At 39.9% G+C, this 261,492-nt stretch overlaps 4 protein-coding genes and 1 pseudogene across 7 annotated transcripts; 1 reads left to right on the top strand and 4 right to left on the bottom strand.

Annotated features, from left to right (window-relative positions):
* Positions 1–2,216: 2,216 nt before the first annotated feature.
* trappc13 (trafficking protein particle complex subunit 13) lies at positions 2,217–13,308 on the bottom strand. 2 transcript variants are annotated; one of them, XM_086301358.1, is made up of 13 exons: positions 13,180–13,308; positions 12,017–12,085; positions 8,016–8,115; positions 7,835–7,919; positions 7,620–7,747; positions 7,439–7,511; positions 7,071–7,115; positions 6,739–6,756; positions 4,123–4,256; positions 3,847–4,045; positions 3,644–3,744; positions 3,377–3,524; positions 2,226–3,290 (listed from the first exon to the last, which is right to left on the bottom strand). In XM_086301358.1, the coding sequence occupies exons 1-13, from the start codon at positions 13,223–13,225 to the stop codon at positions 3,183–3,185; spliced, it is 1,254 nt and encodes a 417-aa protein (XP_086157484.1). In that variant the 5' UTR covers positions 13,226–13,308; the 3' UTR covers positions 2,226–3,182. The 2 variants fall into 2 exon arrangements, with proteins under 2 accessions (XP_086157485.1, XP_086157484.1); XM_086301359.1 differs by lacking the exon at positions 6,739–6,756 and having other exon boundaries at positions 2,217–3,290.
* A 6,235-nt stretch (positions 13,309–19,543) lies between these two features.
* LOC147326246 (uncharacterized) lies at positions 19,544–20,929 on the bottom strand. The gene is made up of 2 exons (XM_086302585.1): positions 20,842–20,929; positions 19,544–19,995 (listed from the first exon to the last, which is right to left on the bottom strand). Exon 2 carries the CDS (start codon positions 19,954–19,956, stop codon positions 19,615–19,617), a length of 342 nt encoding a protein of 113 aa, XP_086158711.1. The 5' UTR covers positions 19,957–19,995; positions 20,842–20,929; the 3' UTR covers positions 19,544–19,614.
* Positions 20,930–21,629: 700 nt separating this feature from the next.
* On the top strand, positions 21,630–28,744 carry LOC147326245 (uncharacterized; annotated as a pseudogene). The gene is made up of 3 exons (XR_015130599.1): positions 21,630–21,950; positions 23,944–25,719; positions 27,031–28,744. The product of XR_015130599.1 is annotated as an uncharacterized LOC147326245 (transcript).
* Positions 28,745–30,300: 1,556 nt separating this feature from the next.
* tnfrsfa (tumor necrosis factor receptor superfamily, member a) lies at positions 30,301–54,126 on the bottom strand. The gene is made up of 10 exons (XM_086301355.1): positions 53,818–54,126; positions 43,330–43,513; positions 40,700–40,831; positions 35,565–35,676; positions 35,307–35,437; positions 35,103–35,201; positions 34,968–35,014; positions 33,821–34,096; positions 33,690–33,726; positions 30,301–32,613 (listed from the first exon to the last, which is right to left on the bottom strand). The coding sequence occupies exons 1-10, from the start codon at positions 53,848–53,850 to the stop codon at positions 32,312–32,314; spliced, it is 1,353 nt and encodes a 450-aa protein (XP_086157481.1). The 5' UTR covers positions 53,851–54,126; the 3' UTR covers positions 30,301–32,311.
* A 10,827-nt stretch (positions 54,127–64,953) lies between these two features.
* Positions 64,954–254,113, bottom strand: LOC147326243 (netrin receptor UNC5D-like). 2 transcript variants are annotated; one of them, XM_086301354.1, is made up of 19 exons: positions 253,666–254,113; positions 137,949–138,155; positions 114,664–114,807; positions 114,349–114,452; positions 102,976–103,156; positions 101,428–101,595; positions 99,577–99,741; positions 99,235–99,267; positions 96,129–96,314; positions 91,393–91,440; positions 91,160–91,309; positions 90,050–90,268; positions 89,177–89,261; positions 82,140–82,311; positions 79,117–79,347; positions 74,918–75,067; positions 73,513–73,677; positions 73,103–73,281; positions 64,954–70,973 (listed from the first exon to the last, which is right to left on the bottom strand). In XM_086301354.1, the coding sequence occupies exons 1-19, from the start codon at positions 253,748–253,750 to the stop codon at positions 70,775–70,777; spliced, it is 2,871 nt and encodes a 956-aa protein (XP_086157480.1). In that variant the 5' UTR covers positions 253,751–254,113; the 3' UTR covers positions 64,954–70,774. The 2 variants fall into 2 exon arrangements, with proteins under 2 accessions (XP_086157480.1, XP_086157479.1); XM_086301353.1 differs by lacking the exon at positions 91,393–91,440.
* Between the last annotated feature and the right edge of the window lie 7,379 nt (positions 254,114–261,492).

Here is a 261,492-nt window from a genome sequence, read left to right as displayed (position 1 = left end):
TTAGGAAAGCTGTACAGGGCTGTAAAAGGTCCTTAACCCATCAGCAGAAATAGTATCCGCTCCTTTGTGTGAGGAGGAACAGGATGAGTACGGCTATACCCGTGGGCTCATTTTCCACACTATGTGCTTTTTGGTGTTTACACGTTTTCTTCTCTGCAGTAATTTTTCTTTTACTTTAGTTGTGTGACCAAAAATGCTCTCCACCATCACAATTCATGCAAAAGCCAGTGTTTTGCAGAACCTTGTGCTATTGACATAAGCAGCTGAGTCATGTTCACGTTGATACAGAACAGACTTTGATACAGTGGCCGTTCAGTGTCAGTGAAATCACATCAGGCAAGGAAATTAAAGATGAGGACACACAATCAGCTGTTATTCTGACCAAAGACCATACCAGATTGATCTGCTTCACATAATTTCAAATTAAGTTTTCCTTTTGAGCTCAATAAACTGTTCACTGACAAAGAACTTTAGTTTTTGCAAACAAATACAAGATTTTGGATGAACCACCACTTTTCAAGTTATCCATAGTCATAAAGACCAGAACATCAAGACCCAGACACAGTCACAAGTTTAATAGTCTTTATTAGGAACATGAGAACTTCAACTAGAATTTGGAGTTGGTAAGCAAGAGTAGGATTATTTACAGGGGCCACTCTGAGGACTCTTTGGTAAAGGAGACCCCACAGTGAGTGAGACCTGGAACAGGAAAGTATAGTGATCAAAAAAATGAAGGGAACTTTTTAATCAGAGTACAGCATCGAGTCAGTTGAACTTGTGGGATACTGATGTGATCAGTTAAGTAACAGAGACGGTTGTTAATAAGTTTCAGCCGCTTTGGTGTTAAATACAGTAACAGTAGCAGAACTAGAGGGGCAAAAATGAGACACCCCCCAAAACAGGAATGTTTTTTCTTCTTCATCTTTTCTGTTTTATTTATTTATTTTTTTACTAGTTTTGCATTTTGTTAGGATCAGTGTCATCACTGGTAGCATGAGGGGATACCTGGACCCTACAGGTAGTCCAACTTCTCCAGGATGCCACATGAGTGTGTGCCACTGCCAGAAAGTTTGCTGTGTGTCTCCCAGCACAGTCCCAAGACCATGGAGATTCCAGGAAACAGGTTGTTACTAGGAGAGCTTGACAGGGCCAGAGAAGGTCTTGAACTCATCAGCAGGATCGGTTTTTGCTCCTTTGTGCAAGGAGGAACAGAGTGAGTTCTGCTATAGCCCTACAAAATCACCTCCAGCAGGACATTGGTGTAAATGTCTGACCAAACAATCAGAAGCAGACTTCATGAGAGTGGCCCGAGAGTCCGACATCCTCTACTACCTGTGTATGTATGTGTATTTTTTATATTTATATATGAATTGTACAAGATCAATGGGACCCTAAGAGCCTTCATCAGGAACTCAATGGGGATGTGGCGTACAACACTAGAGGCCAACTCCAAGCCCATAGCACAAGTCACCATCAAGTGCGGGATCTACCAAGGAGATGCTCTGTCCCCACTGCTGTTCTGCATAGGCCTGAACCCCCTCAGTGAGATCATTAACAAGGCTGGCTACGGATACCGACTACGGAACGGAGCAGTTGTCAGCCACCTCCTGTACATGGATGACATCAAGCTGTATGCCAAGAGTGAACGAGACATCGATTCACTGATCCACACTACCAGACTATACAGCAATGACATTGGAATGTCGTTCGGACTGGAGAAGTGTAGTCGGATGGTAACAAAGAGAGGGAAGGTAGTCAGAACTGAGGGGATTGAACTACCAGAAGGCAACATTGCAGACATAGAGGACAGTTACAAGTACCTGGGGATCCCGCAGGCGAATGGGAACCATGAAGAGGCCGCTAGAAAAGCTGCAACCACCAAGTACCTGCAGAGGGTCAGGCAAGTCCTGAGGAGTCAGCTGAATGGTAAGAACAAGATCCGGGCCATCAACACGTACGCCCTGCCCGTGATCAGGTACCCTGCTGGGGTAATAGGCTGGCCAAAGGAGGAGATAGAAGCCACTGACCAGGGCCGTGCAGAGAGGTTTAAAGGGGCGGGTGCTCAAAGTTAAAAAGGGGCACATTGAACCAGACTGAATAACAACAACACACATTCATCAAGAATCTAATATGGGCAACAAGGCAAAGCAAACGTCACCGATGTTTTACCTGATGGGTACATGGTAAATGGCCTGCATTTGTATAGCGCTTTTCTAGTCCTTAAGGACCCCAAAGCGCTTTACACTACATTCAGTCATTCACCCATTCACACAAGCTACATTGTAGCCACAGCCACCCTGGGGCGCACTGACAGAGGCGAGGCTGCCGGACACTGGCGCCACCGGGCCCTCTGACCACCAGTAGGCAAACATGGGGTTAGTATCTTGCCCAAGGATATTTGGCATGCAGCAGAGATCGAACCACCGACCTTCTGATTAGTGGTTGACCTGCTCTGCCACCTGAGCTACAGCCACAGTACAATGTTGCTGTTGAGGGGTTTCTGCTGCTCCTGCTGCTGATAGTGCTGGAGGGCAGGGCTGTGTTGATCTGAGACTGTAGACATTAAAAAGTCCATAGGAGAGATGGTAGCTGATTAAACAAGTATCATGAGATAATAACAAAATGCAAAGATTAGTGACAGCGCTTGGATGTCTTGCCTGTGAATCACTCTTTGCTTCTCTTCTTCCTTCCATCCCATCATTTCATATATCACTCTCCACTTGCTGTCCATCTGAGAACAAGGCACAACTTGCTATTGCAATAAACTATAATTTAATTATCCACACCTAACAACTCTTGGACTTAATCTAAATGATGACAGAAAAATGTTATAGCCCTGCCTTTAGTAGCCTCACACAGCTCCTGCTGTTTCCAAAAACTCATTGATCAAGTCAGTACATGTCTGTGCCTTTGTAAGAGTTTTAATAACAAAAGCCAACACAGATGCCATGAAGCACCTTTTTAAAAGCAATATTAAATCAAAGATGACAGATTTATTAACATTTATGCACATTTACATCATTATTTTCAAAGAAAGTGATTTATATTATTCACAATTAATTGTAAAATACAATATTCTTCCATTAAGTTGCAAAAAACATAGTGTCATGTGCAGAATGCCGCAGTTGGTCCATTCATATGTAAAATGCAAAAAAACAAAAACAAAAGGGTAAAGAAAACTCCTAGCACTCGTTGCTCGTAAACGGGCAGACCACACACACTTGTGCAATGTCGTCGTATTCGTACGTCCTCTTCAGAAATGTATCTGTGAGCCTCAAACCAGAAATGCTCTGAAACAAAGAGGCAAACACACGAGTAAGTCGGTAAAGAGCACTTTGATCTGAGCACACGGTCAATTGTAAAGTCTGGATCGTACCTGCAGACCCTGGACGGAAGACAGGACTGTGAGGGGCAGTGAGAGGAAGGCGCCAGGACTAAGTTTCCCCAGCTGTCGCCCTGATATACCACACCAATGGATAGAACTAGTATTACACATCTCTAGCACCAGGTCCATAGTTCTTTCACTGCAATATCAGAAAAGCAGAGAAAAGCTGGTTATTATGGGCTAATTCAACCCCTCAGTGAACTGAATAATACTAAGGGTTGTATTATGAGGGCGATTTCATTTTTCAGGGGTTTCTACCTGCAGTTGGTGATTTTACAGATGATGTCAAAAGGTTCTTCAAGGTTGACAGTGTCAGGAATCAGGTCTAAAGACAGCCGAATATCTCCATACCCTGGAGCCTGGAGGACACGTGGGGATTAAACTGTATTTTCGTTCATAAGAGGATACAGTAAGTGAAATGAGCGCCTCTGTTCTAGCAGTAGGCTAACAGATCAAGATACCATTCTTTGCAGCTGACTGGTCTGTAGCCTCCCTCTTTCTCCAAGATTGGTCTTCCATACAATGTCCAGCTTGCCTATGACCGTCACTCCCTTGATGATGCCGGCCTTCTCTGCGTACTCCGGCTTTGGCTTCAGGCAGTACAAATACTGCCGTGTGTCCATAGGCTGCAGGTAGGACATTTTCCCAAATGTGGACTCTCTGCAGAGGAAAAGTTACAGCTGAGTATTGAGTGTAAAATGTTATCAAAAATAAGGACACATGTGTGTTTGTTTTACCCTTTGTCTGCTTGTGTGACCGTGTTGAGCTCTGTAACGTTGTACATCATGGATGGCTCTAAAGACACTTTCTCCATGAACATTGGCGAGGTGGTAATGTTCTGAATCTGCGCTTCCAGGAACACTTCATCTGTCTGAGCGCAGAAGCACAGCGTCACACTAACAGGCTATTTGATGTTAGCCTTTATAACAAGCTACATAATCTCCAAGGTGAACTGAGCAACATGTCAGGTATTAACAGCTGGGTTAGGGCTTTTGCCAATGTGCCAGCTTCAAAAGGATGAGCTCATATTTTAAAGTTTGTCTTAAAACGATATTCACATGCTCACAGAGGCTGTTAGAGTTTCTCGTGGTTATTTCCCCGAGGGAAGTGGGTAAAACCTGATCCAGCAAGCACACTTGCTTCATTGGTTCTCACAGCACGCGCTACTTCTTTACTGGGGAGCACATCTGTGACCCGTTGTTGTCACAAATGTGCTCTGAGACTTTGAGGAATGATACTAAAAATATAACTTCTGACGCCGTGTAAAAAGAAAAGACAGACCACAGATGCTGCGAGTGCTGCTCTCGAAAGCAATTAATGTTCGACTCACTGAAAATGACAGAGAGCAATCAGATTTTTCTGTTTTCTTCTAGGAAACGTATGGAAGTTTCTCACAGCCAGCATGGACACCACAGATCACAGGAAGCTGTAACTCTTACAGACATCTGAGAGGTGTTTTAAGACAGACTTAAATGTGAACCTTAAATTTCTTTGGTCATATAGGAGTTATACATTGAATGTCAATGAGAAGACTGGCATTAAAAGAAAAACTTTAACTGAATCCTATTAAGTTTGCTCAGTGTACCTTTGAGGACATATTAGTACAATTGTTGGTCGGCAGGTGCACAGTACGGGCTGCACAGTGAAACATTAGTTTATCAAACATCAAGCAGTTTGGCTTATGAAAGTATGTTTAGAAATGTTTGACTTTATTTGTTCAGTACTGTCAAGACAGGAAATGTGGAGCAAGGTAACGCCAGGCAGTAAATGTCTGGCTCTACCAGTTTAGATCTTATGGTGTACAACTATACTTCTGGGGCCACTGAGCGACCCTAGTTATGGGTTCTTAGAAAGCTTAAACTAGAACCAAAAAATAGAAAAATAAAACTTTTGCAAGTGTACACCGATTTTATAAATATATAAAATTGGTCAGCTCAAAAATGAAACCATTTGGAAAGGTTAAAAGTATTGGTATTGTGTAGTAACAGGCCAAATTCAATACTGCTACTCAGTCGCTCAGCAGTAAGTAAAACAATAAGTTTATTAATATTCGAGAGCAATCATTACCGGTTAAGAGTACAGTTATTTCCTTGTGCAGAGGCATAATAAATGCATCTCAAACGTAGAATCAGAGTATTTTCTTAATCCCTGAGAAAGTTAGGTTGTCACATAGAAAGAATTTAGATGCCTGAAATGTGGAGAATGTTCTGCTTTCCTATTTTAATTAGGAAGCTACTTGATGTTCTGGTTGAGCAACACTCAGATGTCTTTACAACAGTAAACTTGTCTGTGCAGCCACAACTGTAAAGTGAGAAACAAAAAGAAGGAAGCGTGGATAAGTTTGTGCCTGTTATTCATAAGTGACTTGATCATTCTGAGTGAAGTTAGTGTGAAATCAGCCAAACCTCACATTTTAGTGCTTATAGTGAAAAACTTCTGTCATTGTTGGCTGTTTAACTATTAAGAGCATAATTGTAGTGATACAAAAGTTAAAGTGGACCTATTAAATTGCTTTTTGTAGCTCAATATTTTATTCTCAGACTGCACTAGGGCAGCGTTTCGTGATTCACAGCACAAATTAAGTAACTTTGTTCTGATTGGCTGACCCTTGCAAACAGAAGGTTGGAGAGCAGGTGGGTGGGGCTTCCGCGCTTATAGTCTGAGCTGTTTGATTAGATGGCCACATTAGGGATGTCCACTCTCTATGACAAAGGAAAAAAACCTGTGTGAAACTGAAGCAGGTTAAAGCCTGTGATCTTTGCACACTGGCAGCCCTGAAAGGTCAAATGGAGTGCAACTTAAGGAAACACCAGCTAACAGAAAAACACTGTAAAGTAACGTGCGCTTTAATCACATGATTCATATCATAGTGTAGATACATGCTTGCTATTAGCCGTTTACCGTTGTGTGTGCTTTTGCAGAGGTTTTTTGTTGGTGTTTAACAGGAACAGCATATGAAAAGAGTAATAGGTCCACTTTAAAAACGAGCAGCGCTGAACTTGCGCTACTACATAATCATTCACATATAGACGAATAGATACGAGATTAATCATAGCACCTTCTGTGATGCTAACCGCAATCAATGCCGTACCCACTCACAACAATGTGACACCACAAACACCGTGCAGGATCAGTTTGAAAGAAGAGGAAACAAAGAGGGCAAAAGAAAAAGAATGGAAGTTTATGTCAAGGGGTAACAAACAACTGAGTCACTGAAGATCTTTTCTATATTCAGACTTTCTTCCATTCTTTTACTTTGCACCTTTGTATGAGCTCAGAAAGAAAGAGTGTCCATCGCCAGAAATGATTAGTAGAAGCTAATGTTCAGTGATGATAACAGAAGAAACAGTTACCACAGAACTGAGGTCGCTCTAATGGAGAAAATAAAATACAAGACAAGACACAGTAAACAAATGGAGTTACATGCCAATGTTGATGACAATGAATATTTGCAATACACGAAGCTACTGATATGAAAATGAGTATTAAAAAAACATTTAAAAAGGGGGGGGGAGCTTAATGCCTTTATCCAGGAAAACCACTTATCTCCAGGATCATTTATTCACCTGGAGGCACACAGGTTTTCATGGAGGCCTAACTAATGCTAACTGCCTCTATTGTAAATGTTCCTGACTATAAAATGAAATAAGAGCTTCGCAATGCTGCTTGAGAAGAGCTAATTTACCTCTGCGTTGTAGAACTTCGTCTTCACATCCAGCGGCTTCAAAACCTGATTAAAAATAGATTGCAAGCTGAACACTGAAGTTTTCTCATAAGATACCGCCATCGAGCTGAAAATAATATTTCCATGCAGCACTGTTTAGTCCAACTGGAGTTTTACTGAAAGTGGGAATCAGAGTGACAGAAATTCATCTAAAGGAAAGGCAGCAAGGCTACAGCTGGTTATTGAACTGAGGGCAGAAGATTGCCTGACACCAAACCCACACAGAGGAAGGCAATCTGTTGTAGCTCTGTGGCATTTCTCCACTCATCTCTAAGCTTACTCGTGACTTTACAACCATCTCCTAATTAGAACACTGAGCCATAACTTACCTGGAACTTGAAGAACTTCCTAAAATAGAGCTTCTCCCCTTGCTGGGTGGTGTAACTGACTGCACAAACTAAGCTGGAAATGTGAAAACAGCAACAAACAAACAGGATTATTATTATTATTTTTTTTTTTTTTTTTATTACTGGTGAGTTGGGAAAACATTTCGGGAGTGGGAACACTCACATGTGTGTCCCAATTTCTTTGACTTCGTGGTGAATGACATCATCGATGCAGCATTCGGGTTTGAGCTCTGCGACTGCCGAGTTTGATGCGGAGAGATTCAGCCTCTGTGAGCTCGTCTGTAGATCAGCCTACATAGGGAACCACATCGTGATTACGTGCGAATGGAAGACAAAGCGCACAATCTGAACTGAGCAGGTATTCCTTCTTTACAGTACCTTCACCAGAATGTCTTTAACAACTTGGCTGCTGTCATTATGCACGCTTATGTAACTGGAGAAGGTCTCGCCAAGGAATATATTTCTGTATGATGTGAAGACAAGAATTCGTTTTTGTTTTTTTTTAAAAAGCACTTGCTGCTGTTTAACTTTAAAGAGTTACAGCTGATTGGTGTTTTACCCAAAGTTCTGTGGTAATGTGAGCATCTCTCCCAGCATTAAGGTCTCTGCGCCTTTGATGGTGGAGGGATCCTGCCTCATAAGCTGACCAAACAAGTCCCCTGTGGAGACAAAAACATGGGTAGGTAGGTGTCATGGATATGTATAATGTAGTCCAAAATTTGGCTCCCGCACATGAAATTTGAGTCCTCACTAAAGATTTACTATTTAGAGGATAAGTGATATGAAAACAATAAGATATACATCTACCTGCACACTAACAGAATTGGCTTTGGAGAAACATAATGTATGGATATCTAACAGGCAGATGCTCTTCTGATGCTGTAAGGCAGCGCTGCACAAGGTGAGCGCTCAGTTTGCTGCAAGGAGAATGAGAAAGCTAAAGAAAGACGCTTTGAAGATGAAGTTTCAAAGCAGACTGAACCTGAAAGGTAAAACCATTAGGTTTCAACGTCTCCTTCTAATAACTCCGCCTCAAACATCTTGTGTTCAATTCACTGAATAATATGTACTGTGGTTAGTTTTATGACAGGTTCTAACATCTTAATACAAGTTTCCACCTGATGCCCTGAGAATAATTTTCTCTTCATTAACTTTAATGTATTTAATAAAGACATGCAAGATTCTACCCTGAATATTATTAATATGTTTTGAGTACAGTTTTTTTTTTTTTTTTTTTTAAACTGTCATAACTTCTAAAAGGACTGAAAAATACATTTTAAGACTGTAACCAAATCAGTTTCACATCAACTCCTACATGCTTGATCACAGAGGGTCTCGGGTTTCAGTGGACTCACAGTTTGTGACAATGTTTTTTTTTGGCATATTCACTTCACTCAACTCTGAATGGGGACATCCAGCCCCTGTGTTCAGTTCAGTGTCCCTTGCTGATACTCAGATCACCCAGTGATGTGTGTGTTCATATTGGATTTAAAAAAAGAAAGAAAGAGAGTTAAACTAAACTATTACATAGAACAGTGTGTTTCTCCATTTCACAGCTATAGGATACATTTATGTGTGTTAGAAAAGGACTAGATTAGAAAGTGATTATAATACAGAAATAATTTGATTAAATTTACAATTCAATTTTATTTATATAGCAGCAAATCACAACAACAGTCGCCTGTTGGTCCATATGTATAATGTAAGATAATACAATATAAATATGGACCAGAAAGCAACAGCTAGAAGACGAGCCTGGTGTCAAAACGAGCCTAACAGATGAGATCTTTCATACGCTGTTACTTTTTTTTGAGCAACCATTATTCCACATGGGTTTTTGACCCTTCCAAAATATGCTCAAAAACATTTTTTCAAGTTTTTCCTCCAGTGAAATTTAATAAACAGATTAAACATTGAGAGTACCAATATGTGTTTCTGTCAACATTAGACATCATACAGATGCTACTTCACTGAAGCCAATGCAGAAGTACCTTAACCCTGTATTCTATCTGAAGGCCACCAGATGGCAATAGCTGCAGTTGTAAAAAGACTTATTTATAATACTGAGGTAAATTTTTACTTAATATACTAAAGTTATGGTCCCAGAAAAAAATCCTGCTAATTTTAAAAGGGTCAGCTGAAGGTACCGATTGATTTTTCAATTGACCCAACAAGTTTCCAAGAAAAAGGAATGTTTTTATACGAATGCAATTCATCTTTAAATCTCTTTAAAAATAAACTATAACTTCCCTACTACTTACAGAAATAGGTGTCCAACCTAGACTCGTCAGCACATTTTTGATTTATATGGACTTCAGTTACCACTGCACTGCTCTGTGCTGCATTCAACCAGAAGGAACTAGAATTACTGCTTAGCTGTTGAATGCCTCTGCCAGCCAGTCAGTAACTCACTTAATAAATATAATGATGATTCTGAAGAGGTTTAATAAGAAGGTATAAACTATACTGATGTTTGGCCAATAAAGGTTTAACTAATGACAGCAGGCAATCCTTCAAATATGGATGTTGCTACAAAAATGCCAGAAACAGATGCGTAGCACACACATTTTTAACCCAGCAGCAGAAAAGGTCTTAAATAACTGTAGTTTAAAGATGGAAGATTATTGTCACAAATATAACATCTGGCTAAATTTTTGCAAAGCTACAAAGCTAACCTTTGACCTTGTAGTTGTCACTTTTATCCTTTTAGACATTTTTGCAAAAAATTTTGACATAATTAGCAAATTAACTATTAACTACTACACCCACCCCAACACAGACACACCTGTTAATATTCCAGGTTTTTGTGATGTTAATTAGACAACAATAAATGATTTCAAAATGCTCCCACCTTAACCTGCACAATCATTTGAAAAAAGAAACAAATCTGTTCGAGGAGAAATAAAAAAATAAAATAAAACGGTGTGCACTCTCATAACTACTTCACGTTATTGAATCACAGCGTTCAGTTTTCTTGGGTACACACTCGACATCAGTTAAAGAGACTGATTAACCCCCAGGTAAAGTTCAGGCGTTCTAGTAGGATTCGCCTGACATTTACTCACTTGCCTGCTACAGGAAAAGGTTGGCACCCTCGCAGAGCGCTTGCAAAGCATCACACTGATCTTATCAGTCGCCAAACGTTTACAGAAATAAATTCCACGGCATTGAAAATACCACAACACAGAGCACAGTAAAGACTGCGTCATCAAAAAAGTGAAGAAAATATGGGATGACAGTGACACTGCAAAGAGCTGGACTGGATGACTGTGGTCTCATTTTTTAACATTACAAAAACCTGGCACTTTTTATATCCACTGTATGGGCAAACTCAGAAAACATAACTCAGTGGCTGATAGGGAATAATAAAACAACAACAGAAACTTCTGATATATCAGAAATCTGTTCACTATTTTTATTACATATTATATCAGTAATGAACTGACTAAATATTAACTGATAACTTATGGCAATGGTGTGGGATTAAATAAGTGTGTACTTCTTCCCACTCCCTTTCAACATGTAAATGAATCAGAACGGTAGCTATATTGAAATGTATTGACTTTTGTATAGTATTTTTTCTCTCTCTCTTATTTTCTTTACTAAATGTAACTGTATATCGTTTCCATGTTTGAAATAAATTAACAACAACAACTTTAATGTGTCTACCTCTGTTTTATAGCATTTGGACAAGCTTGATAACATGAAAATATTAACTTTTTTTTTCTTGCCCAACAAGGACTCTATTGCAAACACAGTATCTTGTTTTCGTTTGTAAGCTGACTTGAGTGGGATTTCCTGGTGCAACCACAGAGGATGTTTAAATGAGTGTAAAAAAAAAATTGAGGAAGCTGCCTGACCAAGTTTGGCCTCAATACTTGTGTTATTTCCTGTAGTGGAGTGCAATGCTGACGTGGACCTCTGAAAAACAACAGCATTAAAAAAAATAAAACATCAACAACAAAAAAAACCCACTTATCATTCAGCTTCACAATGCTTGACTGTGAGCTTCTCGAACACGATCATGAATTTACAGAGGTTGGGAAAAAATCTCTCAGATTGTTGTATATGCATGTAAAAAGGTGGAGATTTAATGAACAAGAAGCTTTTAAGCGTTCAAACAGATTTCTCCTTGAATTAACTTTTCCATTTTACACAATGCAAACAAAAGCATTAGACTACCAATTTAAAAACAAAAACAACCCACAGGCAAGGGATTATACCATGGACACAAGGCTGTTGTTTTACTGTTCTTGTCTTATTTGATCTTCTGCGTCCTGATAAACATGAGTATGAGACCTCTGACTAATAAACTGTCATTACTATGAGTGGTGGTACAGTGGCTCAGCCATTGTGGTTTCCTCCTACTATCCCACGTCCTGCACTGGATTGATTAACATCAACTGAGCTAATTGGATTCCCTGATAATATCATGATGCTCAGTCTCACAGACCTGACCCCTGTTGTTCTCGTTTGCTACAGCTCTGCTAAAGAATATGGAGTGAAATTCATTTCAGGCTCGGTGGGTGGAACTCTGTCTGCAAGTTTAAACAGGCTCACCTGGCAGATCTCGATCCTCGCACGTCACCGGCAGGTTTGTGAAGAGAGTGGGCTTCGTTAAGCGCATCACTGTAAAGTAAAGTGACACTGGTTAGCAGCCAATTAGTGACCAAGCTGATATTTTCACATGGATTCAGGAGCCTGCATTCAAGAATGAATGCTTACCAGTTACTGAAATCACTCACAACAGGGGTGTATCTAAAGATTATTTCAACAAAGAATCTGCTGACAAAGAGAAGTTCTGAGTGGGAAAGTGGTGGTCTGACATTAAAATTAAAACGCACAAATTATACAGGTTTTGTGTGAAGGACAACTATATGTTACCTTATCTGAATGCAACTTTTACAACTCCCTCTCTAGGTAAATGCAGTAAGCCTAAAGTTCCAGAAGTTTGTTTAATAGTCTCAAAACTGTTGTAAGATGCATTTCTTACACGCTGTTCACTGATAAAAAATTGTAACTGCCTAACAGATAAAATGTTCTGCAGTCCTCACACAAATGTCAAAGCCCAGGTCCATGAAGTGCTCTAAAAACAGGGAATAAAATCTTCCCTTCGCTACTGCATAAAACCTGTAGCTGTAGTAGCTAATACTTGAGTAATACCGTTAGTATTCTGACTGCTGCACGGTTTGCAGGATATCACTTATGCTCAGAATTTCTTTTTGCGGGTGGTGAGCTGAAAGCTAACAAAAAGAAACAGGAAAATGAACACTTTAACTTCCCAGAGTTCTTTCTTTGAGTCCGATTCAGATTCAGATTAGAGGAAGTAGAAGCAAAAAAAAAAAATGTTACCTCGAGAAAAAAAGTCCAACCCAAGCAAACAAACAAAAAACGAATTAGTGCAATAAATAAATTAGCTGCAACAACTAAGAGCACAAGAGAGAGTTAGCTTACACTATGACACAGTTCCTTAAGCTACACTTTGCTAAACAGGGTCTTTAATATATGTTTTAAGCGCCCCAAACGAAAAGAAAAGTCTTTAAAGTCGCACCACTGGCCATCAGCCTTGTTTACACCTTCACAAAAGTAAATGCATGATATTGCATTAGCTAGCGCCACTAGCAACTTGAAGCAGCAGCAAATGACAACAGCGCGATACACTGACACATCTAACCATGAAGACAACCTCTGTAGTCACAACATATATGTTAACAGTAAAATACCTTTTAATGCGAGCAGGTGCTCCTGTTTCGCCTGATTTACATCCATTTTGACAGTGAAAACAGCCTAATCAGGGTGATATTAGCCACTCTGCTAGCTGCTTATGTGACAGGCAGTTTCTTCTTCGTCATGTCATTTAGGGACAGGATGGACACCCCTGACATGTTATACTGCCTCCAATAGTGCGAGATGGGCGTTACAACAACAGAGAATCTTTTCTTTTCGTCACCGTTGATAAGTTGTACTTTAGACAATTTAATTTATATTACCATATGTTTTATTCCTAATCCAAACCGCGAATAAATAGATAAAACGTGATATTAATGATAAACGTCACTGACATCTAGCGGTGAGAAGAGGCATTACATTCGGCCATAACCTCTGCTGTGTTGAAATAGCAATAGAAATTTGTTAGTTTTGCTTCCACGGGCACGGCTTGTAAGCAGCACCAGTGTTTTCATCTGCATGCAGCAAACGGAGAAGCTGAGCTACAGAAAAGCTACAAATTTGTCAGCATTCTGATTTATAGAGCAACAATTCCAGTGTCAAATAAGATGATATGAGATTTAGTCAGTTTTCCTCTTAAAAAAAGAAGGCACTGTGCTGTCATCAAGTGAATGCATGAGCATTTACTGCGCAGTTTCTCACTGATAATGGTTATGTAGCATATATACATCGATCAGGCATAACATCGTGACCACAGACAGAAGTGAATGACACTGATGATCTCTTGATCATGGCACCTGTTAGTTTGTGGGATATATTGTGGAACAAGTGGATATTTTGTTCTCACACTTGATGAGATAGAAGCAGGAAAAATGAGCAAGCATAAGGATTTGACAAGGTGAATACTGGCACCATGATCCCCTGTGTTAGAGGAATGCTTTGGAGAATGTTCTGCTGGGAAACCTTGAGTCCTGCCATCCATGTGGATGTTACTTTGACAAGTTCCACCTACCTAAGCCTTGCTGAAGACTATGTACACCCTTTCATTAATTACGGTATTCCCTGATGGCTGTGCCCTCTGTCAGCAGCATACAGTGCCTTGCCACGAAGCAAAAATGAATGGTTTGAGGAGCACAACAATGATTTTGAGGTGTTGACTGGGCCTCCAAATTCCTCAGATCTCAGTCCAATTGAGCATCTGTGGGATGCTCTGGGCAAACAAGTCTGATCCCTGGAAGCCCCACCTCTTAAAGGATGTGCTGCTAACATCTTGGTGCCAGATAGCATAAAGGGGGCCAACACAATATTAGGCCTGTGGTCATAATGTTATCCCTGATCGGTGTATATATAGAGTTTATGTCCTGTGGAGTTCCTATGGACACAAGATAACATGAATGACTAAGCGCAAGGGTGAACAATTTGAATAAAGTTTCCTTGTATATTGCCTCCACTTATTTAGAATAGATCAAAACATGCCAGCATCCTTTCACTGTGTAAATCTTCACATGCACAATAATACTCCCCATTGTTATCAAACTTGCCAAGTGTACTGCTGTTAGTTATGACTATTGCAAAACATATTTAAAGAGCCTTAGCGTGACAAAGTTACAACAGTTGTGTTCATGGAAACACTTGTGGTGTCAACAGAAAACAAAATAAGGCACAGAAGTGAAAGGATATCGAACAATTCTCAGCACTGTTTTGTTATTAGGCTCATTTTGCACACTATGCACTATTTGGTGTTACATGTTTTCTTCTCTGCAGTAATTTTTCTTTTACTTTAGTTGTGTGACCAAAAATGCTCTCCACCATCACAATTCATGCAAAAGCCAGTGTTTTGCAGAACCTTGTGCTATTGACATAAGCAGCTGAGTCATGTTCACGTTGATACAGAACAGACTTTGATACAGTGGCCGTTCAGTGTCAGTGAAATCACGTCAGGCAAGGAAATTAAAGATGAGGACACACTTCAAATCAGCTGTTATTCTGACCAAAGACCATACCAGTTTGATCTGCTTCACATAATTTCAAATTAAGTTTTCCTTTTGCGCTCAATAAACTGTTCACTGACAAAGAACTTTAGTTTTTGCAAACAAATACAAGATTTTGTATGAACCACCACTTTTCAAATTATCCATAGTCATAAAGACCAGAACATCAAGACCCAGACACAGTCACAAGTTTAATAGTCTTTATTAGGAACATGAGAACTTCAACTAGAATTTGGAGTTGGTAAGCAAGAGTAGGATTATTTACAGGGGCCACTCTGAGGACTCTTTGGTAAAGGAGACCCCACAGTGAGTGAGACCTGGAACAGGACAGTATAGTTAGTTAAGAAAGAGGCGGTTGTTAATAAGTTTCCGCCACTTTGGTGTTAAATACAGTAACAGTAGCAGAACTAGAGGGGCAAAAATGAGACACCCCCCAAAAACAGGAATGGGTTTACAGGTGGAGGTCACTGACATTTTTCCCTCATCATATTTTCTGACGGTTTTTTTTTTTCTTTTTTTTGGCTAGGATTAGTGTTAATACTCATAGAATGAGGAGATACCTGCACAGGTAGTCCAACTCCTTCAGGATGCCAGATGGGTGGGTCCGGGATGGGCTTGAGGTTCTGGGGGAGCTCCGTCTCTGGGCTGGGGCCCGGGCCGGGCCTCGGGGGCTTGGGTCCTGGTTGGTGTGTTGCCAGGGTTGTGGGCGGGTGGGTGCATGGGGGCCCAGCCCTGGAGCAGGGTGCCGCCGGTGCATCGAGCCACCTGGGGGGCTCTTCAACTGGTGGGGGAGATTGTCACATCTTGCAGGAGCTTTCCTCTCTTCAGGAGCTCTCTCTGCAGGAGGGGGAGATACAGGAGAGGTGGAGGAAGATCTCAGCCTGGGTGTTTATTGTCTTATGTAGTCTGGAAGATGAATGGATGGTGGGGTGGGTGCAGTTTTCTCTGTGGTGGGGTTGGGTGGACTGTCCCGGGCTCTGTGGGGCCGGGAGGCGCTGCTGCACTGGGCCCCAGTCTGGATGGGCCTGGGCCCCCTTTCCCTGGCGGGTCGCGGAGTATGGGGGTGCCTACTGGGGTCAGCGGGGGAGCTGGCCCCAGGGAGGGGTCACTTGCCCCTCCCTTCCTTCCCTCCCCATCTCCAGCTGCCTCCCTCTTCCCGCTCCACCACAACCACCCACATATGCAGGACCTTGGAGTAGGGGTATGTCACCAGGGTGCAGAGGAGGCTACCCCCCCCCCCCCCTGTCCCCCTGTCCCCTTCTGGCTGCCTCTGCCTCAATTTTATCCCACAACTTAGACATTCACATTACTCACACTCTCATTACACATACATATAGGATCTTGGGGGTGGGCACGATACACGGAGTCCAAAGTACCATCAGGGTGTACACCTCACCCCTGGCGTCGTTGCCCACCTCTCAATTTTAAATACACGTAGACATTGAGGGCTAACAGGAGGGACCATGCGCTTACCTGCTGCTCTCTGGCAGGTAGCTCCAAGCCCTCCTGGGTTTTAAATGCACCTTAGAACACACATGCATCAACACTACAATGAGCGGGTGGAGGGAGGTTTGGAGTCTTCTCTCACCCCCATTCTCTGCGACCTGCTGGAGCGGGGGGGCTAGGAGGAGGAGTTGGCCGTCCGACTGCGGTCTGGAGTGTGGGGCCTCCCTGCTGCTGCGGAGTCGGGGCGGTCTGCCTCCCCCCACCGCAGGGAAAAGGGTAACACCACCTGGGTCTGGGTGCAGTTCCCCCCTCCAGGGGCAAGGGTACCTAGACCCGGTTTGTAGAGTACGCTTGGGGAGTGTGATCGTGTGTACAACGTCTCTTTATGTCTGTCTCCACGTTGGTTGAGTGTGGAGTAAGTGCATATGAGAGCATGAGGGTGGGAATGGATGTTTGTATATGTGTGTGCCTGTATGTCTGTGTCTATATGTCAGGTTGGGTGTCAGGCGCCACCTCTCTGGGGACATCTCAGGCCCTCCAAGGTTTGGAGGCCTATCTCCCCCTACCACCACTTCCCCTGCCAGTGGCGGACTCCCTCAGACATCGGTGCGTTGGTGGTTCTTTGTGTCCGGGGGTGGGCGTCCGGGTACACACCGGCTCACTCCTTGGCGGCCGCTTATCGGGGCCTGGAGCCTGGGGCTCGCTCGGGCCACTTTGGAGGTGGTGTGCCCCCGGCCTCTCGGCCTGGGGCTCGGTCACTCAGGCACGGCTGGCTGCCGGCGGAGCTCACGGGCGCGTCACTGCAACTCCCCCTGGCTTCTGCTCCACGGCTGCTGAGTGAGCCCTCATCTGGAACTCTCCTCAGCTCTTTCTGGGACAGTGGCGCGGCTGCCCCTCTGTTGGTCTTCCTTGGTCTCTTGTGTTCTGGGGGCCTCTGGATGTCTGGAGTTTTGATCTCCTCCATACCTGCTTCATGCCCTGGAGGACGGGGCTGTGGCCCCCCCACACCCTCTAGCAGATCATTACATGAAGGAACCTTTTAAAAAAAACAAAACAAGCGCGTCCATGCTCACAGGTGTACACACGGGTGATCACACCCACAAACTACACCCTTTTTGGCTCCTACCTCAAAGCACACTGTGTTCTGTTGATCTTATGTGCTGCACAATAATGTTTAACATTTAGTATTTACTGTCATATTCCCATATATCATTGTGATGTTGTTTATTCTATTACTCTTGTTCTCTTCTGCTTGTTTTCTTTTTTCTTTCTCAGCAGGTGATCCAGGTGATTGATATATGCATTTGTTTTTCTTTTTTTCTTTTTTTTCTGCTCATTCTGTTGGTTTTTGTCTTTTGCCCTTCTCCCCCGTCCCTCTTCTCAGCTGTTTCTCTTTCTTTCTCCCCTTCTTTCCCCCAGTCAAGTCTGTCCCGTATTCAGCAAGTGAAAATAAAATAAACAATAAAAGGTGAATCAAATGGACCATTACGGCAAGGCTGGGATGGTCAATTTGGTAAAGTAAATCCGTTGGGCATCTTTCTTTGCCTTTAGACAACAATTCTGATGGCAAAAGAGCCAAACAGGACAGGCAAAAAGAAAAAAAAAAGAAAAAAAAAGGATGCCAGATCAATACAGAATAGCCAGAAGTTTTGATATGTCTCTTAACAGTCTCAAAAGCATGGGCGAGATTCCAGGAGACAGGCAGTTACTCTAGGACTCTGCTGGATAGAAGGTCCTTAACCCACCAGCAGGAGTGCTATCTGCTCCTTTGCGCAAGAAGGAACAGAATGAGCTCTGCCCGAGCTACGAAATGATCTGATGAGCAGGACAGTGGTGTGAATCTCTCTGACAAACAGTCACAAACAGACTTCATGAGGGTGGCCTGAGAGCCCCCTTCCTCTGCTGGGCCCCGTGCTCACTGCTGGGCACTATGAAGTCTGACTTACCACAGAATACCAGAATTGGCAGGTCTACCACTGGTGCCCTGTGCTTTTCACAGATGAGAGCAGGTTTACCCTGAACATGTGACAGACTTGAAAAACTCTGTTGAAGCCGTGGAGAACGTTATGCTGCCAATAACATTATTCAGCATGACCAGTTTGGTTTGGTGATGGGATCAGTGATTGTCTGGAGAGGCATATCCATGGAGGGACACACAGACCTCTACAGGGTAGACAATGGCACCCTGACTGCCACACACACCATAGAGAAACTAGGAAAAGAGGACAAAACGTAGAAAGTAGACATCACAGGAGTGACAGCAATTCAGCAGAAAATGGAGGTAAGAGACAGTACAAAGCAGCAATGAGATGATGGAAGCCTGACAGGAAAAGAGAAGGGCAGAGCGAGAGGGAGGGAAGGAACAGAGACTGGGCCTGCTGGGTATAAGGAGGAAATGCATTCTGGGAATTACTTCTCCACGGCTGAGAACTTGTTTCAGTTTTTTCTGTGAACACTTTACTCACATGAACTGATGTCGAATCAGTTGCCATACAATTTGAACTCACTTTTGTTTTCTCTTTGCAGCAAATCACAAGCACAATAATTAACGTCTTCGAGTTGAGAATGATTTATGATGCATCATCAAGCAAGTATACAGTCAAGAGCTACTTGTTATTTATAACACCCAGCATCTAAAACATGTTGATATTTGTGCACTTTTAGAACTTGAACTTGTTGACTGAAACAAATTAAAAAAACCCAATATGACTGTGACAGAGTGTGTGACATGCCATTTTAATTAGCATGGGACTCCAAAATGAATAAAGCCTTTGCAGTGTAGAAACGATCCTGCGGCTTGGACTGAAGCAGATGATCACAGAGGACCAGTCATGCAAGCAGACTGACACAAAATGAGCTCATCTTCCTTTGCAATGACAAAAGGCCAGAAGAGTATGAAGCTGAGTGGCATTTTTATTGAAGGCATCACAAGAGACATGTTAACAGCAGAATTTGATATTTTCTTTATTCAATTTGACTTTCTTGTGACAACAACATGACAATTCTGCATTTAAGCCATTATCTGTATGCGTGCAGACGGTAATGAATAGAAGTCTACACGTCATAAAGCAGCACGGCGACCGGAGCGCTCAACGCCTTGCTTAGAATGATTTGTTTAGAACAAATTTTTTCATCGTCTTCATCCTCCACGAGGACAGACAGAAAGTGCTGAGGGCTCCAGGGCACCTCCTTGGTCTCGGATGCCAGCACACGGATGCAGTCGATGTCTTTCTTGAAGGTGAACTTCACCACGGAGGGGGTCGTCTCCTTATCGGCATCGTCATCAGACTGGGAAACGATGAAGGCATCAATCTCCACAGCCTTCCCTGTGATGAACACTCGAACGTTCCTCTTGCTGTTGTTGCTCAACTGACACGCAGTGCTGATGTTGCCCATTTTTCCAAAGGTGTGATTAGTCAGGAGGCTGAGTGGAAGCTGAGACAGACATATTGCTTAAATTCTGAGCATCTCATTATCTAAAAACCCACATGTGTGGGGAGTATTGATCCATATTTCATTCTTTATATTTCATTTTTGTTCCTAAATATGTTTTTTTTAAACAAATTAAGCTTGTGATCAAAAACTTCATAATACTTTAACACTTCACAATATGTCCCATGACCAAGACCACAATTCCCCTGTAATTAAACAGAATTTAAATGTATTTTATTCGAAATTAGAATGTAATTATATTTGCCTACACATAATTAAAGATAGACACACCAGAAATAGGTCAAGTTCTTACAGGAACCTAATAAAATATTATGCTCTAAGTAACTGAAGCACTAGGTAATGACATTTTAGTATTGTTGGTATTATGGAGTGGATTAATCTTGACATTTTTACATCTTTATTCATTGTGACATCCATGACTGATGCTCTCCTCTTTTTATTTTACCAATATAAACACAATAAAGACTGTTCTCCCTTACTAGCTTACAAGAAAAAAAAAAATAAACCTAACCCTAAGTCTATCAAAATTTGCACATCTATGTGACCTTATTAAGATGGATATAATAATATTTTTTTTCCTTTCACAATAACTGTTTAAACATAACAGTTTGACAATTATTCTAACTGTAGTTCTTTATTGCACTCTGAGTCTCTATGATATGTCTCTTCACTTACGCTTATTTCACTATCTCTGGTATGACAGCCAGGAATGCTTTAACTGTTTTAACTTCATACATTTAAAAATGCTCAAGTGCTTTCAATTTAGGCACCAAAATAAGCTATCCTCTGCAGTTTCTTAAGCAAATCAAATATAGACTGAGTTCTTACCTGCTGATTCAGTGAAGGACAGGTGACAATAATGAGCTGTTACTGTAGCTGCTCACCTGAGCTGTGCGTGTCTTACGGACAAAGTCTGATAATATGCAAAAAGATGAAAAGACATGAACACGAGGTAACGTACTGTATGCTTTTAAAGATTAGAAGCACCGGGTGTAATGTTTTCATAATCCAAGACTAAAGTGGCACATACAAAAAAAAAGCTTTTTCAGCTTTTTTTATGTGAAAAATGTAAACTAAACGACAATTATGCAATAGCAATCACAAGTTCCACTTAACATTTTAGTCTAGTCCAAAAGTAGAATGACGAAAGTAGGAGAACGATGTAGGCTGGCACTGCACAGGAATTAGTTCTGTCAGGTCTTAGATGCAGAGAAATAAACAGTAGGTTTACTTCACAGTGGGCTTTGAACACTGGAAGAAATCTAGAATAACAGACTTATCCTCAGACCTCTATTGCTGCAATGTGGTAGATATAACGATACATATAACAAAGAGTATTACATCTATCTGAGTGCATATATGCAAAAATAGCCAGCACCACTTTATTTGTGAAACTACAGAACTGCTTACAGTTTCCACTAAGGTTTAATAACCTGACACTTCTACAAGTGTGAGACGATGAAAACTTGCCTTTGTGTAATTACAGCCTATTGTTAGAGACAGAACAGAATCTTTTATTTGCTCTGTGTTTTGCATACACAAAGTAGAGAAATGCAGGAAAGATAAAAGCATAACTGCTGGCTTCAGGCTGCCTTCCAGCACTTATTTTCAGCACAATGAGGCCCTGGCTGCTGCTGTCTCTGCTCGTCTCTGACCTGACTCCCCCAGGAGACGGGAACTGGGTTATGGATTACTTCAGCTGGACTTTGTGCAGAAAACTGATCCTCGGTGGACAGATGGCTCCCAAAGGGCTGAAGATACTTCGGAGCCAAACTGAGTCTACATGCTTCAAAAGAAACTACATGTATGCTGTTTTGCTACACAAACAGAGGAGCTACTCCTTCTGCTGGCCGTTCACAGTCCACAGTGACCATGGACACACTCTGTCTTTCAAAGACTTGAGAAGAATAATGCAAAGGGACCAGATTCCTGTATTGGTATGCTTATTTTATTCAGTAATGCTGTTAAAAAAAGGTTTCCTTTTTATGTCTTGTTCTTCATTAGGAAAACTACTCCCACCATCAACTGTATTTGTTTTTAATTTATACATGTTCCCTCTTATGCTGCTCCTCTGTGCATGAATTATCAGCATACCAGGTGGGAATGTCACATTTTGCAAAGCAGCCAAGAGTCTCCCACATTACACTACCTAAAAAGCATGAAGCTGATGACTCAGTCACAAGCTGCTTTATTTTTACACCCATTTCATGCTGCTGATAATAAGAATATCTGACATGTGGCGTGTTTTTGTGCCAGATAACAATATTTATTAGAGAGAAAAAGCCTTTTCGGGTAATGCTTTTAACTAAGCGTGACACCGTGACAGTCTCAGCATGTGATTTTAATATTTACTCCAGAGAATCTGCACATTTATCAAATAGAAGACGTGTGCCCCACTTCAGATGTCAAAATTTTACTCGTAACGCCACTCGACCATTTACAATAAAAATGTTCCAAACTGAGGTTTACATAAATAAATGCTTGTTGGTTTATTTCCCCTTCAAATTTAATTAATCTTATTTAATATTTTTTGCCTCCTTATGTGTGCTCCATCTAACCCACCAGTGGGGCCTGCCCCACAATTTGTGACCAACTGGGTTAAACAGGCATATTAAAAATAGATTTCATGGAAGAACAGTTCGAACAGTTGTTCTCCCTCTACTTGCTCAGTTAACAATGGATGTGCTGCACAGTCGGGCGTGTGCTTGGAGCATATTTGTGTGTTTGCAGTGCTGCAAAAAACACAAATGCACTTTATGGTAAAGAAAGCAGATCTCAGTGAGGAAAAAAATCATGGTAGATTTCTATGCTGTTATGGACTTGGTCCAGTCTGTTTTCTCTCCCCGGTCTGTCATCTGTTTCCATATCTATTATCCCCTGTCCAAGTGTCAAGTTTACATGTTTTGGCATGTCACGTGACTCTCTGAGTGCTTGTTACTTCCTGTTTTATTTTGACAGTCCCTAGTCTCATGTGCATTACGTTTAACTTTGCTTCCTCTGTTTGGTCAGTCAGATTTTGTTTCAGCTGTGTTTTCCACCTGTTGCCCATCCTCTCGTGATCCTGTGTAATTAGGTCCTTAGTTTTCATCTGTTCCTTGTCATGTCTGTTACTCAAGGTTTGTGGTTTCAGTTAGTTTACTCCAGTTCAGCTCTGCTTCTTATATTGTTCAATCAGCCATTTGCCTTAAGTTAAGCCTGTCTGCCAGGTCCTTTATTTTTGGTCCTCTCACTGACTGCCACACAACAAGCCCATGACAGTTTGTTGGAAAAGAAAATAATCAAACTAGTGAGGGTTGACTTCAAAGACACCTCAGAAATCAAAGTAAAAAAGACAGCAAACATTCTGGCAGTGGCACATACTCATGAGCCATCCTGGAGGATTAGGACTACCTGTGCAACCCCTGTAGGGTCCAGGTATCGCGTCATGCTACCAGTAGTGACACTGACCCTGGCCAAATGCAAAACTAGAGAAAAAACTGTTGGAAAAGATGAAAAGGAAAAAAATGTCAGTGGCTTCCGTCTGTAAAACCATTCCTGTGTTGGGGGTTGTGTCATTGTTGCCCCTTTAGTGCATCTGTTTCATTAACTCCAAAAGCAGCTGAAACAACAACCCCCTCTGCTACGTATGTACTGTCTTAATGCTATACTCTGATCAAAAAGTGTTACTTTTTTGAGCAGCTTACATTTTCAAGTCTTATTTGATCCGACATGGTAATTGTTCTATGCGTGTGCAGTGTTTGCGGTCTGTCAGAGTTGCCCCTCACTAACAAAGTCTCATTCAGAAGAACAAGTGCCCAAAGTGTCCAAGTCTCCAAGATGGATATTTCCATCTGGACTGCAGTCATGGTGATGGAAGTTGTTTTTATGGCTCACGCATTTATCTGGAAACATTTTTATAACTAATTCAGTCTTCCTCTCTTGTCACTTTAGGCCATTCTTCATTGTGGTGAAAGAAAACTTGTTCCAGCTTTCACGATGAAGTCAAACACAGCCCTGTTTCATATTAGCGATACTCCAAGAACTAAGACTGTTAGTCAAACCAGTCACATTGCCATGGATATAATTAAAGATAGCCCTGATTCTAGACCTTCATTGTTAGTGCTCCACCGCTCCATTGTCTCAGGACAAAACCTTCAGGCTCTCTTACTGGAGAAACCCGAGGGCTGGGCAGCCACCGTCACTGCTCATTTGCAGAAAATGCAGATGGAGCAAATCTGTGTGACTACAATTATGATTGTTTCCTGCTGTCCAAAACTTAGTGAAATTGCAGAAATGAACATCAGGAGGACCTCAAAGGAAGAGTCTGAACCACTACAGACAAAACTAAATGCACCAAAGGACATTAAAATTCTCATGCAGCACAATCAAAGAGGATCTCTGAGAGCTTCAGTCGGTCAACGTGACATTTTCCATGCAGCTACTCTGCACTCTGGCACCTCTTCAAGGAAAACGTCAGATGTGTCACAGTTAAAGACACAAGGACATGAAAACATTCTAGTGAAGCAAAAGCAACTTTTGAACTTGAATGAAGACTCCACTAACCAAAGAAGTTTTCAGAAACAACTTTCTTTAAAAGCAGCATCTGGTGTGGATGATGGTGGATTTGATGTTACGAGGCAACCCCTCTTAGTATCGAAGGAGAAGAAAGGATTCAGAAATAGACCACTGAATAAGACGAGGCCCACTCAGGATGATAATAATGAATTATTTAGCTGGAAAATGATCACAAAACAACCAGAGCTCAGACACCCAGTAGGAGAGAGTAAAGCAGAACAAAATATGAATCCTATGGAAAATGGAAACCAAAAGAGATTTGCATACGTCCTACGAACACGCTCCACGCATAAAACAGATATTCATGATTTCAATGAAAAACAAATGCTGTCTGATGTGGGAGAAGAAGCCTTAATCATGTTTTTCCTGCCAGAAGCAGTGATGGAGATACAAACGGATCCAAGATCTGAAAGAAAGCTTATTTCCAACACAGACTTTAGATGGAAAGTGAATATTCCTGAGCTGGGTGACCTGCCACCCATCACTAAAGCTTTAAAGGACATCGCTATTAAACAATACGACTCAAAATGTAAATGTTTGAAAGGAAGAATATGTTTATTAGAAATCTTCGTAATAGAGAGCTTAGATAGGAAAGCAGTGAAACGTGGAAAAACTATAAAGGAACAAGTCAAGGAAACCACAGAAAAACCAGAGAACTCACAAACAACTAATATATACGATGAAACAACAAGAATAAACCACACTGAACACGAAGGAAATCTGAAACCAGAGGAGACAGTCGTACCCTCACCTCGCCCGCTCAAAATGATAACAACAGAACACATAACAGACACAACTACAGCAAACACAAAGATTAAAGACACAACAATAAGTACGGAAGTCATCACTCAAAGCAGCACACACAAAGATGATGGACAGCCGAGCGCAGAGAGGAGACCAACAACTGGAGCGAGTCCAGAGCCCGAGGCACACACTGAGCCAGGATTTTTGAAGAATGAAACAGAAACTACGCAAGCAACGACCGTGAAGCCATTCTCGAGCCTCAGGATGAGAGAAGACGTCCTAGAAAATCGAACCAAATTTCTGAAAGACGCACAGAGTGAAGAAGAAGCTTTAAAAAGCAGGACAGAAACTGAAAGAAAGGAAGATCAAAATCATCCACGAGTGGAGCCCACACACAAGCATGCAAAAGTAAGTATTTCTTCAAGATTCAATTAAATAAATAGTTGAATGTTTGCGGAAGTATATGTCCCGTTTGACTGTTAGATTCATATAACTATCGTTTAAATTAGTTACATTTCATGAGTAATGAAATACTATATTAAAACAGAAATGTTGAAAACAATCATTTTAAACCCAAATTTTGGGGTTGAAATTTCCTTTTCTTTTCAAATCCAACCAATTGAAATATTTTGAGTTCCTATGAGATATTCGCCCTTTTGATTTTTGATTAACACTGTAATGCCTGAACCATGAAGTAATTAAACAAAGAAAAATTTCTAGAATTGCAAATACGTTTTAATTTGTATTGTTTTTGCTACGTCTGATATTTTTGTGCAATTTATTGCTCACATAGGGCCTCATGAGTTTGATTGTAAACATCAGGTTTTTCAGGAGAAAACAATGTCTTAATAACTCAACAAATCATTTGAGTTCAAGGGTTAACTATTTTTAACCATTAACTATTAATGTTGGCTTTTACTGTTGTCCCCCCGACATCTCGTACTGAGTTGCTCAATTTTTTTTTTTTTTTTAGAGGCTGAGAATTTGTTTTATTTACTTCCATGCCAGAGGAAGCAGTGACACCAGGGGTGCAGTGGGTTGATGGGTTAATGATGATTTTATTCACAGATATTTGCAGAAATGAAAAGTTAGAGTTAATCCAATTTGAGAGGTGAACGAATACTAAGTAACCTTAACTAAAAAAAAATTGCGATTATAGTACTTAAACATACTAATCCAACAGTATTTCAACTTTTAAGTTCTACAACTTAAGAAAAATAAGGCATTCAGTTGCATAAATTTTTTAAGGCCTGCAAATTTATTTTGGTTTGCAGTGCAATGAAGTGATAGGTGGGCCTTCAGGACAGGAAGGCCATCAAATAGATAGCTTATTGCATTATATAGTATTTTCCAAGTAAATGTTTACCTTTGAAAGAAAAAAATGGGGTTGGAAAATACTTGGCCAAAAATGATTATTAGCCCTGATAAAGTTGTAAGTAATAGTTTTGAGTAAAATGCAACTGAAAGATTTATTTATTTAAATAATTAATCATTGAGGAAAATGTGGTTTGTATAAACTGAATGTATATCAGTCAAGTGAATTTAATTTGACTGGATTGAATTATATTTAAGATTTTACATTGTACTTATGTAATAACGTTGCATCGAAAATTTACATGTACTCAAATGTCTTAAACTCACTATTTTGGGCATTCATTTTGTTTTGAGTATAACACGATGAACAACAATGACGGTGCTGATGAAAGATCTTCTCAACAGATTTCAGGGGACACTGTGCCGCTCTGCACAGGTTTAATACATCGCACGAAAGCTGGCTGGAAACACTGCAAAGAGAGACTCGGAGGAACAAAGATGTTTGCTTCAAGGCATCCTATGGTTCCAGGTGAACTGCAGACAGACCCTATCAGAGACGATGACAACAGCCGACGTAATGATGAAGAAAACGAACACTTCTATTATTTTGATGGAGTTCTCAAAAGAGTTCAAAACAATTTTTACCCTCACTACAAGAGTGGCGTTCCCGCAGAGAGACAAAAAAGAGACACTCGTGAAAATCTTCTCAGTTATATTCTGCGACTTACGTTAAGGAATAGGGGTCAGTGACTTCAAAAGATTAGGTGCTGAAGATGATTTCTAGAGACATGATCAGTAGTGTCTGAAAATAAGTGAAATCCACAAGGTGACCAAAGGACCTGAACGAAAAAGTATGCAATAACAAGAGCTTTATCCACAGGACAACAAGTGGAAAGCAAGTATGCTGGATCATTCAAAACTTCTAACTTCTCTTTATATCCAGTTAAATACTGACAGTCTGAGGAACTAACAGGACAGAAAGTGAAGTTCACAGTGAAGATACTGTGAACCTGAATTTTACTGGTTAAAAAATGTATTTCCTACCTCTGAATATAACTTATAAGAATGTAGAGAGATTTGCCTAAACGTGTTCACATTTTGACTTGATGCACTTAATTGTGCACAAGCCAAGAGGGCCTGAAGTTTGCACTATGTATTATAAAAGACTTCACAGAGTAATTCTAATTCATATAATATAATTAATCAGCCTTTCTGTTTAGCAGAACTAAACAGAGCATTTATTTTCACCACAGCCTTTGTACATGACTTGTGGTTTTGATATTTTACCTGTAGTGATTGAATGTACTGGGAAAGTGGGAACACAAAATAAAACAATTACTGTGTATAAATTGTCTAGACTGGATATTTCTAGTATTTGTTGGCTGAATTTGGAGATTTTTCTGTGAACTGCGAGTTTGTGAAACATGTACAGTTAGGTCCATATGTTTTTAGACAGTTTTGCCTCTGTACACCACCACAGTGGATTTCTATTGAAACACTCAAAATGTGTTTGTAGTGGGCTTAGTTTGTTTATTTATTTATTTTTTTAATTCTTGGAAGAAAATGCTTTTGGAGTCAGTGAAGCACCGAAGTTAGAATCCATGGGCATAACAAATTGTTCTTTCCTCCCTTAAGATGCTCTGCCAGGCCTTTACTGCAGCCAGGCCTTTGATTTGGCCACTCTCAAAGTTTTTGCAATCTTTGTGACACATTTATTTGAGTTTTTCAGCCTTTTGGGGATCTCCTTTGATGTCATCAACATCTCTTTGGGCCTCATATTGAGAGTTTCAATGAAGGCAAATTCAAGTTCAACTGGAATTAGTGCCACGTCTTTTATTTGCTTACTCTGTCATAGACTGACAAGAGAAAAGGCCTCATCTGTTAAACCTCTTCAGTCAAAATCTACATGAAAAACTGCACTTTAGTCACATCTTAATTGTTTGATAGTTTTATTTTAACCTCCTAAGACCCAAACTCTTCCACGGGATGCATTTTTAATGTCCTCGTAAGTGCATATCAGGCCCATGTAGAGCTAAATTGAGTATTTTAGTCTAAATAATCCAATATGTGATGTCCACATATGTGGACACAGGGTCCTAGGAGGTTAAAAGTGGTGTACAGAGACAAAAATTGTGTAATTTCCTGAAAACATCTGGATCTAACTGTTTGCACACAGTGAAACAGGTTTCCCTCACTATGAGGATTCCTTCTTTTCATATTGGCTATTACAAAATGCAAGAAACAAGTTAATTTAAAGCCATGAGTGTCAGCAATTTGACTACAATGAAGTAATTAAAAACTACAGCCTTTCTAATAATAATTTGCCCCCCCCCCCCCCTTAACTGCTCACTCAGCTCGTAAACGCTGTCTTAGGATTCACAAATGTATTTGTAATGTTGCGTGTCCTTCATGTTTTTTACTGAAAGTGTGTTAAAGAAGATCTATGAACAGGAGGCGTGATTACAACAAGAAAAAGATTTAATATCGGCCTTAACATCTGTACATGACTAAGAAAACCTTAATGTCTTTTAAGTACTGTATTTCTATTTCACTCTCACCTGGTTGGCGAAATGAAACACCTTAATGGTCGGGCGTCTTTAATGGTGTTGTGTATCTCCTAGTCAAACTGTCCATAAAAAATAACTATCATGTTGTTTCACTGCTGCATGATGACTACAAACATTTCTATTTTGGATTAATGAGTTAATGATAATGCATAAATTCAGGCTGATCATATTCAGTCAATGTAGTATTTAAAGAGGGCTACCTCCAGGGTCATGTCTAGCGCTTTATTTTAAAATAAAAGTGTTTAGGACTTACATGCATCACACTATTGATAAAATCCACATAACTAGATTGTACTAGATTTTAATTCTAACATAGTTTGAAATCAACACTTTTGACACTCAGCAGCTGCGTCTTGCTGCTAGGTCATCCTAAATTACAGACGTATAGACTCCAGAGGGCTAAAAGCCCACTTTCTTCTGATTGGCTGTCCTCTGGAAGCATGATGAGGGGGAAGCACACGATGCTTGTAAGCTGAAATACTGGTAATTGTTTGCCAGAGTGTGCTAGGTGACCATAGTCTGAAGCCAGGATTTATATGTAAATGCTGTATTATGACTTGAAAAATGTAACATAAAAATTTTAAGTTGTGACATTATGAGCCTGATTCACCAACATAGGGTGAATTTTGGGTTAAATAAAAAGGACTGAGGGTATTTACAAAAAGAGTGCAGTAAGAGGTGGGAACTTTTTGCCACTGACCCCGGTGCATACGTATTTCCTTTGTCAAGGCACAAAGTATGGCGCAGTATCGGGAAGATAATGTTTAAATCAAGTGCAAAAATGTATTTACTGTTTGTTACACACAGTTCGCTGCCAGTTACACCGATCTTTAACGCCAACAAATTCATGCCTTACTTTTTGAGCTTGTTAATGAAACAGCTTGCACTGGGTGTTTAGGAAACAGCACAACTTTAGTGAATGACCCGTGAGACTAGAGCGCTTTAAAGTAATGTATCGTCAGATCAGAAAAAGTAAAAATGATGAAGACAGAATTTACACAATCAATGAATGACTCATAATAAAAAAATAAAAATAAAAAAAAACATGCAGATCCCCGAAAGCCACACTGAGCCATTGCTGTAAAAACAAAACAAAACAATGAAAACATCATTTCAATGTCTGTACAAAACATTTATTTGAAATAGACATAAAAACAGCTTTGATGTATTTGCATCATTCATATCTGAAATCCACGACGAGCAAACAATAACTAAGGAGACATGGCTTAATGGAAATCATGAACAGAATGGTTTTTTATACAAGGAAGTTTTGTGAACAGCTTAGGAATTGCAATGAAATATGTAAAACCACAGAAATATTACAAAAACATGATTTGTCTTATTAACAGAACATCCACTGAAGCCTATTCACTGCTATACAACACCAGGAAAGGCTGAGGGGGATTAAAAAAAGAACTAAAATGTTATCAGGTGAAAAAACTGGATCCAAATGGAGCATGAAAAGGGCGTACAGGGTCCCTAGAAATTGATGCAGGCTGTATTTTCATTGTCTTTCAGTAGATGGCAGTGCCAGCACTGTAGCATCATTCTTTAGCAACAATATATAACTCTGTAACTCTTTTCTTTATACATGAGGAACTGCAGAAAAATGGGCGAAACAAAATCTAGTTAAAATTTTTTTTTTATCCTCAATAACTTCATACGTCACTATATTCATTTTAGTCTGTTAATATAGTTGCATATATACATATATATAGTTTGTGAGACTTCTATGCTCTCTACACATATACATGCGAGAAAATTGGGGGGGAGGAGTCTTCTTTTTGAAACCAGAAAAGGTTTCCTTCATCTTGTGAGACAAAACAATCCGTACCTGCACCCTGCGTCACTGCTGATATGAAGGGACTATTTGGTCAGTCGGCTCACTTTGAAAAGACGCATTCAGCGTTGGGCATCACGGACGCTTCGACAACGTGCCCAACGCGGTCTCGGTGGAAGAAATGGCACCGAATCACTGACACGCCCGCAGCCGAACGGATTCTAAGAAAACACTACGAGCTGAAACTACAACCTGAAACATTTGTTTTCAGTCCTTTTGCCCTGGTGCTACAAACCCCGACAGCACTAATACTGCGTGTGTATTCCAGGGGTCACTTTGGCAATGGCATTAAACAACAAGAGATAACTATTTATTTATTACAATAAATATATCAATAAATAAAATGACCTTTTGAAATTCTCCAAGTTACAAGGACACACTTTTTTTTTTTACTAAGCTACTCGTCGTCGTCCCAGCAGAAAGAGCTGGTGAAACTCCTTCTTCAGCGTTATGTGTGAGTAGTAACACTGAACAGGACTGAATGACGAGGAAGGCCATTTGTGATGTGACCAGGTCGTAGAAAACAATAACAAAAAGACACCTAAGTAAATGTAGGTATTCAAACAGCGCAGCAAAGGTCAAGCTTGTGATTAGTAAGGATGCAAGTTAACCTTTGTTATAACAAACGGAGGCTATCTTCCAATCATTAGTCGGAAAAGTGTTCATGGACTAATATACAGAAGTTGAAATCAGCACAACTGACAGAGCGTGACTTTTTTGCTTTAAATCCTACATGTGCCTGAGGTCAGTGCATCGATACGGCACAGTATTTGTGACATAGCTAATGCCACTCCTACAAACCAGTGTATATATCCTTGTCTCGCGCTAGTGTGTTAGCATCCGGGCGGATGACCAACACAAAGCCAGAAACGTCTTAGCTTTCAGTACTTGGCTACGCTTCTCTACAGCTTAAACCATGCAGCCGCAGCGCCTGCGGAAGATGACAACTTCATGTTCTTGTGCTCTTTTTAAAAAAAAGAAAAAATTTAAATTGTTACACCAGGCTTTTTGTTTCCATGGTTACGCTTCAGCATTTGGCAAGAGGTTAGCATCCTCAGACCGTTCATCAAAACAGCTTGACTTTCCCCTTTTTTGCTTTTATCTTTTTTGTCTTGTTTTTTTTTTTTTTTTTTAAACTACTGGCTTTTGAATACGTGGCCGATCAGCCACAAAAGAGGTAAGCCTGTTCATGAGACACAACGTCCACTGGCAGTGTCTGTGTGCTGTCTTTTTGTATTAAGTACTTTGTGTTTACTTCATTTGAAGTCCCCGCTGCTTTTCAGGGCGTGTCTGCGTGTTTGTAGTAGCCCCTTCGGAGGGCTTCGGAGGCGATGCTCTCGGCTGAACGTCGCTGGTCCATAGTCAGCAAAGTGTTTAGCAGGTCGTTGATGTCGGCTCGGAGTCCCTGCCTCTGCATCCAGTTCTTCAGCAGTTCATACACTTTATCGCTGGAAGTGCCGCTCTCCGCAAGCCGAATGTGGTTGTCACTGACTCCAATCATTCTGAAGAACTTGTTGTGGATCCGCACGTCCAAGTACTCGTCGAACAAATCGAAGCTCTTCCTCAGGGATTTTTCAGAACCTTTTGGGGGAAAAAAAACCAAACAAAACACAGATGAGACAGGGAAGAATTTCGACTGTGAAAACAGAAAGCCACAACGTGTAAAATGCATGTGCATCTTGTTATTTTACAGACTGCTCCTAACAGACTGTGAACACTAGCGTGCAAATCATAACAGTATAGGCATTGTTCCAACAAAAGGAACAAGCAGCAAGTTTCAATACATTTTCTGTCAGGGGAGGCATGTATAATACTATTAACAGAGGATCAAACAAATCAGTTAAGCCGTGTCCTCTTTAATTCACCATGAGAACAAAACAACAGTAAAAAAGGCTGCATGTTCCGAAGCCCTAGAGGCTCAGATATGGCCTGACTATCATGAGATTATAAATCTATCAAGCAGCAAAGATGAGCTCTGGAGGAGATTTTGTGACTTCCCTTTGGATTGCCATGAACAGCATTAAACTGTACTGTTTTTATGTAAAGCTGTCTGGCTCTTAGGGTAAATCAAGTGGGGAAAAAAAAGTACTGCAGAGGGTCATCAACACAGCCCAGAAGATCACTGGCTGCTCTCTGCCCAGTCTGGAGGCCATTGCAAACTCTCGGTACCTCAGCAGAGCTGGCAATATCATCAAGGACCACTCTCACCCCAGCAACCAACTGTTTGAACTATTACCGTCAGGCTGACGGTAATAGTTCACATAAAACCAGGACAAACAGATTCAGGGATAGCTTCTTTCCCAGAGCTATCACTGTAGTAAATAAGCACAAAACAATTGAACCTGCTTAACTATACCATACTTGCCATTGTCACTATATTATGCTGCTATTCATACTATCATTATATTAATGCTGCTATCCTGTATATATCGTACTTATTATTGTCTGAGTACTTCGGTTGTTTTATTGAACTTTTTATACTTACATTTATATTTATTATTGCATTTTGCACCAAGGGAGTGGCACTCCAATTTCGTTGTACTTTGTACAATGACAATAAAGGCTATTCAAATTCAAAAGAGCTCTGTGAAAATGTTTCTTAAAGTGGACACCCCCCTTCCCCCCTCCACACACACAAGACTCTGTGTGAATCTTACCTTGTAGTGGCACCAGTCGACATCGCAGAGGATCATCCTGCAACACGAGACAAAATAGAAAGTTTAAGGCGTGATGAAAATTTTAAAATACAGTGTGACCCATTTGAGCTCATTCTGACTCTACTCCTCACCAGATCTGCAGGCAGCTGTCTGAAGGTAGCGGGGCTCTGGTGTGGGGTGTTGGAAACCGCCGTGGGAAGGGCTGACAGGCTAGTTTGAGAGGAACTAGTGGTGTTGGGCAAGCTGTCCCCTAATCCTCGGTCTTCATCTTCGAGGGGCGGGGAGGCCTTGGTCATCCCAGCCTGGGTCTCCTGCAGGAGCGGCCTTGAGTCTGGACGGGACTCCTCGCCTTCTAGACCCGCGTTTTGATCATTCTGTCGCTCCTCTGCTGTGGCTCCACTCTCATCCTGAGCAGGAAAAAGGAAATGTATAGAAAACGTGAACACAACAATGGTATATGTTGTCCAAACAGTGTAATAAATGGACAGAGTTGAAGATTGACGCATCAAAGTTTTGATTAGTGGATGAAAAGCTCGACTGGTATTTAACTCCAATAAATGCTTTAAATCTCATTTCACTGACAGACACAGGGTGTACTATCGTATTATCAAATCTCCTTACATGAGGCGTGCCTCAGGGGTCCATGCTTGGCCCAGGCTTTATCATGCCATAATACTAATAATAATGACTCATTTTACTTTTCCATGAGTGTGTTCTGTAGATAGATTTCACAGGCAGAATTAAGCCCCCCCCCCCCCCCCCCCAAATCTTTGATAAGTTTTATGAAGTAAAAATCTGCTAATGTGAAACACTTGTGAATCTTGTTATGAAAACATATAAAACAGTGTTAAAGCATTTCTCTCTTTTTTCTTCACTGACTTTAAGACACAATTCATGCTTTTATTTTATGTCTATTTGATTACTTTATTGCTGTCATTTTTCAGGTGTCAGCCTGTCTTTACGTTCTTGACTGGAAATGGTCCAAATCACCCCCTCGCACTCTTAACAGGCACTTATAAGAGAGATCAACTACGTTAGCTTTTCCTTGTTGGCTCCCATTCAGTTTTAGAATTGATTTCAATATTTGTTTTTAAGTCACTGAGTGGAGTGGCACCACTTTAACTCCCTGATCTTGTAACCTGCTCTATTCATGCGAGATCACTGAGGTACACTGAGCAGATCCATCTGCTTTTTCTTCCTTCAGCAGCACAGCACTTTGTTCAATGTCCATTTGAAATGGTTTGAATTAAACATGTAAAATAACAACAAACAACTTACAATGGGAATCTTGACAATTTCACTGGACTCGCACTGGAGCTTCAAGCCTATTTTGGAAGCAGGAAAATAGCATTAGGAACACATCTGATGAGCAAAACATTAACTGCAGATGCACATTACTTGATATCAACTCACATGGTATTTCACATGAACGCTGCTTGAAAATGAACCACCACAGAGCCAGTGCGATAATGATGATGATAACGATGGCCAGGAAAATGCACAGAGGTACAACTGAAAGAAACAACAACAAATGCCACGAACACAAAAAATGTAATTTAAGCAATGATAGCTAAAAAACTTTCAGCAGCAGAATCTGAAACTGATAGTGAAACTTACCGATGCTCGCCGGAGGATCCAACGTGGGCGAAAGGGACGGAGTGATTCGTGTGGGGGACAGAGGGCGTTTTCGGCACACTGTGTTAGAAAACGGTGTGCACTTTTTTACCTCCTCCTCATGAGGTTTACACCTGCAGTTTTGAAGCACAGAAACATTTTAAGTAACAGTAAAACAGAGTCCCAAATTTTGACTGTAGGGTAAACGCAGACGCAAAAACAATCCAGAATAATTTCAGGAAACAGGTAAGTGACACTCACTTGACACAGCGCTTGCAGACTTCGCAGGCCTGGTCCGGAACACAGAAGGTATTCGGTTTGCACTGGCACTTGGTGTCTGCAGTTGTGGTGCAGGAAGCAATTTCCTCCTGATCTGTGGACAGTTAGGAAAGTTGTGAGACAAAGAGGCTTCTGTAGCACCTTTCAGAACAAAGTCAAAAAGTGCCTAACAGGACACGATGGGAAATAAACAGCTAAAAAAAAAACAATTAAAAAAAGAAATTCAAGACATGGCATCATGTCTGCTTTTATTTAGCAAAGCTCAACTCTGAATGTTGCAAACTGCGTAAACAGCTACAGACTTTAACAAGTGAACTTCTAAAAAAACGTATTCCCACGACCATCAGCATGCATTACATGATGGAACAAATAGAAGACCTTCAACTAATTGGTTGGACACCGGCAATTATGTGGCAATCTTTTGCAAAGAAAAAAAAAAGATATGTTAGATAATTAGGTTACTAATTTTATCTCCCTCTGAGACATATTTTGCTTCACTTTAACGGGATAATAAGGAACGGAGAATCTGCCACGGTTCATTTCTTAAAATGAGACCTAAATAGATGGTAGCCCTGGCCTTTAGGATACGATCAAAATTAATAATAATTAATAGCCAGCGGTCCAACTCCACAGGATGCCCTTTCATATAAAATCTCATGTTCATGCTTGCCAATTAAAGAAAAATGGCTTTGTTAGGTTGGTTTGCAAAATGTGTGCACACTGTCTTTCACACTAACCTTCCTATCGTTTTATACAGGCGATTAAGCTCATTCTATAGCAAGCTATGGATATTTTAAAGAGTTTTATAGAACTAAGTAACTAACGATTTTTTTTCGTATTCACTGCATATTTTAATGTGATCCAAATAAAGGCGACTTTCCCACAGGTGACAACTGCCACCTTCATCAGGTCACTGATGATGTTTCTGCTGGTGCATTTAGTTGCAGTTATTTAAATCACAGAATACTAAACAATCGTGACTAATCTAAGCTGGAGTTGAAATGGCACAATTATTTTCTGTTTGCTTCAACACTGCCCATAGAGGCAAATGTGCGTTCTGCCGTAAGTGTTAATGATGATCAGTGTAAAGATCATAATGATCTCCATGTGATTAGGCAAGAAAAAAAAATTACCTTACCCTGATGCAAGACTGCACTCATTTCCCATTTCATTAGTAATAACTTAGTAGTACTATTATTGTACGATCTACTGTACAATATTAAGCGCCTTGAGGCGACTGCTGTCGTGATTTGGCGCTATATAAATAAAACTGAATTTCATTGAATTACTAGTTTGGACCCTCTTTTGCTTTCAGAACTGACTTAATTCTTCATGGCATCGATTTAAGAAGGCGCTGGAAAGATTTCTCTGAGATTTTGGTCCATGTTGACATGACTGCATCACACAGTTACTGCAGAAACCCCTGTTTAATGATTGTATGAGTCCTTGTTTGAGCTACCCTTGCTTTCCTATCAGCTCGATGTAATCTGACAATGCAGGTTTGCATTGGGATTTTTTTTTGGGGGGGGCGTACTAGAGATGGTTGAGCGGGAAAATCACAGCAGATCAGCAGTTTCTGAAATACTCCAATCGGCTTTGTCTGGCAGTAACAACCATGACATGTTTAAAGTCACACAGATTTCATTTTTTCCCCCATTTAGATGCTCACTTTGACCTTCAACAGGTCTTATTGACCGCGTCTACATGCCTAAATGCACCAAGTTGCTGTCGTCGATGAGTCGATGGCTCAATGCAACAACTTGGATTGTAGCCTGTTTGCTTCACGTATTTTTTTCCATTTATGCAAGACAAGTTGGAAAAGTAAAGCTCTCAGTCGAGGTTTGGATTTCCAAACCAACAAACAGCTTTTTTGTATTTTAAGCATTTCTCTGATTAGAGTCTGAACACAAACAGGCTGCTATTTTAGTTTAGTACATCTACTCTTACTTATTCCAAGTATGTGGGACAACAGGCTTCACTGTTATTATATTAATGACATGTAAATTAAATTACAATTTTCCAATACAGAGCGACACGGGTTCTGTTTCATTCCTTTCTAAAGGCAGGGCACGAAAAAGACACTGGTAGGATATCATTTGCTGCACGCTTGTTAAACACTAAACCCCACGGCACACTAGAAGCTTTGATTCTGGCAGAGCACACAAATATTTAAAAGGGATTAACTGTGAAATTATGTAGCATAAAAAGAACTATCAAAGATTTTTACGGTCTTAACCTTTTCCTGTTAAAGAAGAGAAGTTTTAAAATGAGTTGAAATACAAAAGCAGCTTAAAATGGTGAAAATTTATCTGTGTTTCTTGTCGGAGTGAAGTGTCATAATTGCACAAAGAGTGACACAACTATCAGCATTGGGCTTGGCTGTGAAAGCCCAACTGCACAACCAAAACAAGGTATTAAAAAGCCTGTCTATTGCCACTTTACCAAAATTGACTTTGTTGCACTTTAAACAAGTTGGTGATGGGGATTTTATCTGATATTACACTTTATATGTGGCTGACAACAGAGCATTAGGGCTGCCACGATTAGTCGACTAGTCACGATTACGTCGACTATTAAAATCGCTGACGACTAATTTAATAGTCGACGTGTCGTTTGAAGCTTTATAAGATCGCAAAAGACGCAGGAATAAGTAGTAGGATTTAAGAGTGTAATAACGGACTGAAACAGAAGATGGCAGCACAGCATGTACAAGGATGCCAGCTGCCATTAAACCCCGAAGAAGAAGCTGTGTCCCAGAATTCATAGCGCGGCCCAGAGCAGTTGGCAACAATGGCGCACCTAGTTAGTTTTAATATTACCCTTATTATTCTTTTTGGGTCACAAAATAAAGTTTAACATATTTTCAGGCGAGAACGTAGCTGTGTAAACCTCAAATATCTGCTCAGTTTATCAAGCCACCACATATTTTCAAAAGCGCTCCGACGTTTTCAGAGACGTCTGTTACCCACTAGCTCGATAGTTAGCCAGGGTTCAAGGCTCACTAGAGCCGGTGAGAACACCGGACTCCCGGCAAATCGTCTTTCGCTAATCAGATTAAACATGTAATATAAGTCACTTAGATAACTTAAAAATGTTATTGTTTGGCTTTTTTTTTTTTGTATTTTATTTGTTCTTGAGTAAATCAGTTTGGCTGAGATTAAAGTTATAGTTTTTACACAGCTGAATAAACCTCAAACAGACAACTGATTATCAGAAGTGTGAGATGCTCGAGAATATACTCCGGTGTCCTGTTATATTTTAGATAGCAAGGAGCAGACGAGACTGAGTTTATTAAACTCCACCGAAACAATCTGCAGATTTCATTAAACTTTAATAAACTATCAGCTTGTCTTTATTTTTAGTTAGCACATACCTTAAACACTTCAAGCTGTAAGCTAATGATAGTTATATAAGAGCAGATGCTGCTGGTGCAGTAAGCTGTACGTTTTACATCCAATAGATGCATGATCTGATTAGTCGACTAATGGCAAAAATAATCGGTGACTAGTCGACTATCAAAATAATCGTTTGTGGCAGCCTTACATAGCAGTCGCTGTTGCTGTGGCTAATTTTTACATACAACAATGGTGTTGTAGTACCTCGGCATAGTGACAGATCATCACATACAAAGGAGATACGAGGAGATATTCCAAGCCTAAAATAGACCAAGAGGCTGGTGATTTCTCGATTTTGGTTAATTCATTAAACTGGTAACCATTTGTGTGAGTCTGCGCCACAAAGTCAGATAGAGACATGGGTCCAAACTGACTATTAAAAGCTTACCCTACAAAGGGAAGGGTCAAGGACACACGGTCAATTTGCTATAAATTATAAAACGGTGCAAAAATGTGGCCATTTAAGCCATTTTTTGCCTGTAGAGGATGCTTGGCCCTATAAAAAAGTTTGATAACCCCTGATTTAAACGATTGCATAACATCTTTTACTTGTGCGATAACTTTTACAGACAAAAAACCAAACTGCGGCCTCCGCTCCAAGCAACTTAAGTTCCATCTTACTCCATAAATGATTCACTGAACCAACAGCAGCCTTGTCAATATGAAATATTTTCCGACCAGCAAGTTCTAAAGCGTTCCAGATAACACTGCAGTTCATTTTAAGTAAAAGTAGTCCAACAATAGGCATCTTTTAAAAATTTCATTCACATTTCCTTTGGCGTGTTCCTTTTAATTGTTACATGGTCATAAATAAGTTAAAACTAGAGCAAAACAAACCCATCCACACCCACACATATTAAAAAACTCTCCTAAAACCGCAATGAATGAGCACAAAGCACATCCTATGTAACAGAAGTCTCTTTTCTGCAGCTCCTGCCTTTCATTGGACACAAAGACAGCAGTGTGGGAGACAATGAGATGCAGCCACACCCAGCTCAGTCAGGTAAGACAGACACACAGGCAAATCTCCTGAGACGTGGAACACACTCACATTCAGCCCACGAAAACAAAAACAACAAAGACACGCCCTGCCACTTGGTGTAACATCATAAGATCACATTGTCATGAGTGGCTCTGAAAGGCGGGGGCGCAGACAAAAAGGTATTAAATTTCCTAAAATGATATATCCGACCAACTGGATTACAGAACACTCGACTTTTATGTTTGTTTTAAGGTAAAAAAAAAAAGCCTTCTGTATTTATTTATAACCTCAGATTTATTGTCAGTACTCAGATTTGACTATTCCATTTCCTGGTACCCGACCTGACGTCATGACTGTGTGCAGCTGCTGATAAACATGTCTTAGATAAGCGGATAAACGGTCAAGCAAATGATTAGTAAAACGTCTCAGTCAATAATAGTTGAGTATTTTGTGATATTTACAGGTACATACGGACATATATATGCCCGTGTTGGTGTTGTTCCTATACCATCATAATAATGTTGGCCCAGGATCAATATTGTAGTTGACCAATAACATTGTCTAAGCATTCAGTATTATAATACTGCAATTAATATTATGAAATTTTTACAATATGTAAAACATCTATGTGGGAAAACAGTGTAGACCAAAAAAACCAATCTATATACAAAGTATACTTATAGTCTATATACAAGTAATGACCTCACTATTGATTTATCAGGGGAGGAGAGTCTCATTACCTGAGCGGCAGTGAGTACACGGCAAGCAGCGGAACATCCCATTGTTGTGCTCTGTGTGGGTCTGTCCATGTTCACATGGAAGACAGATCCCGAGTTCTAGGTCTCTTTCACAGGGCTGATGCACATATGTTCCTGCAAATAAAGGAGAAAAACATCACATAACTAGCCCAAAACATAGACGCTTTGCACGCCCATATAAACAGCATATTTAATATGTGAATGCCAACTTTTAGTGGCGCACTGCGTTTCCTGCCGACGTCAGAGCAGAACAAAGCAACGCGTTAGGTTCATAAAGCTGCAAACCAAAGGAGGCATCGTCTTAGAAAAAAACAAAAAGAGCTTGACCCAAGCCCCAGAGACTGATTATCACTATTTTACATTTCTGCATCATTTTTTCCTGGAATTCGGAGGAGAACAGATTTGCTGAACTGCAGCGAATCAAGTCGATCTCCTTTACTCGCACACTGTCACGCTTTGCAGTTTTAGACTTGATTCATGCACGCTGTGAGTACGACCACTTGATTCTCATGTGTCTTCAGGATTTGTTTGCTGCATGAATGGCAAAAAAACAGCAGGAGGAAAAAAAATCAATTAAAAAAAAAGTAAAAAACATCTGTGGTTGGACTTTCTAAGCATCTAGTAAATAAAGCCGTTGTATTGTGCTTAGGTTTAGAGACAGTGCAGTCCGTTTCACCCATACTTAACTGGATCCAAAACTAATTTTTGATTTTAAAAAAAATCTATTTGCTCGTAAATAGGGCTGCCACGATTTGTCGACTAGTCACGATTACGTCGACTATCAAAATCGTCGACGACTGATTTAATAGTCGACGTGTCGTTTGAAGCTTTGTAAGATCGCAAAAGACACAGGAATAATAGCAGGATTTAAGAGTGTAATAACGGACTGAAACAGAAGATGGCAGCACAGCATGTACAAGGATGCCAGCTGCCGTTAAACCCCGAAGAAGAAGAAGCAGCTGTGTCCCAGAATTCATAGCGCGGCCCAGCTTAGTTTCCAACAATGGCGGTAGCTAGTTAGTTTTAATATTACTCTTATTATTCTTTCTGGGTCACAAAATAAACGCTTAACATATTTTCAGGCGAGAATGTAGCTGTGTAAACCTCAAATATCGGCTCAGTTTATCAGGACACCACATATTTTCAAAAGCGCTCCGACGTTTTCGGAGACGTCTGTTACCCACTAGCTCGATAGCTAGCCGGGGGCTAGGTCACTAGCGCTGTGAGAACACCGGACTCCCGGCAAATTGTTTTCAAACCCACCGCCGTCTTTCGCGACTCAGGTTAAATATATATGAGTCACTTAGATAAATTAAAAATGTTATTGTTTGGCTTTTTTTTAGTATTTTATTTGTTCCTGAGTAAATCGGTTTGGCTGAGATTAAAGTTATAGTTTTTACACAGCTGAATAAACGTCAAGCAGACAGCTGAATATCAGAAGTGTGAGATGCTGGAGAATATACTCCGGTGTCCTGTTATATTTTAGATAGCAAGGAGTTTATTAAACTTTACCGAAACAATCTGCAAATTTCATTAAAATTGAATAAACTATCATCTTGTCTTTATTTTTAGTTAGCACCTTAAAAGCTTAAAGCTGTAAGCTAATGATAGTTATATAAGAGCAGATGCTGCTGGTGCAATAAGCTGTAGTTTTACGTCCAGTGGATGATGATCTGATTAGTCGACTAATCGCATAAATAATCGGTGACTAGTCGACTATCAAAATAATCGTTTGTGGCAGCCCTACTCGTAAATAAAAGTTTATACTGACAAGAAGAAGCAGAAAGCTATCATTCCACACCATTAAATGGTTACTGTGGCTTTAAAACATGTGGTAACAGCTGAGCAACTGGGATAAAGAGGAGAAAACACAATAATGCATGAGGAAGGAACATCACACATTATTGAACCAAACACAAGCAAGCCGAACAGTGTCAAACAATGACGACCTCTTATTACTATATTAATTAACTGTGAACTGATAATCTATTAACTCTTACTTCAAAGTGGCAGGCAGTGATGATTACATTTGCAGCTTTTTCACAAGTAATCATTTGTGAATCTCTAAGTTCATGTAAAAAAACAAAAACTGGAGTTGATCGAATATTTAAAAAAAAAAGGCATTTCTTAGAATCCACTGTGGCAAATAAAATAATTCAATCAGTTAGCAGAACCATGCGGTGCTTGTGTCTCAGCTAAACGCTCAGACTTAAAAAGAAACAAAAAAACGACAACAAAAAAAAACGGCTTTATTGAATTTTTTTCATAATAAATTAAAAGGATTAGTGCTTTTAAGGACTACAGCTTTAAAAATAACCTCTGCGTCACACCCCGCACATTTCACTTCACGTTTTGCTTCACTCTCATCTGCTGAGACGGAGCGGTTCACACATTCTTTCCAGATCAGGCTGGGGGAATATTTTAAAAACTAGTTTGGGATCAAATTCAGCTTATGGCTTTGACATTTACCTTGAGTTAGAAACAAAAACAAAGAAGACACCATGCCAATCTAAACGTTGGCTACAAACTGCCCTCGTGTCAGTTTGTCTTATGTTTGTATCATTTTTGTAGATATAGTGACACGGGAGTGTAACTCCTCTTATCCGCCTTACCAGCATTGCAATTGAGGCAGCAGAGTCCCTGGTGCAAGTACTGTTCATTCTCCACGCAGGATTTGTGTAGTCGAAGTGTTCGGTTTACGTATGCTTCATTGGACCACTGAGCTGCTGGAGGTTCTGCTGCACAACACACAACCCAGATGAAGAGTGCTGCCACCTTCACGTGCATCGTCAAGGTCTGGGAGACAAACAGGGAGGAAGAAGAAAAGATGAGATTCGGGTTATTTTTGTGCATCCACAGTAGGCCGACTAACCCGCAATCAAACTCATAAGATAAAGGAAAGCAAAGAGGAGAATCTATCTTCATAGGAAACCTTGTGTGAGCAATCTACATCTTAATTTGAACCATCTGATCTCAACATCTGCCGTGGGAAGCAATTAAGGGAGCTGTGCAGCCGGTCAGAACTAGAGGCAACACAAACTCGTGTGTGCAGGATGCAGAGCTACACGTTAACTACATGCAGCGCAACAGGCAGCCAAACTTAATTAGGCCTTGATCTGGTTTTCCTCTAGTTCAAAAAAGGGGAGGGGAAAAAAAGGCAGAGAATCTGCTTCCTCTGCTGTGGATGTAAAAGACAGAGTTTGATAAGGTATCTTAACTAACAGCAGCATGATGCCCATATCAAATGCGGGTTCAGAAATCCATTCATGGGCTGGATAATAACAGGCTTGTATAGGTGGGGTACTGAGAAGAATACAGCCGAAACACTTTAGTGCGGCCCCTGGGCGATGGTGTTTATTCACACGCTTTTCACCGTGTCAACGTGAGAAGGCCCCATTCACTGGCAAACAACGCACTTTAGTGCCTCTACTTCAAATGACCCACATTCTTAAAGCCAGACTCTTTGAATGCCGGGACATGCGACACCGACATGAAGCGCCTCGAATGCAACACGACACCTCGTGGGTAAATGAAAGTCCTAGATTTGGAGGTTTTGTCTTCTCCCGTGTGCACACCCCCACAACCACCCCACCCCGACCTCTGTTAAAGCAGGAGAGAGAATATGGGACAGGCTGGGTGGAAAGGGCTGAGTAGTGAAAGGGGGGGGGGGGGGGGGGGGGGCAGAAACTGTAGACAGCAGGTTGAAGATGGGATGTTCTACAGGGAATAGGCACTCTAAAAAGGACAGTGTGGGAGAATGAGGGGAATAAAAGCTGAGAGCACATAGGCAGAGGTAGAGAAAGAGGAACGGGGAAGAGACCGACTCCTGACGCTAGACTTGACTCTCTGGAGGGCCGCCATGCCTTGTTGTTCAAAGGAACTTTCCTCCCTCTCTCTTTCCCTCTGCCTTTTCCCTTCTTCCTCTCCCTCTGCTCACGTCAGACTTTCCAAAGACGCTGAGAAGCAGACGTGGAGTTACAGACGGCCGGCAGAGCAGTCACAATCACACCATTTACATCTATCCAAACATTCTGGGGAACGGGGGAGGCAGAAGAGAGAGGGAGAGAAAGTGAGAGGGGGGGGGGGGAACTAACAGCTTGCATGACACAGGGTGAGTCTTTAGACTTGAATATACTGTGTGTAAGACTGTGGGCTGGGTGGGGATGTGGAGAGACGGAGAAAATCTGTGCACAAGCGCACGCTACAGACAAAAACAGTGGAAAGAAAACAGGAAACTAAAGAAATGAAGGAGCTGCGCTAAAGGTAATCTTATACCCCACAACGCAGGCACAGACTGTGAAGCTGTGCTCGGTATTCAGGAATATCTTTAATAGAGTGTCTTTACAGAGCACAGCCCATTGAAGGGTGCCTCTCTGACAGTAAACATGAACGGACAGTGCTGATATTACATCATTTCCAGGCTTTGTTCGTTTCAAGGCCTGCGATTCCAAACACTCCCAGGTGCAGCCGTTCTCAGTAGCTAACCTGTTATGATCGGCAAGGTTACGACAAGAAAAGATGCAACATTTCTTTTTTTAAACTGTTGACTCTGCCACTTCATTTAATTTCACAGTTCAAACAAATGTCTTGCTTCTTTACCTTGCTTCTTTGTCTTACTGGTCTGATCGCAGTTGCGTAAAACCGAGAAAATAGCTAACTCTTACACTGAAGTAGCTCTAACAAATACATTTATTCACTGATTGTTGCTCAGCAAACCATAAAGGGTTTAAATGACGGAATCAAAAATATAATCTTTTCTCTAAAGTTGGATCTATGGCCCTGCACTGGTGCAATTGTGGGGTTTCAGATAATACAGAAGCTGCTAACATGCACTTACAGTACATGCGCAGTCCCAACAGTGATGGTGCAGTGCGTCAGTCAAATATTGACTGGTTTAAAAGTTAGCTTTACCAGGAAAGGAAACCATAGTGGAGTTCACCATGAGGAGGAAGAAATGCATAAAGGAACATCAAATACCAAAGAAAAGCAGTTTTTAGTGTTTAACACTTTTTTTTAGTCCACACTACAAAGATGTTCTTTGTCTATTATGACTGCTATCTTCTCTGCTGCAAGCTAAAGGACCGGCAACAACACAAACGCATAACTTTCATAGCAACCCAAGTGACAGCAGAAAGCTCCAACGTGCAAACATGGACCTACAGAGCGTTGCACCTACAGGACTACAAGCACAGCACCATGAGTCTTGTGGTATTTCTTGAACACAGCCTTACTTGCACACAAGGAAAAGAAACAAGGCCACACGTCCACACTAATATCCTAAGGCTTCTGAACTACGCTGGCACAAAAGTAGAGCATATACAAACACTATGGGCAGCCACAATGTGGCTTGGTTTAACCTCCACAAACCAAGTGAGGAGGAATAGTGGAGTGACCGTAACCTCAGCGTAGCAAGCCCTCCAAACCCTCCAATTCCTGGAAACACTCCAACTTCAGCAGAAGTGGCCCAGTCCTTCTCTCTCCCCTGCCAAATGAGAGAGCTTGGCTACAGATAATTTGCTAAAACAGTGTCCTATTGTTATACAGTCTGCATGTATGATAAGTTAATACTCTACATGGGTGGATGCAAGTTAAACTAATAAGTAGCAATACAATAATAAGGGACTTTCTGTGCATCGACAACAGGAGCAACACTCCACTTCCTCTAAGCACCCGGGTTCCTCCAAATTGCCTTGGCACAAACTCTGCACATGCCATGTACACTGAGAATGCGTTTGTGACTAAATGACAGGACATCCTTTCAGTTTTGACCCAGGTTATCAATGGGCCATTTAGACGGCTGTGATCACCCTGTATTCCTGAGGAAATTACAGTAAGCCCCTTTATTAAAGAAATAAAGATGGGCAGAAACAGAAAATGCGAGGGTCTCTCTCTCGCCCCGTCTCTCACGCAGACATGCACAATACGTACAAACAAACTAAGATAGCGTCTTCATTTCATATCGGACAGATGATTTCAATCATAGCCAACTGATAAGCAAAGACATCATGCACCTCATTATAGTCCTGCATCCAGAGCAGGACCTGATTTTCCATATCATGCTTTTCTTATTAGAAAATAAATTTCTTTCATCAATTAAGGGACACTACATGCACAAAATACGGCTGACGAGGAAAAGAGTTGAGATTAAAAAGCACAGTTATGTTGTTACTCATAAAACACACACCTTCAACTCAGCCGCCTACACTTTTCTTTGGTGTAGTCTAAAGGAAACCAGTTGTAGTTGTCACTTCATATCACTTCAATCGAAAGTTGTTGTTGTTTTTTTTACAGTAACTTGCACTGATTTGTTGATCTGCTTTTTCTCCTTAGACTTTGACAGTTAACACCCCCCCCCACACACACACACACACACACACCATGGCTGCCTGATGGTTTGAGTAATTCTCAGATCGAGTCTATCGCACTTCTTCCAAGCACTTTGCAACTTGTTCTCTATTGTGTTCTCTACTTGTTCTCCTGTTTGCCATTTATTTCTACTGTCATTCTATTTCTACTTTATTCCTGCACAGTTGGTGTGAAGCACCCACAACTTCGTTGTTCATGTAAAATGACAATAAAAGGTTATTCTATTCGATCTGATAGCAGCCTAATCATCTGATTGGATTATCGACGCTCAGCAGCCGGAGGCTCTGAGCAACTAAGTAAACCAACACTGATTATCAACCACCACTCCTTTATTTCCATGTTGAATGCAGGAATTTACTCATTTCACCCTGACAACGTTTGAGAACCTCAGCACGCGACAGCCGAGGCTCTGCAGCACATCAAAATTGACTCAAACATTAATTTAATTTCATATTTCAACACGTGGCTTCTTCTGCCCTTTACCATCATCCACTACTTAACAAGCCACTCCATTTACCACAAAGAATATCAGTCAGATTTATGATGATTCAACTACTTCTGGTTGTTTTTTCCCCAATTTATTCAAATTAAGTGATTAATTTTCCTAGCTCTGTAGTTGGTTTCAATATGACTGCAAAAGAAAAAAACAAACAACTAGAAAAAACCCCCAAAACAATAAAATGGGGTTAAGAGTTCAAGCTAACCGATTCACTGTCTCGTATGTTTTAAACATATTTCTGAAGGAATAATGTATTACAGTGGTGACCAAACCGGCCAAAAGATCATATGACAATTTTTGGGGGGATAGAACCACAATTTTCCCCACAGATTTAGCTGAACTCATGAGATCACATGATTAGCTGTGCATAGGGTTGCCTTACTAAAAAGCTTGTCATTTTGGCTCAAGGCTTAAGAGGACAAAGCTCCAGCTAGACTCGGAGCACAACATGGCGCATGTTTCGCCTTGTTGTTCTATATGGTGCGACTGTTGACCTCTTAAGGCTTTTTCTATCTGCTCAATTAACTTTGGAAGGAGTCAAATGTGTGCCAGAGACCTACTTCTGCTTTAGCTTCAGGCTTATTTTTGGCTCCGATTCCTGTCTTAATATTCTGACTGGAAGTGGAGGTCTCTGCATGTAGCTCGTTGCTTGTAGCTTTGTCCGTCAGTTGCCCTGCGATGCACCTCTGCTGCGTCTAGAGCGCTGTCCTTACTGTATGACGAGTTGCACTTTTGTTTAGCTCATGCAGAAGAACTTGAAAAGTGCTTTTATTTAGTTAATGGCGATGAACTCAAAAACATGTGATCTACCAGATCAAGAGATTGTGTAATTCATGATGTCTGGTGTTACTCTGTCATCATGTAGTCATTTAAGAACTGAAATACTGATTTCTTTTGTAATGTCATGAGTATATAATTGATAATTATCACTCAAAATATGTTTAATGTGATTTCATTTCCTAATTTAAGATGAATCTTCACGTATACTCTGTCCTAAATTAAACTTTATTTAATATGTTTTACATGTTACAATAAGGGGTTCTGGGTCTTAATGAAACTGTTTTGTATTGTACAGCTCAAATCCCCCACGACTGACCTTGACATGACAGTGAACGCTCTGTGCTTTACAGATAAATCCTGGCATTGCCTGGAGAAAGGGGGTTGATCATGCACAACTTTCCTTGAGTGATAAATTACGCTGACATTTTGGGTTAGATTATGAAGACAAGTACAGCCCAGCTTCTGTCAGGAGAAATAAGTCTGACACTCGCTGCATGGCTGTAAATAAATTCAAAGTTCAGCCAAGCTCGCACACATTCATCATTATAAAGCTGAATGATAGAAAATAAAGAGAATGGCTCCCGTGTCAGTGCAGTACAGTTAAGAACAAGAAGGCGCTAACAGTTTCAAAACCACATTGTTAGGTCGCATACGCAGTGCACGCACGCACGCACGCACACACACACACACACATATAATATAGCACACAAGCACACATAGAGTGCATGTGTGGGGAGCGTGTGAAAAGCGGCTGCCCCCTCCTCTCAGGGAGCACAGGAAGCTCGAGACAATACAGAGGCTTCATGCAGGGTTCAGCTCCAAACTGTTCCCTGCACAGCAGCCTGCCTTAGAGCAGGCCCAGCACCCGATTAGACCCACAGCATATCCGCTAGGCTGGATATTTATAACTCAGGGAAGCTGCTGCTCCATAGCACAAATTCTTGAGTTTCCTCAGGAGGTGCGCTCCACTGATTAGATGAGGGTGACAGTGTGTCACAAGCAGGTTTGGTGACATTTACCAGGGGAAAAAGAAAAAAAAAAAAAGGAAAAAGAACGATGATCCGCGATGACGACAGCTGTATTGAATTTCCTGAGAGACTCTTGACCACAAGTTGTCAAAATTACTGATACCCTGACGTTGATGTTTACCGCAAAAGAATGGCTGCATTGTTTTGATGAGTGAAACAAAGTGGGTTGCTGAAAGTTCAAAAGGTTCCACGCAGTTGTAAGCAGGTGCAGCGTGGCGCTTCTTTAGTTTTTCGTTCGAATCATTTTGTTGCCAGGTCGATGTGGTCTCGGTGGTCTGTAAAGGTTGACTGCTCGTACGTGTACTCCACGTCATTGTAACTCATACAGAACGTTACGGACATCCAATTTGAATGTCAATCCACAAATCACATTTGTGTGCTGCCGGGCGATTAACTTGGCCTTTTCAAATCGTGATTAGGCCTGTCACAGGAAAGCTAAGCGGTGAATCACAAGACAACTCCTGCAGGGAGGGAATTAAAAAAAAAGAGAGCAAAGAAAGGATGACTAACAGATTTAAGAATGAGCAGGAATCCATCACCTCGCTTTAAAGACAATCACATTAGCTTCCCTAAAGCTCATCTTTGTGTAAAAGGGAGGGGGGCAGTTTGAAGTGCTGGCGGTTTATTGAGTTCTCTATAAACACACCGCTGCAAAAAATGTAGAATATGTGACTGGTGTAGCGGGTCAAGAAGGACTTAAGTGACCATCAATGGTTGGAATTTGCACCAGATTTATGTCTTTGTAAACAGACTTCCATTTTCTAGACAAAGGTTGAGCTTGTTCCGAGACTCAACACTTTTATTATAATCTGCTCATTCATTCCAGGAGAGCAGGAAATCAGAAGATACAGCACCGCTGCAAAACCTTTTCCTGATCTGGCTTCATGGTATGTCAGGTTTGAAAGGTGCCTTTAGGCCAGGACTGTACTTTTGACTACGTTAATAGATTATTATTGACTATTAAGGAAAGGAAATCATGGAATAATTCAATAATCAAAAGGAATGCTGTCAGCTGATATCAACCTTGATATTGGCTTATCGGCAAACAAGTAAAAGAAGTAAAGAAATAGCAACAGAAACATAGTAAACAAACAGAAATAAAAATATGAGTTCGATCAGTCGGGATTTTCTTTAAAAAAAATTAATAAATAATTTTACTCGGGGATTTCTCTGAAATTCAAAAAATAATTACAGTGTAAAAATTTTTTAACACGAGACCAACAGTGGCACTATTAAAAAATAGAATAGTGCACAATGATTCTTTATACTCGGTGGAAGCCGAAAATTGAAAATAGAAGTATAGCAATTTTCGAGCTTTATTTAAACCAGTACAAAACCAAAAGGAATCACTAATCAGTAATACCAAACTGTCCGTCACGCCACAGAAGCTAGGATCAGGGACCATGTGGAGCTGTGTTTAAAAAGTGACTGAAAAGAGCAATAAAACAGTGGAGGAGTAACTGCATGACTGAGTTATCCATAATGAAAATTCCAAATTTGTGTTAGCAACATTTGGAGAGAGACACATCACAGTGCTGCTTTCACTTCATGATGTTCTTGTATATATGAACAGCTACTTATGTGCCATGTGCTCATACAACACACTCTACTCTTTTAGCTATTTTAAGCCATGTTCTCACTTGAACTCCAGACAGTTATTAGACTCAGATGAGGACATTGCCTTTTCTAATATGCAGCAGGACATAGCCCAGGGGTCCCCAATCCCAGTCCATGAGGGCCGGTGTCCTGCAGGTGTCCTGACACAGCCTTTTCCAGGGTTATCCTTACTAATGAAACACTGCGTTTTGTTTTGACTGCCTCCGTAGATGACACAGGTTATCCATAATAAAACTTTGTCTCTGTGCATTCATTGGGCCATTACATGTGCTATTCTCAAACAGGCATAACTAAACATCACATGGATATGGTGGCAAATAGCGGCCTGTCTCTGAGCCTGGTTCTGCTGGAGGTTTCGTCCTGTTAAAAAAATAGTTTGTCTTTCCCACCGTCACCAAGTGCGCGCTTGTCTGATTGCTGGGTTTTTCTCTGTATTATCTTAGGGTCTATTGTAGGGATCTGTTGTTGTGATTTCTTGCTATATAAATAAAAATGAACTGTTTTAATGGGCACCTATATCAGGTAAAGTCTAGAAACAGGCTTCTATGTCCACAACAATCCTTCGTAGCACTTTCTGACATGAAAAAAAGTGACTTCCAGTAAAGATTACCTTTTAGCACTCACAATGTGACACAGGGTTAGCCAAAGGAATGTTTTCCATGTATGAAAGATGTAATTAGTAGCTAACATAGCAAACTGAAACTAGATGAGGTTATTCTGTTTATCTTGATAGTGGGGATGTTTGACACGGAGTCAATTATCTCCACTTACTTCAATTCGGGACCATTCAGATGTGAGCGGTGACTCGTCTCTGTTGGTATGCATTACGTGGATAGGCAGCACCTGAACAGGTGGCACTCCCTCCATGAGTCAGCGAGTCCTTTGATAAGACTAGGGTGATTCACCTTAGCAACTGCAGGTCCACACAGGATAATCAATTGACTAACAATAAAACATCCTGGGCTCTCTGAAGAGCCCACACTAAAAGGCACAGACGCCACCTGGTATCAGACACTGAGTTGCGCTGCATTGCATCATTCGGCCTCTCTACAGCTTCTCTAAGCCACAGGCATGGTTATAACTGTTCACATGGTCACCGAGCAGAGCGGCAACAAGCAGTGTCTACAGTATTAGGAACACTAGCGTTGCCGACCACTGCTTGTCCCCAGTGTCATAGTTTGGCCTCCGCTTGTCCCAGATGCCTGTCCTGCCCTTGTCTGTATAGTCCACAGAGACGGAGAGGACTATTTCCTGTGTGAACCAACACCCAGACACACAGTAAACAATCACAGATAAAAATCTAGTGTACATTTGCATGGGCATGACAATTCTAAGAAGTAAATTGATGCCACTAATATCAGCAAATCTGTATACTCAAGACAGGAAGTTTACTGGACGGCCAGGCACGTACACTCGGGCAATTTGGAGGGGTGGTGTGTGTGTGTGTGTGTGTGTGTAGGGGGGGATTAGAGAGGTGGGGAGGAGGAGATGAGGAGGGGCTGAAGTTTCCTCATAGTCCCTTAGCAACAAGGCCTGCTGGCGAGGCCTCCAGAATGTACTGTGGTTTACAAAAGAGATAAACATTGACTTTGCCACCCGGAGAAGTAAATCGGATTTCAGTAATGGAACACTGCATGACTTAAAACGCAGATCAGACAACTGGGAAAACAAACACTGGAGCTCCAGGCCCATCAGAAGATATTACATTTACTTTTAAACAGCTCCATGTACAGTGAGCAGAGCGACAGTGGGCATGTGTGATGAAATGCCACTGACAAACGCCACTACCCTCATCAGCTAAACAAGATGCCAACGCTTGATTTGTTCCGTCATTAGGAACTCATATCATTTTCCACATCTTATCTCGTGTAGCGTTATCCTGGTGTAATCCAGTAAACTGTGACAAAGGAAGTAGATCTCCTCTAATTCAAATGCGTATTTTGCATTAATCAAAGTACTTTTAATGCAGGACAAAGGCTTCCAGTCTGCTCACAGTGCTGGTAGTATAGGCGGCACAGTTGGAAAAAACAACAGGGGAGGAATGAAAAGACGTCTCTGTGAAGGTCTGAGTGGAATAAACTCTAAGAGAGAAATAGCTGAGAGTTGTTATGGACTAACTGATAAGGTGAATTCTTAGCTTTCTGATTACACATTCAGTCATGCTTCTCACATTCTACACAATTTGATTTAAAGCTCGTTTGAGGCAGCAGGCCCACGGCCGCACAGCTCTCATTAATATCGGCTAGAGGGCCAGCTACATCCGCTGCGACAGACCGAGAGCCGTCATATGCTGAATGTCTGAGGAGTGTGACCGCATGATGTCCAACACAGATGGTGGCTGTAGTGTTGGAAGAGAGAGGGGGGCGAGCGAGTGAATGATCCAGCACATGCACTGAAGAGAGCAAAGACACAAAAACCAAAGTATTTCTGCATTTTCTCCAGAAATAAACACTTTAATAATTAACAACAATAAACACAGTGTTGCTTCCTGTGCCTGGGACAATGCACGGACTTGTTTCATCTTCAAGTTCACAGGCCTGGACGTGATTTCAGCTTCCACGACACTCTTATCTGTGTCGGCTCTTCGCTTTAACTTAATGAGACAGAAGCCTTTTCTTAAAAAATATATACTTTTAGATTATAAACGTTTAGCGGCAGCTTGAATTAAGAGGCTACTTTGGTAAATGATTTTTATAGAAACTATCAAGTTAGGAGCGTCAATGAATCAACAATCCACTGGACACACGCAAATAGAGTGGTAGGCATTCAACAAAGAGCGTATTTAGAAAGCAAGTGTCGTGTTTACTTACATGAAGTTTCCCGACCACCGGATCGAAGTTCATCTCGGGAGCTTCGCGTTGAGAGACAATCCCAGAGAGCTGGAAAGTCGCTTTACAAAACCCAAACTACTCTGAAGTCTTTAAAAAACCCCACACATACAGCGAAAAAGAAAACAGTGACACGAGTTCGACCTACGCTCGCTCCTTCGCCCGGTTTCTTTCATGAGTTTAACTCTTCTTTTTTCTTTTAGTGTTTAAACTTTACGGATTTTTCCTGAGAGAGGAGAAACAGACACGGTCTGAGCACCAGCGAGGAGCTTTTCCTTTTTTTCATGCTTCGAGCACTTCGCGTGACGTCAGACTGCGAGCCAATCACAACCCGTCCCTTAGAATAATAATGAAGGAGGAAATTGCGAAGCTTTGCAAAGCAAAGCAAAACAGCAACATTTTAACGCATTTCACTGCGTTGCTCGCTGAAGATCGTGTGTTGTTACTGGGTGAAGTGTGTAACACTGTTCCATGCAAGCAGAGGGAGTTTCTCAGAAGTCTGCAAATCATCACGCCACGAGACTTTGATCAGCGTGGAGTGGCATCACACTCCAGCTACATTAACCTGGGTATGTAATGTGTAACTCACTAGTAACAACCGGCTAATGTGCAACAAGTTGGAACTCAAGTGAAGAAATGAGTGATCCCAAAGTGTGACACCCTCCATGCGTGCAGAGCACTGAAGTGGAGTCGCTCTTATTTCTGATGATTAATCAGAAGGTCTATTAAACCTACAGTTTAACGGTTGTTTACAAAAAGATCAGATGCACTGTCACATGGAAATTTTACTAGTAATTATTTATTTGCACATCATAATAGGATAAGGACTCAACGCTCGGAAAAGTTATGGAACGCTGAAGAAAACATCTGGTGGAATTCCCCCCCAACTAATTAGTAAAATGACTGGGAATAAAAGAGCATACCACAGAGGATGAATCTTTGAGAAGTAAAGCTGGGGAGGGGTTAACCAAAAGACTTGGCCAGCAAATAGTTTATTCTTACTCACCTCTTTTTGCCATGTGTGCATACACCACTTTGCATTTAATTGTTAGTTATTATTAAACTCTTGATGTCTTTCATAGTGTATCTTCAATCCTGCACACGCAGCCCCCCACCAGCTTGGTTCTTCCTGTTAAAAGGGAGCTTTTCCTTCCCACTGTTGCCAACTGCTTGCTTATGGGGGTCATCTGATTGTTGCTTTATACCTTACAATATAAAGCACCTTGAGGTGACTGTTGTCTGCTATATAAATAAAATCAAACTGAAATAGTTTTGTGGCAATTTTTGTCATGTAAAGTCAACCATAAGATTTAGAGAATGAAAAGAAATCCTTGTATGCGAGGGAAAAGGCTGAAAAGCAGACCTGCATAGCTCTGGGTGACTCTGCAGTCTGCATGGGCTCAGGAACAGTGGTGGAAATGAACAAATGCTGCGTCTGAGAATGCAAATTAGAACTCTGCAATATAAGAAGAGAAATAAAACACATTAAGTTAGCTCAAGAAGAGCTGGAGCCTTCTCTAAGCATCTTATTTTAAGTAGGCTGATGTCGAAAACTGTCCTGTGGACTGTGCAAATTTGAAATAGTTTTTAGATATCATGGACACTGCTTCCTATGGACAATCAGGTTTTTTTTTTTATCAGCTTGTAGTTTAAAAGCAAGCATTTGTGAGGCAGTAAGGAAATATAGGCAAAGATAAGGTAAAGGAAACATTTAATACGGAGTTAATACGAAATGATACATACAGGTTTTGTAGCAGCATATGCTATTATCCATCATCTTTCTCAAAGACGGCTCGCTCATTTCAGCCAAAGCATGTTCTGCATGATGGACGGGACTCAAAGAACCCTGCTGCCCTCCTGAGAACATTTGGCACGTAAAATAAAGATGATCTTAGCGGTCTGAAAAACAGCAGCACAATCATAGAATAAACGAAGTACACAAAATACTCTTTTTTCAGAACTATGTCAATAGGTCCTGAGTTCCTACATGCTCCCAGAGAGCTGTTAAAAGAAAGTTTGATGGAAATAAAATGTGAACTATCAACATGTGTGACTTTGAAATGTTCAACTGGCATCCAAATCCATACGAGGATATGGAGTAATATATTATGGAAACAGGGATGTAATACAATGAGGCGAAAAGAAACCCAAACAGTGCTTCAGTTTATGGAGAAAGTCAGCTACTTTTTAATGACAACATAACATTTTTCCACCATTTAGACTACATCACAACAATAAACATCCTCTCAAATGTGGTTCCTGCTGACAACATCTTATCTGGAATGGGGTTGTGGTCTAAAGCCTGATGTCTAGGGAGCGGGGGGGGAGCAGAAGATATCGAGGCGTACCTACATTAGACCTTGCCGGGTTAATTTGCAACACATACAAATAAAGAAACAGAGCCGAACAACTAGTATAAATAAATCACATGCCCTCCACTCACTCAGACAGGCATGTGACGAAAGAAAGATTGGGCAAGTTCTAGAGACATTTAGAGTGAATGCTGTGTGGCGTGTGTCTCACTTCTCATTCACCAGCGGACAGACCGATTGCTGTGTTTTGAAACATTACAGTGACTAATTAAATGTCTTGTGACCAACGGCGCACTCGTGAATTTTACAGGAAAGTAGGGAGCCGAAAGGAGATTTTTGGTTTAAAAACAAAAACAAAAACCGCTTGGGTAAATTAACTGCTGATTAAAAACTGAGCGATCTGGTCACAGATGAGTTCTCACGCCTGGCAGACCATCTGAGAAAAAAATACAGAATTCACAGTCCTCTCCCAGCTGTGTTGTTTATTCACAGGAAGCTGCTGAAAAGTGGTGAGACTTAAAGCTCCAAATGGAAGCATATTTCACTGTGTATAGACAGAAACATTAAATAAACACGAACTATCAAATAAACCGTGTAGTTTTCTCTAGAAGTTGATCGGACTTGAAACTCAATCACAGTAACAGGAACAAACAGCATAACACTCATCCAGTTGTCCAACAGATGCAACTTATCTGCTCCCCCAACGTTCAACATGTGTTTCAATTAAAACTGGAAATCTAGGAAATCTCTATCTGTATCTTCCACTTGGAGCACATCCTGTGCTCCTCCTTCTGAGGTCACAGGCTACGTGCTGAAAAACAGGAAGTGTGTGATTGAGTTATTTGCAAGCTTATCCTGAGCGAGTCTGTATTAATGGCTACTGGGTTGATTAGTTCACATAGCAAACTTGTGGAAAAACAACTTTTCTTTTCTTTACAGCTTGTCCAATTTGTCATCTTGAATTTAAGGGAGAATCTCTGACCTCTTCAGAAAGGGATCTTTGCTGGATAAAAAGACGTGCAGCTGAGGGATCATTTGCATAGCCTATGTGGGAGTAGTGTGATATAGCACTTCTGTTTTTACAGTACCGCATAAAAGTCTTGAGCTACCCTTCATTTCTTTATATTTTGCTATAGGAAAATTGGAAATGGGTGGAGCAGATAAAACATCTGCAAACACAAATAAACATACAGGATATAAAGCAAAAACACCATTTGTACAAGTCTAATGAGCTTAAAAGTCAGTATTTGGTATGACCACCTTTATTTTTCAACACAGCCTTTAATTGGTCTTCAGAAATAGGTGTGTTGGAGCCAATCAGATGCTTTCCAGATGATATTACATGGTAGATTAAAAATTGACAATATTTTCAGCGTTCATAATTGCATCAATTTCAACAAAATCCTGAAAAGCAGTCCAAACCATGACAGAGCCTCCACCATGTAACAGATGGCTGCAGACACCCACTGTTGTTGCTCTCTCCTGATCTCCTCTGTACATATTGATTTCAACCAAAAATTTCAACATTTTTCTTCCTGTTTCCCTTCCTTAAAAATACCTTCTTGGCTGCCATCCTTTCCATTGAGACCCTTTCTGATAAGGCTTTGGTAGATGGATCAGGTGAAGTGCATCCTCAAATTTTTTGAGGACGCACTGCAAGGCAAGTGACGTGCTTTTGTAACAAAGTGCCTAAAAATACAATTACAGTTGTTTCTTTGCTCAGTTGTCTGTTATGTGTACATACAACACTGATTCATCCCTTGAGTTATGTGTCTTTTTAAATGCTTGAATGACTCATAGGTCAGTGTTAAGTGGCTTAACAAAAAAAAAAAAAAAAAAAAAAACAGCTCTGAAAATGGTCATGTACAAAGACTCGGTGAGTCAGTGTCCAAAATAAAACTTTGTAAGACCTTCAAAGCTAGGGATCACTTTAAAATGAGAAATTAAAGAAAATCTAACTTTTTAGAAGCAAAATATAAAGAAGTGAGCAATGCCCTGTGCACTGTATTGCATATCTGTAGGTGTACGTATGCAACAGATGAGGTTTGTTTTTTTCTTTTTAAGAGAAGTGACCTACGGGTGAAAAAAACGAAAAAAATAAATAAAGGGAAGGGAAACCTTCCTGAGCGTCAGTGACTTATCTTGTGACGCCGGCTGTGCATTGTTTCAATTGTTGTTTATGAGGGATGAGCAAAAAAAAAAAAAGTGACAAGGAGCTGAAATAGAGGATGTAAGCCTTGTGAAGATGACTGAGATCAGATTATTTGAAAAGCAACAGAAGAGCTGTTATGTCACTGCAGCATGACTGTTGCCGTGTCCTGTAATTGTTTCTGATTTGATTTTGTTATAAACTTAAAAGAAAAAAAATGCATAGCAGCGACTTCTGGATACAGAATTGTCTAAAAATGTGATCCACATTCTTTGGAGAGCAGAGACATGCGGCCTTGCATCACTTCTTATTTGTTATACTGCACATTAGAACATCAAACTTAGTTTAATCATTTAATGGTGGACTTTAACCCCTGACGCCTGTTATATAGATTGAATTAAGACAAATAAAGCGTTCATATTTGTAAGAGAGGCTAGCATTATTAAGGACTGCACTCTAAACATACAGTGGTGTTCTTTAAGAGCTTTCAGCATGAACAGCAACAGCCAGAGGGTGGTTACTGTGTTCAATCAAAGCTGAAAGTTTGTACTGTGAATGTTGTGTTTATGTTCCCATCATCTGTGTGGAGGATTGGAAAATGAACTTCATCTATTACAGTCCTCCTTCTCATTACAGACACAGCAGTGGAGAAGAAATGCATTCACACAAATGGTGTTATGTATTCAAAACACGTTAAGAAATGAACCTGCTATAATCTATGTTACACATAAGAAAACATACCAGGATTACTTTTTATATAAAAGGGTTGTTGTGGGGGAAGAACAGTCAACCAAAAGTGTGTTGAAGCAGCATATGGTGCTGTCTAATTGCATTTTAGGGACACATTATGCACGTTTTTTAAACAGCGTGGCTTCGTAGTACCAATATGACTGCAGTTCTGGATCGTAGCTCATTGATCATAGCTCATCAAAACCACGACATCTAGTTTGGGCATCCTCGTGAATTCAGACACTCAACAAATGAGCTTGACTTACTGTTAGTCAATTATTTTGCGATAAGATGGCTAAACTATTTGCCACTTCAGCCTTGCTCGAGTCACACCGGACGAGTTAGGAGTAATAGAGCTAGATCGGGGTGTAAATTAGATGCCTACCTACCAAGTTTAATGGCAATCGACCTGCTAGTTTTCACCTAACCCTAGTCACAGACTGGAAACCAGGTAAAGAAAACCTACTGATTGCATGATTAAGGCAGAAGCTCGGCTGGTGATAAAACTGGTAGAAATAAACAGTTTATGTATCAAGAAATCAGCTGATTTATTAGTGCTGTTCCCAAGTCATCCAAAAAAATCAGTTGTCGCAAATTTAATTTAGATGAAAGCAGTGTGCTTTAAAAAGACTCAAGGTTTTTCCCCCACACATAAATGCTGGGCAATGGATATTTAGGCATATTTCAATGTCCAGCACAAGCATTCTTGAATGTGAGGTTTTTTGTTGTTGCTCAAAAAGTAGGGGTAAGGAAAAAGTTTCACCTTGAGAAACTACAGACAAAATGTGTGTAGGCCTTGACTCCAACACTGACACTGACAATGTGAGCTTTGCAGGAAGTATAGCACATCACACAACATATGGACGAAAAGTACTGGGCCACACTTTTAATTTTTGAATTTGGGTGTTTTCAGTCTCATTGCCTCAGATGCATACTGCCCAGCGCCATTTGTGAAATAAGGGATCACGCTGAAGTGCTCAGTGAATTTGAGTGTGGCACTGTAACAGGAAGCCATCATTGCAACAAGTCTATTCATGAACTTTCTTCCCCCCGATATTCCACGATCAGGTGTAAAGTGGTATTATAAGCACTGAGGTGCACAGTCCGTAAATGTCTCCTGCAGTCTGTTGACTCAGTAACTGAAGAGCTCCAAACCTTCTTTGGTATTAACACCAAAGAAACTCTTGGCATTGGTTTGCATGTATGACCACTTCCTGGATGTAATGTATGTCCCATGAAGTAGATTTACATAAAAAAGGACAATTTATTCTATTGCTAGTAATATTTGATACAAGATTAGACTGCAATAGTGAGGATAAGTAAGGACACGGGTCTTGTGAAAATTGCCTTTGTGAATCAATGTCCTCTTAGTAGTGCCGGAAAAAAAAAATCAACTCATGCCAAATTCCTAAAGTCATTTGACAAAAACAGAAGACACGTCGTGTGGGAGTTCCTGGCAAGATACACTGGAAATACAGTGTCAAGTGCCTTTGTGTCAAACCAATTAACACTTTGCTTGAGTTAGAGAAAAAAAGGGTTAATAGTGGTGCCGATGAGGGAGAGGGAGGGGGTGAAATAAAGGAGCTGTCACAGAGCAAAAAGGAGGTGTGAGAGAAAAGCGTCCGGACCGGTTTTGTCTGGTTAAAGACGAGCCGTATATGAAGGCCGCGGATTATGACTGAGTGAGGAATGCTCGTCTTTGTTGAAACCTTTGCCCATGATGTCATCAGTACTTTCCCTGGCACCACCTGTGGCAGGATCCACAGGAGGAGGCCAGTTTAAAGCAAAAGCAATCACGCTGTTGTAATGCGCCCCAAGTAGTCACCTGAGTCCGCTTTTGTTTTTACATTTTTATAATCGCATTTCGACAGAAGGCAGACTTCACTGTGTGCAAGGCCACGAAGATTAGCTGAGTGGTGAACCGTGTAAACCCTCCGACAAATGTGGGTGTTTGTCTGAGCCGCGTTATAGGAATGTGTGTGGGTGTCAGGGTCTGTGTGTCTGTTGTATATACTTTGCGATTTGAGAGAAAAACGGGAAAAAAAATGGCAGAGAGTGTGAAGTTGATTAAAAATAGAGGCATGGAGAAGAGCACGCAAAAATGAGACAAAGCGTCGAGAGAACTCCAGCAGACAGAAAAGGAGAGCACGCTGGAAAAAGTGAGAGGGAATTAAAGTGGGACTCGTGGCAGAGCCCACAGTGCTGATGTTAGCTGTCTGATCCACTCAGAGACAGTTGGCAGCAGCCTGTCTACCAGCCGCAAATGTACAGTAATTCAAAGCATGCGACGTGACGCCGTTCCCTGCTAGCTGGAGCTGCAGTCACCCACCCACTCATGCACACACACACACACACACACTGAAGCAGTACACCCTGTAAAAGTAACAAATGCACTGAGTGCTCCATTCCACGTGATGCAATTATTCACAGTTCCATAGCAAATTTTGGCTGAAGCTAATCTCATAACTAAAAGGCATGGCGCCTTTTGCAAAAAAAAGAGAAGAAAAACCCAGATCTTCCAAACAACTGCGAGGAATTCATCTGGCTTCCTATCAACCAAAGTTTAGGACAGTTCAATAAACTTAATATGTGATAATCGCTGTGCACTACATTTAGCAATGTCCAAATCAGTCTTTGACAACAACTTAACTGAAGCTTCTGTTTGAGGCTGTTTGAGATGAGAGAAACATTTTGTACCAAGTTGAAGCTCAAAGTTCAAAAAAATGTTCTTTAAAGTATAGATGGAGCTGGCATATTAGCAGCAAATAAACACATGTGAGATTAAGAGCCTGCGGAGGGTGAAAAGAGTTGGTAAAAGGAAAATAAGATTCCAACTTTTGTAGGTTAGTTCTCATGAGCTTCACATGACTTGCATTTAGCCCCCCCCCCCCCCCCCCCCGCTCCTCTCTTCATTCCCTTCTTTCTCCCTCTGTGCTGAACGCTCACCCCCCTCCTCCCATCCCCTTTCCTCTGTCACTCCCCCCCTCCCCTCGCCCTCCCCTTCCCCTTCCCTAGCCCCTTCTCAGCGCAGCACATAGACTTCCTGTGTGTCCTGGCCTGAATGGTATGTGCATGGAGTGGGTGTCTGGGAGGCCTTTCATCCAGCATGGAAAGAAAAGAGAAGTGGAGAGAGGGGCTGAAAAAAAAAAAAAAAAGAAAGTGCGAGAAGAGAGTCATCTTTAATGACTTTGAGTCAGAGCAGTTGTCCAGAGACACAGAGTGGGTGGGGCATGGTATAGAAGGGGTGAGAGGGCTATGGCTGTGCCAGGGATTTGTGTGCGCGTGTGTGTGTGTGTGTGTAGTGTCTGGAGGGGAAGAGAGGCCTGCTGGGAAGGCCTGCAGCCTGCCTGTTTGCCTTCCTGGGACAGATGACATCCGGCCGGGAGATCGCTTGCATGGCTGAGTGACGATACTCAACTAGAATAGATAAAAATTAACTTAGAATTCGAGCTCTGCTGTGGGAAAGTATAAAGTAATGCAGATCAAGCAGGATTTGCAAGGACAAAGTGACACTTGTGCTTCACAGAGTCTTGCAGTTACTGCAGCCTCTTGGGTGAATGTTCCACTGCTGGTGTTGGCAGACAGGGTGTAGCTGCCTGCTGACTGCCAGGCCTGAGCAGACCTTACCTACACTGTGAAGGGGCACATACAAGTGAGGCTGCCTCATGTCATGGAAACAAGCTACAGTTGTCTCTGTGTGCACATGCGCACACAGAGAATGTTGAGGCATGTCTAGACAAGATAACCTTTAATAGGAAGACGGCATACAGTGCCATCTGCTGATTGGACTGAGGTTTGATTGTTGCCATTGTTGGCATTGATTTAATTCATATAGATGGATCATTTTTTGGTTTTTTAATTTAACAGTGATATGTAATATTATAAAGAACCTAAAATATCAGAGAATGTCAATTATCTGATAATCCAGCTGTTGGCAATAATGGGGAGGAAGAACTTCTTTTTAATAAGAACAGACTTCCTGAAAGGAAGAGAGTTCATTCATCAATGGCAGTAGACAAATTTTAGTTCTAGTCCAGCGTTCCTTTATTTATTTATGTTATTGTTTATTGCAATTATGTAGATGCAGAACTAAAAGTAATGCATCACACTGAGCTCAGCTCTCAGCTTTCCCGTGTTTCATCCTACCTGGTGCTTGGCGGAGGCGTTAGAGCTTCCTGCAGCACAGTGAGCTGCGCATTGCTGCAAATTAATTTGCCACTAACTACTTTTTTATAAAGTGAAAGTTAGTGGGCTTATAACAGGGTATTCAATCATCAAACAGCCATTATTTGAACCAAGTAGTTATTAGAACAAACCTGTGTTTTAGAGTAAGGGGAAAATCATTAGCACCAAGATGCTTTTCATAAAACACAGTAAATCCTTTACATAACTAGGCTTCTATATTAAACAGCAGTGTTTAATGTTTAATATTAATGTTCACAGCAGAGGTATATAGGTTTTAAATGAATTCAGACTTTAATTTCAGTGTTATGGGAGCATGAGTTCTCATTCATTTACTATTTTCAGTATTAGAGCTATAAACTAGCATCAGTAGTCTCAACTCAGTATACTCAAGTGTTACTCATGGTTGTCTGCTGAAGCTCTCAATTTCAACACTTTATATTTATGTAACCGTTACAGTGCAGTACTGAGTGAAAATGATTTACTGGAATTACCCCTGAATTTCCATCTTGTGCTATTATACGGTCAAGGTTTATCCATCTGTTCATTTATTTCATAGTGATTAGCAAATGCTACCAAGCTATGAAGCTAAGCAAAGTTAGCGGCTATTTGTTCAGTAGTACTGCAGCAAAGTTTTTTCTTGCTGCTCTTGTTGTTGTGCATGTGAGGATCCAGACGTTAGGATGTAGCATGCAGCATTGCTGTGTCTATCAATAAGCTTGTTTACAAATGCCTCATACTTTTTTCTATGTTGACTATAAAATCCTTCAAAACAAGTTTAATTGTGAAAGAAAGCGAATTTCTCCTTCTCTGTAAGCTCTTCCTGTCATCGTCCTCAGGTTATTTGTTGTTTTGGCGGTTTTGAATTCTTTGCGAATTGCTTTATTGTTATGCCTGAAGTTTTGATTTTGTTGGATTTCTTGGTTCCTTTTTGGATTTCTTTTTTTTCAGGTGATCGCAAGCTTTATTTCCAGTGACACCTTTGAAGCTTTCATTTCTGTTTTTAACTTGTGATTATTCTAGTGATGAGTTTCAGTTTTGCTTATTCGAGTACAGTGAACTCAGAAACCAGTTTGACATGCCTGGAGTTCTGTGACATGACAAATAATTGTGCTGCAAGCAGCCATCAGGAGATGGTTATACTCAACACTGGTCATAAAGGGATGGCCTTGGCCAACAGAAATACTCGGCTAGGCTGTGATACATAGTTGGTGCTAAAGAGCCAAAGGCTGCTGTTACAAGGTGGACTGGATCCATGCTTTCATATTATAGATGCCAAATTCTGACCAGGCAAAGTCTCCAATCATCTGTTGTCCAATAGCCTCAGCTTCCTGATGGTGCCCGGTGTGGTTTTCTGCTTCTGTAGCCAATCTGCTTCAAGATTTGATGTGCTATGTATTTAGAGATGCTCTTCTGCATAAATCGGTTGTAACAAGTGGTGATTTGAATTTCTATTTAACCCAAATCACAAATCTGCCTGGTCAGTCTGTGGCATCACCAGGGGATCTTTTACCCAGTGAACTGCCGCTCGCTGCATATTTCCTCTTTTTCAGAGCATTCTGTAAACTGTAGAGAGGTTTATGTGGAAGTAGATCAGCGTCTTCTGAAATACCCAGAGGAGTAGTAGCAGAAGTAGAGTTGCTGCTACATGATTGGCTGATTAGGTACCTAATAAATTGGCCAGATTTAGGGCAGTTTAGCTAATCTGAAAGGAAACTGATTGTATCCTAGAGCAACAACAAATAATACCGTTTCACTGCATATTTATTTCAACACAATACAGTATATACAGTTTGAAAATTTTTGCAAAACTTTGAAAAAAAATGGGAAAAAGGACAAAGAATTGGCCCATAGGAACATCACCAGTGACTGTTCTCAACATTAACATTCATATAGCACTTAACTCAACTGTTTAGCACAGAAAATGCATTGAAATGTTTCCAACTAAACATACAGAAAATGCAATAAATTATATACAGAACCTTTTGAATAGATACTGAACATACCCAGCTGTTCGATACAATAAATAGATTTGTAGGATGCTCGAATTTTTAAAGGCAGCAGCAGAAGTAAAAAAACAACCGAAAGAAAAAACAGTAAAATGAGAAAGTTTTGATTGAAACTGTCACCACGTTTCATGAACTCAGATCATTTTACTTAAGTTAGCATCTGTTGTTTTTCTCCCAAAGTGTCGATCTTAAGATAGTAGGCAGTAAAAAAAAACCCAAACACTTTACATCACACTCTGAACAAACTGAGATGGTAGCACTACTATAGGCTGGATTCTCCAAGGACACGTTATACAGCTTTTTAAAGTATACACATAACTCTCTTTCACACTGTCGCACATGTACACTCTGAGTCATTGAGTTTATGGAAAGGACACTGATGGGCACAAAGCGCATCCTCAATCTCTAGCTAGCTTATCGCCACTGCACGTCTTAGCATCGGAGCTAGCAGGTTTGAATGCTTCAGTATTCTCTGGAAACACCTCTGCAGTGTATATAAGATGTATGCGCATGGCATCAAACAATACAGCTTGCATATAACAAATTGCAACTAACAAATTAATTCCTTTGATATGATGTATTATAATAATAATAATAATAATAATAATAACAATAATAAAACATTCTGGACAGATTTTTCCTATGACACCAAACCCACACAAAGAGGCACAATTAGTTAGAAAACTCATTTTTGTGATGCACAACACGGGTAACTGTAAAGCTTCTCAGTTTTGTTGTGACTCCTGTATGCATGTGTATACGTGTGCATATGTAGGGCGAGAGGGAAGCTGGCTTGAAGTAGTAAAAGAAGATGGAAAAATTTGGCATTTGAACATTTTCACTAAAGAAAAATCTCCAAAGTTCAAGGTATGTGAGACACTGAGTGGACAATCTGGGAAAAGGGGAACATTTGGCAAAGCAACACCTTCTTGTCCAAATCTTGAGCCAAAAAAGTCTGACAAGTTTCCTCCTTCTGCCAAAAAGAAAAAAAGAAAAAAAGAAATTCTGTTAATTTCCAGAAACAAAATCCAAATGTCCAAAGTCATTTTTAATTCAAGCAGTGTCCACAAAATCTTTGCGAGGTGGCATAAATCAGAGAGTTGTCACTGTTTGTTAGAGAGCTGCATAGCATCGTGTGGTTCCTTCCCTGACTAGAAAGCTCACTGAAAACTAGGGAGAGCAGAGTAATGCTGATTCCACATGGAGACAAAATGACTTAATAAAGTATCTTCCACTCTGATGTAGAAAAATGGATACTGCCCATTGGCAGGTGCTCGGTGGTTTTCTGTGCTGCCAGAAAATACTGGCTATATCCCGTCTTTGTGGGTCAACCTTTCAATCAAGACTCACAGTCCTTTTCTTTGAATACAATTTGGTTGCTCAGTAGACCATCAGCTTTCACCCATCCACTGCAGCATTCTCAAGATGCTCAGCTTGGAGAAATGGCCTTTTTCAGGCTGTTTGTATTACTGCTAGACTTTCTGATATTTCCATAATAATAATGTGTAGGGTGGAGCAGCAGTACCAGAGCGACTGACTGTTTTCTTTATAAAAAGGCTCATCTCTGGCTGTATTTCTCATCAATTCAAGCACACATATTTTTGCATGCCCTCCTTCCCTTTATGCATTCTTCTCAATGTGATGTTTTTCTCCCAGTACCTGCCCTATAGAAGGCTGTAGATGGCTGGAATGGTGTGTATTTCTTGAGATCTAAAAAGACCCGAGCTAAGATACATCTGTAAATACGGTAAAGAAAAAAAAAAATCATAAAAATTGAAAGCTAATAGAAATGATTTGCCACACAGCAGCTTGCAGAGGATGCAGGGCAGATCCAGCCTTTCATCAGAAGTCATTTTCAAGGAGTCAGCTCAGGGAATGATGATGTATCAGTGGGGTATGTGTTAGATTATTTTTTTTGCTCTTTGGTGAGCAACTGCAGAAAAATGTTTAGCAACGCAGGCCAACGGTGCAGCTCTGCTGGAGATCCCCTGCACCAAACTCTGAATAGGTAAGATTGTTCTTCCAGATGATTCCTGCACTCCCATATGTGAGCATGCTAAAAGTTGGCCCCGTTCGTGTGGCAATGGAAAGTATCTCCTGATGGCAAACAGAAGAAGCAAGTATGGGAATAATGCAGCTGCTGTAGAAAAACAGCACTGCACGGACCAATTTCTTTTCCTGTTCATACATCAGTTTCTATTACTTTACTTGTTCACTATTGGGACCTGATTCTAATTTTGAAACTCTTTATATTCCGTCGTAAGTTTGACAAAAATCTGCTCCATGTAGTTTTCTCACAATTGAGAAAACCTGTTTTGGAGTGAATGGAGTTCAGCTGTTGAGCTGTAGCTGATGAATCAAGAACTCCACTGCTGTTAGTCCTCATTCAGCAGATATGCAGGTAATAGATGTCAACAGCATTACAAAGACATGAAAAATACATTACGATCTGCCTTTAGTCAGCACCATGCTGACTAAAGGCAGATCGTAATGTTATTTTGCTTTTCACACTTTTTATAAACTGGGAATGGGGGAATCTGAATGGGAAAACTGAAAAGACAGGAACGGACACTTTACACTCTTCAGAAGATACATCCAAGAGTAAAATATAGATATATAAATATATATCTTTACTGTACTGTGAGCTGTGTTTTTAAATGCTATGTTTAGATCCTGACTAAACGTAAGAGGTCTGACTCAGCATGCGACTACTAAGAGGGCGTCTGTCAATAAATTTCCTGCAGTCATGACTGCATTCCAAACTTTGGTCAGCAACTTTTTAGCTAATAGTGGAGAATCAGTCCAACTTATTCTGTGCTGTTCTTTGATGCAGACAGATAGAAAAACAAGGTTTGGATATGTTTGCTAACTGTGTACAGGTTTGCATTATTTTCAGTGAGCAGTCGTGGGTAACTGAAAACAGATTCCCAGCAGTTATTGAATGAACTGCATGTCTTTGTGCTATTTCCACGATGGCACGAATCAATAAGAAATACATTTTTTAGTATGAAGCCAGCATGAGCACTTCAATCTGCATCTTTTTCTGCCAGCTTGACCACAAAGTTGGGAGGCTAAATAGAAGAACTGTTCCACATGTTGAGAAATTCACTAGATTGCACACTAGTTTGTCTGTGGAAGGATACAGCCAACGTGGATCAATAGCAGACCATGACAACTGGATGGTTGTCAACTTTGCCCCCTCCCAGCAGGGGGCTTTCGGCTCAAATCACTTCCCAAACACCCTATACATATTTGGAAGGATATATGCATAGTAGTAGGCATTTTCTCTTGGTGCCAAAGTGGATAAGTAAAATCACCACACAGTAGGAAAGCTGACTGTGAGCGTACAGTATTCTCAACACGTTTTCGTGTGTTTTTGCAATATTTGACTAGGCGCATGCTAGCTAAAACTAGCTGCACAAGCTGAAATGATCTCAATTTAGTTTCGGGACCTGACCTGACCTGACCTGACCTCCATAGGCCTGTGGGTTCAGTGTCCTCCTTAGTCATCCTGGTTACCACAAATGCGTTTTTCATTACCAAATTGGATGAATTAGTTGAGCAGTTGAAGTATAATTGTGGAATTCAGCTGAGGGGACACAGCGACTTTACTAGGTAAGCCTGGACTCCCAGAACCTAATGTTGATGCTGGCTACAGCTAGCAATAAACTTAGCCTTTAGCTTAAAGATACATGGTGAAGCGATGGCATATAGTCCTGCATGTAATCTAATGTTTTTATAATCTAATTTTACAGGTAGGTACTTGAGATTTAGAGGTACCTTTGGGCACATGCTGTTACTCCTATGCAAGCCTTGCTATTTCTCTCCATTTTCAGCTGTAATGCTAAGCTAAGCAACTACCGGCTGTAGTGTCAAATTTTCAACATTCTTGGCAAACTATGTGCGATGGCTGAATTTCTCAAAATGCCAAAGTATGCATCAAAGTAAGAAAGAAAGCAGTGCTCTTTCAACATGCTGCTTTTTAAAATGTTTAAACCATGTCAAACTTTGTGGAGTGCCGTGGAGCACAGGGTCTTACTGAGCAGACGAACTCTGCTGAAAGTCTTCATTAAGAATTTAAATCCATCAAGAGTTTTAGGCATTTAAAAATATTTGAGCCTTTCAAGGGGGGTTACTAATTTAGGCAAATTTGATGGGTTAGAACCAAGAGACTGTCAGATATTTCTCTTCAGATGGAGTTCAAACAGCTGCATGATGCAACACCAACATGGCAATGATCTGCTGTCCAAACTCAAATAGTGCATATGTATATATTTTACACCTTTCTGAAACTCTGCTTAATCTCTTATCTGAGTTTTTGAACATGGACTGATTTCTACCACTGTGCAGCATGTGGGCTGTCTGGCCTTTCAGAATTCAATTCATTAAGCACATGAAAAGAGAGTGCCAACGCAGAGTTCAACACAAAGTCACTTTATTAAGTTGAGGGGGCAGCTGGAGCAACCGAATGTGGGAGCTTCCTGATCAGGATATCTTTTTTTTTATCTTCTTTTTCAAGTGGATGCTGCCTCTGCTTGGGAAGATCAGACAGGAGTAGAGGGAGTAAGAGATGGCAAAGTGTCTCTGAATAACCATTTCCTGGTATTTGATCATCTCCATGCTCCAGAAATCTTTTTTGTTTTCGTTTTACACACTTCTGTCCCCACTGTCTGCCTGCTATGAGGTCACTCACAGTAAAACGTAATTTTCCTCCAAATTAAGAAGAGAGACACTCAGGGATGGACCTCTGGCTGCATTGCTATATGAGGCACAGATCAGTGGTGGGTGAGTTACCCTCCTCTGCTGTCGGTGCTTTGACAGTGGACTCTGTCTGTTGAGCTGAAAAAAGTGTGTAAAATGACTCTCAAAGGCATTTAAAAAGTAATTTCTCATAAATCTCCATCTCCTTAGCATGTGGACTCCAGGTCCTTTTATATACTGATCACTGTGGAATAAGATGTTCTGACAAAATAAAGAGCCAATATTCATTTTTTCTTTGTGTTTTTAAAAAGCTTCAGCAGAAATATGTGCAGAAAAGAAAAAAAAAGCATGAGGTGTCAGTGACATAAAGAAAATATGGCATTACACTAAACATTTTGACAGCCCAGATGACTGTTTGAGGGCAAGTACCGGCACATCCAATCCTGGGAGGTCACGGCACCAACCTGATTGGCAGCTTCCTTAAAACACACTTTGTCTTCTTTTCACAGGCTTCTGTAATCCTTCAACACAGGGTATCAAATTGGTCTTCAGAAGTATCAGAAGTTGACATTTCTCAATGAAAGATGAATGTGTGTGTGTTTGTGTGTCAATTTGATATGCCTTTCCAAAGTTTCTTGGTGCCTCCTAATAACACATCTCTTGGTCATTTCCTGATTTCCTTCTGCCTCTATGGTTCATTTGGTTTAACAGAGGTGTTCCTTTAGTAACAGTCAATAATTAAGTTGCCCTGCTGGCCTCTGTGCATCTCCTCCACCTCACTGTAGGTTAGCTACTACACCTGAACATAAATGTTCATGCAGTAAAGGTTCATCATTTTCATCTGATGTACAGCCACTCTACGCCAGTTTTGTGAATTCAGAGTCCCGTTCCTCTTTGCTGCAGCTCAGAGAGACCGCCTTAGGGGAATGAACCTTGCTGATTTCTTCCAGGGCACTGGCCAGAGAGTCCAGGTCCCCAGAATCCGGGTGCTGGGCTTCCCATAGAGTCAGAATCACTGATGACGGGCTCTCCTGACATGCAAAGTAGCACAAGTTCCTGCAGAACAGGAAAAATCGAACATTATAATATTGACGATGGATAACAACCAAGTGAAGTAGTAATGAGGCGATCACTTTGCAGTTATTATGCCAAAGATGCCAATGCAAATCACAGGTAATTTTGCTTGTTCTAAGTACATATTTTTTTAAAAAGGCACGATGAACAAAAGATGAGACTAAAAAGAGGAGTCAAAGCTGCAGGAGCTGGGATATCCTGAACTTTGTGCCTGAAATTGGTACAGGGATTTGTGAATATTCAGTCTAATCTTTCAATAGACCCTTCTTGCCTTCGAAATGGCAAATTCCTTTAAGCTTGTGTTATTTACAATTGAACATATCAAACATATCAAGTGTTCAAACTGTGCATTTTACCATCCATTGATCCATCCATCCAATTCAGGGGCTGGCACATCTGAAAAGGCACCATCAGTGCTAAAAGGTATGTACAGCTTTTAGAGGAAAATATGCTCCCGTCTAGGTTACAACCTTTTCAGAAAAGGTCGTGCATACTGCATCTATACATCACAACTTTGTAGCCTGCTTGCATTTCAGACCTTTCACCAACTGAAAATATTTGGATTTGATAACTATTATAAATCCTCTATCAGACAAGAACAGATATTTAGATAGATATTTACAGACTGTTAAAAGAAGAGGGGATGCTACAAAGTGGTAAACATGGCCCTGTCCACACTTTTTTGTCAAAGTGAGTCAAAATGAGTCAATATTTGTCTTAAAATGGCACATTTCATATGTTTTCTATGTTCCATTTTTAATAACACGGGCTTAAGAGAATCATTGCATTCTGTTTTGATTCACATGGGTTTGTACGATCCTTTAGGGGTCGCTACAGCAGATCATCTGCCTCCATCTCATCCTATTTCTAGCATCCTCTTTTGCCACACAAACCCTCTGCGTGTCTCCTTCAACAACTCCATGAATCTTCCTCTTCAAGTCCAGCCTGGCAGCTCCATATTTACCATCCTTGGATAAATATAACTCTTATTTTTTAAACAATGGTAACAATCAATAAAAAAATAATACAACACACCAGTAGAACAATAAAATTAAGCCACACTTTGTTGTGTGGTTCATGAGAAAACAGGTTTTAAATTCAATCTCCACTTATTTTCTTCCTCTGATGTTGTTACAGCACCTCTCCAAGAGAGTGCACTGTTTCATTACAATGGGATTTCATTTGTTGCCTTCTCCCTGTCTTTGCCAATCTACTTCCCACCTCTGTATGCTGATGTTCCCACACACTCAGAGAAATAATTACAAAAATCAGCTTAACTAGGTAGAGACATTCCCATTAGATGCTTCCTGGTGTGTTTGGCTGGGTAGAAAAAGCTCAGAAATCCTTTTCCCCATTTCTCAGTCACAGGTGTTTGTTTTCAGACTCAGCTGAAGCGAAATTCCATAATCACACAGTTTCCCGTCATAGCTTCTTAGTGAACTTTTTCCCTCTCATGTGTCTCCAACTGGCAAGATGGAGAGTGTACTCACTGTCAGTACTCTCTTCCTCAAGTACTTGATGGAGCTGGGTGCACAGATCTAAAGTCTTCGTGGCTATAAGCACTTGATTATTGACTTCTCCTTTGAAGCACAAATAGAGATCACCCCATCAACAAACAACTGAAATCCTGCACAGCCTACGCAAATAACTGACCTGGCACAACCTCTCGAGAGGCTGGAGGACGGAGCACATGCAGAGATGCTGCTAATGAGAAGTGCTAACATGAACACATTTTCTTGCCAGAGGCTGGCCTGTCAGCAGTCAGAGACCTTTCTTCAGATTTCTACAAAACACTGCATCTCTTCTCTACAGTATTCTGGCTGTGCCTAACATTTCTCCCTTTCTCTGCATGTGTTTTACGATCTATAATGAAACTGGCGGTGTGGCATGTTATTGAAGGCTGGAGAAAATAATTTCTGACGTGGTGTCTAAATTTCAGATTTAAACAAAAGTCTTCACAGTGGGAACAGTGTTTACATTATGGAACATTTTCCATTTTCTTCCTCGGACCTAAAGAAAACATACCTGCTCTTTTATTTGACTCAGCAGTATGTAAATGGCAGCTGAGGCACGAGAATGAAATGCAGCATTCAGAGTGTTAAAACTCAGACCTGTCTATGTGGAGCTTTTGAGCCAGGAGCTGCCAGTCCTTCCCGTTGGCATTTGCGGTGTCAAAGGTGGTGCTGATCCGCTGACGGATGGACAGGGGGATTTTAAAGGCCCTTGACCCTGTCTGGGAGGTGATGGTACAGTCCGACTGCGTGAAAAAGGGAACCACTCCCTTTTCATTCTAGTAGCAAGACAAAAAGTAAGAGATGTCAGGGTGATTTGATGCAAAAAGTTTCTCCTCCTCAACGTGAAGACAAGGACAAGGACTTTGCAATCTATAGATGAAAAGCTCCCTGAGAGGCTCATTAAGCAAGCTCTTAAATCAAATCAAGAGTTATTCAGCGCAGTAAAAGAACCTATTAACAGGCCGCATGACTGCCCACACACCACGCCTTCTCTGAGTGCTACTCACCTCCACTACAGACGTGTAGACCTGTAGTATCTGCTCCTTGCCCGTGACCTGTCGGATGCTGATCTTGCAGGAGAGCTGAGACGAGGAGTGGCTGTATCGCTCCAAAGTGAAGGCACACTGCAGGGGATGCTGGTTACTGGCCCACACCTGAGAAAAGGAGAACTCCTGCGGAGCAAGGAGAGACGGGAGGGCGAACAGGATGAACATAATGATGAAAGGATTAGGCTGGTGGAGACAACACACTCATTAAATCCCCACTAAAGACATTTGTTATTTGAATCCTGCTTTGCCACCCGCTTTGCTGTTTACATGATTAATTAAGACTGAACGAGCGGCCTCTTTAGCCAATCGATGATGTTGCCTAATCAAGAAGTCTACCCATCAGAAGGAGCACCGGTGGGTGTTAGAGCCCTCAGGATGTAAATACATTCTGCTAACCACGTGTAAAGGCTACAATCATTAGTGCAAAAACTTAACTACTGCTTGAGAAAAAAATGGTTAAGTTACAAATGCACGAGCATTCTTAATAAAGCAACTAAATACCAAACTTACCTGAAAGTCCAGAGATGGTCAACATAACGACACTACTGACATCAAACACTTCATTAACTTATTTTTAATTTTCCACATTTTAATACTCCTAATACAAAACCCATACATGTAACTGCAACCTGTTGGATCAGGAGCTGTGCTGTGCTGATGGTATTAGGGCAGCTCGCACTACATTTCCTCCAAATAACTGAAAAAACTAAAAGTAACAGAGCTATGCAGTCTAAAAGGTCCATTTCACCTTCAATTACTAACTACTGTGTAACCCAGACAGTGGTGCAGTAAGAACAGGTCAAAAACACTGTTCTACAGATGAATCATCCTCTCTTCAGATCCATCAGACAGCGGGACAAACTCTTATAAAAGCCTCCTTTACACAAGAGTAGTGTCTGAATGAAAGCCTGTCGTCGTCTTCCCTGCAGCACCCTCTCACAGCGGCTCTTCCCTGAGAAATCCTAGTTAGTATACTTGGGGCATTATAACAGGCTAATTCTGCTAATAGGATGTCACTGGTGGGATAAACATCACGGGGGAGAGCAGAACATGCAGCATGGAGACCCCAAGGAAGATAAGCATGATATGAGAGTGGGTGTGTGTGTGTATATGCCTTGCCTGGAAGTCATAATTAAGTTCGTAAGGGTGTGTGTGTGGGCGAGATAGCCAGCCATAGTGATCCCCTGCTGTGCCCTTGCTGCTGTCCTCTGGCTTTGATGTGACCAAATAAAAAAACAGGGAAGCTGATGAAGGTGCACAGCTTCCTTCATTGTGCATGACCGTGACAAACACTGAACATGCACACGCAGTTAACACATGTCCTGCTTTTGACTCGAAACGATAGAACACAGGAAGTGCCTACCTGGCAGGTGGTGAAAGGCTTGATGCTCCAGAGCAACTGTGGGACATCCTGGATGGATACCTGGAGGCTGAAAGTGTTCGCCTTAAACAGCATCATTTTAGGCTCCTCCAGCAGCCGCCCGCCCCTGCTGCGCTCGCCCACTGCCACCTCCTGATAAGGAAAGGTGTGACATGTTTTTTTTCCAGTGGTGGGGTACGGGTTAGCAAAGTACAGGAAAAAAAGGTTGTTAAGTGTCAGTGTGTCAGGAAAAAGACATAAAGACAAAAGAGCACAGATTTGAAAACATGCACCAATGAATCAGAGCCAAAAGTTCAAGTTGAAAAAGGGAAGAATGAAAGAAACTGAGAACAGCTCAAACAATTAGTTGATTGAAATTAATCATCAGCTACATCAGCCTTAGTCTTTGTCTTTAACACTGAATTAAGTCACTGTGGATTTTGAACTGTTGGTTGGAGAAAATGAACAATTTAAAGAAATTTGTGAATATTTTCTGACAATTATTGACCAAACAGCAATGGTCTGATGAAAGTAATACCCAGCATTAACAGTCAGATTTGAACTAGAACTTTTAAGCTATTTCCCTAAAACCAGTCTGAAAAATGTGACCAAACATTATATTTATTTTTCAAATGGAAAAAAAAATGGAAGAAAAACTCTGTTTTTTCCCCCCCTGCCAGACGGGCTTGCACTCTTTTAGAGCAACTGTGACCATGAATGTAAAAACATAATTTTTATGCTTTCAAAATGTGCCCAGACTGAGTGGGTACTAAAAATACTAAAAGCTCCCTCAAAGCAGAGAGAAAATTCACAATAACAATATTAATATGCAGAGTGACAGGAACTTACTGTGCTCCACAAAAAAAAGAGAGAAAGACTGCATAGGTTCCCCATTTATTTAGGTGTGGATAGGTAAGTTAACAAATGAATGTCGAGGGAAATAACAGTGGGAATGTCTAGTGCATAGCCCTGAGACGCAATGACAGCCGCTGACATAACAAATGCTTTTCTAAGCTTTCAAAGCAACTGCCTTTAGCTGATGTTTGTTACAGCTGCTCTCTCTTCAATCTTCTTTCTCCAGGTAAAATGCCCAAAAGGGTTTCAATCTGGTGAGGTCTGAGTTGTCACTGATAAAAGCTTTGGTTTCACAGCCAGTTTGTTCGGTGGCCACAGTCTTGTGAGACTGGGAGAGCTCCTTTGTACGCAGCCAAACAAAATTTATCTTCAGATTTCCTCCTGCTGCTGCCGTCATCTGCTGCATCATCGATAAAGGCAAATGAGCCGCTTCCAGAGGCAGCCATGCTCTGACATGATCCGTGTTATATTGATGCAGTGAAATAGTTTGTCTTTCTCCATACTTTGGCTTTCCATCACTTTAGAAACAGTTAATTATTGATTGATTGATTGATTTTTGCAAGAGGCTCCTTGATGCTGCTTTCACAGTCTCCTCTGAGCAGATTGTGATGATGATGATTGTGCCACTGACCACTGTGTCGAGGTTTTCGTCCGCAATCGCTGTTTTTGTGGGCAACCTGTTTATTAAGTCCACCACAGCTTTCCTTTCCGTTTTTGTCTTAAGACCTTTCCACAATTGATCTATTGCATCTGCTGTACTCCTCAACATTTTTTTTGTTTTCTCTTGTTATAGTGTATTTTTTTAAAAGTCATGGAGCATTTTCTGGGTGCTCACATTGATGTATGCCTCCCAGCATTCTTAACAGATAAAAAGACAGAGTAAAATGAAGGGTACACAGCTGCTGCCACCTTTTACGTGTTAACGATGCATGTAGTTGGAAACATCCGGGGCAGCGACTCACAGCTGACTTTTGCACATATGAACAGAGAGACATTAGAATGGCTAATTGTATAAAATTACTAAAATATTCAGGAGCTTTCAGAGCCAGTCTCTGGAAATTTATTCGCCTAAAGCAGCAAAAGCATCAAATTTCACTCTGTTGTTGAAGGGCTCTGTATGCGTGCACGTGCTGGCGTGTGCTCGACTTGCATGTTTGTGTTTACATCTTCTGTATCTTGGATTTGCAGGGAAGGGTGGGAAAAAGAGCACAATGCAAACGACACAGGCTGCCTTGAACCTGATCGATTCCTGCTTCAAGCTCACAGGGGAAATTATTTGTCGTATGGAGCACAAACAAAGGCAAAAAAAAAGAACAAATGAACAAATAACCAAGTCTGACTGATGGAGAGGTGGAGTAAATTGGCTCTTGGCACCTACATCCAATTTCTCTTTGTTCACTTGGAATTCTGCCTCTGGGGTGGAGCCAAAAAATTCAAGCAGGCTGAGCGGCTAAGGGACAGCTCTCAGCACAACTTCAGAATAATTTAATTAAAACAGCAAAGAAACAATCATTGAAAAAGTCGTGTTTTAAACTGCAGCATCTTTTAACAAAGAGGTACATTTGTACTTTTGAGTCTGGCTTTCGCTGCGAGGAGAAAGGCAAACTTTTCATCACTCAAGAGCACACCAGTGAACTTGTGCACCATCTCAGACTGTGTCTGATTCTAAGACTCGTCACATGGAATGCAATACTGAAACACATTTAATTAACAGAGAGCAAATTAAATTACTTAAAGAAAGGGCAACCTTGAAGCATCTGTTGTCTTTGTAATTAAAAGTCCCTCTTTGTCTCTTCAGGCATCTCCCAGCGGCTATGTTACAGAACATATCTTCAGTGGAGCACAAAAAAACTCTTCCAGACAGCAAATCTTCTAGACAAAACCACCAGCAACTTTCCAACTTTAAAAATGGCACCTTCTTTTAACTTACAATTAAAATACATTTAATCTCCAGACCTGATCCTGCACCATTAGAAGATTTGAATTTCATCAAAGGGGGAAGATTTTTATTAGTGGGACACCAGAAGGCTAGGCTCATTAACTCTTTTTTTTTATGAAGGGTACTATGCTGTCATGTGTGATCATGCTATAAAGATTCAGGCATTTTATTTGTTTAAAAGGCAGTGAGAGTTAGAGGTTTTTTAAAAATCATCTTTTGGGCTTTTTCTGTTATTACATAGTACATTGAAGAGGAAGCAATAAAGAGAGAGGGAGCCACCGAGGGCTAACAGGTCAAAGTGGAACCCAGGCTACTGCATTAGCTTTGCAGCATATTTTACATCTTACATAATCTATTCAGACTTCATTATACATCATAATTCTAAGGAAATAATATTGGTCACCAGGCTAGCAGCATAACTCTGTGAATGTAGGTGTAGAGGTGAATTCTCTGCTCTTGAACTTTTCCTGTAGTACTACCACTAACTTTACAAGGGAAATACTTTGAATTTGTTACTTTAGTTATAACTCTGCAGGTCACCTTTAATCTGGTCAAAATTTTTGATTCTCCAATGCTCTGTTTAGCTAAATATTAGCATATTGCAATGATGACATCAGCCTTAAGCTAAATCACAGCCGCAGTGATGTTCAGCAGCCTTTATATGACTTCATGTGTACCACTGAGACAAGTTTGGCCATTTCAAACAAAACAGAGTTTGTCCTTCCTTTGTGTTTTCTTTTTTTTGTGTGCTTCTCTTGATGTTGCATGAAGGGAAAATCATGAATCTATTTTGTTTTTGTGAAGTTAAGCAGTCTTTTTACCATTTGAATGCAGTTCAATGAGTATGTCAATGAATAAGTGAATACGTCACAGGTCAAAGCGACTTCAGTACGTACAACAGGAGGAAAATGAGTCAACCTTCAAAGGCACTTTCGCTTTTTTTTTTTTTTTTTTAGCAATAAGTGAAGGCATCACTGTTCATTTTTGATGTGGTTTAGGCTGCCTTCAGATCAGTAACACATTCAGCCCTTTACTAGGTGGAACTGTCACTTTCAGTTCAGAACAAAACTAGCCTGCACCTGCACAGGAGCTTAATAACTCAGCAGCAGGCTGTTTACATCAGACTTATTAGATTGTTTCTGTCACTTTCACAGTCTTTAAATAGACAAAGAAGACAAAAATGGAGCATATTGTGTGTCTTTGTGGAGCATCCAATGGCGCTCTCAGCCAATAGTTAGTGGTGCTCCACTGATAAAATCAACTGAGTAATCAAGTGGCAAATGTAAGTATGTGAGTATGCTAGTACGAGTTGAGGTTTATTGATAAAATTATTAATGTAGGAAACACCTACATTCATATAATGACCAGGTATATTCCTGATCTTCATCATTTCTCTCTTCCCTCTTACCTGAAATGCATGGGGTGTGTCGTCCACACAGTAAACCCTGAGGGTGAAGCCCAGAGAGTTGCTGGCATCCGGACTACCAAACACAGCCAGCCTCAGACGCTTGCCTGCCTCCTGATTCAGCGGCTCCCCCACCAGAGCGTAGCGACCTGGATGCTCCAACAGCACATGGCACTTCTGGGCCTCCAGCAGACAGTAACAGGAGGTGCTCTCCTCGTTTACAGACATCACTTCCTTTGGTGGTAGGGACATAAAAGGAGACTAATTTAGGTCCAGGATTAAATGTAATATGCTTTTTCTTACTTTGGTTATATTATGCATATATGCACACATGATCCGCTGCATTGGTGAATACTCACATTAAACACGGCCAGAGTTTCAAACACTGATATTTGCATATCTTCAAGTAAGCCCTGTGAGCCAAATGCTCTGGCTACAGAATGTTTGAACACTCCAAGTCAGACAGGTTTTTTTTGACTCTTGGCTCCGTATGATGTCAATGAGAGCAGATAGCTCTGGCTGTGAGTAGAAGCCTCACCCACCTGCTGCTCAAACCCTCTGTTTGCAAGGGGCAGTCAGTCGGAAAAAAGCTTGCTTAAAGGAAAAGTGGAGGGAGCTAAAACAGCTTGTTTCAGACAGAGGATTAACTGAGGGGCTGCAACGAGGCACAGTATAAGTTAAATAAGTTTATTTTAAGCTGTCAGTCATGCACAGGAACTCTAGTAGAGTCCAAGGATAAAAATATGGAGGTGTTAAGTATAACGACTTCAGTGGCTTAGTAATTAATCATAAGAACACTGTAATATTGGAATTCTGTCATACTCGTGATTTTTGATGCATCCTGAGTGATACTGTTGTTGAAAACGGGTTTCAGGAGGTTGAAAAAATTCTAATGTGTCTGTCCAGTACAGTCTGCTTTTTATTTTTTCTCTCTGTTGGCAGGCACCTGCCTTCAGCGACGCATCTTTCGATAGCTTCATTTTGAACAATGTGTCTGCTGACAAATTAAATCTATATAAATGTCACAAGGCCTGAAAGGACCCGGCTGGTAGCGCGTCACAGACCCCCAAGGTCAAGCAAAGGTCTTAGTGGCTCCAGGGCATAGTGCTCTTAAATTACTCTCAGCTTTTCAGTAATGCATTTCACTTGTTAATATGAAGACACCACTTGACTCTGCATCACTGTGCTCAGCTGTGCTGCAATCATGCATGCTATATGTTCTTTAGTAGTGCTGACTGTAATGCACATAACTGCATTAAAAACCTGCTTTAAGTTTACAAACTAAAAGCTTAACCACATCCAGCCTGTATTGGCATGATTAAGGCAATAGTTTGTAAGCTGACTGCTTGGACATTATCTCATTGGCCACCATTTCCTGTAGAAAATAAAGACAAATAAAGACTTTGAATGGTCATGCAGTTAACCAACAATTCACGGGAGCCACTGATCAGTGTTTTTGCATTGCTGTTAGGCATTTTATTAAGACACTTTGCAGACAGTAACTTGGAATCTCTCCCTCGTACATAGACTTAAACAGGACCAGGAGCTGTGCAAAGCTGAATGACGGTCAAATGAATAATGACACATCTCACTAAACAGATGGGGATATAGTAACACTGACAAAACGGATTAGTGGGGCGCAGTTGTATCCAACGGCCAATTGCTACTCATCTTGTGCTCAATTCTCCCTAAATCACCTTTGGAACATAACTGTGACCCACAGGTTCCCTCTGCATATGGCCTGGCTGAGGCATATAAAGCAATGTAGGGTAATTTAGTGTCCCATAGCTTCCTAAACCTGCCCCATTAGCGCTGGAGCAGACATGAAGGATCTCCATGACATAGCTCATCCCCGCCAGGCAGCCAGGGAAAAATGATAGAGTCAAAATCTAGTGTACCAAAGTGCAGACTTTAATGGGAATGGCACTGAGAGGCAGACACAGTGAAATAGAAGCGGAGGTGGAAGAAGGAAAGAGAGAAAGAAAGAGTGGAAGAGGAACCTCCATCTCCCATTATATCACTAATTCCAGAGATTAGATTTTGAGTAAGCATCCTGTCTGAGATAAAGGCCTCATTATTTCTCAGTGACAGAGATGGTCCACAGCTTTACATTCAAAGAATCTCTCTGCCGTTCTGCCAGAGTCTACCTCCCCCTTTCTGTCTGTTGAGTCCTTACTCTTGTTTTCTCTCCTCTCTGCTGGCATATAGCTCCCACCAGTGATGGGTCTTTTGATAGCTTCCTTTTGAGAAATGCGTGTGCTGACAAATTACATCTGTGTAAATGTCACGCAGAGTGAAAGGACCCGGCTGGTAGAGAGTGACAGACCCCCAAGGTCAAGCAAACTCGGTGGCTCCGGGGTCGCTCTGCCTCAATGAGGTTCTTAGAGGTCTTTGATGAGGTTAGTTAAACATTAAAAAGATCTTAGATATGATCTCAGATGTGTGTACTCTGCCAAGAAAACACAAGAAAATGAATAGAGGGTGTTTGGAGTGGAGGTGGATGTCTGAGTGTTCTTCTGTGGGTTTGTGAAGTAGCTCTATAGGGTGGAGTGGAAGGGCTTTTCAGAGGGGTTATTACACTGAAAGACCTAAATAAATGGGAAAAAAAATCCAAAAAGTAGCTATCACAAGAATAACACATTTAGAGCAGCAACGTCTTAAATCTTTTAAAAAGCACCTTTGCTGGTTTTTATCTGGTTTTGACCTCATGTTGAGGTATCTGTCTTACATCCAAAAGAAATGTCAGACCAAATGCAAATGACGCATGAGGTAGAGCTTGAAAGGCTAAATTTTATGCAGAATGACAAATCTAAGCTGGCAACCCTGAAATCAGCTCCTTGCCTGCATGACTACAGTTCAGGAAGAAAATTTTCATCAAAGTAGGTCGAAGCAGTTTATCTGATCCTATTGATATTCTGGGCACTAGCGGGAGATGTGTGCTTGTATTTGTTAGCGTTCTGCACTTGTGCCACAGGAGGAAATTCAAACATGTTAACTACAGGTGAAGGGTAACAGAATTTGCTCACCTCCCACTTGTTGTCTTGGATGTGTCTCTTTAGGCGGATGGTCCAATTATCAGCAGCAACTTCTGCACAATGGGCTATGGTCATGGCTATTGGATAGGAGAGGTCAAGGCCTGGTGGGCCGTATGTCACTGCAGGGCTCAAAAAGATCTCTGACCCATCGTCGGACGCAGTACTGTAGAGGTAGAGAAACATATGATTAGAAAACATTTATGGTAAACTTCATGTTTGATCTGTGATCGTGTTAATGAAGCTGGATGGGTTCGTTACAAGTTTTTTTTTTTTTTTTTTTTTTTTTTTGGAAGTGGTGGAAGTTACAAGTTTTTTAACAAAAACATGAATCACTGCTTCAACAAGCTTTCAGAGTGTGACCCTTGCCTATGAACAAAGTAAACTCAAATCCTTGGACACTCATAATGAATCAATTGCTGACTAGATGACACACATACACACAGATAGAAGGAGATTAAAGCACCAAGACTAATGGACAGTGAGGCTGGGGAGGACAGGCTTTAGCACAGTGCGTGTAAGCTTTGTGGGTCGATGGAGCTTATGAAGCCTGCTCAGGCCAGTCCAGTGACAGATGAGCCAGGCCAAGCTGCTCTTGGCCAGGAGCCCAATCTTGGCTGGAAGCCCCGAAGACTGAGAGTAATCAATGGGACCACCATCAGTCATGCAGCTGCCCTGGGTGGACACCTCACATACACAGGACACGATATTGGTGCTGTTGTCACAGGCACAGCGTGGATATTTCTCAGGGTCATTAATACAGCTGCAGCGGGGAATGACCATGACAAGCCAACACAGATGCATTACTAATGTGTAAGGCGTGAATGGGGCACCACACATCTGTACAAATATGGAAAACACCAACACACACTGAAAGTACAATTTCTATGGACGGCGCCTCTCATGTAAACACATGAGCTACAATGGCCCTCGAGTGCAAAACACTATGTCAAAAAAACAAAACAAAAAACACAACAATGGAACAGAAAACACAAGATACAGTGGGGCAAAAAAGTATTTAGTCAGCCACCGATTGTGCAAGTTCCCCCACCTAAAATGATGACAGAGGTCAGTAATTTGCACCAGAGGTACACTTCAACTGTGAGAGACAGAATGTGAAAAAAAAATCCATGAATCCACATGGTAGGATTTGTAAAGAATTTATTCGTAAATCAGGGTGGAAAATAAGTATTTGATCACCTCAAACAAGGAAAATCTCTGGCTCTCACAGACCTGTAACGTCTTCTGTAAGAAGCTTTTCTGTCCCCCACTCGTTACCTGTATAAATGGCACCTGTTTGAACTCATCATCTGTATAAAAGACACTTGTCCACAGCCTCAAACAGTCAGACTCCAAACTCCGCCATGGCCAAGACCAAAGAGCTTTCGAAGGACACCAGGAAAAGTATTGTAGACCTGCACCAGACTGGGAAGAGTGAATCTACAATAGGCAAGCAGCTTGGTGTGAAAAAATCAACTGTGGGAGCAATCATCAGAAAATGGAAGACATACAAGACCACTGATAATCTCCCTCGATCTGGGGCTCCACGCAAGATCTCATCCCGTGGGGTCAAAATGATCATGAGAACGGTGAGCAAAGATCCCAGAACCACACGGGGGGACCTGGTGAATGACCTGCAGAGAGCTGGGACCAAAGTAACAAAGGTCACCATCAGTAACACACTACAACGGCAGGGAATCAAATCCCGCAGTGCCAGACGTGTTCCGCTGCTGAAGCCAGTGCATGTCCAGGCCCGTCTGAAGTTTGCCAGAGAGCACATGGATGATACAGCAGAGGATTGGGAGAATGTCATGTGGTCAGATGAAACCAAAGTAGAACTTTTTGGTATAAACTCAACTCGTCGTGTTTGGAGGAAGAAGAATACTGAGTTGCATCCCAAGAACACCATACCTACTGTGAAGCATGGGGGTGGAAACATCATGCTATGGGGCTGTTTTTCTGCCAAGGGGACAGGACGACTGATCCGTGTTAAGGACAGAATGAATGGGGCCATGTATGGTGAGATTTTGAGCCAAAACCTCCTTCCATCAGTGAGAACTTTGAAGATGAAACGAGGCTGGGTCTTCCAACATGACAATGATCCAAAACACACCGCCCGGGCAACAAAGGAGTGGCTCCGTAAGAAGCATTTGAAAGTCCTGGAGTGGCCTAGCCAGTCTCCAGACCTCAACCCCATAGAAAATCTGTGGCGGGAGTTGAAAGTCCGTGTTGCTCGGCGACAGCCCCAAAACATCACTGCTCTCGAGAAGATCTGCATGGAGGAATGGGCCAAAATACCAGCTACTGTGTGTGCAAACCTGGTAAAGACCTATAGTAAACGTTTGACCTCTGTTATTGCCAACAAAGGTTATGTTACAAAGTATTGAGTTGTATTTTTGTTATTGACCAAATACTTATTTTCCACCCTGATTTACGAATAAATTCTTTACAAATCCTACCATGTGGATTCATGGATTTTTTTTTTTCACATTCTGTCTCTCACAGTTGAAGTGTACCTCTGGTGCAAATTACTGACCTCTGTCATCATTTTAAGTGGGGGAACTTGCACAATCGGTGGCTGACTAAATACTTTTTTGCCCCACTGTACATGTGACAAAATATGGGTGCCTGTCAGTGTATACCCCTCAGTCTTTTAGTAGATGCATGTATGGTATACAGCTGAAACGCCTTTGTGATTCTCAGAAAAGCTAACCTCTGACCTTCACCTTGAGGTCATCTGGGATTTTTAGTAGCTGCATCTATGGAATGAATTTGAAAGTCTTTTGTCGCCTTGTTCTTGAGATATTCTCAGACTTGGGTGTCCACACAGCCCACCAGCCTGCCCGGCGACAATACCTACAATTTTTTGGCCAAAGGGTAAAAAATTATTTCGTTTTTGAATGCTGTTGAATTTTGTCAATTCTTTTGTTGTTATTGTGTTTTGTGTATTGTGTGTAATGTAGTTTTCGATCTTAGCAGCAACCGACTCGTGTATAACTAAGCAAAAAGCTACGCCCAAATTATATTCTGATTGTGAGCAAATATTTTTACAAAGTCTTTTTTAGAAGCAGGTCTGGGCACTTGGCAGGCTTCTTGAGGTATTTATTATTATCTAAATTTGAAGTGTAAATCTACTTTCATGCATGTTTGCTGTTTTTGGTTTTTTTTTTACACCAGATGCCTTCCTGACACAACCCCAAGGGATCTCCTCCTGGGATCAAACCTGTGACTTTTTGCTTGAGAGGCAAATTTGTCAACGACTACACTAACATAAGTTGTCCCCCCAGACAGCATGTAAATGATCATGAATCATATCTGAGGCTTTGATGATGTAATGGCACTTCAGAAAACATCTATTACTTTTTTTTTTGGAACATTTAACTGGCAGCGGCATTGCACAGTTTAAGCTGACTTCTCATCTTTAAGTGTTAAGCGTATGCACTGTTAGCAAGTAAAGTTATAATGAGCATAATTTAAGCCACAGAAACAACAAGTAAATTTAGTTTTCACAGATTTAATTCAAAAAACAGCACCTGAATTTTTGTTTCTTTTTTTAGTTTTCCAGCCCGTCCAGCAAATTACCTGTAAGATCAACCTTTTTAGGTGGAGCATGGTGTAAGACGGTGTGTGTATGTGCCTGCATGCAGACAGGGTATGATGTGTGGTTGAGACTGTTCACCTCCTGTTATATTAACAGTTTCTGGTGCAGTGTGATGTGTGAAGCTTTTTTCAACCCTCTCCGTTATGCTGTTACCAATCAACACTAAAAAAAATTAAAGAGGTTATGATCTGGGGTCTAAAAATAAAATCACACATCGCAGTAGCACCTTGGCCTGCAGCTGCACTTTCGTGCTAATCAGCCCTTAGCTATGAGGAAACCAAGGTTACCTACTGCTGAGACTAATTATCTGGATTGCCTGCGAGCAAAGATTAAAGATGGTTATTTAGCAACTCTGATTGTTTATATGCGAACAAAGAAATATCATTCCATGATGATGGTTGTGTGTATTTTAACAGTGGAGCCTTGTCTCATACTCACTCTTCTTTTCCTGTTTTGTTTTTTTTTGGTTTAAACAAAACAACATCCAGTGTAATGCATCTTTTTTTTTTCTCAGGTCACACTTGCAAATCATATTTTCACAATTCCTTGTTAGTGTTTGACAGTCTTTCTTTCAAGCTGTCACAGCCGCATGCCGTTTGACGGAATTGCAGAAACAGAAGTGTCCTCATTAGCTGGAATTTTAGCTAAAGGAGGCACTCTGTGGAAAATACAAGCAAGTTGTTATCGGATCATGCAGATTATTTTTGTTATAGTCAGAAAAAGTATTTGTGGTAAAAATCTAAAATTAAAGCTATGCAATGGCTGCATGTATACCTAGTGTGCAGTGCTAGTGCAGTTTTACAAAATGGTTTTTATGTTTTTTTCCACATCTACTATAATATTCCTCACTATAAAACCATCAGATGTTAAAGGTAGGAAACCAAGTGAAAAGTCACAGGATAAGGAAAAGGATCTTAAAGTTTTATAGAAGAATATATAACAAAAGGCACTGCTGGAAGGAAGCAGGAAACTCCACGTTGAAGATTAGAAGAAGCAGGAACAAAGGTAAGTAACACAGTGATGTGACAAAAACACACAGACAAAATGCACAACATGAGAAAAGTGGTAACAAAGCACAGGTGAACTCAAGTAGGCACTAATGAGGGCGGAAAGAGATCTAAGGGAGGATGTGAAAATAATAAACCTAATGATGAAAAATTAAATGAAAATTAAATACAAGGATGTAATTTAGGCTAACAAACAAGATGAAGCAGAGAAAGAAAGGAAAAAGGAAAAAACTCAGAAACCAGAGAAAAGTCAACCAGAATGTCCGTGTGTAGTAGCTCATCCAGCTCATCATCCATCGCAGTTCATAGGTTACTGCACTAAAAAAATGACAGAACCCAACTGAAACCTAGAATAAAAATAAGCAAAACAGCGCATCTCAAGAATTAGAACATAAATCATAATCTAGAAAAACACCACAATATAAGAAACAGAAAATGCTGGGTCAAAATGACCCAGAACCGTGACAAAATATGACTCAGACCTCCACACAATCTTAGGCCTTCGATAAAAACCCTGTAGGTGACCATGGTTTGAAAGTTAGCCAGACTTGGACAATGACATCTTGCCAAGGCATCAAGTTCATCAGGATGTAAAATTAAGGTAACAACGGAAGCCATGACAAAGACTTCAAGATTTAAGGTAATGTGAATCTCCTTTAATATTTTGTGCAATGTAAGTGTATTAATGCCAGAAAATGTAAAAACTTAAAAAAATACTTATTTTTCTGACTCCCACTCTGATTAGAACGGTTTTCATCAGCTTTACCATAATTACTCATTGTCAGAGTCAGTGTGAAAAATAAAAAGGTTAAAATCCTAAAATCCACATTTCCATCATGCATTAAAAATAGTAATGCATGATGGAAATGTGGATTTTAGGAAAGAAGGAAGAGGGAAGGATCATTAGGGAGGTCTGAGGGTGAGTTTTGTAGGTCGGGCTGTAGGTTGTAGATACGCACTGGTAGATCGACTCAACCAAAAACAAGTGCCAATCAATTTTAAAGTTTGCGTAGTCTGATGTAACTGACACCAGAGCAAAAACTGCCTGCCTCGTAAATATGCTTGAAACTTTTGCAAGATGCAGAGTATCAGGTGCATTTTGTCCTTGGACAACTCACTGTCCCCTGCTGAGCTAGAAGAAGATCACACACAAAACAACCTCGTGAAGCCCAGAGGATGGATGGCAGCTCTCGCGAACACATGAAACTGAGCCCCAGCTGATCGATTCCTATTCTTTGCAGAGGAAAGCATCGTCTTATGTAGATGGCTAAGGTTTGAATGGGGAGAAAGCATCCAATTTCTCCCCTGGACTCTGTGGCTGTCAGAAGATAGGCTTTGAGTGACAGCTCAGTGGTGCACGGCTCCTGCAGCTTCTTAAGCGGCAGCCAGAGAAGTAAACAGCATCGGGCTTATCAGAGCAAAGCAGGAGCTTGGAGGGCAACAGTCTGGCTGAATTGGGGAGACTTAAGGCGGGGGAGTGTGCAACCAGTCTGCTAACTGAGCTCTGTGCCACAACCTATATGTGACCTTTGATATGCTCCCTCTCCCACGTGACCCCAGGCACTAAATGGGTGGGTGGAAGTAAGGTGAAAAGACAGCTGATATTTAGATGTCACTTATGATTCCCCCTTGGACGTAGAAATCCAATTTCATTGAGAATCACTGGTGGTTAGCGGTGTGGTTGGGGTGACAGCTAGCTAGCAGGGCTTCACGCAGTCATACTGACATGTTGATACTGTCTGCTGTGAATCAAGAACATGTCCAAACACTGACATCTGGTTGTCAGATAGCATCCAAAGCTCTGCTGCATGGAATCCAAAGGTATTACAGCCCTTTTGCACCGAGTTATTATCTACCAAGCCCTTTTTTTCCTCAAGTGATAGCTTTGCGAGAAATAAGAAAGTTACAGAAATAGATTTCTGCTTGCAGGTAATAGTCACCCAAATTCTGACACATGCCCATGACTCTATCTCTGTCTGCCTAATCAATCATCATGACTTCACTAAGTTCATCACTCTAACCAGTCAAAATGGAGAGAGATATTGTCACAGTTACGTATGCAAACACAAAACGGTCTACTAGAGTCACGGAGCGTATCTTCTTCTGCTATGACAGTTGCTTAAGGCAGTAATGCAATCTGTCTACAGCTGCCAATGTATTTTGTGACACACCATGTCCTCCCCTGTAGTGTCTGTGAGATAAGCAAGGACCGCATGCCGTGTGGGAACATGTGCATGTGCATGTGTACACTACATGTCACAGCGTAGCCTTCATAAGAAAGGTTTTGTGTTTGTGGCGCTCATTCGGCAAAGGGAGGAGGAGGAGACGAGGTGGCAGGATGAGGGATGAGGAATGTGTTGTTGAAGGATTAAAAGAGAGCAGACTAGGAAGCATACAGCACCACCTCAGTGAGAGTCCCTCACCTGCTGTCCTCCTGGTTGATGCTCATGTACATCTCCCAGGTAGTGTCTTCTGCAATCCCCCCGTGAGGCACCAGCAGGCTGATACCTGCAGAGAAGGAGGCATGCTGATCAACAAACAAGCAGACATGCACACTTATGACACACACCTGCTCAGCTGTCAGGTCTGTTTAGTGAAGGTGACAGCCAGAGGGGTGACGGGCCCCAGAAAAAGGTCGCCAGAGCAAGTCCCCTTGTGATTCGATGCTGGCAGCGATCTCTTATTCACAAGCATGCACAGAAGCAGGCATCACAGACATCCTTTCCTCTTAAACACAAAGACATATGCATAACATTCTACTGTATCATAAACAATTACTGCCAATCTAGCAGTACATAAAGCCCCTCAGGGGACACAATGATGAATGTAGGCCACGAGAAAGAGCTGCCTGCATAATGCAATAGACTGAGCAGCACATTAAATACACTTGTTTATATTTCTTCAGCACGCATTAGGTGCTTTAAAATGTTCCTAAAATGCTTTAAAAAAAGTAATTTATTTGAGGAAAAAGTTTAGTATTTTTTGTGATCAAAAACATTTTCCATACTTTGCAGGGTAGGAACCGATTGGCTAAAAATGCTAGTGCTTTTTAACTTCATCATTTTGTAAATAATATTTCCATAATCATGTTGCCTACTCAGTATGTGACTTTTTTCCTCATTTTTGCTACCGATCAACTCTGACAAGGTTAAACAACTTAAAAAGTGCAAATGAGAACAACTTGTTTTTATAGTTTCTATCCTCTGTGAATGCTAGCTGAATTTGGAGGAACTGAAGTCGACACATGCTCTTCAGCAGGAAGATATTGAATGATAATTGCCTCATCGTACACTCACCTGTGTTGGGTACCACGAGCCTGCCTCCAGCATGGCCAAACACTGCAGTTGCTCTGTGCAGAGGCAAGCGGGGAGTCAGAGAGACGTGTGGACTGAAAAGGTTTTTGCCTCTTCTGCCCAGTGTTGTCCCCACTGCAACCCCTCTATAGTCTGGAGCCAGTCCCCTTGGAAATGTCTGAGGGTGGGACATGACGTGGTACTCTGCCCTTTCCGTCACCCCTGAGGATACAGTGAAAGCTCTGTGACATTAGAATTTGTGTAGCTTTAACACATTTTTTCAGGTCCAACAGTCAAACATCCAACAGTAGGAAAACAGCCCTTTAAAGCTTTTTAAAAGCTTGCTCTTGACTGCAAAACCAATCACTCTGAAACTGTTTACTAAACCCCTGCTCTAAACAGTAACTGTCCAGCCAAAGCTTAGTGAAAACCCAACTAACAAGTCTCAAGAACCCTGTCACTGTCAAGCTTTTTGCCTCAAGGTAAAAAGTGTATGCCTGGGGCTGTAGTAATTGCAACACTCTGCACTTAAATGAGTTCGGGGGGTGGAGTCTTTCATTTATCCGGAACAAACCCATAAAGACAAGAGCAATGGGGTTTAAATTGTGTGTCTATCTGCTGTAATGTAAGCTGGCACAGTCTTCTGATCATCATTAGCAAATTCTGATAGTATGTAGGCAGCCAAATGGAGATATGACTTTAATAAGAATATTTTTCTTTATAAAATCACACTAAGTACAATAAAAAGGCTCTTGTTTTTCGACATTTCTGACAATGACTGTATTGGACTAAGCATCTACTTTTTTATACACTGTCTAAGTTAAGGACCAATTATTTCAAAGATCACCTTAATTTTGAATGCTAATCATGCCACCAAGGGAATAAAAGGCAGCAACCAGCACTAACAAACAACAACATGAAGTGTTGAGTGTCTAGTTCGTGATGCACTGAAAATTGACTTTCCTAGAGACTGCCTTAGGAAAAAACAGATCCAAAGTAAGATTATCTGCCCTAGTGCATCCACAGAGCCGTTCACTTCTCTGTGAGACTTGCCCTTTCAAAAGTAACTGAGTACCACAGACATGGACTTTCATAAGAGTTCTGTTTTCTAACCTTTAACCTTAAGATCAGGCAACGGGTCAAGGAGTGAGCGCTCAGCCATTAGCTCCTTGTCAATGGAGTCCTGAAAACACATGGGGCTGGTGTAGGTACGTGACACTGTCAGATCAGGTTGCATGGATGAATTAATAAGCAGAGGATTTGCTGAAACACACACAGAGAAAAAGCAAATGAATGTCAGCAATTACACATGAGAGCCCACATCATCAATAAAAAAACAAAACAACCTGAAGAGTATGTCATCACAAATATGTTTTCTCTGTCCGTGGCTGTTGCTGTAATACAATGAAAAAAAGACATATATCTTAGTGTGACTCACTTAGAAGTGACACTGTTATTGATTTTTTCTATTCATTTTCTACTGATAACCCAATTTACAGCTAGCTCCATAGATTTGTGGACAACACCTCAGTGAATTTTGAATCAAACAATTAAGATGTGACTGAAGTGCAGACTGTGAGCTTCAATTGAAGAATCAACTGTTTAGTTAAGTAATTACAATGATTTTTTTTTTTAAATACATATACTCCATTTTGAAAGGCTAAAGTAATTAGACCAAAGTAATTAGATAACTGACTGACAAACCAGGTCAAGTAAGACATGTCCCCTCAGTTTTTCCAAGACAAATTATGCAGATAATCATCTTAATTATGCAGAAGATGATTTCAAATGCTGAAATTATGTTTGGAACTTTCCAGATGAGGCCCCTAAAAGACTTTGATGTTATTTAAGGTTGTCATTAGGTTGAAAAAAAAAAAACCCAATAAAAGAGAAGGATAAAATTTTTTTGTGGAATATTATTAAACACAGCAAAAGGCCTCAAAAAACACAGAAGACATTTAATGCGGATCGTAGAATTCTTTCTATGTTTAAGAAAAACATTGAACCAAATCAAGAATATTATCAAGAATATTATAGAGAAACCAGGCATCATTGTCCAGTTAAACCAGTTAAAACCACTGGTTCACTCAAGAACAGGAAGGCCAAAATAAAGCCAAAATTAACTTGCACAAGAATGATGGGATTAGTAAAGTTTGGAAAAGAAAGCAGGAGCTGGATGCAATTATGAAATGGGCACGTATACACATGCTTTAAAGCTACTGAAGACAAAACTGAAGTCAGAGAGACCACAAACAAGCAGCAAGTAAATAACTTATTCAGAAATTCTTAAATCTGCCCCTAAAAAACACCCACCGTATTCTAATAGTTAGACTAAAACTGAAACTGATGGAATCTAAGCTAAAACTAAACTGACAACACTGATCTGACTCTACAATCTAACTGAAAAAAAGAATAAATAACAGAGATGTTCTCACACTGGTTACTTTTCAGTGCTGTATATAAACCGACTGATTAACACACATCACAGTTATATGGTACTGTGTAATATACCTGTATGTCCCAGTATTTGGGATAAAGGAAGTATGTCTTATTCTTCTTATGTCTATATAAGACATTAGAATATATTAGATACTTTAATAGCAATAACTGCTGCATCAAACAAAGCAGCATTTTTGATCAATACACGAGCAACAACAATAATACGATTTATCGGCTGTGTTAATGAGTTTAAATAAAGGCCTGTGTGAGAAGAATTTCTGTGGACATTTGAATCAGTCAGTGTGACAAGTGATCCAGCTGTGCAGCATGTTGCTGATGTAACTAACGCTGCTTAAAACTGACTCTAAAAGTACGGATTTCTCATATGACAGCTATGGCTCCTTCATTCTCACATCTTCTCTTCGCATCTCTCTCTCTCTCAGATCCTCGCTGGGAGGAACTAAGAGGAGAAGAGATGAAAGTAAAGAAAGGCGTGCAGAGACAATGCCATAATGAACAGCACCCATTGACAGCTGCTTCCAGCAAGCATTAAATAAGACCTGAAGACACTGAGTACACAGTGTGTGTATCTCCTGATGAGCAAAGTACTGTAAATTGGCCAATAATTTTAATGGGTGAGCTGTTATTACAGTTACTCATAATGAAAAACGTGACTGCAAAAAAGTATTGAAATGAAATGATCGTGATGAAATGATAACTGCAGCAGCATACAGCAGGGCGCAACGTGCAAGGAGGGGAGGACATGCAGAATGTTATGGAGGCTTGGCTGTTTTAGCGCCTCTAACACAGTGAACAGGGACCAAGATTAAAGCTTTCCCTGCCTCCTGCTGTGTTATAAAAATGAACTTTATTATGCCCTGCTGAGGGCTGCCGCTGTGGCGACCCATAATGCCAGCCTTGCAAAAATATGCCTCAATCTGTCACAGCACGCTACGGCGCTCTGATGTTTCTTCGTTTAGTAACACGGGACCGCAAATGCTCCATTGTGGTGCTCAGCGAAAAAAAGAGATAGCGGTAATAAATTACATTTTTAATTTTGCAGACGTGAATTATTAATTGTGGTTTTGTAATAAAATACAATACCAAAAACTGAGACATTATCTGATAACTTTTCAACTTCCTTTCAACTAACTTTTCAAGTTATGGTACTTAAGAGGAGGCCTGAGTAATAATAGATAAGAGTGAAATTATACATTTGTTTAGAGTGCACAATCTGCTTGTTACCATAAGTTTATTGCTTGCTGAATATGGATGTTTGCAATAAAGTAATAAATGCAATGCATGTTTTATAGGTTAAGCTGTAAATTATTGGACATTTATTGCACTACAGCACAGACAGAAAAAAAGCTTGAGATGGCTAAAGCAAACAAACAGATAAACTCAGTTCTGGCCCCTAAAGCGTGTTAATAATTAATGCATATATATCGTACAAATAAATGTATTCATATTTCATAAAGATGAATAAATACAGATACATAGAAAACTGTATGGCTTGCATAGATCTTTGGTGTTATTTACATAGAACCTCATTATATAACTATTCTACTTGCTTTAGATGTAATTTTTTGCCTTTCTGTTGTTAGAATTTTTTCATAAAGCACTTTGCAGTATTTCTCTTACAAGGTGTACCAGAAACAACATTTTACATTATTTTTATTTATTACATTATTATTTATAATTAAATAATAAACTAATTCCTATTCCAGTTCATCACCATTGAACTTTTGGGGGTGTGTGTTCAGTTATAATAGCCAGCTAAAACGTTAGCAGCAGAGTAAAAAAGGAAATCAAGGGTCATCATCAATAGTTGTGTCCTAAGCAGCTCTAAAGATGAGGTAAATACAACCTGAGATAAGCAACAACTCATGACATATTACACAGTGTCATTATTAACAAAAATTAAACACCTTTTCTGCTCCTATAGGAATTACGAAGGTAAGGAACCACCCAGTGCTACTAATGAAAAGCATTTAATTGACTGACAATCAGGAAGGGTGATCTCCATAAAAGCAGCAGTTTTGGAAGTTTTCTGCTCTGCAGCTTTTAGGTGTTAATACACCTAAATGCTGCCCATGAATCTGGGAGAAAGATAAACAGTGAAAAAAGTGGAAAACAGACCACCCAACGACCAGAGCATGCAATGCTCATAGAAGCTACACAAAACCCAAGAGCTATGTCTAAGACTCCATGGGGCTCAGTTAACATATCAAATGTTAAAATACGTGACATTGTAATTGGCTTGTTTAGAAATGTTGCGAGGAGAAATCTTCTTCTCTAACTGGAGATATTTGACCAGAATATACAGTGCTATATCTGATAAAACCAAACACCGCAAAATAGCACAAATACCTCACACCAACTGTCAAGCACGATGGTGGAGGGTGGATGATTTGGGCTTGTTTTGCAGCCACATGGAACTTTGCAGTTTTTGAGTCAACTTTGAAGTCCTCTGCAAACTAAAGTATTCTGGCTGGCCCAGTCAAGGTCCAGACCTCAAACCAACTGAAATGCTGCAACAGGACCTTGAGAAAGCTGTGTATATACAAGTACCTCCAACAACTAAAGTTAATGACATGGTGTAACATGTCATGTGTTGTTCATCAGAGGCTTTATCAACACAAATTTATAACCTGGTGAGGAACAGAGGACTCTGTATTATGTCCTAATATGTAAAATGTTAGAAATGAAAGAGGATGTACTTTCCTTTTTACATGATTGTATGTCTATGTTGTATTCTTTTTCTGTGTTTTGCTTTTATGTGTGTGTTAGAATGGCTATTAATGTCAAAGACAATGCCAGCTCTCTGCACTAGCAGGCAACAATTGCAGCTTTAATTTTTAGGGCTTTCTTTGTGGTCTTTTAAACAGCCAAACTGAAATAAAAAATAAAAGTTAAAAGCAATAAAAGCACATGCAAAATAAAAACATAAAAACAAGCTATTTTGACGCTCTGGTTTATAATGTGATGCACTTTTAATTGCACATCATATTTAACTGTTGTGCATGTTAGCTCCATCTGTGGCAGGGTGGGTGTAGAGGTGTCACAGAGATTTTGTCAGTTGTTATAAACTGCCTTTTTAAGATCTTACTGCAAAGTCCAACAAACAATTTTTTAAAAATATCTTTACATGGAGATAAGGCTCTTCAAGAGCAAATAAACAGTGTTTACATATTGGAGTTTCTCTGAGTTTCCAATTGCATTGTGTACAATTTGTCTGTGCTTTTAAATGACAAGTTAAAGACTGTGCATATCTTGTGTAGTCTTTAAATTCTTCTTTAAATAATCATAGCTGCAATAGATTTCAACAAATTAACTTCTGCACACTGTTAAGCTAGTTCACATAATGTGCATACAGTGAAATGTCAAAACGCCAAAAAAGATTTCCAACACAACATGAATCCTCAATTTTTACAAGGAGCTTTATAAAGGATGCATACTTGGATTTAAAACCAAATTCAGTTGCCTTTTGCAGGAAAACCCCCAAATCCATCCATTCTTTGCTGCTTTTGAAAATTTCACGTTTAGATTTTTGTACAAAGTTCTCATTTGGATTCAGTGTTTTATGACACAATTTCGAGGGCAAATTGTCTCTGATATTTGAGAGCCACAGTTAATGACTCACCTTGACGAGAGGTCTTGAAGCTGAAGGACTGAAAGCCTCCGGTGAGGGCGGAGGAGTCAATGACATCCACACCGTACTCACTCTGGCTCCTTCGGTAAAGAGTGACAGCGACGATGAGCAGTACAACTGTCACCACCCCTGCAGCCAGGCCTGAATACAGGGCAACGTCACTGCTGTTCTCCACACCTTGAAATGTCAGAATGAGTGAAAAAAACAAACAAACATGATTTTGAATGTCCATATGAACACAATCAACTTTTTGGGATTTCCTTATCTGGATGATTGAGCATGCATCAAGACTTCTTATATTTGCTTTCGGAGTCTCTGTGGTTAATTAGGATGCTTGGAGACATTCTCTCCCAAAATAAACTGGAAATCTGTGTTGCTTAGTAGCGCTTTTATGGAAGTCTACCTTGGTTTCATGCTACTTTAGTGCATTTTTTATTTTCTGTTCTTTCCATGATGCACAGCTTCATTGTTCCATTCCTCAGTGTTAAAGTTACTAATGAGGAACCTTGGAAGGAAGGCGATTATAATCAACCCAGCACCTGACTGTCATTTCAAACACTGCTTGGCTCTGGTGTTGGAGGCACTCTGTGTTCCACTGGGATAATGTGACAAAACCAATTCATTAAATTAGCTCATCGGCAGCGATTATGCTCTATCTGGTCCCACCAGTATTGCGGCGTCCAACTCCACAAAGCAAACGAATGAGTGGGGAAATAAAGATGCTGCTAGCTTGTTCTTGAAAGATAATGAGATCTGCACTAAAACAGGACATGCTGAGAAATCCTCTACGTAGCCTGAAGCTCAAATCAGGAGAAATTGACAAAATATGCAAAGCGGTATTAACAGCTACAGTAGCAGGTTAATTGAGGGCTTGGGAAGTTTTTGGCAGCCTGGTCGCATTCTTTTTCCCATTCCTGACAAACAAGAAGACATAACTATGTGAAAGGACAAGTCAGGAAAACATGGGCAAATTGATTTTTCTCTGTGCAAGCTACGCAGTAGCATTTCCCTACACAGCAATAATGCATAAAGCAGTGGATTTACAGTGGTTAACCGCAAAGAGCTCAAACTGAAACACAATGCCCGATATAATCAAAAATAAGTAGAAGTGTACAGCATCATTAATGTAGGGGTGAAACTGAGATAATAATGGCAATAAAAGCTGGGACGTTTGATACAGCTTGTGTTATTTTTACAGAGACTTGGTAACAATCCAAGTCAAACAACATACAGCATGTGGAAACGGATGCAGAGTGTAAAGAACACAGCAAAAGTCACAATGCACTTTATTTAAATATTTCAGGAAATGAGATAAGAAGCATCAATGACAAATGTTTGGTTAGGGAAACAAACGGCTAAGCCAAACAACCTTTAGAAATGAATTTAATTTGCCATTTGTTAATATTAATCATCATTATTCATTCACGTGTCATTTGATGTGCTGTCTGTTCGTCAAAACATATGTATTTAAATAAGCTAATTCACAGTGAGTCATACAGCGTTATTCTCTATGGTCACACCTGTGATTTACCACTTGGCAGCTTATTGTTCCTATTTCAGGGCAATTCCCTCTCTGAGGGCAACATTAGTAATTTGTTAAGCTTAACCAGTGCCAGAACCAAATGGCTGCTGATGAGCGGGGTGTTTTCTTGTAACTATTCTTGTCAGCTAGAGAATTTCTGTCACTCCAACAGTGGGATTATGCAGCCAGAGCCAGTCTCTTCCTATAAATGCCATTAATGACATCGCACCAGTTTGCTGCTATCAGCCCAGAAGGTGTTTACAAGACAAAACTCAACTAGGTGTGAATGGAACTACCCTCTGAAAATAACTTATTATACCTGCATTTAACAAAAAAAGCCTAAATTATACTTTAGTTTTAGAAAACATATTGGGCTTCGTAATACCATCAGTACATGTAATCAGTACATCAGTACATTAAAATTACATGTAAAACTGAGTAAACATATTGAATACTTACTGTAATAGCAATGCAATGGTAATGATATTAATAATGTTCCATAATCAGCAGTGTTATAATTGATATTCATCCATGCTATTGGTTTAAGTATGAACAATTGGCGTCTCAGAGATACTCACAATGTTTCCTGCATGAATGGCACATAATAATGTGTCAGGTCTTACCCATAACTCACTGTATTTTAATCTAAACTATAATTTGCCTTCTACCTAACACATTAGTATTGGTGCTATAACCTAAACAAACAGTTAAAACAAAACTGAAAACTGAGTGAAACATCAGTTTTAACCTTATAATAGACATTCAAATGATATTTAAAGGTACACTGCATATTATAGTCGGAAAATGTTTTTAGAAACAAACTCTTAACCAATATGTAAACAAACAACCACTTTGCTTACTGGTAATCATATATGTGTTGGTGTAAAATAAAGATGTGGTTGTTTTTCTTTTTTTTAAATAAATCTTTCCATTTTTTCTAAACTTCCACTTTTATTTAAAACAAAATAATTGGGAGTGTAGATTTTTTTGCTACCTCGTGAAGCTCTACCCATCTATCCTTCAAGCTCTTGCTTTCAGTTTTCCTCTGTACTACCCAATCATATTTACATTTTGCCAATTAACCTAATTAGTTGAAAATTTGTCTCTTCGTTGTTCAGCTCACTTTTCCAGCCTTTTGTTAGCCTCAATTTAAACATTTGATATGTGCATATAAAATTTGAAAACCATTGTATTGTGTGTTCATTTACATTTTACACGGCTTCAAAACTTTTTGGTTAAAGTGAGGATGCTGTCTGGGTAGAGCAGACAGATAATTAGGATGTTGGACTTGCTAATGTAAATTCAGCAATTCTTATTATTGTAGTATATGTGGACTTTGTGTCAGGGAGGTTCAGGTTAAAGGGTGTTTAAAAATGCCTAGTTTGAGTTGTTATATACTCCTCTGTTGGGTTTTGTTTACAAAAGTTCAGAGTTGCAAAATGTGTGAAAAAAACTTTTGGTCACACCTTTTTCTAATCCCAATCCCTAATCTTGCAATCGTCCAGGTCACGGCTGGAGAGAGTGATATCTTTTAAATAAAACATCAGCAAGAAATGAAACTAAACAGAAGCTCACCTTGTGGCTTGGCATCATGCAGCAACTTCCGATCTGCAGAAACACACAATATCATTTAAGCGTTAGCTGATTCAATCACTGCCTGCGTGCAAATCCACGCTGGTGCACACTGTGTGTGATGTATGTGAAACAAAGTGTTTGAATAATGAAGACGGATGAGGGCGTTGCTAATGAGCATGATTATCATGACGATCATGATCTAGCCCACACTGCCAAAAATTATGAACAGTAAGTCTATGATGACACAGTCAATGAACACAATGGGACTGACAGTAATGGTGCTAAACCACTATATCTTTTTCTCCTTTTTAACCAGTGAAGTGTGGAGCTGATGTTACCCACTCTGTGTACAGAGGCCGCCTGTGCAGTTTTCTGTAGCCACTGCCACCCCGTCACACAGTCGCCCCCCATGCTTGGGCTCCGGAGCCGTACACTCTCTGCTGCGCTGCCTCTCGCAGTCCGAACTACACGCTGACCACTCACTCCACTCTCCCCAGCCGCCATCCACTGCAGGGGCAAACACAAAGATAGAGCCATTGAATGTGAATACATGCACATGTTACTGTATAAAGAAATGCAATGAAACACAACAGGAACTAAAAAATGCATGCTACTCATACTCCAGGTTTAAGTGTATTTTTTTTAATAGCGCTGTGGAACTTTACAGCAAAACACTTTCAAGGTAACAGTTGCGCAACTAAAAATAATGTCCCACTTAAAGTGTCAAAAACATGTACAAAGCTGGTGTTTCTGATCTGGAGCATAAAGAGACTCCATCAATTCGCCTTTCCCCCTCCATATGGTCTAAAAGATCCCCTCTTCCTGCTAATCTGAAAGCAAAGGCATCCTGTTTATGCTCAAACCCAGATGCAGAGAAAGAATCCGTCAGAAGGAGACATTTGGCAAAGAGGAGATAATGTTTGGAGGAGTGCACTGTACTCGACTGATAATTTTTTTTTTAACTTAAACCTGATGAGCGTTTTTCTTTATACTCCACTGTGGTTGAAATCATAAATTTGGGCTTGTCTATAAAAGAAAAAAAACACACGGGTAGAGGCACAATTTTGATAACTCCTACTTCCTCTTACAACCTGAGATTCTACTCTTAGCTTCTCTCTCATGTTATCTTCACCCCTCTCCATTTGTGCATCTTTCTCCTCTTGCCAGACATTTCCCCTTCATTAGTTGTTTCACAGGTGCACTGCATTTGATTTCAGATAGCAACCCACTGTCACCAGTGCATTGCAGATGCTTTCACAGTAAAATCTCTGAGGTTGAAAGAAGACTAGTGCTAACTATAAAACCTACCCAAAGCTTTTAAGACAAGTGTCATGGCATATGTTATATCTAATTTCTGTAGAAAGATTGAAGGATAGCAGCAACAATTTGTGGTTAAATAGTGGGTCTTGTGCTGCACAAAAATTATTCAACTGTGTAGCTCCTGCAAAAACACAAATAATAGTATTTAGACTGAGCTTTCTGGACCAATTAAACAATGTTTATGGTTCATCACTGAGTTTTTGGTTATAATTTTTATTTATTTATTACAAAACACAAAGTTTCAGTTTTCTCCAAACAGAGACTGAAAAAGTAAGCCAACTATTTTTTACATTTAGACCAAATAATGAAAAAGAAGTTAAATAAAGACAGTATTACTAAACTATTTATGCTATTATATGCAATCTTGTGTATTTGTGCTAATGATATTTACATATTACTTAGGTATATTATATTCACAAGGATGTTATACAAATAGTACGTAAATATAAATACATTTTGTACAATGACAGATGAAGAGTTTTGTTAGCTTCTTGTTTTGCTAGCTGTCAGTCCAGCAATTATTCCAGTTTCTATTCTTTGTGCAACGTAAAGTAAAGCTAACCATCTACAGAAATCTAGATTTTGTTGCAAAGACACAGGTGCTGTATTGTATTGATCTTATGCAAATATTCTCATGAATGCAAATAAGTGCATTTTCACAATAAGAAGTGATTTCTGCAGAAAAAACTACTTGAACAATACAGACTTTCAACTGTCATAAATCTAAAATTTGCACATCTTATCTGGCAACTGTAAATCTTTTATTTAACCCATAGCTGTAAGATGCAAGGGAAGCTTCAAAAGGTCAAAATTAGTAACACTAAAACATGCTCTTTATCACTAAGAGTGAAAAGAACATGCTATTGCTCTTACCTGGACACACTGTGTTGCAAGTACTCTTCTGTACTGACATGCCCTCACAGAAGGCTCCACCATTGAGAGGCGCCGGATTTGTGCAAGTGCGAGAGCGTTTTTGCACACCTCGACCGCAGCGCACGTTACAGGGAGACCAGTCCGTCCAGGATGACCAGCCGCCATTCACTGCACGTGTCAGAAGAGGAGGGTATGAAGAAACACTAAAGGAATTCTGGCCTGCATCACAGTCAGAGGATTCACTCAAAGACGGTAATGAACATCAGAAAAAAAAGATCAATAGTGTCTTCCCTTCTGTCAATGTACACTTATTCCTCGGATATGTCTCCTAAAGTAATGTAGGATGATTGACTAATGAGCTCATTTGCTGTCATAGGAAAGGAAGAAATACTACTGTTCCATTATTGTACATCTGTTGGAGGCTATCGGGAATAGTAAGCTTGTCAGGGACTTCATTAGCATTATGGAAATTAATGATTGATGGACCGGAGCAATGGGATGTCAGAAAGAATGAGATGTATTCCTGCAGCAGTTAAATGCCTTCTTTAAAAGAATAAAAATAACAGGATGAAAGGTCAGCAAAATGAACAATGAGACACTTCATTTAAGGCTGCCCTTCAGTCTAAAAGGAGTTTTTACTAGTATGACACTATTTCACTCTCTACAGCCCTGATATTTAGTGCAATTCACAACAAAAGTCACCTCAAGGCACTTTATATTGTAAAGTAAGGACCCTACAACACTACCAAGAAACAACAACAATCACATGACCTCCTATGAGCAAGCACTTGGTGACAGTAGGGAAGAAAAACTCCCTTTTAACAAGAAGAAACCTAATTAAACTATACTTAGACTTTTTTGAGCAGTTTTGAAGGAATAGGGTCTAAAAGGCACATTGATGGTTCAGAAGGATAAATTACTGTGACCTTAACTCAACAAGGTTTATTGGGGAGAAATAAATAAGAGGTAAATATTAGCAGTTAAGTGTTAAGTTGCTGTGGCATAACTGCGGGACAGCTGTGAATCTATTTTTTTCTCTCTAATTTTTAAAATCTTGTCTCTGAAGAAAGTCATTTCTAGTTAAGGTTAAAAGAATGAGCTCTGACTATTTGTCAGCTTGGCTACAGCGCTGAAAAGAAGTGTGTGGTTGTTCCCATTTTTCTCAATCAGTGACAAACAGTGAGGTGTCCTAGCTTTAAGGAGGACTTACAAAATGAAGTAACAAACCATTTTTCCAGCCCAAAAGAATGCAGCACTATTTCCTTTCTGACTTGCATGTTATCTGCTTTAAGGCAGATTTTACTATCTAACGAGCCACAATTTCCAGGGTCTTATGCACTGAGGATCTAACACTATTAACAAGATAATCAACCTCGGTGGGAGTAAAGCTTAGTTAGCCGCTAACTGAATACCATACTAGTGAAAACTGATATTCTGATGTAGGCAAGACTATTCTTCAACACTACTGTAATAAGTTACCAGGCAAATCTACTCTCATGATTTTTTGTCAGAGATAAAATTGCAAAATTAAAAGAACTGTAATCTTACCATAGACTATAACAGTAGCAGTGGCACTGCGTCGCTTGGCCACAATGTTGCTGGCAACACAGGTGTAGTTTCCAGAGTCAGACAGCCGGGCCTCTGAGATGATGAGGTTGTGGTCACCTTTTTTCTCCATGATATTACCATCATCAAAGCTCAGGTTTTCCTCATTTTTCAGCCAATCCACCTGAAAACAAAAGTATGTCAATTTCATTCAGGCAGACAAACATCTGACAACCGGACAGGTGTGAGTGATAAAAAAGCAAATACACTTAACAACATCTGCTGGAATGTTTCAAAACATATCAGAGTAATTTAAAAAAGGTCAGTAGTTTGATAGAGTATCACAAAAGGCTTTCAGAGATAAAGTGAACTTCACCCAAAGTTACATGAGAAAAGTTCAACAATTTGAACTGAATATAACGGCAAAGGCTCTCTTTCATCATCTATGGTACACAAAGCGTTAAAGAGACTGTACTCAGTGCAGGAGAGGCAGGGTAAAAACTAGTAATGGCCGTATTCTTGAGGGCATCAGGTGGAAGTGCATTAAAATTATTTTATTTCTAAGTGCTGTCAGTCAACGGTCTTGTTGCTCACCAATGAAAATTAGTCTTTAGAAATCATGGACACTTTGTCCCGTGGGCAAAAGAGAGATCGTCGGGTTTGTTAACGACTGTACTATAAAAAGCCAGTATTTGTGATATGCACAAATGGCATATGGCATTAGTAAGAGAGCCTTTGAAGGCACCATCAATAGTAAATGATGTGATACATGAAGCGTTTTTCTATCTACCTGTTTAATTAAACATTACAAGAACATTTTTAAGAGTCCCTAATATTTGAGGGAGAAAATTTAAGACAACAATTCATTACCTTTAAAAGTTATATTATTCCCTTTTAGTAATTTAATTAAAACTGAATATATTTCCCCACACTCACATGCCTGGTAACTGGTTCAAAATCCAGTTAGTTATGTGCAGGTCACTGTAGTATAACAGTAGAAAAATTTTGCTACAATTGTTCCTTTGAGGATTGCGTACAGTTCAGTATTTGCTAACAAATGCTTCACAGTCGTGCTGATTGAAGCGTGCATTTTGCATTTCATCATGTAAAGAAGTCTCTGTTCTCTCTTCTTGGCAAAAAAGGAGAGGACAAAAATTGAAACACGTCCCTCACTACATTTATGAAGATATGTAAGGGGACACATTTTGATTGCAAGATTAGGGGGTTGGGAAGCACAACACATCTGACAACAGCTCAGAGTAAAGTGATGTAGTAGGTAGGTCACATCCTCCAGCGTTACCAATTCAGTGGCCATGTAGTGAGCGAAACCAATAAGGAATTACAAAATAAAAGACGCTCAGTTGATGCTCCTCTCCTCGCATGACTGGCCCTGTAAATTGCTATTAATGTGCCAGTAGCTTGAGCTTTTCATTCAGAGAGACGAGCTAGGGCACTTGGATTGCGTTTTGATTTATGGCAGTGTATTTGAGGATTAAAAACTCCGCCCCACTGGGAGAGCCATGTGTTTGTGCATGGGGTTGTACTCCAGTGTGTGAGTAGCATGTGTGTTTGTGGATAGTGTCCATTTGCCAAGGGAATGTAACTACAGCCAACAAACTCAGAGATTGCTTTGCTCTGTCAAAGCACTCTAGATGAAAAAAAAAAAGAGCTAGGAAATCAATAAATCTGGAGTCATGTTGTCACAAGCGTTTTTTGCTCCTTTTGATGGCCCAAGAAGTCTTTCATCATGTAGCTTTTTTTCATGAATTGGCTCCGCTGCTTTCAAGACATACAGTACCAAGTGCTCATACTAGTGTGCAACATTGCGCCTTCATCAGTTCTTTCTTTATAATTCACTCTTTCACAGCCAGTGTCTAATCAACCCCAGTGTTTGTCATGGCTGGTCAGTCTTGTCAGTTATGAAAGCAGTCAGTTTTGACCTTCTACAAAATGGAGCAAATATAATTGAATAATTTCATACAAAATGAGCCCATTTTACAAGCTTATTCATGTAATCACAGTATTTTCTTGTAGTCTGCTTTATGCAAGGATTGACAGCAAATAGTGACCCTTACTTCTCAAACAGTAATAAATGAGTTGAAGTGATTGATTGGTGAGCTTTGTTGTTTTTGCTGGGGTTAAAAAACAAAGCCACCGTGGAGTTGCAAAAACGGCAGTTCTTCAAATGGTCACTTGACACTGGCTTGCACCCATCTTTCAATTAGTCTGCAAGCCTACAGTAAATGAAAGACAGGTACTTAGATAGCTGCTAAGCTTCACATCAGCTAATTCAAACTGAAATGGAAGACTCGACCATGTTTGTAGTGTTGATGCCTAACTAACTAAATGACTTGTTGCTTGTTAAACTGTAATGAGATCCCATCTCAAAGACCAATACTGTATGTCACCATGAGACATTAGGTTTATAAGATATGCACTTATCTCACCCCTTATTTCAGAAAATAGCTGAACTAAAAACGGTCTACATTATATTACTCACTTAATGTATATTATAGTCATATAGTGTGGAATATATGACTATATCGAAGCTTAACCTCCAGTGCTTTGTTCTCATATTCAGATGGGATGAATATTTAGAGCAAAGTGTTGAAACTGAGTTTGACAGGTACCAAGATGTAACTATTACACTGTGTAAATTAAATATATTTCAATATTAAGTGGATAATATGTCACCACAGGAAACACCGAGCAAAACAAATTGCATTGTTTAAAATAAGAACTCACATCTGCATCTTTTACATAACACAATGACAAACCTAATTTCTTCCACATACAGGTAGAAATTTTTCATAAATTAGATATCAAAACGATGGAGGAAAGCATTTTTCCCATTTACACCACATTTAAGTAAAAAAAACAATACAAAGGTAAATCACTGCGGTGCTATAACTGGACTAAATGACAGGACTATATGACAACATGATACATTTAAAACAGAACCACATTCCTCTTGCGTTCAACTCAAATGTAAGATCCAAAATCTGAAATAAAAACGCAACTCAACATTAAAAGCTCCAAAATTTGCATTTTTTGGCACGGAAATGACACTGTATTATATGATACTATATGTTACCCTTCCCCACCTTTCCCTGTGTTTATTGTAGCTCTCTACCTATGCAGATGATAAATTATACATTACAGTTAAAACAAAAAATCTATGAAAGATATCCATGAAATGCCAGAAGATTTGCTGTTTAAGATCAGGGTAATTGAAATGATGCTATCTTTCCTAAGTAGAGTGAGCTATCAAACATTCATGACTTTTTATTTCTTCTACTCTAACCACTGGGAAATCGGGAATTATTGAAAATGTAGGTCCGATGGGATTAGCCCCTTGCCAGTAAAGAAGCACTTTGATGCCAGAGTCGTCCTGGAGAACATTTCAAATCGACTCTTGGGGCTTTTTACTCAGCAGCGTTTCATTTAACCTAATTTGTTCAACTTGACAATGAAAACTTAATTACTTATTAGGGTTTCCAGGACACACTGTAGGTATGTATTTGTAGATATAGATGGCTAGTTAGCTGGTTGAGGTGTTCTGTGACATAGACTGTAGGTAAAAGTCACTGTGACATTAACAGTTCATCTGCTATAAAGCTTTGAGGTTAGCATTTAGGCTTTCCCAAACTTGGTGTGTTGAAATTGGTCGTAAAAAAATCCTGTCCTAAGACAAATCCTAGCTAATCAGTCCTTTAGAGATCAATTTAAAACCAGGAAATGCAGAGGAACCAAATATTCAGTAGCTGAAAAAAGAAGCCAAAATGTATTCTCATAATGACATTGGCAAAGAAACTATTTATTTACTATTTATTACGCATTAGTCATGCAATGGTACCAGTACATGTTAAAAACAGAGTTGCATTTGATGCTTTCTGTTCTAGCTTTACTTCTCTCACACACAAAGAAGGACAATTTTAAAACTGTTAAATTTACATCACCAGTTGAAACTGAGAAGGCACTGCTTGCCAACTAAGACAGCAAACGTCAGAGAAACTGGCACACATGCAAACCCATTGTGCCACTCCACAGTAACTAGAGATTAAACATTTCAGTTGTACACTCCAGAATGTGTTATACAAACAATAAGCACTGACTCCGGAAGACAGAAGTTGTCAAGTATGTGGAGATTCATTAGACGGCTCATTTTATGTTCACTGAACTAAGGCTGTTATTACATGAATTTTACATGTTCTAATCAACTCTTTTTAGGTGGTATTGATAGAAAGTAAGCCAAGTTTGAGTGGTAAAGTATGGATTGCTGGTGTATAGATCTCTCTCATCCTTTCTGCAATGCCGTTGAATTAGTTAGGTCGCTGTTTGTCTCAGAAAATGATTCCAAGTTTCGTACTGTTTCGCTGTAAGGCATGTGCTTTCCTTTTGAATCAGTGTGTTGTATTATATATGTTAGTTTCTTACACTTAAGATTTTTTAAAGTTATATGTGATTTAAAAAAGATGCACGTGTACACTTTTAGAAGTAGTGTGGGTGTTTGTGTTTGTGGATAGAATTTAACAGGCAACCAAAACAGAAAAGAAGCAGACTGAGAGATTAATGTAATGATTTTTTTTTTCATGCTAACATTATCCTAATTTCTAAACTGTGATGGTGTTTGATTCTCATTCACATCGTGGTAAAGGCCATCTGAGATTTAAAAAAAGGATTTGTGAAAGTACATAATAAGAAGAGAAAGATGAAACTTAATTAAACCATTAAACAGCAGTACTATTCAATAAAACTGACCAATAATTATCTCTTTATCCTCTCTGTGATCAGACAAATCCTCTTTGGTGGTGACTTTTCATTTTTTGGGACCTTTATCTCAGGAAATTCTTACAGTGAAGTAAATTAAAATAATCTCTTTGTTCTCTGGTTGGTTTTTCCTCTTGTGATTTTGCTTTGATTAATCTGTGTCATTCTGACCCTCCCTCACTTCCAGAGAAGAGTATAATCCTGGAGTGCGAGACACTCTCTGTTGGTCCTAGAGTCAAAAACTATGGAGAGATGCACATGCTGATGAGATGGCAGGGATGCTCAAATGAGCCTGATAAGCCAGCGCCCGGGGACGACAGGAAACATATTTGCTTAATTGGCAAATGTGTCCCACTTCGATAGCAGCAACTAGTGTTGCACTACAGAACACCTGACCTAGCAGCGCTGGCAGTCTATTGGCATGGTGTCAAGGCCACCGTACTGACCTCTACATGTCACTCATACGTACCAGTATATTTTGCTCTTTTTCACTCTTGGTTGAGAAAGCAAATAAAATAAAGCCAGGAAAGCAGCATCACATCATCAGCAGAGTGTCTATGAAGCATGCAGCAGGGCTTCATTTTCTGATAAATTCAAGCTGTGTAAAGCTGTTGAGGTGAGAGAGCCGGCAAGTCTGGAGAGCCGTGTTTATTTGCAGAAAGGTATCATCTTAAACTTAACAGAGAAGTCATTTCAATTCCCCTCAGCATCTGGCCTAAACACTTGATTATTCTGAAAGCAGATGTAATGACCTACATTTACAATCATTTAAATGGGAAGTGAAAGCGACATGAAGACAATTACAAAGCATTGCAGTAAGTTTTGTACCATCTGATTCAATTAAGATTGCGCTTCATTAACCGCCCCCTCCCCTCCTTCCCTTCACTCATGCCTGCACCCTCTCAGCCTCCCCTCAGTCATGTTTGGCCTTTTCTCAGTGCAACAACAGCTTTCATGAAATCACATTAAACAAATTAATCCACCAAATCTGACGCACGCCTGTTCTGGAGGCAGGAGTGGCTAAACTTTCAGGGCGTTCTTGGATTATCTCTTCACCATCTCTGGAAACGTTATGCTTATCACTTAATAATTATATTTCAAGCAATCTAAATGTCTCGGGGTGAGTGGCTTGATGATTGGAATGCTTGGGAATACTTGGGTGGGTAATAATTGAAAGCATTTATTCCTTTAGTTAGCTGCTAACCTTTTAATCTCTCCAGCATGATTTCTGCTGTTCATTCTCTGCATGTCAAACATGTACGATACAGGCCCTGATTACATAATTACTCACTTGCCCTTTTTTTCTGAAATTGGAAACTCTTTCATAAATCTATAAATCGGAACACTGGGTATAGCAATGTTGAAAATTTTTGTATATTTTCTTGACATTTTAAGAGTTTAAAGATTTCACAGAGAAGATTTTGGAAATCTTTGTTGTCACTCTACTTTTAACAGGTAGAAAAAGTGTTGTCTATGAGTGATACGAACAATCCCTTTGTAAAACACTGAGTTGAACCTTCAGGGATTGACAACATTGTGAAAAAAGTAGAAATGCAGAAAAATGGTACAATTGAGAATCTAACTTACATGGGAACAAAGCTGGTTGGGATTTGCGTGACACTTTTTATAGATTTGCTGTATTTTAAATGACAACATGTTTTAGATCTAGCTGACTTCTGTAAAGCTGAACAAATGGCTAAGTTATAAAAGCAGTTCAGTCTATGTGTTTTTCCAGTATCTAAAGTTTATAATGTGAACAGTGCACAAATTAAGTAAGTTAATGCTTTGCTGAACAAGTGGTTATTTTGCCATGTGGTCAGGTTGTTTAAAGATGTTAGTCTTTAATTTTTGTTCCCCTGCAAAGCTCTTCAGTTGTGTTCGCAGTGTGTTCCCAGCAGCAACGGCATCATATATTTACTCATCAATAAATGTAAACAACCTTCAGGCATCACATATATATTAGATTATATGTATTAGATGTTTACTTTAATATGTGGCATCCTTAATTTTATTAAAATCCCAGATCCCAGTGGTGCCACTGTACTTTAAAACTGCCACAGTATTCATGCTTAACTCATGAATATTACACTGAAAGTGACTATTTAGCGTTGTATTTCCAATTTTAGGCAATGTTATCATGAAATGAAACAGAAAAAGGGAGGTTTATATTTTAAAGACATGGTTAAGTTCATAGTTTTAAACAGAGATGAAAAGGACAAGTATATCTGAGACGTCACAATATTTTTAGACCTGTTATATAGTATAACCTTACTAGAGAATTTTAATGTGATATTGAAGGTTTTAGGTTGATATCAGCTTGTAAAGTGAAAGAATCCAGTTTTTATTCCTTTAGGATAATGTCTATGACCCAGCATTTGGAGTTTATGTTTGTATTTTTGATTTCTTATATTGTATTTGGAGATATGTTAAGTTCTTCTGTTGCTATTATTAGTTGTCATGTCTACATCTCTCCTTGTTTCCTGTTTTATTTTGAAAGTCTTGTTTGCTATGTTCAGTGTGCTTAGTTTTGCTCTTGTCCTGTATGTCATTATGTTGATTTGTGTCAGCTGTTTCCCCACGTGTTTCCACTTCCTCTGATCACCTCCAATGTGTGTTTATTCTGTGTGTTTTCTTTCAGTCTTTGTCATCTGTTCCATGTATTCCATGATTCTGCTCAGGTCGTGTTTATGTTTCTTGTTCTTGTTTTTCCCCATCACAGTTGCTCACATGTTCCTTGGTAGAACAGTGTTCATGTCTGTTTTCATAGTTACCACAGTTTAGTTTTCCCAGTTTAGGTTTCAGTTTAGTGTCGCTCCTGTTCACTTTTGCTTGATTTTTGTATTCATGTTTACCAGCCATAATAAACGGCTCGCTTTTTGTTTAACCTTAGTCCTGTCTCCTTCCATGTCGGCTATTGGGTCCTCCAGCTCACTCTATGACTGTGACCCAAACAACCTCACAAAGACTGAAAGAAAACACCCAGACTAAATACACACTGGAGGTGATCAGAGGAAGTGGAAACACATGGGGAAACAGCTGACACAAATCAACATAACGATGTCAAAGAGGAAGAGCAAAACTAAACGCATTGAACATAGCAACACAAGACTTTCAAAATAAAGCAGGAAACAAGGCCAGACGTAGAAATTGTAACACAGCTAAACAACAGAAAGGACAATAAAAGACTCAAAATGAAAAAAACTCCAAATGCGTCTGACAGATAATTTCTTAAATCCAAATATTGCACTGAAAAATACCAGCTGTCTTGTAAGCAGGTTACCATACTGCTATCAAAAACAAAATAAACTATTGCATTGTTACTTAAGTGTTGACTTTTCTCTGAGATTACCCCACATTTACCATGTTATCACTGAGCTGTAAAGCGCTATTAATAGTTTAACTAAATAACTACTAATTCAAAACAAGATTGTTTTTATTGAGAAAAAGTGACATTTAATTACAAAAATATTATGTAAGGACACAGTTGAGTATAATATGTACTGGTAACTGTTCTGTCTCTAAAAAGCAGAGCCAGTTAAAACTCTTGTCACCAATAAACTGAAGCAGACTTAAGCTGTTTTACTATGATCCATTCTCTGTGGTCTGACTTGCATTGTGCACAGATTATTGCCTCTGTCACTGCTGGGACAGATAATATGGCGTTCTCTGGTTTTCATTAACATCCTACACAGCAGCCCAGTAAACTCCCGGGTGGCTTAGTTACAGCAAGATGCAGATAAAGTTCCCTCTCCCTCACTGATGGCATTGCCTCTGAGATCATGAACAGAGCAGTGACATAAAGGGATTTCAAGCTTTACAGTCAGATGTAAAGCATTAATGTATTAAAACAGCCTAGAAAGTTGGAGCGTATTAAATCCGCATTTCGTCAACTGTGCATTTAATATCAGCTCCAAAAAATTAACTGTTCACATTTCTTCAAGTATTAATTTCCAGCTGAATGTGGGAGTATGGACGTTCAGATAAATGTCATGGCCAAAATAAATATCCCTCAGAATACAAACAGGGTTTAACAGATCATGCTGCATGACCTCAATTCCTTAAAACTCAAACTTTAGCTGAGCTTGAGCTTCTCTCTTTCACAGTGCTGGATACAAAAAAGGCTCTCAGCAATGTCTAAAGTCATAAAAAGAAAAAAAAATTACTGCCACATCTCCAACTCTGGATGTCAGTAGTTTTTTTTCTTCCCTCAGTGCAAGTCATACTAGAGGGAGCTGGATTTGTCACTGCATTATTTACTATAACCATTCTCTTTGTTAGCCGGAGTCACATTAATGAATGCATGAGGAGTTTGATGACCACAATGCATCGGGGAGACTCGTGGTACACCGATGCTCCATTTGTGTGAGCTGAATCATTCATCACACACACACACACACACACACGGGCACACACACACAATTTGAACTGGAGTCCATTTTCACCTTTAAGGAATTCTAAAGCATCGATTTGGATTCTGAAAAAACAAATGGCTTTAGAACAGTTTGTTAATATGACAGATCACAACATGACAGACATAACAATGAAGCACACCAAAGAAAATGTTTGAGCAATACAAATTCTCAAATATCCGTAAACAATATTCAGTACGGCAGACAGTGCTTAACCCCTGTTCTTTTCATTTCATTTCACTGAACTTTATTAATTCATACATGTGGTCAGTTGCTTTGATAAAACTGACGAAATAAAAATAATACGAATAAAAAGTCTGTTGATTAAAAAATAAATACAAAATATATTAATAAATAATAACTTTGAAAGATTTAAAATATAATAATTGAAAATACCCCCGTTACATCATCGTATACTATGTTGCTGCTTTGGCATTCCAGAAATCACTGATATAACATCAGTGACGACATTTTGCTTTACTATAAACCAAAACACTGCCTCAAGCCTACAGACATCAGAAAACATGGTGTCATCTTTACTTATTACTTTTTTGGACTTAGGACACTTGTAAAAAATGATTTTTCTAATCCCAGTGAGACCCTATCCTTATTAAATAGTACTGTAGCTGATGGTTGGACCCTACTGGTATTTATTAACCCCTATCAGCAGTGTCTCTCACTTCCATTGATATTCATTTTAATTGGGTCCCTCAAAGTGGAAAAAGAATACATTGGAGAGGGGCTCACTTTGCCTTTCCACATTTAATTGACACCCCATGGTCTGTGGTAACTGCAGATGTTATGGACATTGATGTGAACTTTTACCAGTTCTTCTAAGCAATTAATTAATGACTCATTACTATGAGTGGAAATATAAAAGGTGATTTGGTTGTAATGTTAATGTTATATATTTTACAGAGCTACCAGAAGCAATGAATAAGCTCTACAATTAAATATGACTTAATGAGAACATATATAACTATGAAATAAACAAATACTATCTGATATAAAACTTAATGTTATCCTGCTATGTAGCATATTTTCTCAAGTTAAATCCTGTAAAGAGGAATGAGTGAATAATTTAGTGAATAATTAATATTAAGTGGATCTGTTTCTGAAAGGTGCTGCTCCCTGTAATGGAGACAGATAACTCCTAAGTTTAACAAGACTAACAATGAGTGAGAAGGACAAACAGATTAAGAACAGCTCTGTTCAAACAGCCAAGTCTGGATATTTTGACAGGAATTGTATTTGCTCTATTTTCTGTTTTGTTTTTTGTTTTTTTTGCTGGGATGAGGAATTTTGTGTCCAAAATCACACATGATGAAATATTTTCTTTTCTTTTTAGTATGTACAAAATCTCAGTGCTATTTACACTACACTATACTAAAACTGAGAATTAGACAGCTGTGGCTCAGAAAAGACAAAAACTAAACAAATAGTTATATATACTATATAATCCTGGGAATATACATACCAGTGACCCTGCCAGTATAGATGCATACTGTAAATAAAATGTCAACTCTTAACTGTTCTGTTGTTTCATATAAAAGAGCTGGAAGACATGCAAACGGAAGTTATGATTAAAAAACAAGTCAGTGTGTTTGCAAACATTACTGACCTCCACAAAGCTTTATCCATTAGCATCAGAAAACGTATCGGTCGGTTTATGCAAAGGCACGTCAATCAGTTTGGGAGTAATGGTAGATCACAGACTGCCCCTTTAAGTAAATGCAAAGCTTCAGATGCTTGGTTACGCAGGCTTTGATATCTATCGACACATCACCCTACTGAGTTTCCACACGAAGGCGCGCAGCATCACAGCACAGAAGCACCACTCAGCAGGACTGTCCACAAGAGCCTCATTTTATATTCATAGTAAAAATTAAAATAGCAGTGACGGGTACTCTCTATCAGACATGCTCATACAGAAATACTCACCCTCAGAAAACAGACAAAGATAGCAAAAGTGAAAGGAATACATTAATTGTGTCAGCTCATCAAGTATTAGTCTTGTTTACACTGAAATGAAGAGAAAAAATTACAGATGTGTCCTGGATTTGCTGTGGCTGGAGAGAAACAAAACAACATGTCACGTAAACAGAGCTATACTGTGAGTAAAGCAGATGGATGACGGCTTCTCTCCAAGCAACACAGGAGAAAACGTTACTTGTTTGAAGTGCAAGAAAGCCCTCACCTCAGCCACAGGCACTCCCTCTGGGGGACGACAGTGCAACACAATCATGCCATTCAGAGGCACCTCGGTGCCTTGGGGGTCCTGCTCAAAGTTCTTCCGCAGGTCTAGGCAAGAGAATAAACAGCCCTGCTTTATAGAAGAATAGCACGAAGGAGCAAACAAACATATATGCACAATTGTTTCATGTGTGACCTTCTCTGTTTATGTATGTACAATGAATGCTTTCTATATAATCCCCTCACTGGTTTAAAGTCAAATAACCTTCGCAGACACAGTAAGGTCAGGCTGGTATCAAAGTGACATGGTTTCGCTTACAGGCAATCCGGACTGTTGCCTTGCGGCTCTTGGAAGTTCCCAGGTGACTCCAGGCGACACACAAACACCAGTAGTCCTCTGGGCCATGAAAGTCCTCCACCTGCTGACGCGACACGTTGATCATCACTTCACGGATCTTCAACCCTGCAGGCGAAACGCATGATTGTTTAGATTAGCTTTCATTATATTGCAGGAATGATCAATCAAAGAGATGAAGATTTGCAGGGACAAGATGATGAGTGAAATTTGAATCTGATAAGATTATCAGCAGTAAACAGATCTGCCATTTGCCAGGAGGAGATGGAGGACAGTCTGCTTGTCAAATCAAATCAATTTCAGGGATTTTTGTTTAGACAACAATTTAAAATGTTGTCCGGATGAAAGTGTAGCCGGATGTTATGCTTTCATCTGGCTAAGTCACAGAGCAGACCATTTCATTATTGACACAAATATATATATGCCACCAGCAGCACTTTAACAAAGCCTTGTTCAAGTTTTAGCCCGGCAAACAGATGGGCAGCAGTGCAAAGGTCTTGTTGTGGTAGATATATTTGGTTTTGAGCCTTCATATCCTCTCTCACACAGCCTGCAAACCATAATCCATTTATAATGAAGTGACACTAAATGCTTTCCAGCGGAAGCATTAACTGAGAGAGGGGGAACACATGAGCTTCTTATTGTTGTGAAGAACAGCATGATAATGTTTTTTTTTTCTTTAAAAACATTTAAAGGTCCATTTCTGGTCATTCTTTATGGATGTGTATTGTCTGTGATGCACCCATAATGAGATAAGTTTCTGAGACTACAGATGAGAATATAAAAGTGCTGTATATCAAGTATGCCAGACCATGCACGCAAGATGACAAGCTTGGACCATTAATGCATAATAGGGTAGCTTCATTGGGTATCAAGGAAATTGTAGCTTTCACCCAACACGTGTGATGTCTGTCTAGCTTTGCAGAAAGCTCAATTTCAGCCATCCAGGTTGAACAGACTTATTAATATGTGTACGCAGAGTAACGGGGAGCTAATGTTCAGTTTCTAGTGACCAAAGTTGTCATTCCCAGCAGCATGCAATTAAACCTGAACACTGTGGAATAAGATAATAACAAAGACCCACCCCTGGAAAGAAACTAGTATTAGAGCCTGGAGCAGCAATGACCTACAACAGAAATGTAAATGAAGTGCAGTAACTATATGCACTCATGTCATCATTTCTTGAGTTTGACTTCTAATAGTAGTGTTAAAATGAACAATGTGCTGGAGCACAGGCTTAAAATTTTCTGGTCAGCTGAGACCTTTCTGTTTGTTTTTTTCTGGGTGCTCTACATCTGGTAGTATGAATACCAGCATGGCTGGTTGTCTGTCTCTCTGTGGTAACCTTGTGATGAACGGCAACCTGACACAACTGCACTGTCTCTTGCCCAGTGGCTGCTTGGATAGAAGTACACCAAAGGAGTGAATTCTGTTCTCAAATGAAGCCAACAAACTAACAATGGACTAATTGGACTTTTTCCACCATAGGCAGTTTTTTCGCTGACAAACCTCCATCTGGAGCTGGTTCTTCTCGGTCTATTATGTCTTAGAATGATAAAAACTGCAAAAGACAGCTGTAAAAATTGCCAAAAGTTGGATGCTCAGTGCCGCATTAATACTCTGTTTCCTCTGGCTTCTGGTGTTTTGCTAGAAAAATAATTGGGTCTCCATTTAGTAGTATTTTAATACAACTCTGATATGACTCTCGGAGAGATAATTGCAAACTGTGAGGCTGTTATCAATGACATTACACTGACAGCAATAACACTGGGATGTATGGATGCATTGTTTTCAATTACTTATCTGTAGGCATGCAGAATCCAGCATGGGGATGGGTGACTTCCCCACATACAAGAATATTTTCTCTATAGAAATGTAATTACTGATGTATACACTCAATCAACAATGGTTTGATTTCCATATAAGTAAAACTTTTTAAAAAACGTCCTAAAGCCAGATCGTCTTTGATTTATGGGACAGCTACCAAATCTTACTTAACAGCATATCTCATAACAGCTGTTCAAAAATCACCATAAAGCTTGGCCTCATGTGGCTTATTGCTTAATTACACAGACCTACACTTGTAGAGGAGTCGTCTCTCCACAGGCGTTTGCCATCATTCCGTACATAGACGGCAGCTTAGACATGGGCTGGGAAACTAATAATGGGAAATGAAAGGTTATCAAAGGGAGCCTAATGAAGTAATGTTAAACAGAAATGTTCTCTGAAGACACTGTAATCCTCTGCAATGACTGGCTGATATTATGTACAATAAGCCCCCACACTCAGTGCACTCCTCCCTTCCACTGTAACAAATTAGAGACGTAATCAAGAGTCCTGATTAAGTGAGAGTGAAGAACATTTAACTGCAGGAAAATAAAAAAACACATGATTGCACCCTTGAGAGGGACAATTTTGTCAAATCAAATCATGAGAAATTTGCAGGGGTGGTGTGCCACTGAAATTCAGCTATTTTAATATGGACAGGTGGATTTGTTTCCCTTTGACCCTCTCATTTTCTTTTGACACTGAGAACTCAGGAAACACACATACACCATTCATACACTACTACTATTACTTTTACACGGCCTTTACAGCAGGCACTTTAACACCACACAGTTCTGTTAAATTTTTCACTGTTATTTATATAGCGCAAAATCACAACAACACCTGCCTGAAGGCTCTTTATACTGTGAGGTAAAGATCCTTCAATAATACAGAAAAAAACCCAACAATCAGAAAACCTTCCTCAAGGAAGCACTTGGCGACAGTAGGAAGGAAAAACTCAATTTTAACAGGAAGAAACTTCCAGCAGCCATCTGCTTTGATGGGTTGGGGTTAAGTTGAGGGAGGCAGGGCAAAAGGCACACTGTGGAAGAGAGCCAGAGATGAATAAAAACTAATTATTAAATGCATTCGTTTTGGGGAATCTCTGAGAAGGACTGCTCACCACATACCTTTAAGGGTTTTATTCTCTATTAGCATTTACAGCAGCCAGATGTAACAGTAATGTGATGTTGGCAGTTGGCAGAGCAGCAAAAACTCCAAAAACAAGATGAAGGATGTCATCTCAGCTCTGTGTTTTGTGGGTTCATGATTATAACAAAGTTGAAAAGACAGACAGAAAAAGTTGTTGATCCCAGCGGCTGCAACCAGGCTGAAAGGGGGGATGGGTTCAATTTAATATTTAGTGCTATAACACTGTAGCACAAAAACACTAAAATGCTGCATGTGGCACAGATGGCACAGCAGAGCTCGTCACACATGCAGTCAGTGTTGTTTTTTACTTCTTTATACAGGGAGTGCAGAATTATTAGGCAAGTTGTATTTTTGAGGAATAATTTTATTATTGAACAACAACCATGTTCTCAATGAACCCAAAAAACTCATTAATATCAAAGCTGAATGTTTTTGGAAGTAGTTTTTAGTTTGTTTTTAGTTTGAGCTATTTTAGGGGGATATCTGTGTGTGCAGGTGACTATTACTGTGCATAATTATTAGGCAACTTAACAAAAAACAAATATATACCTATTTCAATTATTTACTTTTACCAGTGACACCAATATAACATCTCCACATTCACAAATATACATTTCTGACATTCAAAAACAAAACAAAAACAAATCAGCGACCAATATAGCCACCTTTCTTTGCAAGGACACTCAAAAGCCTGCCATCCATGGATTCTGTCAGTGTTTTGATCTGTTCACCATCAACATTGCGTGCAGCAGCAACCACAGCCTCCCAGACACTGTTCAGAGAGGTGTACTGTTTTCCCTCCTTGTAAATCTCACATTTGATGATGGACCACAGGTTCTCAATGGGGTTCAGATCAGGTGAACAAGGTGGCCATGTCATTAGTTTTTCTTCTTTTATACCCTTTCTTGCCAGCCACGCTGTGGAGTACTTGGACGCGTGTGATGGAGCATTGTCCTGCATGAAAATCATGTTTTTCTTGAAGGATGCAGACTTCTTCCTGTACCACTGCTTGAAGAAGATGTCTTCCAGAAACTGGCAGTAGGACTCGGAGTTGAGCTTGACTCCATCCTCAACCCGAAAAGGCCCCACAAGCTCATCTTTGATGATACCAGCCCAAACCAGTACTCCACCTCCACCTTGCTGGCGTCTGAGTCGGACTGGAGCTCTCTGCCCTTTACCAATCCAGCCACGGGCCCATCCATCTGGCCCATCAAGACTCACTCTCATTTCATCAGTCCATAAAACCTTAGAAGAATCAGTCTTGAGATATTTCTATACAGCTTGGAGTAAGACAACATGCATGAAGAGGATGATGTGGACAAAATACTTATTTGCCTAATAATTCTGCACTCCCTGTAATCCAGTTTCATCCTTTTCTCTCAGCATTACATTCCTGTGTAAACGTCCCAGTAGCAGGTTAAGAATCGGGCAAGTCAGTATTTTCTCATTCGCATACAGCATTAATAAAGCCTGGACTTCACCAGCGGTCCACTTCTCAGCATATTCGTCTATTTTTAGAGCTAAATGTTGTTTACACAGCTGATGTTTACATGGACTTTTTTTTATCAGGCTGGTTGCCAGGTCTGCGGCGCCATAAAACATACGCCTCGCCAAATGACTGTACACCCTGAACCTAAGAGTAAGATATGCAATTGTCAATACAGAGAAAATACGAGCTGCTAAAATAGTAGTAGTTTTTTAAGTACACTACAGTGCATGGACAATAGAAAACTGGTCCAGTTGATCCACTGGGCTTATGAGTATGAAAATAATTTAAAGGTAAGGAGACTAGTTAATGGGGTGGTCATATTGCCTCTTTATTGAGGCAACATGATGATGATCAGTTTCTTTATCTGTTGGATAACCAAATCACAATGGTGAATTTAATGAAACTTGATGGGAAGGTGGAACATGGGGAAGGAAAGAACTCATTAAATTTTGGGGCAGATCGGGATTATAATAGGTCACTTCTCTCGGTGGAGGATGTGAGCTCCAAATGCAGAGCTTCTCATCATTATTAATGATGAGGGAAGCAGAAAAAAAACAACAAAAAACCACCAGTTTGCTGTCCCTGATGCCAAATTTTAAGCTGAAAGCAGGCGAAATTTATTCTGAGGTGAAGGGAGCTACAGCTCTGCAGACTTAGTGCAAAAACACCTTTCTCTGGCACACAGTCACCATTAAACAAAAATTAAAAGGAAGAAAATAAAAGTGACGTCTTCCCTGTCAAGCTGTTTATAATTATGCAAAAGCAAACTTACAAAAAATAATCTCAGTATTCTTATATGTCTTTCCCTCACAAATGTGTACAAATCCTTGAGAAACTGGTAATAAAAGCCCAAATTGGAAGGGTGGGTATTGTCTCTCTGGCTGTTCTTTTGAAAGTTATTCCGAGTACAAGCTTCCACCACATTAGGCAGAGATCAAAGGGTCTATTCCCTTTTTTCAAGTGTCCTGAAATGCCACTAAGTGACACCATGTTAGAGAAATTATCCAATAACTGCTCAGTCATGCTGGTCCTGATGGTGCATTCAGGAATACTAACATCCATTCACTTCCTTGCACGCGCCTGTCCCTAGGTGCCCGTTTATTTCTGTTTTACCACTTTTTCCCTCCTGTGCTCATTCTGCTTTCCCTTCAGGCTCATGCCAATAGCTTTTGACAGTGCACCACAAAGCCCTGACAACAGACCTCAATGAAGAGTAAGCTTCTCTTGCCTCTTTAATCATGTACACTAATATATCTCTAATCTAGCCTTCACAAGAGACATACCAATCCTGATGCTCACGTACCGTTCTGGGTTGCTCTCATTCTCTCTTTCCTTCACTGTCTCTCTTTTAGTGCATTTGGCATGAGGCCTGTGGTGTCTTCCTACTAGCTTTAGTCTATTGTTTCGCCTTGGCTGAGTTGATGAAGAGGCCCTAGGAGAGCCAGGCAGCGCCAACTACAAGTGGCTTGATCCGACAGGGCCTGACTAGTCCGGCTCAGCTCAGTCCACAGGATGTCTCTGTCGTACTTAACGCCACAGCAAAAGGGGATTTTCAGCATTCTGTTTGTCGGAGGGATCCTTCTGAGGCAGCTGTGTACATAGTTAGTGGGTGACACGGCGTGGGCTGAGGGTTGAGGTGGATGGATATAGCTTTAGGAAAGCGTCTGTCTGATGTGAACCCAGCTTTGGGGAAATGTTTGTGTGATGTGACATTGCGGCATGCATCTCAGCATGTGGGGGCTATGAGGGTTGGCTGAAGGCCAGACACAGACGAACCCTGCTAGACAAGCGGAACATGCTCCCAGCAACATCTTCAGTCTGGTCCCAGCTGTGTGTGTCATACTTAATCCTGGAACCAAAGGGACGCATTACTTCATGCATAAAAAAATCATGATAATTCAGCCATTAAAATGCTGCGAGTCCTTATTTGTGTCATTCCCCCAGTTGCCTTGTTTATGTTTATCCAAAAACCGCATGGATGCTTATTAGGAACCACTTCTGCATACATAAGTAGTTTTCACTCTGTGGGCCACTTCATTTGTTTCACTTACATTTCTTTAACTAATAGTTTGCGACACTTAGAGACTCGAAGGCACCTCGCTTTCCTCTCACCAGTCCGCACCTTCCTTTCTTTGTTGTGACTTTATGCATGGCTGATGGTATCACGCCGACTTCTAGGATCACAATGCACAGCAGTGGGGTCAGTCTGCTGACAGGACATCAACAGGAATGGATATCCATACTTCCTGTGTGCAGTGGGTACTCACACACTCTCCTTTAATCAGTTCATCACTAGATCTGCATGAGCTGCTATCCTCTCCTTCTCGAGACAACCAATGTAGTATCCATTTTCAGCCTCTCATTCGCTCCACAATCATCCTCTCTATTTCCAATGTCCTCTTTCTCCTATTATCCCCTCTTTCTCTTATCTCTCAATCAGAGTATCATGCTTTCAGCTGAAGTCTATTGGCACAGATATCCCCTCTGTTCCACCTTCCTATCTCCTCTTCTTTCACTCTGTCCTTCAATTATCTTTTGAGTTCTATCACTCATTTCCATCTCTCAAGCTCTCTTACAGCACTTCAGAAGAGACAGAAATAAAGTCATCGTACTCGGGTCAGAGCATGTGGTGCGCTGTCTTTAGAATCTTAAGCCAAGCCCATTTCCAACCAAAAAGCAGAAACTCATAGATTTAACGCGCACACAGATTTGACGCTACTCCCTAAAAACATAGTTTATCTGTGTGTGTTGTTTTCTTGAAGGGAGGCTAGAATGTGGGTAGTGATGATTACATGGAATATCCAGCGTAGCTCTGTCTGCCTCAGGTTTAGAAAAATGAGCAATCACAAAGGGATAAGTAAATAGATTACGTTGTTGTACCGTTCAGCAGTAATTGTGCTTTCCTATATGCCGGTCAGTGATGCCTTTATTTTTCTTACAAAATCCAAACTATAGGTTTGTACTCAGAGTGAATATGAAGATGCCTTCCGATCAAATTTCCAGCAATTTAAAAATCATTTAAGCCTTCGGGGTGCTAAACTTTCTATGCCATAATTTAGTTTGTCTCTTCTTTTCTTTTCTCCCACAGTAAATTTCACTTTCTCCGTATCTTGTCTAATGTTTCATCCATTAGACAAGACAACCCCTCAGAGTTTCAGGAACTGCATAACAATGTATGAATATGGATATGAATATGTTCCCTACAGAAAGCTCTCTGTTTGTGTTTATGTCAGACTCCCATTACTGTCAGTGCCGATCATTCTCATGTTTCAAAGTTGCCTTTAGTGCTAAAGCTAAGGCATGCATACATTAATGGCCCATTTAGCAAAGTCGGTCTATTTGGTTAATACCAACCACCCATTTTTGATGCGTCAAACACAGTATGCAGTTACACTTCTCAAACAGTCATAGATACCCACAGGGAAATTGACTTATTGCATAAATATACAAATACAACATGCATTTAGATTTTGGTAAGATGCTGTAAATTCAGTCAGGCTACGCCACCTATTCCTCGCCAAGACTTACATTATGGTTCCTTCCACCCTTGCTTTTTGACTTCTGTTATTGCTTTCCTGCATTAATTAACAGTGTGCTGACCAAACTACTGAAAACCTGTACTACACTAAAAGTTAACTATCTCATTGATAACTCTAAGAACTCTAATGATAAACCCTTTCACTGGGTGGTGAATGAACTGAACTTTAGTCATTTGCAGTCTTGTCAAAACACATCATCTAAGGGTGTTATGTTTATCATCTCATATTAAATGTGTCAAAAAAAAGAATCATGTGTGACATCATATATACCATGGTGTGATACAGCACAAACTATATGCAAAGGTGTTACCATAGTCAGATAAGCAGCTAAGGAAAGGATTTGCTGCTCTGTCATGTTGGACAGGTTGTGTTAGGATTATTGGAAGAAAGGGATACAATTCAATGTAGTTTTTAAAGCAGTGTGTGCTTAGCAACAATATATCAAGTGATCTAACTCACTCTCTCTTCCGACATCAACTGAAAATATAAACTAAACCTCTACCAAACTCATTGTTTCCAGTCTCTATCAAGACACTAAAGAGTAGCATTTGAGTGCTTGGATGGACTGATGAAGCATTTGTTGAAACATCTGTGTGTGTGTGAGTGTTGATTTTTCAAAATTGTTTTTTAGTTATTAAATTATTAAATAGTTGTTTTTACTGCACTTTAATGGTTAAAGTGAAACAAATTACAAATAATTAATAATTCGTTTGAAAATTTCATCTTTAATTGTTAATAAACAGCCTGCCAATACCCCTGTCTATTTTTTCAAACATTTGCTGGTTTATAATGTGTTTTGTTGATTGTGAGGATAAGAATTTCTGCCCTTTAAGTCTTACTTTTTATAAGGATGCAAGACATGCATGCTTGGTGATTACTAGGGATGGGTACCGGTATCCGGTGCCATTAGAAGTGCCCTCATTTCTAAAACCTGCGTACAGACACACCCCTCACTTCTAAAAACTGCGCACAGACACACCCCTCACTTCTAAAAAATGCGCACAGACACACCACAGTTCTTTTTTTTCCTGAAATGTCATACACTTTGGATTCTAGCCAATTATTTTACCTTTGCAAGCGTAGTAGGCAATTTTGTGTTCTCCATTCTTTAAGCACCGTTTAAGCACCGGCACCGTGTCAAAAGTACTGGTTTGGTACTGGTATTGGATAAAACCTAAACAATACCCATCCCTAGTGATTACAGTCCTGTGTAGCCTTAACCCTCTGATGTCTAATTTTTGTTTTTGTTAAATTATTCTCCGAGCTCTTTGCAATCAGGAGGGAGCATAATCATTATAACTGACACACAGCAATAATTACTTACATTTTGTTTTCTAAAAAAGTCAAATTTTGCCTTTCCCTAAAATACAGGGACACCATATTGATCCCAGAATAAAATATGGTTTGATCACAGACCCTTTGTGGCACATAAAAATTGGCTGATTGTGAAGATCTAAAGCACAGAGTGCACACACAATAAAGAGCACGTTCATTGCTACATTTATGTATTATTATTCACTCCAGTGCTATTGAAAATGAGGGTTCTCCCTCAATGTATTTTCTAGGATTTTAAATAAATGAAATGATTACAAGTGTTAATCTGACAGGGTCATGTTCTCTATATTAGTAGTTTCAATATCAATTTGCCCATTCATATCTCTCCAACCTGGATGGTGAAACACGGTTTCCCTCTGCAGTCTGCCAGATACTGTTAGGTCCATAATTTGTTGGACAAAGGCACAATTTTTGAAGTTTTGCCTCTCTACACCACCATAGTGTTGAGTTGAAATCAAACAGCCAATGTTTGAAGTGGATACTTTCAGCTTTAATTCAAGGGATTTTGCACAAAAAAACGAAAGAAAGAAAGAATAGAGGGTCCCCCATTCTCAAAGGCTCAAAATTAACTGGATAACTGACTGACAAGAAGTTACATGGACAGGTGGGGTCCATTCCCTTCTTATTTCAGGACAAATGAAGTAGACTTAATATCTGAAGTTTATTATTAGTGTTACATCTATGCTTTCTAACTTTCTAATAATATCATTTTAAATGTGAAAGCTAAAAAGACATTTTAGTGCAAATGATGGAGGTGGTCTTTCAGCTGAAAAACCAAAATGAACCTATAGGAAAGACGGTAAAAACTTCAGGAGTTGCCGAGTCACCAATCTGGACCAACTCGGCAAAACAAAAAGGCCTGAAAGACCACAGAAAACAACTAAAGCACATGAATGAACTATTTTCATGGTTCAGAAAAGAAACTTCACAAAATGCAGACAAGTCAAAAACTTTTGTTAGTGTATCATTGCCAATGTATCATTGCCTGGATCTACAACTGTGCTTTCCATATATGTAAAACATGGTGGATGTATGGTTACCAATGGAACTGGGACACAAATGTTTATTGATAAAACTGTGACCGAAGTAGCAGTATGAGTTTGTCCTGTGAATCAAAAACAAACAGGCTCTGCTCATATTCAACCAAATGCTGCAAAACTGACAGGATCCCAAATGGATAAAGATTCACACCATAGTGCAAAGTAAGTCACCTGATCTCACCTATAAAGAACATGCCTTTCAGGAACAGAAGACAAAAATAAAGGCAGAGAGAACCACAAACAAGCAGCAACTGAAAGTGTCAACTGTAAATTCTCATCTCAAGGGAGCAAAAAGCATCTGGTGATGTCCATGGGTTGTTGACTTCAGGGAGTCATAGCCTGCAAACGATTTACATGAATGATGTTACTTTGTCCAATTACTTTTGTACCTCTGACCAATGTGTTTTGTTTCTTAAGCCCTTCAAAATGCCTAAAAGATTAAACTACTTACTCATAATTGATCTTAGGTAGCTTATTAGCATTAATTAATTAGCTCCAACCTTTTAATTGACAACAGAATATCTTGAATAATCAGAGTATCTTGTTCCCAGACAGAATTTCTGGCTCATCCAGATGAAATATATATGAATGTCAGGGACTCTTTTTACTCATTGAAATACAGAAACAGCAGGAGCAGAATGGATTGCATGCATTGCCCAAAACTTGCCACTTCTGAGAGGCGATCTAAATATTTGTGGCCGAAGACAGAAAATGAACACGTCTGGGCTGTAGCTCTGGCTGTTCAGTATGTTGGAACGTTTTGCCCTCTAGGAATAAGTCAGTCAAGTAAAAATTATGCGCTTTTTTAACCACTTGTGATATCATTAATGTAATTTTTACAATAACTGAACAAGAACCCGCCTAGAAGGCAAATAAAAATCTAGAAAATTCTTTTCTCTGATAGGGAGAGAAAAAAATAATACTGCAGTTTAGCCTCAAGAAGGAGATTTTGGTCGTCTCTTATTCCTTGTGGGCTGCTGACTTGGACTCTGTGACTGCAATTACATATTTCACTCTCATGCCTTTGACTGGATGCAGATGCCAAGTAAGTGACACATTATTTTTACTGTCTTGCCAATTATGAGTCAACCGAGTGGTCATTTTCTGCTTTGTGTTTGTTATAAAGTAAAGCATCCTCCCTTTGGATACCTCACCAACAGCTTACTTTTTATGACAGGCCACAAGTAGCACTTTTAAATGTTGGTGTTTTTCTCTTTGGTATTTTCATTTATTGCATAGTGTGTTTGGCACAAATGTGTGAGAAGAGGCACAGAGAGTAGTTGTAGTTTCATTCAAATGAGGTTGCACAAAAGCAAAGTGTTGGTATTTTGGTGAAAGCTGGATCATAAGCATGCTGGGAATACACGCAGAAAAGAACCAGGTTCTGTCAGTTCTCACTGAGCCACAACTCCAGGAATAATGCTAAAAATTAAAATAATACATTTGAGTTAGCATTTACAAATGAGGAGACGAAAGTTCAGAAAAGATAATTCAACGAGTTGGAAATTAATAGGTGATACTAAGCACACACAGGTGCTTTATACTAAAAGAAATACGACAACCTTTTCCTTTAGTTACTTTAATTAAACATGCCTGTCTAAAGGAAGCAGGACAGCTTGGTGATAAATCTGCAGCCTCTAATTTGAAAAGTAGAGCACTGGGCAGAGCCATTGTGTGCAGTGATTCACTGTGTTTACATTGATTAAATCATGTGCAAACAGAAGTAGGCTGCTGCAGAATAACCACACAGACTTCTGCGCACATCAGACTGCTCAATTAGATCTTTGTTGTTGTGCCAGTGTATGTGACATCCCGTGGCTGCAACGGACACAAGCAGTTTAGGGTTAAAAAAGAAAAAAGAAATCAGACATGATTAAAAGTTCACACTGCTCTCATGACCATTAGTTCTCTTCTCACCCCCCCTCCTATCTGAAAACACCAGATTACCAGCAGGCAATATTCCCATGTGTCATGGCCTCCTTTTTTGTCTGGCAAAGTGGTGTTTTACTTTCAATTTTTGAAAAGCATTTTAGCTTTTATGTGATAAAAATACAAAAATGCCAAATGTAGTAATGGCATTAATAAATTATTCCTATTGTGTTTTTTGATTTCTATAGTTAATGTACAGCCCAAACATTAGTTTAAGTACATCACTAGAAAATCTAACTGGGCTATATCACACATCTCCACTATTTGTTATTGAATGCCACAGCATCTGTTTTCAGCTGCGGATTGTTTTGCCTTATTACATTCACGTCAAACTCTGCATTATTCAGACAACATGCTTGGAGAAACTCTTTTTTTAGTGAGTTGTTTTCAAAACGCCACTCTGATTGCCAGATCTGTTCAAAAGGTATGAGAGCAGTAATGAGACTGTCGGAGAAGTTTAATGTTTGTCCCCACAGCCCTCCATCTTGTTGTCTGCTTTAGCTCTTCCCTCACTGATTCATGATTTTGATTAGCCCATCCAAAGCGTCTCCCCTTCATCCAACAATGCCTGGCGTCACGCAAGAAACTTTGCTTTTTGTAACAGCTCAAAAAACTGTATCTAAATGGGAGAGCTTGGAATTTGGGGGTTAGGAGTAATTCACCTTTGTGATGAGAGCAAAAAAATAAGACTGATGCTGATCTCATGTCTCATGGGATGAACAGCTAGCCTGACTCTGTAACAAAAGGCCATCTTCCAGCACCTCTAAACTGCAGGTGCACAGCAGCTATATATATACGCCCCCCATATATATATATAGCTGCCTCATTTTGTTTTATATTTGCAAACATCTTAGTTCTCCGGGCTTCTTGAAGGACTTCTTTGGATGTTGGCTGCCTTTTGCTCTGTTCTCTGTCAAGGGGATCCCACACTGCTTCAATAGTGTTGAGGAAAACCAGTTCATGACCGATAGTCTTCATTGTGTGTATTTTTCTATCCAGGTATCTATCCAGGCTTCTACTACATTGGCAGTGTGTTTGGAATTGTTGCTATGCTAAAAAAAATGTAGCAATTTCCAGTTAGGTGCATTCCAGATGGTATTACATAGTGGGTCAAAATACTGATGACACTTTTAAAGAATCCCCAACACCAGTGTCTGAAAGGCAACCATGATAAAGCCTTCACCAAGTTTTACAGATGGCTGTTGGCACTCACTGTTTATGCCTCTCTCCTGACCTCCTCTCTACATATTGACACATATTTGAACCAGAAATCTCAGATTTGGATTCATCACTCCATAAGACCCGATGACACTTCAATTCAGTTCCTGTGTAATTGGCAGACTTCAGCCTTTTCACCCTATTTTCTTTTTGTTAGGAATGGCAGCCACCATTTCTGATGAAACTTCGGTGAACAGTAGATAGATAAACTGAAGGTCCTGTGTTTGGTCTTTGCTGGATTATTTTCTTAAGAGCATTATTTCAGATACTTTTGATCTGCTGTAGATAGTTTTTCAGGCCTGAACCTTTATATTTTGTCCTCGAGTTGTCCATTTTTTCAAATTAAGAGGATTCAGTGTGCTTGAATGATTCCTAGGTCAATGTTACGGAGCTTACCAAATAAGTAACAGTTACTTTGAAGCAAGTAATATACAAAGTCTGAGTGAAAAAGCAAAGAATGTCCAAAGAAAAACTCTAAAAACTTTCAGAAATAAACTACTGGTGGCTCGAGACGTTTGCACAGTAAAGTGAATAAAACGTGGTCAGTTGCAAAGCACTCATTCCCAAAGTTTAACCTATACAATCAAAAATCACCTCACTCAAATGCAAGAAAACCTATAAAACTCAAATGGTTTCCACAATGCTTGGAAATTCAGCATTCAGTGTCATCATTTATCTCAGCAAACATTTCTGTATTGATAGAGGAAATATATTTCAGGGTGACAGCGCACCATTGCCCACTTAATGGTTTGAATAGCACAACAACGTTATTATTCATGGATAATGATAACAAATGGACATTCATTAGAGGTTCTACAACCTACACTATATATCTCAGTGACATGGTTTGATTCTTCAGAAAACAAGAAATTATACCTTTAACTCTTTCAGCACTTTGGCTGTTTACCACTTAGTAACTAAATGCCAATGAAAAGGCACTTCTATCTTTCTGTAGACACACTTTGTCAAGAAGAAAATACATAACCTCAAGTGAAGAAAGACAGTGACCCTGTTGCTCAGTGCTGTCTCAGAGAAGTGGTAAGAGTTCAGTTACATACACAGCAGCATCCTGGAATAAATAGATATGATCTGCACAAAAATTTAAAAAAAACCTCAGTATTTTTTGTGTTAAAGTTTAAGCTGAGTCACGATTAGCTCCCAGAGGACATGAATTAGAGGTATAAAACACATATTTAGCCATTACATGCTGTTAAAAATATTTTACTGTGCTACACATCTTAAAAGTTGTGAAACTCATGATTCATCAATGCTCTGCTTATTGCACTTAATCTGTTGATGGACTCACATTTGTACAGCGCTCTTCTAATCTTACTGTCCATTCAAGGTACTTTCACACTGTAAGTCAAATTTACACACCCATAGGCATACGGTGGTTTTATCTATCACTCACTCACATACCGCAATTTGAGGTTCAGTATCTTATCTCTACTCAAGCTCCTCTAGTTCCTGAGCCAAAGCCACCACTTTACACATCTACATTTCTTTTCCTTTTTTACAGCGTTGCCTCCTGGGAGGGACATATATAAGGCTAAATCTGAGGAAAACAGAACAACACAATGGTAAATGTATATCTGCCTTGCTGAGTTACCTGCCTCTGGAAAGATACAGTCCATCCTGTGCCTTAAACCCCCTGGGCAGACAGTGTTATGGCATGTGTTGCTGAGTCTGTCTGCATTTAATTCACAGCTTACTGCTTTAATAGCTACAGCACCCTGCTCTCTCCTGAACCCAGTGGCCATTCTACCACCTGAGTCAGACTATAATAGGTTGTCCAGAGATATAGCTGTTCAACTGCCTCCTACAATTTTCTCCAGCTAAACAAAAACAAAACTGAGGTAATAGTCTTTGGCGCCAAAGAAAAACGATTACAGGTCACCAGAGAACTTCAATCTATACATCTAAAAACCACAAACCAGGCGAGAAATTTGGGTGTAGTGATGGTTGCAGACCTAAACTTAGAAAAACACATTAAGACAATAACAAAATCAGCTTACTATCACCTCAAGAATATATCAAGGATAAAAGATCTGATGTCTCAACAGGACCTGGAAAAACTAGTCCATGCATTCATCTTTAGTAGGCTTGATTACTGTAACAGCATCTTTACAGGTCTACCTAAAAAATCAGTCAGACAACTACAGCTCATTCAGAACTCTGCTGCTCGAGTCCTCACTAAGACCAAAAAAGTGGACCACATCAGTCCAGCTCTGAGGTCCTTACACTGGCTGCCTGTCCGTCAGAGGATAGACTTTAAAGTTCTGATGCTGGCCTATAAAGCTCTGAATGGTTTAGGACCAAAATACATCAATGACCTCCTGACCCAGTATGAACCATCCAGATCCCTCAGGTCATCTGGATCCGGTCTTTTATCAGTTCCCAGAGTAAGAACCAGACACGGAGAAGCTGCATTGAGCTTTTATGCTCCTTATATCTGGAACAAACTCCCAGAAAGCCTCAGATCAGCTGAAACACTCAGTTTATTTAAATCCAGGTTGAAGACTCACCTGTTCTCAGCTGCATTTGAATAAAGCACCAAATCCACACTTTAAGCTTAAATTTCAAAACTTACATTTAACTACTGATTTTATCTACTGTTCTGATTTTATCTGTTTTGATTTTATATACTGTTTTGTTTGTTTGTTTGTTTGTTTGTTTGTTTGTTAATTAGTTAGTTAGTTTATTTGCTTGTTTTAATCAATTTTAAATCATGCTTTTTATTTGTTCTTGTTTCTAATGTCTCTGTAAAGCACTTTGAATCACCTTGTTGTTGAATTGTGCTATACAAATAAACTTGCCTTGCCTTACAGATGAAGCTTGATGGGGAGCCAGTGTCTAAGGCAAGATGCTCATTTTCTCAACATGGGCTTTGTTGGCTCAGCTCTGTCTGTGTGTAACATAGATATGGCTGGTAACGGATACTGTTCGAAAAGGCCCACGAAATCTTTGGTCAGGTTGAAAGAAATCCTCTGTGTTTATGAAGTCTCAGTACTAAAGCATGGCCAAGAAGCAAAGCCACATATCACTATGGTAACCAAACAGCTTGGGGTTTCAACAGGTCATACTGTCTTATTACATGCATGCATTAGAGCTTAGGTTTAGTAACTAGGTAAGACAAAAAAGTGAGAAAAAGAGCAGAAGTCATCAAAATACATTAATGTGAGAGAAAGGGAAAAAATATAAATCAGATCAATTCTATTATATTTACACAGCAATGATGACATACATAGTAAGGCCAAGACCTTATAGTACTCAACTGTTTCGCAGTGGGAAGGAAAAACACAATTTTAAATAGGAAGAAACCTCAGACAGAACCAGGCTCAGTAAGAGTGACCATCTGCTGAGACCCGAGAAGAAGAAAACACACATTACTTTCCAAGCATGCAGCATATGTGAGTGAAAAAGTGTCTGTGAAAGAGAAGCTGTCATTTCACCCCCCTGAGAGTCAGTGTGATGTGCAGTCTGACTGTCTTAGCCATGCTAAGGGCTCTGTGAGCAATAGCTTTAAGGTAGATTCTCATATAAACAAAGAGGACGGGTCAGTAATTGACAGGTAATGTTCAATATATAGGAAGAAAAATGAAAAACACCCGACCCAAAAATAGAGAAGAACCAAAGTCCTCCATCAAAGCAAGCTGGGCTTCAATAACACCTCAGCAGTGCCGCAAGCTGATCATCTCCATGCCAGTCCACTCTCAGGCAGTAATTTGTGACAAAGGAGCCTGAAGCAAGTATGTAATGTATAAAAAAGTTGAGCATTTCTGGATTCAAAAACATGCTTTTCATCGTTATAAACATGATTCTGAGTAAAATTCAGCTGAGGTATTTAAAATTAAAGGTTTATTAATCCAAATAATTAATCATTAAAGAAAAAAGTGCTGTTAGTGTTACTAACAGTAAATTTCACATGGTACTTACATAGAATTTACATGTATTCAAATGATTTAAGTCAGCATTTTGAGCACAGTTCATTTTTTTAAGCGTTTATTGTGAATCATTCTTTGATTGAGTTTAGGAAATGAGCTAATAATTTGAGATACTGGTTTCTGCTTTTAATGAGTCATACAAAATACGTACATAATCATCATCATCAGAATGTCAGAAAATCATAATACGTGAATAGAATATCTTTTAGACATAAACTCAGACACAAAATGTAATGTTTTTTATCCTTTCTTTGTCATTGAAAGAAAGGGTTACTTCTGAAAAGTAAACCTGGTATTGAGTTGCTAAACTAAATGATTAAGATGCAGTCTTATTTTCTCTTACCCCGTAGCAATAACGAATAGTTTTTCTATTTTGCTTGCAAATTGTGCTTTTATATAAAAAAGATCAAAGAATGCAAGTGGAAAAGGCATATTATTTTTCCTCAGTACAAAAAAAAGAAGAGAAATTCACTTAAAAGTACTGTAGGGTATTAGAGAGCCACAAAGTGATGGGTAATAATGCTGCTGGCTATTATTTTTTCCATTTTAGTTGCAAAAGCTCATTACAATTTAACTGAACAAAACAAATAAATATGGAATGGGGTGATATCTGAAAAAAATGGTATAGGGGAAAAAATTATGCTGCGCTCGAAAGAACAACTCCACAGTGCACAAATGATGTGTTAAGAAATGATAATTTCAAGATTTGAAGCGATTTACTGCCTTCAAAGGGAGACTGTCAGAGTATGCAGTCACATCCAAGTGTGGGCTGTCACAAATGTCCAGGTCCAGTGTTTTTTAAAATCTAATGATACTGGCATTAATGTCGAAACATTTTGTTCTGTACTATTTCAGCCATCATCCAATCAAGTAGCTTTATGAGTTTGTAGACACTTAACGTAACGCCAGAGGGTCACAGCTTCATGCTTGTTCTCCCCAGCTCCACACCAAACTGCTCCATTTATTTTCAGTTTCTCTCTGCAGTGTCGGGTAACATGGTTGTGCACTGAGATGGTCAATAATGAGACAAATGTCCTCTTAACGAATACAAAATCCTTTTGAGACATTCTGACAAGTAGGATATATTTAGTGTTGTGTTTCTGCCCATCCAGTAAATCCAGTATTCAGTTGCTAGTGTGCGAGCGGGAAACTTTTCTTTTCTTTTTCCCCCAGAGGGCCACACTGGCTAAGATAAATTAAGGGCCACACATTGAATAATTGGATTTAAACATGAAGTGCAGGGCTGAATTATTTTAAAGCTATGGCAGATCATTTTACAGTGAGCTATTTTTCAACACAGAAATGCTGATCCCTTGTTTCAAAATAGAAAATATAAACTTTTAAAAAAAACTTTAAGATTACTTACATAAAACAATCCATTTACCCTCATGCAAACTTTTTAATTTACCATACATTTTACATGAACCACTGCAATTGTCCATGATAAAACACACTGCACTATGTTATGAATATATAATAGGTTGGGCATGAATGACATATGTTGAATGTGAAACATGCAAATGTAGAATGTAGCATTGCATTTTCTCAATCAAAAGAATTTATAATAAATGTTTTTTCAAACCATATAGTATTAATAATCGCTGTATATCTGATAATGTTTGTGCAAAGTGTTGCTGAGATATAACACATACAGACATATATACACTACAGTCATTACAGTAAGGTAAGCAGATTATTTTATAATCATGAAAATGTACAATTTACCATTAGGGTGCATTGACCAAAGAAAGTATCAATAACAGACACTTATAATGAATACATTAAACTCAAATGATTTCTGCTCTCTAATTACTTTTACTGTTTTCACTGGTGTATCTACCTCAGAGTTTAATACTACTTCAGCATGGACTAATGTGCCTGAATGAAGAACTTAATAGGCTAGTATTTATTGTTTCTGAACATGCATAGGATCCAAACGCAGGCACTTATAAAGGTGTGAGGGTGGTTTATTAAACACAAAAATATAGATGGACAAACGGTAAATGGAGAACTAAACTATACTGGGACAACTAAACTACTGAGCCTGAACAAGAACACGAACCTGAACGTGAAGGAAGATATGACCGTGACAGCAGGGAGAACACACGAACAGAACATGGTAGATACACAGACGGACCAGCAACTACAATAACAGAAGACACGACTTAAATACACACAGAGAAACACAGGGAGATTACACACAGGTGGTGGACACAGCTGGGAGCAATTAACGAGACGAGACAAGAGGTAAAACTGAACACATTCACAAGAGACGCAGACCTTCACAATAAAACAGGAAACAAGACCTCACTACACAAAGACGCAGACTCGACATTGAGACACAGACAGAAAATGACACACGGAACTAAACCCACACAAAACATGAGAACGCAAATCACAAGTAAACAGAAACATGGAGCTCTAATAATACGCAACTCAAACAATAGGCAACAATTCCTTAAACCTGAATAAACAGAACATAGAATTCAAATAGTAACTAACAAATCACAAATAATCAAGAAACACCAGACAACCCCAAAGCACTCCAAGATGCAGAATAAACCAAAACATAAGGAACTCAAAATGCTGGGTCGAACGGACCCAGAACCGTGACATATACAATACACGAGTAATGAAATAACTCTGGCATGGGTTAGATGTTGAAATATGCAGCAGAGGTCAGATGTCTATCTATCACACGTGTGTTTGTTTGCACACGTGTGTTTGCTTGCACACGTGTGTTTGCTTACACACATAAGAGGAGGGAATATCAGTAACTAGCAGTACAGACTCGCTGTGTTTTTCTTAACCTCAAGAAGCGAGCAAATATTTTTTAGTGACTGTTTTGTCTTCCTGAATATGTGCCACATGCGTGTGTTTAGTGACTCTGAGGCCTTCTAGTCACTATAAACTCCTCTACGTTCATCAGCTTGTCACTGACTTTGCCCTTATGTCCTTCAGTGTTCAGGTCAACCAGAAAGCTCTGGGTCTAAAAATATGTCACACAGAAGTACCAAAAACAGCACTTCCAGAAATGCCCACTTGAATCTGGCTTCCAAACACAGACTGTATAAAATATGGAAATACCCCACTGAATCATTAAGGCTATTTAATGCCATCTATCCATTCTATGGTTGACGCCTGAGCCACAAAAACTGGGTCCATTTGACACGAGCCCCTCACCAAATACTGAGCACCTCACCCTCCCACTCCCACTCTTCAGAGGGAGATCATTTGTCCTGCGTGAATCCACAGTTTCATTCTTTGGACACTACCCATAGCTAGTGGCGGGTGAGGATGTTGACTTCACTTTCACGTTCAGTTCTCTCTTCATCCTAACAGACCACTACACCTATTACATTACTGCAAACACTGCACCAATCCATCTGTCAATCTCCTGTGTCCTCACTTGTAAGCAGACCCTGAAATGAGGATGATGATGGACCCCTTGTAGCTCCCAAATATGACATCTCCAAAAATGGTTTTCTAAGCTGAAATGAACCAATACGCAGCCAGGTGCCTAAACTGACAGAGAAACTGTGTAAACGCTATCCCGCGACCATCACAGGCAACAGTTCTAGCTGCTATGCTGTCTTCTCTCCCAGTTCTCAAATACTTATAAAAGTTATAATAGTTGACTAACAACAATGGCTACCCCTTTTACCAAGATGGTGACAATGAAAATAAAACAGACTTCACACAGCAGTCGATGACATCACTGTGGCTAGATCCATATTTTCCACCTTCTGTGCTTTTCAAGTATAATTAACCCATTTCGAAACTCTTGTTGCAACATAGTTTAAGCACTTTATCAGGAAAAGGGAAATATAATTTGGTTTTTAGGAAAAAAGCAAAACATAAACAAACAAACAAAAGCTGGCTTCAAAATAGCAGTGTAGAGTAGTAGTGTAACAATAAGACCAGACTCAAAAGCCAGTGTGTAGTATGTTTTCATGCATGGTCCGGCTGTGTGTAGGCAGGAATGGAGGACCCAAATGTAGACTCAAACACGGAGACAGAAACTTAAGCTCAAAAATTTAAGACAGTTTTCAGTGGGAGAAATGTTTTCGTCACTCATCCAAGTGACTTCTCAGCTGACTGCAGATTTTCCCAACCTTATAAACAGTACTTTTGCACAATGACTGAAACTAGCACCGCTGATCAACAATGGGCTGTCAGGTCAGTTTCTTGATCATGCTGTGTGTAGTATAATAATAATAATAAAATGAACCTCATCAGAGCTGAGAAAGACAGCAGAGTGGCATAGGGTTTTGGCTCCTTTAATAACATTCATCTGATCCTACTGCTTTAATAAACTTAAACTTAATTTATTAAGTTCAAGTAAAAAATGCATTATGCTTAACAGAACTGTTCCAAAGAGTCTGCAGTATAACTGTAATAAACAAAATATAAATCCTACTTGTAGGAGGATCAAGCTGTCACTTTATGGGGGTGGTTTCTACCAGTTTCTCTATATATAGGTACATATGTGTATATGTTTGATCAAATATTTTATTAAATTACTTTGCAAGAGCTTCTTATCTTTACTGTCACCACATCTTTGGTGCTATAACAACAGTTGGAGGACAGAAAACAGTCCTCAGAATAGCATTAAAAATCTGAGTGAGTTTAACAATTCATCTAAATACAGATGTACATGGAAAACTTAAGTTTTTCTGTGTTCTGCCTCTGTTTTGCAAAAGTTCCTCAAAAGTTCAGAATAAACTATTACGATACATCTTCCAGCAGCCAGCGTTTAGAACATCCTGACACAGTCCAGGTCAGAAAAAACTATTTTACTTGAGGAGATACTATTCTGTCTCTGGAAACCCTTTGCCTTCTGTACATCCCTTTCCTTATGACCGTCCTACTGGAGACGGATATGAGTGGTGATAAAAATCCAGACTAGAGGCAGTAAAAATTTAGAGGTCCGTTGTTAGCAGTGAGAGGAATTAATGCATGCTACTGTGTGTTAAGTGAAGCACCAACCATCATTCAACTAATACATTTTTTTTTACAGTTTTAATTTTTGAGTACAGGTGATTATGTGTATTGTGAACAAATGGATACAAGACCACAAATAAAACGAACGTTTTTTGAAATAAAAACAGGAGCTGCTTGCAAGATACGCTTGTAAAAAGTTAATTACAATACAAGCACATTATGAGGAAAAAGGGAAGTATAATTATTTTTGTTTTACAGCTAAATTCGCTGTATAAACACAAGTGCAATCATGAGATATTTATACCCATCGTGAGGTGATGCAACAAAAACTGACAAGAGTATTAGAAAAGAGGGAAAAATGCCTCTGTGGTCTGAATGGATTTATTTTGAAGTTAAAACAACAACTGGATTTCAGTAAGTTGCATCAGTAAAAGACACCATTCAGAGTTCAAAGTCTAATCCCAAAATTGAACAAGTTGATGCGTTTCATGCTCTAACAGTTGTCATTTCTGCTCAGATCAAATGTGACACAGAGTGTAGTCTGTAGAAGTGAGGCAAATACATTTACAGGGTTGGATGTAGCCGTAGGCATTGTCACAAAGCCCCATTAGCAAAGTTCCTGCTTGAGACTTTCAGTGCTTGTTGTCTGCGATATGAGTGATATTCACATAATGTAAAATGCCAGATACGGTTTGACAGGGAGGATGGAATTGAGTATTATGTGTACATTTACACATCATGTGTGTATACAACTCTTTTAATACACCATACACTATCGCTATACACACATCCTACACATGTTATGTATGTTAAAAAAAACAACTTTCTGTACCTGTTGTGAGGTCAGTGTGCTCTTGAGACATGTGCTGGCTCTGGTGGACCCATTCACCATTGCACTTGAAGAAGATCTGGAGCGCAGGCCGAGCTTGACACCGGAGCTTGATGGGATTACTTTTGACAATGTAGGCATCGACAGGCTCCTCCAGGAAGTGAGGCAGGGTCCCAGATTGTCCATGTTGGAGGGCTTCACCTCGTTGACCTAAAGGATTAAATGAGAACGAAATTCAGACTGATGAAACAATAATGCAAGATCATGTCTGATCATACCTTATCATTGTCATAGCAACCCCGAGCTCCTGCGCTCCCTAGTGCACGTATAACAAGACTAATTCAGGCAGATTTTGCAGCAAGAGCTGACACACAAGTGTGAGCATCCAGTGACATTGCAGTACATATAAAAAGAGCTACTTCAATAATTTTAACAAAGCACAGTGCTGTGCAACAAACACAATAAAACTTTTCTCACTAAAGGTCAAAACAAACTTGCTTCACCACAGGCAAAGACACACCGTCGACTACAACCGTCCGCAAACCTGGAGATACTAGCAGCTGGTGATGTGCCACCCAAATGTAAACAAATTACTTGACCCTAAATGCAATATCCCAGTTAGAAAACATTTTTCTGTTAACTACGCAATAATGTTGTGCAGGCACAAGGTTTACTTGTAGTCTGAACTAATTTACTTGAGTTACTATTGATTGATTGATTGATTGAATCTTTATTTTGAACATGTTGAAAAAGTATAAAAAAATAGAATTAAAAGAGACAAATGAACAAAGCAAACAAAAGGAAAACGAGCAACCACAACTCCAAATAACGTCCATGTTCAAAAAGGAGCAGGAAGAAGCATAAGCTTATTTAATCCCACCCCTTTTCCACTATCTAGTATCAATAGACTACAGAAATTTAAAGTAAAAGTTAAAGTAAAATGCTAATCAGTTATGTTACTTTTCCTTAAAATGTCCAGGGAAAACTCTACTTTGGCTACTTGCTTGGCCACATCACCTACTAAACAATAATCTATCATTATTAATTAGAGTATGCAGTATTTCCACAATATTGGCTATTACTCAGGTGGTAGAGTGTGTTGTATAATAATAATAATAATAATAATAATAATAATAATAATAATAATGATCATAAGGTCAGGGTCTTGATTCCCAGTTTCAATAGTCAGTGTTTGAAGTATCGTTGGGCCAGACACTGAACCCCAGGATCTACAATGTGAATTTTAGATAATAGTGCTTGGGTGTAGAAAAAGTGACTGTGTTTGGGTGAATGTAGTACAAAGTGCTCTGAGTGCTCAAAAGTGATTAGAAAGGTGCTATATAAATCCATATATCATATAAAGCTAACTTAGCTGTCTCTCTGCATTCCCTCATTTCATCCTCTTCCTCTGGATTTCTGCAACCAGCCCAGCTTGTGGTCTTTACTACCTCAGTCACATTAAGTTGGTGCACAGTTGTGCAAAAACAACAAGAGAGTGTCAACACCTGAGCTTCAGTTAGCATCAATAGTTGACTCAACATATATATTATTTTCTTAAGTTTAAAAAAAAAAAAAAAGGTAACAAAAAACAGCAGCGAAACAGCTTTGCTAGAAAGTGAAGAATGCCAATTTTACGGGAATTTCTCGGGATAACTGAGATATGAGGTAAACCTGCTATAGTGCTAAACATGAAATATAAACACTACTTCACAACCAGCTAGAATTTGACAATTTGACAATTTTCAATGAACAAACTGAATTTATGGACAGCACTCCCACAAAGTAAAAATAGCTATTATAAAAAAGTTTAAGTGTAATTACTCCAATAAATATCTCACTGAAATTAATCAAGATACAGACATCCTAATGTTGATCAGGAAGATCAATGATAGTCCTATAAAAGCAGCTTTGGAGTCAGTTGTTGGTGTTCACTAAAGACAGCTAATTCAGTTTAAGAATTCACTGAACAGACACTGGCAACACATTAACAGGCATTACTCCCTTCTTCCTTTGCCCGTCTGAGATGTGTTCCAGTCGGCACACGTTTTGCTTCTTCTGAGGCCCACAAGTGTAATTACACTCTGACTAATCCCCTAGTTTGCTGGAACCTCTTTCATGCAAGTGTGAAGGGTTTAGTGAGGCAAACCGTCCCGCACACCTCCCCTCCTGATACCAACTCCCCACTGCACACTGCACTCCATAGTGATGTGTGTACCTCTGAAAAATCCCATCAGGATTAGAGAACCCACTCTCCCCTTTTCTCTTCCTCTCTCTAGCTAATCTAATCCTCCTACCTTTCCTGCCGGATGTCTCCTGATCGAGGGAAATAGATAAAAAGTGTCTGTGTGATTCCTTGGCTGTGAAAATCACAGCACTTGCCTGGTGTTCTCCCCACCGTGCGACACATTCACATTCACATTCTCTCCCTCATTCCTGGAATTGAAGCTGAACAAAGAGACATGCTTTTAATTTCAAAATGACTAGCCGCAGGCAAGCTTTTCTTGTACAGAGTGCTCCAATTTGTTTTGCGAACGGCACATTGACATGGCATGTTTGTGTTTGGATAGATGCAAAACATAGACGTGAGAGTGCATCCAGAAAATGATAGATGGGAGCAAGAATACGCAAACAAATCGCTGTCAAATAAAGCAACAGCACTCAGAGTAATGACTCTTCTGGTAATAGATCAGGTATTATACTAATGCTTACCAACATGGCAGTTTAATGCCTCTGCTATTAATACCTGTACCATCAACATCTGCATTAGTAAAGTATTACAGGTTTATTTCACTAAGTAGTCTGTTCAGGTTTTCAGTTTTTATTCAGCTGTTTGGAACATAATAAGACAGATACAGGAAAAGAACCTGCTCTGATTTAAAATGCTGGGTAATTTCGGTGTATAACTGGAAACATAAGGACTTAAGTGTTTAGGCAGCAAGATTATGTTATTTACTCTTGAAACTACTGATCATATATCACAAACATCAAGCAAAGCCTATACTGTAGGATGCTTCTTTGCTTGTTAACGCTGTTTTAGAGAAGATGGGTTGAAGTGCTTCTAGATCCTGGTACAGTCTTTAAAATGTAGGTGTTCCTCAGGGAGCAGTCCTCGGTTCCCTTATGTTTAAAATGTGTCATCCAAATGCAATGACCACATTAACAATACATCTCTCAAAATTTCTAAAGATTTTTAAAATCCTGGGTGTCTTAAACCTTACTGTCGTGCAAAAGTGATAATAAAATCAGCATTGTTTCATCTTATAAACACAGCCAAAGAAACTTGAAAACTAAGTTTTAGAAAAACCTACATCACCCCCGCTCCTAAATCTTTACACTCACTGCCAGTAAGCTATAGGATTTAAAGTCTTGTAGCATTTCTTTACATGGAGCTGGCCCTAAATATATTTTTGATAGGTCTGAGCAACACAAGCCTACTACACACCTTACATCATTCAGTACTGAACTGGTAGTGGTTGTAAAATCAAAGCAAGGTGAAGTAACCTTTAGTCCAGTCCACACACACATACATAAAATCAGGCTTGGCTTGAGGTATGCACACATTACTTCCTGCAAGTATTCTGCAATTTGGCTCAAATTACGTTATACTTTTTAACATTCTAGCAACATGCACTCTTTCAGTTTGTGGCCAGATTTTATACTGGTTCATCTGCATGTTCACAGGACAGGCTGAATCTTCTCCTATCAATATTTCTCGTCGCTGTCATTCAGGGAACCGTTGCACCTTGTGCTTTCACGGTTTTCACAGTGATCTACAACCAATGCCTTCGCCTGGCAATAACACATAAGGGGCACCAACACATCTAGCCCACTCTGAGAGGAAAACAAGATATCACTGCCAAAGGGCTGAGTGATGGCTCTATTAAACACCCTCTTTTTCTTTTCCTCTCCCTGCCTCTCTATCAGCATCACAAGCAAACAAACTTTTGTACCATAAACACAAACAGTCTGCTAATATAACATTAGCTCTAAGGCATCTTTAAAGGACACCTGTTAATGTTTCAATTTAACACGCCATCTCCTCATATGCAAAATTACAAGCAATGTGTGGTCTCTTCTGTCAGTTCAATATATTCCTCGCTTTTGCTATCTAAAGAAAATGAGGGGGAGAAGCCGCTCGCTGACTGGACTAATTCGGTAAATCTTTTGGGTGGTAGACTGTTTCCCAAAGAGAAAGATGACAGCTGTGATTCAGAAAGACAAGCTGGTGTTTGCCAAATTCTCCTCTACATTCAGCACACTCAAATGTCCCATCGCTCTCCTGTATCCATGTCAAACATCAGCTGAAGCTATGGAAAACTGACATCTTGACACACAAACTGCTGAAGATCATGTAGGTACTCTGACTGTGCCAGCACAAACACAGGGCTCCAACAACATGTCCTCTTCCTGCTGTTTCTTGTTTTATGCCTATCAAATTCTTGGCACCTGATCAAGATGCCTCTAGGACAGCTCCCTTTGAAAGGTTTTCTGGGTGAGCCAAACTGGGAAAGACCCAAGAGCTCACTGGAGAGCTTTTGTATCTTGTCTGGCCTGTCAATGCCTTGGGATCCCACAGGAGGAGCTGTAACATGTTGCTGGGAAAAAGGACATCTGAAATACCTTCCATAGCCTGCTGCCACGGTGACCTGACTTCGATAAATTGATGAAAATGGATGGATGGAAATTTATCAAATTCAGACATTATATGGACTTCCACCCCAACCTTAGAGTTCAGACTACAGATCATGACCCAGATGTTACGTGTGCACTTCTTCTGCTGTTTTCCCTGCCAGTAGCCTCTTGTGTCTCTATGCCAAACCTTTAAACTTCTCCTCGCCCTACAGTTACCTTGATATCCCCACCACCTGCATCACTTGACCTTCCAGCCTCCCTTCACATCTGGTGCTCATTCCTTTATCATCAGTTTAAATATATCAGTTTTTTTTCCAGATAGTCTTCAGTAGGCTTATAGCATCCCACAGAGCTAGGCTAGTTTGTGCCCGCTTTATTGTGACCTTTGCCTGAATCTGATATTTGTTTGTCTGGTCTTTGTCTGTGTTGTCTGCTTCTACCTGCATGCTACTGACATTGGCCGATTTAAGCAGAGCCTTTTTGACCTTTACTTACTTAGTCTTCTGTTTTGGCTCCCGGGGATTCACTGATGCAATAACCCATGTCTCTATATCAAAATATCACGAAAGAGGAGAAACTATACTGTTTTTGGTCACAGCTTTCATAGCGAGCTATCAATATGGAAACGAAAAGTTAACAACAAGACCTCTTCTCACCCAGCATCTAGTGCAAAAAGGCTTACCATGATCCACATTGCCTTTATAGATATTTTCCCCAATGTCACACAAAATCACACAACCCACATTCCACACAAAGCCTGTGAATGGCTCACAAATGGCATGTATATTCCATTTCCTGGCAGAACTGATTGCAGAAGGATCCTCTTTGTTAAGGAGCCAATTGCCTTCAGAACCTAAAGCCCTGCTCTTAACAGGAAGTGGTTGTAACACTTTATGAACACAGACCCAACACAAAAAATTTGTTTTTTTTTTAAGTCTTGATCTTAACGCAAGTCTATGACACAATTAGGAGGAATGGCACAAAATTTCTCCTCATTATTGAGCTGAAGCTTCTTGCTGTATAGGTGGCTTTATAATGTACTGTTTTCCAGGATGTGCTGTGTGTGATTGCTCAGTTTTTTTCAAAAAAGAAAAAGTTTGAGTGTTATTTGTTAAGTCAGATGGGCTTATAATTTTTATGTAATGCATTTTTTGTTTTTTCTCTCTGCATCAAAATAAAACTACAATAAAAGTTAGAGATTCTTAATTTTATTGTAAATGATCAAACATTCAAACTTGACAATCTGCAGTAAATATTTTCTTCTGGGTTAACTGATCATTGCTGTCTTTGCAGTATGGTTTTGGGCACCACTGATATAAGAATTTAAAGACTGATATCAACAATTGTGATGATTTTAAAAATCTGACATTCTTATATGTTGGTCATTTAATTATTGTTTTGTTTTTCAGACACACAAAACATTAATGTCTACTTGTTTAGTTACTTGTTTATACTCGTGTCTGCTTGGATCAGCTGGTTGTTAAGTCTGTGGCGTAACAAACATGCATGTTGCCAACAGGGAAATTGCAAAGTGCAGCATCAGCACTCATAACATGGTTGAGGGGAGTATTCCATACCTCTTCTTTACTTTACTTTTTATTTATTGGCTGTTGTAAATACTGATACCAATAGCTAATATAGCCCGTTAATTTTGGTCACCCTGAAAAGCTGCTTGCTGCAACAAGCACTTTTTATTCCTGCTGTAGTGAGAGGAACTGAATATACAGCAAGGCATGAAGTGCCACATAGACGGGTTTGATAATTTCTGTTCCTTCATTCACACAAAGCATGCTTACTTCAGTTTGAAAGAGTCATAATGGATGAAAAAGAACTTACATTTGCGGTTTCTGTCACCACATCACCACTCTCTACACTTTGAAGCTTTTTTTTAAATGCACATTTACTCACTTGTGTCCCTTTTGTGGCTCCTGGGTCTCTTGTCTCATGCATAATGTTCACTGTAGCGAATTGAATTAGATTGCTTTCTGTCACAGAGGCACATGTGTGACCTCTGATTTCAAACTTCCAACAGGTGTAAGGCACCAAAAACAATTCTCCAGCATATACCATTCAGTACAGAGATTATAAGCACGACAACAGTGCAAAGACGAGAAAAATGTGTTTGACTGTGTGGGCGTTTGCAGGAAACAAAGGGAGAAAAACAAAGAAAGGAGGAGAATGTATGGCTTTAATAAAATGCAACATTCCCTTAATGTGTTGTCCAATATTCGAAGCCTGAAACATTTTACAGCACGTCTCATGTTTTGTATTATTCTTACATATGAGTAACTGGACCTCATTTAATGTTCTGTAGATGGAGCATTGGTAACATAATTACAACTAAAACATATCTTGCATCTCCAGTTCTCTTTTAATTAGCCTGGGAAACCAAATAAATGACACAACAAACTGGAGAGAAACACAGGAAATGGTATTAACTCACACGAGAGGTTTCAGGATAAAAATAAGTAGAAGCAGCTGTATGTACACGGGTTAACAAAAAAACATACTAATTAATTCTAAATTTGTTGATTAAGGGTCAGTGGCATAATTATTTGTTAATTATTTCACCGTGCTGCCATTTCAGTCACAGTTTGAAAAAAGAAGGTGCAAAGTTTCTTGGTGAACCAGAGACACATTTGTGGATTTGCTGCTATTTGCCTTTGTGTAAACACTGACTTTCAGGCTAATGTGTCTTTGTAAATACATGAATAAATACAGCTTGGCAATGGTCAACGCTGCATTAATTATATATGCCCAGTGTGAGGTGTCTTCATAGGCACTATTGACGCAAATCGGTGCAGCAGATGGATGGTCTAGTTTGAGGATCAGAGGTGAAGCTAGCAGAGGAGATGGGGGTGGAAGGAGATTGGTGAAGCAGATGATAGGTGGGTGTTGAAGATCGTGAGAAGCACTGGGGGAGCATCTGCTGAGATCACCGAGTGTACAGGAGGAAGACAAAAAAAAAAATGTTTAGCATTTTCAGGAAATGCACATAAGCCATGAGTCTGAACTAAAATGCGCTAGTTTTATGCTCCTCAGCCAACTATAGCTGACTGCATAATTGCAACCTTTGCAGTTATGACTCTTTACTGTTATTGACACCCCCCCCCCCCCCCCCCCCCACTCCCACTCAAGATTTTTGAATGACAAGTATGCCACAGGAGAAAGATAGATATGGAACAATAGGATTTCTTGATCTCCTGGTACAATGGCAAATGAGGCGCAGAACATGTGAAATTTTGATTATGTTTAGTATCTGTGATTCAACCACATCAAAACCCATCAGCCTCTAGCAAGAGGTGTCCTGCTGACAAGATGACAGGTAATGAACTGTTAAACTCAATGTGTTATGCGCGCCAGCAGGATGCACACAAATACTATGCCCCAAAACAGACTCCACTATGCACAACCCATTGATAGCTTTGGCAATAACTTGCCAAACTAAAGTTTGATTAACAACGCTGGTCCACAGATAATAGATGGATTTTATACCATTATTTTAAGTCACACTTCTGTTTCCTCCCTACAGTTTTTCTCCTCCCTATCCCCAGGCAAGTCTCACAGTGACTTCAGTCAGACTGCAGTAATGCCCGGAGCGCTAAATCTACTCTCCAACTTGTAATTTCTTTGCACTGTGAGTCACACAAGCAATATGTTTCTGCTCTGCCTCTCAGAGTCTTAAAACCAGCATGGCCTCAGCCGAAAGAGATGCCAGAGCGCTTTGTTCAAATATTGATGCAAACCTCTCATCTGTCATCTTAGGACACAACGCTCTCACACATACACGCACTCAGATAATGTGCTCTGTGCAACTGAAGCACTGACAAAGACACGCATGCCAGATGTTGTCCAATCAAAACAACAACAGACAAATGTTGACTCTTTACTGTTATTGACTACTTTAGCCTCTGAAGACCACTTCTTTTTACTTCTTTTAGGTGCTAGTATTCCTGAGCTCATTCAATTCACATTTACATGAACAAAGCAAGAGAAAATGTGCTTGTTCCTCTTTATCAGCAATACCCTGCTTCACATGGGAGCTGCTCAGTATGAGCAAACTCTTATCTTTTGGACAACAGCCCAACTGTAGCAGTAGGGGGTTGGACGCCTGGATGGTGAAAAATAAAGGAGGGAGAAAGCACTACTCATCCCAATGAAGATTTTTCCCACATATGTTAGTGAGTGACTGGTCAGGTGTTAGCACTGGTGCACTTGAGTTTAATGACTTTAAACAACAAGCTCACAAGTTAGAATTTACTTTCTATCCTGACAGGCTCAAATATGATAGTGCTGAAGGTGCTACAGTGTCTTTTAACTTGACACGTCAAATCTTATTGGGCAATAAAGAAGTCCTTGCTCCAAAATCAACACCTTCAAAGTTGACTGAAACTTGCAGCTGCCCACATCAAAAAGCTAAACGCTTTCTAGAGAAAAGTTTTATGGTTTTATGGTCAGACGAGACAAAAACTAGGCTAACTGGTCCCAGTGATAAGAGGTACACCGTAAAAATCCTAAAAAAACACTAATATTCTGGCAGCCGGGGCGCCAAAATAATACCAGAAAATAACAGAAAATAACTTTCTCATGAAAATACGGTTAGTAATGACAATATAGTTTGTTGCCCTAATTTTACATGGGATTGTGCCTTTTTCAAGTGCTTTTAAACATTAAATTAGGAACATTTTAATGTGATTAAACAATGAAATTACCTATAAACAAGGTCAATGACTGCGGTAATAGGAATAATAATAATAATCCACTTTATAATTCCCCTCTGGACATCACCAGTCGGTGGTAGGTGAAGTGTCTTGCCCAAGGACACAACGACTGAGACTGTCCGAGCTCGAAACGGCAACCTTCTGATTACAAGGCGAACTGCCAACTCTTGAGCCACGATCGCCCTAAATAACAATAATAATAATTATTATTTGATGTAAAAGTTTATAAGAATCATTTTATATATTTTTTCCATAGCATTACATTTGAATTTAACAGTTCAATCTTTCAAATAACGGACAGATATTTGTGAAATTATGATACATTTGTGAATGTATTTTAACAATCTAAATATGCATATGTACAGACAGATACATTTAACAAACAAAACAATTATGTTTTATTACATTTACAGTGATTTTACGTTAATTTACATTTGAAATGTATAATCAGTCTATTTATGTGAATTTAATGATATTCTACAAGAACAGTACAAAACTGTAAAATACACAGTAAAATACTTTTATATTACATTTTTTTTACAGTGTATGTTAGGAGTATTAACGAACACAAAACACTGTACAAGATGTCAAGCATGGTGTTGGTGGCATCATGCTCTGGACCTGTTTTGCTGCCAGTGGTCCTAGCACACTGCACAAAGTGGACTGAATTATGAGGATGGAGGACTGCTTCCAAATTCTTTGTATTCACCTCAAATCAACAGCTAGATGGTGTCTATGTCTATTTCCCCCGTCTATGTTCTCACTTTATTTTGGCACTCCTTCGCCTCTTGTGCTTTGTATTTAGTTTTATTTCCTGCTTGACTCGTTACCTAGATTCTGTTCATGTCCTGTAGCTGTGTTCACTTCCTCTAATTCCCCTCTTGTGTATATATAGTTGTGTATTCCCCCCAGTCGTTCTCACAGCATCCTGTTTTTGCTGCTTGTGTCTTCCTTGCCTGAACTATAAGATCACTGCAAGGACCTTGTTATTTGGAGTTTGGACTTTTCTACCAGCTTAAATAAAGATGCACTTTCAGTTTATTCTCCTGCCTTAAGAGTCTGCATTTGGGTCCTCCTCCTGCAAACCCATGACACTTTTGAGTGTGTTTGGTTTAGAGAAAATCTAAAATAAATTCACACCTGTGCACACAATTATTGTTTTTTAAATTTATGAAAGTTAATAAAGTTTGCCAGAATATTAATATCTAGATGGGAGGCATTTCAAAGCAGCTTCAGGAAATTTGGTACGTTTGTGTAGAAACTGTGGCCTGCTTTTTGCTGTTATGATTTCTTAATACCTTCAGACATATAATGTTTTTCTAAAGCACCACAGGAATAGTTTGTTGTCAAAACAAAACTATGTGCACTTCAACATAACAAAGCAGTGCATGTGTGCGTACAGTTGCAGTTTTGCATGAATGTGTGTCACCTACAAACACCCAGGTGGTATATGTGTCTTCATTGCTATTGTGACAGCTTGCCAGGCTGATTTTGGCAGGTGGGAGATAGTGCTTCCCTCAGCTCTCCCGATAATCAAAGAGTAAACAGGCTGAAGCAAAAGTGGGTTACCTGGATGTCAAACTGACAGAAAAAGTCTCCAATCTCCATCCCATCAACAATTTCTGTATAAGATTTTGCTTTTATACAGATTAATATAGGAAGGGGGGACAAACCTATCCAAATAAATGCCACACACATTCTCATATGCCTTTCATCAAGGATCCCACTAGAAGGCTTTTTATTCCACCAAAGAAATGAGAAGTGTAAACTAAAAATATAACAAATAAGCTCCAGACTTGTATCTGCACAGAGTGCAGGGATAATCCTAGAAAATCGAGTCAGAGTTGTGACTTGACTTTTTAAAACTTCTAATGACCAGGTCTCAGTGATGGACAGTTCCAATTTACTCATTATGGTGTCTTGATATGTGAGCATTTTAATTTAATATTTTGTTGGACTCAAGTATTTCACTTTAAATTTGCTCACCAAACAACAAACAAACCTCTGTCCTAGAAACTGTGACATAATCACTGGCATCATGTCCAACTAATATCACGCACACATATGGACACTGTTCTCTTGGGAACCAGATGAGAGGCAGCCAATCAGAAGTCTTTTAACATGGGGATCCTTCCAGATACAGGAACTTTCGTTTTCCTTTTCTGGATGGAGGATGAACTGATGGGCTGAGCTTAGAAGCCAGCATCAGGTAAAAATGGATCTTTATTTTATTTAATTTTTTAAAAATTATGAATCATACACATGGAAATGAGCACAAGAGGTAAATTATACATCCCATTTATTTCCATTGTATGGAATAGATTATTCGAAGTAAGAGTTGCAATGAACGAGTAATTGCTTTGATACAATTCTTGCTCAACAGTAGCAAGCTACTAATGCATTTTTATTCAGCAAATAAATTCTCATGCAGTATTCCCATTTTCTACCTACAGTAGGAGGAAGGGAGAGAAACTAAAGTGAGGTGTTACATGAAAAGTTGCAATCAACAAGCTCCAAAGCCAAGATGACCAACTGTTCTCTGTTGTGTGGAAAATTACTTGCACTGTGTGCGAGATCAGCAAGCCTTTGCTCATAGCATGAGCTTTTGTAATGCCTATTCTTCTACAGCCGCACACCTGATTTAATTAACTGCACCTCTGGAGGAAATATATGAAGGCCTCCAGATTACTAGATGACTTGGATGTCTTAGTTTCACAAGACAAATCAAGTCACTTTTGAGAAATGACAAATGGAGATATGGAGTGTCTTTATTAAAATGTTGTGTGCAGCACTATTATTACATCATCTATCAGAGCTCAGGTTCCGCTTTTGCATTGGTGTCGTTTAGAATCCAAGCCTCCACTGACTGACAGCAATAGCAGACAAAAGAAGATAATTGCTTACTTACTTTTTCCCTTATGGCCTCTGATCCATTTTGTGTTTTCTGACAGGGAAGAGACGGCGACATAATTAAAGGCATTGTGTGGCATATACAATCTCGTCTGCATTCATACCAGCAACCTGACAGCTCACTCTATTGTGAGTGTACTTCGTAAGAGGGCGCGATAAATAAGTCAAACCCCAGCTACTGACCCACTTGTGCTCTTTTTCACACATTTTTTTGTTCATGTCTTCCTGAGAGCTTTAATGCTGACCACAAATGAGAGTGGTGGTACTTCAATATTGAACAAATTTATCAATAAATTATTGCCATGTGGCCACATGTGAGCCAAGGCTAAGAATTATTTTCTTCCATTTTAAATGTTTGAGACTGGAAAAATTACACTCAGATTTTTTTAAAAGTTATTTGCTGCACTTATTTCTTATTATCATTGATTAGCCTGTCATAAAGTACAAGGTGGTTAATGGACCGCAGCTTTTTAAAAGCTTTTCTTCTTCTTTCTGTGTGGTTCTAAATAGGCTCATTTCAAATGTCATTGTATTAAAGTAATGACGATTATAACCTAACATTTATTTACTTTGTCAGCCTGCTTACATTTGTCAGTTGCTACTTAACAAAAATTAATGTTTTGGACTCTAAATTAGTTTTAAAGATTTGGGGCATAAAATTCTGACTTCATTTAGCATTAATTAAGTAATAAATCATTACAGTTCATCCTGACAGAAACATGAAAAACTGCACCAAACTGCACCATATTGATCTCCACTATGTGACAGGACTTACAAATCGTTACACATAATCAATATCTTAAATTAAAACACTTCTATTGGATTGGTAATAGTATTTTTTTCATTTTATTGTTAGATTTTATCATTTGAAGCTACAGTCTGTCAGTGAAATACTGGTACTGGTGCCTGGTTTGCAACTAAAAGACTTACAGTAGAATTTTTTAAGTCAAAACAATACCAAAATGGGATCCTTTAGTACTGTAATATATTACTTCAAGATGTATCTCAGGAAAAACAGTCTTCCTGTCATTTTGATTATCAGCCTGGATCATTCAGTGAAATTTACTTCTTTTTACTTTTCCTGCTGGAGAATTGAGTCATACCCACAGCCCATAACTGCTTACTTTGGGTGTTAATCCCAAATATATGGCAATATAGACAAATAAAAGGTAAAAGAATCTATGACAACAGTAGAGAGCTGACCCAAGAAACCCAAAGTAGTCTGATTTCTTCATATTTAAAATTTATAACAATCAAACATCTGTACAGTGCTTTTCCATGTCAGCCAGAGTCTTTGCTTATATCAAAAGGAAAGATCTCTGATGGCCCCTTAAAAATTTAAGAAAGGAAGTAATGTTATCCTGCAACCCTTCTCTTACCAAGCGTTGTTCTCTCACCTTCTCTCTGATTTTCTTTTGTGAGCATAGACCAGTGGTTCAAAGCACTGCATTGGAGTCCATTCTGGCCTGCATTTTATGTCCCAGTGGAGGCCTTCAAACATTACTTTTAACTAGCCCAGTAATGCAGTCTGTGTGGATGGCAAATATGTGATTCAGCCAAAAAGCTCTTCAGTAAATGGCATTCATGTGATCAAGGTAACATGAATAATAAACAAGGGAAATTCAACAAGGGATGTTTTCAAATCATATAGTATACAGACAGCTGTCAGGCATGTTATCTACTGATTTTTTTAATACGACAAGTCACATTCAGATGCACAAAAAATATCATAAACCAGGATTTATTTCATTTTTGAAAACCAAAGCAGCTGAAAAGGCCTGCTTCATTGTGTAACACATGCCAAATGGACTATTTCCTGCTTTGCTTCCAAGTAACTTAAGGACCTCAGTGTAATATGCCAAAGACTCCTAATGAATTTTTAAAGAAACAGAGAAAAAGTTGAAAAAACCCCAACAAGAACTGAAATCTTTTAAGGCTGAATACCCAAATTTGTCAAGCTTAGCTGGACATGGCAAAAGTATGTCAATATAATCTCTTTGCTGTTTTCACACAAATGATGCTTCACTTCGAATAACCAACCAAATGAGCAAGTGAGCAAGGGAGCAGGGCACGCTCAGCACCTTGTGGCATATCCTCTGCACATAGTGTCCCAGATTCCACCTTATGCAACCTGATTATCTGTGCACACCATACAAATACGCATGACAAACAAAAAATAAGAACGCACATTCATTGCTCAGTGTCTCAGGTATTGCAGGCTACCTCGCTGAGCACGAACTATACACTGGGCTTGCTATCTCAGCATAACAATGTGTGAGATTCACAAAAGGGAATGCTGAGTAAAGCCAGCTGAAATTCTAAAGCGGCCATAAGGAGGTTGCTGCGCCATCAGCTGTCCAGATGAATATTGTGAAAATAACATCTACCACTACCTTAGGCAGAAGGGTATCTCTTATTTAGACTTTAATTAACAGGTTATGGCAACTATAAACTCACTGCAACAACCAACCGTCAGAGGCAGTAAGGTTCTGATACATTGATAACTAGTAGCTTTTAGCCTTCAGTCAAAATCACTGCATCTTGGTTTCTTTATCACACACACATAAAGGCCTCATTAAGGAATCTGTTACAACCTAGTATCTCGCCAAAGCATGCAGTAGAGAAATAACTATTGAATGGTTATTAACCCATTACTTTTAAAGGGTACTGTCTCTATTTACAAATGTTGTCGAGATAACCAAACAAAAAAACAAAATGAAAAAAAGATGCCTCGATTCTATTTTTCTCTTTTCTTTCATTAATTGCAGTGTTTTTACTGTGCATGTTCAAACTGAGACGATGATGACAGTAATGTCTACGGAGCTCTGAGCACCCTGTATGAACTACTGGCAATTTAGAACAGCTCATTGTGGATGCAGCTACAGGCTAAAGTTTGGAGTTTTGGTCATTGTTTGCCTAAAACTGGTGACAAAGCAGTTTTCTGTTGCCTGTTAATCATTTTTCACCTGACTCAAAGCCAGTGTCAGAAAAAAGCACTCCAAGAAAAACCACTTTGGATTTCTCTTTGATTTCTTGGAGGAAACTTGGTGACATGTGTGTTACACACTTCGGCTTGATACTGTGCTGTCAGCTGTGTTGCCTTTGGGCAAAACAAAAGGCAAAAGGCTCCCAGTTGCTCTGGTATTCTGGTCAGTGGACAGCAGGAAAAAAACTGGGGTTGAATCTACTGGTCAGCTCCCTCATGTGTTTGTAGCTATATGAATACAAGCAGTTTTGCTGAAGGTGCAACTGTGTACCGTTCCCCTTATAAATCATGTGTAAGCAATGCTTAAATAATGCCATATAAGCATGCAAATCTTTGCTGATCGCAGGCAACACCCAATTTAGAATTGAGAAACAAATAACTTGCAAACAGGGATTTCTTATAGATGCCGGGAAATGCTGGTTTTGGTCATGCATCTAATGTTGCAGTTATATAACTCTACACTATCTGACTACTGAGGAATGGTTTTGTTTGCTTACAAGTTTGATGAGAAATGCTCTGAGGATACTGAGCAGATCAATAAGCAATCATGATTAAATGTGGCAGTCATTATCTACATGAAAATAGAAGCCTGTTATGACCATAGCACTAAAATTAATATTGTTTTGATTGTCCCAGACAATTCATTTAATGGGATCCCAGAGTGCAGCGATGGCATTCATAACAACAGTGAGGTCACGGGGGGTCAAGGTGAGGCTGCCACTTAATCTTAAAACATGCGAGAGGTCCACGGTGTGTCGACCTGTGAGGTTCCTGCTTATGCAGCTTGTCAAGTGTGTGTCTGCACGCCTACTTGCATGTGCACCAGTGCATAATGTGCAGGCAGAGAGGAGAGGTGAAGAAGAACCGATGCCTGGTTTATTGAGCGGCGTGACTGGGGCAGAACGCATGTGCGCATGTTCAAGTATTTTCCAAAACTACATAAGTCAGCAAAAGTGTCCACAGTTGACACATTTCTCCATTAATGAATGTGTTCACCAAATACCCAGGATTACAACTAATCCTGAACATCGACCGATCCCACAATGCAATGTGAGCAGACTAAATGTCAAAATGTGATCATTTACATTTAATGCTATTCGTGAACAACTTCTCTTTAAATGAAAGATTACTTTGTGACATTTGAACGCCTATACTGGAGGCTGCAGAGGGTCAGCAAAAATCAAAGAAGCAGTGCCATGTAGCACAGAAACCATGGATGGTTGTGGGATCAATATCAATTTCCCTCTGCTATACATAAACAGACCACAGGATAGTCCTCATGCTTTATTAGAATCCATCAAACTTATTCAAAACACACATGCTTCACGGTTAGCACACCATTTAGAATATTCATTAGATAACCTCTTTTAAGCCCAATCAATAGTTTTAGAGCCAGAGGGATCTCTGTAGATATCTGAGTCAAAATCCATTGGATACGCAAGATCCAATTGCATAAGCTTTGTGACTTCTCCAACCCCGGTATAAATCGATAGAGCGGCCCCTCTAGTGGATTTAGCTGCTTGTTAGCAGGCCTGAAACAACTGTCTTACCCTGTGTCTTGTGATGTTCTACCCCCATTGTTTTTCGGCCAGTGTTTCAGCCTGCTTCTAGCTTCATTGTGCTCTTATCAGTGCTGTGTGCTCAGGTGAGTGAACAGAGGCCCACATCCACTTAGGCTTTTCAATCTCTCTGTAACGCGGTCAAATCAGGAGAGTGCACAAGATTAAATCGATGCCTGGCCAGTTGACTGCTTGACGCAGCATTCTCTTCCAGACCATTTCCCTGGCCATGCCATCTATCACTCACATCCCAAACAGGCCTCCTCTTTTGTCTCCATTCTCCTCTCTGCCTTAATGCTGTCACGCCATCCACAACTTCAACTGGTCCCAGGAGATGCAGCACACTCACTGTCATAGAGTTCATAATATCTGTATATCAAATGATTCCTTTGCTGATGGTGGTAGAGAGATGACAAACAGGCGACACAGCACCACAGTCTGTGCTGGATGAAAAAAAAAAAAAAAATCTAATTTATAGTTTGCCCCAGAGGTCAGGCCTTCAGGTCAGGTCCAAACATCTATCAGCAAAATCAGCTTTAGGGCTCCAGCAATCCACTTACCAACTCCACCTTCTGCTTGCTGGACTGCCAGTTTAGTGACTAAATTGTTCTGGAGTTGAAACAGACAGGACACATGGCAGATCTTCAGAAGTTCAAAATGTGCAGCAGTGAAAGGAAGACCCCAACGAGATGGGGTGAGATGATCAAAATTAGTTTCACTACACGAAACTGGTTTTGCTCTTTTTTTTGGTGAAAATTTTAATATCTCCTAAAGTAGTTTGATCGAAACCTTGTTAGGGAGAGAGCAGGTGTCATGTTGCAAGTGTCACACTAGTGTGTGTCTGTGTGTGCATGTGTCTATGCAGACACAGTGTAACTGTAACTGATTTACCTTGATTTTTTCAAAGTAAAAAGCGTGAAAAGAAATGAGATTAACAAAAACAAAACAACTTAAAATGTATTAACATAGCATGCAAAATGTCCCTGAGGTGATGCATTGTGATTAAAAGCTGTTTTCTTTGTGTTGGTTTATGATGTAGAAAACATCACGGGCCATCAACGGGCAAAAATTGGAACAAAGATTGACCACAGGCTGCGGTCACTTAAACTTTTGTTCACATTGTTGTGAAAGTTGGATGTGTTTTATGGCTGAGAACATTATATTAGTTTAGCTACTGATGGGACATGAATGAGACTTCTGTAGCAATAACAGAGAGTTTTCATGCATGGTGTGTGTTCTTTTAAAATTAAGCAGCTATCCTGCTTAATTTTCTGCTCTTGTACTTTGCATGAAATTTAAGCATGTAGCAGAGAAAGATGCATGCACTTCTGGGGGAATATTAACCATACTGTTTAAAAGAGAACTCTTGATGACTGATTGGTTTCTTAGCTCACCTACATGTACTTTTATATTCTCTCTGGTCTGTCTACTGTTGAAAGCCTACAAGTGTCAGCAAGTCTAATCCTCCTAACAAGGATTCTCAGTTTATTAATGTCCAAAAGATGAATCGCAGCTTCTTTGAAAAGATCTAAGAGTCATGTACCTTCCTTGTCAGTGAACACAGCACCCCTGTTGCAGTAGCAGAGTAATTGCCAAAGCTGAGGTTTCAATTTTGGTGAAAATTGCTCTTGTTTTTGCTGTTGGCCATTTCTTTCTAATGGGAATCAATTGAACAGCTGCTTAATGGGTTGTTCCTGAAATCCTGATATCAGCAAGTGAGGAATGCTGACTGTTTAAAAGAGTACTGAAATTATTTGAAAAAGTCTTAGAGACCTGTAGCAGCTTTTCAAATTCACAGTAGTATCAGTAAACACATGTTGGAGACACTTCAGGAAACTATTTGTGTTTTCACAGATGCACAACAGCCCTGAACGTTTACAATTTACCCTTTAGAGAAGCATGCAAGACCAAAACTGGACATTATCCGGTCTTTAACTCTTTAACTCCCTAGTTCAACATCTGTCTGATGTCACATTGCAGTGTCACACGAACTAACATTTAGGTGCATACACAGAAATACACACAAAAATTGGCTGCAGTGTGTGCTGCCTCCTGCATGCCAAGTACGACATCATCAGCATAAATATTTCTCTCACCCCTTGTGTGGACATTACCCTCACAACCAATTACACTATAATGACAGCCAATCTCAGTTTATACTGAGGCACTAAGGTGTCATTTATCACAAGAGTGTTATGTGTGGGTCACTGTACAATAATAAGAAAATATCCATCAGCACATTCAGTGAATGCTACCCGCAAAACAGATTTTCTACAGTTCTTATTAACAAATAACAACATCTGGCAATGACAGCAGCACAACACACACACACACACACACACACACACACACACACACACACACACACACACACACACACACACACACACCATACTGCAACAAACAAAGTAGGAACATGTCATATCCCCATGTTTCCCCCAATACAGCAATTAGAAACTCTGAGCTGAGTGTCACTTCAGCTGCCTTACTGACCCTTCTTTGGCTCCCGTTCACCACCTGCTCACACTCCTCTGCAATAGCTTCATTAGTGTAACCTTACCAATGATGGTAGGTGTGTCTGAGCCTGCACTGTACTGATGTGCAGATGGTGTCATCTGTTACATGCAGTGGCAGTTTAGATATAATTAATCTGCAAGAGGTCGATTTGCATGGCATGAGTTGTCTAAAGCATTTCTGGTTTTGTAGACACATAGGCATGATCTAGTCAGCACTGTTTAGCTTTAATTGTAACAGCTCCTGAACCACAGCGTATCTGCCTTCCTCCTATCTTTCAGTGGCCAGAAAGACAGGAGGCAGGCACTAAGTCTTCCAGGGATCAGAGAGTCCCTAGTTATGTAGGGAAAAAAGTCTGAACAAAGAAAGAAGTTATGTATATTTGATTATAACTTCTGGCCAAAAGGCAGGAGTTAGTGTGAAACTGACTCACTAATAAGAAAGTACAGGCATCTGCCATTCTGTATGTATTATGCATATTACATTAAAGTGTTTGGGGGTACTTCACTCATTCTTTTATGTTTACTTATTGTCTTCTGTGGTTTCAAAGAAGAGTTAGTGTTGAAAAAGATGATAGTGAAAAATATTAGTCTTGATTGTCGGTAAAGAAAATACAGCATAATTATCCAATTAGTGGCCCTAATTTATGAAAAAATATTGGAAAAGCAACAGAGCACAAGCAGCATCTGCCACAAATTTGAAATATGTCATTAGAGGATTTAAATGACTTCACTTAGCATAAATGACTACTATATTATGTAGGTAGCAGCAAAGAAAAGCTAAGATGTACCTAGAGACAATTTAATAGGGATGTTCCTGTTTGATTAAACAGGAGACTAACTGCCTATTCTAAAACTAAGAAAACACTCACACAACAGTCAGACCTGTGCACAATAACAGACAGGTTTAAAGTGTTTTAAGTATATTTCGTTTTTTTTTTTAAACCTTTAATAACATTCTTTAATAACTGTGTACTGTTTTAATTGTTGCTGTGTACCACTTGCACTGTGCATAAAATTGCACACAAACCGTCACGTCTAGGCAAAAATGTGAATTCCCCGACCGCATGGGGTTTAGTTACTGACTGTTGCCAGCTGAAACTGTTTGCAAAGAGTGCAGTCCACCAAAGCTGTTGCCACGTTTGGCCATAGTTTGCATGGAAGATGCTGACTTTTTTGCAAAGACTTACCATTAACTCTCAGGCTGCAGTGAAACTTGAGAAAGTATGACACCAACCGCAAAGAGTAAAAGCAGCTTTGCTGCTGCAATACACATTTCAAAAGGCACGACTTTAACACCAAATGCTAACGTTCCCTGTTTCACATCACACCTCTCACAGTTTCACTAACACTTTCTGAGTAGTTTGCAAATGTTTGCTAGTGACCAGAGCAATCACAGGGAGAAGTTTGACTGTGTGAAAAATGTAATGCTAGCATCTGCAAGCAAACACTTGCCAACCAGTTGTGGATGCACATTTCCCCCCAGAAACCAGTATTTACAAGGAAATCACAGAGATTTGCTAAGCTAGCATAAAAGGGACTTCAACTGATTTGACAGTGACTGCCGGCAACAAGTTGCAACTGATGGGGAATACACTTTTCAGTCAGATACATTTTTTCATACGCTCACTTCTTATTGGCTGAAAAATTACCCACGAAAGAAAACACCTGTTCACATAAATTTCTTCAATGGTTATTCTGTTTCTGCCGCTCCTGCTCCAAAAGAAAATATGAAGGGGAACCAGTGTCCCTGTAATACGCGACAAACCCAAAGAAAAAATGTTGGCAAATAAACCCAAGCGAGATGTTAATGCATTAGTGCGCCTTTAGTGTCTGAGTCTTGGTGTGCGTGTCTCACACCTCTATTTGTGTCATGGTCCTGGGCCATGTTGGCCCAGTGTTCTTAGTTTTCTTGTATGTTTGTATTTTGTTCCTTGCTTAGGCCATGTTTTCTGAGTTGCCCTGTTGTGTTGTTCCCTAAGTGTTTTCCCTTCATGGCTTTTACCCCCTGTGTGCCCCTCTGTGTATCTGTGAGCCCTCGTCTCTCCTTATGTTTTATTCCATGTTTCCCCTGCCCATTATGTCTAAGTTCTCCCCGTGCTCTCTCTTCCCCCTGTGTGCCCTCTATGTATTTATGAGCCCTCGTCTCCCTTTGTGGTTGTTTCATGTTTTCCCAGCCCGTTATGTCTGTGTTTTCCCCGTGCTCTCTCTCCTCCTGTCTGAACCTCTGTGCACTTCCTGTTTACTTTGTGACTCTCACGCCCGTACATGTCATGTTCAGTTCACCCCGCCCTGTCTCGTTATGATTATCAGTGTCACCTGTGTTCCCCGTGTGTTCCCACTTTCCTCGTTAACCCTCTGTGTATTTCTGTCTGCGTCTCCCTCTGTTCAGCGTGACGTCGTCCCTCATGCTGTGTGTGGATCTCCCTGTGTGTTCTTAGTTTATGGTTTCCCAGTTTAGTCTAGTTTGTATGTTTGTTCTCCCAGCAAATAAAGCTGTGTTTTGAGTTCACCTCCCCGAGTCTGAGTCCTGCATTTTGGGTCCAACTCCTGCCTGCCGCACAGCGATTCCTGACAGTACGACGTCACCACAACATGGACCCAGCGGATTCATCCCGGGAACATGACCTCTCCCGCATCCACCGCCTGATCGAGCGGGTTTCCCTCACTAAGGACGCTAAGACCATGGCAGTTGGGATTAACGCTATAGAAGCGATCCTGGAGGGGAATCCTCATTTGCGCACACTAAAGGGATTTATGGGCTTCATGGACCAGCTGCATGAAGCCCAGGAGGTGCTACAGGCTCGGGAGCTTGCAGCCTTTGTCCGCGCCCAGTATTCTTCGCCGAAGCCGCCGCATCGGCATCGGCCGCAACACAAGGAGCTCTCCGCGGAGTCGGCCGCCGTACAGCAGCAATTGCAACAGGGGAAAGGCGTTTCTGCACCGCGGCCACAGAGCTCCACTTCTTGCCGCTCAGGGCTTAATTCACCTGCCTCCTGCTTGGCGGCGATGTGGTCGCAGGACGAGGACGTCTTTTCTCCATCGTCACCAGTTTCTCCTGTCGCCTCAGCCCCTGCCGCCAGGAGGAAGCGGCGCCACCGCCGTCATTCCTCACTACAACCGGAGCCCAATCACTCGTCAGAACAGCAGGCAATGGTGAGTGATGTTGACTGTACCCCTATTGCTTGTACCCCTATTGCTTCACCTGCAAATAGTAATGGGAACTGTTTTCTTCTCACGGCTAAGAGTAGTGAGGTGAAGGCGGTTTGTTCCATGGACATTCACCCCGGCCCCGTAGAAAGAAAAGACTCCCTGACTAATTATGTTGATGCTTTTTCCGCTGAAGAATCAGAATGCATGGGCAAAACTCTGATTGTGCACCCTCTGTTGGAGCCTGCTAAGAACTCTTCTGTCGATACAGAGTTAACCCTGGACAGTTTGAATTCAGTTTTGACATGTACTGCTGAATCTATGAATGACGCTGTGGGTTCGCAACCCAAGAGTGGGGAGGGGGACTTAACGGGCTGTTTCTGCCCTGTTCTCTTAGAGCAGAGAAGCCTAAGCAGAACTGTTTCTTCTGAACTCGTTCAGCTAGTTAAACCGAGCCCTAGAGGCTCAGGGGAGCCTATACCACCCCCTGCATCACGCTCACTACAAACACCTCCTCAACCGTTAGCCCATTCAGCAGCCCAGCTCGCTGTTCAGCTGCCCTCAGCTCAGTCAGCTGCCCAGTTAGCTACTCCGTTACCTGCAGCTCAATCATCTGCTCCTTCACTAGTTTCATTCTCACCACAACGGTCACTTCAGTCTTTCTCAACCCAGTCTCCTGCTGAGCAGCCAACTTTTCTCACTCGTATTAAGCAGGAAAACATGCTCAACAGGACTGTTTTCGTCCCTCGAAAGCTGGCCCGATTAGAGACATTTACTACCTCCAGGGCCTCCCCAGAGTCCGAGTTTCAACCCGCAGTTGACTCTGGACCCCTGGGAGCTAAGGAGTCAGCCGAGGACTGCACCCAACTGTTGCCTCCTGAGCCTAACCTATGTGTTGCTCAGCCCCAGTCAGCATCAACGCTGCCAGAGGCCCGTGCGCCTGCTGGTCCTGCTCTGTCCCTGCCAGAGGCCCGTGCGCCTGCTGGTCCTGCTCTGTCCCTGCCGGAGGCCCGTGCGCCTGCTAGTCCTGCTCTGCGTTTTCCAGAGGTCCCCGGGCCTGCTGGTTCTGAAACTGTTTTTGCTGGGGGGCCCGAGGAGCCCGTCCAGCCTTCTGCTTCGTCAGCTGGGGGGCCCGAGGAGCCCGTCCAGCACCATGCCTCGTCTGCTGGAGGGCCCGAGGAGCCCGTCCAGCACCATGCCACGTCTGCTGGAGGGCCCGAGGAGCCCGTTCAGCTTCCTTCCACGTCAGCTGTACAGGCTGGGAAGCAGCCTGCTAGGAATGGCGTGAGCTTTCTCTCCGCCTCGGACTGCTTTCTGCTTCAGCCGTCTCTTCCGGCTGGAGGGCCCGAGGAGCCCATCCGGCCTCAAGCCACGTCCGCTGGAGGGTCCGAGGGGCCCGTTCAGCCTCCTGTCTCCGCTGGAGGGTCCGAGGGGCCCGTTCAGCCTCCTGTCTCCGCTGGAGGGTCCGAGGGGCCCGTTCAGCCTCACGCCGCATCCGCTGGAGGGTCCGAGGGGCCCGTTCAGCCTCACGCCGCATCAGCTGGAGGGCCCGAGGAGCCTGTCCAGCCGCCACCTGCGACCGCCTCGTCGTCGCCTGGTCCGGCTGCATCCGCCTGTGCTTCTGCTACGCCTGGGCCAGCCTCTGCCTGTGCTTCTGCTACGCCTGGGCCAGCCTCTGCCTGTGCTTCTGTTACGCCTGGGCCAGCCTCTGCCTGTGCTTCTGCTACGCCTGGGCCAGCCTCTGCCTGTGCTTCTGCTACGCCTGGGCCAGCCTCTGCCTGTGCTTCTGCTCCGCCTGGTCCAGCCTCAGCCTCTGCAGCTCCGCCTGGTCTAGCCTCAGCCTCTGCAGCTCCGCCTGGTCCGGCCTCAGCCTCTGCAGCTCCGCCTGGTAAGGCCTCAGCCTCTGCAACCTCGTCTGGTCCGGCCTCTGAGTCTTCGTCCTCGTCTGGTCCGGCCTCCAAGTCTTCGTCCTCGTCTGGTCCGGCCTCCGAGTCTTCGTCCTCGTCTGGTCCTGCCTCGTCTGGTCCTGCCTCGTCTGGTCCTGCCTCGACTGGTCCTGTGCCCACCAGGCCATGGCCAGCACGCCTGGGACTGGAGGGCCGCTGCTACCTTCCGCGCGGTCGGCCCCCTGAACTGCTCCGTCGTCTCCTTCGGCGCCGCCGCCGCCTTCCGTGCGGTCGGCCCCCTGAACTGCTCCGTCGTCTCCTTCGGCGCCGCCGCCGCCTTCCGTGCGGTCGGCCTCCTGAACTGCTCCGTTGTCTCCTTCGCCGCCGCCGTTGCCTTGTGCACGGCCGGCCTCCTGAACTGTTTCCACGTCGCCGCCGTTGCCTTGCGCACGGCCGGCCTCCTGCACTGTTTTCACGTCTCCGCCGTTGCCTTCCGCATGGTCGGCCCCCTGAACTGCTCTGTGTTTGGGTTGTTTTCTTGGGCTCCGGTGTTTGCTGTGCTCTTCTTTTGTTTTCTGGGTTGTTTTCTGTTTGGTTTTGTTTTTCTGTGTTTGGGCTGTCTGGAGCCAGCCCTTGAGGGGGGGGGGTACTGTCATGGTCCTGGGCCATGTTGGCCCAGTGTTCTTAGTTTTCTTGTATGTTTGTATTTTGTTCCTTGCTTAGGCCATGTTTTCTGAGTTGCCCTGTTGTGTTGTTCCCTAAGTGTTTTCCCTTCATGGCTTTTACCCCCTGTGTGCCCCTCTGTGTATCTGTGAGCCCTCGTCTCTCCTTATGTTTTATTCCATGTTTCCCCTGCCCATTATGTCTAAGTTCTCCCCGTGCTCTCTCTTCCCCCTGTGTGCCCTCTATGTATTTATGAGCCCTCGTCTCCCTTTGTGGTTGTTTCATGTTTTCCCAGCCCGTTATGTCTGTGTTTTCCCCGTGCTCTCTCTCCTCCTGTCTGAACCTCTGTGCACTTCCTGTTTACTTTGTGACTCTCACGCCCGTACATGTCATGTTCAGTTCACCCCGCCCTGTCTCGTTATGATTATCAGTGTCACCTGTGTTCCCCGTGTGTTCCCACTTTCCTCGTTAACCCTCTGTGTATTTCTGTCTGCGTCTCCCTCTGTTCAGCGTGACGTCGTCCCTCATGCTGTGTGTGGATCTCCCTGTGTGTTCTTAGTTTATGGTTTCCCAGTTTAGTCTAGTTTGTATGTTTGTTCTCCCAGCAAATAAAGCTGTGTTTTGAGTTCATCTCCCCGAGTCTGAGTCCTGCATTTTGGGTCCAACTCCTGCCTGCCGCACAGCGATTCCTGACAATTTGTGGGTTTCAGCCGGTATGCTGTGACAGTACGCAGAATAAGGGAGTGTTTTATGGCATCTTACTTGGACACCCTTGACGATGACACCTCCTCTATACTATTCCTGTCACCGGCTCCTTAGCTTGTCTCCATTCCTTTCACTGCTTTTTGGCCCTATTTCTTTCTTGCGCTCTCCTGCTGTCTCTAAATCATCCACCCTCTTATTCTCTCTCTCATCTTTCCCTGTCCATCTTTCTCAATCATCTTCTTCCATATTGCTCTCTGTCTACACAAATCTTCCACTCTACCCATCCAAGCACTGTGTCCCTCACTTCATATCCCTCCCTCTCCCACTTTACCCCCTGCTTCTCTCCCTCTTTTTCTATCTTAGCACTTGGTACAGTAATGGTGCACTCTGCCACCGTGTTCATTTCAGCATCATCCCCAGAGTGGCTCTGTTTATATCTGAATATCAGAAATACATTTCTTTTGAAAAGATATACAACAAAAAAAAAGGAAAAGGAAAAAAGAGGCACTTTTAAAGATGAGCAAGGCTGTATTCATCCTGTCTGCCTGAGCTTTGCATTTAGACAAACAGCATGTACATTTACCAAACAATATGCCCTGTGACTGCTCAAGAGGAAAACAAGGGGGAAACACTCTTTTTGTGCTGATTTGCTGCAAACAAAAAGCAAAAAAATGTACCTCTTTAACCAGAAGTTTAAAATGAGCGTAAAGAATTAAATTAGCTTTTGAAACGATAAAATTAAATCACTTATGAAAAGATGATCAGTTGAATAGTTTGCATGTGTGCACAGCAGCAAGGCAATGAGATAATTTTCTCATATTTCTGCTTTTTTCTCTGCTTTTTTTTTTAACCACTTTCCTGCTAGTATACCTTACACGAAGCAATGGCTTTGGATTCAGGCCACTTATTGATCAGCACAGCAACTGGAGGGGGAGGCTGCTGCTATGACTTGTCTGACTATAGTGTAATTAAAGCTGAGGAAAAAGATATGTAGCACTGAATACAGGTTACCCCGCTTGGAGAAATATGTGTGAGGAAATGCTATAGCTCAGTATGGTCAACCTGGAAGTTTGAGTGCTCAATGCACAAGCCTCAGGTTTTAATGCCACATTTAGTGCCAAGCGGGGGAAACATGTTTTAAAACACACACCCAATATTGGAAGAGCATTAGGATGTAAAAGTGTGTTTTTGAATAACAGCAGAACTGAATTTAAAGTCCTTCTAGTGTATCTTTTTCTCTCCATAAGTCGTGTTAAAGTTTATAAGACCATCTGTTACAGGAAGCAGAGAAAGGAAAAACTAATTCAGCAACCCACAGAATACACAGAACCCACTGGAGTGTGTGTTTTTATGACTAGCTCCAATTCTCTTCCCTCCTCAAAAGCCTGTGAAGAGAGTCAAAGTGTGGTGAGACGCAGAATAAAATCCCGCTCAGGGATCACGACTATCAAGGAGCAGTGCATGCAGGATTTATATGTATTTTACTGGCTTACAAAAAATGCTGACTTCACCGTGAGAGGAATGCAGCTCCAATCAAGAGTGCAAGTGAATAGTTGGGAGTAATGGTGATGGGAAAATGAGCAGACCAGGACGACCCTCCTTCTGTTCCACTACATTAGCTCTGACTGCATCTGAGGGCGATTCACTCAGAAACTCTGATACAAATGCACTGTACTGGGCAGATGTCATACACTGTTAGAAGTACAGCAGAGCAAATAAGCACAGTACACTGCGTCATACACACATTTGAGCGCGCGCACACACACACACAGGGCTGCACACTAGCATACGTCGGCTTTTTCCATGGGCCATTTCATTTCACTTGATCTTGTGACATGATGATGATCTCCATTTTGTCATTTTAAATTGTAATTGCCCTGAGTAGTCTGGAACACTCTCAGAGAGGAAGGAGGGAGGGAAAGGCGGACAGACCAGTGTGGAGAGTGCAAATGATAGAAAAGTCAAAGAGTCGAGGGGGGAAAAAAATGCCAGAGAAGGAGACAAAAGGAGAGGAAAATATCAGAACAGCTCAAGAAGAGAGAGAGAGAAGAAAGAATAGTCTTTGCTCTCTTTCTTTTTTATTTTGAACACAGGAAGAAAATGTAGTAATGTTCCACTTTTCTTTCGTCCCTCCTCTTTGAGAGGTTGATGATATCTCTGATTTTCATTTTCTCCACCTACCCCTCATTCACTGATAGAGCTTACATAATTATTCCCTGGCTCTCTTGGCTGTAATTACAAGCCTCTAGAACAAAAACACTTCAAGTGCATCAGTATCCCTTCATCATAATTCTCCTCTGACACTGTTACCCTGGCCTGATGTTCTCCTCTGGGAGCCTCATTGTTTTTCCACACCCCAGGTCACGCGTGTCACTGGACTTCTTTAATGACGGTGCCAGTGCTTTGTCCATCAAAATCTATTCATAATGGCACATCTTTAATATACAAAGCATGTTTTAGCTGGCTGGCTGGCTTAATTGAGACAATGTTGTCACAAAAGCTCCACCCCCTCCTCCAATTCCTGACTATTAACTAGGGTGACGTGATCAGTAAGCAGCGCTAAATCTTATATAGGTCATGCATGTTATTACACTGTAAGAACATCTTGACCTTACAGGTAGCAATATGTGCAATAAAACTTGCACAAATCTCAAGTATTTATAATCAGAATCAGAATCAGAATCAGAATACTTTATTGATCCCTGGGGGAAATTATTTTTTGTTACAGTGCTCCATTTTAAACCAACATTAAGACAAGACAGACAATACGCTGACTAAGAATAGTACAATATATACATATATATACATACATACATACATAAGTCACTTATAAATAAATATTTGGAAAAGAAACATGTGTAGCTGTAGCAGCAAACAGTGTGTTAAGTGGATGCGTTGTACAGGGAGATGACCACAGGCAGGAATGATTTCCTGTGTCGTTCAGTGGTGCTTTTCGGTAATCTCAGTCTCTCACTGAACGAGCTCCTGTGACTGACCAACATGTCATGGAGTGGGTGGGAGGTGTTATCCAACATTGTCTTTATCTTGGACAGCATCCGCCTCTCCGACACCACCTTGAGGGAGTCCAGCTCCATCCCCACAACATTGCTGGCCTTACGGATCAGTTTATTAAGTCTGTTGGCATCTGCGACCCTCAGTCTGCTCCCCCAGCATGCAACAGCATAGAGGATCGCACTGGCCACAACAGACTCATAGAAAATCCTCAGCATTTTCTGGCAGATGTTGAAGGACCTCAGTCGCCTCAAAAAATAGAGACGACTCTGGCCCTTCCTGTAAAGTGCTGTGGTGTTTTTAGCCCAGTCCAGTTTATTGTCAATGTGTACTCCAAGGTATTTATAGTCCTCCACAATGTCAACACTGACCCCCTGGATTGAAACAGGGGTCAAGTGTTTCCTGGTCTTCCTGAAGTCCACGATCAGTTCCTTGGTCTTTGCCACGTTGAGCTGCAGATGATTCTGCTCACACCACGTGACAAAGGAGTCGACCACAGCCCGGTACTCTGTCTCATCATCCCTGCTGATGCATCCAACCACCGCAGAGTCATCAGAAAACTTCTGAAGATGGCAGGTCTCTGTGCAGTGGCTGAAGTCTGTGGTGTAGAGGGTGAAGAGGAAGGGGGAGAGGACAGTCCCCTGTGGTGCCCCTGTGTTGCTAATCACCTTGTCAGACACACACTGTGGGAGACGTACATATTGTGGTCTTCCTGTCAGGTAATCAACAATCCAGGACACCAGAGAAGCATCCACCTGCATCGCTGCTAACTATAATGTAAATACTTGAGATTTACATTTATAATGTAAATCTCAAGTATTTACATTATAAATGTACTCGTTTTCCACATATCCAATTAAAAACCTTACAAATTGGTATCTGGCATGCAGGTAAGTGACGCTAAGAGCCAGACTTGCTGCAGTACATATTAAATTAGCAGTGTGGCTTTTGTCAAGCTGATGCCAACAGATGCTAAAATTCCTAGCTGTGTCTTTAATGTTGACAATTTTACATATGAAAGTTAATGTTACAATTCATTCAGCAAAAAGCATGCTCCATTTCTTTTGCATCTTCCCTGCTGTTATTGTGCAATCTCTCTTTATGGACAAAGCTAACAATATTTACCTAAATCAATATGTTTGAAGGGAAAACTGCAAGGCAGCCTTGGTGTTTAAGTGTGACTCTTGGTGTCATATAATTCACGTTTCAGAAATTTCCAAACATAATAAAATAACATAGAGAGTTACATTAACGTTGAAAGAACTTTTGTAACTGCAGATTGTATATTAATGATAGTTGTTGCCACCTTAACCTTATTCACATAACAATTCACACAACAAAACTAGAGCACAGACTTTCTGGATGATATGTTAGCGAAATTATACACAGAGCAAAGTATAGACATAGCATAGACTGATCTCCCTGTTGGAGCTCAGTCTGGGGGGAGTTCTTTTTTCTCCTCGTCTTTCCTCATGTTGTGCATTTTCCATTGTTATACCTCTCTGACCTGTCTTCCCCATGTGATGTTTGTGTAATGTATGTATGGTCGGAAGGGTAAGATGGCGCTGGCACGGCCGGCAGCCTTAACCCATTTTCCCTCGGGATGAATAAAGTATTATCAATCAATCAATCAATAGTATTTGCCAGATGACAACAATAAAAATAATAATAATAATAATATACATTCAAAAAGTACCAACAATAGCACGAGCAGAGTTGTTTGCTACAGTTCAGTGACTGGAATTAATGGGCGTGATGTCCAGCAGTTAGCTAGTAGCTGTAACTGCCTGTGTCTGTATCCAGTTTTCATTCAAAGCAGCCAAATCCTTAATCTTGCATAACTTTAAGTCTCTGTAAAAGTTAAATGGTTAAGTTATTAAACCCCCACCCCCACACCGTGCAATTTTGATGCAGTTGGAAATTAGCTATAGAGTCACAAACCTTAATTCAGTTTGCCAATTTAACACGGGGCCCTGTGAGGATTTTATTGGACCAAGTGGATATTTCAAAACTGCAGTTTGTGGCACAGCTTGATTGTATTGTGCCATCAAAGCTGTCTAAAAATGTATTCAAGTATTTTGAGAGTTTCAAAAAAAGCATGGGATAGGATGCCAAGAGAGGGACTGCGGTACTGCATGACAAAGTAATGGCAGAGAAGGATTTAAGGTGGGGGTGTGATTAAAACAGGGGGCTGCTCTGATCCCCTTCTTGTTTGTACTTTTGATGGACAGGTTGAGAGATGACGTTGTGTAGGTGTATGCATGTGGTATGATGTTTGCAAAAGACACTGCGATCTGTAGTGTGAGTAAGGAGCAGGTAGAAGAGAACCTAGAGAGGTAGAGGTATGCACTGGAGAGAAGAGGAATGAAAGTCATTAGAAGTAAGACACAATACTTGTGTGCATGAGAAGTAGTGACCAGCACAGACAGAATTAGAAATGAGTACATCAGAGGGACAGCTCACGTTGAGGGTGTTCGAGACAAAGCTAAGGCTGTGATGGTTAGAACATGTGCAGAGGAGGGATAGTGGAGATACTGAACAACAGATGGCAAATATGGAGCTGACAGACAGGACGAAAAGTGTAAGACCACAGGGAGAGGTGATGGAGGAGGACATCCAGAGGATTGGTGTGACAGAAGAAGATGCTTGAATAGGCTGAGATGGAGACAGATATCGCAGCAGCCGAAACACGAAGACTTTGAGAGTTGCAAATATGTTTCACAGTAGATAAGGATGGCCACCGAGTAACAGTAGAGTCAAAGCTAATCAAAGACAGCTGTCATGCTCCACTTGTATGTTTCTGACTCCATAAGAATTGCTATAATTTTAGTTTAATGGTTCTGCCTGAAGAGTGTTTCTTTGAACAGTATAGTGTATTTAGAGATAAACTGTGAGGAATCCAATTATCTGAACGGTTTAGAGTTTCACAATGTAGACTCTGTAATGCACATTCTGAGCGTGATGCAGCTGATCTGCAACAGCGAGCTGATTTGATGAAGCTTTTGATCATCACAGGTTGCATGTTGCAGAAAAACAGCAAGGTACAACATCAACATCACTGCATACCCACTGAGATGAAGCTACAAATGCATAAAACTCAGATTAACACACACAAACTGTGAATTCAAGAAGGATAATAGCAGAAAGATTTCTCTTCCTAACACTGTCTGACAGCATTAGGAAGAAACAGAAAGGTGGTTAATGGCCACACTGATACAGTTTTCAAAACATATTGACATTTGAATAATGCTGTCAATAACTTTGTCAGTTAACGCCGCTATTAGAGTTCAACCACATCGAGTACTTACAAATCACGACCTAACTGAATTACAGCTTATCCATTAATATTCTTGCTGTTGCAGTAGGTTTAGATTGCAATCAGTAGAGGAATATAGGCCATCATTCACTGGAGGGAAAGCACAAAACAAAAGGATTTTATGGAAACATTTATGCAAATGTATGCATAATTTCTAATTGTATCACCAAAGTGAATTCCTGATGTGTCGATATGGTTTGTCAAGAAGATGAGTAACAGTTTGATTGCTTGAAAATGTCAGAGAAAATTGTTTTGTGTGTGTCCCAGCTCCTAAAAATATCTCTGCAGATCGCAAGGTTACAACCTGAACCTTCAAGTATTTTCACTGTGATTGCATAATTACTTTGCAGTGTGATGCTGATCTGATCTTAGTGGTACAGTGCATAATGCAGACATAGCAAGGATCTTATTATTGGAAAAATTATAAAGAAAAATTATACTCTTTAAATTGAATCCGAATTTTGTGTTCTGACCAAGTAACAAATCAGAAATGAATAACATCTGCAAGCATCGGCGCTATTGAAAGCTAGCACATTTTTTATATGTAATCAAGTCTGAGTAACAGAACGAGGCAGTTCATTAACTGCCAGGATTAATGCATCTGTCTGCTGTGACTAATGAAGTTGCAGGAAAATACTTTAAATTGTAGAGGAGCTTTCCAATATCACGTTAATACCAAGGTTGAAACTGAATAGCCCAAAGTAAAGAAGAAGCAATCACACACAGAACAGAAGCAGTGCGTTCTAGTTATTTGTCAAGTGGCAGTAATTATAGTTTTGCTTTGACCTCGCTTAATGCTGGTGTTTATGTTTTGAATATTGAACATTTTGCTGCTTGTGCCTTAAAAACTTCTTTGTCACTTCAACAAGCTATCATTTGCAAAAAGTCTAAGGCTGTTACTGGAAGAAAAAAGACTAGCAGCAGAAACATCATTTGCTAATCTACAGAAAAAGGAATTTCTGCTGTGAACTAAAACTCAGGCTGTGTGCTACTAGCCGATCTCCATGGAAATATTTTAGGGTGTTCCCTGTGAATACTACAAATTAGGAGGAGGGCAACACATAGGATCTAACTAAGAATCTGGAAAGTACTAAATGCATAGAGGGCAATGAATGCTGATGCAGTTAAGTGGTAATACTGGAGCTACAGAAGCAATGTCACCTCCACTTGGCAATCACCAGTCTGAAAATTCAACTGAAATCAGTTTATGTTCAGCTAATAATTATTATTATTACAATCCAGTCCTGCACATGCCAGGTTTCTTTAACATTCATTAACTTTCTATCTGTCTATCATGTAACAAAGGTCGACTCATGCCTTAAATTACCTTTTTGATGTCAGCACCGAAAAGATATGTTCAGCTTATAATATAAGAGCATTAAAAGACAAGATCTTTACATGTGTAGTATAGCTCTTCACAGCAGATGCTATAGGTTCCCTTAAGACTTTTCTTTTATCTCCAGCTAATTAGACTTAAAATTGAAGAAAACCTGATAGCGAAATCCGTACCTTCAAATAAAGTAGTCAATATTAGTGCTATCCAATATGCACTGGTACTTTTAGGGAATATAAAGATGCTAGAGGTTATTACAATATGGTGTCCTAGCATAGTTTGTCCATCAGTGCAGGTACAACTCCAGGGTGTCAGATAATGCTGTTTTGTCAAAGCTGGGTGCCACACTAATGCACAAAAATGTCCTTTGAAGGTGGTTTGTGAAAGGGCCTGTTACTCCCAGCATGTAATGTCTTCCGTTTGCAGGGTTCCGTGATCTTTTCCCAAACCTATTAAAGTAGTTTTAGTCCCTAATCCTAACTACTAATTATTTTGCAAGGTAAAAAGTGAGTTAAAGTGATATTGAACAGAGAATGAACCTGAACAAATCACCACAACCTCCTAACGCAGAGTTTGCAGGTCTCTAATGGGACTATTATCTCTCAGTGGCCAACAATGCTGTGGCCAGTGTGTCAAGGACCACCGCCAAAGGATACCTTGTGAGTAATGGTACAATGCAGGCAGCATCTGGCAAAACTGCATTAGAGCGTCTGCCAGTGTTTTCATGCAAAGTAGTTTACGAAAAACATTACTGCAATATTAAGAAACAATGGCTACATCACTTTCCTTTTCAGTACAATTTCGGCATTTTATATATGTATGTACTTTTGTAAACAATACAGGCTAATAAGTCGATAATAGAATTGTTTTACTCCCTAAATTGAGTTTTTCGGTCATTCCCAAAAGCCCAGTATATATCTTTCTTTTAAAATACATTTGTTAGTGCTGTTCATCTTTGATTTGCTTCTGCATTCAGGAATGTGTTTTTCCCAGTCTTTTGTTATACTTTTAAATGCTTAGGTGCTTCCTGTACGTCTATATAGTTCCATGCAAAGCAGAGATGAGTTCACTTGTACTGCATAACTTGCCCTTTGGGTGATTTTCCTTCCTCTGAGTGGTTTTAGAAGTTGAGCTGTGTGGTTTGACATATGTAGTTGCACTTACACTTGACTAACCTCTAGACACAGTACATCTTAAACCCTGCAGAAAGATGGTTTGAATGGTCAAATCAATATCCTACTGTACACCAATGCTTTAAACATCTTGCTGTACAAATGATCGCAGCAGTGCCTTTGGCTAAGAACCACTGTTTACTCTGCGTCTTGTTCACAAGACAGGGGAACTGCTTTTGCAATTCTTTTACAAGTGTGAGGGTGTACTTTATATACATAATTCTTTGGATAATCTGTTATTTTCAAGTCAATTTATGGCAGGATTTCACATCTCACTTTACTCTGTAAACAACCTGAGGGAGTGGAAAGTTAAAAGAGAGATGTAGAATAATTAATGCACAATGAGCTGCAGCTTGCTTACTGTCTAAGCTTGGCTGTCGACCTCATGTCTCCCCGGCCCAGAAGCCCGGAGGTCCCCAACTAAAGCCGAACCGTGGCTGCACTGTCAGGACCAGGGGATTGTGAGAAGCCAACATAAAAGCCTCACAAGTGGCCAAGATGGCATCTGTAAAGTGTCATAATGAGGTTGTTTAGTGTGCCAATGAGGTCCCTTAGTAGCTGAGAGAGTGATGCCCACAGCTGGTCATTATCTGCTCCAGTCACTGCAGAATCATAAAAAAGCCCCTCAAATATCAGTTAGGTAGTCCTCTGCTGTGTTCAGGTTAAAGGTTGATGAAACTCCCATTTATTCATATTAAGAACTTGTCTCTTTCAACTTCTGCTCTGTGAGTGCTGCTTGAAAGAACACTTGCTTTATTTACAAGGACTTTTACGATGTACTTCATAACGCTGCTGCTGATCCAGCCTGTGACCTGACATGGCTGTACAGATACAGCCTTGAGGGTATCTGTATCATTACAAACTGCTGCTCATTTCTGCATGGACCTGTGGTCATCAGTCATCAGGAGTGACTTTATCTCTCAGGTGCCAAGGATAACAATGGCAAAGAGGCATTGCATGGTGACCCACGGGATGACGGTGGGAGGGCTGACGAGGGCAAAGACACAAACAGAGTGGAAAAAAAAGAGTGAATGTGTGTGATGGTGAGAAAAGGAGAAAGGGAGATGTGACAGAGTGAAGGAGGAAATACTATTAAAGGTAATGAATATCAGTCTGTCATTCCTGCTGTATGATCCAGGTGCCTTTGCCAATTATCCTGACATCCAGAGGTCTGATCCCGCTCGCCTTCCCACTGGGTAAATGCTCGGTTCCAGTGCCAAATGTTGGCCTTGTTATAGTATTCACCAGGGACAATGTCTCTAACTAGAGGTCATAATTTTTTAGATCGAGTTATTGCTTCTTCACACCAGTAAGACCGGCGATCAAGATAGCTGTTGATTTGGAAAGTGAATTTGATAGTTGTCCTCAGAGCCCAGATGTTTACAGAGTGAGAGGAGGACAAATACAATATTCTGGGCTCGTTTACTTTAATGTTTTGAATAATGAACTGAATATGGCCATAACTCTGAACACACTTTTTCACAGCATTGTTCGAATACACTGGGAGATAATTAAAACATGATCTCACCCCTGTAATTTAGTGAAATGTTTCATCGACACTGTAAGGCATGTTAATTGCACAGAAAATATTCATAAATGTCTGGCCTCCCCACAGTTAAAATGGAAGTAAATGAATTCACCTATACATCAAAATGCTGATGAATATTATGAGCCTCAGGCAATGAAAATAAATAAATGATTAAGGTTGCGCGACCCTTTGCAAAATTAATCTCCGGTGCTTTTGCACCCCAAACAAACAATAAATTTGACTCCTACTAAAGCACAGGAAAGGTGTGCTGCATAATGAACAAATGTGAACATACATACAGTCAAACCAGTCTACTATATTCAATATGGCACTGACATAGAATTTTGATAATACATTACACTTTAAAAATAGAAAGGTGTGTAACTGTTGTTTTCACGGCAAATATTGCCACATTAAAGCTGTTATTCTGAGCTATAGTGTTTATTAATATCTACATACTCTATCTACATATAACATACTCACGCTTTCAATCATACCAGCCCAGAATTAGAACGATGACTATAGAGCAGCCCAAAGTACCATTTTCTGAGTTCTGGAGATTAGGTAGAAATTAATTTAATATTCAGAACTTCATAGGTTTGGGATCTTTTATAATTTACTGCTGCTCACGAGCATGTCCTGAAGACATGGCTTACAACATGATTTGTGATTACATGTAAAAATTGATTTAATTGTAATATAAGCTGGAGCTACTTGAAAGCTACATTTCTCTTAAACTAATGAAAGAATATTATCTACTGTAGATCATTTATGTAGGCAAAGAAGATCCAGGCTCAGCTAAATTGTTTCTTTAAGAGTTTTTTTTTCTTCTTCAAAATCTAAAATTTGTACTGGAGAATGATATTCTATACATTCACATCTGAATCAATCATATAATTACTGTCCAGCATAACAGCATAAGCTACTGTATGTGGTACATAAGGCCTGGAAAAGAATGTAGGGAGAGCACTGGCCTTCCCTGCCCTCTTTCTGGTCGCTTTCAACTATTTGGGAGATAAAGTCAATGCTTTGATCTTCAAACAGTCTGTCTGAGATGGAATTGGATCCCCTTGGTTATTATCACCACACAAGAGCTGAAAGTTTAATATATTTTCTACTTTTCTAATCTTTTATTTTTTTAATTTTTCAGTGCCACCATGCAATACAAAATCACGAGGGCTTGATAATTCCCTTGATAATTCCCTTTTTTCACTGGAGGGCAACAAATCTTGTTGTGGACTAATTTTATTGAATACATGTATGTTAAATAACTGGAAGTACGAGGAACGTTTCTTATAGTGTTGTGTCTTATACAGCTGTGCATGTATGTGGATGATAATCATACTGAACTGTAATGTGTATCTTTTCAAATGGTTGTTGTGTAACATCATCATATAGAAAGCACTACTTTCTATGGATGAATGCTAGCTGAATAAACTAGCACTGGGCACTAATTAATCTGAAAAATATACAACCAGAGCAAATATATGAGGCTAAGGAAAATTTGCATTTTAATAATTTCATTGCTAACGGATAAATCAAAAGTCTTCCTGATGTGACTCTGTGATGTGCTGCCATTCTGTGAGGGACATTAGGAAACAGGAGGCTGGTGTGTCAGCCAGGCTGGCTCTGGAGCCCCACTGTGTCCATCTGTGTGTCCATCCTGAAGGGATCCATATGGGACCCGCTGATAGCAGAAAGAGGACAACTACATGTGGCCAAACATGTGGTCAATAAATCAATGAGGATGCTCTGCACATAAAAGAAACCAATGAATAAAGTCCCACCACTTTGAATTAAGAAGTATGCAACATGAACAGATGAAGACAAGACAGAGGACATAATAATGCTACAGGATGTTTAGAACGGGTATTGTTACAAACATAAAACAAGTGACAACGAATATAATAACATATAAACGAATATAAACTATTGCTGCAGATTTGTCAGGGGAGTGAAATAAAAAAAAGATATAGCTTAATCATTTAAGGTGATTATCATGCAAATTTAAGTTCTCAAGTGTTAGACTTGTTCTTGGCGTAACAAAAATACTCTGTGCATTTTTAACTGTTGGTATTACAAGAAAACACAGACATCAAACCTAATGATTAATCAATATTTAAAAAACAACTCATGTAAGTATATAAATTTGTGCTTAGTTTAAAATGCAGATCCCTACCAATTAACTTAACAATTATTATATAAAGCCTGACAATGTATTTCTATTAAGGATATATACGATGGTCCTGAGAGGTCAAACACACTGCAATTTAAGAAAACACTAGCAAAAAGAAAAATGCTGCAAAAGCACACAAAACACAATGGAAGTTGTGTTTGACCTCTCAGCGTCACCTCAGATACAAAGATTTACTCCAAACATCTCACGTCAATAGAAATCTACAACTTCTTGTCTTACCTTTTGCTTTTTGGTCGACACGTCTACCTAAATAAGGGGTTTTAAGACAGTATACATACACAATATCCAGAATACCAGTCACAAAAACTGATCAACTGTAATTGTTATGTTTGCATATAAACAATAGACCCTCTGAAAATTCCCCATCAGCATCCTCTCATGGGAGCATAATTTCCATCATATGCACCATTTATTTGGGATCCCTATAATGATTAAACTGAACAGCAGTTATCAGTTGGCTGACTCTGGTGGGCTTTTAACATTCCTGACAAGTGGTTTGAGATCACCACTGGGTCCAACTACTATTTTCCCTGTAAGCAGCATCAATTCATTTCAATTAAACTCAATTTAATTTTATTTACATAGTGCCAAATTACAACAAGTCATCTCAAGGTGCAAGCCTAGTTCCACATTTTAATATCATTATTACTATTTGCAATTAATTTTGCAATCATATAATTGATGTGAGGGTTCCACAGGTGGAGGACCCAAACACAGGAGACATGCAGAACCGAATGAAAGTTCAATAATCCAAATATTTAATCCAAAATCATTCGGCAGTTATACATGTAAAAGCAGGCAGGAATCAAAAGCAAAATCCAAACACACTCCATAAGATTATACACTAGAAGCTCAAAAGTCAACATAAGGAAAAAAATAAAAATAAAACACATGACACACTATGAATGCTGGGATGCTTGATTAATTGAGAGTACAAGACAAGCTGACAGGAAGCAAGAAGAAGCACGGCTGTATATATACTGGCTTAGATATCAGGACAAGGGAAACAGAAAATGGCCAGAAAGCATAAATAAAAGAAGGAAAATAAAGGACCAAGAACTGAAACAATAAAACCAAAGAGAGCAATTTAAAAATATGACAAGAACAAAGCAAGGTGATGCCCTGCCTGATGCAACCCTCAAAGTGGATTTGTGCCTCTGGCTAGAACTGAAACAGTAACCTTTGCTTTCTAAGCAGGAAGTGACTAAACAAAAATTAAACATCATCACAATGGATGGTCCCTGTTGCCTTAACTGTATAGCCCTTTTCATTAGTATCTACTCGCACTCGCCATGGCTCACCACAACTCGACTCAGATTGACTGTTTTTTCATTACAATTGACCACCATCTAATTTACGTGGCCGTTGTCATAGCAACGTGGCCAAGCATCCCATGACATAACTATTATGCGACATGAATGCTACAACAAAGGTGGATGGCAAGAATATACCTGCTGCTCGGTCTGTAGCTTTTTGTCAGACTCAGGGACCACTGCGTTGTTTTTTGTCGCCATGTCTTTTGTTGCCAGGTTTCCAAAATGGTAGTTTTGATTTTTGTGAAGGAGATGCTCTCATGACTCATCGCACAATGCCACCAACCAGCCAATCAATGGCATGCAGTCTCACAATGTCACATTTGCTTTTGAACGTTGTTGAACCATGGTGAGTTTATCCAAGTAGGTACTCATAGGTACTCCAGAGAAAAAGGGCTTTTTTTTCTTTTTTTAAAAAAACCTGTATTTTGTTTTAAAAATATTCTTAAAAAATTTCAACTGGATGTTTTTTGTACCAGTTATTTAGTTAAAGAATTAATATAGGATTTTTGCTACTTGCTACAAATATGAGCCCAACAAAATCCTACATTACATACAGGTAAGTATATTTAGAATATAAAAGTCAGGAGCAACAGGTAGATATAAAAATACAGCTGCCTCACTGGCTTTCTGAAATTCCCCTATGTGACAAACAACTGCAGAAATCATGATGCTGGAGTCAATAAAAAAAATGTGAACACTTCAGGGAAATGAGACTAATGCACTGATGATGGCAAACAATTTCTCTAACCTATCTTTAATAATCTTTTCCTGTCTGTATCAGCTGTATTAGAAAACAAGCGCTTCCTCAGGCCCTAGGTCAGTACCTCAGAGCCGAAAAAATAACCATAGCTAAATAACCAACAAGGAAAAACAGATGTCAGAAGCACTCCTTCTCTGAGTGTTCAGTAATAGAATAAAAGCCTTGCCTTAGATGGTGTACAACATAAAATACGACATGCAGAGCCAGGCCAATTTTTTTGTAAGAGAAAACCTTGAAACAAGTTAAAGCAGATAAAATTCTTGAATCACCTGGCTATATTTAATAAACACGAAATACAACTTTTCCGGTTACGTCGGTGCTGAGGCGTAAAAATGAAGAAACTGATAAATATTGACCTCACAGTTAAACCACAACAGTATCTACTATGTTTTGTTACCCCTGCTGATCAAGGATTGAAGATCAAGCATATCTTTATTATCCCCAAGAGGCAATCTGTTGTATAGTCAGCACAAATCACACACCCATTAAGGAAAATTTAATAAATAGCCAATAAATTAAAAAAAAGCAACATTAAAATTATAGTAAGTTATTCAAAAGACCAATGAGATCTGGAACAAATGAGTTTTTGAGTCTATTTCTCGTGCATACAGTACCTGCATCCAGACAGAAAAAACTTCAAATCCTTTGACAAAGGGTGGCGAGGATCAGCCAGAACAGTCGGAGATTTTTAGTCCTGACCTTAAACGTGAGAAACGTCATTCAGTGTAACACCTATCATTTTGCTGCACACTGTGACTATACTTGTATTTTTTTTTCAGTGACCCATACCAGCTGACAAAAGATAATGTATGAATAGATTCAACAAAACAGACATAAAACTTCTTGGTGTTGAAAAACTGTGTTGCACTTTGTGGTGGTCTACTATAAGGCGATGAAGAGAATGCTTAGAAGAGACTGTCAATGACAGTCTTGTCTGCAAACTTCAGAATATTGAACTCCTTTATTTATTCCAACTTGCTCTTCTAGTAATTCTGCCTTTCCGATGCTGTGCCTATGCCAGTATTAGATTTCTGTGCTAAGCCTTGTGTCTACATTGCTTGCCAGCTGTAAGGGACTTAATGCAGGGGGAGGAGATGTTGCTGTTTCAGGGGCCTGGTGGCCTAGAGTGACACAGGGCAGGTATTAGTTGTGTACACTGGCAGCAGATTTCCACATGCCTCTGCCAAGTAAATCTGGATTCACTCCTACCACTGTCCAGAGTAATTATTCCTCCTGCGAGTAGCAACTAATGCCGTCCACCCAGCTTGTCATACAAAGCATGCTGTAAGCCATGAAGTGTGCGCGACCATATTTTCATGCAGGTGAGAGAATGTACATAATGTCAGCTAGTCAGCGCTTGCGCGCGTATAAATGTACGCGTTTGTCGTTGATTTCAGTTTGTGCTGACTTCGCAAAACCATTCAACTGCTTAGCCTGCTGTGGAGCACTTCATATTACTTTATGGAGGCAATTAGGATGTTTTTGTTTTCTGCTCTTTTATGTAACCGCCACAGTTTAAAGGAGTCAAAGCTAAATTAATAGAGTAAATGCTTAAACGGTATGATCAAGTGTCTTATTATGCTGGACTAAATTAGTTGTGTGTGGCTTTTTTTCTTTCAAGCTCAGTTCACTTTTAATGAGCAGTTCTTTTCTAATTTCAGTTGGCATGTCATACAATAACAATTGTCTTAAACTAAGACAGCTGCTTCACTCCATAAATTGCTCAGTGTAGAAATATACTACCAATGTCTCAGGATCATCAGAACTTCAGAAAATTTCCTCTGGCCTTCAGCATTATTTATCTGTCTCAATTATTATTATTATTATTATTATTATTATTATTATTGTTTGGATAACCACTGTAGAGACGTCTGCCTTCTCTTGAATATAATGGAACTAAATGGCTACTCCTTAGTTGCAGTCTAATCGCCCCCCCCAAAAAGATATTTCAGTAGAAATGTCTGCTTCCAGAAATTGTAACCAAGTTACTCAAAAAAATAAAATAAAATAAAAAATATCCACCAAACTTGTTGTGAGCAATTTCAGGAAGGAACTATTTTCTTTTTGCCAAACTACACCTTCCAACCATATCATTCTCCAGAGCCATGGATGTATTCATACCTATCTCCATCCATCACAACAGTCACACTAGTAACATTGTGACTGGATGTAAACACTAATAGCATCCGCCCCATTAGCTCAGCTGTAATGTTAGCTAGCTGCCCACTTCTTTTGGCTGGGGAAGGCAAATAGTAAAATGAAACTGCCCAATAACTGGGCCATAATTTCTGGTGACAGACACTAATGCTTACTTTTCCAAATGTAATTTCTGTAGCAATTTGAGCAATATAAAAGGATTGCCATCTGGTTCCACTTTATTTAAAGAGACAAGAGCCAATATCTCCAAAACCAGACAATTCACCCCAAACAATCTAGATGGATGAATAGCACTGCAGGCCAGAAAAAAAGATGCCTAACTCTAGTTTGGGGACGAACTGTCTTTTAACTGAATTACTGCTTGGGTGTGAAAAACAAATGAAACACATACTAACTTATAATCCTGCATTCAGAATGTTCATATGAAAGGTGAGCTGCTGTTCCTGAACTAAAGCACGTCTCATCCAACAGAATGATTAAGGACGGGAAAAGTGTGTGCACATACACAGAAAGCTCCAAGCAGTGGAAAAAATGCAAAAGGAGCATTGACCCAGCAGTGTGCACAATGTGAACTACTGTCAGTCACTTCGCATCTTTCCCCCTTTTCTCTCTACCCCCGAGGCTATTTTGCATCACAGGAGGAAACGGGGAGTTCCTCTATGCAAATGAACTGTAGCGAGGAAGAGGAGCCGCACCTTCACAGGTTCACTTTCACGACCCTCATACATCAGTGAACAGAAGAAATGTATATGAGAAAAGACGAGTCAAAGGGCAAGTCGCTACTGAGTACCTCCTGTTGTCTGTGCTGTTTTTTCTAAACTTGACAGAAGTGTGGCTGGTAGGGCCGGGTACTGGCAAGGTCTTACTTCTGTCTCTCCCTCTCTCCCTCTCTCCCTCTCTGAACTGAGGCCAGGGCCCTCTTGGGCCTGCTCTATTGTGCCGGAGGAAAATTGCCAATCCGGGCTACTCTGATTGAACAGTGAAAGCAGGAGTTTTATAAAGGAGCTGATTTGCTATTCATTACCTCTCACTCACTCCCTCTCTTTCTCCCACACGCTTCCATTTTCCACTGGCTCACTATGCAACACTCCAACTTCCTTTCTTGGTCTTTTCAGCAGCTCCCTTTATACTGTGTTCACTCTTTCCTTCTCTGCTGAAATCCACCCCCCTCCTTGGAGACTCCCATGGTTAGACTGGGATATAATGTGGCTTTCTCTGTTTCTTTTTCCAAGACTGTGTGAGTAAAATCACTGTTGGTTAGTCTGTCGATACGGCAAATAGTGTAATTACCTCCTGGTTTACTAAAGGATCAGCCCACACCTGTCTAGATTATCAAGTGATTGCTGTGTTAGAATATTCAGAGGGGTCTCAATGCCGCAATGGCAAAAATAAATAACTGGGAATACACAGATGGAGAACAAAATGTAATTACATATACTATTAATATTACCTCAAACAGGTTCAGATTTGAAGACATTTCATTACAATTCCTTTCAGAAGATAAGGGAAAACATTTTTTAGTGATCACTGATTCAGCTGATAGGTGAACAAAAGACTTTACTTTTCTCTCTAAGGCACAGAGTGCAGCTCTGTTCTCAGGGTTCAGGGTATTTCCTGACTATTGACTTGTGGATGCGGTTTTAGTTTCCAACCCGAACTCCGCACAAGCCTTAAAAGGATAAGTATGAATAGAAAGTCGATGGATGAGCAAACAAAATACAACCTAAACAGTAAATCTCACCTCACAGCTAAGATATTCCTCAAGACACACACACACACACAAAATGTTGAACTATTGTGGCCTTTAGTTGTTTCTTTTTTCACAAGAGTCATGGCAAGGTCATAGGAGAAAAGTGCACAGACAACAACACAGCTCCTCTTAATTTCATGGCATTTACTTGCTTCTGAAATTAAAGCCATCAATAATAAATATTTTATACCAATGATGCATAAAATTATGTTATAAAAGAATATTACACTGTGCTTATGTTGATGAACTTAAAAAAGAATTATCAGTTAAATTATGCAGCCCCCCACATCCGTCTTTATAAAGCTTTGTAGTGAATCGTTTTTGCTCAGTGTTGTCTCTCTCTGTCTCCTTCTCCAGTGTGTTGCTTTTAGCTGTAGTGAACAAAGTGGAGCATTATGGGGCAGAGCACACCACTCAACAGTTGACCAAAGACTGCAACAATGAATACAAAGAAAGGCAAATATTGCAGAGGCAACATGAGAAGCACAGTCTCAGATTTTGGGGGTTTTGTTTTTTAGCCAGACATGCTATAGTGGAGGGTTTATGACTCTTTAAGGGTTCAGAAACATCTTACAATTATAAAATCTACATAAAGACTAATAATCAACCCTGTCCATAAGGTATCAGCTTCCGTAATACATTTCCTCAAAGGTCATTGCTGTCAAGACAACTTGTCACAGGTGTGAATCCATGGCTCTGTCCCCCAGAGTTAACTTCTCACAAACTGATTCAACAACCTACAAAGTAACTCACTAAAAACCGTAATTTCACGGGTATTAATGGATTTTACAGAAGATTTTTTTTCTTATGTTAAAGGTTTTGTAATCTTCTCCTTTGCAATGACAATTTATCCATAAAACATCATTTCATATCTTCACCTAAACAGAGCATTGTGACTAATCCCTGTTGCCAAGGAACCTTGCCTAGTCGAAGTTAAATGCTTGGAAGTGGAGCTCTCCCTGAACTGCCCTCAATCCAATGTTACAATAATGTTTTTTTCTATTTTATCTTCCCTGTCCACAGCTGTGCTACTAGAGATTCATTCAGACTGATGGATTGACTTTCAACTCGCCACCTTAGGTTTGTCATTCCTCTTCAGAAAAGCTTTGGGGCCCAAGTCCCTCTGAGCACTGTCCAGAGCAGTAAGAGCGCCCGTGTCAGGTGTCCATATAAAGCTACCACTAAACAGACAGAGGCACAATCGGAGTCGAGATAAATGTAACTGTCTAGTTTCACCGTTTTCAGCTGGGCTACAGGATTTCCTTATGGCTTCTTGGTGGGCAAGAACAGTTTGGTTGGCTGAAGCAGCTTTTCAACCATCACAAGCTGAAAGAATGGGATAAGCTCATTTGATATAATAATTTGTTTGGGAAAAGGTAGCATTTTGTGTACTATGGAAATATCTTCATTTTTTATGAAATGCTCTGCAGTGTGTGCTGTTGCCTGTCTTTTTATCTAATTTCAATGAAGTTTGTAACTCATTTCTTATTAATTAAATAAAAATAAAATAATATGAACACTGCGAGTAATGGCCCTCCAGAGTTCCAGCAACTCACTCGCTGATTATTTCAAGTCACGCTGTTTTCTCTTTTTCATTAAAGACTGATTGCTCTTGAGCACATACTATTGAGTACAATGTGATCGTTTCCCAAACTTGTGGGAAACCAAGCTGATCAGCGTTATAAAGCTGCAAATCTGTTTCAGTGTGATTAAGTTTTCAGTCAGAATGCCATGTCTTGGCAAAAATAATTACAAGCAAAGCACATTAAAAGGAATTTAATGCAAATCAAAAGTTTAAACCACACCACTAATGAGAGTTTGCCACCTGCCCCTGTTGGCACTTTCTTAGAAAATCTAGATTAAAGCAACCGCAGAAATGAAATCGAACATAATTTAACAATTTTTGTAATAATATTGCTCTTATTAATCTTTTCAATATACTTTCAAGTTTTAAGTGCATTTCATAGAATACTTAGTGTAATTCGGGTAATCTGGTCAAGAGACAACCTGTAAGCAGAAACATAACTGAGGGCATTTTCACATTTTCTCTGAGCCCTGGAAAATATTTTTTTTCTTGATAAAAAGAAAAGGGGGGCAAATCTCAAAGCCATAAACTGCACCAAAACAACAAACTTTCATGTTACAGTCAGTTACACAAGGGAAAACATTGGCTGGAGACTGCAGTACAACCTAAATTATTTCTCCCATGTGCAATAAACTAGCTGCTACAATGGTTGCTTCAAACACAGGAAAAAGGTCTGCAACCACTCACAGCCAGTTCACTTCAAAGTGACTTTGATATGTCCAGATAAAACAGCAATAAGTTGGAGTCAGTCTGCTATCTGTTTGCAACTGAATGGAGTCAAGTTGGCAATTGCTCAGTTTGTGATAATATTGTGATTAATTGTAATAAATCTATGAAAATGTTGCTGTTTATTGCAAATCTGCTTCCATCTACATACACAGAAATTCCCATTTACTATTTCCATTCACAATCCAGCCAGAACCTCACAGGAATTCAGAAATTCTTCCATAAATAGTTACAGAGTTAATATAGGACAGAATCTTGGACTTTTAATGAATTATTTGCACTTTTCTTTTCACATTGTGGAATAATTGCATATCACACATCTTTAATGACTTTCCAAAACAAGAATTGGGTTCAAAAGTCAGAACGTTGTGGGTCAAACACTGGTTGCTCCAGTCTGCATCCCACAGTATCCTAATGCATTGGAAAGCAGTATCCTAAGCTGCTCTCCAATGTGTTTGAATGTGTGTGAATGTTAGATAGAAATCACTTGGGTGTAGAAAAAAGTGCTGTCTATGAATGGACTTGAATGGGTGATGTTGTATAGAGCACTTGAGTGCTCAAGTGGGAAACCCCCCCACTATATATTTACTATTTTATCCAATACTCACACAGAACCCCTCCAATAAGTCCCTTAGCAAGTTGCACCTCATCCAAGGGCTTTTGGTACCCATCAACAAGCTTTTAGCATAATTCTAATTCTAATTAGTTCTGTCAAAAAAATCCTTTTTATGCTGGAAAATTTTAACAGTTGTCGTTGATAAATAAAAAATTAACAACCCTCAGCCTCGTCGAGTTAAAAGATATTGTAGAACCTTCAGCACTTTATAAGATTATAAGATATATGCGAGTCTGTATGTATACTTGAAATATAAGAAATATAAAATAAATTCAAATTCTTGTTTTAGTCATTGAAGATATATGTTGTGGAATCATGCCACCCCAAAGAGCAGTTCAAGTAAAAAAATAAAAAAGCCCAAATTACCATGACATTCAAATACATGATGAATGTTTACGAACAAACCATGAATATAATCAGAATAAAACCAGTTGGCAACCAGCATTGCAGACTTTGGTTGATTGCTACATTCTGTCAACATGTCTACATTTATAAGTTAGTGATTATTTGCAAATATTTGCCAAGACAAACACCGAAACTCCTTTTTTGTATGTGTTCTTTTACCCATTTCCTAAATTTCAAAGTGTCAATAACTGCATTCGGCTAACCTGTTTAACACAACTACTTATATTTATAATTGCTTTTTGCATAAGTAATAATTTACCTGTTAGCAGCTTCATTTTCTCTCATGGGTTTGTCCATTATTGTAGTGAAAGAATCTTATAATAGACTTTACTTTTCCACTTGTGTACTGCTCCTGTGGAGTATTTTCAGTTCTGACATTGGTCACCGTGATGTAAATATAATGTATTGTATTTAGCTAATAATAATTTCTTGTGGTTGATGTAAATGGCAGAATGCTGACTTGCTTACTTTAAAAACAAACTTCAAAATTGTTATTATTTCTTATAGTTAAATGCTCAGAAATCTAAGGTAATGACTCTAGATTCTGATTTTATTAGTAGACAAAATGACTCTACCTCTAATCCCTAAACGACATCTTTCATGTCTTCTCATGGGATGATAAGGTGTGTGCTGGTTCATGAAAGCGATGCTGCAGCTCAGGGAACATAATGACTGAGAGAGAGCAAGTTTTCTCTCCTAGGTCCCATATTCAGGTCAGAAAGCTGTCATTATTTTGTTCATGTGTTTTTTCGTTTTGTTTGTTAAATTTTCTCTCTTATTTTTGTCATGTCATATTTTAATCTGTTCCCATTTTAGAATGTCTTCCCCTTTTTTAGATTAATAAATTATAGTTGACAGAGGTGTGTATTCAGCACCACTTGCTGGTTTGCTGTTCCCAGTAAATTTAGTGCAGATCTGGATCTCGTTCCATTAAATAAACTACGAGATAGGGCATTAGCCTTGGTGGAGGACTGCAATCTCAGTGACCTTCTTGTTAGTACTTGTTAGTATAATGAACTTCTTTTTTAACCAATCCACATGCCTTATACAGTGCAGTACCACTAATGGCCTTCACCATACATTCTGAAACACAAATTCTGACTTCTGATGGCAAAAGTCAACACATTTAATTGCTTAATTAATTAATTAAATACTTCTCACCACCAACGTTGGTAAATAAATATTATAAAATACCACATGATCTGTGGGTGAGATAATTACCTTGGTCCAACAGCCTACCTAAAGCTAGCATTTGTGAATGTGCAGAAAAGCTGAATAAGTTATAATGATCAAAAATCCCTCAAGACCTTTAGCCTGTCGAGCATTATTTGAAGTGCCGTCCTTTCCATTTTAGTGTTAAATGCATACAATTCAACTTCATACAACGGTTATAGAAATGGTCTATAGACAAGCAAAACAACACCTTAAATAAAATCCTTCGCCTATGTGTGACTGTGTACACTATGTGTGAAATAAAACGTTGAAGATTAAATTGATATCATATGAAATCTCTGGAAAAAATGGGTAAGGTAAATTACGATGCCCAGAAGGCCTCCTGCTCCCATTCCCCTTGTATCATACGGACCATAGATCCATTGAATTAAAATTCAATAAGATCTAGGCTGTTTCCCAGAATGTTTTGCACCACTGAGCTGTGATATCACCTCAATTCTCCAATCAAATCCCGGTACCACTTTCACACTGCTACATCAACCAATCAAAACAGCTAAAAATTAATTTGTTGATTTCCAATGTGACACGCTCATAACTGATTAATGTTTTGAACCCTGCAGAATAAAATCTTTCTCAGAGAAAAGAACATCTTTCATTTCTACAGCCAAAAGAGCATATACATGTGTATATATGTATATATATATATATATATATATATATATATATATATATACATATATACACATGTATATATATATATATATATATACATATATACATGTGTATATATGTATATATATATATATATATATATATATATATATATATATATATATATATATATATATATATATATATATTCTTTTGGATTTAGCAGTAAAGGATTTAATGAATATTCTATTAAATAAACAGCAAGAGAAATATGTATGGTAAAGGCTTTCTTTTTCATGAGCTGCCTCGTCTCCTGGTCTTTAGCCCACACTAACATAATTTTAAATGAGATGCAGTGAATGACTTTGTTCCAGACTCTCGTTATGCAGTCAGCAGAGATATGCTGTCTTTGTCCCATGAAAACTATTAGATTAATTAATGGGTGAACATATTTCCCCCTCTCCGTTCAGTCCTTGCAATCAGCTTTCTAGGTCCATTCTCTGCTCAGTGAACTCATTCATCCTCTCTATCATGACAAGCCTGTACTTCTTTTTACAAAAAGGACCTGCAGCTAATTCTGATCGACTTGATAGATTCGTACAATTCAAATGCTGGCAGCCTAATGAGTGTGTGCTATAATCAAAAGCACAAAGAAAAGGGGGAGGAAGCACCAAGAGCCTTCTTTGCCTTTAGAAAGTTTCACTCAAGAAACTAGTCCAGATCATTTTTCGCCCTGCATATGTGGAAGTGAGCAATTACAGAGAATGTACAGCGAGCGATGCACCATCAATTCCTGCATGCTGATGGTTGGTGAAAAAGAGGAGTGTTTACTGAGAAGGCGTGCCATTTACCATGGTAAATATGTGCATCCCAGGCCAGTAAAGGGTTGATGGTTTTGCAGCAGTGTGACATCTGATATATGGCCGTGCGTGGGGAGAGAGCTGATCAAGGCCACCTCTATCACTCAACCAGATAATCTTTGGACCCGGGAAAAACAAATGATGGTTGCGAGCTAGCCTCAATAGCCTGTCTCACATCTTCATCCTCTACATTTACTGTGAAGCTATTCTCGCTCTCACTCTACTCTGCATTATAGCATCCTTTCACAATTTGCCAATAACATTCTCTAATAACATATTTTAGTGCAATTCCTGACTTTAAATCACTCCAGTAATGTCTATACCATTATTATCTGCATGGTGAAGTATATATTGTGTGGATATTTGTGTGTCTGTGTGTGTGGGCTTGTATGGGGGTTATCAAAGCTGTTTTGTGATAACTTTATGAGGCGTATCTGAATTGTGCCGCATAGACACAGGTGTCAGAGAGGGTGAGACAGTGATTTAGGCAGACGTACCTTGAAAAGCAGAAAACACAAGAGGTCAAGAATAGTTCCCCAGGGCAATTTATTGGACTCTGTTGAGGTTGGGAAATAAGAAGTGGGGAGTAAATTGCTAGCTGATGCACCCAAGGATAAGAAAGAGTCTCACATTCTGCTCATACACAGAATGACAAACATAAGCCAGAGCCTGTTTTGGTTATGTTTCAGTTGGGTGACCAGAGGCTGCAATGCTGAATAGATTGAGATGGATAGGACAAAGCCATTTGCTGACCAGGGTAGCTGAATGTCCATTCTGCAATACAGAGTGTATCAGTGGATTTGCTATTCATGAAGTGGAATGGGAAGGGACTCGGGTGAGATCTTTCATATATGATGGAGGTGCGGTGTGGAGCTGGAAAATATTTGGTTAAGAGAGAATTCTGGGAATAAAGAGGCCATAGAGGGAATGAACAAAGGAAAATACTCCAAGTTTATCTGTTTCTGTCATATACATGTATAAGGCACACGCGTACATATTTACTTAAACATGGTGCAAAAAGTCAAACTTTGCTAGTCTAGTTTGTGAATCATACATAAACCACACAGGAAAACCCAGACTTCCTGAATCAAGCTGTCACATAACATAGTCATTAGATCCCACATACTGAGACCGCTTGTGTTGCAGGGGGCTATGTTTATAAGATGTAATGAGTCAGAGAAAAGGAAAAATAGAACAACACAGAAAAAAACTGACTGAGGAAAAGCGACAGACTGAGTAAGCGAGCGAGCGAGAGACTCCCGAGTTCCCCGCTGGCAGGGTTTTTCATGTAATCTGAGCAACCATGGGGCCAGAAAGAAACTTTGATCAGAAATATTTTCTCCAGTCCATTTGGAGCTCAGACTCTGTTGTGTGAGTGTGTGCCTGTGTGTGTACGTTTTTGTGTAATGTAATGTGGAGGACATAAGCAGGTCACACAGACACATGCCTCATTCCACTTGCAGCAGACCCAAAGGATTAATTTAACGAGCTGTCGGACGCTTGTCCTATGCGGCCCTCGTTAAGACCATCATGCAGAATCTCCATTTGACTGCTGCCTGCCGTGACTAATTGACTTATTTTGCAGGCATAAGCAGTACTGAAAGCTCTCATATTTCATATTTATCTCTTTTTGGAGCAACGTCAGGAATCTTCAGTGAGAGTGGGACACTGCATCCTCCTTTGAATACGACTGAATCCAAGTGACGAATACTTCTCAAACTGCTTCTTAGTTACTCATTTAAATTATTGTTATTATGAATTTTATTATTTTTTCATATTTACAAACAGAAAATGAATGTTTTGTTAAAAATTCAGTCACATGGGTCGCATTCCACTCGTGACAGCTATTAATTCATCATTTCTTTTTCTTGTTAAACTGTATTTATATATTGAGTTTAAATATGTTCAAATGCCAGGCATCTGCACGAGAACAGAAACGACTTTATCAAACACGTTTCATCCAAGCGGCAATCTCCCGGGCTGAAATATAATTGTTAGCGTCAAAAATGCAGTTCCTTGAGAGGCCACTTGAGGCTGGTTGCACAAGCAGGTAAAACTCAAAGACTGTCATGTTTAAAAATCCAGCTTAACACAGTAAGTCCACAGTAATGAAATAAACTACTATAAAATGTGATAACATTAGTGTCTATATTTTTACACATATTTATCTAGATATAAATGTCATAACTATATACAATCCTTTTTATAAACTGTACCAGAAGTAAAAAATAAAATGCTTATTTATTTCACAGTTTGCAAAAAGACAACATGTGCATCAAGATAAACCCAAAAGAGTTCCAATAATGCAGTCAAAGTTCTAAATCTACCAGGAACTGTTTACAGGCCTGCATGTGAAGTTCATGCTGAGAATGTGATGACAAATACTCTTGACTTGTAAGCGCTGGGTTTCTGGATTATAATGTTTTTTTCTTGAGTGTTGCTTTGACTTGATTATTGTAAACCTGTAAGTGGAAGGAAAAAGCATTCTGGGACATATTTGGTTGGAATTCTCTTGCAATCAATGATTCACGTCACAGTGGACAGCCATGTCCATCTTTTATTTGCAGTCCATGACTTTACTGTGTATTGGACTAATACCAACAACAAATGGCTTGTTAGCTTTTCCAATGTCAACTCATTGTCAACACCGGCCTCATTTCCTCCTCATGTGATCCCGGCAGAGTATATACATTTAGGTTGTAAGTGCCAACACATACAAAGCTCCCCGGGGCACAGAGGCAGGCTTGTAAAGGCTATGTTATTGACTTAAGTACAGTTTCATTTGTCTGCTGCATTTGAAAGGTGGTGCTCTTTCATATTTAACTTTATTTTGATGTGAAACTTTAGCAACTTGTCTTTGTTAACAGGTGAAAAAGGAGTCACTCAGTGCTGTCACAAGCTCTTACCCACACAAAACACACACATCACCTCCAGTGCCATAACATCTCTCCTACCCGCACATACAAATGCAAACAAAATGCCCAAGGCTGCTGTGTTTTAGACTGCCGTACTGCTCTATAGTTCCAACAGGAATAGGCCAATACATTTCTGTTCGCTGGTGGCGAATAGCAAGAATGGATCTCAGACTGTCTTTTATTAGATCAGCATTGGGTCTGTGAACATAAAATTTGACAAGTAAATGGAAAAACATGTATCATGTCTACGAAAAATCAATATTAAAGACAAGGATGTAGGACCAAGTGTGCAAGTAGTGGGCTTTGTGTCTTGTCTCTCTTGGCAGATTATCACTACAAATATCTTATTGCTTTAATAGAGCAGTGATCCAACATGTGTAAAATACACAACACACACCAAAACTCATTGCTTCTGCCGTGGCCCTTTTCTCTACTTACAGATAAACTGCCAGTCAAACTGGATAGAAGCCTATTCCCTATAGTACAGACAGATGATGCAAGGTAATCAAGTACAACACTGAGTAGAGAGCAAAAGTGCTATCTCCACACCCACTCACGCACCAAACTGACCTGAAGAAAAACAGAAGTGGTAGAAGATGAAGAACAGGAGTAGGATGGAAAAGTTACTACGGAGTCTGAGTGGGAGTTTCAATGTTGGAGAAGAGAGAAACTGTAAATGAGAGGAGTGACAGATGCCAGGAGAAGAAGAAACTTTTTAGCTGTTCTCTTGCCACAAGGGGTCACCACAGCAGTTTGCTCTGCATGTTTGATTTGGCAGAGTTTTACTTTCATTTAAGACTAAAGAAAAAATAGCCATGAAGTGAAAACCCTGAAATGGTAGTGGTAATGACAGCTTGGCTGAAAAATATATTTTTTCTGCTAATATTAAAAATGTATTACGAAACAGCACTACCATACCAAGCAGTAAAGTGATGCTGCGCTTGTTGTGGTTGTCATTGGCTGTTCCTTTCATTTTATCTGGTGTATGTGACGTATCACAGTGAATAGTGTTGGCAAGAAAGCTATAAAGTGAATGGGCTTTTGTTTGCAGAATTACCGTGGTTTACTCCCAAGGGCAAGGACTACCATCACGGCTAATGTATTTTCTGTTTCTTTAAGAGGTGTTTTCTCTACGAGTTCCACTCTGTTCTTCTCAGTCAGCTGGACAGCTCCAATACTAAAACAAACCACGCAACATTCATCTACTGCTGTTGTTTTGTTGCAACCACTTGCAGCTATGCTACTTATTGTCCCAGCTTTCTGTGCTGAAACAAATCTCAATACAAGGAGCCATATAGTTCACCTGCCAGACAAGCCCAGCTCTCACATAAATGTAACATCAGTATGATTTCTGACACTTAAATTCACTCAAATTAAAAATATGAAAATAATCAGCTACAAATAGATTGCAATTGCTGCTCAAAAATTCCAAGTATGGACCCTTTAGAGTGTGACGAAAAACATCAACCAACTTCAATTATCAGGGGGGCGACATAGTGGTGTCAAAAGCAGTAGCTGAAATAAGCAGAATTAAAATAGACAAGGATTTCATTAGTGCCTTTGAACATGACATGCTCTGGACTTTCCCGCTCACCATTTTTGTCTATGTATCCAGTTTAGTGGCACGACTCTTTTTTTGTGTATCTAAAAATGTCTGCTTCAACAAATAGTCCCACAGGCAAAGGTCTACAACATGTTCAGACATTCTTGCCTCAGGGTAACCAAATGACTCACTGTGCTGCTGTGCTTCCTGTTTGATCTGTTATAAACAGGCTCATCAAAAAGCAATTTTCTTTGTTATTGTGCTTGTGTTTGTGGCCAGATCATGCACTGATGGATCTATCCTTTAATTTTCTACAATGACATGAACTGCTAGATACCACAAATGGTGTATCTATCTTTCCTGTCAAGTGTCTTGAAAACAATGGGACAGCCACAACATGGATTGGATTTCTTTGAATATGTATTCCTGTCTCAGGCTTTTCGCTGAGGATCCTTACCATTGATCTCATACAGGCTCAATTGTACAGCTCTCCTTCACTCTTTTCCTTTAAGTGTTTTTCCCTTCTGTTTGTGAGCCACTCTTTGTCGCTTTAACCTCTCTTCCTCTTGGTTTCAGCCCTCGTTTCCTCTCCTCTTGTGCTATCTTTAAGTGGTGACTGGTAGCTCTGGTGATTGTAGTATGTGTCCCCTCAGACTAAAGCAGATGCTGCCTTTGCTCCAGGAGGGGAAACTCATTTAGGCTCTTCACTCATGAGGGAACAGTATTCTGCCCTATTTGTGTGTGTGTGTGTGGATATAACAGATGAGATCTACAGTTAAAAGCACAGAGACATTAGCACAGACAGATTAAGCACAGGTGGTACAAGAGCCATTTTTATTTCTTCTGGCATCCTGCTCATGAGGAAGAGAACATGTCAGTTTAAACACTTGCTGTGTTAGAGAGAGCAGAGAGAAACTAGAAAGACTGAGACTAGAAACGGACTAGCAAAGGCTGGTAAAGGATTGCACTCCCCAGCATGTTGACAGTGAGTCTGACAGTTCATTAATCCAACCAAATCCCTCCAAAGTTACTCAAGTGTGGATTCTATTTTCAAATTTCCTATTAGTTCCTCTTTGTGGATTAAGCACTGCAGTTCACGAGTGAGTTCCCAGCCCCAGCCCTGGCCCAGCACATATAATTGGCTTGTAATGGATTTGGGGGTCGTCTTTGCATCAGTGATATGGATAGATCTGAGGCAAAACGTCTGCTTTCTAGTTTCTCCCCACATGCAGCCCATGCTGAGGTTTTGTTTAATTTCTTTCTTTGCTGCACATTGTCATTTCTATACCATTGCGTAGCTGCAGCATCCTTAGCTTGAGGACTGTGGCAGGGAGACGTGACATGGCTAGAGATGAAAGATGCCAGGTGTCACGCAGCCTTAGGGCCCCTGTCACCGTCAAGACCCCTGATTCATTTCTCTGAAACTACCTCCTTCCCCCTACTCTTTAACCTCGTGCCTCTCCTTTTCCATCTTGTTCTGACTTTAATTCTTAGTTCATCTTTTTCTCCTTTGTCCCGTAAAATTACTAATATCATCCCATCAGTATTAAATAGTCCAACTCAACAAACAGAGTTTAATAAGAAAACGACACCAGCTGGAAGACCATAAAGATGCTTTTCATTCAGATATTTTGCTAGACAGAATTAAATAAATGTGTAATTAGCTATGGGGGGCAGACTTAAAATAGATGGCATGTTCTGCCGATAATTATACTCAGATGTAGTTTGTTATTCTAAAATCATTGTGAATGGAAATGTTTATTCGCACTTTAATTGAGTGTTAATGAAGAAATTATTTTTAAAATTTTGCACAAAGTTTTGATAACTGACACTTTTGTTAAAAAAAAAGATTCATTTAATGCATCATTTATTGCTGAGAGGGATAATTACAGGAAAGACTGATGCACACTTGTGTGTAATCAGTTCAGGTTAAGGATGCACCACTCAAAATTAATGCGATAATCAAACAAACTTTATCACATCCATATTGGTGTCATCAATATTTTAATATGTCTCAAGCATTTTGCTTAGACTGGTTTTTCTCATCAAGGCACAACTGATATTAGCTCAGAATTGTCGAGAGGAAGGCATCAATAACTGCTGGTAAAGTGCTCTAGAAATCTAGTAGGATAGAGAAAACCAGTTGAATACGCATGCAATTTTCCGGTCAAGTACAATAACGTCCTGTAAGTTAAAAAAACAAGGACTTCTTTCAAAGTTGAAATCAGATGGACATCATGATGTGAAACCAAGATTTGAAAGTCTTTGGGAAGCCTTTAATGTCCATTAAATATATTACCACAACAACTTACAAGACATAATTGAACCATTATTGTTATGTTCTGTGAGGCTGGTTAGTTTACCCAGGGGAACAGGCAGAGGCTTTGTTGTAAACAGAAGCACACTACAATTCACTCTATATTACACTTGCACACATGCACCAAACTAACAAGATTGGAGCCCATCATCTCACAGTCTGATGGTCCGGAGCCAATTATCACGTCATAATGAGCTGGTCAACTAAAATGCTTGTTACATTCATTTAGGGTGCGCAGCCAACGTGGCTATGACCCCTTTGTACTAAGGATGTGTATACGTGTGTTTGTGTGTGCTGTATGTGCGGTTTTTCACACTTAGAAACTCAGTTATACAAAACCAGGCTGCAGATAGGAGTGAAGTAATAAACTGCTGCATTGTGAAGTGTGTTTATTTGCATGCAGAAATACGTAACGTAGCAGAAGTGGGAGTGTACGTTTCCAGAGACGGTTGCAGATGAAGATTTTCTACAAAGACATCTGTGATAAAAGCATGCCAGAGGGCCTTTAAATAACCCTGCATTGATAACTGGTGCTATTTGCCACTACACTGCATATCCCAGGGGATCTAATTCCTCTAATTCACCAATTTAGCTAGTGTTTGTAATTAAGATGGCCTTACCATGAATAACAGTTAAAAGCAGTTTATTCACTACTAATGTTTATTATTGGCTGTTCTGCCTGCAGTGTTAGATGCACTGCAGTAAGCTTCACCCTAAACCATTTTTAAGGAGTACAAATCGTTCTTTGTTGTGTTATCATCTTGGATTCTGTTAATCTAGCCAAACAAACATTAGTTAATCAAAATAATTGAATGTATAGAGGAAAATCATCAATATCCATGTACATGTACTTGGAGTTAATTTGGCCATTTTGTTGCCTTGTGTTTTTAACCTTGTCTATTTTTTACCTTGAAATATACTCACTGCATCATGTTCTTTAATATGGAAATGACTTACTGGTCTTAGAGAACTGCACAGGGAACTTTAATGATATTCAAGGGACAAAATAAACATCCTTCAATGAGATGCACAAGTGTGATAGGGATCTATGCAAATTATGGAATGTTAAACAAAATACAGATAAGCAAATTCCAACCTTCAAAGTCATTGAAGTCAACGAAAAAGCTGGTAACATGTGAATAAGTGAATAAGTTTCTAACTTACAGGTAAACGAATGAATGAAGTGGTTAACCCTCTTAGGCTAAAGTTAAACTTTTTGTTGCTAATGCACAACCAAGTCCTGCAGTGGTACTTCTGAGTAAAAATCAGGTTATTAGTTTTTAACTGTTGCAAACTGGCAACGCCTGCCTCGAGAGGGTTAAATCCCAAACGTGTATAGAGGCTGCCAATATTCTTGTTTGTGTTGTCCAAAATGTTATCCTTAAATGTGTTTACAATATATATGTCAGAGGTTACAAATTATACTGCACTGGTACGGAAATCATGCTAACTACATCACCAGACTTTTCTGTTGTTTCGCCTAAAAGAATGTGGTCTGATTATAAAAAGAGACAAGACTGTTTCCTTTTCTTTTTCCTCACTACTTTTTAGTAAAACTGAAAATGCATTTACCTTTACAATCATAAAAAATGACACCAGTGATGTAGTAGCTCATCTTGCTCACAATCCATCACAATTCACAAGTTATTGCCAGTAAAACAACAAATGTGACCCTGACCTTGAGCACCGTCTGGGTAAAGAGCTATAAGGTGATCATTGCGCGCACGTTTCAATAAAATCTGACCAATGCTCTAGGAGCAGTAGGGATTCTTGTGAACTGTGGACGGACATATAGATGGAGGAAAGAGGCCTTGCCATGGCTTAAGCTCATCGGCCCAGATGCGCTGAAATTGAGCCAACACGCACACACAGGTAAACTCCCCAAGGACGGACAAATTTCTCATTTTTAAAATCCCATCAACTCAAGACTAAAAGCTGCCAGCAAACAAACTGACTACAACAAATATTATCATGTTTCAAGGTGAAACTGCCTGATGCTGACAAAATAAATGATTTCCTTAGATTTTTAACACAAACCAGTGTACATTCGAATGAATTGAGATTGGGATTTCTGTTCAACACTCACGCTTTTAGCTGGTGGTATCTTTGTTGTTTCTGTTTATCTGTCTGTCCAACAATTCTTGGAAAAAAGCATTTTTAACTTCCTTATCCATGGTTTGTGTCAGGCATGGAGCGGGTTTATCAGAGGGTTTTCCTCTAAAAACATTTGAGTTGATGAGAATGAGTGAACTGTAGTAAATGTGCCAGCTGTAAATCCAGAACAATGAGCATAAGACATAAAAAGCTGTGTAGCATGAGGCGTTTTTTCTCCACCAATTTGGCACTACGCCGGCATCCTTCACATAACAAACCATTTGAATTTACATCATTTTCAGACATACTGTGAATGAAATTTATTGGAAAACTGAACGGCTTATCCAGTGTGTATGTGTTAAAAGGGTCACATACCAGGACAACAGGTGAGAAAGTAAGAGGAAAATGAGGAAAATGACCCTAGGGGGCCCCTCGCTCCTCACCAGTGGTGACTATTGAATCAGATTTTGTCTAAGCACTGGATTTTAATGATGTGGTGGATGCCTTTGCCCAGAGATGATGAGCTGAAAACACTCATATTTCAAGGTCAGGCAGCGTTGTTTCCAGGTGCTACAGTGATGTTTACTCCTCGCTTAATGACTAGTTTAAGAGTTTCACTGACCCAGTGGTTAATGTTTTGCTGGTCAAGATTCACTGTTAGTTTGTGGGACCATTTTCAAAACGCGATTTGGTAGTGGCTGCTACCAGTTATTCAAAATTCAGTTTTAATAGAGGATGTAGAGTTACAGCTTTAGAAATAAAAGCAAAGCCACAAACACATCTGAACAAATGATTCACTTAGTTTTCCATTAAGGATTTTATTAAAATCCAGCTTTGATATATGAGAATGCTAATGACTCAAGCTATACACCTTGTCAACATTATTTATGCACCCCACATTTCTGTCTGCATTCAGGGAATGTGTGTTCACACAAAAAGGGGATCCAATTATGTGTTGACATAGTCCTCAATTTTCTTAATACACTCTATCAATCCAATTCATTCACTTCAATACATTTATTTTCGCTTTTGTAATTTGTTCTTATAACCACTTCCCCTGTTATTTGTGGCCAAAGCAAAATGTCCGACAATCAAAAGTCTTATTGTTCACTTTTTTTCAGAAGTAACTGAATCCATCAATCCAGGAAAAATATGTCTGGGCTCAATATATGGCAGAAGAAAAAGAATCTGACTTTAGCTCTGTTTGGCATAAAAAACAAGCAAAAAAGAAAATGGTTGAAAATGGAGCTTTATGGACACGCTTAGCAGATCAGTGCAGCTATGGTCAGAAAAGCTGGCACAACAAATACAGGTAGAAAGTAGCTTTTCAGCATCGTTTCTAGATAATTCTGGTCAAGAACATTTACATTAGGAAGTAATTCCTGAGAGGCAGGAACATTTAGAAGTAAGATAGTATGTAATGTAACCTGCAGAAGTACAAATCACTTCCACTATCTTTCTCAGTTTGGACCTACATAATGCGTTCATTATTTTTAACTCAAGGTTAAAAGTTAAATAGCACTCTTTTGGTTCATCACAATTTGATTTAACTTGACAAGCTGCTAATTGAGGGTTGGTCTGCAGTAGGTTTAAAATATCTCCTAGAGATAATTGTTTCTCCATGAGTTAGAAATGTACTGTAATATCATACTGGTCATTAAAGGTCCCTTTGTCATTCTACTGTAAATATGCCTTTTTACCTGTAGTACTTCCAAATGCATCATGAAGCATTTAGTCAGTCTTTTGACTAAAATGTCATTCAGTTGTTCAACATCCATGTTAAATTACGTTAGTTTTCATGTGGTTTTGATCGACTAAATATCAGTTTGCTGTGTTTTTCCCGATGAGAGTTGCTTAACACTGTTTACAAAGTGTCTTATATTCCTTGATATCAAATGTGACATGTGTCAATATGTCTCTTTCTCCTAAGTGCTGACATTTTCTCATCTTTTAATGAGAAACAGGGAGCACGGAAGCCCAAACATAATTGGTAATTAATCATAGATTAACAGAACCTAAATAAAATGAACGACCTTCCTTAGAAAAAAACCCTGCATGCCCCTGTTGTGTAACATTTTGTGTTTCGTTGTAAGGCTTGGGTTCACTGGGCATTGAGCCATTTCTATTTACTGTGCTTAGCCTCAGCAGCAGTCTCTCACGGTCCACTGGGTTAGCATTCGTATGTTTATTTGTCTGCAAGTATGTGTGTATATTTGTGTTGGGCTGCACATGTAAGGCCAGTGTGACCGATGCCGGCACAGACAGAGCTGTGGCATTATTGTTTATCTTGGCTCATCTCTTCTTTCTCTTATTGACCCATCACTGCAGACCTTCCCTCACTCCATGGCATCACACAAATAATAGCTTTTCTGGAAACCCACAGCGTTAGGCTTCTCCACTGAGCTGCAATTATACCATTAATGTGCCAACTTCCACCACTTTTCTCTAAGGTATTCATTTATACTGTTTCAGCTGTATTGTGTTTTGACCAGCAGAAAAGTTACTGTGGAAAATAAAAAGCTTATATAATTTCCCCATTTATTCCCCTGTGTAATTTTACCCTGCTGAAAAGTAATGGGAAAATATGTCATAGCAGATATCAGAGTGATGTGTATTCTGTTCAAAACCAGTCACACAGCTTGTCCTTGTAACCATGGAGATGGAGTTATAAAACGCCTCGGATGTCCTTGCCCTTGATATTTTTAATTTTCCAAAAATTAATGATATTCACTCCGTGGCTGTATATTCATTCTTTTAGAGTGGCTCTAGTAATGCAATGTCTCTGTGGCTTTGATTAGTATTTGAAGACATAATTTGCTCTTGAGTGTTTAAAGACAGGCAAGAAAACATACTAATAAACCTGCACTACAAATCTCTAACACTTAAAAAGACGAAGAAAAGAGAAAGAAACTTGAACAAAGCATGGACAAACCTAAAGTGGCATTCAAAATGGCTCTGTGCCCGTTTCTGATTCTCAAATTACTGCTTGCATACTTGTGATTTTGGATGGAATAAATTTAGATTCCACTATGTTCTCCCGTTTGCCAGTCCCTGTGGTGGCGCTAATGCAGTCCTCATACCCTGCATCAGAGGAAGAAAATTGTGATGAACGGCGCATTTGTTAACACCTAAACGCTGTCCGTAAGATGGCAACTGATCAGTTATTCATGCTTCGTATGTCATATGTTAGAAACAGTCACCTCTTGCTCTGTTGCTTTTTTCTTTCTTGCACTTTCCTTCCCAGCTCTTGACTAATTGCATTCCACCTACATATTTTCCTTCTTATAAAACTCCTGCACTCTTCATTACTGTCTTTTTCTGCCGTTTTAACTTTTATCACCGCCTTTCTCGCTCTTTTTTTTCTTACTGAAGAGGAGAGTGCACTTTAAAGAGTAAACGACTGTAACTCCCCAGTGCAGGTTATTGCGGTGGTTATTACCATATGATTATTAGTGATGGACAATTGGCCTCAAAGATGTTTCATTATGAAAGAGCTTGCTGGGCTCTCATTAGCACTCTCATTCCAAGAGCTACTGCTCAAGCCAGCGCTGCTCTGGGGAATTACATTTCGATCACTGAGTCGAGAGTTAACAAGGCAACATTAAAGGAATGCGAAGGTGCAACCACCAAAAAGAAACAAATTAGCAACCTCTAAGAGTGTCAGAGACACGCTAGTCATAGACATGAATAATAATAACTATGACAGATCTAAGGGCTTTTACATTAACTTACAGTATAGTTTGGTTTACCTGCACAGTCCTTGCTTGGAAAGGATAGCAGGACCTATGATGCTGCAGGCATTTGTTTTTCTTTCTCTATGACAGGAGCATCCATCAAAAATGTAATTTAATTTCTTTTTAGCTCCTGATGAAGTTACTGACTTGTGCCAGTCCCTCCTATAGGATCAATAGCTGTTTATACAAATAACGTAGGGAAGCACAGCACACCAGTCGCATTGCTGGAGGTGACTCTGTCCAAGGGCAGCAACACGAGTTTACCGTGGCAGCCTTCTGGTAGGCCGTTTACGTTCGGTACTGTGGATACTCTTCTATTAACCACATAAAGCTTGAAGAATTACAAGCTGGTACAAGCGGGCTGACGACAGAGGTTATTACATACACCGACTCAATAATTGAATGCAGTAATTGTTTACACATAAACCCGGCAGAATTACAGGACTTTTAAGGTGCCACCTAAACAATTTATCAAGGTAGTACAAGGCGACTGAGAAAATTACAAGTCAGTTAAACACTTATTGACCTTTACTCTTTGATACTCTCTTTGCATTATGTCACACGTCAGAGCTATCAGTGATGGAGGCTAATTACTTCTGGAATGTCAACATTTCAGTCTAACATATCACTTATATTCATTACAAAACATCAGAAACAAAGCAAAAAATACTCCGTCATGTGCTAAGAGAATCTACAGTTTCAGCAGCCCAATGTCACAACTTCATCTCATCCTTTCCTTGAATAAAGGCACCTTATTTCTTGCTGTTCAAACAGTGCTATAATTACCACAAATATGTCGCATTAAAACATTTGAAGAGACAAACAGAGCATAAAAGAGAAATACTTCCAACATGAGAAAAAAACATAAAACAAACAGAGAAGGGCAGGGTGAGGAGAGACAGCATTTAAAACTGTGAGGTGAAAGCGATGGTGACAGAACAAAAAGAAAAAGGACAAGTAAACAAACCAAAGACTTTACACACGTTACTATAAGCTTTATTTTATCTGCATTATCAAAGCTGCTCTTCAGTGTAAGAGCGACTGTGGGGTTTTGAATAGAAGTGCTATATAGCTCACCTGAGAACACTGAAGTGCCAAACAGCCACTTGGAACTTCAGTGTTCAGTTTTCATTTTTGGGGCATTAAATGTTGGAGGTTTTCTTTTCTTAATTCTTGTGGAGTTTACATTATTTTAATCAGTCTCATTTTCTTCTCTCTTGAAACCATCTGACTAATCATAATATCTATTGATGCTATCACAATTCCAGCTACTTAGCTATCATGTTCTACACTGATGGACTGTGAATTGCAGGAACCAAAGTTCTTCTCGGATTCTCAGAGGCAGACCTTCCTTCTTTTTATATTTGCACTACAGAAATGAGAGACCCTTGAAGTTTCAGAAACCTCCTTTTTCTTTAGCTCAAAGGTAAGTACTCAATGACACAAGAAAAAGATTTCATTTTATGGCCCAAATAGGATGTGTTGACCCCTGGCGGTTTTTATTTCCACAAAGTAAGTCATTTTCTTTTTTCTCTAATGTACATCATTCATATAGTAGAATAGACTATTTCTTCATTGATCAGAATCTTCTCCCCTTAGTCAAGAATAGTGAATATTTAACCATTGTAGAGTCAGATCATGCCCTGTACTTTTAGACCTCGCCTTTCCTCTCTACCAATCAGAACGCCCGCCCTGGAAATTAGACAGGACTCTCCTGGCAGAGGAGGGTTTCTGTGAAATGATATAAACAAAATAGATGACTTTCTAATTTTTAACCAGAAAGATAATGTTTCACCTTCTCTCTTATGGGAGACACTAAAGGCTGTAATCAGGGGAGAAATCATCTCATATTCGTTTAGAAAAAACAAAATTAATCGAATTAGGCAAGAGGAACTAATTAAAACCATTTCTATGGTAGATGCTCTGTCTCTCCCTCTCCTGAGCTTTATAAAAGGAAGCTAGGCCTCCAAATACAATATAATTTGCTATCAACCAAAAAAACTGAACGTCTGTTAAAGTCACGAGGTTATGTATATGAGCATGGCGACAAAGCCGGACGTTTATTAGCACATTAGCTGCTCAGCCGCACAACAAATCCCACAAATGCGAAAAGATGATGGTGAGTTAACGATTGACCCCGAAGAAATTAAAGAAACTTTCACTGTGTTTTATTCAAATCTTTATACATCTGAGATTACAAATGACTGCTCTGATATGGAGCATTTCTTTGGTGATCTTCAGGTTCCTCTTGTAACAGCGGCCCATAGGAATGAAGCTGAACTTCCTCTCAAGCATGCAGAAGTGACTACTGCACTAAGGGAGATGCAAAATGGCAAGGCACCGGGCCCTGATCCTATTGAGTTCTTTAAAAAATTCTCTGACCAACTAACGACAATCTTACTTAATGTGTTTAATGATTCTTTGTCTTGTGGGTCACTTCCATAGACAATGACTGAAGCATCTATTTTCCTCCTGCTGAAATCAGGTAAAGACAGCACAGAGCCTGGTTCATACCGTCCCATCTCACTCCTAAACTGTGATGTAAAAATCTTGGCTAAGGCTCTTGCCCTACATCTAGAAACTACAATCCACGACGTAATATCTGCTGACCAAACCGGTTTTATTCCAGGACGTCACTCATTTACGAATGGCCGTCGGCTCCTAAGTGCTATCCACCCTCCTGTGTCCGGCGTGGTGCCTGAGGTGGTTATCACGCTGGATGCAGAGAAAGCATTTGATAGGGTGGAATGGGGGCTATCTATTTGCTTGTTTAAAGAAATTTGGCTATGGCCCTAATTTTATCTCATGGATAAGACTTTTATATTCATCACCCAAAGCTTCTATAATCATTAATGGTAAGCGTTCATGATATTTTAAGTTGACAAGAGGTACCCGTCAGGGCTGTCCAATCAGCCCATTGTTATTTGCACTGGCCATAGAGCCCCTCTCTATTACACTCAAAACCTTGCCATCAATTGCAGGTATTCATAGGGTGGATGAAGAGCATAGAGTGTCTCTCTATGTTAATGTATGTATCTGATCCCGTCTCAAGTGTCCCCCATATCATCCACACCCTAAGCAGCTTTGGCTCCTTCTCTGGGTATAAACTGAACTTCAGTAAAAGCAAATGCTATCCTGTTAATGACCTGGCTCTTCAAATACAGAGCAGTGCTATACCTTTCAAAACAGCCAAAAACGGCTTTAAGTATTTAGGCATAAATATAACAAGAGATTTGCACAATCTTTATGAAGAAAATTTATGCCCGCTACTTGAAAAGGTCAAATCGGAAGCCAAATGGAAGCCACTTCATCTATCGTTGGCAAGGAAGGTAAATTGTATAAAAATGAATGTACTCCCCAAGTTTCTTTATCTATTTCAGTGTATCCCACTTTACCTTCCAAAATCATTTTTTAAATCTATTGATAAAGCTTTGGTCTCATTTATATGGGATGGGAAAAATCCTAGAATACGGCTGGATTTGTTACAGAGGCCTAAAAACCTCGGTGGCTTAGCCCTTCCAAATTTTGGCCATTACTACTGGGCCTCAAATGTTCAAAAAATCATTTATTGGCTCCACACCCCAGATGAAGATTGGTGCCAAATTGAAGTGGCATCTTGCATTCCACCTCCCTTAGAGCCTTGGTCACCTCCAGCCTTCCATATTTCTTAAAATATGGGCTCAATTTCGAAAGAACTTTGGGTTTAAAAATCTTTTCCGTTTGAGCTCTATTCATAATAATCACCTTGTCCCTCCCGCCCGACTAGACTCTGAATTTGCTCTTTGGCAGAGACGAGGCATCCACAATTTTTCTGACATGAACATAGACGGTGTCTTGGCAAGTTTTCAGGATTTGTCACAAAAATTGGACCTCCCTCGGTCCAGCTTATTCAGATACTTTCAAGTTCGCCACTTCCTTCAGCATTATAACCCCAACTTTCCAAATATAACACCATTTGCTGGTGTTGATGATCTGTTGAAACTCACATCTAAGCCTAAAGGTCTTATCTCAAGAATTAGCAATTGTATAGCCTCCTTTAAGAATATAACAATGGCAAAGATCAGAGCGGACTGGGAGAATGAGCTGGGGGTGGACTTAGAGGAGGAGACCTGGGAGAGTGCTCTTTTAACAGTAAACAACAGCACTTCTTGTGCCAAATTAAACATCATACAGTTCAAGATTCTTCACCGCATTCATTACTCTAAGACGAGACTGGCCAAAATATTTCCAAACATAGATGCAAGCTGTGGGAGATGTAGAAATTCTTCTGCAGATTTAACACATATGTTTTGGTCATGTCCAACTTTAAAAGCCTACCGGTCAACAATTTTCAAAACACTGTCTGAAGCATTCAATGTTGAGCTTCAACCCAATGTAGTTATGGGTATATTTGGTGCTACAGACAGAGGACATAGAACATTAAGGAAAAGCTACAAAAACATAACTGCTTTCACTACACTGCTTGCGCGCAGAAGGATATTATTGCACTGGAAGTCAAAAAAGCCACCCAAAGTGGCAAAATAAAGTATACTGTCAAGGGGTCGAAGGAGAGATTCTTTGCAGTTTGGGATACATTGCTAAAACATTTAGAGAAAATTCAAACCATACCCATCTGATACTCGCTTGGCAGCTACTGTATACCCTTACTGTTGTGATGGCGATTAATTTTGTGCAAACTATTGCCTTTTAAGTGCACATCTTTAAATGTGGTGAATTTTGATGTGCCTCATTTAAATTCATTGATTAATTAATTTTTTCTTTTTCTTTCTCTCTGGATTGGTGTCCAATATGTTCTTGGGGTGGGGTACACATATAAAAAGGAGCATTGTGACTTCGTTACATGTATATCTTTGTATTACATTCTTGACGCTCAATAAAAAATATAAAAATATTAAAAAAAAGAAAAAGATTTCAGTCTTCTACGTATACAGAGATGGATCTAAATACAGGAATATATTACTGCAGTCTGGCAATCCAGCATGTTAAAAAAAATATATGTGTGAACATTAGCTGTGTTTATGTAATGGAGAAAACAATGTGATACAGAATCACATGACCATATGTGAAAAGTTGTCTGGTGTAACAGCAAAATAGTATGACAGTGTTACACTCAATGGTCGGCACTAAACAAAACATAGCAAATCCCTTTTCCACATTCATTTATGTATGGCTTAATAAGGTTTTCTGTCTGTTACCCTGCCTTTCCACCTCTTTGTCATGATCAAATCAAGGCAATCTCTAAAGTGTTGGAGCTGATGTTAAGAAATGCTAACATTGGCAATGTAAATGGAAAGAAAAGAAAAATTCCTAGGAGGCATGTAGTTCGCAGGGTTTTTCCCTAAGGGAGGACATTTAGATGATCACAGTTAAACATGGCAACAGATTTTCTTGAGACTTGGATCAACAAAATCACCCTTTTTTACTTTTCATTCAAATGTTTTTGCAAGTAGAGAAAAAAAATCTGTACTATGTGAATATGTCATGAAAACAGCGTCACTACTGTACTGTACGCTCACTTTCCTCATTGCGATCACAATAAACGGTAAAAGTAAAAAGGTAAAGTATGTTTCATTTAAGAGCTGTATTTTCAAGCTTTACTATTCACCACAGCAGTTTGGCACTCCTCTACAAAACCTCCCACATATTTTCTCTGAAATGTTTTCCAGTTCAGCAGATAGAAAACAATTCCACCTGCAAGAGAACTCTATGCCCCCTCTCCCACCTTTACCACAACACCATCATCACCCCCTGCTTCTGTTCTCCTTCCTCCCCCTCTCTCCTTTTCACAGTTCAAGCACATCGGCAAGCTGCTGAGAAACAACCCTGGGGTTTGTGGTTCTCAACTCAATATTTCCTCATCAGAAAAAAATGGCAGACCGACAAAAATGGGATTAAAGCGCAGCGGCAGACATTAAGCACTAGGTTGGTTGAGGGGCCAAAGAATATATTAATATATTTCCACCTTAAAACCTCAGCCTATTGCCTACCCATCAGGTACAGTAGTATGCAAGGGTGCTTGTATTTACCCACTACCTTTCTCCAGAATTTCTATCACAGACTACAAGGATGTGTGATTAATTAATAGCATTGATTGAGTTGAGATTCTTTGCACCTTAGCAAGGTCACGATGCACAGTTGGCACACAACACACTTCTGCGCTTCTGGAGAATCGTGGATGACTCAATATACTGTAAGGGTATAGCAGCTGGATGAAAACATAATATCACAAGGCAGGGAACACAGGGGGAAAAAAACAGTGTCATGAAGAGAAAACATGCAGCACAAAGCCTGGAAACTTGGACTGACGCACAGCACAAGCTCACGGACAACACAAGATGTAGCAAAGAAAAGTAATGCAAAAAGCAACACACAACTGCATATTATACAGCTACACTAATCAGCTCACCTGATAAGTAAGCAAGCATGCTCACATTTTAACAAGGCCTTACAGCAAGAATCCGTTTGCACATCTACATTCATAAAACATTAAGCCTGCTTTTATTTATTTCATTATTGAGCCTGTTCCCTTTAACAAGAAAGGCATGCAGAACCTCGAGGAATTTATGGAGCAGTTTTAAGCTTTGTTGAGGACAATAAAAGAAAGCAAGAGAACAGAACCCAATGAAAGAGAGAGGGCAGCTGAAGCTAAAATGACACGTCTAGAAAATTCTTGACTCTGCTCTTCTGGTGCTGTGATGAACCAATTTCACTGTCTTATTCAGCTCTGAGTCCTTATCCAAACCCAGACACGGTGTCTGTAAGGTATTGAACACGCAACACTGAATGAAACCCCATTTTACCCCGTATGTGTCATTTCATATTCCATACAAAGCTACTGATTTTGTTCAGAAGTTAAAGCAACCATCGAAATTGTCTCTCATGCTTTATTGATTCGATAACATGCTAAAAAATGAATAATTAGTTAAGCACACGACATGCACATTAACATGCCAGCAACAGCTTCACATTAACCTCTTGTCAGTTGCTACATTCTGCATGTAGACCCTTACATAAGAACTGTCTTCAACTGCCGCTGATCGCGTAAGTGACCTCATGCAATGGCTCGATAATTGTACAGGCTGCAGTGTGTCTGCTAGGTCCAGTTAGGGAGATGGCGTCCCACTTTCAGTAAGTGATGAGAGTGGGAAAATAGAATGCTTGATTACCCCTGACACCACTCAAACTGCGCTCCTACCAGCGAAGGGCACTGGGGCCCTGTGGTCGAATATAGGACACAATTATGATCTAATTTTGAAGTCTTCGTCTTACCTCTGAAATGATGGACATGTAAATAATTATATACATATATGGTCAGGCTGGAAATGTGAATGAGCCCCTCTGACCTCAAGCACCTGTCCCATCAGCCCCATCATAGCCCGTGGAACATCACCATTAGCATCGGTGTCATCAATGCCTTTAATCATTATCATTACAGTCAATCTTCAATACTGCACAGTCTACATTCCCAACATCATTAGCATTATCTCAAGCCCTGAATGTTAGTTTTCATTTTAGATTATTTTTCTTCTGTGAATTGGTAAATCACAATTACTCTAACAATGATTATTTACTCTCACTACTTTGCTATTCAGATGGAAATGCTAGACATACAGTGAAGGCCATAGCAGCCCTGAACAAAACACTCTCTGGAGGACACACTACTGATGGTTTTTCTAATGTGTAATGAATAAAATACACTGAGTGCTACAGTTGTCCCCGAGGCCATTGAAACCCTCTAAGAAGCCCCGCTTCCTCCCTACTGCTGCAATCTCAGACCCAAAAAGAGACGCATACGTTTTATAACTAACAGCACCTGTCTAAGTCGGTAGCCATGACAATGCATCACCCAAATGAAATTCGCTATAATTGAAAACATTGCCTTTGTTCTGTGAAGCGTAAAGACTCCTGTCAACAAACAATATGCAAACACAAATAATCAGTGCTGTTTCCTGACCCGCAGTGAACACATGAATACGTACAGAGAGACAAGCATGCACAAGAAATGAAAAAGAACCATTACACCTCCGTCCTCTGAAAAAAAAGGAGGAATAGGTCGGACTAGATGTTTTGGGGCTTTAAGCTTTAAGTGCTTTCTGTTCTTTGATATCAAAATGTAATTACCTTTTGAAGCTTTGCTTCCCTCTTCTCACTGATGGATGGTAGAGAAACAGACTCAAATGTGTGTTTCATGTGTTTTTCTTTCTGTACTGACACGCCAATTATCAAGGAAGTTTGTATAAAAAATCTCAAACACCTGAGCAATTATTCCTACGGAACTGATTTTACCTCCAAACACTTTGACATTTAACATTTTTCTTCAACTTAAAATATAACTGAAGCTCCATTAATGCAATAACTTCATTCCACTTTAGCTTCACAAAAGTGGCACATCTGCTGCACTTTAGCACTAGATATGAAGCCAGAAAGAAATATCCACTCACAAAGTACTAAAGACATGTTTGTTGTCTGCAAAAATATTTATCTTTCTGTCATTTTTTTAAAAATTTATCTTTCTCTAAAAACTGTGGTGAAATATATCTCCAATGCTTTATAGCAAAGATTTAAACTTTTTTTGTGCTGGGCAATTGTGGGCAATTCATGGTTCAGGTTGAATGGGCTGCTTATTAAGCCTGTTAGTTCTATGTGAGTTAATTATGAACTGTGTTTCATCTTTAATGACACAACAACAAGGTTCACATTGCTAAGAATTGCTTAACTCATTCACTGCCATTGACGTCTATAGACGTCAATTGAAAAACTTACGTTGACTGCCATTGACGTCTATAGACGTCAATTACGTTTTTCAATGGGAGGGGCCAGCTTGTCAGTGAATTTTATTTTTTCATATATTTGTAAATAAATTGTTTTGATAAAACATAACCTTTCTCAGTGTTATTTCTGTTTTATAGAAGTGAAAAACTATTTTATATGTTAGAGGTGTCACAAAGCATGAAATATTAGTGTCAAAGGCACTTTTCTGCTTGAAATGTATTTTTCACAAAAAGCTCGTTTTCTCCCTTTTTTGGTCAAAACAGGCATTTTTGGTGGAACCCACCTCTCTTCTACAGCTGATTACTAAAGAATGGAAAATGGTAGAAACAAGCTTTTTTTTTTGGATGAAAGAAGAGAGTCTGTTCTTCATTTTGGTAGGTTCAGCGTTTATATGATCATAACACACAGTTTTCTGTGGCTCTTCAAAAATGAGTAAGAATGCTCAAAAACCCTGGCAGTGGGGAGTTACCTGATTTGAAAATGGCTGGCAGTGAATGAGTTAATATCACATTTTAAACTTACGAGATTAGAATTTACAGTACCCCAAACACCAAAGCTATTACTCTCATTGCCATAGATCTGCTGCCTTCAAGCTTTTCAAGTTTTTTTTAAAAATCAAATTTAAGATATGATAATATTTATTGCTGTTTAATTCCAGTGATTTCTTTGCTTTTTGTTTGCAGACTTTTTAAGGATAATATTTAATGAATGTAAAAACAAAGCATTTGAGAGAGTCAGTTTAAAATTAATGTGAGTTAGGATCTAAATTTTAGATTTGAGGCTAAATATTTTAGACTAAATCTAAAGCTGATTCAGTGTAAAAGTTTACAAAGCCTCATACTTTCCTTGATATCAAATGTGAAATGTGTCCATTTGTCTATTCTTCTCTTCCTCTAAAGCACTGACAGGTTTTCATGAGAAACAGGGAACATGGGAGCTTCTTTCTCATCCTGTTTGTCGGGGGCAGATCAACCTTATGCCACAAGAAGATTACTTCTGATTGGATCACTTCCTTTGGTCCCACCTTTTTTACACAATTTAGTTGGTATTCTGAATTTCATCCTCATGCATTAGTTTTTAGTTAGTTTAGTTATTTATTTTTCTTTTAAATACACATAACTACCTCACTGGCACACTAGGAATGGCGGTTTCTTTAACAATTTGCTCATTCGCCAAACAGCTCAACTGGAATATTCCAGCAACTATGGAAAGGATTGCAACATCTTTGACAGACATTCATCTTCCCCCTCTGTACTCTACTATAGATTTTAGTTCTAGCACCAGCACACATTAAAAAGTTTAATCTATCCAATAAGTTAGTTTTAAATTATCGTGCTAAGGTTACTTAAAAGCCTAATTAAACCCGCTACCAGCTGCTAGCATGCCTAGCACCAGATCCAAGAAAGTTACTAAGTATAGGAGGTTTCAGTAGTCCTTGACTTAAACTCACTTTGACTTAAAGTTAAAAAAAAATAAAAAATCAATTTCTAAAACTTTCCAGCATGCATAAGTGCAGCTGGTATCAGCATAAGATCTCCACTGGTTCAAAGGTATGACCAATGTGGGCGAATGAATTTATTAAAAAATATGCATTTCAAGTTGACAAATATGAGAGTCCAACTCATAGATGGTGGAGTTTGTGGTGATGCAGATGAAAGGCCACGACACCCCCTTAGGCACAGCAAGAACAAAAAACCATTAGGAGTTTATCCCATCTAGTTTATGATGTTTTCTCTGTTTAAGGGGTGGTTGAACAACAAGGGTAAAGGCCAAGGAAGGTTAATGTGATATGCAACCACAGAGGATAATTTCCTTGATAGTGAAGGCCAAATTTTAATACTTGCAGCACTGTTAAACTATAAACTGTTAAGTTTTCATGGTTCTGACAGCTGTGGTTGTAAATACTGTGGAGAGAATATTTTTTGTATAATGCACAAAAACACACAGAGGAACACATCTGAGAATAAAGTAATTAAAAGCATGAAAAAACTGTTTAATACAAGCACATTCCAATAAGAAAACATAAAGCATACCCTAAAACACTGTGACATGTTAAATGATATTAAATTCAATGAGCTGAAGATCAGGGGACTTGGCATGCTCTTGCTTGCATTTTGCAAAGCATTTCTGGAGAAATTCGTTCACCTTGGCATGCATTTTATTGGGAGCACTCAAGACTCATGAACAAGATTAGTGAAAAATGAAACGAAAGCAACATTTCCTGCTCATAAAGTGCGTCTGCTGTAATCAGCATTTTGTGAGAGTTTAAACATGAAAGAAGTTCTATGTAGGCTTAATAAGAAGCCACGTAAGTAAAGGTTTTAACCAATCATCAACTGTGTAACTAGTAAAGATAAGCAGATTTAACCAAATGAGTTTTTGACCGACTGAGCTTGTGCAAAATAATTACTGCAAGCCAGTGTTTTCCAAGGCTGAACATTTTCTTGTTGTCATAATTAATCACTTAAATGAACTCTTAGAGATTTTCTGGAGCAGAACTAATGGTTACACAAAGGGGTTATTGAATTTTCATTCCATTTTAAGACTTGGCATTTCCCCTATTCTGATTAACTGTAATTACAACATATTCTCATTCATCTACCGTAAAAGCAACAAAGAACAGTGGCAACACTAAGAGATAAGGATTGGAATTGTACCATTTAAGGCTAAATGTACCACAGCTTTGGTATCGATTAATCCCTTAATTATCATAATTAATAATGAATGATATTTGATTTCTTTGTACTCATTAAATGAATGTTGTTACACCCCGGCCTAGGCAACCGGCGTGCAACTCAGGAAAAATTTTAAAAAAGGGAAAAAAGGGCCCCCAAGCTCACTGCTCTTAAGGAGGGCGAACTCATAAAAAAAAACGAATACGGGCTTCCACAAAAATAATCCCAAAACGAAAGTATCGACCACTATTTTCTTTAAAGCAAAATATGATATTTATTTACATCACAACACAAGGCGCCAAACTATTTACAACGGGGGGGGGAAGATCGCGACCATGACATACAGAAACACAGGGCTTAAATACATAGAAGGAGCAATTAGGGAATGGATCACAGGAGGGAAACACAGCTGGGGCAAATTAGACCTGACGAGACAAGGAAACGTAAACTGAACACACTAAGATAACACAGACTTTCAAAGTAAAACAGGAAACACATAACAGTCACGCCAAACCAAAAACGCCTAAAACAATACACTACCAACGCCGAACCGTAACAATGTGTCAGGGTTTCTGGGTCTTTGACCCAGTATTCTTAGTTCATGTTCACTGTTTATATTCTGTCTGCTTCACCTCCTGTTTTATTGTGTTAGCCTTGGTCTGTGTGCATTATGTTCAGTCCTCTTCCCATTATCATTAGTTCATTATGTTCAGCTGTGTACTCACCGGTCTCTCATTATCATCATTATCACCAGTCTGTGTATTTAAGCCCTCTGTTCTACCCGTTCAATGTCGGGTCATTAATGATGTATGTCTGATGTCAATGTTGTCTGTATGTCCAGTCAGTCAGTCCTTTGTTCATTCATTCATTCATTCATTCATTCATTCAGTCAGTCAGCCAGCCATTTCCTCCCTCTGTACTGTTTGCTCACTCCTTCGGCAATAAACATCCACCTTCACCTACCTGCCTGTGAGTCCAGCGTTTGGGTCCTCCTTCTCTCATCCACGACACTACCCTTGACAGAATGACCCGACCCCGCGTTGTGGACCCAGCGGACCCTGAACTTGTCAAGCGGCAGGAGGCAGCGCTCCTTCGCTGGACGGAGGGGCTTCGGGGAAAACAGCGGCTCTTCGCGGAGAGAGAGCACGTCTTCGAGGGGACTCGCCTGGCTCTGGGCGGGCCTCGGAGACGCCACGTTCCCCCACCTGCTGCCTCAGCTGCACCGGAGCATTCGCCGCGGAGAGTGGGCGTCACAGCCCAAGCTTCGGCCGCTCGCTCTCCCGCCGCTTCGCTCCTCGCTCGCCCGCCAGCCTTTTCACTCTCCAGCCTTTCCGCCTCGCCACGGCACAGCGGCTACACCTCCCATCTCGGCTCAGCGGAGGCTACCGCGCCAGAGGCTCAGCCGTTTACCCGGCCCGCTTCCTCTTCCCGGGGAAAGCGGCGCACACGCCGCCATAAAACGGACTCTGTTCAGCAACTCCCGGTGGTGAGTTCCAGTGACTGTTTTCCACACCCCTCATCTGATTATCCACTTAAAACACACAACAGACTCTTTCCTGATTCATGGGGAGTTTCCCTCCTTGAGGATGATGTGGACTGGGAAGATTTTTTCTGCTCTGGCTCCCCAAAGACTGTTCAGTCAAAAACTGTAAATAGTGGTGGCAGAAAGACCAGAATACAACCCGATAGACCTGTCAGTGTCACTCACCCAGTCGTTATTTCCACTCCTATCAGTCAGCCTACACCCACTCCAGTGCCAGCTCCCAGGAGGAGGGCAGCTGCGACCCAGTCTACCTCCACACCCGCTCCTGTTTCTCGGGTGGGGGTGACTGGTGTCCAGCCACCTTCTGTGCCTGTCCCAGCGCCCAGGCTGAGGGCAGCCAGAACCCAGCCTGACCTCCCTGGAGGCTTGGAAGAGCTAACCGGTCCACCTACTACTTCACCCTTTCATCCACCTCCTGATCCAGCTTTTCACGCCCTCGCAGTATCACTGGTTAGACTAGCTGAGGTGTCCCCTGCTCACGCACCAGCTTTATTAGCCCAGGCCGTAGCTTTATCTCCCTGTCTAGCCCAGTCTGTAGCTCAGCCGTCAGCCACACCAACCTCAGCTCCGTTGTCAGCCACGCCTGCCTCTGTTCCTCCCTTAGCATCTCCACTCCAGTCAGTTCCCTCACCTGCTGTTCAGCTTTCCCTCCAGTCAGTTCCCTCACCTGCTGTTCAGCTTTCCCTCCAGTCAGTTCACTCTCCTGCTGGCCAGTCTCCTGCTGTCCTCCAGTCACCTCCTGTAGCTCAGTCTCCTCCTGTCCTCCAGTCACCTCCTGTAGCTCAGTCTCCTCCTGTCCTCCAGTCACCTCCTGTAGCTCAGTCCCCTCCTGTCCTCCAGTCGCCTCCTGTTTCCCAGTCGCCCGTACACCATCCCGTTCGGTTCCCGGACCTGCAGCCACAGCACCCAGAGCCAGCTGTGAGCTCTCCCGCTCCTCAGCCAGGGGTTTCCGCACCCGCTGGCCCGGCCGCTCCTCAGCCAGGGGTTTCCGCACCCGCTGGCCCGGCCTGTCTCCAGCCAGAGGCTTCAACTTCGACTGGTCAGGCCTCAGCCTCGGCTTCAGCTACGCCCGGCCCGGCCCGGCCTCGGCTGCACCCACGCCCGGCCCGGCCCCTGAGCCTTCGTCTGCTGCAGCCTCAGAGCCTTCGTCTGCTGCAGCCTCGACTGGTCCTGTGCCCACCGGGCCTCGGCCAGTACGCCTGACACTGGAGAGCCGCCGCCGCTGCCTTCCGCGCGGCCGGCCCCCTGAACTGCACCGTCATCGCCTGAGTGGCCGCCGCTGCCTTCCGCACGGCCGGCCCCCGGACCGCCTTCGCCTGAGTGGCCGCCGTCGCCTTCCGCACGGCCGGCCCCCGGACCAACGCTGTCATCGTCGACGTCGCCTTCCGCACGGTCGGCCCCCGGACCAGCGCTGTCATCGTCGCCGTCGCCTTCCGCACGGTCGGCCCCCGGACCAGCGCTGTCATCGTCGCCGTTGCCGTCCGCACGGTCGGCCCCCTGAACTGTCTCTGTGTGGACTCCGTCCCTCCGTCCTGGGCCCCCTCCGCCCGCCCTGTCCTGGTTTTTCGTTCTTTTGGCCGTCGGGTGCCGGCCTTTGCGGGGGGGGTACTGTCAGGGTTTCTGGGTCTTTGACCCAGTATTCTTAGTTCATGTTCACTGTTTATATTCTGTCTGCTTCACCTCCTGTTTTATTGTGTTAGCCTTGGTCTGTGTGCATTATGTTCAGTCCTCTTCCCATTATCATTAGTTCATTATGTTCAGCTGTGTACTCACCGGTCTCTCATTATCATCATTATCACCAGTCTGTGTATTTAAGCCCTCTGTTCTACCCGTTCAATGTCGGGTCATTAATGATGTATGTCTGATGTCAATGTCGTCTGTATGTCCAGTCAGTCAGTCCTTTGTTCATTCAGTCAGTCAGCCAGCCATTTCCTCCCTCTGTACTGTTTGCTCACTCCTTCGGCAATAAACATCCACCTTCACCTACCTGCCTGTGAGTCCAGCGTTTGGGTCCTCCTTCTCTCATCCACGACACTACCCTTGACACAATGTCTTTGATTTGACTCCTTCCAATTCTCCATTTAAAGGTAATCTATATATATATGGAAATTTGGCAGATTCTTAAAATTGTTTGCGGTGGTTTTTTTATGTTAATATCAAGCAATATTTGTGGTTTCAGTAGAGTCAACCTCTGGTCATTAGGCAAAAAAAAAAAACTGCCGGAGGCTGCTGGCTGTTGCTGGGTGAAATCAGTTGCAAAAAAGATGCCGAACCAAAGACCTCCTTGTGATTCCTCTTGTCACTAGGTTTTGCATCCCACTTTTGCCAAGTTTCACTGCAGCTCACTGGTTAGTTAGTGAGTGTTTGACTGGGGTTTAGCAATCAATTGCAAAGTTGCCTTTGCTATAGAAACTAGTCACAACCAGCTAATTTTTCTCTAGCGACTGGTAATTGCCAAGAGGTCACCAGCTGGTCTCTAGGCTTGTGTAACTTGGCTCTCACACACAGGTTAAATAGCAAACTCGAAACAGATGTGATTATTATAAGATCGTCTTTGTAAAAGGTTAGGTAGCAGTAGTAACGGTCTTCAAAAGTAGGAGGAAAAATTGTGGCTTTATTTTATGCTGACAGAAAACTTATAATTAAAACATATACTTAAGAAAGGCAGAATCGAAGATAAAATGTTACAAGTGGATTTAGAAAAGAATTTAAGTTTAATGGTTAAATTGTGAGTGGGTAAACCCCTTCAGATTTGTAGTCAGAAGGGACCAGCAGGATGACAGGACTCAACTTTTAGTGTGGACAACAGCACAGTAGGGATTTTGACAGTTTCAGCCAGCTGTGCGGTACTTATCAACTATTCAATACCAGTCCTTGACAGCCCTACATCCCCTGCACACAAATACAGATAACATACACATAGCACACACAAAACAGCAATCACCTGTAACAACATATCCTTGAACAGAAAGCAACCCAGTGCTGCAGCAAAACCACAAAGCATTTTCTGACTCTTACACCGCATGACTTTTATTTCCCTATATTTCAAGATGCTATAGTGCAGTTACTCACCATGATTTCTCTCACTACAGTCCTCTATTGCTTAAGTTCACCGAGACTTTGTTTTACAGGCCTTTTCCTATGCCAACTTTATGATGAGAACATAATTAAACTCTCAATCAGCATGTTTTAAATGCCACAGAACCACTGACAGTGCCAGGATATTAATGAAATGTGAGCATCTACTATCTAAGAACAGTGACCAACTACTTTAATCGCTTTAATTCCAGTCTGCTGATAGAAAACTTTGTACAAACTTCATTCTCAGTCTTTATCCACAAGATCATCTAACAGCTATAACCAACAGACCAGACTTCAAACAACAAGAATTAGTAGTTCTGTAGTGTAGGTGTGGGGCACAGAAATCTACAAAGCTGCTCTTTGCTTTCTGCACTTCCTAAAAGGGTAGGATGAAAACAACACTGCCCAAATTAAGACAAAGTGCAAACCTGCCTATAGAGGAAAGATGAGAACTTTGACACTTGAGTTTTTAAAAAAAGAACAGCTCCAGAGAAGCAGGCAGGAAGAACAAGCAGAGAAGCAGAGAGGGCTGCGAGTAAGATGCCTCCAGGACAGAGCCCTTACTCATCCTTGCAACACTAAGACAAAAAGCATACGAGTTGGAAAACCGAAGAACGGCAAGATGAGCGGAAGAGGGCACCTCGTGGTCTCCCACACCCATCAGCTAGCAGTGGGAAGTGGGGTTGCATGTGGTTAGTCCAGGGGGACCATCATGCACAGGTCAGATCGATGTATGCCCTTGCTGCAGATCAGAGCTTGACAACTCCCCTTGGTGATGGCATTTCTGAGTGAATAGCAATTTCCCACCTCCACACAAGTGAATAACATCAAAAGTGGTAGAACTCAAAAGCTTTGTTGTAAATGTGGATGAGCAGACAATAATAATAATAAAAAAGGAAAAAAACAACAACAACAAAGAAGTAAATGAACTGCAATTTGTGAATTTGCCTGCTGAGAGAAAATCAGACAAACACATCACATATTTTCCTCATTTCTAACTTCACGACGCTATCATGTCATGTATTTGCCCAGGTGGACAATATTGTCACTGCAGTGTACAGTTGTGTGCTTGTGGTTGAACAAGGCTACAAAAATTTGTTTTTGAGCAAGTAACAAACAGTCCTGTATTGTGGCTTGGTACAAAGTATCAAAGACATCATAAGTTTGTAATCAACTATTAATCAAATACACACACACACACACACACACACACACACACACACACACACACACACACACACTGAACATAGGGAAGAAGTATATAACGTTCAAACATAACTAACTTAACAAATATAACCTTCTGTTCAATCTCTGATTCCAAGGCCACATCTGTTGCTATGTTTAGAGACCACTATGACTCAAATACGATGGCCTTCTCATTTGACAACAGGAAATCATTCACTTTACAAACAGAAGAACCCCCCACTAATGTCCCGACTTTGAACTAAAAGGAAGTTTTCTCAGAACTGACTCAGAAAAAACCCCAAAACACAGCATGCGATGCCATCTGTCAGACACATTCAGTCATTGTATAATTATTCTATTACAACTTAAAGTTCTTCTCTACTCGATGACATTCTTTTGTATCCTGTGTCATCTGAAATTAAACCCTTGTGAGTTTTGAAAAAAAAAATTTTCACAAAAATTTATGGTGGACCAATTTATTCATCTTACAGTTTCCAAGCCACCTCTATAGTCTGCATTAAAATTAAATTACACCTAATATTTGATGGAGTAGATGGGGTTGTGGTCACAACTAAAGCAATGTGATTATCATAATAGAAATATCTGCTCTCACAGTCATCATACAGGGCTAAGATTTTTTGTTAAACTGTCTGAAACTAAGCAGCAATCCGAAGTAGGTGTAGAAAATATTGCCTCAAAATTTTATCTTAATATTTCAAAGAAATTTGCTATCATGATAGAAAAGACAATACCGAATGTTTTATTGATGACTGCAGCTTGCAGAAAGCAATTCAAACACTGAGCTACTGTCATTGATGACAGACTACCTAATTCAAAGTGTGAATCTATTTCCACATGCTGCCAGCAACAGCAGCATTACAGTGCAATCACAGTGACATGGCATAACAACTTAGATGTAAGAACAAATGTAGTCTGGGTAGTTTTTTCTTTAACTTTTAAGTAAAAGTGTAACATCATAACCCAAAAAAGTAACTTAACCATGTAACACAGCCTTTGTAAAATTATAGTGCAGCAATTCAATTCAATTTTATTTATAGACTGCCAAATCACAACAACAGTGATATAAAATATATAAAGTAAGTGCACTTTAGATTGTAAGGTAGGCCCTACAATAAAACATTCAAACCTACATACATTCAATACATTCAAGTCATGGGACACAGAGTTACTGTGGGTTGAGAGTGAAATCGGGGCGATCGTGGCTCAAAGAGTTGGCAGTTCGTCTTGTAACCGGAAGGTTGCCGGTTTGAGCCCCGGCTCGGATAGTCTCGGTCGTTGTGTCCTTGGGCAAGACACTTCACCTACCGCCTACTGGTGATGGCCAGAGGGGCCGATGGCGCGATATGGCAGCCTCGCTTCTGTCAGTCTGCCCCAGGGCAGCTGTGGCTACAACTGTAGCTTGCCTCCACCAGTGTGTGAATGAATAGTGGAATTGTACAGCGCTTTGAGGGCCCTGAAAAGCGCTATATAAATGCAATCCATTATTATTATTAAATGAATGTGAATTAATATGATTTTCATAGAGAATATATATATATATATATATATATATATAGCTGAATGGTAAGAACAAGATCCGGGCCATCAACACGTACGCCCTGCCCGTGATCAGGTACCCTGCTGGGGTAATAGGCTGGCCAAAGGAGGAGATCGAAGCCACTGACATAAAGACAAGAAAGCTCCTTACCATGCATGGAGGGTTTCACCCCAAGTCCAGCACCCTGAGGCTGTACGCTAAGCGGAAGGAAGGGGGCCGGGGACTGGTGAGTGTCAGCACCACAGTCCAGGATGAGACAACGAACATCCAAGAATACATTGGGAAGATGGCCCCAACTGACCGAGTGCTCAGTGAATACCTCAGGCAGCAGAAACCCAAGAAAGAGGAGGGAGACGAGGAACCATCATGGAAGGACAGGCCCCTGCACGGTATGTACCACCGGCAGATAGAGGAGGTGGCTGATATCCAGAAATCCTACCAGTGGCTGGACAAAGCTGGACTGAAAGACAGCACAGAGGCACTAATCATGGCAGCACAAGAACAAGCTCTGAGCACAAGATCCATAGAGGCTGGGGTCTATCACACCAGGCAAGACCCCAGGTGCAGGCTGTGTAAAGATGCCCCAGAGACAATCCAGCACATAACAGCAGGGTGCAAGATGCTAGCAGGCAAGGCATACATGGAACGCCATAACCAAGCATAGTGTACAGGAACATCTGTGCGGAGTATAACCTGGAAGTCCCGAGGTCAAAATGGGAGATGCCCCCAAGGGTGGTGGAGAATGACCGAGCTAAGATCCTGTGGGACTTCCAGATACAGACGGACAAAATGGTGGTGGCTAACCAACCGGACATAGTGGTGGTAGACAAACAGAAGAAGACGGCCGTAGTGATCGATGTAGCGGTTCCGAATGACAGCAATATCAGGAAGAAGGAACACGAGAAGCTGGAGAAATACCAAGGGCTCAGAGAAGAGCTCGAGAGGATGTGGAGGGTGAAGGTAACGGTGGTCCCCGTGGTAATCGGAGCACTAGGTGCGGTGACTCCCAAGATAGGCGAGTGGCTCCAGCAGATCCCGGGAACAACATCGGAGATCTCTGTCCAGAAGAGCGCAGTCCTGGGAACAGCTAAGATACTGCGCAGGACCCTCAAGCTCCCAGGCCTCTGGTAGAGGACCCGAGCTTGAAGGATAAACCGCCCGCAGGGGCGTGCTGGGTGTTTTTATATATATATATATATATATATATATATATATATATATATATATATATATATATATATATAAAAGACCTTTTACTTAAATTAAATATCTGATATTTTTTTTATGTTAATCACTGATAAAAAAAAATGTGGGCTGGAGGCATGAAGTGTTGCTGGCTTCTGAAGAAGCACGTTATTAACTGAAACTTGGATCAAAACCACATCTTGCTCATCACCAACAATTATAGTCCATAAAAAGACATGACGGAAATGGCTTTAATCTAGCATCAAATACTTTACCCTGAGAATTTCTAGGAAATGATCCACTAAACTTGACATACATGAATTGAACTATGTCTTATGTGGATTGACAGAACATGAATGCCTTTCCATATGGTACAAGGTATAATAGGATGTCTGTAAAGGTTGAAAGAATACAGGACGCCTTGTGAGAAGAAAACATGCCAGGTGGTATTTTAGGCCCAATTATCCATATGTTTGGGACAGGTGACCTTTCCAAAACAGTACAGTGTCTGAATGTCCAGGTAACAACAGCTACCAGCCATCAAAAACAGTTTATTGAAGTGTTTATTCTTAGCCTTTCTCCAAAGGTTAGACTGAGCTGTCATACTCACTGGCAATCAGATTTCAATTTGTGTCAAAAATAGGCCCACAAAGAAAGAAAATGTATCAAAAAATGCAGTTGGGTCATGAGCTTAAGCAATAATTTCATTACACTCTTTGTATGTCAGAAAAAATATTGACTTATCATTATCTCCCCATGATATAGCTGCAATCCCAGTTTTTTCACTTCTATTCCAAACCAGACTTTTGCGACATTTAATACTGTGGTGGTTCATCTGGGTTACAGTGACAATTACCTCGCAATGGGACACCAGTCCTAAAACTGAACAGAGCTACCTGTCATTAAATAGCATATGGCGCCTTTTGGCAAGTAAAATACCATACAACTGAACTCCAGTATCACAGTACAGTGGCACAGTACAACCTGATAGTTTGGAGATTCTATGTATCTGTAGAGAGACAAACAGGTAGGAAAAAAAAGGGCATTTCCAGTGGAAATTGGCCGACATATCCTCAGCATAACCATGTATAATATCCACAAAACTTAAAAAGAGGTTATACACACACAGTACTGTAATATTATATTGAAGCACAGTACGTATCACTCCGCGAGGCTCCTGCCTACGATAGCCGTAATGCTCTGACAATCCATCAAACTGTGCGGGTTCGTAGCTTATCAAAGTCGTACTGAAACATTTGATAGATTTTCGAGCGCCGTGTACGACATAAAATTGTTTCGAGGTCAGTAAACACAACCAGAATTCATACATAAGGCACACGGGATTATAAGGGGCACTGTTGATTTTCAGAAAAATCAAAGGATTGATTTTAAGTGTGCCGTATTTTCCAAACAACACGGTAATAACGATGGCCCGCTAGCATGCTCTACCAAAAATAGTGCTTTGTTGTGTATCTGACGGACGAAAGCCAAACCAGTTCCACACCACTGAAGTCTTCGCATTTTTACAAACCAATTCTAGTTCATCCGTTTCTTTTAACCATCCGCTTTCGCCCTCCTCATTCTCCATCGCCGCCATGCTTTTTCTGACATGTGTGTATGAAAACAAAGGCACTGCACATGCGCCTTTTACCCATATTCTATCGCAATATATCATTTTCTTATCGTTGCCCAACATTATACATACAATGAATGAACGGTATGATATGGTCCAGCCCTAATGTTAATGATACACAGATGAAGTGATTCCACAACTTGAAATAACAACTGCCTAAAAGCCTAATAGACAAAAACATACATTTACACAAAATTACCTTTCTTTTTTCTACAGCACCAGTTCCACATCTCCAACAGAACAAAAAGATAAAGTGTAAATGACTTTAAATCAGAAGAAAAATGGTTTTAGCAACTGGAATGCATTTGACTGCTTTCAGAACCTCAGTTTCCAATGAAATTAAAATGTGTAGAAAACTCCACTTATAGTTAATACTATAAGTTATGTTTCTATTTAAAGCCTCCCAAGTTTTTATTGAGATTAGCTGGAATTGGTGTCTAGAGAAAAAAAAGGCTGGATCAGCGCATCCTTTAGGCGTAAAATCATAGAAGGAGATGGAACTGTAAAGCATAGCTAGATAAAACATATATTACATATATCAGTTTCAACAACGACAAAGGATGCCTCAGGGTTAAAATCATAAAGGCACGACACTTTCCCTATCCCAAGCTACAGTAGTTAGAAGTCTACAGCTGAGATTCAGAAAAAACTGTTCAGAAAACACAGTTTGTCTTGCTTAATTAAACCATCTGGAATGCAAAGGGAAAAAACTTATCACAAGACTGTAAGCATTTATTTTACTTAGCAATTCATAATTTTAAAAGAAATTAAACTTTGAGAAGTCAAACAGTCAGAGAACACTGTATAAAAACAGCTGGACTTCATTTGATGCCCCTGATCACGTTTCTTTAACTCAGCTTTCAGGTTACACATTCTCTGATGTGCTCACACAGGTTTTTTTTGTCTTGTGTAAGCTATATGGAGAGAGGGCTAACTTGATCAAAGCTTACCACCTTTGCTGAGCCCTCATTTTTGAATGAATAAGGAAGGGTCACAGGGGTAAAAAGCAGAGATTTTGGAGATTGGTAGCGTACTGTTAGGGTACCAGACTCCCTTCGCCCCAGCCCTCATTTTAGAAGCATTGGCTAAAGGTTAATGCTCCACTACCTGTAGAGGAGGGGGAGGGGGAAGAAAATAAAACAGGGAGATCACAACTTTCATGTCTGCCCTCTCACTGCCCCTATTCTGTTTTCCCACCATGACAGTCAAATCAAATTCAGCCACCTGCTTCACACCTGTTCCTCTTATCCGTAACAGGTTTCTATTAGCTTTGGATGCTGGCTGCCAAGACCACTGACTGCAGACCTTTAACAGTGTGTTGTTTCCTTTTAAATTACCATTAAAACATTTCTGTGTCAGTATGAGCCCTTCTTTCCACCACAGACTGTAAATAAAAGAGAAAATAGCTACAATGATTTAACCCACTGGCTAATAGTTTCACCGTGAAACCTCAAGCTGAGTCTCTTTGCTAAATGGACTGGTACTGATATAGCACTTTTCTACTCTATTTGAGCACTCAAGGCGTTTTCTTACCAGAAACCTCATTCAACCATTCACACATTCATACAAATGCTTTTCTATTCTTAACATTAACTATCTAACTTAAATAGTTATTTTAAATTAGGAATATTATAGGAATTTCTGAATTTCTTTATGCCAGAACCTCAAAGAAATTCAGAAATTCCTTCACAAATATTGACAAACTTTCTGCAGAACACAGATTTCACTGTAAAATGAGAAAGGCGTGTTGTAACCTTGGTTTTATAACAATATATATTTATAATACAACCAGCTGGCAACCATTTGAGACATTTTCCACACGAGTTGCTCTCATCAGCGCAGCTTGACTGCATTTATAAATTTAACACCAAACATTCGCCAACTGTCCTGTGAGTGCTTCCTGTCAGTCTGAGCTGGGCCACAATTACTTGGAGACAGGTTGAATACCATCAACTTATGTAATCACCTTATGATTGAAACTGGTCATCCAGAGGTTGCTTGAGCAACATTTACATCTTCAGTGCCATGATATTAACAATGTCAAAGGTTTTCCAAATATATTTAATGACTAATCCTTAGTGCACTCAGTGGATATGGGCACTAAAATACTGAAGTCTGGCAAAATTTGTTAATTATCTTTGAAAAAGGACATCAAGTTTTATAGGTAATAAAACTGTCAAGGAACAAACAATGCAATGTGTGGTCAGTGATGAAGAAGAATGTCTAATGACTGCCTTGGCTCTGTCCTTTGTTGCTTAATATCAATGCTTCTCCCATAATTCAACAGTAAAGCCTCCATTAAGGAAGTACAATGAGGAGAGAGTCAGTTAGTTCAGAAACAGACTGATTTCCCATCTGGGTTGATAATCACCAGCTACACTGTACTGTAGTTCAAAGCTGGAGGATAACCCCACCAATACAGCAGCCTTAGCTATGTCTGAAGAAAAATGACAAATTTGATGTTGAACACCTTGCGTTATGCAACAACTGCTTGCAGAGATCTGAAGGCAGACAGGGAAAAGACGGCAGTTGCAGGCATGTTGACTTTATATCAAAAAGTTTCAATTCGCAAGTGCCAGTTTATCGTCTAGGGAATAAATGACGATGATGACAAAGGGTTTTTTTTTCTGGAAAACATAATGATGATTGTTTCAGTTCATTTTATTTATGCTAGCATTCACTACACAGCATTGCTGGTGTCTTATTAATCTGCTTTAAAGTAATGCTACATTTTTAGCAGAACTGTATTTTAAACTGTTCTCTCTAACAAAAACAGGCAAACAAATTAAATTAAATTATCTGCAATAGGATGTTAAGTAGAAAGAAAAAGCACTGAAAATAAAGGACCGTAAAAGGACCCAACACAAAGATGTCTTGTCTTGGGTCTTGGGTGACAATTTGTGTCTGCAACATTATTATTCCAAGAAGACTGTGGTAACTAGAAAAATCGAAGCACCGGTGATTTGTTCGAATACTATTATTTCTATATGACAGGCCTTTTTTAAAAAAATGACAGTGCTCTCCCAGTAGAAAAGGTATATGTAACACAATGTTTATTTGCTTCAATTTAGTCATTCTTGTATGACAGGAGCAGTGGGTCAGAAAACTCTAATGAGCATATTTTGGTGAACACCCATGTAGGGAATTTGAATGGAACTGGTTCGTAATTTATGCCTGAAAGTGCAAAGTGACCACTGTAATGGTGAGTTAGAAAGGATCTTTCTAACTTACGTGTCTCTGTGTGTCATTACTGATTGGCTAGGTTTGTGTGATTGATTGAGCGAATGGTGAATGTGTGTGTGTCGGGTCTTGGGTGTCGGAAGTCCTGGGACCCTGATCTTGGCTCGAACCAGGGTGGTTGACCTCTAGTGGGGTCGGCTGCCCATTGGCGCTGGTCATCTGGGACTCCCACCTCTTGACTGTAGGCACCCCATCTAGGGCCTATTTCCTTCTCCTGTTGGGATGGTTTGTGCAGATATTGCTGAGATGTGTGGCCTTAGGTCTCCAGTACTCTTGGGGGCCTGTGAATGGTCCGGTTCTCCTAGGTCCATCTCTGTCTGCCTCTGGCTCCTGGGGGCATCATTGCGGTTTGCCACCCTCATTTTTACAGTACATTTCGTGACAAAGACACACACTTGACACACTCTCTCTTTCTTTTTCTCACACTCATACTCACGCAAACACACACACACCACAAGAAGACTGTAATGTGTGTGGTGTAGGGCTGGGCCATATTATACCGTTCACGGTAATACCGGTACAATGTTAGGCAACGATAAGAAAATAAAATATCGCGATAGAATATGGGTAAAACGCGCATGTGCAGTGACTTTGTTTTCATACGCACATATTTATCTGTTAGATACCCACCAAAGCACATTTTTTTTAGTAGAACATGGAAGCGGGCCGTAGTTATTGCCGTATTTGTTGGACTAAGGTGCTCGTAAAATGGGAGTAATCTGGGTCCAAAACTCCGTCCCCTTCAGGTCCCAAAGTCAAACGAACACTGCGGCATCACTGAGAGTTAAAAACTGTCTAAATTCTTTCATCTTTAATAAAACAATCAGCATTGCTGCTTTACCAGGTGTGACAATTAAGTTTAACATCCAGGCATCCATGAAAACAGAATTTATTACATTTAACAGAGTTAGCAGGAAGTTAGCTCGCTAGTTTCGCTAGTTACCTAAGCATGATATAGCATGTTCTAACTGAGAGATTTCTGACAAAATTTTAACGTACAGCTCTGCTATCACTTCAACATAAATGAAGACAGAAAACTAAACAGCAGTGACGTTTGTAGGGTTACTGAAGTTGGGCTAGCTGGTATATAATGATGTGCTACGTGATCGCTTGCGACCAGTGTTGGTCAAGTTACTTGAAAAAAGTAATCAGTAACTAATTATTGATTACTTCCCCAAAAAAGTAATCCCGTTACTTTACTGATTACTTGTTTTCAAAAGTAATTAATTACTTAGTTACTTAGTTACTTTTTAAAAACATGATTTACAACCTGAATAGGTGATAAAGCGATAGATCTTTCAGCCCAATTCTACTTTTTCTGCATAAGCTATCATACAAAATGTAATCAAATGGAAAAGTCACTTTTTAAAACTAGTTTTATTAGTTTTAATCTTTTAACTTTATGCATCAAGCAAAAATTGAATTATATGCAACATTCTCTAACTGGAAGAAATTTGTTTAATATTTCAACCTATTTTCTGCACATTCCAGAACATAAAATAAATTATTTTTTGTGTTTACACTCAGTCTTTCAAATAGATGCAAGTAAATAACAGCAGAAAATAAATAAAGTCAAAGACTAGCGGTCCTTTGGCTCTATTTTCACCTGTAAAGCAGGAGTTGGGTAGGCGGAGGTTTACCCTGGTGCAGGTATGCCGCAGCGGTCAGTTGAAGAATCCGTGAGTTTCTCTGTGAATTTCCCATTACCTCGTAGCACACTCGGTGCTTGCTTGGAAGTTTAGGGGTTTTTTTCGCTGAAAAAAGGAGTTTTCTTCCCACGCACAATGGATGCTAATGTTTTTGTCACTTTTTATGGAATCAAACTTAAAGTAAGGTCAGTACTTCCACGCTTTAAACGCTGCACGCTCATACTCTCTCCCGCACTCGTTATATTATCCATTGTTGATCTGCACACAGCTGTTGTCACTGTCATGAGACATTCTCGCAAAAAAATCACAGTTTTAGTAACGCAGTAACGCAGCGTTCCTACGGGAAAGTAACGGTAATCTAATTACCGTTTTTGCAATAGTAATCCCTTACTTTACTCGTTACTTGAAAAAAGTAATCGGATTACAGTCCCTGCTTGCGACACAGCTATGTTAGCATAACATAAACAGTGAAGCTACAGGATGAACGCTAACACTTTTCCACTTGATGAAGTTAACGTGAGGGTTCCTGATGGTTAGAGACAAATGCAATCGCATGGCAGGATGCTGTAAACAGACAAAACTTCAGTCAGGAGAACAACTGAGATAGTCCATCCACAATAGAAGGTTAGTCATTAATATACTGCAACAACATGGGAATAGAGCAGCTGTGACAGAATACAGCATTAATGAATCAATGGTACAGAAGTGGAGGAAGAAAGAAGAATGAGTTGAATAAAGCTTGATTTATCTGACTGCTTTGTTTTGCTTCATGTGCCTTATAATCCCGTGCACCTTGTGGTCCGAAAAATACATATTTGACTTTTTTATTTGGCACACTGCAGTTTAATGTTGCAAAGCACCTCTTTTTAACTTCAGTGGATATTATACATGGTTATGCTCAGGATATGTCAGCCCATTTCTACTGGAAATGTTTTTTGGTTAAACTTTCAGCAAGGAAGTTGCATTTGCACTGTTAAATTTTTATATAGCTTTAATGCACATAAAAAAACAGCTGCTTGTTTAAGTGAAAATAAATGGATGGTTTTTTTGCGCTAGTAAAGTTGAAGTTGTATTTTGCAGAGGTGGGACCAAGTCATTGTTTTGCAAGTCTCAAGTAAGTCTCAAGTCTTTATCCTCAAGTCTCAAGTCAAGTCTCAAGTAATGTCAGGCAAGTCAGAGTCGAGTCTCAAGTCACTGGTGTAAAAGTCAGAGTCAAGTCACAAGTCTGAAATTTTGAATTTCAAGTCCTTTCGAGTCTTTAAAAAAAAAAAAAGCATGTTGCAGTTATGCTAAATGTAAATATTAGACCATGTAATTTTTAAATCTGTGTTTTTCTCAACACATGACAAAATAGTGAACTTAGAAAATATACACAAATTGTGAAATTGCACCTCTTTAAAATGCAGCTCAATTAAACCTAGCTCCAAGAATAATTTTCACCGACAGTTCTGAGATAAGCCGCATGTTATTCTTGGATGCGGTTGTAGGACCGGCTTTAAAATCGCATGACAAAAATATCATACATATTAAAAAACAACTGCATCACCAACTTAGCCTGGACAACATTTGCTAGTTAGATGAAGTCAGCTATCTCATTGTAGCATATTTAAATGCATATTTATAATTATATGGTTCTTGGAGTGAGTGCATACACTCATGAAGTTTAGTAACTTCAGGTCACTGCAACAAGCCCAGGTACAGTTTACCGACGGATGGGTACAGGACCTTGAAATGCACCGTGTAGAAAGTAAAGACCATCGTACGTATCATAAGTTTACCAGTCTCACAAATTGTCGTCATAAATACACATTCGTTAACCGTTTATTAATAGGACCTTTGAGCTCAACGGTAATTAATTAGCAGTGGAAATAATTTCTGGTACGCGTTACAGAAATGTAGCAGTGACAATAATACTGTATGCTGTAATCGTACTGGGCAATTAGTGATACAAAAAAACTGTTTTATCCTGTGAATAAAAGTATATGTTTTTGTCAATGTACCATAATAACAGAAGCGAAACGCAATATTGTGTCAGGACAATTCACTATTTATGCACAATAAATAAAGGAGCATAGCGCGACAATTTCTGTTCAGCGCCAGACTTGCTTGTAACCTATATCATCAATTATGTTATGAAAATGACGCATTAACTACAACAGCAGACTGACCTTTGTGGAAATGCTTGGAGCAGACTAACCTGTGAGCTGGAGTGTTCTGGGACGTTATATTTTGTCTTTGAATGGCTGCAATCCAGGCCACCCGTTGCCTCTTTGTTACTTCGGAAACATGGCTCGAACAATTTCTCTTCAACGACGTAATCCGATAACAACCGATCTCTTTACCCGTCGGCTTCCCGTGGCTGTCATGCGACCGGCTATTGCAGTTAATAATACAACAGCTTCTTGCCATTTTTTGTGTTTCTTTTTATCGCTGTGTGACTGATTTCAATTGAAAGCCTGCGTGCGCTAGTACCTCTTGCCACGAGTTCCCAGAATCCTTTACGGTTTTACCCCTGAATGACGTCACATTTTCAATCTCTATATAATATGTATGTTAAATTTTATATTTGGGGTGAAATATCAAGTCTTTTCAAGTAAACTGGTTCAAGTCCAATTCAAGTCCCAAGTCATTGGTGTAAAAGTCCAAGTCAAGTCACAAGTCTTAGAACATTTTTTCAAGTCAAGTCTAAAGTCATAAAATTAATGACTCGAGTCTGACTCGAGTCCAAGTCATGTGACTCGAGTCCACACCTCTGGTATTTTGTCTCGCATCAATTATATCGTCAATTATATCGTTATCGCAAATTTTCAAATGCCGTATTTTCACGACCATAAGACGCACTGTACTAAAAGGCGCAGTCTCAGTTATGTGTGCCATTACTGTATTTAACACACACATAAGGCGCACCGGATTATAGGGCGCATACAAGTACTGTATGCGTATTTAAAAATAAAGCGGGAGCAAACCTGAGTTCGGTACCTTACTCACATTTCTATTGTGTCATCATCAACAACACACAAGCATACAAGTGTGCATATTTAAAAATAAAGCAGGAGCAAAACTGAGTTTGGTACTCACATTTTTATTACCAGTAATCGTCATCATCAACAACACACAAGCATACAAGTGTGCGTATATAAAAATAAAGCAGGAGCAAAACGAAGTTTGGTACTCACATTTTTATCATCAATCAAACCCATCGAAGTCCTCATCCTCTGTGTCTGAATTGAACAGCTGCGCTAAATCTCCATCAAACATGCCAAGTTCACTTTCTTCACTGTCAGAGTCACTTTCCGTGCCGTGCGGCTCCTCGGAAATGATGCCGGCTTTTGTGAAAGCTCGAACAGTGCCAGCAGACATGTTAGCCCAAGCATCTACAATCCATTGGCAAATTGTGGCGTAACTCGCCCGGCGCTGCCTTCCACTCTTGGTGAAACTGTGGTCTCCATCGGTCATCCATCGCTCCCAGGCCGTTCGCAGCCTTACTTTGAACGGGCAGTTCACACCGATGCCCAGCGGTTGGAGCTCCTTTGTCAGGCCTCCCGGAATGACAGCAAGCTCACAGTTCATTTGTTTCACTAGTTTTTTCACATCGGCTGTGAGATGGGCACGCATAGAGTCACAGATTAAGAGCAATGGTGATGCGTGGAAAAAACCACCTGGTCTCCTTACATACACCTCCCTCAGCCAGTCTTTCATCATTTCCTCATCCATCCAGCCCTTTTCATTTGCCTTAATGATGATTCCTGCTGGAAACTTCTCTTTAGGCAAAGTCTTTCGCTTAAAAATCACCATAGGCGGCAGTTTCTGTCCATTAGCATGGCAGCCAAGCACAACAGTAAAAGAAGACTTTTCATACCCCGTTGTGCGTATCGCTACCGTGCTGGTCCCCTTCTTCTCCACAGTGTGACTCACCGGGATGTCAAAAGTGAGCGGGACCTCGTCCATGTTTGTGATGTGGCTGGGCTGGATGTGTTTGTCACCGATGTGTTTGCTGCAGTAGGAGCGGAAGATGGCCAGCTTTTCCTTATAATCCGCTGGAAGTTGCTGCGCTACCGTAGTCCTGGTCCGGATGGAAAAATGGCACCGTTTCATAAAACGAAAGCACCAAGACGGACCTCCTTGGAAATGTTCAATGTTCATCTCTTCAGCTAGTGAAACTGCTTTTAGCCGAATGGTGACCGTCGAAACGCTTCTCCCGCTCGTTCTTTGCTCGATGATCCACCGCTCGAGTCTTTCCTCCAACTCGGGCCACCTCGCCTTATGTCCGCGGAAACTCAGCTGCGTTTTCTTGACCTGCCGGAGCTTGTTTTCTAGCTTCCTCCATTTGCGAACCATCGATTCGTTAATCTTAAATTCTCTCGCCGCTGCTCGATTTCCATGTTCCTCCGCATAGCTGATGGCCTTCAGTTTAAACTGTGCTTCATAAGCGTGTCTCTTTGCCATTTTCAGGGTTGTTTTAAAACAACGATGTTCCACATAATGCACATACCTGTCCTTTTATACAGGTATGTGCGATTGTCCAGTATATACGATCAACGCCCACACTTCACCCTTTAGCGTTCTCATGGTGTTCTCTACTACGTCCTCCTTACAACACACAGGGCGCACTGCGCTATAGGGCGCACCGTACTTTTTGAAGAAAATCTAAGACTTTTAAGTGCGCCTTATGGTCGTGAAAATACGGTATATATCGTGATAAATATTTTTGGCCATATCGCCCTGCTCTAGTGTGGTGCTAGATTCAAATTTTTGTGTTCCAGGTATTGTATGTTTTTCTTACAGGTGGAGTAGTTGGCGATACATTATGCATTTCTATTTGTACTCTGTCCTTTTATTACATGCCCCCCCCCCCCCCTTTTTCTCTCTCCCACCTGTCCTGCCTTATACATTGTTATACTGTTTAACACATATAATGTAATAACTTTAAATAACACAAACAGAAATGAAGAAATAAACAGATAAACCCTGAACAAGAGGAGCCTATAGAGAATTTATAGAGCCGACCTTGGAAAAGCAAAATGTGTTTGGCACAACAGTGTATTCAGATCATAATTCTAATTGCAAAAGCTGCCTGACAGGACAGACTACAAAAAAGAAAAAAAATAGCAACTTACTTAGATGTCCCATTTTAATATAGTTAGTATTTGGCAATTGCTAAATCCTAACAGCTTAAATATTAACATCACTTTTTCCAGGTAAAGACTGTTACTTGACTCATCGAGTAACTTGAATAACTTTATTATCAAAAATCCTCAAATTAATCCACAACTCCATAGCGCTAAGTGATCACCATTGAAACATTAACGTTTCCACACATTCGAGATTAAAAGTAGACCTGCTGTAGAAGCATATCTAGGAGCAAACATGTGACTAAAAAGTATTACAAAACTTTTCAGTCCAAAGAATGGCCTCTACTTCTTTTCCTCTTCATTGGTCCTTGACCTCGATGGAAAATGTCATGAGGTGAGTGCTCATAAAGAAGAGTGAACTTCAGTGCTCACAGAATCTAAGTGCCACAGATCTGGATACAGCTAATAATGTGACAGGGGATGTTGTTGACTTGGGTCTGCTGTGGTGAAACTACAATGTTCTCTAAACTGTGAAAATAATAACTTTTCAACCACAGCTAGTTTTTTTTAAAAGACAAAATTAATGTATTAGCTTGTGAAATGAAATCTTTGCCACACTGAGACTACTTGCTCCCACTGTTCACTCTTATATTTGCTTCCTGGCAAAGAGCTGAGCCACTGTAATTTGTGCCTTTTTTTAAGGTTTCTGTGACGGAGATTTTCCGTTTTCGTTTTTTTTTTAAATCCCGTCCACACGTAAAAGTCAAAAACGAAGGAAAACGCTGCTAGGAACATGCCAAAGCAGCAGGTGGCGCTATATTCCTATCCGTGTAGAAATGTTGGCCAAATAGAAGTCAGCCTGGGTGGGAAAGAGTAAACAAAGATGGCGCATAGAAGTAGAACTGAGTCCTATGTGTGGAGGGGCAGTAACTGTGTGTGTATATGTAAGCATTGCAGAGAGTAAAATAAACAGTATGGTATTTTGTGTAAGTCCGCCATTGTAGAAATTCATTTGACCGAAACAATAACCTGGCACACAGTATGACGTCAAAAAATGCGCACACTTTTGACGCTGCGTTTTCTCCGTTTTTTCGTCCACACGTAAACGCAAAAACTGAGTTTTCAAAAATATCCACCCTGGCAGGAGCTTTTAAAAATCTCAGTTTTTACTGACCGAAAACGCAGTTTACGTGTGGACAAAAGGCGCAAACGCATAGAAAAATCTGCGTTTTCAAAAATACCCGGGTACGTGTGGACGTAGCCTGACACAGAGAAATACATGGCTTAAATACACTGGAGAAAAAACGAGGGGAATGAGGCACAGAAGAAGAGCACAGCTGGGGGAAATCAGAACTGACGAGACAAGGAAGCAAAGTACGATACACTCACATGAGACACAGACCTTCAAAGTAAAACAGGAAGTAGCACAGATGCAGACTTGACTAGTGGAGACAGAGAAACTAAGAAACACAGAAACAAACAACAAAGAGACACAGAGGGCAGCTACTAAATACTCAGAAAACTAAACAGAATACAAGAAAGCCAAACTAAGATGCTAGACTATAGAATAAACTGGGGCAACAAAGAGAACTAAGATCATAATACAAAAACTCAGAGACACAAGAAACTCAAAGCACTGGGTCAGGACCGTGACATGTTCATTGTTCACCTGTGGGTTTACCTTGGTTATTATTGAAGGCTGAGTGCATAATATCAAGTTAACCCATGAAACTCAAAACTTAATATTAGTATTTACATTATCTGCACCACTTAACAGTTATGTTCATTTGTCATCATTTGCTTTCATGAACAGTATGATAGTGTGTCACAATGAACTGCAGGACAGAAATATCTGCCATAAAGGATGGTCCAGTGTGCTGTATGCTTAAAGAGTTAATAAAGCAGTGAAACACTTTTCCTTACTATTTGTTATAAAAATTGAACAGCTCTTAATATCACTAATATCACTTCACTCTTATTTTGCTTAGCTATCTTCTCAAGCAAAACTGACTTCACCTTTGAATTGAAGGAATGAGGTGCAAATGCTTTTGAAATCAGTGGCACCTATAGCCACATTAGGTCTGCAAACTTCACCTGTCTCTTGGCTTCCTTCACTAGAAGAACCACAAAATACAATCAATACCTTATTCCTATGTAAATATATTCATTTTAGATTAATGTTAATTTTATATGGCAATGGACATGCAGTATTAGGTTATAGCAAATACAGATGTGAGGATGAGTACAAAATATATTCAATTACTCACAGCATTTAGCAATTTATCTCACTTCAATGAAGAATTAGAATAAAGCATATTAAGCACAAAGAGAAGGATTCCTGGGCATTACAGTACTTGCACAGCTTTAACGCCAACAACAAGGCTGTCTTGTAAAATATGCATTTCTGTCCATCCCACTTTCAGATATTTCCCAGAAGCAGTTAATGGGCGGCATTAATGAAACAACACAATAGAAAGAACAATGGACATGCAAAAATGCCTTTATCTGTCAGGTTGAAAAGAGAAGAGTGGAAATAATATGAAATGACAGGATGTCAAAGCAGGTTTTTCACCAGCATAATGAAACTTACACTTCTAAGTGTATATTATATTATATTATATTATATTATATTATATTATATTATATTATATTATGCAGTCCAAGAGCTGATTTGGAGTATGCCCAACCTTGGAACAAGATCTTTTTGGAGAAGCAACTGAATTAAACCACAACAGAGGCCGGAGTTACTGAGTCAGCCAACAGGGAATACATAAGACCAAGATGGTTGGAGCTAGCTGGTCAACTTTCCAAGAAAAACAATAAAGCAAAGGGATTGTCCACTAACAAATCAATCACAGATGGTTGCACAGATGAGTTGCTGTATATATGGGTGGCTGTACCTGGGCAGCCCAACCAAGTAATATCTCTCTGTGTGTGTCTATAATATACTATATTACATTATATTGAGTGCTGGGCCATATACCAGACGTACCAGTATATTGGTTATGATTTCATTTGTAGTGAGAACTTTTCAGATATCTCTATACCAGTATACAGGCGAAATGCTTGCCCCGATCATCCAAGGAGTTTAAATGTATTATTAAATGCATTATATTTATCACAATGCAATTGGGTTACCCAAGTCTGCACATATCATGCAGCTCAACACAAAGGAACCCACTTAGTGCAGTAATTCAAAGTATACTTTGTTACTATAATGTGGTAAACGATAGCTATGGTTATCGATTAGATTAAAGCAGTCACATTAGATTATGGGCTGTATACCATCTAGGTGAAATTGCAAAGAGTGAACAAAATCCCTTTGAGATGGGCTATAACATCACCCACTTCTGTTCTGTCTTGGGAGTGTTCTCCATTAGCCTTGAAAACAAACCCACTGTTCCTGTAGGTTATCATATACCTTGTAGGTCAGCAGAGAGAGCTGAATGTCAGGAGCATATCACTCCACTATGTACGGGATACAACAAACACAGTACTCAGCTGGCAGTGAAGAAACAGACCAAATCCAACCTAAAAGAATACACATACACTTGCACTCAGATGATGAGCTTAAAGCTTAAAAAGATCTTAGATTGTAGGATCTTTTCTAAAGGTCAAAATCATTCTGTGGTTTGTCTCACACTTGCTTGGGGGTTCAAATATCTTTTCGGCTCAATTTATTTTCAGCCATGACCTGGGTTTACTGTGCAAAACATCTTACATCTTGTGGTGCCAAAAGGGGGGAAAAAGGACGTTTTGTCACATTCACATTCTGGCTTTTATTTTTCTTTGCTGTATTGAATCTGATTGTTGGCATTCATTGGTTGAGACTAGGGAGGCTCGTGTTATCGACTGACTATGGATCAGGACCACTCCAGCCTGTAGGCTATTAGGAGAGCCACCAGTTCAGACTCCTGCTCCGTCGTTCCTTAATTGGTCCCCTCAGAAGCTTGGCGCACACAAACTTCACAATCACGCTGGAAGATTACACTAAAGAAAAAGAGATTCCCTGTGTGCAAGCTGCTTGGCATCGATTAGCTCATTCGCACTTCTGTTTTTTCAGAATTTCTTTTTTATCTCGTTTCTTTTCACCTAAGATTACAATCAGCTGGTCTGGTCTTTGAGTAAACCATACAAATCGAGATAAAGAGTAGTAGAGAAGACAATGGTTGGAACAAATGGGAGATGACTCAGGACTGCTTACTTGGTAATTGGGTTTTATCTCTTCATTTTATCAGGCCTTGTTTTGGATTACAAGTATACAACACACACATACACAGGAAAAGAGAAGTATACCTAGACATTAGCAAATCTCAAGATAACAAGTGGGAGAATGTGGCCATTGCTGGACTCTCATTATAGTACTTCACAGAGGACAAGCTCGACTGTTTTCTGTTGAAAAATGCAGTTTTTATCCACTGTGGTCTCTAAGTATTGGCTACAGTCAGTAAACACTATGCACAGAAAAAATATCAAGAGAAGATGCTACTGCACAATAGCTCATCTTTTCCATTTCCCTCATTCTAATTCGCGGCATGTCGGTTTCAACCTGACATTTCAATTTCGAATGCTTCTACAATTCAGTGCTTTGAATATGGCTGTTGTCAGTACATGTGTATGCACAGGCTGAAGACCATGACAGGCTGACAATTCCAAGAGTCATTCAGCAGAAACACTGTAGATATCTCACCTTCTAAGACGGAGGGTTCCACATCTATTTCGAATGTGACTTTTGACAACAAAGTTGTCAAAAAGTAATATACGCAAACACAAAGAGGCGTTATTGAATATGCAGCCACTTTACAAAACACCTGAATCACCACATTTAATGTGGACAACACAATAAATGTGGTGACATATTTTTTTTATGTTTTCCAATAGGTTATTGAAAAATCTGTATTTAAGCAAACCTCTGTTGGACCTTTATCCCTCTCAGATGATGCAAAACAGTTTAAATGTGGAAGTGAGTGCCGCAGGATGATGTGTGTCCATCACCAAGCTATACTGTGGAAAATATCAGGAAACAACAGCATCCATTATTCTAAGGAATTGTAGGATAATAAGGTTATTTTTTAATACTTTGGGGAGGAATGTGGGGTTTTATAGGTGAAGGCATACAATAAGATGTTCTTGGTGTCTTCAGGGAAATGCTGTGACTTGGTCTTAAATTAATAATAATTATTTAATCTGAGATGCTTTATGCTAAATGCTATATAAAGGCACTGTGGCTTTATACTATATGTTCTGTTTTGTCTTCAGCTTTGGGGCTAAGTTGGTCTAAACCGGCTAAGGTGAAATGAAGCAGAAACTGGTAACACGATTTATTGATTCTGCTGTCTGTGAGCTGAAACAAAAGTAGCTTTTAAACGAATGTAACCACATCGATGCACAGAATAGACGTTATCTGTCTTAATGACAAAGGGGAGTCCTTGGCTGAAGGGGAACCTCATCAAAGTTACACATGCATAACCTTGCAACCACATTGACGGCGCAGAGGAAAACACACACCCTTCATGTATGAATGAACATTTAAGTGGTTCAAGTCATTCACCAATGTAAAGAACTCATATTTTGTTTCAAAATTCTTAATGACTTTCAATTTAAATAATAATCAAACAGCACAAGCTTCACATTTAAATTAATTATAAATATAACATATTCAATATGACCGCAGGAGGTCATGTGGCTTTGAATTCACTACGAAGACTATGTTACTGTAATGCTATTTGTCCATGGTATGTTGTGAAAACAATTATTATCAAGAAAATAAGAGCAAGACTCTTGTTCACAGAACAACACCAACACAAGTGCTACTTTGAATGCTGATGGTTGAAAGAGAAGTGGATAAAGAGCATAAAGAGTGCCATTTTACCTCAGAACAGATGAGGATAAAAAGGAGCAAGAACGGACAGTGTCTGCCATGGAAGTCATGAACAGCTGACTATTATTTTGTGTTTATTCCATAATTTCATTGTACATGTACAATGACAATAAAGGCCTATTCTATTCTATTCTATTCTATTCTATTCTATTCTTCTAAGACAGTGCTAGTCTAAATGATTTTAGAGTCCATGGTAAGAGTAGGACTAATTTCAAGATCCGTATACAGTGAGTGCAGAATTATTAGATAAGTTGTATTTTTGAGGAATAATTTTATTATTGAACAACAACCATGTTCTCAATGAACCCAAAAAACTCATATCAAAGCTGAATGTTTTTGGAAGTAGTTTTTAGTTTGTTTTTAGTTTTAGCTATTTTAGGGGGATATCTGTGTGTGCAGGTGACTATTACTGTGCATAATTATGTGCAACTTAACAAAAAACAAATATATACCCATTTCAATTATTTATTTTTACCGGTGAAACCAATATAACATCTCCACATTCACAAATATACATTTCTGACATTCAAAAACAAAACAAAAACAAATCAGCGACCAATATAGCCACCTTTCTTTGCAAGGACACTCAAAAGCCTGCCATCCATGGATTCTGTCAGTGTTTTGATCTGTTCACCATCAACATTGCGTGCAGCAGCAACCACAGCCTCCCAGACACTGTTCAGAGAGGTGTACTGTTTTCCCTCCTTGTAAATCTCACATTTGATGATGGACCACAGGTTCTCAATGGGGTTCAGATCAGGTGAACAAGGAGGCCATGTCATTAGTTTTTCTTCTTTTATACCCTTTCTTGCCAGCCACGCTGTGGAGTACTTGGACGCATGTGATGGAGCATTGTCCTGCATGAAAATCAGCTTGTGTGTCTTGTTCAGTGGTGGTCGTCTTTCAGCCTTTCTTACCTTGGCCATGTCTCTGAGTATTGCACACCTTGTGCTTTTGGGCACTCCAGTGATGTTGCAGCTCTGGAATATGGCCAAACTGGTGGCAAGTGGCATCTTGGCAGCTGCACGCTTGACTTTTCTCAGTTCATGGGCAGTTATTTTGCGCCTTGGTTTTTCCACACGCTTCTTGCGACTCTGTTGACTATTTTGAATAAGACGCTTGATTGTTCGATGATCACGCTACAGAAGCTTTGCAATTTTGAGACTGCTGCATCCCTCTGCAAGATATCTCACTATTTTTGACTTTTCTGAGCCTGTCAAGTCCTTCTTTTGACCCATTTTGCCAAAGGAAAGGAAGTTGCCTAATAATTATGCACACCTGATATAGGGTGTTGATGTCATTAGACCACACCCCTTCTCATTACAGAGATGCACATCACCTAATATGCTTAATTGGTAGTAGGCTTTCGAGCCTATACAGCTTGGAGTAAGACAACATGCATGAAGAGGATGATGTGGACAAAATACTCATTTGCCTAATAATTCTGCACTCCCTGTATAGTCATATATCGTTTGGCTGATGCTTCCCCTTACACATGCTTCCCCTTTTACATGTGTGACTATTCTGATTAAACTATTAGCATTTACTTCCATTTTTCCTTTTACTGGGTTCCTCACCGGTTGATATAGATTTACATTTTTACCTAGCAGCTCATGTTTGCATGCCATCTGCTTTATATCTATGAAACACAAGAGCAAATGCAGTTATGCATTATCCTGTTTTATGTTTAGTTATTCAGTTATGAATAATCAATGAATTTCCTAAATACCTTTACGTTAGTGATGGTCACATGGATCTTCAAGGTAACCCTTTTAAGCCACATTTAATAAAGAGTCACAGTCATCTCAACAGCACATTGTGGTAACTTGCAATGACTGCAAAGAAAGCTAGTTTTTTTTCATAACAAAAAGGCTATGAGGAGTCCCCTTACTTGGTCTGAAGTTTGCTTGAGTAGTGCTGATAATGTGTGTGCTCACTGTTGGGTATAATCCATTCCAGGTATACTGTATTCGCATTACATTTCTCTGTATTGTAGTATTGTAATGCAACACATTACTGTACTAAACTCAGTAATCATATTACAGTTACAATATGTTATTACTTGTGTTACAAAGATTACAAAAGTAATAACATCAGATTATCTGCCTGACGTGCAGATAATACTATGCTACCTGCACGTCAGGCAGATAGAATAAAAAAAAAGATAAACAATGCATTTTTCTTCTTGAGCTTTTTGCTACAATATGCTGATTTCAGTATGTCTGCATGGAAGAGGAAAATGGTGGTGCGAACTGGAGATGGACATTACCTTTATTTGTATTGCAAGGACAGGATTGCTATGGTATGGTATTGCTAGCTTCATCTGTATTTATTTCTTCTTACATCGCTTTGAAGTCTCCATGGACTGATTTTCAACTGCTTTGTGTTGTTGGTTTTGTGTTCATAAACAAGATCTTATGCATGTCCTTTTTAGGATAGGGAAATATCAGTGTGTGGGCCTGTCGTCTCAGGTTTATACTGGTTCTTTTTTATTATTTTATTTTTGCTTTTAAATTATTAGGCTTATATTGTTAAAAAGTAATTATGTGGCATTACATTTCAGGTCATTTTACAGAGTTACAGAGTGATGCAGTTGTGTAACAAAATTACATTTTCCAGTGAGTAATTAAGTAACGTAGAGTGTTACTTTTAAGAAAACTAGCAAGTAATATGTAATTCATCACTTTTTTTGACTAATTACCTCAACCTATCGGTTACATGGTTCAAATCATGCTTGTGAATGAAACTGGTTTTGTGTCTTTATTTACTTTTTTGTTATTTTTTAAAACGGTAATGCTGTTACTGTAATATTATCCAAAAACATACACCCAAAATGTTCTGCCCTAGATAACTGCCAACATCAATTATGTTGCTTATCTCACAGCTAGCACAGCTGTAAGAGTCTAAGAGGAGAGAGAGAGACATCAACGTCACAGAAGGTTTGGTGAACTCTGAACTTATAATTACTGAAGCTGTGGATAAACCTGCTTTTCAATGCTATAAATAAATAAAAACAAAACAGTAAGCCAAGATAAACAGTTAAATAAAAAGCAGATGTAATGAGGCACAGTGTGGTTTTAAATATCTCCTCTACATCCTCCGCTTAGGGTTTCTCTGTATTATTGTAGGGTCTTTACCTTACAATCTAAAGTGGCTTGAGGCAACTGCTGTTGTGATTTGGCACTATATAAATAAAATTGAATTGAATTGAATAGCAGTTTGCGTGCCTCCTGTCTGAACCAATAAAACCTTCTGACCCAATGCATGTCCAAAGATGAACTGCAGACCAACTGCACTTCAACACATTGAAATCGATATTCAAGATAAGATAGCAGCAGTGGATCTGTCTTGAACATATGGATGGATGGAACACAATATGTTCAAAAATGAATAAAAAAAATGGAAAGAACAAATGTATAGGAACAGTCTCAAGTGACTAATGTTAGGGGCAAGTTTGAACCAAGAAAGGGCTTTTTTCTGTAGAGAGATGTTCTCCAGGAGCTCTGGGTTCTCCATCAAAAACACAGGCATCTATTTGAGGATCCAGAGCCATCAAATTAATCAGAAGCTTCATTTATTTTGTTTTATGTTTGTTTGATGTTAAATTTTTACAAACAACTGACACATGCATACACATGTTTCTTAAGTCTCGCTACTACACTAATGTTGTTATTATTACTTTGGGAAACAGAGTTAGAGTTGTTTAAAAGCTTACTTTGCTTAAGAAATAATTATCTCTTACTATTTTGGGAACAGAAGTTACCAATTATAGGTTATCATAGCAATAAGCTGCGATTTTGAGTTGTAGTTGCTATTCATTGTTTGTTTTTTTTGACCGATGAGACAGTCTGTTTGCACAGTTCACTATAATTTTCGGTTTCATACATTTTAGATTAGCAATTGTCAAAGAGTGTTTGATAATCTTCTCTTTTGTCTCCAGGAATGAAAAACATAAAGGCACAAAGGCAGTTGTCATCCAGCTTTGCGTTTTATTTTATCAATGACAGAGCTTTGTTGGTTTTAAAACATACAGTCACACATGACTTCAGAGAGGTATTATGTCAGCTTCATATGCTCAGAGGGACTCTTAAACCCCATCCTGTTTCTGTGACACTCATTAAAGCACCAAATGGCCCTTGAGGATGCATATGAATTCAAAAAGGCAATACTAGACATAAGAAATGTGGATGAACCAGCCTGTCTCGCAACAGTCAACCAACTTTTCAAAAAGTACTGTGTTCATAAAAGAGAAGGGACAAAGACAAAACAAAAAACAAGATCCAGAACATTTAAACATAGTTCATCTTGAATGCCATCAATTTGGAAAAAGCATGGCATTTAAGAACTCTTTCATCTCGCAAACTTTGATTTTTGTCTACGCAAGTGCATAACTGTGGTTCAGTTGTGCATTACGCAACCTCCCCCACACACCACCACCAACAAACCACCACCAACAAAAAAAGACAAACATACTGGTCTAAAGCACAACCATTTAATATAATGGGGGGCAAGATATCTTTTGTGAGGAACAAAGGAGCCTTAATTGGTTGTGATCCGCAAGTTTATCTCTATGGAATTCCTACAATTTCCCTTTTTTTGGATACGTTTCCAGTATGTTTCACATCAATCAGTTATGTCCTTCATAATATGATAGACTATGGTGAGGGTCCTTTTTAGACTGGGGTGCCTTTCAAAAACTGCTGATGTGATGGTTAAAATCATAATGACTTCTGCATGTAAAAAAAATGTACACATACCAAGCAGACATTCTGTAAACACACACTATACCAGTACTTTACTACCCAGTCATTAAATATGTATTTGCTTCTGATTATGCTTGAAATTAATTTATCATGGAGAGCAGAGATAGGCACTCGGTGTTACTGACAAACTGATGTGGCAGTTACTGATAACATGAGATACTCAGATATTCTGCACTGTAAACCTCGCGTCTGTGTTTCTCTCTCCCTCTGCTTTTTTCATCTTACATGCCCTGCTCTCTTACATTACCTCTGCAGTCCTGGCTCCTTCCTCCTTCAGTCAGGTGAGTTGAGAAATGATAGCAGAACCAAAACATTTGTCACAGCTATAAACAACTGAAACTAAATTACACCGAAAGGAATTGCAAGGGAGGTGTGGACAACAAGAAAACGATGAAGGGTCTGGGCATTTACAAAAACACAAGCACTTTAGAGGAAACAACAGTGCTACCCATAGGTATAAACTGTGAGCTACAAGGGAGAGAAAGAGAGGTTAAGAGAGAGTGTTTGGCATTGAAGTGAATGGTGTACACTATGAATCTAACATTTGTGCCAGTGCCCTTGAGTTAAACAGTGAGACATTCAATGGTGCATTGTGGATGGGCAGTTATCTCCAAGGCCTCCTTTTCAGTATTATTTCAAAACACAAGGAAGCAATACGCGCTTTTATCGAAGAGTAAGTGAAAAGGTTGTGGATACAAGGCTGAGGACAAACCTGCAGGAGGGAAGTGAAATAGCAATATTTGGCACCATGTTATTCTTCCCACCTGTGAGCACATAGAACTTACATATGGGCATAATGCAGTGGGTTTATGGGAAAACACAAGCTGTATAAGCTATGCTTGAGGATTCAACACCTATCAGTACCTGTCAGTACTGGGTTTATCTAGGTTAATGGATAAATAGTGGTTTGGCTGACTTTTACAAATCTATTTTTTTAGTCTGTCCTCTCTTTTTACTATTACACCACAAAAACTGAGAAGCCGTACAAAATGTAAATAAAAATATACAAAAATGCTTTTCATGCTGTCAAATTTATAAACCTTAATATGTGAAAACAGTATAAAGAAAAAATATGGCAACTATTCCAGAAAAATTTGGGGTGTCACTCTAGATTAAAATTAATAGGGATTCATTTGTTCTTCTCGGGATCTCTGTGGCTATTGGTGTTTTTGTCCACAGTTCTTTATTCCTAAACCTCTCTGGTCACTGGATAACATAAGTAACAATACTGTTTAATAAATAATGATTATAAAAATATATAAGCTCACATAAGCCGACTAGACACTTAAGTAGACCTCAACCAGTATATAGCCAAGCAAATATTATCATCTGACATTAACTGTAAAGCAATCCCTCTGTAGCTGCATTTGTAATCTGTCCAGTCTGTCCAGCAGAGAGCATTCTGCAACTTTCCTGTTGCATTTGGAGCACCATAAACACAACTAGCAGATGACTGAAATAGGGCAGAGCATAAACTAAATGAGTAAATGCACAACTACACATAATAAATATCAGGGAAATCTGTTCATGTTTTGTGTGTTTAAAAATAAAATCCCAAACAATAAATTGAAATCTTTGCTGAGACAATTAGTGGTCTTTGTACTCTACTGTAGTAACTGTAGTAAGGAAGAGCTCTACACAACCATGCTTGAATTGAATAGATATATAATGTTCCAGCAACCAGTTTATAATATAGTGGTTTTTTTATTGGTTTTTTATTTATTTATTTATTTTTGGCTTTTTTAGCCAACAAAAAGGACTCTGTTCCAATCAAAGATCTGCAGGAAATATTATATCTAAAAGTTTTCAAAATCCCAGGATCCCATAAAAAAAGAATAGCTATCTTACAGTTAGGGCTTTGTCCAAGCAGCCAAAACACGGTCAATATTTCCACATATTTGATTTTGCAGCTTTCTATATTCCCTGTAGAGAATATTTCTTTTGGCTCTTTGACTGCATGAGCTCAGCTCCTTCGGAATGTGAAGAATAAATGACAGAAGATGGGGTTGATAGGTTGGGGAGAGAAATGGGTTCCCCTTAAATAATGCAGTAGTGAAACTGGGAATATGACCACCATGCGATCTCCAGCAGAATAAAAACAACAGTGGATACTAGCCCAGCTGGGCTCGTGAATTCATATCATGTGTAATGTCAGTTACGTGAAAGCCAGAGCTTGAGCAAGATTCTGGCAGTCATTTTTGTGATAAATTAAACATGGCAGAGATGACTCCATTGCCTTTTATCCACCTCCCCATTTCAATTCCCCTCCCTCTCTGTATCTCTGTTTCTCTCTTAAGTTTTTTCACTTACTCCATGCTCAAGCCCAGATGCATTTTTAGTAGCACAAGGAGCTGCATGGTCAACTCACAGAAGCTTGATCAATGAATTTATGAAAGACAACAAACATGGTCCTAATATTATACATATAGCATAAGCTTTTTGTTGCACAAAGGTTATAACAGCACTGTAGTTATCCAACCAACCTGATTAGTCTTGCTTTGGGTTGACAATTTACGGTCCAATGCACATTTACGACCCTACCTAATATAGCCCATTTGGACCTGAGATGTTGAGAGATGTTTTAAAAGAAGCTGCTGAATCTTGTCCAATTCATTCACATCCTTAGGTCATGCCTTTCACAGAAACCTGCCTTTCTGCTGTTTGTTTTTGTTTTAATGTCTTACCTTGTCACACAGTTACAAGAAAAGGTTTGTGAACCTTCTGGAATTATCAGGTTCTTTGATTACTTAAATTTTGTCTACATGTTAGCCTAGACAAAATAGGCTTGTAACACAATTGTCAACTATTCCAGTTTTCATTTGTTAGGTAGATATTCATTTTTCACTTTTAGAATTCAATCTTTTTTTTCAATGCAGACTGTGCCAGCTTGTACACCTAACATCCCTCTCCCCCACAGAATCCATCATCACGCTTCAGATCCCATCACTGTTGCCAACTAAACGACTCTGTTACTAGATGTAGCCACTTTTCACAGCCCTTCAGCAAAAATCTATGGACAGTACTGCCATGCAAATGATGGTCTTCTCTCACTGTATGCAGTGATATGAATTCAAAAGCTCAGCTAGGCTGGTATCTCTCTCTGTTCTTCTGCTTTGTTAAGAGACTAAGAGAATTGAAAGACTTTAAATGCAAATACAAACTGATTGAACTAATAGTGGCATCAAGATAGTGGTGTTTTACAGCTTTGATACAATACTTATCATCATCAGTGTTATCAACAATTGTTTATGTAGTCTTTTTTTAAGAAAAACATTTAGTAGAAGTTACATAAAATGATATTTATTTTCCAGAGATGCAGTAATTGCTATTTATTGTTGCTGTTTTTGGCGGCAATTTCAATATATAAAATTAATACTTCACTGAAAACAGATGTTAAATGACAAACTAAATAATATTCCTGAAATAAAAATACTGACTGAATTTTAAAAATAATACACAGGGGTTAGGGGTGCATGAATATGCCCAAAAGGGCTATCACAATTACTGAGATCACAATCATTTGTCACTGATACATAATTGATTTTGGTGACATCAACATTTTATTGCAGAGTCCCAACAGCTGTGAGATCCCTCTCTACTTTCCCTGCTTTTTGCATAAAGCACAGGTTTTGCCACAGTGGAAAAAAATATCCGCGAGGGCATAGCACATCTTTTGTCCAGTATGTTATTTGAACAAATATATTTAGCCAAATTGAATGTGATTCCTGTGGTGATTTCAGTGTGTCTTTGTGAGCTGGATGAATACACTCACCCGCTTTACAGGCTCATTCTCAGTTATACAATTTATGTTAGCAACCACTGTATTGTTCTTCTTTGCTTTCATGCAATCATCATATTGCAAGTTGTGGTGTATTTTCAGATAGCTGAATAAGTTTGTTGTGATGGTTTACAGTGCACACAGCTCTACAGCATTCTTTGCATATGAGTTGTTCTTGGTGAACATCACTTCCCTAAATTTGAAGTCTCTCTAAAGAACTGATGATGATCTGCTTCAAGAGACAAGGGGCCTGTTCTTCGTACGTCGCTTACTACATCCAAGATCAAATGACACATCCAAGACCAAACCATCGCGCTAACCGTGAGCTCGCTAATCCGGTTCCCCGAACACGCCTGCTGTTGACGATTAGTACAGCTGGACGCAGTAATGTGACATCACTGGGTGTCGTAAAAGGGGCTACGCATCGATAGTAGAAACATTGATCGGCAACCCGCTGATTGGTCGGCGAAAATGTCGAAGGGGCGCGCTCGGTATTTTCCGGCAGCAGAGCAAGAACTCATGAGTGAGGGATTTCAGGAGTTTCAGAGTTTAATTAAAACGCAAGAGAAAACTGCAAAGGCTGCAGAAGCAAGGAGAGAGGGCTGGCAGAAAGTTGCTGACAAATCAAACTCGTAGGTAATTTAATAATAATACTAATAATAATGGATTGGGTTCATATAGCGCTTTCCAAGGCACCCAAAGCGCTTTACGATACCACTATTCATTCACTCCCACATTCACACACTGGTGGAGGCAGCTACGGTTGTAGCCAGGCTGCCATATCGCGCCATCGGCCCCTCTGGCCAACACCAGTAGGCGGTAGGGTAGATCTATCATATGACACTATATTGTCCAATATCATATGGCATTATATTATATTATAATATGTTATATTATATCCCCTTTCACATTAGAGCCACAACAGGACCCACAAGAACATGGGAACAAGTAAAAGTGGAATACAGGAGTATTCTACAGAATGGTAATATTTATCTCTTAGATTGCTTTTCGTCTCTTGGCAAGGTAATACTGGCCTGTAATACTCTGTTAGTTTGTTCATAACAGCAACCAAGAAAAGGGCAGAGGAAAAAAAGACAGGTGGTGGTCCTGCACCCCCTCGTCAACAAGTTGGTTATGTAAATAATACCCTCACGGGAATATCGATATCTCTCAATGAGCACACTGTCGCGCTGAGCTAAAGGATCCTGTCTATCCCGTAATATACGCTGAATTCTGAGGACTCTCCTTATCAATCTTGCACCTTCCGCAATGGGTGGCTCGCGTATACGGACAGGACATGGCTGCGACAGGCTTCCCAAATCCACCTTCGCTTTTATAGCCGTGGTCTCTCATCTTGATTACACGAAGTAATTTACAATTACTACTCTGAAATATGAATTACATCTGTAATAATCACATACATGTAATAGAATGTTAATAGTACATTTCCCTTTTTTAGGAAATGACCTGTATGTATCTGTGTGACATCAATAAAAGGATCAAGTGCTGCATTATCTTTAGTTACATTGATGTTATTTATTTATGGTGAAACAGTGGTGGAATATCGCTGTTGCTTTCGTATAAATGAAGCGGACATACCTGCGTGGCCGCGATCTAATCCTGTTTACATAAAGTAAACCTGCTCCAGAGCAGGTTTACGCTTACGGCTCTGTTGCTATGACAGCAAGTCCCGGATGAGCTTCGGGGAACCGAACGATCCAGGATCACGCAAAATCGTCAACAATCTAATCCAGCTAACTTACTTAGCGAGGTACGAAGAACGGGCCCAAGCTCTTTGCCTTCCCCAGTGACAGACAGCTGATTTTTGTTTTGATGGTCTGTAGTATATCAGTGCGGTCAAGTGCACTCAGGAAAGTTCTCGCTGAGTGGTGCAGGGAACAGCTGTGATTGGCACATGTAGACATGGTTATTATGCAATGATTTTAGGGAGCACTTGATTGCTTTGTGTTCTACTGGCAGAAAATGCATTTTCAATATCTTTCAATCATGTTCGTTTAATTTTGAGAAGCCAAAATCACAATACTAGCAGTATTAGTAAAAAATTTGAGGTGCCATTACCAATTATTGACTTAATATTTGAATGTTAGCCTAAATAATACGTTTACAGTAACATGGGAATTTTGACTCAAAATTAAGACTAACAGAAACTTTTCTTCTGAAAAACTGAAATTAGTTGTTGCCAAACGGTGTACCTACTGATGGGCTGTGAGGCAAGGACAGGCAGGGATACGTTTTTATTGCAAACTGTAAGCTATACACCTACACAAAAAGCTATGAATAGACTGTTTTACTGTATGTATGGGTGCCCTAAAATAATAATTTAAAGAACTTCTGTAACAGAGAAAACCAGTGTATTTGTAGAGCATTACAGATTAAAGCAATTTGATTGACAGCAAAGAGGTTAACAAGGGAGGAAATGGATCAGTTTCATTTGTATAGAAAATCATACATACCCATCACACCACATGACTGACCACAGAAAAAAGGAGGGGAAAGGCTGTCAGTAGACAGTGCTGTTAAAGCTACCTGTCTTATGACTTCAGTTGCACCTGAGTAAATCACCTGTCAGGAGAAGTTGACCACTGCTAATATAGTGGGCAGCAAGCTAAAGCAGAAGTAGGACTGGCCTTTTTCACCAGTGTACTGTAAGCCAGGTTTTAAATACAAAAGCTAAAATCATTAACCTAGCTAGTGCAACTTAATATTTTATTAGCCTGCTGATGTTATTCTATGCATAAGAAAACAGCTAAAAACACAGACAAAAATAAATGCTATGACTGAAAAGTCATGACTATGGATTATTATGGAGGAACTGGTGGAACATCATGTGCAATAAATACACCTTGAAATTTTGACTCGCCCACTGGTGTGACAGTAAAAAAAATTCCAAAACCACTAATTCAGATGTTATGCATAAAGATTTGACAATCGTGAACCCGTTATTTAAAACTAGGCTACTTCATTATTAATAGCTATACATAAAGTGCATTATGCTATAGCCTAAAGTAATTGCTATACCAATGGTTTGCTAATTGGCTGTGTTCAGGTGGTTTTCTATGCTTTATTTAATGCTTTTATATGCCATAGTATGTGTCATTGTTATACTATTTGTATGCATGTATATGCTATTGTATGTTGTCCACTTTGTGCTCTGTAAATCTGTCATATTTACGTGATTTTTCTTTAACAAATTGATGCTGTTTTTGTTGGGGAGCAATTTTCAGCCGCAAATATATTCGATGCATCTAGAGTACAGAAATATATATCTAGAGTGCCCATGTTCATCATAATGAAGAACCCACTCCAACCCACTGCAGCCATGTCGCACAGATATGATATTAATTCTTCTTAGACAACAATAGAGCTCTTATTCACAGGGGAATAAGCTTGTTATGGCCACTAACTTTCTTCTGGCCTCTTTTTAAAAGAGATCTCTCTCTTATTATATTTCACGCCTGTCTGCTACGCCCCTCTCTGAGCGCCTGAATCATCCACACCTGAAATCCATCTGATCATCAGTGGAGGTGGATATCAAGCCACAGAACCAGCCTTCCTTGGCACTTGACCACTGAACCTCTTGTTCAAGTGGCGTTGTTTGGCACTGCTGGAATTGTTTTTGATAGTATCTTTGTGCGACCCTGCTCAGCTCACCCTTTGTCTTCCTTACTAGCTGTCAGAAGTGTTTTCCTCAATTAGACTTGATAAGGTTAAAGAAGCTTTGTGGGGGTTATCACTCCCACAGCCTACCTGTCCCCCAAAGCAGTCAACCTAGGAGAAACACTGAACACGTCTGTAATGTTCACTGGTGCTGCTCAACATTTTATCAGCAGCATTTCCTCGCTGAATCCCCCTGCAGGCACTGACTGCAAGGTTCCTCTTTTGGGTTAAGGTCTTTTTTTTGTTGTCACTTGGTGTTCTCGGCACATTAAGAATAAAATTGCTTGTTGAACACAAGTGATTTATCCCATCATTGAATGCATTTGGATGACCGTGTTTTAACTTGGCATCTAACTGATAAATAATATTTACTTATAGGGGACTCTCTACATGTATGTGGCTATGGAAGTGAAATTTAGTGTCAACACGTGTGAGTAACGTGCCATTTATATTTTATCATGTGCAAAGTAATCTTGCTTTTACATTATTTAACCAGTTGTGTGTGTGTGTGTGTGTGTGTGTGTGTGTGTGTGTGTGTGTGTGTGTGTGTGTGTGTGTGTGTGTGTGTGTGTGTGTGGAGACTACCTTTCCATAGCACTTAATTTCATGTCTGAATAAAGTATTTAACTGCAGACATCAGTATTATTGTATGTTATAAATATTTTTAAAGCCCAAGTGAAAGCCATTTCAAATCCGAAAGATATATTACAAAATACGTCCATGCAGCCTTTAAAAAATGTGTAGGGCAGACAAGCACATTTTCCTTTCATGCACTAACATTATTATTGTTTTTCTATCCAAGCATGTTAGGTCAAGCCTTTGAAAAAATCATGTAACACTTCACATGGAAATGTAGCCATGGTAGCTGGTTCTATAAATACAATTTACAGTCAGTCTTGAAAGGTTATCTCAAACACATTTCTGCCTTAGTTTAAACCTACTTTTCTTTAAAAGATCGGTAAAACCCCCTGATCCTTACATGCAAAGTTGCCCTTAAGATACTTTGGCTTAATATAATATTTATGCTATGTAAATTTCCAAGTTGAAGCTGATTTCAAAACTTGGGATGCAAAAATAAAAACCTTGGGGCTAGTTAACTAATTGACTTGCAAATGCACCTTTGTTACGCTACCATATGAGATAAATGGATGTCAATAGGTCAGGATGGATTTGGCGGAAGCAAAAAAGATTCTCTGATTATCTATTCTCTGACAAAAGACAGCATATAACATGTGCATAACCACAGGTTTCATTAGTGTTGTCAGTTAAGTAAAACAGTTTTCTGTATTATCATTAAGTCAATGAACATTCAAATCTGCTGGCTAAATAGAACACGTCACATCATGAGTAACCAGCTTACTGATGATCAGACATTCTGAATCTGGTAGTGACACATAACTGATAAATTCAGATGTTTACTTTCATGTGATATAATGTCATAAAAGACGGGCCTGTCTTATGTAGGGGAAACACCAAAAACACATGTAATCTAGATTTGACAAAATGTTCAAAGGAGCTGAAGCTGCATCTGTTGTTTACAGCTTTTTGCAGGAGTCTACTTGCAACCTCATAAGGTTAAAAAAAAAACCCAACCCTCTGATCATCCAGTTGCAGAGGAGTGGACATAAAAATGGCTAGAGCAAGCCCCAAATTGGGTTTTTGAAGTACAGTACTTTTTCCCAGTTACATTGTATGCGCACAAATAATGAGCCTTTTAGCCTTTTTTTTTTTTTTTTTTGCATGCCTGTCAACATTCGAACAAAAAGCAGCTACTGTCAGAAGATATGCATGTGCGTGCATATTTGGCGAAGGGGGGGAGGTATTTTATTGTTTAAAGTAAAGCAAGAAAAATGAAGAAGGCCACCAAGCTATCAGCTTCTCTAGTTTTACCAGTATGCTATCAACATAGCATCACAATTTGCACATTGCGAAACATAACCACCCCCCCCCCCCCCCCCCCCCCCACCTCACCAGCAATCATAATTAAACAAAATGCCATGATTTAACAAATAATGTTAAACATTGTCCTGGCTCTCAATTTCAGTACGACAAAGCATAGGAGTGGAAAACTACATTCAAAGCATGTTTCACTAGTTTGCTCCATTACCATACAATCACCCAGCAACCAACAATGATGCACATGGGCACCAATGTTAATATATTCAAAAGCATATAATTGCTAGAAAGCCCACTTGAAATGTGAATAATGTGTCATTTATACCATACCTTGTGCATAATTTAGTCACTAAACAGCACGTTTGTATATTATAGACGATATAATCAGTATTTAAAGTGTGAGCAGTTTTATTACAGTCTGCTTTCATTCACAGTGAGTGTCATCATGAGCAACAGAAAGAATGAATGAATGGTAAGCTTTTTTGAGAAGCCTCAGAAGAAGAAAAGTAAGATGAGAGCAGTAAGAAAATGAGTGACAGGACAGGACTATGCCGTGCTAAAGGATATGAGTCGGTGTTCTTGAGGTAAAAGTCACTGCCATTGAATTAAGACATTGTTATTAATTGCCATTAAACCACTTATAACTGGTCCATCACAATACTGACTTTGTCTAACTGAGATGGGTTTAACATTGAAAATATAACAAATTTCCCACGCGTGGAACTAATAAAGGTTATGTTATCTTATAAATAAAATAAACAAAAAACACGAGGAGACTCTCAAACATTTCTTGAGTGAAATCAAAGTCAACCAGAACCTAGTCATTTTAACTGTACTCCAGAGAGAATATCCTTAAGGAAGCAAATTTAGATTAGTAATAAGCATTTTGTTGCACTAGAAGAAACTGACGTTAAACCTATTAAAGCAGCATTTATAAACAAATCTTAGCCAGTCTGTTGCGCACGACAAAAAAAGAAGAAAAAACTCGTCCTAATTTAATTTGAATTTATGTGATTTATAAAGGTGTCTGAAGCTTTATTGTTTGTTTGTTTGTCAAGCAAACATAAATTGCTAACACTACCTGGACATGAAAAAAGATTACTTTAAAAAAATCCTAAACAAGTAGAGTCAGCATCAGAAACACAGTCTGTCGGGGCATACACCTTTTTATTGAGTTTATTCGGGAGGAGTGAGACGCCACCAAAAGCACTGAGCTCTTCAAAAAGTGTCTCGGTGTTGAGCTTACCTCTCGCTAATGTGGTCGGCGCCTGCGAACCAAGAAGCACAAAGATGAAAAAACTCAGGTAGCATCCTCCCGAGAACTGTCCCATCACTGCTCTGCTTGTCTCCCTCCCCGTCGGGTCTGGGGGCACCGGCCTCGGGTCGCGTGCATTTGTCGTTTGCACGAGCCTCCTTTTAACACGTTTCCGTGTCCTGATGAAAACCTCTGTCCAGGTGGGCTAGTACGTGTCCGCCAAAGAGGACCGTCTCCTAACGGAATCGCAGTGCGGAAGGAAGAGATGGAAAGCGGTGCGGAGCTTTCAGCACTCGCCACTCAGCTGCGCGAGAGTGGAATAATTAGACTGAGCGCGCGCGAGCCAACAGCTTTCGCTGTTTCAGAGCGCGAGAGAGGGCGAGAGAGAGAGAGAGAGGGAGATTAAAAAAAAAAAAGTGAGTACGAGGTCTTGTTGAAACCCCGGTGGACCTGTTAGGGCTTGACAAAACGTGTGCGTGTGTGCACGTGCACACAGACAGTTGTTTGTGCTCGCGCCTGTATTGACCAGATGTAATGACCAATTACCTCTGTCCTGTTTCTGACGTTTCCAGAGGCATTCGAACCTGTAGTTCTGGACGACAGTGTGGTCATTAAAATCGACACCGGTGTGTTGCATCTCTTGCCAATGGCATTGTCTGGAAAATTACGATTTTCTAATTACTGCCGTTAACATATGACCATATGGCTTACAATTGGTGTCAATTAAGTGGGCGTTTTCTCACTTTACTCTCATTCCACCCAAGTTCTATTGGAGCGATAGTTCTCACTTTTCAAAATGAGATGTGGAATGGGGCGCGAAATATTTAAGTAATGTAAATAATATACCCGCTCTAATTTTCAGAGAACACTTGCAAAGCATTGCTTTTGATATTGCACTATTACTGAAGCCTTCATCCGTACTGTAAGTAGCCATTCAGCTGGGATATGGTTGTAATGGAAATACTCTGATCCATTTGTAAGCAAAAGTAGTGCTGTTCTCTAAGAAAATACTCCAACTGTGGATCTTGAATTAAACACTACTTAAGTGAAAGTGCATATCATCTGCAAATTCTACAATAAATATAGAAGTACCGACTAATTGGCTTTTGTCAGAGTTGTATTATTTTGTGTTATACAATTACAGAAACATTAGCATTTAAATAGGATTTTAATGGTATAGTTGGCCGAGGTGAAAATAATTCTTGCTATTGGATAGATATTCTCATTAAAGGTTTTTGAAATTTGAATTTGTAAAGTAAGTCATTATAGCTGTCAGATAAATGTAGTGGAGAACAATGTAGGCAATTTCTCATTGAAATGGTTCTGCAGAAGTATAAAGTAGCATGAAATTAAAACAGTAAAGTGCCTCAGAACTTCTCAATTACAATTCTCTAATATGCATAGATACTTTTCATCACTCTACATTATATGCAGTTGGGTAGTTTAACTGATATCAGTCCATAATGATTTGATACATCTTCAAAGAATATTTAACTGAGAAGTATGTCTTGAAGTTGTATGTAAGATGAATTTAATGGCATAAGAGTATACTAAAGTGCAATAAATCCATAAGAAAAGTACTGAAGTAGAAGTATAAAGTAATCAAAAGTTAATATTCATTTATTAAGTTGCCTTAAATTTGTGTCTAAATACAGGATTATATAAAAACCCACATTCACAAACTACTGCTGGCGTTTACTGAGAATACTGTGAGAATATGGTGATGAGCCTGTCTATTGTCACTGCATTTGAAATGTCACGAGATGATGGCAGCCTTCTAATCACTTAAAAAAAGTCTGAAATATTCTGTTTCGCAATATCAGTTTCAATTTGGAGCAAATACTGGGATCTCTCATTCAAACTGTGTATCTGTTTTTATTTAAATCACCACAGGTTGACCTCGGCTGTTACCCTATTGAACCTAAATGTAGTGGCTAATTTCCCCAAGTCATAGCCAGAGGTCAGCCAGTCAAGCAAGGTTAACTACTTGATAATATAAAGAGCTATAAACTGTGCATTAAATATTTGATGTGGCTTTAAGAGTACTGAGTAATCAGAAAGCCCAAGAAAAAAAAAAGAAACAGAAAAAAGAAAACATAGACAATAGAAATGCTCTAACTGAATGGATATGTCTGGTTTACAGTTTTGAAAACAGCTGTTGTAAAATGACACACTGACTTGCTGCACTGTAACGCTTCCATATAATATGTTGTTGTAATTACTCATTGAGAGATGACAGAAGTGCTAAAATCCTGAGAAGCTTGTTGGTGATTGACAATAAAATAATAACATAACTGAATGTCCCTTGACAGCTCTATCAGGCTTTGAACTGTGCTATATTGTCCCTAAAGTGTTCATAGGAAATAAAGAATGCTCAATGCTCTTTGTGGGTAATATTATTTTGGGTGGCATTTTGTGACCACTAAAACGACAGCGTTTGTCTATTGCGAACTAAGAGATATCCAGAAGCTATAGACATGGACAGTTTCTGTGTAGTACAGATACGTGTCCCACTATCAAAAACAGTTAATAGCTCATAACAAAGTAATTTAAAAACTCAATAAATAATCAAACTGTCTTCCACGATGAAAAGATGCTGTTTTAACTTTCTTAAAAAAAAAAAAAATTCAGTGTACAAATCGGGCAGATTCAAACAGTTGTCCTCGGGTTAGTTACAATTTGGCACTGTTTGATTTGCACTTTGCAATTAAGGAATCTGTTACCCTGCTTCAAAGTGTGTTACAAAAATAAAATAAAGTGCATAATTTTTTACCAAAACATTCCAGTTTTGTTCTGACAGAAAAAGGAAAATAAGACATATGCTTTACTTATATTGTTAACTTGTAAAGTCATATAAAATGCCTCTGTTCATGTGAAAATGACCCAATTATGCAACATTATTGTTACAATTAGTAATTATTACATAATTACAAGAGCTTACTATAAATCAAGTAAATATTATCCTCCCCCTGAGGGTAGACAGTATGTCTGTCTGTTTGTTACACAGCATCCACAGTTTTCAAGATATAATTTTAAAATTTTGTCTGATACCAATAACAGCTCGAGCTGATTTATTTTTGGTGAAAAGTGGGTGAGGGTCAAGGTCCATGGCAAATGTGTAAATCAGTAAAAACTATACTGCCCCAATTTTTTTATGGATTGGTTCAAACTACACAACAATACTGGGTCAGGCCTTGTGGGTCCAAGGTCAATTTTGAATGGTAAAATGGTAAATGGCCTGCATTTGTATAGCGCTTTACTTGAAAATTTTTTTAAGAAACCATAATGAGTAATATATCAAATGAAAGAGTATGGAGAGAGCTGTAGAACATACTCTTTTTTTCCCAATGCAACACCCTATGGCATCACAGTGATACCACACAATTTAGCAAAATCACACACTGCATGAATATATTTAAAATCTCAAGTTTTTACAACTTATAGAAACCAAAGATTTCTGCCAGTTCTGCTCCAGTCATTTGGGTGAAGACAAAAAAATACAGCATTTTAGTATGTATTGCTTAAAGGTCATAGGTCAAAGATTAGGGTTATAAGAATGAGGTATACCACTGTAAGAGATGGTTGAAGATGCTTTGTTCAGTCTTTGAGCAGGAGTGTCTGTAGAGAAATGCTTTCAACCTTCAGTCATAACCGTACATGTCCGACATTCCTGAAGCTCAACAGCTCTGCTTGAACCACGCTGTACAATGTGTGAGCCAATACTGAAATAATAGCCTTGACTGTTCAATTCACCACTGCCTTTTGTTATTTAGAGGCTATAAGGACGTGGATGGCTAAAAGGTTCAATAATGTTACAAAAGCAAAGGGAGAAAACCAAAGTATTTGGTCTGTTTTTCTATCCAATTCAACAGAAAAGTGCTTAGTATTCATAAATCAGTCACTGCGGTCTATAATGGAAAAGCCGAGATAAAAGCATAGCATTATTTATTGAACAAATCACTCATATGGTGAATGGTGACACTAAATACATTTTGTCCTTTTTCGTTTAGTGCTAAATGTTTATACAGCATTTTGCTCAATCAAAGACAGAATTATTGAATATTTCATTTGAGTGGAAAAAGCAAGTTGCATGTTAAGGTGAATTACTTATCCATATACTGAACAATATATATCAGCAGCATATTGCAAATATAGATGCTAAATAATGCAAATCTAATGTAAAGCCAAAACAACTCAGTTTTGTTTTTTAAGGGATTTTCTTATGGTTTCCCCTCATTCGTGAGAGAGAAGCAGACATGTACAATATCAGAAGATTAGACAGGTAACAGATCGCCTTATATCCGGATACAGTCTCAGGAACAAGTGCATGCTCATAAAGCCCTGTTTGGGCAGCGTAAAGAAGCTGTTATTAATTTTGTGAGCAGATGCACGGGATGAACACACTCAGTGAAGTTGTGTAAAAAGGTATACATTACTGCTATATATGTTGCAGGAAGATGACCAAGAAAATCTGGCCTCCCCTCATAACAACAGTATGATTTCAACAGGACATGATGGTATGGAAAAAAGAATTGAGATGACCTTATGGTGGATAAATCATGTTCTTCAATGCGAATATATTCCCAAAATGTATGCTACTCCAAACATGTTGGAGTGCCATATAACTGAGGCTGCATTAACATTTTTTAGGGCATTTAAAATTGAACCTACCACTTTAATCACTCGACTAACTGAAAGACTCTGGGTGCTTTTCATTAGTCTAACCGATGCTTCCTCTCGTCTTCTCTCCTCCTGCGACCCGGAAATTGTTCCCTCTGTGCTATGTAGGATTTTCCAGTTCCTTAATTACACTTTGAGGAGACCCGGAGCAAGAAGAGAGGAGCCCTCTGCAGTAGCTTATTAAGTCAAGTCAGTGTTAGTTCCCATTTTTTTCAGAACTATGTGGTGGTTTACTATGTGCCCAGAAAAGTGCCACATAGTGCCCAGGTCTGAGCACATAGTGCTCAGACCTGGGCACTATGGTCTGGACCTGAATGGGCTGCCCACATTCAGGTCCAGACCAAAAAGGCTAAGCAGCGCCTGTATCACCTACGACAACTGAGGAAGTTCAGGGTCTCTCCAAAGATCCTCAGGATTTTCTATACAGGCGCTGTGGAGAGCATCCTCACACAGAACATGACATCGTGGTTCGGGAACAGCTGTGTGAAGGACCAAAAAGCTCTCCAGAGAGTGATCCGTACAGCAGAACGCTGCTGCAGGATTGCTCTCCCCCCGCTTCAGGACACCTACACCAGGAGATGCCGGACTAGAGCAGCGCAGATACTGAAGGACCTGTCCCATCCAGGCAACAAACTGTTCCAACTTCTGCAATCTGGTAGAAGGTTCCGCATCTTCCGGGCAAGGACAGAGAGACTGTCCTTGCCTGGAAGGCTTCTATCCCCAAGCCATCCGTGCCCTAAACACACACACCCGCCCTCTCACATCATCTATAATTGACTGAGACAGGACTCTCTTCCAGACACTCTAAACCAAGGCACAATGTACATTTCAATTCCTTTAATTTTAAATATGTTTATATTGTCTATCCTGTAAAATAGTCAGATGTCTATTCATATTAATGTACAGAATTCACCTGCTTGCTGCTACTACTGCACATTCACCCAGTGTATATACTATATGTATATATATATATATATATATATATATATATAATGTTCTTCCTCTACACCCCCCCCCCCCCAATTTTTGCACATGTCGAGGAGCGTGTCAGGCTACATTTCACTGTGTGTTATACTTGTATAACTATGCATGTGACAAATAAAGAACCTTGAACCTTGAAAATCATGACACATAACATTAATCCTTATATAAATTAGAAAATTCACAAGAAATGTTAAATGATGGTAAAAATCCCAACAATAAGCGTATAGAAAAAAGGTCTGTTAGTTTGAACGTCTACATGATGTTATTGATTGGAAGAGATGCAAAAAAAAAAAAGGAAGAGACGCAAGTGAAGGAATCAAGAAGACATTTTTGCATAATCAAAGTACCCTTGATATGTGGCAGTGATGTGTGAATTTCTTTCACTACAAGTATGTTTTTTTGTTCACAAAATAACTGATACGTTACGTTTGTTATGACAAATTTGCAGTTTAAGGTTTTTCCACTTTTTAAGCTATGGATCAGTTCATAGGCTCATAGATTACAGCCTAGTGCCAAATCTGTAGACTAATGTTTGTGTCGATTAATTAAATCATCATTATGCTCAAGAAGCCAGTTTAAAAACTATGAAGCCTTTTCAGAAAGCTAGGCTAAGAGAAATTCAGGGTTATCATTCATCTTTATTATTATACCATGTTGATTTTTCCTGACTTGACTAATGAGTTGACAACACAGTCACACACAGCAAAAGTGTGTAGATGCCATTTGCATTAGAGGATTACGGCGTCATAATTAGTCTTCTTGAAACTAGAGAAAGATTAGGCTTAATAAGGTTTCTAACACCTAAGATATCATTGCTAAAGCTTGATTTAGACTTGTATGTCCTAACGTAACCGTAACCCCTCTTGACCCTACACTTTAACTTTCATTGCATTAACCTGACATGTAATTTTCTCGGGAGGTGCATGTCGAAGGTTTTAGTTACTTTATAAGCTATGATGTAAATTTCCTGCAGAACTCAGTACGTTTCATCTTCTGTGGCACAGCAAGGCTAAAATGACCCTTCTTTTTCTGTCCTATGTGCCACTGAGTGTAAAATGTAGAAGATCTAACATGGCCAGCATGTTTATTTATTAAAAAAAAACACAAAAATAAAAAAAAACAACAACAAGTAGTATACTACGAATAAAATAATCTAGCTGATGCTTGTTTCTTCTTAACATAATGAAGAAATATTAAAGTATCTCACGTCTCAAAAAGGCAGATATAAAAATTTAGTGGTCAACATAAAGTGTTTAGCCCAAAGTAGCAATCACAACATTATTTTATTTGTATATTAAAAAAAACACAAGCTTCGTTCTTTACATTATATTTCACATATGTTGCTAATAAAGTGCTCAGTGAGTGTCCGAATATATGAACGCAGAGAACAATAAAAACTATTATAATTTATATTATTTTTATCAGTCTGGTAAACAGTTCTGTTCTGTTCTATCCACATTAAGTTTTGAAAAATATAACTTTTAAAGTCTGCATTAGTGTTGCATAGCCGACCCTCTTTGCACCTACAGCTTAGAGAACAAAACTTTCTTAACGTTAATCCTCCCACTCAGCGACTTTGTGTAGTTTGTTTTATTTTTCAAGTTTCTTTTGCCTGAAGGCCAGTGCTGCAAAAAGAAGCAAGGACGTATTGGTTAAATGTTTCTATCATGTCTTCTTCGTAATCACTTTGTGTTTCGAAAGACACGGTGGTCACATTAACCTGCTGCGCATTTGGCGTTTGCTGTCTCATCAAAACAAATTTCTATCCCTATTCTCACCCTTCAGGACAAAAAAGAAATGTCTGTGTTATTTTATTAGTGACAAATATTTACATCAGCTATGTCAACTGTTATTTTATTAAAAAAGGGTCCCCAAGTTTGAGGAAACTATTGCCATTTTGGGTTAGATAGTAAGGCTCTTTACACCCATGCTATATAAATGTAAATGACAGAAGCATGATGATTAAAAGTGGTTATCTTTCTCTTTGCAATATTCTTGAGACTAATTTAAAGCTTGGATGGAATAAAAGTTCCTTGGTGAGGCTGGCTTTAACCTCGCTGGTAAGCTGCTGGTTGCTGAATCAAATCCCTGTCAAGATACTGGCATCACTTCTCTCTAAGGTGGCTTTTTAATATATTATCCAAAACTAAGCAC

This window comes from Aulonocara sp. 'chitande type north' Nkhata Bay, linkage group LG7 (genome assembly GCF_057382095.1).
Source record: "Aulonocara sp. 'chitande type north' Nkhata Bay isolate Kocher_YH1m ecotype deep benthic linkage group LG7, A_spYH_male_GT1.1, whole genome shotgun sequence".
Classification (NCBI taxonomy): Eukaryota; Metazoa; Chordata; class Actinopteri; order Cichliformes; family Cichlidae; genus Aulonocara; species Aulonocara sp. 'chitande type north' Nkhata Bay.
This window is presented reverse-complemented; position numbering and strand designations above follow the sequence as displayed.

Excerpts from the sequence above, each read along its gene's own strand:
- trappc13 (XM_086301358.1), bottom strand. The coding sequence starts at position 13,225 with ATGGATGTAAATCAGGCGAAACAGGAGCACCTGCTCGCATTAAAAG. Across the intron at positions 8,116-12,016 it reads CGAGGATCGAGATCTGCCAG|GGGACTTGTTTGGTCAGCTT; the intron begins GTGAGCCTGTTT and ends TTGTCTCCACAG. Across the intron at positions 3,525-3,643 it reads TGTAAAATCACCAACTGCAG|TGAAAGAACTATGGACCTGG; the intron begins GTAGAAACCCCT and ends CTGATATTGCAG.
- LOC147326246 (XM_086302585.1), bottom strand. The coding sequence starts at position 19,956 with ATGGGCAACATCAGCACTGCGTGTCAGTTGAGCAACAACAGCAAGAGG.
- tnfrsfa (XM_086301355.1), bottom strand. The coding sequence starts at position 53,850 with ATGAACTTCGATCCGGTGGTCGGGAAACTTCAT. Across the intron at positions 35,202-35,306 it reads GGATCCTCCGGCGAGCATCG|TTGTACCTCTGTGCATTTTC; the intron begins GTAAGTTTCACT and ends TGTTTCTTTCAG. Across the intron at positions 32,614-33,689 it reads TCGACTGGTGCCACTACAAG|GTTCTGAAAAATCCCTGAGG; the intron begins GTAAGATTCACA and ends TTCCCCCAAAAG.
- LOC147326243 (XM_086301354.1), bottom strand. The coding sequence starts at position 253,750 with ATGGGACAGTTCTCGGGAGGATGCTACCTGAGTTTTTTCATCTTTGTG. Across the intron at positions 91,441-96,128 it reads CTTCAAGACCTCTCGTCAAG|CAACAGCCACGGACAGAGAA; the intron begins GTGAGTCATTAA and ends ATTGTATTACAG. Across the intron at positions 73,678-74,917 it reads AGCCTTTCACCACCTGCCAG|GAGTTCTCCTTTTCTCAGGT; the intron begins GTAGGCACTTCC and ends CTTGCTCCGCAG.